Here is a 255,559-nt window from a genome sequence, read left to right on the forward strand (position 1 = left end):
GGAGGATGCCCCACACCTGCAGCAGATCAGCGTCACAGCGGAGGGAGCTACTTAATGGTGTGGTGAAGCCTCCACCGGCGCGGGGTCATTGCGTGAGACTCCACGTTAGTCTTCCAGTTTAGGTTTAGTCTTTGAGTGCATGCCTGCAACAGTTGAGTGTCCTGACTGCTGCTTCTATTGTTTCCTGCAGGAAGAGCGTGGAAAGCCAGAGAGCAGCGAGCACAGGGAGTGCAGACACACGGGAGCAGAGAGCACAAGACACGGACTTATTGGGAAGGAAGACACGACACGGGAGTCAGGGGAGAGCACGGGGATTTATTGTTGTTTTTTCCATTCACAGTAAATAAACGCACTGCTGATATTCTGAGCTCCGCGCCTGGGTCCTCCTCCCTCACTTCCCTCACGGTTGGCCATCGTCAACTGTGACACTCTCGCCCTCAGCTGTGCCCGACCGTCCCTGCAGCAGCTGATCTGAAGTCAAATAATCAGAATAATTGAAGGAAATGTTTCCACTGAAGTTCTCCTGGTAGGATGAAAACACTAAGACGTGCTCCGTTAAACCTCATCAGCTGCTTCTATTTATATTTCAGTGATTTTAGTAAGAGTGGCACGGAGGTGCAGTGGGTGGCTCTGTTGCCTCACAGCAGCACGGTTCCGGGTTTGAATCTGGAGTTCTCTCTGAGTGCTCCAGCCTCCTCCCTCAGTCCAAACATGTGCCCGGGGTGAGGCTAACTGGTTGTACGCTGGCTATAAGTATGGGTGTGGATGGCTGCATCAGCGCTGTGAGGACCTGTCCAGGTGTACCCCGCCTCACAGGTGGGATAGGCTCCAGCCCTCCTGTGAGGAAAACAGACTTAAGTGTGGTCTCTCAAAGGATCTATCCATAAACCTGAGCAGCTGTGATCAGCCTGCTGTGGACGCCAGCTGGAACTACACTGAATGAAAAAAATAAACGTATATAAAGATTTGATCTGTTCTGTTTAGAGTGACTTTTACTGAACAAACAAAATGTTTGTGTGCTCTAAAATCAGAATCGTTTAAAAGTATTCAGAGTTAAGCTTTGTTAGGTACGCCTGTGACTCTCAGACCTACTTTAATTCTTCAAGGCTCAGATTCAACACGATGCTGGAATCAGAGATTTTGGTCCACACTGACATGACATCATCATGACATCATCACTACCAGACTGAGAGCTGTGAGGCTGCCTGATTGCAGTGAACTCATCGTCCTGAGCTTAGGTGTCCTGCTGAGTTCACTGAGGTCATAAAGGATGGGCGTGGTCAGCAGGAGCACACTCTGAATATCTCCCTGCACCATCACAGCAGCAGCCTGCGCTCCGACACAGGCAGGATGGATCCACGCTTTAAACTCGTCAGACCAAACGTGTCTCCAGCTGCTGCTGTCCAGGTTTGAGAGTCTGTGTGATCCGTGGTCTCAGTTTCTTACTGACAGCAGTGACACTGGTGTGGTCTCTCTGTGTGCTTCAAGGTTCACAGAAGCTCTTCTGCGTTGGTCTCCTTCCTATCAGCTTAGAGCACTCTGTCTATTCTCCTCTGACCTCTGACCTCAACAAGGTATTTTCTCTGTTTCAGAGCTTCTCTGCTAACTCAGAGACCAGCGTGAAAGCTCAGGTCAGCAGTTTCTGAGCCTCTCAGTCCAGCCTTTCTCCCCCTCGCTCGGTTTGATGTTCACCAGGTCATTTTCATCGTGTTTACACACCTGAATGTACAAATCACTCCTGACTGGCACACAGGTGAGACAGATTCACAGCAGCAGGCTGTTGGGTTTATATTACAGACACGTGATCACCTGCAGACTGAGTCACAGCACAGATCCAGGCACAGGTAACTCTTTTTTTCTTTTAACCCTTTGCAAACTGCACCTGGCCTGTCCACAGGGGGGCGGAGTTTACCAGCTGCTGTCCTGCTCTTCTTTCCACGTCCCACCGTAGTCAGTAACGATGTGCTTTTTCCTCTTTGTGAGTAAATACAGTAAACCCTGACAGTCAGAATCAGCTTCACTGGTCAAGTATGTGAACACATACAACAGACACAACAACACGTACAGCATATTTACTAGTGCACAGTGAGAAGATGGGACACATAAAGGATGAATAAGCATTATTATGTACAGTAGATGAGAATAAGCAGCTGGCTTTGGCTCAGCAGCAGGCCGTGCTGGATGTTTAGATCCTACACAAACACCCTGAACAGCACTAACAACAAACCTCAGCAGCTTTCGTCTTTCGAAATCACAGCGGTTTAAATGTAAAACTCGGTTCCTTTGGATATGTGATGAAGGTGGAGTGTTGTTTTTCCTCTTGTTACTGTGGAAATTCACCTACCTCGGTAGCGTGATTTCCCATGACGGCGATGCGGAGGTGGATGTTAAATGCCACATTGGAAAGGCGCCTGCAGTATTTCGGAGGATGAACAAGATCTGGTCCTCCCCGACCATCTCCCTCAAGATCAAACTCCGCTTGCTTAATTCAATCGTGATCCCAACCGCCATCTATGCCAGCGAGACTTGAAAGGTGTCGGCCTGCATCAACACCAAGCTCGACGTCTTTCAGCAGCGATGTCTTTGCCGGATTCTGAGGATCCGCTACACCTACCACATCACCAACAAGGAGGTCCTGCGAAGGAGTGGCACAGTCAAACTTCACAACATCGTTGCACGCAAAAGACTCCGACTGGCCGGCCATATCCTCCGCATGGATGACACACAGTTTCCAAAAACAGCGATGCGCTGGCAACCCCTGGGCGTTAAAAGACCACGAGGACGTCCCCGCAACACCTGGCGAAGATCATTCAATCAAGACCTAAAGACATCAAATATATCGTCGGAAGAAGCTGAAGCCCAGGCACAAGTTCGAGCCTGGTGGCGTTCGTTTGCCGCCCGATATGCCACATAAGGCATGGGAGGATCTAAGTCTAAGTAAGTACTGTGGAAAGCATACGTGACTCCAGCACAGAGAAAAAGTCTTTCCAAACATTCAAAGTCTGTGCATAGATTTTACATGAAGAGCTTTCGTTAAACGTACGGAGCATGAACAGGAAACAATCTTTTATCAGTGAGCAGGTGTGTTTGTACAGCTCTCTGCATTCAATCATTAGTTATCATTCATCTCAGGCTCCTCCCCTCACAACAACTGATCGCGGTAGTTGGGGAGCGCCTGGCTCTGCTGGAGGTCCTGTTAAACAGGAGTTTTCCTTCCCACTGTCGCCCACAGGGGGCCATGTGATTGTTTGGTTTTCTCTGTGTTATTGCAGGGTGGGTCCTTATGCTACAATATAAAACAGCTCGAGGGGAGTTGTTGTGATTTGTATAAATAAAAATACATTGAAAAGGTTTGCTTGGAAGAGTTCACAGTTTGATCACAAACAGTCCCCACATGTTATTCTGTCTCATCGAGGTTTCGCTTCATCTGTAAAAATCTGATTTTCTCCGGCGTGTGTTTTTGTGTTAACACAGTTTTGGTACCTTCCTGTCCCGGCAGCCGTCTCGTACCAACACGACAGCACGGAGCACGAGGACTTTTCAGACCAGATGAGCTCCAGGCTGGAGGAGCAGGAACCAGAACCAGCGACAGAGGAGGAACTTGTCATGGTCCTGGTGAGAGGCTGTGTTTCTCCACCGTGCCTCAGACTCCACCTCATCATCATATGTAGCAGGACCACACAACATCCCGGGATGGGCTCTTAAAGCATGTGCCAATGAGCTGGCGGAGGTTCTTACCTCCATCTTCAACCTCTCCCTCAGCCAGATCACTGTCCCCACATGCTTCAAGACCACAACCATCATCCCTCTCCCCAAGAAAAGCCCAGCGACCTGCCTGAACAACTATAGACCAGTTGCACTCACTCCAATCATTGCGAAGTGCTTTGAGAGAGTGGTGCTGGCCTACATCCAGAGCAACATGTGGGCAACATGTGGGATGTGTGGGACTAATAAAGGTTATCTTATCTTATCTTATCTTACATCACAGACACTCTGGACCCCCTGCAGTAATCCTACTGGTCCAATAGGTCCACGTCAGACACCATCACTGCTGCCCTTCACTATTCCCTCTCCCACCTGGAAAACAAAGACTCATACATCAGGGTACTTTTTGTCGATTACAGCTCTGCTTTCAATACTGTCATCCCCACAAACTCACTCACAAGCTGGCAACACTCGGCCTGCAGCCCACCCTCTGTGACCGGCTACAGGACTTTTTGACTGGCAGGCCCCAGTCCATCAGGATCGGCAACAAAGTTGTGTCCTCAGCCACATCCTCTACACCCTGTACACCCACGACTGTGTCGCCTCCAACAAAGATAACATCATTTTACAGTTCGCTGACGACACTGCAGTGATCGGTCGCATCACTGGAGGAGACGAGGCGGCTTACAGGAGAGAGGAGGCCGGTCTGGTGTCATGGTGTGAGGACAACAGCCTCACCCTCAACACTGACAAGACAAAGGAGATGATAGTGGACACGAGGAAGAAGAGGAGGCCTCACCGACCGCTGTTTATCCGGGGCCTTGAAGTGGAGAGGGTGAGCAGCTTTAGGTACCTGGGCGTCTACATCTCTGAGGACCTCACCTGGACACTGAACACCACATGGCTGGTCAAGAAGGCTCAGCAGCGGCTGTATTTCCTGAGGAGGCTGAGGAAATTTGGTATGTCAGCCAAGATCCTCAGCAGCTTCTACAGCTGCACTGTGGAGAGCACCCTGACCAGCTGCATCACTGCATGGTACGGCAGCACTACTGCGATGGACCGCAAACGCCTGCAGAGAGTGATAACAACTGCAGAGAAGATCATCAGGACTCCGCTGCCCTCTCTGCAGAGCATCTACAGAGTCCAGAGGAGAGCTGCCTCCATCCTCGAAGACCCCACACACCCCCAACACGGACTGTTGACACTTCTGCCCTTGAGACAAAGTTTCAGAACATCTAGACTCAACAACTTCTATGCTTTGTGACTCGTGTTCCTGTTAATACTTACCTTGTGTTTCCTTGTCCTCTAGTTGTTCCTCGGATTCCTCATTCTCCATCCTGGCAGTCTCACCTACTTGGACACTGATCTACTCTGGAAACCCCGAGCTGCTGGTTCACGCCCTTAATCCAGCCCTCTTCATGCAACCATCCTGCATCACTGGATCACTCAGGTTGAACTACCTGTTCATGCTCACCTCATCAGAACCCTCACCTGGATGGCTCTGCCTCCCACCTGTGTATAAGTAACATGTTGACTCACATAAGTGGAGACCTGAACATCCACACTGTGAAAAAACGATTTTGGTGGTGGTAAATATGACCCATACAAACTGTTTAAAATATCCTCGTGGTAGCTGGGCCTCTGCTCGTGGTCTGGTTATCGGGTGTGCTGTGGATCTGTGGGGTTGAAGGTAAACTGAGATTCCTGTTCTATATTTTCCTGTTCAAATGTTAGTTTATTAAATGGTAAAATATTCCACACAAGTCAAATTTGATGTACTTTTGTATTGTAAATATCAACACTTCACCGAGTTCTTTTGATTCCTCAGAGGCATCCGATGGAAGACAAAACACTGCTCAGTAGACCATTTAACACTTTATTACTTCTAGAAAGGAGATGCGCCCTGCACAACACATTGTGCAATGTTAACTGTGTTGTGTCAGCCATGAGAAAAGAGATTAGAGTAGGTAATTAGGCACTTGTTTAAGGGATTTGAGTTCCCATTTTGGTCAGAAGGCTAGGCCTGGACATCAGTAAACTGGTGGTTAGAGTCCCCAGTGGTGTTTTTAAATTTATTTAAATTTATTTAGGACGGGGAGGGCGGTCGCTAGGTGTGCACACAAGTTCAGAGGTGAGAACCTCCTCCTTGCTACGGACGCGTGGCGAGACCCTGCGGCGTCAGGATTATCCCAATTGGTCACTGCCAAGACTTGGGACCTTGGTCAATGGCCAGTGGTCAGGGACCACTTTGGTGCACTGTTTGGTTGAAGAGGCTGGGCTTCGGGCGTGACCACCTCAACGTAGAGTGGCCGGTAAAGCTTTAGGCGAGAGACGCCAGTAAAGTAAAGCTTCCGGTCAAGCTGCGGGGAACGCTTTTAAATTAATATTAGTATGTGTATTTTGACTTTTGTTGCCATGATGCCAGGTCTCTCTTGAAAATGAGATTTTTTACCTGGATAAATAAAGGACTAATAATAATATAGGACTTAGAAATCTGGCCCCTGTCCGGGACAGAAACGGGTTAACTGATCAGCAAGGTGGGACCTGGGCTTATAGGCTTTTAAATTTGTCGAAATTGTGTAGGGACGACTGGTACCAGTGAATGATGATGTAACAGAGTGTAATGGCATGTGAGGATTTTTGAGATAACCGAGAAATGGTTGAATAATGTGTCTTGGCATTTGGTGTCTTTTGTTATACGTATAAATGTGTGAATATATAGTTAAGTGTAAATTTGTCCTTTGGATGCATGGTCAGAAGTGCATATTGTTTTGAAAGTGTGACAGAGAATGGTGTGTGTGTGAGAAGATCTGCTAAAGGAGCTGAGTGAAGTGTGACGTGTGCTGAAAAACTGTTAATTGTGCTGATGATTTGTGCCAAAGGAATTCTGCTAATCACGCTGAGGACTTTGATGTGAAGGATTTCGTTTGGTTAATGCTTGCAAATGTGTCACGGCTGGGGCAGCAGTCGTGTTGTGGATGAATGAGGACCCAAAATGCAGACAGCCGACTGATGATATGAGTGAGCGTTTATTTACAGAGGGCAGTGGCAGAACAGGCAGTGAGGAATGACAAATGACTAAAGAAACCTAAACTGGGGAAACTAAAGAGCGAACCTGAAGTCATATGAAACGGAGAATGCAGAGAGACGCAGACAAATGCAGACTACACAGAAGAACGCAGACGAGCCGACGACAGGCACAGACTGACAACCACTATATATACACACACAAACAAGGAGACCAGGTAATGACATACAGGTGGGAGTACAGCTGATTCTAATACACAAGACGACCTGAGGATACAAGTTGAACACGAACCGGGCACAAGGGGAGGATACAGAATACCAAAACTAGAACAGGAAAATAATCATACAACACAAAACGCTGGGTCAACGACCCAGGATCACGACAGCACCCCCCCTCCAAGGGCTGGCTCCAGACAGCCCAAAACAAAAACAGACGACCAACCCAGGGCGGGCGGCGGGGGGTCCAGGACGGAGGGACCAACACCAAACAAAAGAAGCCCCAGCGAGTTACAGGAACTGTCCAAAATACAAACACACATGCTGGAGTCCTCGAACAGGGTCCCAAAACACAGTTCAGGAGGCCGGCCCGGAGGCTGACAACTCAGGAGTCTGAAACAGTTCACCTCCGGAGGCCGGCCACGTTGGCGACACGAATCCAAAAGCCGACCGCGCGGAAGGCAGCGGTGGCGAAGTGGAACAGTTCAGGGGGCCATCCGTGCACACGGCAACGGGCAAACAGTTCAGGGGGCCGACCGTGCACACGGCAACGGCGGCGACGGGCAAACAGTTCAGGTGGCCGACCGTGCACACGGCAACGGCGGTGGCAGAGCAGGTCCGGAGGTTGGCCGCGAAGCCAGCGGTGGCGGCGAGTTCTTTCAGGAGGCCGCCCTCGACGGCCATGATGCCAGCTTAGAGGCCTGGAAAGCGGCCAACAAGGATGAGGTGGCACAGGGCGAGCTGGCTCTGACGGCAGTGTTGACAAGGCTGAGGCTGACTCGGAGGCTGCAGCCGGAGCTGGACCAGGCGAGGCAGGAACAGATGCTGAAGCCGGACCAGGCGGCGAGGCAGGAACAGATGCTGAGGCCGGACCAGGCGGCGAGGCAGGAACAGATGCTGAGGCCGGACCAGGCGGCGAGGCAGGAACAGATGCTGAGGCCGGACCAGGCGGCGAGGCAGGAATAGATGCTGAGGCCGGACCAGGCGGCGAGGCAGGAACAGATGCTGAGGCCGGACCAGGCGGCGAGGCAGGAACAGATGCTGAGGCCGGACCAGGCGGCGAGGCTGGAACAGATGCTGAGGCCGGACCAGGCGGCGAGGCTGGAACAGATGCTGAGGCCGGACCAGGCGGCGAGGCTGAAGGCGCGGAGGCTGCAGCTGGCGAGGCTGAAGGCGCGGAGGCTGCAGCTGGCGAGGATGAAGGCTCGGAGGCTGCAGCTGGCGAGGATGAAGGCTCGGAGGCTGCAGCTGGCGAGGATGAAGCCGGAGCTGGACCAGGCGACGGCGTGGGAGAAGCCGCTGCTGCAGGCGGCGTGGGAGCCGAAGACGGAGGCGCTGCAGGCGGCGGCATGGTGGATGAAGCTGCTGCTGGAACAGCTGGCGGCTGGACGGGCTCCTCGGGCCCCCCAGCAGACGACGAAGGAGGCTGGAGCGGTCCCTCGGACCCTCCAGCTGACGAGGCAGGTTGCTGGACGGGCTCCTCGGGCCCTCCAGCGGAGACAGGAGGCCGGAGCGGTCCCTCGGACCCCCCAGCTGACGAGGCAGGTTGCTGGACGGGCTCCTCGGGCCCTCCAGCGGAGACAGGAGGCCGGAGCGGCTCCTCGGGCCCTCCCGCTGACGAAACAGGAGGTCGGAGCGGTCCCTCGGACCCTCCAGCGGAGACAGGAGGCCGGAGCGGTCCCTCGGACCCTCCAGCTGACGAAACAGGAGGCCGGAGCGGTCCCTCGGACCCTCCAGCTGACGAAACAGGAGGCCGGAGCGGTCCCTCGGACCCTCCAGCTGACGAAACAGGAGGCCGGAGCGGTCCCTCGGACCCTCCAGCGGAGACAGGAGGCCGGAGCGGTCCCTCGGGCCCTCCAGCGGAAATAGTCACTGAACCAGCGGGCACAGAGGCCCCTGGCACACACATGGCTGACTGTAGCTGCGCGGAGCACTGGCCCTGCTCAGGCAGCGACAGCTGGGTGCAGTCCTCAGCTGGGTTCTTAGCCTTCAGGGGTCCAGAGTGGGCTGAGGGCTGAAACTCAGCCTCTGGGGAGGCCCTGGAGTGCGTCACAGTCTCTGAAATGGCCAGCTTATGAGGACTGATTACGATATTTATAGGTTTGTCTCTCTGCTTAGAATTAGAGGAACAGTTCTTTATGGGTGGGATAGACTTAGCTACTTGTACAGGAGGAGTAGGTGAAGAGGATGACTGAATAGGTGGCGAAGTTGGAGGCTGAGCTGATGATAGGGCTGATGATTCTTTTACCAACTGAGCTATTGACTGGGCTATGGATTCTAACATCGTTTGCAGTAAGTCTGGCTGTGGTAGTGACAGAGCTATGGGTTGTGAGGCAGAATGTGATGGAGGTGACGACTGAGCGGCCAGCTGAGCTAGTGGCTGCTGTGCGGCTAGCTGAGCTCCTGGAGGCTGCTGTGCGGCTAAGTGAGCTCCTGGAGGCTGCTGTGCGGCTAAGTGAGCTCCTGGAGGCTGCTGTGCGGCTAAGTGAGCTCCTGGAGGCTGCTGTGCGGCTAAGTGAGCTCCTAGAGGCTGCTGTGCGGCTAAGTGAGCTCCTAGAGGCTGGGCAGCTAAGTGAGCTCCTGGAAACACATTCTTATAATCGACAGTAGCAGGTGAGCCAGGGAAAACACCATAGTCCTTACTGGCGGCACAGGAAACGGCCCCAGAATAAACAGTCCTTAAATTGGAAGGTTCGTGGTTATTGTCTCTGTTACTCACCACAGCCGGCAATTCGGAAGTCTCGGGGTCCGGCTGTGGCGATGGGCGTCGGTGGCGTGAACGTCGCTTCCTTCTTGGGGATAGCACCGACCGGCCGGGTAATTCCACATCCGGCGGGCCGGGCCGCAGATTCCCCGGCGGGCAGAGCAAAACATTCGCCGGGCTGGGTTGGGAAGCGGTAGCGGTTGAAGGGTGAAGGTGAAGCTCGTTCAGAATGAAGTCCTGTGCGAGCGGATGAAGAGAGTCCAGTAGCCAGGGGTGAGCAAAGATTAACTGCTGTAGCCTGGCTTCTACAGCGCGGTGTAATTCGTCTCCCTCACGTTCGAGCCACAGATTGACTAATCGTGAGACAGAGTCGATTACTTCCTCCCGAAACTCCTGGGAGGGCGCGGATGCTGCTGGGTCCATGTTTGGTCGGCTCGTACTGTCACGGCTGGGGCAGCAGTCGTGTTGTGGATGAATGAGGACCCAAAATGCAGACAGCCGACTGATGATATGAGTGAGCGTTTATTTACAGAGGGCAGTGGCAGAACAGGCAGTGAGGAATGACAAATGACTAAAGAAACCTAAACTGGGGAAACTAAAGAGCGAACCTGAAGTCATATGAAACGGAGAATGCAGAGAGACGCAGACAAATGCAGACTACACAGAAGAACGCAGACGAGCCGACGACAGGCACAGACTGACAACCACTATATATACACACACAAACAAGGAGACCAGGTAATGACATACAGGTGGGAGTACAGCTGATTCTAATACACAAGACGACCTGAGGATACAAGTTGAACACGAACCGGGCACAAGGGGAGGATACAGAATACCAAAACTAGAACAGGAAAATAATCATACAACACAAAACGCTGGGTCAACGACCCAGGATCACGACAAAATGCAAAGAGCTTAGTATATATTTGTGTGGAGCTGTTCAGTTTGTGTGCGCGCTGAGGGTGCATTCTTTTTATATAAAAATGAGTAGAGTTACAGAGGGTACAGTATATGTGAACATAAAAAAAGAGTTCGATCAGGTTGTAGAAATTGATGAAATGGAGTGAAGTGAGGACTGTGTGTGAAAACCGCTGTCTGTGTGTGCAACGTGAGAGAGAGAAAGACGTCTTAAAATCTGGATAGAAGAATTAGAGAAATGAAAGCAAATGATATTAAATAAATGTCTTAGTGTGTTAATACAGGCGCCCATGGACTTGGCTCAACCTCCAACATGAATACAGCGGCCAGAACAAAATCATAGTTTAACATAATTGGAACGACAAACAGGCCAGGCTTTGGCTGAAATTTCACAGCTTCACCTCTCATCCTGTCCTTATCCTGAGAAGAAGCTGTGAGGACGGTCAGTCTCTTCCTGAAGACAGACACTTGAAGAATTAACAGCAGGCAACAGACAGCAGGACTGACCTAAAACTCTGAAGGGTCCAGCAGCATGTACGAATACCATCGTTGATGGAAACGTGCTCATAATCACAAGCTGGGAAGTGTACCAGTGACGTCATTGTGTGAAAGCGTTCGATGGGACTGTCTGAGGTTCATATTTGCCATGCTGGGAGTTAAGCGGCAAAAAGAGACTGAAAAGAGGAAGAGAGAATGAACAGAGAAGAAACAGTTGATGTGGGCCTGTGTTTGCTGGAGATTCGGGAGCGCACACAGGCAACTGTGAGAAGAGGAGAGAGGAGGGGTGAGAGATGAAAGCTGATGTCCAGAGCATCACAACAGAAAGGTAAATAAGTGGAGAGGGTGAGCAGCTTCAGGTATGTGACGTGTGTTGAAAAACTGTTATTTTATTTTTATTTACTTATTAATAAGTAAATAAAATAAATGAAGAAATAAATAAACTAATAATTATATAAATGAGTAGAAAACATACGTACACAAGTAGAAATGTGAAATTGCTTTTGGAGAGAATCAGGAGTGAGACAGTTTGAATCCACAGCTCAGCGCAAAGATGCATGCATTAATCTGAATACAAACCCAAACATGCAATGAAGACCAGCTTACACTCATGAATGTTGATATATCACATAAATGTTAAATAGTGTAGATTTAACAGACTTAAATGCTGAAGGTTATCCATTGCAGAGGAATAACTCAGGAAGTTTCAGGGCAACAGGGTGACTTTTGTGAAAAGGAAAAGAGACTGGGCTGACCAACCAGTGATCAAACGCTCAAAGTAGTTTTAAAATAGTAAATTGGAAGAGGTCTTTTGCTGATTGAGCAACACAAGTGATTACTGTGTGAAGGAAATACTTTTTTGTGGTAATATGTTAAATATGTATTTCTTTTGTCCTGTCAACTTATTGAATTATTAACTGAGATGCAAATTAGTTGAGTGTTGTTAGATTAGGAACAGATGAGTTGATCTCTCAAGTGAACCGGATGTAGCAGAGTCGGTTAGAGTGGAGACATAAAAAACCCCTCGAGTTTCCTGTTTGAGTGTATGAGTGAAGTTTGCACTGAGAGAAACATATCTGTGACTGTGTGAGAAGAACTGCTTGGTAAAATATACGATAGCAGCCACAGGATAATTAAAGTCTGTGACTAAGTGCAGTAGTGCTGACTTGGAGAAGAAATGTATAATTTAGTGATGATGTATTGTCATAAAGTGTTTAGGAAGTGCTTAATGGAGAATATTAGTCTTGTGTGAACTGTGCGGCTGCTAACAAAACTTTCTGTGTATTTAGCAGGTGGAACTATGTCAGTGGGCCCCAGGCTCTCCAGGACGCTGGAGCACCTGAGGGCAACCACTGAAATATGATGTGGGGAAAATGAACAGAGGGAGTGATTTTAAGTCTGATTTCAGACCATGTAAGTATCAGTTAAGCCAAGAGTAGGGCAAAACTTTTATGGCCCCGAAGTTCTAATTCCCACAACATATTGTTAGATTAGTAAACAAAACTTTCTGTGATTAATCTGGCAAATTTGGGGTTTTTTTGTTTTAGTGAGAGGTTAATTCTGCCACTTAGGTTTGGATTGTTTTCTGTTTTCAATAGAGGGAGTTTTTTTTATACATGGACATGTCCAGGACTGGGGCCATTATTTTGGTAACAGTGCAATTAGAGAAAACCTGTCAGGTGTCACCATTATGGTGATGATGTTTTGTGCTTGTCAAGGTTCAATGTTGAGAGAGGAATCCTGTTAAGGGAAAATCTCCCAAATAGAAAGCTGCCAAAGTAAAACAGAGACACAGTGAGACAATATAAAAAATACCTATGTACATGGGTGAACTCTCGGGAGAGTCACACAGTACTCTTCTTTATTGCAGGTTATATAGGCACGTAGGTTACACAGCAGACGGAGGCAGTCTCCGCCTGTTCTCAGAATATATTGCTTAACTGACAAATGCATATCTTACTAAACATTCTGTCTGTACTATACTAAACGTCTGCTTAAGTGGCATTTTCCGTTGCTTTTTGCACAGGAACTTGTCTTCACAGGCATTTGATAAGCATAGGCAAGGTTTCATGTTTTATCAGGGTGAATCATCATTGTAACAGTTTACACAGTTACAAGCAAAGCATATTTGAATAATAAACAAAATCTTTTTACATTTCCCTCCTGTTGTTTAACTTTCACACTAGTTAAAACACCATTGGTTTATTATCTGTGCATGATTTCTTGCAGCGCATTTTTAATCAGCACGTCATACATTGGTGTATCACAGCATTTCAGTGTCAGGTGGATTATCATCATCTTCGTCCATGGGCAGTGTCAGGTATGCCTGCACATGAACTGCAACAACTTTATTAATCATTGATTGTGCACATGGCAAAATACAAGAAGTAAAACAACAGAGTAGGAGTAGAAGAACTCCTACAAAAACCAGTCCTTTTATTAAAAGAGATTTCCAGGAACCACTCAACAGCCAGGTAAGCCAATCTTCAGTGTTCGTGACATAGTCCTGTTGCTGAGCGTCCCTGAGTTGTTTCAGCGTGCGTAAGGCGTCGGTCATGTTGGAAGAGTGAACATTATCTGGAATGTATGTACAGCATGTGTTGTTAAAGAGTATACAGAGTCCTCCTTTTTCGGCCAGAATCATGTCCAGTGCGACTCGGTGTTGCATCACAGTTATGCGCAGGGCATCAATCTCTTCATTTTGTTGATTGTTGATTTTGCACGAGGCATTCAGGAACAGTCCAAAGCGGTAATCCAAAGTTTCAATCCTTAAAATGTTCTTTCCGGTGCCCACCCATGGAAACAGTGAGTGGAGGACCTTTTGTCCGGTGGTCCAAAGCTTAAATCCCTCTGGCACATCACTGCCATAGATGGGGTCATGTGGTTGTAGTGTGGAGACGTCTCGTCGTCGTCTTGTAGTCTGAGAGATATTTACAGCTGACATCCTGAAGGTGTGGTCTGAAATGAAGATTGGGGCACAGGTGCCCGTCCATCTGGGTGGCAGTATGAAGTAGGCACGTTGTCCACACAGCCAGTACTCACTGTAGGGTGTCCAGTCGTTGCCAGTATAGGTGAAGACTGTGTCCCAGCCTTGGTCCCAGTCCGTGCTTGACAGGTACCAGTCATATTTGTTCCACTTGTCACCTTGATAGCCTCCAATGTGGAATGAGTTTAGTGGGATGGCTATTGTCAGGAACACTGAGAACACAAACATGAAGCACAGGGTTGTGACTGTTGTCAGCTGGCATCCTGTTGTCCAATATTGACGCTCGTCTATGTCCATCTCTCCTTTCTCCCTCAGTGGAATCTTGGGTTCTTTGTCTAGCATCTCCATTCCTGTGAGTGTTCTCTCTTCTCGACCACCAGACACACCCGTAGCCTCTAATGAGTAGACCTCAGCCAGAGGAGTGGGATCACGAGTGTTGCCACTGATCACCCTACCCCCCACCGAGCGAACACTAGAGGTTGGGGAGGACCAGAGTCTAAACTTATCACTCACTTTAAGGAGATGTTGGTGGGTCTTGGATTGGTTCAACCTTCTTTGTGTGGCTTTGATGAATCCACGAGGGTCGTTCAGCAATCCTGCATGCTGTGGGTGTTGTGAGCAGGACCTGGAAGAGACTGGGAGAGAATCACGTGGCAGTTGGTTGCTCAAAACTATTTCTTTGTTTTCCAGTAGTTTCGTCATCCACTCTGCTTTTGTTGGGGGCAGGGTGCTTTGGTTTAGCTGACCACACTTTTCAACAGTGATGTGTGACTGTGAGAGCAGGATGCCTACGTAGGAGAGCTGTCTTGCATGTGTTAGATAAGAAAGATTAGCCTGTAGTAGTATTGGAGTTACTGCGTGTGGGACCTTGATAATCAGCTTGTGTCCCAAAACAATGTCGGCAGATTTTTTAACAGCCTCTGCTGCTGCTGCACAGGCTTGCACACATGTAGGTAGGCCTGAGGCTACTGAATCTAGTTCACATGAGGATACGGCTAACGGTCGTTGTTTGTCATCAAAAGCTTGGGTCAATACTGCTTTCATATAGCCTGAGCTGCCATCCACATGCAAATGAAATGGTTTCTCATAGTCTGGCAGTGCTGTTTTGTTTTTCTGTACCTTTACTGCATGCTCTGCATGCTGTAAAGCATCAGCTAGACTTCCGGTATTTTGAGTGACCCAATGTTTATCTACGTGGGCGCGGACTTTTGGAGGAGGCCTTTAGAAACGCGTTTTTTAGTTGTTGTTCAAAAGGGGTGTTCACGCCCTCATCATATTCTAGACCTGAGTTTTGTCTAAAGACTGGTCGTAGTCTGTCTAGGAAGTCAGAGGCAGACTCGTTTTCTTTTTGCTTTGTTTCTCCTATTTTTCCGTAATCTGGGTTTGGTGCCTGAATTAACGGAAATTGCCCTAACGGGCCTGGAGGCCATGGCGGTGGGTCTTCGCGGGTCATTAGGTCCAGTTGTTGTCTCGCTGAGACATAAGGGTCTTGTGGTTTCACAAAGGGATTTTTTGAAACAGGGGGATAAGGATTTGGGGGGTATGGTTGCTCAGTATCAGGGGGACTTGGGGCTGAGGGAGGTGGTTGACAAGGAGGAGGATTGGTGGTTTCGGTAGGTGGCTTTTCGCTTTGTTTATTTTGCTTTTTGTTTCTTTTCTCTTCACGCTTTTTACTTTCCTCCTGCCATGGTACAAAGAAACTTACGTATTCGAACATGCGCAGGACTTTCTTTTTACCACTAGTCTTTTCTATCTCTGCGTGTAGGCATTTACTTAATTGCTGTATTTGGCCAGGGCTACAGTTCCCCTCCCAGGCGGTGCAGTTTGTTTTTTTGGGATTTCTCCACCTATTTGCGCTTATCTGTCCTGCACCGGGGCATTTTTTCTCTAACCATTGTTCATCTGCAGTCAATTCGGGTTTTGTAGATTTATTTCCCATATTTAATTTTGATTTATTAGTACTACCAACACATAAACTTCACACGCGGTACTTATAATCCTTTTTTAGTTGACACGCTCCTTATTTACCATTCACTCTTAGAGTGAGATCCCTGACTCCCAAGGTGAAATGAAACCACTAGCTCCAACCTCTTCTTTGCTGCGGAATGGGCCCACACAGGACAAATGATTCCGTCTTACACAGGCGAGCGTTTACGTGCGGGTCCACACAGGACGTTTTTTATTCAGACCTTTTAAAATTGCGGAATGAGCCCACACAGGACTGCCAATTCCGTCTTACAGGCGAGTCTCATGAAACGAGCCCACACAGGACTTTCAGTTTCGTTTATCTGAATTTCAGCCCACACAGGACTTTCAGTTTTGTTTATCCGACTTTTTTGGCCCACACAGGACTAGTCTACTGAGAGTCGTGTCAAACTAGAATCGATTTTTAGACGCAATGTGTTTTTGAGTGCTTAGTAATACACACATACCTGCGGCGCTTTCGCTGGCACGAGAACAGAGAGAGGTGGCTGACACGCCCTTCTACTTTTGAGCTATTCTCAAAAGCGGTGTCAACTTTATGTGATAAAACACGACCTTCCTCTCGATTCACCAGTACTTCAGCAACCGACAGTAAACAAATCAGTGGAATAGTTCAGCCTCCTTATTGTGCTGTAGAAATCAACTTATTCCACCAAAAAAACAATAAAAGACAGACAGTTTTAACGCGCGTTCACGCTACCAGCTTCCTTGAAGCGAGCGTAGTGCTTCCAGCCTTTCTTAGGCGAGCTCAATATTTATTTTACTGCTTCCAACCCTCTGCGGGCGAGCTGACTACCAGTCCTCAGGACGAGCTTAATGCTTCCAGTCTGTCTTGGACGAGTCTTAAGTTTCGTTTTCGTTTTTGCGCAAACCTTTATTATCTCAAAGTGGTCTGTCCTACCTTGGCGCTGGTTTCTTCAGATGCACCTGATCAGCCCCCGACGGTGCGGACCGCTTGTAAAACGTTGCAACGTGGGCTTCTCGTACCGACGGGACCTGGTGAGGTGCTTTCTGTGAGAGCTGCTTTAAATAGGCTGTCTCATCCGGCTCGAAGGACCAAGAAATGTTAAGGGAAAATCTCCCAAATAGAAAGCTGCCAAAGTAAAACAGAGACACAGTGAGACAATATAAAAAATACCTATGTACATGGGTGAACTCTCGGGAGAGTCACACAGTACTCTTCTTTATTGCAGGTTATATAGGCACGTAGGTTACACAGCAGACGGAGGCAGTCTCCGCCTGTTCTCAGAATATATTGCTTAACTGACAAATGCATATCTTACTAAACATTCTGTCTGTACTATACTAAACGTCTGCTTAAGTGGCATTTTCCGTTGCTTTTTGCACAGGAACTTGTCTTCACAGGCATTTGATAAGCATAGGCAAGGTTTCATGTTTTATCAGGGTGAATCATCATTCAGAGTTTACACAGTTACAAGCAAAGCATATTTGAATAATAAACAAAATCTTTTTACAAATCCATAAATAACCACAGATCCGGTCCAGTGTGCAATTAGACGACATTTTAATGAACACATGTGTGAGTCCAACAACCCAATCAGTATTGAACTGCTTTACCATATTCAGACAACGGTTTTATAGGGTTAAGATAGTACAGCCCCTTTTCCGTTGCTAGGCAGATTTAATACAGCATACGTCAGCTCAAAACCACAAATGTTCTGTCAACAACCTTTAACATAGTTTTAAAGAACATTGTCTTCGGTCGGTGCTTCCCTCAGCTCGTCTTCGCTGTCGCTTCCCTGTGGGAGATCTGGTGCACTTCCTCTAAGTACTTGGCACAATTCTGCATTTGCAGCAAAATACATCTTCACTTCTGCCCTACCAAAATAGATCTATTATGGTGTGCATGTGTGTGTGTCTGCAGTGTATGCTATGTATGTGTCATGACCTCTCCTGCACTCCGCTCACCTCACACCCCTCGTCCTAGCCAGACATAAGGCCTGTGCTCGTGCACAGCTGAACTATGTGTGACTTCTAAATGTCACACTCAAATGATGATACTCAAACCATGAAGGAAACTTACTCAAACTGAACATAAATGAAACTTAAGACTTACTCAAAAGGATATAAGTGATAAATGATACAAACTTAACTCTTAGCTCTAAAGAATATAAGGATATAAGGATATAACTCCAGGCATATGTCATGTAAGCAGGTGTGTTGCAATTCCTTTCAGAGCTCCTGTCCTCCTCACCGTGTATTGGCAGATCATAACGCCCGCCAAGAGTTTCTGACCTTCACTTGACCAGGAGCCACAGCTCTTTAATAAGCTCAAATGCAATCATGTATAAAAGATTAAAATCATTTTCATAACACAGGTTTTCCTTCTCAGATCTGCCAATATGTTTGCTCCTCCTAATATAGTCTAACAGCAACCCCAAGCAAAACAATTTGAACTTTCCCTATCAGTGATCCCTCTAACTAAGTGTGTATGTCTCGTCTGTCTGTGGGTGCACAGAGTGTGCATCTGCTCTCTGAACAGTTTCACTTCTGCAAAAGCATGGCTTGCAGACGCATTTCCTGTCAGCCTGCAGTCAGCTTCTCACCCACTGAAGACTTCAGTATAAGAATACAAAACATTCAAAAACCTTTAAATTATAGATTCAACTCAACAATTTAAAGTGGTTCTTACTGGACCTATAATAAAGACTTATATAATACCAATATATTTGAACATCTGAATGCATCTGAATGCAACATCACTCTCAATCATGAAATATTAATGATGATTATACTAATAGCAGCAAATAATAGCAGGAAAATATTCCTACTCCTCTCAATCCCCTCTCTCGACCTCTGGCCCACCAGAGGTCGCCATACATTATGTTGGGTCACTCCTTGGCCCATTCAGCTGCTCCCCTGTCCACCCCTGGCGTCATGGACATTAGGATCACTTTTCCCACTCTGACCCTCTCTCGGCATTCTGTGATTTAGCGAACCAGACAACCCCATGTCATCTAGGTGGTCTTAATAATAAAAGGCCCGCTCCCACTTGAGAACAGTCATGCTTGAGGTTAATCACATCAAAGTATCAGCGAGCCTAAAGTTGATCGGGGGCAGGAGAGAATAAGAGTGCGAGCAGAGCTCAATCAGCACTCCTCCCTCACCCCAGAACCCACTCATACCCGGTGAAAGACCCCTTACACTTGTGAATCTCCAGTGGTCTGTCCCTGTTCTGGGTCCCTCTCTTGTTCTCTCTATTCGAACCTGATTCAACCTAATATTACTCAAAACATGAACCTAATTTCGTATTTGGTTTTTGACTTTTATTCCTATATAATCTTAAACATCACTCATCTCAATCTACAGCTTTTAACAGTCTTACTGCACTGCTGTCATATGTTTCCTATTGTTCCTTATCGGATCACCCACATCCTGTACACAAAACTGTCACTGCTGCAAGGGCCTACCTCTCATCTAAAGTCACCTATCACAAGAAAATATATCAAGAAAATCATTATATCAGCTTATTCTACTAAAGCATCAAAGAAAAAACAACCACTTTACTCACTAAGTGTAAGCACATAGTTAATTGCTCCTAGATAAATTTCATCATAGCTAAAAGCTCCCTAAGAACAACTTCTGTGTGTTGACACTAACTTCATTTTAAAACTCACATTTCCTGTGTTATAACCTGTTTTGGTATACCATTTTATTTCATTTTTGCTGCTCTTAATGTAATGATACATTCTAATTTATACTTTATCAGACTTAACCAAAATATATAAGCTTTCTCCTTTTGCTTCTGTTTTAAACAAAAACTTGGTCACTTCAACAAGCATTTGTTATTCTGTAACTGCATTTTATATAAGAGGACTAATTTAGAGCTGCATGTGTTATCTCAATATTTTACATGCCACCCCATTTAGTCACCACCAAACTCCTATTCAGTTCCTCTTGTCTGTCACTTGTTACAGGGCCAGCTCAAATTCAGTTAAAAGCTAAAGGAATTTCAGGCCCTAGGCCTCAAATCCATACTGTCCTGTGTGTTGATGAACTCTATATGTCTGTAAGCGTGTGCAATCCTTCAATAACTCAGGTCATTCTCACAGTAGATTGGCTAATCATAACGTTAACCAAAAGTTTGTGACCCTCAAGAGACGAATTGAGCCACAACTCTTTCAAAGGCACAAAATGCAATGTGTATGAAATCATCCTCATAAAAAGCTCTCCTCTACCCTAGAAATAAATCTGTTTAATATCTGTTTCTAAAGCCTATAGTATAACAACTTATTCTAAAAGTCAAAAAGAAACCAAACATTTTCTACTCATCAAATCTTCACTATTTTTCCCCAAAGCATATCCTTTATTCCCACAGTTTTCCTCTAAGTTTCATATACCACTTCTTATTAACACCAGCAATTTATCTTCTAAACCGAATTCAGTTCATTTTACGCCTCTCTTTAAAGAATTTTCCCATCTCTAAATTATCAAACAAAACCCCAATCGTCATAAAATCATACTAAAACCCATTTTAAATTAAATCTTAAACCCCTCTCTTTTTTGACACATCTCATGTGGCAAAAAACTCAAAATGCTTCACCCAAGCTTAACAAATTAACAAGGGAAAAAAGGTTAGTCATATCATATCATTTCTCAGAACAGCTCAGCAATTCTCCTCTCCGGTGTTTTGCTCCAGCCCTGAAAACCTGTGTTTAAGGAACAAAATCAATTTAATTATTATGTCAAATCTTCTCCAAATCGTTGCTCCATGCAAAGTCTGGATCCTTGGAACTTCCTGGAAACAAAACCTGTACTTAACTCTCCCCCTTTATGATCCAGTCTGTGTCATGACAAAAATAAACTTAAACAAAACAGTTATTAATCATGAGTTACCTCGGTTAATGGTAACTTGAATCTCATCAAACAATGTTTCCCTTTTAGCATTTTGCATTCTCCCAACAATATAATGTAATCCCATAATCTAACCCCAGTAAAAAGAAATTTTCTCCAAGCATACATCAGCAACCCAAAATCAGCATCCCCAGATTTAAGTCTCCCACTTGTCCTGCTTATGGCAAAAGCAAAACAAAGCATCCCCTTTCTTTTCCTCACATGATAAATCTGTCCACATTTATTCATTCCCACCTTAGTCCAGTCACTCACATTCACTCATGCATTCACACATGATATTTTTGCTGATACTGCAGCCTTCTGCACAAATAATGAAATGCTCCACATCAGCAAAATGAGCTCAATCACTTGTTTTATTTCGTTTTCCTTTTTAGGAAAATAGTTCTCTATACTTTTGACTGGATTGACTCGATACAATCCGTTTTTAGACAGAGACTCGCCGCCAATCAGGTCTCCCCCTCAGCCAATTTATAATTCTGTAAAGCCCACCTGATTTTCGTACTTGGTAATTTTGTCAGCGCCGTCAGTTCACTCTCTTCCAGGCCTGCTTAAAACAAAAATGAAAAAAGAGAGCTGATTATTAGCTCATCAAAGTACAAAACAAAATCACCTGACAGGTTTTTCCTAAGTGCACTGTTACAAAAACTATGGGCCCTTTTAGACATGTCCATGTTTATCAAAACTCCCTCTCTTGAAATAGAAACAACAGCCTCAAAAAATCTTAAACCATCTTAAATTTCACCCATTCAACGCACTGAAAACCTCGTCAAAAGATCAAAGACCGTTTGCACAATGTCACCCTTCCTCACTTTACCATGTGTTCATTCAGCATATGATATAAACCGATTTTGACAACGTACCATCACTAAATTATAAATTTCCTGTCCAAATCTGCACCTCTGAACAGACCTGACCACCGTAATCAAATATCCTGATACTTTACCATTATATATTTCGCCAAATAATCTTCAACAGCCACCGCTCTCTCTTGAACTGAAAGCCTCCGAGACACAGACACAGGAAGTGTCTTTTGTCACTCACTCACTCCAGCTAATTTGCATAAACCCACAGCTCAACAGCCAACTTAACAAGAGGAATACATGTTTAAACCTTATCACATTATTGAATTATTTTCATTTTCTTTCTATACTAATCACTTACTTTGATAAATCAGTGCAAGAGCACTCCTAAGTAATTACTCCTCTTTTGTTTTTTGTTTTTTCCCTTACCTCCCTCCCTTGTCATACAGCTTCGTTTGAGTTATTCCACAACAACTCTATTTTATCCAAGTGTGTTTTAAGTGTATTTTCTTCAACATTCACACCATTTTAACCCTCATGAAATTAGCAGGCTGATTTAATTACATATGTTTGTGTTCTTAGCCAAGTTTTAATCACTATCTATGCATTACTCTTCATGAGCTTATCTCTGTAAGGTTAGTGCATTTTCTGTTTGTATGTGTGGTTTTTATAAATGTTTCTTTGTGATCTTTGTGATCTTGTAAATGTTTCTTTTGCAGTGTTCCAAACTCCTTTTGACAGGGTGTGTTTTCTCTCTCTGGTTCATCACTGGTCATTGTTAATGACATTTCCCCTCGCCTGTGCCCAGTGGCCTTACCCGTTAAATCCCGTCTCCTCCAGTGACTCCAAGGTCACTCCGGGACTTAGGTTCAAGCAATCGTGACTGCGCCTTGCCTTAGGTTGTCCCAGGGTTTCGAGGTGGGATCTTACCCGTCATGGGCTGTCCAGCCTTCCATGCCCACCTACTACAGGGGCCAACTGGGCAAGAGTGTTATCAGATCTAGGGGACACACTGGTTCTGGAAATTAAAGGAGTGTAAACTGCTTTCTTTATTAAACTTTCCAACAATAATTTCACATGTAACAGTTTGTGTAATGCGTTTTCAATTCATTAATGTAATTGTTAGTTCATGTATTTATTTCTCTCGGTCTGTCTCTTTTCTAAAACCTGTAATTAATATAATTTTATTACTTTATTACTTTTTCTTAAAACATGCATCCGCTTCATCTTCTTAGAATTTAACTCTGTCTATTTCTCTGGGTGCTCCCCTGACATCATCAGTCACACACACACACCTTCCTCTCACTCACACAGCAGCACAGTATTTCCTATTTCTCTTTCCTGTTTCTACAGATTAATCAAACACTTGTTTTTTCATATTTACAGTCTACAAACCCTCTTTAGTTTTACTAAGTCTTGGTCTAAAAACAATACACCTTCCTTTCACACACACTTTTAAAGGTTCTAACCTCTTTCAGACGCCATGAGTCGTCTCACACACACTGCCTTTTCTCTCAAACTTCTCCCTTTTTCACTCACTCAGACAAATCATGCAGAGACATTCAAATCAAATACTGACAGCATTCACACGGTTAAAATCACTCAAAATACGCTTTCATACGAGTATTTTGGACATGCCTTCCATGATCAGAAAGAGCAAGTCAAAAAGAAAAAAGAAAAAAGGAAAACTGAAACCTCTCATCGTCCTCACAGCTTCTCCCCACACACACATAACTGAAAAAATAAAACACCCCAGCATTTATGGCTCAAGATATATACATCTATCAAAATTCAGTCAATTACTATACATCCACACTAATATATTCAAACTGTATTTATACTCTCGTGATAAGCAAAACCAGCCTCTTATATACAGGCATTTAGCAAAATTGGCAAACAATAATCATAAAGCTCAATACTCTCGAAACTGAAACCACCCTCTCTGCGCATCACCGCTGCTCATTTGCATTTACACACACCATCAGTGCACATCCGGCTGTGCATTGCTGACACAGAGACTGATCTTACTCATAGATCTCATATTTTATATTACAGACGTCTTTAATTACAACTGCACAGATTTAGGCCTCTTAAACCTATATAATTTCGACAAATTTAATAATAACGGTCCAACCGATCAAGTCCCTGACTTTTTTGCGACCAATTTTAGCCAGTATTCCGTCCCTGACGGTGGCCCGATTGCTAATGCCCTAACCAAATTTATCGTAGCCAAAAAAGCGCAGATACCGTTCCAAACGGTAAAGTGGTCCAACCACTGGCTTATCTCAGGATGCCCTGTACCCCACGGTCAAGCCAAACCGAGCTAACCCTATTCGGTGATAGGTCAACAATGCGTGTCCACATCGAGGAGGGATCGCAATGTCCGGGCTATGCGCTTCTTAAGGGTCCCAGACTCCTCGTCCTAAAGTAATTTAGAATAATTTGAAACAACAATCTACACCCAAAACAGGATTAAGATTAAGGACAACCCTCAACAGTTTTGGAGATTCCCAAGTCCTCCTCGAATGTTGCCCGAAACTATCCCTAGTCACAGCTAGGTGAAGGATAGATTACTCTATCCAGCAGGGAGCGTCACCTCCGAGAAGCTTCTTAAGGGTTGCATAACCAATTGGGCTCCAACCCACAAAATGACCAAATTCCCTACCACACTAAATTAGCAGCTCCAACTGCTTTAATTCTCTTTTCATTCCTTTATTCTCATTACTCAGTACTGTCACTTATACTTCATTATCATTACTTCAACCGGTAAACCTCATAAAAACTTCACCAAAATCAAAACAGACCTTCACCAGTAGTTTCAGTGAGTAGACTTTAATTTGACATGCCCAATGTGACACCTTTTGGAAATATATTTCAACAGGCAGTGTCTTACCTTTAAATGCCCCGGGGAATGCCTGCTCACTTTCACCACTGATTACCGTCTGCCCGTCCAATTACCACGGACCCCGGATCTCTCCATCTACCCCAACACTCCCTCTCTCTCACCGGAACGAGCCCCCAAATGTCAAGGTTCAATGTTGAGAGAGGAATCCATAAATAACCACAGATCCGGTCCAGTGTGCAATTAGACGACATTTTAATGAACACATGTGTGAGTCCAACAACCCAATCAGTATTGAACTGCTTTACCATATTCAGACAACAGTTTTATAGGGTTAAGATAGTACAGCCCCTTTTCCGTTGCTAGGCAGATTTAATACAGCATACGTCAGCTCAAAACCACAAATGTTCTGTCAACAACCTTTAACATAGTTTTAAAGAACATTGTCTTCGGGTCGGTGCTTCCCCTCAGCTCGTCTTCGCTGTCGCTTCCCTGTGGGAGATCTGGTGCACTTCCTCTAAGTACTTCGGCACAATTCTGCATTTGCAGCAAAAATACATCTTCACTTCTGCCCTACCAAAATAGATCTATTATGGTGTGCATGTGTGTGTGTGTCTGCAGTGTATGCTATGTATGTGTCATGACCTCTCCTGCACTCCGGCTCACCTCACACCCCTCGTCCTAGCCAGACATAAGGCCTGTGCTCGTGCACAGCTGAACTATGTGTGACTTCTAAATGTCACACTCAAATGATGATACTCAAACCATGAAGGAAACTTACTCAAACTGAACATAAATGAAACTTAAGACTTACTCAAAAGGATATAAGTGATAAATGATACAAACTTAACTCTTAGCTCTAAAGAATATAAGGATATAAGGATATAACTCCAGGCATATGTCATGTAAGCAGGTGTGTTGCAATTCCTTTCAGAGCTCCTGTCCTCCTCACCGTGTATTGGCAGATCATAACGCCCGCCAAGAGTTTCTGACCTTCACTTGACCAGGAGCCACAGCTCTTTAATAAGCTCCAATGCAATCATGTATAAAAGATTAAAATCATTTTCATAACACAGGTTTTCCTTCTCAGATCTGCCAATATGTTTGCTCCTCCTAATATAGTCTAACAGCAACCCCAAGCAAAACAATTTGAACTTTCCCCTATCAGTGATCCCTCTAACTAAGTGTGTATGTCTCGTCTGTCTGTGGGTGCACAGAGTGTGCATCTGCTCTCTGAACAGTTTCACTTCTGCAAAAGCATGGCTTGCAGACGCATTTCCTGTCAGCCTGCAGTCAGCTTCTCACCCACTGAAGACTTCAGTATAAGAATACAAAACATTCAAAAACCTTTAAATTATAGATTCAACTCAACAATTTAAAGTGGTTCTTACTGGACCTATAATAAAGACTTATATAATACCAATATATTTGAACATCTGAATGCATCTGAATGCAACATCACTCTCAATCATGAAATATTAATGATGATTATACTAATAGCAGCAAATAATAGCAGGAAAATATTCCTACTCCTCTCATGCTCTGATGATTTAATAATCAGTTCTCTTTTTCTCATTTTTGTTCTAAGCAGCCCTGAAAGATTGAATTAACAGCGCTGTAAAACACTTTGGTGAGAGCAAATATAAGGTGAGCTTTTCCAGATTACAACGGGCTGAGGAGAAGGCTGCCTGTGGGGACCGATCAGAGTGTGAGTCCCTGTCTAAAAGGATTGCAGCGAGTCAATCCAGTCCAAAATGATAAACAATTGTTTTTTCTTTTAAAAATGATGACATGATCTTGCTGGTGATGGAGACTGGAATAGGTTGCGCGCAGGACTCTATTATCAGCAATATCTCATGTGAATGCAGGTGAATGAATGTGTGACTGGACTGACGATGGACTGACGATGGGGACTAAAGTGCTGACTGACTTGACACTGAGACAAAGACTGGACCAAGGTTAGGATGAGTAAATGTTGACAAACAATTCACCACGCCAGCAAGAGAAGGGTGGATGCTTTGCTTTGCCTTGTTTTGCTTTTGGCAGGAGCAGGAGGAGAAGAGAGAACGGAGGGGGAGACTGTAGGTTCACATGAGAGTGTGGAGCTGCAGACTGAACCCTTTGGCTGCTAATTTTGGGTTGCTGATGTTTGTTTTAAGAAAATGTTTGATATTACTCATGTTACCATTAACCATAGCAGGCCACTGTAGAAGTCAATTAAATTTTATAGAGGAAAATAGTCAGAACCAAAACAATATTTATGAATTACATAGGGGATTGGTAGACTTGTCACATTCAAAATACAGTTATGGAATAACAAACACTGGTCCGAGTGACTGAGGTTTTCTCCCTCTAAAATAGTAAATTATTAAAAGAGAGCACATTGCACGCAGTACCCACCTGGACCTTTGTCTCCTGCCTTCCCCCTCCAAGCAACCTCCACCTGCAAGCACGTAAGGCAGCTCAGTGTAATTACTCTCAGATTAACTCGCAGCTCTCTGTTGGATTCCCCTGACTGGTCTCTCCTCTGTTTCAGTGCCCTGGCCAGCCACAGTTTCCCCTGCCCAGTCCCTGCACCCAGTCGTCACTGCAATCTAGTCATAGTTTTGTTATGGTCATAGTTTCTCTGGCCTCAGACGTCTAGTTTACATTCCTTAATAATAGTCTCAGTTTTCTGTTAGCTTCCAAGCGTTGTGAATAAAGACTCTTTTGTTACACCGCACCTCAAGCCTCTGGTTTTGAAACTGCACTTGAGTCCATCCCATTTCCACGGGCCACTGTACCATGACACTTCGCCACTCCCACGCCGCTGTCTGTCTCCGCTGGCAGTTCAGGAGAACTGTTTCAGCCGTCCGCCTCTGCTGGAGGGTCCGAGGGGCCTGTCTTCTGTTTCTGCTGGGGGTTCAGGAGGACCCAGCCAGCACATCCTCATTGTGTCAGCTCACAGCTCTGGTGAGTCCGTTCAGCCACCACCTGCAACATCCACACCGTCGCCTGCAGCGTCTGGGAGAGTGAGAGCAGGAGCAAAACTCAAAACAAAACACATGTAGCCGCACTGAGCCAGCCGGGTAGACACAGAGTTTTCTGTGTCATGGTAGCTGTTTATCAAGTATTTAATGTTTAACAACCTGATCATAAATGAAAGCAGCAGAAACAAAGTAAAAGCAAAACAGAGTAAAAATGATATTGCAAACTCGATGGATAACAATGAAAACTTGCAGTGTCGGCTGCAACAAGCTGCAGCAGCTATGAAAACAAACACAGCCACCATCATGTCTATGAAGACAAACTCTTTTTCACACCACTGTAGATTTGGACTTCTCTGTATTTTGTTATTCTATTCTTACGACTCAAAGCCAGGCTCCATAGCATCACGTTTTCATATAATGTCAGTACAAGCTATGCATGTTATGCACTACACGTCATTGTCTATAAATAACTCTATGCTTGTCTTTGTTCTTTGTCAAAGACCAGAGACTCCTGCTAACAACAGTTGTTTGCAAACAACAAATGAAACCTTATGAAGACACTTTATTCATCAACCAGCAGGTTTCTTGAAGCATTCTTAGTCCGTGTTTAGTGTGTTCAAGACTTCAACTACAGTGTTAGTGACTTTTCCTGCGTTATCCGGTCAAATTTTATAACGTCATCATGTCCCTGCATACAGCGTTCCATCAGTGCACCCTCATACAACCAGGCTGCTTTTCACTTTAAAAAGGTGAAGAAGTCTGCACTAGGAGTGTGGAGGGGTGATGTTGCAGTAGGTCACTCCAGTTCAAGTCATACACATCACAGATTTTCACACATCATTTGCATGATGTTCAGTTCAATTCACTTTTATTTCTACAGCACCAAATCACAACAACAGTCGCCGCTCCGCTTTATTTTTAAGGTAGACCTTACAATAATACATTAGGGTTGTGATTTTTTTAATAGAAATATGAAACTCGCTGAGGTTCAGGCGCTAACATGACTTGGTTCAGGTGAGCAGTTAAGTATGCTCGGTCAAGTTTACAAAAACACGTTGATTGGATAAATATACAATGATCGCCATAATGACAACTTAGACTTTGTCTACACAAAATGCATTTTCCTGATATGACATACTCTACTCAAGCATTTTTATGGATATGGTAATAATAAAGTGCTAGAAAAATGACATGAAAAAAGTACATTAAAGTCCTCCACGCATAGCTGTGGGTCTGGCTACCAAATGTGAATGTAATGTTACTGCGCAACTATCAGTTCTTTACATCTCCAGTGTCACGCACACCGTCCATCATCTGTCACCCATGAATCATCATCAACACTCTGAGCTGTGCACACAGCCAAAATCAAGATCAGCAAGTCTGACTGTTCTCAGACTGAAAGAACAGAAACAAACTCAGTCTCAAAAAGGGGAAGGAGTCACACTAGCTGTGGGGTCTGAAGTCAGCTGATGGCATGATGATGCTTACAGATGAAGGTCATCGGAGGGGTTCTTACTTTAGAGATGGACTGACGCATGGAATCATAGATTCACTTTCAGTCATGTACAACCCCTTGCGAGTTTGCAACACCTGATGCTGAAGCAGTCAGTAGGAAAACAGGGAGCGTGTTATTTCCTCCTCCTCCTCCTCATCCACCTGAATATAAACCTGTGACCTGCTGAACAGCAAGTCCCAGATGATCCTTTTCTTCACACAACACAGCCTCAGGTGACTCTTCAAAGTGAGTAAGACAATATAATTTAATTTCATAATTTTTGCTGTAAAATATTCTCATCATTGTTAATCTATGAAATAGAGCCTGCACATGAATACTGGCTGAATGTTCTATTCAAGCAGGTTTTACATCAGTTTAATATCAGAATCAGAATGAATTAGAGCAGAGCAATGATTTTAACATCCATGTAGATGCTAAAAATGACAGCCTCAACATGGCATTTAATCTGTTATTAGACTCAATTGGCTTCTGTCAAAATGTAAAAGAACCCACCCACCACTTTAATCACACTCTAGATCTTGTTTTAACATATGGCATAGAAACTGAACATTTAACAGTGTTTCCTGAAAACCCTCTGCTGTCTGATCATTTCCTGATAACATTTACATTTACAATAATTGATTACACAGCAGTGGAGAGTAGACTTTATCACAGTAGATGTCTTTCTGAAAGTGCTGTAACTAAGTTTAAGAATATAATCCACCCACTGTTATCATCTTCAATGCCCTGTACCAACATAGAGCAGAGCAGCTATCTGAACGCTACTCCAACAGAGGTCGATTATCTTGTTAATAATTTTACCTTCTCACTACGTACGACTCTGGATACTGTAGCTCCTGTGAAAACTAAGGCCTCAAATCCAAAGTCCCTGACTCCGTGGTATAATTCTCAAACACGTAGCCTAAAGCAGATAACTCGTAAGCTGGAGAGGAAATGGCGTGTCACAAATTTAGAGGATCATCATTTAGCCTGGAGAAATAGTTTGCTGCTTTATAAGAAAGCCCTCCGCAAAGCCAGAACATCTTACTATTCATCACTGATTGAAGAAAATAAGAACAACCCCAGGTTTCTCTTCAGCACTGTAGCCAGGCTGACAAACAGTCAGAGCTCTACTGAGCCAACAATCCCTTTAACGTTAACTAGTAATGACTTCATGAACTTCTTCACAAATAAAATTTTTATCATTAGAGAAAAAATTACCAATAATCATCCCACAGATGTAACATTATCTACAGCTACTCTTAGTACCATCGATGTTAAGTTAGACTCTTTTTCTCCAATTGATCTTTCTGAGTTAACTTCAATAATTAATTCCTCCAAACCATCAACGTGTCTTTTAGACCCCATTCCTACAAAACTGCTCAAAGAAGTCCTGCCATTAATTAATGCTTCAATCTTAAATATCTGCCACAACAACTGGCCGTGGCAGATGGCCCCGCCCCTCCCTGAGCCTGGTTCTGTTGGAGGTTTCTTCCGGTTAAAATTTAGTTTTTCCTTCCCACTGTCGCCAAAGTGCTTAAAATAAATAATAAAATAATAAATAAAAATCCAAACCAACTTCCTTCCAAGCCAAAGAGTAGAAAATATGGTGAAGCATATCTTCCCTTTGGCTTCACCTGCACAAGTGCCAAGGTAGGTCTCCCCTGCAAAATTAGTTTCCCTGCGTCGGGAGCAGCGCTGGGCTCTCCAAATCACGGACAAACAGGATCCCACAGCTGTTTATGTTTTTAAACGCATTTTGCACAGAGAGGCATTTTTTGAAAAATGTATTGATAACAATGTTGAATATTATTACACAGGAAAAAAAAAAACAACTACACGTAAAATAATGACACCGTGACGCCTCTGCCTTTCTAAATGGAGGGACAGTAACTGCGTGTGTATGTAAGCGTGTAAAACCTGCAGATAGTCAGATTAACAGTAACAGTATTTTGTCTCTATCTGCCATTCTGCAATTCATCTCATGTAAACAATAACGTGGCGCACAGCGTGACGTGAAAAAAGGCACATACCTTTGACGTTACGTGAAGAACTCTGTATTCCTCGTCCACACGTAAACGTAAAAACTGAGTTTTAAGAAATCTCCGTTGTTTACGTGTTGACGAAACAGCTGCGCTTTTAAAAATACCCGTGTAGGTGTGGACGTAGCGTAAAAGAGTTAGTAGTTTATTTTATTACTACCTGTAATTTATTGCAGATTACTTTTATTTGCTTAATTGTTTACTAAATGTTTGAGGTGTGAAATAAACCGCAATGGAGCAAAATATGGGTGTGTGGTTGGAGGATGTGTTTGTGCGCGTGCGTGCGTGGGCGTGGGGGCGAACATTTTTCTTGTAAAACAAAGGGGGGCCCAGCGAAAAAGTTTGGGAACCACTGAACTAAGCACCAAACACTTACAGGACAAACAAGATGAAAACTGCATGTGTCTTTGTTGCTCTAAAATGTGTCAGAGAGAGCTATCAGACAGTGCCAAAATCATTTCCGTAGACTTTTATGATCTTAATAAGTTTCTTTAAATGACTTCAAACTTTCAAAGTAAGGCTCTCTGAGACTGTTTGAAGCAGCAGACTCACACTGAGAGAATCGATTTAACACTTCAACACTTTTTTACAAACCACACTAGTTGAATCATCAGACTCACTCACTTGCAGCTTCGTTAATTAAATATATACAAACAACGTAACCCAAAACAAAAAGTGAAAGACACGGTCAGCTAATCACTGAATACCCAAAGAATAAATCTGTCCCAGTCCTGTGTCAGTGACCCAGTGTTTAGATTTTGTATTATTAACCATGACAAAATCAAGCAAGGTTGCTTATTTCCTCATGTTTCTGATACTGTATACACCCGGTTCTATGTACACACTATAGAAACAAAACCCTGTGAGTAACAAAGTCTGCAAAGAAAATGCAGCAGCATGACCGTCATCATCAACTCGGCTTAGGCACTGTCACTTAATCATCCATAAGAACCCAAAAGTGTCATGTGTGCTCCTTTCAGGTTTTGCTGATCTCTCCCTGTGGGACTTCTGCTCTCTGACTGAGCGCAGAGACTTCCATCATGTCTACAAACACCGTTTACAGGGCCAGACGCCCCTCCACCATATATGCAAGTACTTCAACGGTGTGCAGAACACCCTCCGCTGTGTGCGCAACGAGCTCCAGTATATATGCAAAGAAATGCACTGTGGGTAGAAGTACTGCCGTGGTATTCGCAAAGACCTCCATCATATATGCAGAGACTTCCACCTACATCATGTGCGCAGAAACCTCCACTCTGGGCGCAGTAATAATAAAATGATATCAGTACGAAGAAGATCAATAATTACTGCTGTGATTGTATTTTATGATAATTTTTCATCAAAACTGATTCTCTAATGACTGTAACACTAAAATTATGTCCCAAAAGGTTGATTCTGCTCATCTGGACGTAGCGTTTTCAGTGGGAGAAACGTTTCATCACTCATCCAAGTGACTTCTTCAGTCTCAGCTGACTGCGGGTTTGGGAAACCTGCAGAATTAACTTTTTGGGATTTCCTTAATTTGAAGACTGATTGATGGAATACCTTAATCATGTAACACTTTAATGATGTAACACTTGAAATAAGGCAGAGTGATGGCAGTCTTTGTCTTTGTCTCCATAACCTGAATGTTGGTCAGCTTGGCTGAAACCAGAACAGACCTGAGCCTGCTCTCGCCCTCCGTGGCTCCTCTGGTCCAGCTGGAGACCACCAACAAAAGTTGTCACACTCTTAGCTGCTCCACCTTTAGTCTTTTGGTCTTTTTCTGCTCTGCTGATGAAACTTTTAAATAAAGTTGTGTCTCACATTGATTGAATAAATAATTCATTTTGGATGAAATATTGAATGACGGTTCAATCTTAAGTACCATTAGGATGTGATAAGATCATGGCTGGTAAATCGTCCAAGGGAAGACTGCGCTTCTAACTACAAGGCCTGCAACACCAAATCTGACCCTGAGCTCAAGTGATAAGGCCTTCTGGGGAGATGGAGGTTTGGTGGAGAAAGCAGTAGGAACGGACATCGAGTCCTTCAAACGAGAGATCCTGTCTTGCCTATGCAGACCTTGCAGATACTCTTAAAGTGGAGGTTCATGCTGTGCTGGAAAGTGAAAAGACAGGCATCAGATCCAACATTAATGCAGCTCACTCAGGAAGAAATCACTGGATGCTGAAGAAATGGTAAACGAGACTGTTCTAATGTAGTTAAATACAGTATACAGAGCAAAGGGAGAAAGTAAGTGAAGGTGTTTTTTGGGGGGGAAGCTGAGGACTGTACACATGGTTCCTGTTATACTTCAGGGGAGGGTGACGGGTATTCTCTACTTGTTTCTGTTATTTTTTGTTTTGTTTTACTCTTTCTCCTCCCCGTCTCGCCTCTCAGGACCATTCAGATCGTGCTTTTCTTACTGATATAAGTTTCTACATAATGTTACTGGGGTGCTCAGCAGTTAGTTTGTTATAGCTGACCCAGTGCACCTTGGTGTTGTTTTGTACTGTTTTACTTAGAGTGGTGCAACTTCTTGATGATCAGATGTTCTGCTGGAGAGGTCAGCATGGTATTTGTTTTTTTGTTTTGTTTTAATTTCTGCATTCTTCACTTCAACATCTTAATGCAGGCTCAATCGCCCAGGTAAGTAATTCCCAAAAGGTTGGTTCTGTTCATCTGGATGTAGCGTTTTAATAATAATAATATATTTTATTTATAAAGCGCCTTTCAAGACACCCAAGGACACTTTGCAATAGGATAAAACACATAATAGAACAAACACAAAATGAAAAACAATAAAACAAAAGCACAGTGGGAGAAACATCTTGTCATCATCAAGTGGAGCCTCAAGGCGCTTTATATTGTACAGTAGATCGCACAATAATAAATACAGAGAAAAACCCAACAATCATATGACCCCCTATGAGCAAGCACTTTGGCGACAGTGGGAAGGAAAAACTCCCTTTTAACAGGAAGAAACCTCCAGCAGAACCAGGCTCAGGGAGGGGCGGGGCCATCTGCTGTGATTGGTTGGGATGAGAGAAGGAAAACAGGATAAAGACATGCTGTGGAAGAGAGACAGAGATTAATAACAGATATGATTCAATGCAGAGAGGTCTATTAACACATAGTGAGTGAAGAAGAAACACTCAATGCATCATGGGAATCCCCGGCAGCCTACGTCTATTGCAGCATAACTAAGGGAGGATTCAGGGTCACCTGGTCCAGCCCTAACTATATGCTTTAGCAAAAAGGAAAGTTTGAAGCCTAATCTTAAAAGTAGAGATAGTGTCAGATTAAACTCATTTCTTCAGAGGACACAGAAACATCAGAGTTTGACTCATACAGGTCTTTAATGTTCTGAAGAAAAAGAAACTCCTGATGGACTTTTAGGTTCCAGCTGTTTACACACTGACTGCTGTGAAATGTGTACAGTGTTCAGACTTTTAAAGAAATAAATGGCTTCACCGAGAATTAACTTGACACCTGCTGAGAAACTGTAACAGTTGGATGCTGTGAGGAAAGCTACTGAGCATGTGTGAGAGTGTCATGTTTAAAGGCCTTTCAGAGAGTCACTGCCTTCACTTACAGTTTCTTCATGTTCTGCTTCATCAGCGCTTCTTCACAGCTTCCGACTTCAAAATTTGGGGTCATGAACAAGTGTTGAAATGATTCTTACTAATGAAAGATATCTTTAATAGCAGCAGCTCTTTCACTTCCTTTTACTTCTCTTTTGAGAAACTGCCTCATGAAATCCAGACTGTGTTGTAATTCATCGTTTTGAAAAACAGGATTCTGATGTTACCCTGGGAGGTTTTTTTCAGGCTCATCTGACCTGGAGCATTCGCCACAGCGATGGCTGGAGTGATTGGCTTTTGTTTTGTCTGGGATCACACGCTTCACCCTTAGCAGCAGGTCTTCAGTGCCATCTGTTGGTGAAAGTTCTACATTTCAAAGATTATAATGAGAAACATTTTCAAAAAAGAAAGTATTAGTTTCTCCACAGGATGTAAACATGATGAGGAAAATGAATTCTTTTCTTCTAATGAATACAATGAAAAAAACAACACCAACAGGCGGACATTCAGCAACGACCTAATCAGGGTTTGCAGCAGTTCTGGAAGTGTGTCTGCATGAGGACTGAGTGTTTTCCAGAGATTCCAGGAATCTGACTGGTTTGATGGATGCTACTGAGAACCAAGATCTCATCCATATTGTGTTCAATAAATACAGTCTGAGTACTCACAGCTTGCCCATTTTCAATCATGTCAGCCAGCCTTGTGGGGTTGCACCAAAGGCTCTAACTGCTTTCTTTGTTCTTGGATAAGCCAGCTCCGATCAGCCAGAACTCTGTGATCATGCTTCTGAATGGGTAGATGTCGTTCAATGTCCTCCATCAAGAGTTGCCAGGCACGCGACGCAACCGACCATCAAGTATCCGGCAGCAATAATACGACGCTTTGCGAACAGAAAATCAAAAAAGGAGCCACTAAGACAAGCTAAGAAGCTGAGAGGAACCAATGTCTACATAAACTGATAAAGAAAAATGAAGACATAGCACGACAAGCACGAATACTAAGAAGACAAAACAAGATTCAGTCAACATGGACTGCAACCTGCAAGGTCTACATCAAACTCAAAGGAACACCAGAAGAACAAAAAGTTAAAGAACTTTCAGAACTAGATAAATATCAGGAATATTAAAAACTATAACACTAACTACATAAATAAATCATATAACATGAAAAATTTATGATAATAATCACTTTTCTTATTAAGGTGAAAATGAAATTTACCCATATACGAACATTTAAGTATACCGATCACAGACCATGGGACTTGGACAATGATATAGACCCTAAAAATAATTTCTATACCCTTAAGCATGATCAAAAATGAGAGTATTATACAAATGAGCAGTTTAATCGAAATATAATAATGGATAATGTAATATCAATCATATATGTTAATAGTAGAAGCCTCAATTCAAATCATTTAAAACTCCTGGACTGTTTAGTTTTTCTTAGAAATTCACTGTCATTGCAGTTTCAGTTTCAGATTAGATTGGGATAAAAAAAAAAACTTAGTAAAGATTGATGGCTATGACATGTATGAAAATAAATGATGAAAATAAAATTAATATGAAAAACATGTGCACAGTACTATCTAACATTGTAAATAAAGGAACTAAAGGATTTGAATATCCAAATAACTTTCAAATACAAAATATTATAACTAGTGACATAAAACAAATGGCTATAACTAAAACTATTAATGTAGCAAACTCAATGTTAATGGATGTAGTTACATCCTTTGACTCTAAGAAATAAGTGACTGTGATGGCATTGATATGCACTTAATTAAAGATATTATTGGATGTATTGTGAAACCATTTACCTACATTTGTAATCTGTCATTACAAAGTGGTTTATTTCCTGATAAGATGAAAATTGCAGAGGTAGATCCAATATATAAAGATGGAGATAAACATCTTCTCACAAACTATCGGCCCATCTCTACGATACTGGAAAAAATATTTTACAATAGATTGCTTTTTGTGATAAAGTCATCCAATGTACTAAATGAACAGCAGTATGGATTTAGACCCAAAAGAACCACAACGCATGTCTTAATCAACATAGTATAGTAGATATAGTAACTGCAATTGAAAACAAAGAATATGCTGTCAGAGTTTTTTTATATTTAAAAAAAAGCATGTGATACAGTTGATCACAACCTTTTACTTAACAAAGTATGTACATGTGGGGTCAGAGGGGTGGCATTATCATGGGTTAACAGTTACCTTAAAAAACATAAACAATTTATCCAAGTAAATGCCATAAAATCAAAATTGAAACCTGTTGTGTGTGGGGTTCCCCAAGGATCAGTTTTGGGGCCGCTGCTTTTTATATCGTACATTAATGAGATATGTGCAATTTCAAAGTCTTTTAAAATAATATTATTTGCAGACGATACAAACTTACTGTGCTGTGGATGTAACTTGGAACAACTTCTGAATGAGCTAGAAAATGAACTAAATAATCTGAAGACCTGGTTTGACCATAATAAATTAACATTGAACCTGAGTAAAACAAAATTCATAATATTTGGGAATCACACATATTCTACTAATAGCAAACTGACAATAAATAACATAGAATTACACAGAGTGTCTGAAATCAAATTTCTTGGTGTGATAATACATCACAAACTATCCTGCATTCCCCACATCACTTATATTAAAGGCAAAATATTGAAGTCTCTGGAAATTCTCTACACGGTCAAGGATCTCATAAATCAAACGTCACTATATACTCTGTTTTGTTCTATCATGCTGCCGTACATGACATACTGTGTGGAGGTGTGGGGAAACACGTATAAGACACCCATCCAATATACATTCTGCAAAAAAGAGCAATAAGGATAATAAATAAAGCTACTTCAAGAGAACCATCAAATCCACTTTTATCAAATTAAATATTCTCAAATGTAAAGATTTAGTTGACCTGAGAACTGAACAAACAATGTAAAAAGCAGCAAATAAATCTTTGTTCAACAACATTCAGAACTTGTTCCAAATAAGACCAAATACTCCTGACCTGAGAGGAATCCTTATGTTCAGCAAGCCAGTAGGAAGGACAAAAGTGTGTATGTTTATGTGCTGTATATGAGTTTGTATATAGTTAAACATGTATGGATCATATAACTTTGAATTCTGTATATGGATTTGTAAGTAATGAAATTTGAAATAAGGAGGTAGGAACAGGAGACGTGTAAACTTCATCCTGCTCCTTTTCGAGCACACATTGTGTAGACATAGAGATATACATAGAAACCTGATTTTAAGGTTTTTGTTTTAGTTTTTTTTCTTTTCTCTTGTTACTTCAGTTATATTTGTATGTTCAAAATAAAATTCTCTCTCTCTCTATCTAAACATCTCTGCAGGACAATTGGGCTCTCCCTAGCCCAGGCTTCTCATCGAGAATAGAGATTTGACCAGGTGATCAAATCCATAGTTATTTAGGTTTTAGAGAACAAGACTAAGAGGCTCTCTGAGGGTTAGAGTTAGACGAGACTAGTCAAGGACAATGAAGCCAAGCAGCAAAGATAAGCAAGGAGAGCGTGAAAGATGCGTCTGCTGAGAGCCCAGAGCAGCGTGGAACAGCTTTCCTCAGTCAATCAGGTCGGCTGACTCTGTTATTTGTTTTAAACAACTGCTGGAAACTTATTTTTGTAGGTTAGGATTTCCTTAATTTTTTGCTTCACACTTTGCAGCCAATCACGCATGTACGTGTGTCTGTTGGAATGAATGTCTGTCGGGCTGATTATGTATCTGTGCGATGGACGGTTATCTTCTGTGTGGCTTTTATTTGAACTGTGAAGCACTTTGTAGCTCGGTGTTTTTAGTACTCTGTAAATACAGCTATGGTTGTTATTTTTATTATCATTATTATTGCAATTTAATATGAAGCTATGCTTTTCTTTTTTACCATGTTTAGTTTGGGAACTCTGAACTTCTGAAGTGTGGTCTTCATTTAAAATAAGAGTGCAAACAGCCTGATCCAGTTATTGCAGAGGCCGACTGCTGCAGTAAGGACTCAGCAGGTCTGTTATAAAAGCAGGAGCCTGCAGAGCTTTGTGTGCAGTGATAAGGTGTGAAGGAGTATTCCTGCCAGGAGTGTGGGAAAAAGACACATGTGAGGACTCACACAGGCGAAAACGTTCAAAAGTTACAATTTTTAAATTTAAAGAACCAGATTGACTCAGTGCGCAAAGTAGGGTTAGGCTTAGTGGGAGGTTGTCAGCATTCCCCTTCATACTAATTTACAAATTGAGAAATAAAAAAGCAGTCAATCAATTTCAGTAAACACCAACACAATCCAGATGATCAGCAGACATTAACAGACGATAAATCTGTCACCATAGATGGAATTCTTCAGAGGAGTGCTGCCTTTTTATAACTAAACTTTATCTAGCACTGAGGTGGAGAACTCCAGGCTCAAGGGTCGATGTCCTACAGCAGCACAGATGATTTAAATAGCTAAACTAACTCCTCAACGTTTTCATTTTATTTCCTTATTTCAGACATGGGTCAACAGTATTTCATTTCGTACACACAAACCCTCATTCCCATTAATATAGCACTGCACCCACGAGTGAAAAGGAAGAAGAATACATTCTTTTTAGCACCTGCCCCCTATCTGAATTCCAAATAATCTTACAAGTGGGAACCTACAACCCAAAAAGCACTCTAACATTTATCTACACTTAACAACGCAAACCAAAACAACTAAACAGTAAATTCAACAGGATACAATATCACTAATGGCAAAGAACAATTGTTCCTTCCACAATTAACCCAAATTACTTTCGTATTCTTCATACTGATTTATCATTTTAAGCATGTAACACATTTTAAAACGGTGTATATTTGTACAACTCTTAAGATTATCATGAAGACAGTTCCATATTTTCATGGCATGTCTTGAAATGAACTAATCTGATCTACTAATCAATTTATTCAGGTCTGCTAACCCAGGGTGATATCTAAAACCTGCAGGACACTGGCCCTTGATGCCTGATATCACTTCACATGGTCAAACATTGATAAGGTTTAAAGCCACAGTATAAAAGATTCAAGATTCAAGATCCTTATTTGTCACATATGTAGTTATAGGAGCACAACACGCAGTGAAATGTGTCCAAAAGGTTCGGACAGTTTCTGTTCCTGCAATATTGTTCTCAATGAGGTTACCGGAAATGACGTACTCAACTTACTAACAGTCCATCACCTTAACCTCTCGGCCACCTCATCTACTGGATGCCTCACTTTGCCAGTAGCATTGGGAATGTACGAGGGATAACGTGTGAGCTGATCGCTGGTGTATGGACGCAGGGAGATTGACTCCAGATTCCCGACGAGGGGCTGCGTTACACTTTGGTAGAAGCCTGGAGTGATGCTGGCTTCTTCCATGAGCCTGTTCTTCTTGGGGGCTGCCAGAGTGGATCGTCTGGCTCCATCTCACCCTGCCCTTAGCATTCTCCTCTGTCACACCAACCCTCTGCATGTCCTACTTGGCTACGTCTTAAATACGGAGCTGCTGGGCAGGAGAATAAGAGAAAGACCAAAGACAACGTTCATAGATGTAGCCAAGTTAAAAGGGAGTTTTTCCTTCCCACTGTCACCAAAGTGCTTGCTCATAGGGGGTCATATGATTGTTGGATTTTTCTCTGTATGTATTATTGTGCGATCTATTGTACAATATAAAGCGCCTTGAGGTGAATGCTGTTGTGATTTGGCGCTGTATAAATAAAATTGAATTGAATTGAAAGGCACTGGGTGAATATATCTTTTTTTTTTTTATAATTTCACATTTCTGTCAGTGTTGCTTTTTCACCCTGTGAGCCACAACATGTTTTACCTTCAGCTTCCTGCCTTTATAAAGCAGAATTATCTGTCAGTGTTTTACTTTTGTTACGGCATACTTACATTCCCCTTCGTCTGAACCCTCCTTCACTACATTTTCACTGTCAGATTAAAAAGTTCACATGCTGACATGATGACCTCACACAGATATTTCCTGATCAGTGTTCAGTAGCATCCAGTCAAAATCCTCAAATTTGACTCAGTAAAGCTGTCGCCTTGTTGGACGGTATGTTAGTACAGCAACCTCACAGCAGACGTGTTACTAGTAACAGCACAAACACGGTCCAGTTCAGGTGAAGCTGAGCAGAGAGCTACCACCTGTCAGTCAAAGAGGCCACGCCCCCAATGATGCAAACTTTAAGCCTTAATACAGTTTAACCAGTTTATCTACAGACCAAAGAGTTTGTTCATTTCTGCTGCCTCTGCTGGACGTTAGAGGAACTGCAGGTTTTCTGCTTATAATGAACATAAACATAAATACTCATGTATAAGTGTCATGTGACACAGCAGGAGTCATATCTCAGCTGGTAAAAATAGCTTGTTGAGTCACACACACGATCAGATCACAGCTCTGTGTGTGTGTGTGTGTGTGTGTGTGTGTGTGTGTGTGTGTGTGTGTGTGTGTGTGTGTGTCAGTAAACAAGCTGGTCACCGAGCGGACGGCCGGTCTGGAGCAGGACTGTCAGGTAAGAGCACGTTAGTTTCTCAGCCTCGGCTGCTCTGCGTTTACAGACGGTACGATCCACACAGGAACAGGAAGTGTCTTCACTCAGACCAGCAGCTCTGAGGTGGTGAACATGTGGAGGAGAGCCCTTTGTCTCCCAGACTGAACCATTCCTGTCTGACTTTGTTTAAAGGTTTCAGGTGGTTCAGTCCAAACTGAACGTTTAAACTTAAAAAAGGTAAATTCCCTCAAAAACGGTTCAGTTTGATGTCTTTCTAGAATTTTTCCTCCTGTGTCGTCGGGATGGCGTCGTTTCATAAACATCAGCAGTTTTATATTTAAAGATCAGACTGGTTTACAACTTTATCGCAGCTTTCATGGTTGAATGACAGCTGATCATTTTTAACAAAGAAGAAACAGACGTGACCCTTGAGCTCCAGACAAAGAGCTCAGTGTGGATGTACTCGGGGTAGTTTTACTTCAGAGTCTATATTGAAACTGCCGGGTCCTGTTTGAGAGTTTCTGTAAATGCTCTAGACTTCACTTTCCCGCGATGTTCAGCTTCCTTTTTCAGAGATGCTCTTTAAACTTTCAGATGTTGATATCAGCGTAGAGATGAGCTGAAGGAAGAGGCAAAGAAGAAAACGTGGCTCATTAGTCAGGTTTAGGTTTTTACAGAAACTTTTTCTGGGTAAATCTTTTAAACTTGAAGCCGGATATGTTCAGATAATGACCCTGGTCTCTTCCTCCTCCTCAGCAGCAGAGATGGGCCCGGAGAGGAAGCTGGACGTCCCGGTCTACGATCTCTCTCTGATCAGAGGGATGTGGGAGGTCCGAGTGAAGAAGCACAGAGAGAGGCAGACGAAGGAGAAGGAGAGGATCGAGCAGAGCGCCCTCGCCAGGTAAGACGCAGAAAGTCACAGAGCTGACGAAGAACATTTGGCCCACATTTGTAGTTTTAAGTCTGCCTGCCCATCTTAAACCAGCCAGGTGTCAGGCGTGCTGTTTGTTCTGGGCCACGACCGGCTCACAAACAGCTGCAATAAACGAGCCAGAACTCTCCGATCAGGTCAAAACACAACTGTCATTCATTAATGTTCATGACGGGCTCTTTACTGAGAGTCTGTGTCAGGACCCAGTCTGCAGGTTTGTGAAGTACAGTTTGGTTTTTCACCATCTCCAGAGCTCTGCCAGCACAGTTAGACTTCCTCAGACTTTAATCTTCCAAAGCTACGGTAACATATCGAGCAGCAAGCAAGGTCCCGCCTTTGTTCAAGCTGACATCAGCACCTTTGAGTCCCATAAGAGTGTTTTTATCCAAATATTCCAGGATTTCCAGGTGATGATGTGATGGTAGCGTTGGATTTTGTAGCCTGTTGTGAATCAAACTCTGCTCAACCAAACCACAGCACAGATGCCACACAGTACCACTGCAGCTTCATAGATCGTCAGGTTTAGAGAAGCTCAGTCCGAGTTCAAATTCCAGGTCTCTGTGTCGTGTGTGACAGCTCATGTACATGAACAAACAGGCGGCGGTGTCGTAGCAGAACCTTGCAAAGTTCTGACTTTAGTGAAAGGAGCTGCAGTCAGCGGCTCAGGTGAAGCTGTCCAGATCAGAGGAACGAGCTCAGAGTCCTCGGGCTCGTCGACATGGCAACACGTACCAGCAAGGTTTAGCTGCAGGCACGTTTCCTTCAGTAGATCTGTAAGAGTCTAACATGTTTAATCTTAATTGTTTAACTAGGCCTGATGATGTGTTAAGTCCTATTTCTGCATCACTGCTCTGTGTTGAACAGCTTGTCTCTGAATGTGTGAGCAGACCGGAAATTAAACCAAAACTCGGAGCTAAAAGAGGCTAAAAAGCTCCACAGAGTTGCTTCATACACTGTGTTTTTTTGTTAATACATTTCATGAATATTTACCTCGTTAAATCTGAGAAATCCGATCTGTGGTCTGTGTTGAAGTAAATAAAGCTTTTGAACTTGACTGAGTCAGACCCAGCTGACTGTTGTTGCTCATGAAGTGCAAGAGTCATGGCCGATTTTAGCCGCGTGAACACCCAGCGCTCTATTTATAACGCAGCGTGGTGAAGTCTGGCCTGCAGACGGCAGAAAGGTCACAAGTTTGGAGGATAAACGGGAACATCCACGCAGCTGAAATCTGATCTGACATCAGCGCGGCGCTGCTCACACCTGGTTAACATTTCTGTGTGCGCAGGATCGACCAGGAGTGGCAGTATCGCATCTACTGCAAGACCCTGAAGACCTCCGAGCTCAACCTGCTGCATCATTACCTGGAGAGGTCGACGCTGACAGACATTCAGCCGTGCACGGGTAAACACCGCGGACAGGCATGCACGAGTCGTCCAGCGTCCCGGCAGGCGTACAGCACCAAAACAGACATAAAAGCATCAGATACAGTCACCAGATGGAAAACTGTATGCAACTAGCTAAAATTAGCAAAACTAGTAATTAGTTTTGCTAATTTTAGTCATCTTAGGAAGAGTTTAAGGGATGAAGGTTGGGCTGCATCGTATTTGAGGGGACCTTTTAAAATGTCATTATGTAGAAAGTTGTTTGAGCTTCTTTCAAATGTTTTCGGGTGCATGTTACACTGACTCAATGCGCCATCTGGTGGTACAAAATTGGTACTACACAAAACTATAGCCCGACCTTATTTTAATGCCAGCTAATGTGTCCTATCAGATGTTTCTTCACATTCAGTTTATTTAAATACATGAATTTACAGTAAGCTCTGCTGTAGTTGCTGCTGACGTTGTTGTATACCTGTTAGAGTCAGACCAGCAGCAGTGTCAGGACGTCCAGCAGGATCCCGATGAGGTCAAACTGAGCTTCCAGCTGGAGGGCGAACGCTGGATGGTAAGTTGGTTAAAAGTTTGTGGTTTAAACGTGTCATAGTTTGCTTTCTCTCAGGAAACCAGAGTGAATAAGAAAAATCATTGGCAGGATTTTCCCCGCGAGCTGCAGTGGATGACCTACCTGAAGGAATGGCACGTGAGGAGAACGAGGATCTGCCGACTCCCTGACTACCTGGCTCTGTTTACCCAGCTCACCATTCTGGACATCCCCAAAAACGCCATCACTGAGCTGCCGCCCGAGATTGGTGAGTCATACACAAACCGAGTCTGAACGACCTGAGAGGATGGGAAACGATACCGAAATAATTCCTCCATCTGTTTCCTAAGGTAAACTGACGGTGCTGAGGGAGCTGTACGTCAGCTACAACCGACTGTCCCGAGTTCCTCCGGAGCTCGGGAACTGTGAGAAACTGGAGAGACTCGAGCTCGCAGGAAACCACAACCTGTCCGAGCTGCCGTTTGAGGTGAGAGGCAAGAGGGTCAAGCTGTACATCCATCATCAGCCCCTGACAGCAGCTCAGTGTCACAAAAACTTTAAGATGATGAACTATGCTGTTTGCTTGTTTAGGTGCTTTTAAGGCTCCTCCATTTGGTAGAAGTTAAACAGTTAGTAAGATTTTGTATGTCAAGAAAAGTTATTTTCTTTTTCAGTAGTTGAAACTAAAGGAAGAGATGAGCAGCGTCATGGCGTCTCTGCTGGTTTCCTTTGTCCAGATTGATCAAAGGATAGAAAGATGAATCGTCAGAGTTTGTAGGCGTTGGCCGGTGTGTGTTTCTGCAGCACCTGAGGGCCAAACTCACTGTTGGTTCCTCAGGTGGGAAATTAGGGGAACTGCAGGGTTGGTTATTGTTCCATTCTTGAGGCCCGGAGGTTGACACTCTGCAGAACTGATCGTGGGATTAAAGTGAACGCCTGAAGCGCCACCAGGGGTCAAATTTACTATTCCCCCCAAAAAATGTTGAACTGTCCTTCAGGATGGTGTTCAGAGGTCAAGTTCAGTTCAATTCAGCTTTATTTACACAGCGCCAAATGACAACAACAGTCGCCTCATGGTGCTTTATATTGTAAGGTAGACCTTAGGTCAGGTTAGCAGGAGGCTCATAGAACTACATCCAGAGTTCTTCTTAAACCAGAGACGTCCCCCCCTGCTGGACATTGTGCTGATGATGTCACTGTGTGTCGTCTCTCTGTAGCTGAGCAGCCTGAAGCAGCTGGTCCACCTGGACATCGCGGAGAACAGGTTTGTCTCGATCCCCATCTGCGCTTTGAGGATGACGAGCCTGCAGCTGCTGGACCTCAGCAACAACTGCATGACTGACCTGCCGCAGGACATGGACAGGTGACTGATGATGTCATCATGATTTCCAGGTGGATCACTAGGCAGATCACCTGGGCTTCAGCTGTGACAGCAGCTCTTCTTGAGTGTTTCGGGGGGTGGCGGTTGGACAGCGTCCTGAGGTCTGAATGCTCATGTTTGTCTCTGCAGGCTGGAGCAGCTCGTCACCCTGTTCATCCACAAGAACAACTTCACTTACCTCCCTCACTGTCTCGCCAACATCACCACGCTGGCAATGATCGTCGTCAGTGGCGACGAGCTCACCTGCATCCCAACTAAACTCTGCAACAACCCCGAAATCAAGTACACAGACCACACCTACACAGACTTCCACCCAGCACGCATCCGGGTGGCAAATGTCACACAGCAGCTTTAACCAGCTTATAGCTGCAGACCACTTTGCAACCCACCTCCACACCAGCTCCTCAGTTTCATGCTACGTCTGATTTGTGTTATTAAATGGTTTGTTTATAAAGCCAAGAAATCTTTTTTCCTGGTCAGAAAACAACCTGCGCAGTGATAAATAGGATAAAATTCTTGAAGGCTGCACAGATGTTCCCATTACATAAAGGTGGTAACCTTAATCCCTAATGATTACCAAACCATCTTGAACTTGTCCTGCTTAACAAAACTCTTGAGTGTAAATGGTGGATTAAAACTACATCTGGAGTCAGATAAGGTTACTATCAGAACAGCTGCTTCAGTAGACTACAGCATTCAGGTGGAAAAGCTGCGCTCAGAGAGAACCTCAGAAATGTTTCAGGGCTGCTTAAAGTCAGTGCAGGTGTTCCACAGGGATCCATTCTCAGACGTTTGTATTTACAGCAGTAAGTCTGCTGGAAGAGGTAAATTTGATTTCCACTGGCCTTCATCATCAATTTGGTGACTCATAAGACCCACGGTCAGCGGTGTTTCACGAAGAGGAGCAGCCTGAAGTGAGTCAGCTCAGAGGGGTCAGAACTTTTTTAATGTTTGTCTCTGCTCTTCTTCAGGTTCATTCGCCTCTACGACAACCCTGCGAGCAAAGAGAAGAAGAAGAAAAAGGAGGAGAAGAAGAAAGAGGGTGTGAGAAGGAGGTGGAGGGAGCAGAGGGAGGGAGAGGAGGTGAAGGATAGCAGAGAGAAAGAGTTCATTGAAGCGTACATCAGCTCACTGCAGGACAGAGGTGAGTTTCAGCGCCAGATTCTCACCTTTTTACTTTAAAATTACACAAAAGTCTAAAATATGAGAGCTTTGCTGAAGTAAAGTGTGAACTTAATGATGACGAGATCATCAGAAATGTTCTCATTTTAAACTGTGTGGAGACGTTTTTGAATTTTCAGTTTGGATTTAAAGTGTATAAAAAATAAAGTTAAATAAATGAATACATTAGAAAACTTTTGGGTTTACGGCCTCTGATTAGTGATCTCTTCTTTGAATCATCTTTATTATAATCACCTGTGTTATTAGTTCTTTTTCAGGTTTTTTCATTAATAACTTCTAACTTGTGCTTAATTGGGAGGAACATTCTTCACTGTAATATTTAATAAGTGTATGTTTTTCGTCCTGTCGGTAATCAGACTTCACACTCATAATAACCCGTCCTCATGTGTTTTGGGGGGCTTTTGTCCCACGCCAGACACCGTCCCCTACGCCACCACCAAAGTCTCCATTTCCTGCCTGCTTTGAGAAAGAGGAGGAGGAAGCCGATGAAGGTTGAGAGGATGATGACTGAAGGATGACAGCACTGAGGAATTTTAAAAGAGGATGCTAACAGAGGTTAACATGGGAGGTGACGTGAAAATGTGTTTTTAATCTTTCATACCATCTCAAAATTATAAGATAACATTAAAGTTTAGTCCTTTATTAATATTCTTTTTAAACTAATTGTTAAATCGTTGAATCTGGGAAAAATAAAATCAGGAGGTTCACGTAAACACTGAATGCATTAATCTCAGGTAATTATAATTTATTTCAAATTTAATTATTAAAATTAATAATTAAGTATTGCTTGTAGGACGTTATTCAGAGTATATTTATTGGGTATGATACAACAAACCAAATACATAAGAAGTCATGCTCACATAAAAGTTACAGGAAAAAAATAAAGTTTATCTTTAATAATTGAATCTCTTAGGAAGTTCAAGTGTTTGATATTAATTCATATTTCTGATGCTGGTTGCTTTTTTTTGTCAGACTTCAAACATTAAAACATGTAAAATGAAAAAAAAAAAATCATATCTAACAAAAATCGAGACGCTACAGTCGAAACGTGTTTTTGGACGCGAGTCAACTTTCATATATTTACATTAAATATTGATGAAGATAAAATCAATTCCAATCCCTGTTAATCGATCGCTGAACTGTTTTATTTATGAATCTTTTTTCTTTTAGTTTTGAATATGTCGATTGTCTAAATCTCTTCATTTCAAAATCAAATTCACATTTGAAATCAACAGAAACAGACAGAAGCTGATTTCTTTGTGATCCTGAGCAGATTTGACTTTTATTCACTTTTACATTTCTCACATTTATCAGCTGATTTTTCTTTTTTCTCTGTGTAAATGTAGTTTTTTGTTCAAAGTGTGAAAGTTGTGACCAAATAGATTTTCTGTTTATCAGGTTTGATTTCTATGATTTCTTGGATGGATTTAGTGTATTTTTCTGTGGTTGTCATAGTTACAAACTTAGAAGCTTTGATTTGTGCATTAAAATATAGAAAAGTTTTTGCTGTTCAAACAAAGTTTTTTTCTTTTTAAGTTTCTGTAAAATGGAGAAAAACGTATTTTAATATTTGTGATTTTTACTGAAGCAGCTTTGATTCAGACATTTGTGATTTTATTTTTATTTAATGTTTGTAAAAACACATTTTTCAATGATGGCCACATTTTTGACAAACTTTCTAATTTAAATAAACTGAAGTTTAATTTGGTCGATTCATGTTGTCTGTTGACCAAAGTAACGTACGAATGCTTCAGAGAGCTGAGCATGAACGAGCTGAAGCACTGATGATGTCACACAGAGCCATCGGTGCAGGTTACTGCTGCTGAGGGAGGACCGACAAACCGCTGGATCGTGAGGTGGACTTTTTTTATATTTATAAAGGAAATGTTCGGGTTTTTTATTCTCAAATTTAGAGTAAAAAAGAATAACAAGGAAATAAAATACAAAACAAATACTCACTTTTCTTAGTTTTAATCAATAAAAAATAAAATTAAATAGAAAAAAAAAGTCACAAATTGAACTGAAATAAAAAAAAAAACCACACATTTCAAATGTCACACATTTCTCTTTATTGTTATTAATATTCTCGTTATCATAGATATTATTCAAAATTATGTTCTTAGGATAAAAGAGCAAAAGCAAAATACACGACGTCTCTCGGTTTAAATATAAAAGTGATATGAACACGAGTGATTCAGGCACACGTTCAGAGAAATTGAAGTGCAGCAATCAGCAAAAGGTCTGCACAGAGGAGGAAGAGGAGGAACATCTGGGAATGTCTGTCAGTCGCTGCGGCGGCCATGTTGGCGCGTCAGCCTTCACGCCTCACCGTAAAAAAAGAAAAAAAAGCCTCTGAGGAGGATTTACAGCCTCCATCGTCTGTGTGACCAAACACAAGCCAACATTTAAAAACGTCACGTTTTACTTCATGAACGGTTTCAGAGACTCATCAACGGGGAAATTCATTAAAAAAAACTTAAAGCAGGAAACTTTATGACACGATGACGACGTGATGGAGCGACTCGGCTCTGACAGCAGAAACCGGGACTCGGCTCTTAACCTCATCATGGAGTCAACAATCAGCCGCCCTAATCTCCAGAATATTCATCTCATCGTCAGATTTAACCGAGGAAAGCAGGAAACTCGACCCAGGAAGAATGACTGAGTCACCCGCCCGGATCACTCAGTCTGAGGCCGGATTGCTAAATCTGCTCTGAATTTCAACATGAAGGACACGAATTTCTGAACTTAAGACAAAAAAAATTTCCAATGATCCAGTTTTAAATTGGACTGAGTCTAAAGATAATCCAGACAGAAAGGCATTCAGTACTCGGCCAAACTACTGTGGGATCCAAGACTCTCCATGAGGCATTTGAGGACACTCGGTGAGCATAGGAAAACGAACCATCTGACATCATCGGCAAGTGGGCGTTAAGGGTTAAAAGATTAAAGGTTATTAAGCCGAGAGCTTCTCTAACAGTCGATTGTGCTTCTGAGCTACATCATCATCGTCACAACAGGATGATCAGGCGTTCCTGTAGCCATGACAACGTTCATGCTGCATTCAGGGGAAAAAAAAAAAGAAGGAAGAACTACCACTCAAAGGTGACGTCATCTGTCAGAGAACCTTTGGTCACTTTAAACTGTCAAAAACTATCATCTCCCACACAGAAACAGAGCCTGAATGCAGCACGGGTTATATTCCACTTACAGTAGCCGGGCTGTGCAGGTAAACGCACCTGACCTGTGCTCTGGTTCACAAGATTCATTAATCTGTCTTTAAGCAACAGCTGGAGCCCCACATGTGCTCTGAAACTGGTTTCACTGGTTCAAACTGGACATGAAGAGACCTTCAGGAGCGCCGGAGCTCTGTGCACAAAAATCCAAGTCTGGATTTAGAGAGAAATTTATACATCACATGAACCAATCATGAAGGCTGAAGCTTTACGGGGCAAACGTGACAACCTGCACAGAGCGCACATGCGATGGTTTTTAACCTGAACTGGGAGAAAACTCGACTTAAATGACTGATCAGGTTTTTTAAACCGATCTATTGACCTTCTGAGAAATACAGCCTGTAACAAAAAGGCAAAATAAGCACAAAAGAGTAATAAAACACGGCACCGGTTGGTTTGTGAGCAGCCCGCCTCGGGACCGCCAAGGTTCAAACTGCATCAGTAACTTGGAGCGTTTGATTTGTCCGACCTGGAAGGGGCAGGCGGACGGGGAGAGCACTTTCAGGTCAAACAGAAACAAACTTCAAGTATTAAAACAGAAGAAGAAGACGAGGAGGAGGAGGAGGAGGAGGAGGAGGAGGTGGTGGTGGTGACCTGCAGAGGTTCAGATTGTGGGAGGAGCAATGGCGAAAACCAGGTGGTGCTCTCTGTCCTTAAAACTGTCACTGGTCACTGTGGCTCAGGGAAAACTCGGTTTTCAGTGAAATCTTTGATATTAACTTGATCCACGCTGTAAAAACTCCGACCCTGCAGACTTCGTCCAGCTTGAGGCTATAAAACAGAGCAGTACAGCGCCCTCTACAGGACGGGAGGAGGCAAAACATGAGACCGTCTGTAGGGCGGAGGTTTGAAATCAGGGCTGAGACGAAAAATGACAAAATAAATAAATACATAAAATGCATTTAAATGTTGATTTGAAGTCGGGTCAAACCGAGTCCAGTTTCCTGGATCAGTGCAGGAAAATCTACACTGAAACAAAACGACCACACCTGCAGCTCAAAACAAAAACGCCACATTAGTAAATTAAAAGCCTGATTGATTAAACTGGGAGACCAAATGATGAAATAATGAGGCGGAGCTAAATGACGCCTCCAGCTTCACGCCGTTTATTTACTCGGATTTCTCCCAAATATACAAACTCCTGATGGGAGAGGGCGATGACATCATAGCCAGTCAGTTTGCACATGCTCTGTGTGACAGGAAGTCTGAGCGCAAATAGATCCAGACAGAAAACAAACACCTGGATCTCATCATGATTTGGTATCGTATCCCACAATCCCGAACAGCTCCAACCTCCTCGTCCTCGCCACGATTCACCCTCTGGTCCAAACAACAACAACCCCCCCCCAAAAAAAACTGTCAGCTTGTCAGAGTGTCAGCTTTTACGGCCCGTACAGCGAGGAGCATTTGATGGCCTCAGCTCTGCGAACCTGACGTGTGGAGTCAGGTACAGACCTGACCGACAGGTATGGGAGGCTGCTGTCAGTTGCTTTGGCTTCTGTGGTTCCGTCCTCGCTGTGATTGGCTCGTAAAGTAAAACGATGCGATCCTGCACGACTACACGACCACTTTACTTCTGCTGATCTGTTTTAACGGTGAGATCTCGACTCTTACTGAGGCAAGACTTCAAAGCCCTTTGGTTCTACCTGCCCAAACACACCTGGGCAAAGAATGGGAGGTGTCACAGGTGAGTGATGTCAGTGAGATAAAAAGCAGTTTGCCGGGGAGGCCGCCGCCTAACGTTCCCCGACAGTCTGGATCACGGGAAGAGAGGGTTTGTTTTTTTTAACAGGGGGTGGGACTTGCAGACAGGACTCTGTTCTGTAATTGGCCAGACTGCCTACGAGTCACATGACACTGTCCTGCAGCAGCGGCTCGAGGTCCTCGGTGTCGCTGACGGGCAAGGAGAGAGGGCTGCCGTTCTGAGCGTGTGCGGCGGAGCTGCTGTCGGCCTTGTTGGCAGTGCAGGTCTTGACTTCGGCCAGCTGGTGGTGCTCAGGGATGAAGAAGGCGACAACTAAAGCAAATATGACGCTGCACGCGCCGAAGAGGAAGGGCGGGCCCGGGACGACCAGCTTCTACAGACGGAGAGAGAACAGACTCGTTACGGGAAACAGAACAGCGAGGAAAGAATCAGCAAGGCGCATTTCTACGCACCTGTGTGCTCGCTGTGGATCTTCCTGCCATCGTCTCCATTTCGTTCAGCTCCACGTTGAACAGGAAGAAGATGAAGCCGTAGAGAGCCGGCCCCAAACCATTGCACAGGCCTCTGATACCTGTGATCATCCCCTGAGCCACACCTGAACACACAGACGCCTCAGTCACATCTGCACCACCTTCATCCAGGTGACACAGTCAGATGTTGATACAAACCACGGCCACACAGACCCTGTTTAAGACACGCCCCTTCGGACGGTCAGGTGTGACTCACCTTGCTGGTCGGGTGAGGCGCTGTGCGACACCAGAGCAGAGATTGCTGGGAAGGTGATCGAAGACATGGCTGCTACAGTTCCTGCTGCCCACATCATCCTGTAAGGACGCGAGCAGATAAACGTTTAGGTCAGATCATTCACAGGAAACAGGAAACGACACGGACACAGGCGGGACGCTGGGACTCACCACGGCTCGGAGCCGAAGCCGTACCAGGCCAGCTGGAACAGCTGAAAGCCCAGGCCGAGAAGAACCGTGTTCTTCTTACCGATGGTCCTCATCAGAACCCCGAAGAAGACCGTCTGACAGACACGAGACGTACGGTGAAGAAATCAGGACGCAACACATTTACAGGGTTTGAAAAGACAAACTGTAGTCTGTGTGAGGGGTTAAAGCAGCTTTTCATATCAAACTAAAGGAACAAACCTGAAACAAACACTGTGACGTCAGCACGCATTTAGAGTAAAAAAAAAAAAAAAAAAAAGTTTACTGCGTTGTGTTGAGTTGCGCTCGGTGCCGACGTGGGACAGTTTTCCATTTTCACTGTACTTCTGTGCTTAATATGACGTTGCAATGACAGTAAGGAGTCATCTTATCTTAAAGACGCGCGTGCAGCCACAGCAGGTTAACAGTTTCAGGATCGTTTCTCTCCAACATCGTCGGGTCTTTGCTTACAAACTCTTTTGGCTGTCGGCTGAACATGTTCACATAAAGTTTGGACGCATTCAGCGACGTTAGCAGACGGTGCGACTGTGAGGACGAGCGTACCTGAGCGACTATAGAGAGGATTCCCACCATGGCGATGAAGCCGGTGATGGCTGCTGGAGAAAACTCGATCACCTGAAAGATGAAGATGAAAACCTTGTCAGTGTTTCCTCCTTCGGGTTTTCATTGATTCATATTCGTTTTCTAATAATCTGCGTATTGCAAAGAAAAAACACATCACTTTTATCTTTGTTTTATTCTTTGGGGGGTTATTTAAAATTAAAATACAGAATTAAAATAATGAAATCTAATGTCTGACCAGCCCTCCTGCAGTACCTTTAGGGCCCACCAGGGGGTGGCAAGCCACACTTTGGGACTCACTGAGCTGCACTGAATAAAGGTGGAGATGCTTCATCATTTAAATCCCATAAATCTGCTGATCCTGATGATTAAGGGAACAAATAAGTGTTCCTGAGCTTGAACGTGTAGGTTTGACCTCCTGAGTCTATCCAGCACATCCTGGTCACAGCTGTCTGTGTGTTACCTGTCGCAGGTAGAGGAAGAAGCTGGAGTACTGGCCGGCTTCAGGCAGGTAGGACAGGAACACGGTGACGCAGATCAGCAGCACCGTGGTGTCTTTCCCCACCCGACGCAGAGACTGAACACACCAAAAACACAAATATCGATCAATCGATCTATCAGTCAGCGTGGAGCACGTCAAAGCTGTAACAGCAATGAAAAGACTCACGGCGAAGGGGTCGGCCTGCTCCCAGGAGATGGGAAACCCCCAGGACGTCAGCCTCATCTTGTCTGGCAGCGACTCAGGGACGACGAAGAACACGAACGCAATATCTGCCACAGCAATCACCGTGGCAACAAGGACCACCAGGCTGTCTCCGTACTGCGCAGACAGGTAGGCCCCGATGGCCGGGCTCGTCACCAGGCTGGCCGCAAAGGTCGCCGAGACCTGGCGAGCGAGGGGAGGTAAAAGTCAGCACGTAACCCACCTTTGACCTTTAACCCCAGGCCTCAGGCACAGGGGTTCAAACTTGAAACGTCAGAATTTTAAAACAAAACTGAAAATGTTTCAGTTTATGAAAATAAAATTAGGAATTAAAAACTTGTTTTCAAATGTTTACTGAAGTTTGATTATTACATCTGTGACTCATCGTGACTTTTAACATTTAATAAAAATATTTCTACGATTCAACCGTCCTAAAATATTTGTAAGTGAAATGTATGAAATAGATATGTTTAGTGAGTGTGTGTGTGTGTGTGTGTGTGTGTGTGTGTGTGTGTGTGTGTGTGTGTGTGTGTACCAGTCCGTAGGCAGTGCTCCTCTCGTGTTCCTCTGTGATGTCGGCGACGTAGGCAAAGATCACCGAAAAGGTCACCGCGAAAATCCCGGAGACTGAGATGAGAGCGAAATACCACCTACACCACACACACACACACACACACACACGAAACAGGACATTCCTCCATTTTATTTCAAAATAAGAGACTTTAGCTGGCTCAGGTGGGGGAACAGCGTTCTGTGAGACTTATAGAGCGTCTCAGGAATTACATCAGATTCAAAATGATCAAATCATGCTTTTTAACTTAAGTTTAAAGGACTCTCTTACTGTTAAACACACACACAGAGGAAACCTCACTTCCTGTGATGTGAGGATTAAAGAGTTAACGTTTTCGCTCTGCTTTCAGGGAAGCGTCGTCGTCTTGTGACTCTGATGTTACGGTCGTTAAACCAAAAACGCTCTAATCTGGTCTTTTATTGGAGAGTCTGTGAAATGTATGAACCATGTGACTCTGTGACAGTCAGACATCAGCTGATCGCTGCTGCAGTCCAGCTCACAGCCTGAAAGTTCAGACAAAAATCCAACATAGGTGTGTTTTTTTACTTTGAAGTAACTGTAACTCCTGTGTTTGGGTGAAAAACAGGAAAAAGAGGAGGAGGAGGCCAGTGTGCCTTCAGCGTGTTTGCTGATCCCGGGCCGCTCACATGATCAACATGTGACAGCTCTGGCGATTAGAGTCCAGACTTTTCATGCACGGCTGAGCAGCAGCCTGTTACTGCTAGCTTAATGAAGCCGTCGTTCCTTCTCCTCAGCTAACACTGATTACTCAGCCTGTTTTCACGCCACTGTGATTTTTACAACATTATGTGGTCCAACACTCCTGTAAGCAGAGTCCAGTTTACTCTACGTGGGATTTTTATCATCAAGGCCATTAAAACGAGTCAAAACATAAGACGACATCTTCATTCTTGGAGCTCAGTCTGCAGCAGGACTGAAAGCAGCTGTTTTAGCTCCTCCTTCTTCATACAACTTTCTTCTGATTGGTTACTGCTGTAAGCCTGCTGAGGGGCATATCAGCGTATAAGGAGTCTGCGATTATATTTCTACTGTTTTCTACTCTCCACATGATGTTGGGAGGCAGGTGCAGCTACAGTCGGGTTAGCTGCTAGCAGGGGTCCAGTTTCAAGCTAACAATAAACAAAACAAACCACAGATGCTCTGATTTCAAACTGAGCTGAGCTCAGCGAGCTGTGAAACACGCCGTTTCTCAGCTGTAAACAGAACGATCAAGGCTCAAGCTCTCTGCTGACCGTTACGTTGACCGTTCCTCAGTCAGATTAATTCGCCTTTGAATATTTTTGTATCCTTCTCTTCTGATTAGTCGCGTTTCTTTCATGTTTTATGAAGAGTGTCGTATGTGCTATGTGCCATTTTCTGCGTTGTGCTCGTGTTTGAAGCTGTAACCAAAAATTTAAACGCTCGTAATTCTTTACTTCTTCACTCATGTTTTTATGTCCGAGAGGAAGATTACTGAGAAAGAGCGTTAGTCTCACCGGGGGCTGATCTTCATGAAGGGGATGGGGGCGCAGGTGAAGAACACTGTCATGAGGAGGAAGGACTTCCTGCCCCAGATGTCTGACAGAGCACCAATCAGAGGAGCCGACAGAAACGACAGGAAACCCTAAACGGACAGAGAAATACAAACTCAGAGACTCCATGATATCGTAATATTCAACAAGCGTTAAGTTGAGGAGAAGTGGCTGAAAGCAGCGCTGACAGTAAACAGCCGAGCGGTTTACCTTGACCCCCTGCACCAGGCCGTTCATCAGGAAGGTGTGCTGAGGAAACATCTCGTGCAGGACCTGAAACCACAAACACACTGCTTTCACTTCCTCAGCACGTAGACGCCATGATGTTCCGCCCTTTATTACATCAGCCTGCAGATCATTTTTGGTCATGTGATGCTTTCAGCGAGGACACATTCAAGGTTTTAATAATCCCACTTTGGGGTTTATTGTTGCAGGAAAAGGTTTAAAACTTCATGAAAACTTTAACATTTTATACAATTTTGCAAAAAAGTGTGTGTGCACTCACGGTCAGCATGGGCGTGGTGAGCAGGCCCCACGCAAAGAACTCCAAGAAGATCACCACCACGGCGTGAGTCACTCTGGCCCGGCTCCGGCCGTGCTGCAGCGAACAGAGAGGCAGACACATTAACTTCACTTCTTGTGATGCGTCCCGCTAACATGATGACATGTCGCTGCTTTCACTTTAAGACCCATTAGAGTTCAGAAAAGCGCTTTAAAAGCCAGTGGAAGCATCACCCACAGACACGTTTGTCCTCAAGCATTCAGCTGCATCACTTCTTCATTTTTGATAAACTCAACATCGTTATCGGCTAATAAGACTGTGCTGTGTTCAAGACACCAAGAACGTCTTAAAGAGGAGCAGAGGAAGGAGGAGGTACCTACTCCAGTGATTCCTCATCACCTGGAACATAATCTGTCCTCCAGCTGAAGCTCACAGCACAGTGCAGAGTAAGAAACGGCTGTTTTCACCGATCTGTTAAAACTTGTGAAAAAGAAACTGTTTGGAGGAGTGCGGCTGTAACTACCGGGGCTGAGACAGGGAAGGTGCTTTCAGGTAAGTTTGCCTGGTGTGGTTTTATAAATCTCTGTAACAATAAGCTGGATTTAAACATGTGTGTCTGTGGGACTGACGCACTGCTGGAGCCCCTGCTGGACATTGGAGGAACTGCAGTTTTCTGAGTTTGAGGCTCTGTGGGGGGTAAATGCCATGGGCTCAGCCTCCAGGTTCAGTCGACTGAAGAGCATCGCCTGCGTTTATGGAAACTTTCATGTGGTAAAATCTGCAGAGCTGCTGGCATCGTGCAAACGGCAGTAACCACAACTGCAAAGAAAATCTGCAAAAAGGCTTCCCACCACACTGTTTGATGTAGCTTCACGTCACTTTGGGTGTCTTCAAACAGTCTGAACCCCAAAGACAAGTGGAAACTGTAAATGTGGAGACAGCACAGTCGGCTCAGCAGAGATGCTCTCCTGGATGCCAATTTATCCATTTGCGTACGACGGGATTTTCCACCTACGCAAACATTCTCCTGCACTGTCCTCCAAACACCCAGCAGCTCAGCTGTGCGTAGGTCGAATGCTGATTGGTTTATAACCTGACCGTTACAGAGAAGAGTGACAGCAGAGGTCACAGGGAACAGAAGACGCACGAAAGAAACACAGTATGAAGTGTACAGACAGCGGCTGCAGCGGACACTTTGTCTTTAACACCATTTCACTTCAGCTGTTCGTTTGTTAGAACTTTATTGTTCTGCACAGCTGGCTGACGAGTGGCCCACAGACCAGTCGCACCACATAGTTTGGACACTGCCTCCATCGAGCACAGACGCTCGCTGCAGGCTGACGGGACGTCAGTAGCTCTCTAAATGAATCTGACATTTCAACAGTGTGAATACCTCATGCATGCAACCACAACAAACCAAACCCTGGGAGTAGGCAGGAGGGTCGGAGTTTTACAATCAGTGCGTCCCCGTCACATCCATCCAACTATCATTTGCGTTTACAGCCTTTTAAAAAACAACAATGGATGAAATGCAGTGATAATGATGGACAATGATAACCACACCCCAGCTTTGTTTCTCTCCTTATAAACACATTTGTTTTAAAAATAAAGACAGCTACATGATCTTAACTGCTTTGACATCTGATTTTAATATTTCATTTTTTAAACCTACACTTTAATCCCACTTTGTAACCAGAGCCAGAAAATTCAAACTACCTCTGAATACAGTTTAGAAGCAGCTTAGTGTGTGCACTCAAACATCGTGTATGGCAGTTTACATACAGTCTACTCCATTACCATTCAAATACAGGAATACATTTAAAACAAGAAAAGAAAAATAAATAATCAAAAACAAATTAACTACTCGAAAATGATTCAATAGATAACATAAATTTAAAAGAAATTGAAACAATGACATCTATCCTAGGATCATTCAAATAACAAACTTAAAACTTAATTCAAAAAATATTAAAAATAGTAAAGAAACGAACGTAACACCCATAGTGACTTTTTCATGTACTTTGTATTAATGCCGGAGTAATACTACTGTAATAGTGTTATAATGTAATTTGAGTGCAGTACTTCGGTTTAGTTCCGGACTTTCACTGCAGCAGTACTCTGTTTCCAGGACTTTTACTTGTTACCGAGGCTCTTTACGGTGTTTCTCCTGAAGTAAAGCCTCTGAACATTCACACCGGCGACAGTTTAATGTTTGGATGCTTTAGGCTTTAATTATCGCCTGAAGTTTGCTAACAGCTAATTAGCTTCCTGTTTTACCGCTCCCTGTCAGGCTAACTGAATTAGCTTCTGTCGGTGAGTCAAACATGGCTGTCAGCGGGACATCAAAGCCGTTTAATCCGCTTATTTAAGGAGTCGTTAGCCTCTTTTATCGTCCGCTCACACCGACGTTGGCCGGCGACGCCAACCCACAGCACTCACCGAGCTTCGGACCAACACCATGTCGCTGGCCTCCGTCGCAATTTTCTCCCGCATCATCTCACATCTTGCTGAGAAGATTTTCACTCCCGGTTCGCCCTGTGGGACATCCTCCCGAGGTGTCTCCGTCTCTTCCAGAATGCCCCGCCACGTGAGATGAAGATGTGTCCCTGCTGAGCTATCATGGACCCGGCCCCGGAGCTCTTCGTGGTAGCGGTAACTGTGAGCAGGAGACTCGGCTTTCGTTTTCACCGAATTCCTCCGCTCTGACCTGCTCGCTGGCTGCTTGTGGCTCTATTTTATCACCGGAATACACCGCTTGTGCACCGCCGAATTCTCTATTAACAAGTGGGACAAGCACCGCCCCGCGGCGGTGTAGGTTATTCAAAACAAAACGCACATCCATCTGCCAAAAGAATCTGTTTCCAGATCAGATTTCCTCCTGCTCCGTTCGTCTGTTACATATGCAAAAACTGAAACATCGGACTCTGGATCAGTTAGACTTACGCTTAAAAAGCGCGCCCCCTGCCTTACCCGATATTACCGCATAGAGCAGTTTTGTTAATACTTATTAACAGTGATGGCGTCGTTTTTTTCGACAAGAATTCTCATGTATAAAACATGGCAGACTAAAAAGTTCTTAATTAAGCGCTTTTGTTGTCTGTGAGGAAACTGGTCAGCACAGAGGCTCAGTATTTGGCAGGAAGCGAACGGGGATGCGAACAGTCCAATGGATCACTTTTTAGCAAGCGGGGACTCAGCTGTGGAAGATTTTTTTTTTTTTTGGCGTCAGCGCGAACCCGCACGGGCACACGCGTCAAGGCAGCCCGCGTGACCAACTGCACTTCTGGTGAGGGTTTTTCAAAATAAAAGCTTGACTGGCTGTGACTAAATTTATGGTACACAGTTATTCAAAATTTTAAAACAAAACTGTTAGTTAAAATAACAGCGCTATCTATGTTTTCTTTTTGTCAGTGTTTTTGTTTTTTTAATCACAGCTTCTTCAACATAAAAATAAGACTTGTTGTGCTGTTTCAAATCTTTAAAGTCTACAATAACAATATCAGCCAATTCAACCAATACATAGGCAGATAGAGAGGAGTATGAACCTCTTTCATCATGTGAGTCTGTGATTCTCATTAGTTACATGGAAAATCTTTACGGGTTGAAAGTCGCCACTCTTTGTGTGTGTGTTTCCTTTGCTTGTTTTAATTGTTTCATTAACCTATAAAAACACAGAAGTATCCTGTAATCACAGTCAGGTCATTATGAATTATAAGTAACTTGCTGGCAATCCTTCTACTGAGAATTTACTGTAATTTATCAGTGCAAAGCAACCTGTAGAGACAGGAGGAGCAGCAGTCTTTCACTGGACTGACAGTAACATCTGTGAAAAGCACCGCTGTTCCGTAGAGACTTTTAAAGATAACCTTCTCATTTCCTTCAAAAATCTACAAATCAAAAACCATTAAATCATTCATTAAATAATTTTAATCATTCCTTGTCTAACAGAAATATGATCTATAATTATTTTTGCTCTGTGCTAAATATTCAAAACTGTGAAAACATATTCTCTTTTACCTTGATGAGCTGCAGCGAGGTCTGTAGGAAACTGAATGCTTAAAGCCAAAAGAGGACAGTTTAGACTGGGTCCTTCTTTGACTGGGCACTGATAAACCTATAAATGACATTCTGAATTTATCAGGCTTCAGGCAAAATTTCAAACAGAATGCACAGGTGTTTCATAAAGGTGCTGACCCTGAACACTTTAAAATGGTGGTCTTGCCTGAAAACAGTCTTAAGTCTTGAATGAATGTTAAATTGAAGGTGTATCTGAAATCAAATAACACTTCTTGGTCAGGGTTCAGGATGTTATCACAGCACATCAGCTACTGTTTGTGTACTCAGCTCTGAGAAGCATCAGTAATGTGCCGCACTTTTCATATACCCATAAAAATCATTTGATTCAGTAGATCACAGAATTTTATTAAAACACACGTCTCCGTAGCCCTGGATGAACACTCCCTCTGACGGTTTATCATTACCTTTCTGATAGACACCTCCTTTTAGGCCGAGTCCTCCTCACTGTTTGTTCAGGTGTTTCACAGGGATCCATTCATGGACCTCTTTTATTCACTGTGTACATAAACAGTATTCTCTCTGCCATTCACAACTCCAATCTAAATTTGGATACATTAAAATTATTATATTTTTTATTACATTTAAAGACAATACTTAAAAACAGGTCACACTTTAACATCAGCTGTACTGTGATTCACACTGAACTTGGAAAAACTGGATTTACTTTGCTGCCTAAAACTGGAAAAAGCTCCAAAAAGTGATCGTGTGTCGTTTTATTGTGCGGCTGTCTCTGCGTACTCTCCTGACAAAGAGACCTTAATATCAATGAGATTGCCTGTTTACATAAAGGATTTTATTTCATAAGAATAATAATAGAAAAGATAAGAGTTATTAAACCCAGTCTGTCAATTAGTGATACACACTTTCAATGTGCAATTTCAATAAGCCTATAGGTCAGGGTTTTCCACTTTCTGCTTTCCGCTGATGATCTTGTACTGTGTCATTATTTGTCATATTAAAATGTTGATCGTCCAGAATTTTAACATGTCATATTCTGGCCTGTGTGTTTATTATAATATCTTTGAGTTTGGCGTTTCTGTTGCTACACGAGCCTTAAAGTTTTATGTGGACTTTTTTATCTCCCAGTCACCACTGAAGTTAAAAAGTGTTTCAGATTAAAAGCAGGAGACCTGATTGGCTGTTTTCAGTGCTGAAGAGCTTACTCTCCCACAGGCTTCTGTAGAATCACTTGCCACGGGTCGCCCCCTTGTGGACGTTTTAAAGTTCAATTCAATTTTATTTGTATAGCGCCAAATCACAACAACAGTCGCCTTGAGGGGGCGATCTGTGGCAAGTGATTCTACAGAAGCCTGTGGGAGAGTAAGCTGTTCAGCACTGAAAACAGCTGATCAGGTCTCCTGCTTTTAATCTGAAACACTTTTTAACTTCAGTGGTGACTGGGAGATAAAAAAAAGTCCACATAAAACTTGAAGGAAAGCATTTCCTTCATTTCATCTTTTATGTACAGTCTGTGCTCCTCCCACTTTTACTTTGGCGGTAATACGTAAGTCGGCGCTCTTATTTTGAAGGGGCGCGCCGCCTCTTTCCCGCCCTCCCTCCATCTTGGCGCAGCTAGCTTGACGCAGCGGAGCGCCAAAGAGAGGCTGAGCGGATCAATTTGGAGCCTCGGCGGCTGATCGGGATTATGCGGCGCTTCTGATCTCTGTGTCGGTAAGAACGTGCGACCCTCACGCGCCGCCGGTGACCGAGCCGTGCGTGCGCCGCTGTTTGTGTGCAGAGCCGCGCGCTCAGCGGCCGTTTTCTCCGCAGCAGACCTCCCCTCTCCTTTGTTCGCCTGCGCCTGCTCTCGCACCGCTGCGGGTTTTCTCGGTACTGGCGCAACATGGCCGCCGCGCGTGCGGGGGAACGAGCCAATTAGCTGCGCGCATATTTTGATATTTAGCGTGAGGATGCAGCTCGATGAGGAGGAGGAGGGGGGCGGGGGGGTAAAGTGTGACCTCTGCGTGGTCATCTTCATCATCATCATCACCACCACCATCACCATCAGCAGCAGGACGAGCTCCTCCAGCCTTCAGGTGCGGAGGGAGCAGCTCTAAGAACCGCTGTGTGCGGGTTTGAAGCCACAACAGTGAGTGTGTGCGGTGTCAGCAGGCCGTCCTCACCTGCCACACAGTCCGGAGGCAAACACCTGAGGTCCCCGCCCCCCCCGTGGAGTAAAGGTGTAATCATAATAACTAAAGTATTTTTTATGGCAGAGCTAAAAAAAAAAAAAAAAAGTCAGCAAACTAAAGTTTTAGGTGTTTCCAAGTGGCCGTTAAACGCTTCCCACTGGGTGGGTGGAGGTTATCACTGTGGAGAGGATACTCGAGGATACTACTCGCGAGCTTAATGACACTTCACACGTAGGTGTTTTGCTGTTATCTACTTTATTTTCTTTCATCTGCACACCTTCTGTTTGCTTGGTTTTTTAAAACAATCAAATTCATTTTTCATAATTTTGTGCTCCACGACTTTGGGAGATGTCGGACCTCTCGCGCTAAATTTAAGTCCAATTGTCTCTTTTTAGTTTCTAGTGTCCCCGAACTTCTGTAGTTGTCAGATCTGTTGTTGTTTCTCTGTGACATCTCTGAACCACGATTAGAAAACCTTCCAATAATCGTTTCAAACTGGGGCTACGTCCACACGTATCCGGGTATTTTGAAAACGCAGATTTTTCTATGCGTTTGCACCTTTCGTCCACACGTAAACGGCGTTTTCGGTCACTGAAAACGGAGATTTCTAAAAACGCCTGCCAGCGTGGAGATTTTCGAAAACTCCGTTTTTGCATTTAGGTGTGGACGAGGAAAACGGAGAAAACACAGCGTCAAAGGTGTGCGCCTTTTTTGACGTCACACTGTGCGCCAGGTTATTGTTTCGGTGAAATGAATTTCTACAATACTGTTAATTTTACTCTCTGCAGTGTTTAAATGCTTACATACACACACAGTTACTGTCCCTCCACACATACCACTCGGTTCTGCTTCTATGCCCCATCTTTGTTTACTATTTCCTACCGAGGCTTCTAGACTTCTGATTGGCCAACATTTCTACACGGTTAGGAATATATCGCCACCTGTTGCTTTGGCGTGTTCCTAGCAGCGTTTTCCTTCATGTCTGCGTTTACGTGTGGACGGGATTATTTTTTTAAACGAAAACGGAAAATCTCCGTTTTCAAAAATACCCGTGTACGTGTGGACGTAGCCTGAGTTTACTGATGCTATTCGTCTTACAGGCATCTACGTGTAGAGCAGGAATTCCCTCAGATATGGACTTCTGTTTCTCAGGTTAAATCCAGACAAGTTCCCCACACTTACTGTCACAATAGGAGCAGAGCCAAAGTGCGTTACATCCCATGATGTTTCATTCTGGACTGAAATGTGAGCGTGCTGGCAGTGGAGATGGAAAAATGTATAAAAGTTAGATAAAAGTCAAGAAGGAAGCACATTTAATGAAAGTAGGAGTAGGGATGGGTATTGATAAGATTTTCACGATTCCGATTCCATTTTCGATTCTGTTTAACGATTCGATTCTTTATCGATTCTCTTATCGATTCTTGTTTTTAAAAAGGAGAACACTAACGTCGATTAGCTTAGAACTGTTTTATATCTTCTCTTTGAACAAGATAGAAATTTAGGAGTAACATGGCCTTACAAACCCAACAGTGAGATCTTAAGAGATCCACAGCCTACGGCTCTTCAGTGGGGTGTCACAGGGTCCCCAGGGAAAATTGTAAACGTAAAATAATAAAATAAATATTCTTCTGTAGCAATAACAAAGTATAACATAAATTATTCTGTAGCAATTACACAAGAATATCCAGTAATGTCCCTGCCTACAATTAAACACATTCACTTACCATCTGCTGTGGCAAATGGCTGCAAGGTTTTGACCACAAACTAGTCACTGCTCGGTGACATTCGGGCCTGAAAAGAGACGCTACCGGTGGACTGCAGCGACAACTGCCAGCAAGCGCCAGCCAGACTCTGTCTGTCTGTCTCATCATGGTCACCTAAATGCACAGTAATGGCAGGTTTTGTAATAAAGCAGATCGCGCTAACATAATATGCACTGTTAGTTGATTATTTACCTGCCGCATTAACGGGAGAGGACGTGCAAACGTTACCGCTGCTGCTGGGTTGAGATTCACGAGTCCGGAGCGGAATTAAAAACACGACATTCATTTAAGGTCATCGCGTGTTTTGTGAGCAAATGCTTTTGCATATTCGTAGTGTTTCCTCCTTTAAATGAAATATCTACTTTGCAAGTATTGCAAGTTGCCCTGTTGTCATCCGTTCTCGTAAAGTATAAACAAACTTTTAAGCGTTTGAGCCGCTTAGGCGCCGTGTTTCCTGCCAGGTACGCTCCGACGCTCCGCAACGTGGTGACGTCATTCGGGCGACTGGAATCGATAAGGAATCGTTTGCAAAAATGGCAAACGATTCCAAGGAATTGAAACAGTGGGAACCGGTTCTCAACAAGAACCGGTTTTCGATACCCATCCCTAAGTAGGAGTGGTTCCAGCATGGAGCCTCGGGGGAGGCCACATTCCACGAGGTGGACAAAACTGAGAAATTTCCTGCTTTGAAGGGGCAAGCGAGCAGCGATCAACCATCAGGGAACAAAAGCCATGACTTAAACGACATGAGTTGGAAACACTTGTAACAACATAACGCAGCGCTGTGAAAAACTCTTAGATTTACAAACAAAGTCAGTATTTTAAAGCAAAACCTCTTTTTTTGCTTTTAATCTGCAGATCGTTCCACATGCACCGAGGACACGGGGTCAGACTTCATGACCTTTGAAGGGGTCGCCACGGTTCTCCATGTATGTTGCTCACCATTCCAGTAAATCTGAATGAAGCACTTTGGTCTTAATGATTTCTGTAAAAGTAACTCAATGGTTAAATTGTAGAGAAAAGTTTTAGCCGTTATATTTTCATACAAAACTCAAACCGGATTCAAGCTAAGTTTAAACGGGTCACTGGTGGATTTTAACAGGTCGCTGAAAATAGAAGCCTTAGGAGGAAAGGCTGCAGTGTGAGGAAACAAAGGCTTATTTTGAACTGCAAATCACACAGAGCTACTGTGAGAGAGCAGAATAAGTCACCTTTACTAACGAACTCTTAATGTTACCAGATCTATTTAGAATATTGTCTGGAAATCAGATTTAATAAATAAGTGTCTTATTTCTTCCTGACGTGCGCTTGTCTGTGAGCGGGGTGTGCCATTAAAGGATGTAGGTGAGCAGCTTTGGTGTCATTTTAGATGATTACAAAGCAGATATTTGGGTTTGAAGCGGACACACATGGATTCAGTTCAAGATGGTAGAAATATTGCATTAACCATATCATATACAGTCCAGAGTTTGTTGATCAGATGATGATATTCTTAAATAAAGTGTCAGGTTTAGTCAGTGTGGCGCTTACAGACGGGTTTGTTTGGGTCCCTGTTTGGATTCAGTGTGAGAAGGTTTCCCTGCAGATGCTCATTCACCTGTCCGGAGTTTAAAGGATGCTTCTCAGAGTGACCCTCTATCCTCCTCTTCTGCTGCGAGTCTGTCGTTACGCGGTGATGTCACTGTGACCCGGCGGTTGGTGTCGCAGCAGCAGCAGGTCTGTGGTTTCTGCTGCAGGTGCGGTGACAGCTGCAAACATCAGGAGCAGCTCGGTGCGAATCCTCCCGCCGCCGTTTGTGACCTGGTTAAAGCGTGGAGGGGATTTTCAGGCTCGGTCCTGTTTTCTGTTTGGTTACCAGAGGATGGCGTCATCGTTCACACTGACTGTTCTACCTGCTGCAGTTCTGTTTTTACGTAGATCTGATCTTTCTAGAGAGGAAGTGACGAGGGTAACTGACTTCTCGTGGTCCTTGAGCTGATTTATCAGATGGTAGGAGGGCTGGTTTCGCTTCGCTTTCTTATTTGGCAGGAACTATATTATTAAATATGATAATATATATTAAAAGACTATGTGGATATGCGTCTGCTTGGATTTGTTTTTCATGCACAGGTGTTATGTTTTTAATTTTTTAATGTGAATAATATCTACCATCTCACTGCATCGATGCCCAACATGAGACAAAGAAGGATTATTTTGAACTTTGGATCATGCAAAACTGCTGTAGTAGAGTCCAAGAGCAAAAACGTGGAGCTTTCATTAAAAACTACAAGATAACGATCAAACATCTATTAAATTAATAATCTGTGTGTCATTAAAAGATGGTGAGGACCGTATACTTACAATGGCGCTGTCTTTGTTGTTTCAGCTGTTAACCACAACCTGAATTTCCTCAATTCCTGCAGATTTGCAGGAGTCGAATAAACATGTGTTAGCTTCAGTTCAGTGCTGTATTTCAGGCCTAAAGCTGACAGATACAGCTGTGATCCAGAATTATAGAACCATCCTGGTCCCGTACAGCTCGAGGAGGAAATGATCCATCTACAGCTCTGCTGTCACTTCCAACATAAACGAAGACAGAAAACTAAACAGCAGTGACGTTTGTAGGGTTACTGAAGTTGGGCTAGCTGCTATATAATGATGTGCTACGTGACCGCTAGCGACACAGCTATGTTAGCATAGCATAAACACAGTGAAGCTGGAGGATGAACGCTAACTTTTTTCCACTCGATAAAAGTTAACGTGAGGGTTCCCGATGGTTAGGGACAAATGCAGTCGCATGGCAGGATGCTGTAAACGGACCAAACTTCAGTCAGGAGAACAACTGAGATAATCCATCCACAATACCAGGTTAGTCATTCATATACTGCTGCATGGGCTGGGCTGTACCTACATCGTAAGGGCTTAAAAATTGCGTTTTAAAATGAATAGCAATAATAATTAAAACCAAGAGAGGCCGACAGTGATCACTGACTGTTTTTAGGGGCCTGTTGACATCAAATAGAACAAGATACAAAACATTTAAACATGTTAAAAACACAACAGCCTTAATAAACACAGAGCAGTTTGGGCCCTGAAGCAGAATTCATACATCATCACTTAAAGAGCGGATCAGGCTGTAAACATGTTTGTTTCTTTTGTTTTAACATGTGAGTCTATGGGACTGACTCACTGCTCACTGACTAACAAACAGCGGGTTGCAGCATTCCTGACCTTTGACCTCTGACCTTTAGAGCCTTTGACTGCCAACCAGTAATCAGATTAGTCACAAACTCTGCTTTAAATTTATCCAACGCTGGACGTTTTACCTTCAGCAGAGATTTAAAAGGAGACGCCTTCGGCTGCTGTGATTGGTCAGGATCCATAAAACCTTAACGTCGCTGCATTCAGTCCGACCTGTGAGACTCATCAGGCTAATCAGTCCTTGCTGTTCACCACGAGTCACTCTGCTGACCTTTTGACCTCCAGTCCAGCAGCTGCTCTCATCCAATCAAATGTTGTTAAACTCGTTACTGATAAACTGAGTTTCCTGTTGGAGTTTTTGTTGTTTAACTGTCAGGATGCGTCGTTCAGACTTCCTGTTTCAGCCTCGTGTGCCTTGTTTGTTTGTTTGTTTGTTTGTTTGTTTGTTTGTTTGTTTTCTTTTATACATTTTTCTTTGGCTTTTCTTTAACAAGCGTTTTAAACTTTACGTAGTGGTTGTATTAAAACATCTTCTGGACAGATTAAATTCATCACTCTGATGTAAAAAGTTGGCGTTTACGTGTCCGTGTCTCCGTTTTTTCCTCCTCAGATTGAACGCATCGTTCCCTTATAGGTTCTGGCAGCTGTGACGTCACTTCCAGGCGTTAGTCTGTACCCGGCCTGAATGCAGCCTCTCCAGGGTCCAGCCTAATTCCTGGTGCTCCTTCACTCCCGCCTCCTCCCTCCTCTCCCCACCCTTTCCCCCTTCCTGCCCCACCCCTCCTTTCCTCCATCCTCATCCTCCACCCGCTACGTCAGCCTCATCTTAACACAAACTCCCAGCATTTAGCCCGGACCGCTGGTGTGGTTGGTTGCTCCTCTACAGGTGGATGAATGAAGACCCCCTTCAAGAGCCCAGCGGCGCCGCGGCCCCGAGCGGACGGAGGTGAGTTACATGAGTGAGGCGCTACACCCATGTCCGTGACACGCCGCCGGCTTGTCATCAGACTGATGTGTTTGTGTGTTTCAGGACATTCGGGCATCTCTGCAAACATGATGAAGAAAAAGAATCCGCACAAGTAAGTAAAACAGTTTTGTTTTTTTTTCCATTTGTACAATAAAGTTTTTAATTAAAAAACACAACAAATAAATGAAAAGTCACCAGCTCGCACCGGTGTCACACCATCTTCTCCTCCTCGCCTTCATCGTGTCTGAACCTCCTCCCTGCAGGAAGCAGAGGACCAGCGTGGGTCCCAGTAAGACCCTGACTCAGCCCAGAAGGAACATCGTGGGCTGCAGGATCCAGCACATCTGGAAGGAGGGCAGTAAGTCGGCTCCATGTGATTCTCCTCTGATGTCTCATTTTCCTTTTGATGCTTCATATTTGATTAGTTTGGCGAGTTAAACATTAACATGTCCGTCAGTGGATCAAATGATGGTTTATAGAAATGCAGGAAGTTAAACATCGTGTGACAAAGAGTCACCTGTGCTGGTGTTTACGTGTCTGCTTCCTCTCAGGTAAGTCGTCGCAGTGGAAGGGGACGGTCCTGGACCAGGTGCCTGTTAACCCCTCCCTCTACCTGATCAAATACGACGGCTTCGACTGCATCTACGGCCTGGAGCTGTACACCGATGAGCGGGTGGTGGGGCTGGAGGTTCTGCCAGACAGAGTGGGTGAGGAGCCGCCCGTCATGGCCGCCGCGTTTGGCTCGTGGCTCGTGGCAGAAATAAGCTGTCAGCCGCAGCGACACACGGCCAGACGAGTTTTAATGTGTGACTGTCACAAACTTTATTGACATCGAGGTCCGCAGCAGCGGCTGCTGATTGGCTCATTGTGTCAGACATTTTCTGTTGTATTGCTGCAGATAAAGCCAAATACTCGAGTAAATGCACTTAGTTACTGCTGTTACTTTATTTAAAATCCTGCCCGGCGTCCCGATGATGTAACCGCACCTCTCCGTGTGTCTCTCTGTCCCGCGATTGGTCCAGCTCCGGCCCGTGTGACCGACTCGCTGCTGGCAGACACGATGATCGGTAAAGCGGTGGAGCACATGTTCGAGACGGAGGACGGGCCGAAGGAGGAGTGGAGGGGGATGGTGCTGGCCCGCGCTCCCATCATGACCTCCTGGTTCTACATCACCTACGAGAAGGACCCGGTGCTCTACATGTACCAGCTGCTGGACGACTACAAGGAGGGCGACCTGCGCATCATGCCCGACTCCAGTGAGTGTGAGCGCGCTGGGCGGCGTCACAGCTCGCCCCGTTTTTCTCTGTTTCAGTAAAAAGCGAAGCAGGAAACTGAGCGCTGAAGCATCAAAGAACCAACGTGTTCATGAGTGGGAACGCTGCCAGTGCTCGCAGGCTCAGCTTCCTTCCTGTGTGTGAGAGTAATCCACATGTGGGCCTTTATCGGCTTCTTTGCCATCCAGACGCTTTCTGCTTCCACGCTGGCTGATGTGGGTTCCTTTCAAGGTTTCACTCAAACAAGCTCAGCGCTGCTTTGGTTTTCTGTTTCATGAGGCAGAATACTCGAGTAAATGTTACTGCTGGTACTTCATTTAAAACCCTGCCCGACGTCCTGATTATCAAACACCTGCTGCTTTGGTGTGTTTAACACTCCATCAATCGCCCCGTGATCAAATTCTGCAAAGACGATAAATAAAGTTGACCTTTTCTCTGTGTTTGTGTCTGCAGACGACAGTGTGACAGCGGAGCGAGAGCCCGGCGAGGTGGTCGACAGTCTGGTGGGCAAACAGGTCGAGTATGCCAAAGAGGACGGCGGGAAGAGGTCGGGAATGGTGATCCACCAGGTGGAGGCCAAACCCTCCGTCTACTTCATCAAATTCGACGACGACTTCCACATCTATGTCTACGACCTGGTCAAGACCTCCTAAGACCAGAAACCCTGTTTAAAAAAGACTTACTGAGAACCGCCAACCCCCCCAGAAACCCTCTGCCCAGTGGAGACCAGTCAGCTCTGTACTCTCTTTGGTGAAATGCCTTAAAACAGGACAAAAATCCAGACAGCGCCATTCAGACCAGCTCCAGTCGTCCATCGCTCATCGTTCCACTTTCACAACATCGGTTTTTGAATAAATAAAATCTGCTTCACCCAGAGGTGTAAAGAAGACTCGATCCTGAGACCCCCACAGAGAACACAAGGTTTTCTGAATAAGTACTCCCTTCCCTGAACCCCGTCGGACCCACTGAGACCTCCGTTATCTGACAAAGAGGGGGGCGAGCAGCTCTGCGGGGGTTGATGAAGGGCCGGGACTTGAGGAGCCGCATTCTCGACGACGTCTATCTGCAAACAGACACTTTTTCATCACTTGTCTCTTTCTTGTTGCTGTTTGTGTCCCACAATCATTTGTTTCACATCAAACATCTTCAGTGTTTGTTTTCCCAAATTCAGCATCCAGGAAACAGCAAAGTGTGAATGAAGACACCAGACTGCCGTTTTCTGAGCATGTTTTCCATCATTGCAGCTGCGATTCGTGTTCGCTTTGGGTTCACATCTGTCGTCTCCATCGTAAAAACAGCTGTCCTGGTTGGCTCCGAAGCTGACGTCGGATCTTAAACACAAAATCATTTTTTTATAAAGATGTGCTCCCCTTCCTCCTGCTGCTGCTGTAGAGTTTACATGGTTTGTGTCATACCTTTTCTCTGTATTGACACCTTTATGTTTTTATCTGTTTACTTTTTATTACCCACTTAGCTGTAGGACGCTTGCGGCTGTTGCAGGTGTGTACAATAATGTTTCTATCACTGACGGATCTCACTTTGCTCACTGACTCTGGATTTGGGCGCTCGTCCCCGGGTTCACGGCTCGCTGTAAAACAGCATAAACTCTTAGCTGATGTAGCTCCGCCCATCACAGTAGATGGTTCTTTTTTATTTTTTTTTTCTTGCACCAAACAACTGACGCATAAACAGCCATGTTGCCTGAACCACATCTCGTGTGCCTGATTAAAAAATCTCAAACTATATGTTTAAAAATCCAACATAATTTCCTTTGTAGTTTCCAAACAGCTCATTCTGATTCTGGATCCAAACGGACTTCAGTCCAGAACGTTCCTGTTAGACGACACGTTCCAGGTGAAATATGTTTTGGTTTACAGCAGAGTCTCATCAGCGTGTCTTCCCCCCTTTTTCCACCGCGAGGAAACGGTTTAAAGTTCTCATCATGGACTCTGCATTTCCAAGCTCTAGAACAAATCTTCGTCCTCTAGAACTAAAATACCCGAGTTTAACACTCACCGCGTTCGTTTGCCGTTTAGGTTTAAGATTTTCTATTAGATTTCCCACAAGTTCTACAACACTGAGGCAAACATTGTAGACAATCTTGAGAGCCCCAGATTCTCTGATTCTGGGCCAAATCTGAATTAGAAATCTTAACATCCTCTCAGATTTGGACCTTAACCTGCTCTTCTGGACCCTGTTTCTCCGTTTCCGTCAACGTATACAACAGACATTTTATTGTCTTCATTATTTTATTATTTTGGGGGGTTTTAATCATTCAGGAGTCTGTTTGATGTTGTCCCGACGTCTGTCCTAAACTGCCCAGCTATACATCCTAGAACATGAAGGTCGAAATATTCTAGAAAATCAAACATGTTCAGCTTCTATGAGGTTTTTGTGGGATAATTGTTTTTTTTATTCTAGACTTTTGTTTTGTTCTAGAGTCTGTTTTTCAGTATTGTTTCCCATGAAAATCTCCGATTCAAGAATGGATCTGGTTTGGAAAGATGATTATGACTTCCAGAGTTGACAACATATCTTTCAACAGTTCAGCTAATGTTCTGGGCTCGGAGGTTTTACATCAAACTATGTGCTGCTTAGTAAACACTGACTCTGGTTCTGGAGGATATTTGATTGATTGAACAAAAACGTTTTTTCAAGTGTTGGAAAAAGTCTTGTTTTTTGTCCTAGACATTATGTAATGGAACATTTATTTGTTTTTTCAGTATTTTGTTTGTTCCTCTGTTTTTTCCCCGCTCTTCATCCTGTCTGTGTTGGTTCTGGACGGTCAGATTCTAGAATCATTTAACTGGAACATTTTCAGGTTTGATCTCAAACAGCGCTGGAATATTTTACGGCGTCTAGAACAAATCTTAAATCCTGTAACACTTTTTTCTAGAATCTGTTTCCAGAATTGCAGTAAAATAGATTTTATATTCCAGGCTGCTGTAGAATCAATGGACACCACATGGAGACGTGTCGACAGTTTCCTTCTAGAGCGTACGTGCAGAAAATGGAGCCTTCACATTTGAAGCTGTTTGAGAGCTGCGGTTTGATTCGGTGCGATGTGAGGAAAACATTGCAGCTGTTTTTGGTCTGTTTGTTTTCAGATTCTAGAAAACATTTGTCTCTGTTCTGGTTTACGTGTGAGTTCTAATTGAAGCTTGTTGTGGTTGAGGTTCTGTTTTCAGAGTTGTTTTTCTAAACGCTGAAAGCAAAGGAATCTGATCCCACACAGATCCAAACGGACATTCCCAGATTCTAGAATCTGTACTTTAATATCCCGTCAGAGTGCACATGATGAAAATGCCGTTGAAGGATTCCCACCTTATGTTGTTTTTCTTTAGGCTCTAGAAGCCGTGTCCTCGTCCTGTCACGTGCGTCGGAGTCTAGAGCTCTTTGTCGGTTTGTCTCAGATTGAAATCATCTGTTGTTTTTCTAAACTCTTCCGATTTGATTTGATTGTTTTGTATTTTTATTTTATCGGCTGGAGGACGCAGGAACCTGAACACGTTCTGGATGGTGGATTCATACACGTGCACGAATGTCTGCTCACTGTGGCGTGAGCTCCGGCACATTTCACACAGGCTTAAGTCAAGAATCTGTTCATCCCATCCACGGCGGCTCTAGAGTCACGTTGTTAGGTGTGTTACCCATAATGCACTTGGCTTCACTACAGTTACGACAGGATGTGCTGAGAGACTCCGGGGTGGGGGTCGGGCTTGGGGGGTGATGTGGATGCCGAGCCTCCCTGATGTGGAGTGGTGCGTTCAGGAGCCGTTTGTACTTTCCAGGAAACCTTTGGTGTGTAGCGTGTGTGTGCGTGTGTGTGTTCAGAGCAGTGTTGTTTTTGCATGCATATATTAGCTCTGTGTAAATCGATGTGAGTTGCATGTCCGTGTAGTTTTCAGTTGTCCGGCTGTCTGTTGTGGCTTTCGGTGCCTTTTTGTTTCTTCTTCTTTTATTTCCCCCCCCGTGTCCCTGATGACATTTGTTGTCGGGTTAATGGTCCAAAAAAGAAAGGAAAACACATTAAACGGGATCCCGGACCAGCAGGGCACGCAGCCGTTACGAGTCCAGCAGCGGAGCTTGTACAGACGTCGCAGCGGCGATGATGTGTGTGAACTCTGTTTTGATTTTGTTCAGTTTTTGGGTGGATCGTCCCTTTAAAGTGTGCCAACCTACAGATGCCAGTGTTGTACAGCAGTGAAAAGCTCACTATTTACTAAAATAAACTGTTTCTCTGTTTTTGCACTCGGACTCGCTCGTTCTTTCTGCCTCCGACACTTCGTTCTGTTCAAACTCTGACACGCTGATCCTCAGAGAGAGCAGAAACCAGATTTAGGCTTTAGACTGGGACTGGGTGTAAAATGGATTTGGGTTCACTTTTTAACACAGACGATGGATCTTTGCTGAACTTGTGTAGTTACCAAAGTAGAAGTGGATCATTATCTTAAAGAGATAATGTTCCAAAATACAGCAAGTCCACCTGTGATTGGCTCAAAAAACACAATAAAGTTTTTGTAGTCGGAGTCTGTTTATGAGGTTTATTAAGTATTAAATATTTAGAGTGGTTTGAACGTTGCTCTCACTTTAATTCTAACAAAGTGTTTTGAGAGGATAGTCATGTCCCATATCAAGGAATCCATCCCGGACACATTCGACCCTCTGCAGGTTTGCATATCGGAAGAATCGTTCTACCGAGGACGCCGTTAATGCAGCCATCCACACAGCCCTCTCACACCTCGAATATAAAGACACTTATGTTTGAATGCTGTTTATAGACTACAGCTCAGCATTCAACACCGTCATCCCAAACAGACTGGTGGAAAAGCACCTCACAGGCAGGCTTCAGGCAGTCAGAGTTGGTACCAGGACATCACGTACAAAGATGGTGAGCTCAGGGACCCCCCAAGGCTGTGTGCTCAGTCCACCCCGTTCACCCTCCACCTATGACTGCATCCCCTCCCAGAGCAACACCTCCATCATTAAGTTTTCTGACAACATAGTCATTGTTGGGCTGATTACTGTTGGAGAGGAGACGGCCTGCAGGGAAGAGGTGGCTCAGCTGGTGCCTGGAAAATAATCTGTCCTTAAATGTTGAGAAGACTAAGGAGGTGGATGAGGAGAGACCAGCACGCCCCACTATGTATAAATGGGACTCAGGTGGAGAGGGTGAAGACCTTCAAATTCCTCTGCACCCACATCAGTGAGGATCTCACCTGGACCCATAACACATGGCGCATCATCAAGACGGCTCAACAAAGACTCTTCTTCCTGAGGAAGCTGTGGAAATTAGGATTAACCTCCAAACTTCTCAGCAATTTTTACAGATGCACAGAGAGTATCCTGACAAACTCCATCAGTGTGGTACGAGAACAGCACCACTCAGGATAGGGATGCACCCACCCACAGCGGCAGGAGTGTGAATATCTTAACACTGTGTTGCATAACTACTTGCACTTTCAAATTTTAACTACACCCCACCAGTGTGTATATAAACACATAAGTACTACATTTATTCTTTATATTAGTTAGTTGTTTATTTAGTTGTTTGAAGGGAACTCGCAATGTAACAATTTCATTGCTCAGTGTAACCATTTGTGTTTTGCTGTGTATATTCAATTCAATTCAATTCAATTTTATTTATATAACGCCAAATCACAACAACAGTCGCCTCAAGGCGCTTTATATTGTACAGTAGATACAGAGAAAAACCCAACAATCATATGACCCCCTATGAGCAAGCACTTTGGCGACAGTGGGAAGGAAAAACTCCCTTTTAACAGGAAGAAACCTCCAGCAGAACCAGGCTCAGGGAGGGGCGGGGCCATCTGCTGTGATTGGTTGGGGTGAGAGAAGGAAGACAGGATAAAGACATGCTGTGGAAGAGAGACAGAGATTAATAACAGATATGATTCGATGCAGAGAGGTCTGTTAACACATAGTGAGTGAGAAAGGTGACTGGAAAGGAAAAACTCAATGCATCATGGGAATCCCCGGCAGCCTATGTTTATTGCAGCATAACTAAGGGAGGATTCAGGGTCACCTGGTCCAGCCCTAACTATATGCTTTAGCAAAAAGGAAAGTTTGAAGCCTAATCTTGAAAGTAGAGATAGTGTCTGTCTCCTGAATCCAAACTGGAAGCTGGTTCCACAGAAGAGGGGCCTGAAAACTGAAGGCTCTGCCTCCCATTCTACTTTTAAATACATAGATAGAGCTGCGTGTCATCTGCATAGCAGTGAAAATTTATGCTATGTCTTCTAATGATGCTGCCTAAGGTAAATGTAAATGTAAACAGAATTGGTCCTAGCACTGAACCCTGTGGAACACCATAATTGACCTCAGTGTGTGAAGAGGACTCTCCATTTACATGTACAAATTGGAGTCTATTAGATAGATATGATACAAACCACTGCAGTGCAGTACCTGTAATACCTACAGCATGTTCTAATCGCTCTAATAGGATATTATGGTCGACAGTATCGAACGCAGCACTGAGGTCTAGCAGGACAAGCACAGAGATGAGTCCACTGTCAGAGGCCATAAGAAGATCATTTGTAACCTTCACTAAAGCTGTTTCTGTGCTGTGATGAGCTCTGAAACCTGACTGAAACGCTTCAAATAAGCCATTCCTCTGCAGATGATCTGTTAGCTGTTTGACAACTACTCTTTCAAGGATGTTTGATATGAAAGGAAGGTTGGAGATTGGCCTATAATTAGCTAAGACAGCTGGGTCTAGAGATGCTTTTTAAGTAAAGGTTTAACTACAGCCACCTTGAAGGCCTGTGGTACATAGCCGATTATTAGAGATAGGTTGATCATATTTAAGATTGAAGCATTAATTAATGGCAGGACTTCTTTGAGCAGTTTTGTAGGAATGGGGTCTAAAAGACACGTTGATGGTTTGGAGGAATTAATTATTGAAGTTAACTCAGAAAGATCAATTGGAGAAAAAGAGTTTAACTTAACATCGATGGTACTAAAAGTAGCTGTAGATAATATTACATCTGTGGGATGATTATTGGTAATTTTTTCTCTAATGATTAAAATTTTATTTGTGAAGAAGTTCATGAAGTCATTACTAGTTAACGGTAGTAAGTTTGACATTTAACTTCTTCAGTCTTGCATTTTTATGTTGCAGCTCCCCTCCACAGCGCTGGGATCGCTGCAGAGCTGATTTTAACAGCGGTCTTTCCCAGAATGCATCGCTCCCGTCAGACCAGAAACCCGTGCTGCTCTCACGTTTCCCCGCTCAGAAACATTAAAATCTTATGCGTGCCGCGCTGTCGGAGTTTGACCAGTGAGCTGATGAAGTCAAGAGAAACACTCACGTGAAGAAGAGCACCATCAGTCAGAGCGCTGGAGCCGCTCCATAAAGTCTCAGAGCGCGTGCGCTGTGATATGATCCTTCTTGTTCAAGAAGTATGATGATTGGTGCGTTCACGGACCATCCGTGAAAGGCGCAGCCTTCTTGTTACGCATGCGCCTCAGCCCGTCTGACCTTGACAAGAATCATCTGAGAGATAGTCGCTTTCAGCAAGATGGTCAGGATGTCCCTACAGTTCTGTTGAAGGCCGCGAAGTACAACCTTACGTTCTGTTCTTGTACGCGTTTGTGGTTATATTGTACCATTTCAGTTGTGAGACTTTCTTTAGTTGTAAACATACTTTCTACTGTCGGTGCTGTCGTTTAGTTTTGTCTCAGTTATTTAATTATAAATACACATAAACAGAATTCCAGTCAATTTTTTGAATGACAGCTATTTAACTAGCAGCTCAGCCACAGACTCAGAGTGGGTGGTGGGTTAGGTGTCACGTCCCAGTCTGGTGGTCTTTATTTACAAACACCTTTACAGGCTACACAACAACTCTTTAAACCACAGTCATGAACCTGAATGCACCACAGAACAAAAGGTTTAGGTTTCACAGAGAAACAGGAGCGGGTCAGTGAACTCAGCACAGCAGGCCAGCTGTCTCCCCAGAGTCTGACTGCACTGACCCATCAACCCAGCGACCTCCACCTAAATGATGAAGTCAAGCTGAGCTCCACCAGTAACGTCTCGGTGATGTGTTTAAGTGTTTCCTGTCATGAGTGGAATTTGTAGTTGTGGTTGTACGGGAGATGGGAGGTGTAGATGTTCTCCACCTGGCCGCGTGCATGCTGATGGAGGCTTCTCTGTTTCCAGTGATTTCCGCTTTTAATCTCTATTCAATCATCTTTATTCAGCAGCAGCCCAGTCACGCCGTTTTACACGAATGCATAACATCTACAACACACGTTACATCTCGACGTCTCGCGATGTTTCTTCCGGGTGACGTCACTCCGGATGAGATTTCTGTCCAAACACAGATGGTGTCGCCCTGATCGTCCATGTGGCTCCAGGTCTGCTGAAAAAGCCTCACACCGTGATCGGAACTTATTTAATTTTATTATATCTGACGAGCCGACCCGCTCTGAGAGGACCCGGAAATGCAGCACGACGACGTAAGTGTCACAAGCTCTTTTAAACCCGCCGAGAAGCGCTGTTAGCTCTGCGTGCTAACGCTAGCTGACCGGTGAGAGCTCCGGAGTTTAAAGGATCCATGAGCTGAACAGTACTCATTTATCCGGAGATAAAATACGCGTTTAAACACATCACCAGGCTAAATGCTAGCCGGCTCCTCTGGTCGCGCCAAATTCCATTAAATAAAATCAGTTTTAGAGTTTTTTAGTTTTCCAGCAAACACTCCGATCTCTACATCATGAAGCTAGGCGGAGTCAGTCACAGGCCTGCGTGGACCTCACTTGGGCCACAGTTACCCATCATTCTTTTTCTCCGTGTGTCATAAAGATCATCAGGCTCCACATGAAGGAAAAAGACGAACTGTAGTCAGATTTAACAAAAGCTCCGCACGCAACACATCCTTAAATTGATTCACGTAAGCAGAAAAGGGCTAAAATAAGTTATTCACACGATAAAATGGAGTAAATAGTAAGTCTAATGGTGAAGTCTCTCAAAGTTCAGTGACGAATAATTAAATAAAATCATAAAAAGAAACTGAGGCAGCAGTAATGTGCGTCAGTGTAAGGATGACTGGATGTGTGTGATCCGCCCCCTGCAGGTGATCTGGGACATCATTGGAAACACGCAGTTCTGCTCCTTCAAAGTGAAGTAAGTCACGCTCGGCTTGGATTTATCGACTCGTGTTATTGACGAGCTCTGAGCCGTGTCATGTCGTTGTTTCTCTGTCCAGGACCAAGAGTCAGAACTTCTGCCGGAATGAGTACAACATCACGGGTCTGTGTAACCGCTCGTCCTGCCCGCTCGCCAACAGCCAGTACGCCACCATCAGGGAGGAGAAAGGTGAGTCCTCGCTCGCTCTCATCAGCTTTACCGGCAGATCTCAGGTCAGCAGGTCACAGGAGTAACGTGAGGAACGTTTGTGTTTCAGGTCAGTGCTTCCTCTACATGAAGGTCATCGAGAGGGCGGCTTTTCCTGCCAGGATGTGGGAGAAGGTGAGCGGCTAAAGTGGGATTATGTCACTCGTCATGGTGCATCACCAGACACGGAGACGTCACGTCTCCTGACGATGGCCCAACGTTCTCGACACGGTTTAAAGGATCTTATCTAAAAAAAAAAAGTTAACTTCAGTTTGCAAGATTTTAACTCACGAGTGAAACTCTGTGTGTGTGTGTGTGTGTGTGTGTGTGCGTGTGCGTGTGTGCGCGCGCGCGCAGGTGAAGCTCAGTAAGAACTACGAGAAGGCTCTGGAACAGATCGATGAGAACTTGATCTACTGGCCTCGGTTCATCCGACACAAGTGCAAACAGAGGTTCACCAAAATCACCCAGTACCTGATCCGCATGCGCAAACTGGTCCTCAAGAGGCAGTGAGTACTCAGACCGTACTGCAATATATAACAGCGAGTACTGCGAGCACTGCGAGCAGGAAGCTGGTATGTGGTCCCGCCGCGTTCATCCTGCTTGTCTGTGTGTTTCAGGAGGAAGCTGGTTCCTCTCAGCAGGAAGGTGGAGACCAGAGAGAGGAGGAAAGAGGTGAGACTTTTAACCACACCCAAAGGTGGTGCTTGACCACCTCACAGAGCTGCAGTCAGACTACGAGAGGTCGTAGGTCACATTTTCCTGACAAATCAGGTTTCGGTTTTCCACAGAGTGGGAACGTTCACGTTTAATAAAGTCCGGCTGGAATTCTTTCCTCGCTCTGAAGAGGAACAGCCGTCAAACTGATATTTAAGGCGGGATGACTGATTCGCAGCGTCAGAACGGCCCACCTTAAAAGCTGCTGGCAGCTCCTGTTTAGAGGATTCACGATTTTTTCCTTTTGTCTGGACTTTATAAAATAAAACGATGCAAACATTTGCTAAAAGTTACTAAAAGCAGAAGCACTGCTCATTCCTCTGTAGATCATCTCATCGTGACCTTTGACCTACCGACGATATCCCAGCGGTCCTCGTTCCTTCTGTTTGAGCACAACACAGAAAATAACCAAAAGTGAGAAAATGTTCCATCTGAAGAAAAACAGGAGCTCTGACGGCCGTCTCTTCTTTGTTGGTGTTTTGTAGGAGAAGGCTCTGATTGCTGCTCAGCTGGATAACGCCATCGAGAAGGAGCTGCTGGAGCGACTTAAACAGGGAACGGTACGACGCCCACGTGACCGCTGCTCGCACACCGAGGACGATCGTGCAGTTTAACTCACGGTCTATGTTTGTGTTTCAGTACGGAGACATCTACAACTTCCCCGTGCACGCCTTCGACCGAGCGCTGGAGCAGCAGGACCAGGAGAGCGAGTCAGAGGAGGAAGAAGAGGAGGAGGACGACGACGAGGTGATTGAGGCGGCTGTTACTACACCAGCTGCTGAACATGTTTATAAAACTTTATTCTGAAAGGATGTCCCGTGTGTGTGTGTGTGTGTGTGTGCAGGACGTCGGGCAGAGAGAGTTCGTAGCAGAAGAAGAAGTGGAGGAGAGCGACCTGAGCGACTTCGAGGTAACTCTTCTCTCTAATGACCAGCAGGGGGCGACTGAAGTCTGATGAGCTGCTTTCAGGTCGGACTGAATAAAACAGAAAGTTGAGTCGGAGAGGAGCAGGAAGTCAGAATCCAGAGACGTGTTAACGCAGTTTGTCCTTTTCAGACGTTGGTCGCCGCTCTGCTGGCGTGATCTTTAAATTGTTTGACTGTTGCACTAACTGGACTTCCTCCTCGCAGGACATGAACAAGCTGAGGACGAGCAGCGATGAGGAGGAGCAGGACGAGTCCAGCGAGGAGGAGGATGAAGAGGAGATGGAGGTGCAGACGAAGGCTTCGCGGTCTAAAGGCAAATCTCCGGCGAACGGCTCGGCGGCGAGGAAGAAGCGAGCGTACGTGGAGATCGAGTACGAGCAGGAGACAGAGCCCGCCTCCAAGAGCAGAGCCACGTAGTGATGCTGTGCCCTCGAAGCAAACTCGGACTGCTGAGGACACGCCCCCTCACCCTGTGTTACCACGGCAACATGCAGCAGCTGAGGGGATTGTCCGATCAGCTGTTCTGTTCATGTTCAAAGTCTTGCTCGGCTGGAAGTCATGTGACCAGCACAGAAAGACACTGATAGGCCCGCAGCTGATCACAATATTAACTGGCCTTTGATAATCAAACAGCCTTTAAAAGAATGTTGATCAGAATGAATTTTCCCGTTTCACACTTTAAAGACGAATCCACAACTCGCTGCATGTGTGATCACATGACTGCTGCTTTCACTTTAAACATGAGCAGGAAGTGGAGCCGTGAGGAAGCACCCACAGTGACGCGAACGACGACGGAGAGAAGACGGACGTGAATGTTTTTCTAAACGCTGTAAACATTTTTGTTTGAAATAAAAATAAACTTCCTGCTTTGAAGCTTTTGTTTCTGTAAATATGGAAAAAATGTGACCTTTGAATGCAGTGAATTTTAGTTGTAAGTGAATTTAATGTTAACTGAGATAAAGAAAAGTCCAAAGCACCGCCCTCTGCAGGCAGACAGAAGAATTACAGTTGAACACAAGAGCAGGGAGTCATCGGCGTATATACAGCATATATATAGTTTATTTACAAAGAACTGAGTCTCCACAGTTGGACAATGACAGCTTCAGCTGAAGAGAATCATTGCAAACAATCAAAAAAATCAGAATAAGCTTTTTTAATTTTAGCAGATTTCTGAAAAATGAACAGACAGAAAAACTGCGACTCCATCACCTGATCTCCACCTCACTGTTAAAGTTGCACATGCTTCAGCCAAACAGCAGCGCCTCCCTCAGGCTCAGACGATTTTGCTACGAGCACACGGAAAAATAAAAAGGACGTCAGCTGTAGTTTAACCTGATTTCGCTGCATCGTCTTCTCATTAATAAATAGAGATTAAGACTGAACAGCGTAATGACTGAATTTTTCCCATTTTGCATAAGAAGTCTTGTGTAATATTTTTGGACCCTGAGCGCTTTGGCGAGGGAAGCTGAAAGCGCCAATCCTGGTGACGCCTCGCAGACTTTTTGGTCGCTGCAGAGTAAAAACAAACTTCAGGGTTTTTTTATTGTGGCGACTTTGGGTCGATCAGAAAAAAACAAACACAGGACGCCTGAAACGCTTCATGTTTGTTTACACCCCATAAAGGTTTTATTGTTAAATCACTCATCATAGTTAGAGCACGCTGCTGTCCACCAATCAGACGACAGCAGAGGGTAAAGTCACATGATCGTGCCCCGTTCAGACAGATGTGGACACGTCACACCCAGATGCTGAGGTGACATTTTTACTTCATACAGAGTGACCTCGGCGCATCAGTGACATGATGACAAAATTCACCGATTAAGAGATCTGCTGAGTGACGCCGTGTTAAATCTACATAAACTAGATAATCTATCATTTCTTTTGTTTTCCTGGCTTTAACCAGTCGACTTTTTCTGGGTCATCATTCACTTTAATACTAAAAAAAAAAAAAAAAAATTCTCAGAATGTTTTAAAGTTTACGTCATATTTTCCAATTTCCCCCCAAAAATAAAGTGCAACAAAACTGTAGGAATGTAGAAATACACAACAGGTGATTTACATGCATTAAAGGTAATTAAAAACATTAGTGTAATTATTTCAGTAACGATCAAAGATCCTTTTTGTTAATTTATGTCAAAAAAATGTTCCAAAATTCTTAATTTTAATAAAATGTGCAATAACCTTCATGTTGAAGAGACTCCAGCTCAGCCAGCAGTACTGTGTAATACCACTTTTTACCACAGGATGGAGCCGTCGTCCACGCTGGGTTTAAGGTTAAACGGCAGCACACCTGCTGGTGAAACACTCCCCCCTGGTGGTGAAAGTTTTAATGGCTTATGGACCTTCAACTCCATCTCTCCGGCTTTTGTCACTTCTGGGACTCAAAGGAAAGATTTCTTGGGTATTTTGTTAATTTTAGTGTAAATAAGCAGAAATACAGGTAGACTAATTTCAGGTTAACTGATCCATTTTAAAATTCTAAATGAAAAAGCTGCTCCCTCCCATTAGTGCTCACAGACTTTGGTGGTTTAAAAGTGTGAAATGAAATCTGGCAGAGCATCACTCGGAGCTTTGGGAAGCCTTTAGTGCAGGAATGATTTTTCAAAGAGGAAAACGGTAGATCCAGAAACCATGAAGGCATTGTTTTTTCCACAAAGCATATTCTCCCTCAGATAAGCTCGCTGGTGTCTATGTGACGTCTGAAGCAGTGACGTCTCCAGAGCAGCGCGGCGGAAACCACAGAAAGCACAGGGATAAAGTGCAATGCTGGCCCAACAATGCAAACACAATGGCCACAAGGGGGAGCTGTGGGAACATCCTGTATTTATTTGGTTAAAACCAACAACAGAAACAAGAAAATAATAAAGGCATTTAATAAAAATCCATCCTGAACTGATCCAGCGAGGGGCCGGAGAGACGTTCAGGTTCATCCCTCACAGAGCCACCGAGCCTCGCATCAGTTCACAGACTTCATGAAGGGAAAGGGTGGCTGTGTGGGTGGAGCTGCAGGCGGAGACTGTCTCATCCGATGGTTTCTAACCGACCTTCAGCCACCTCTTTCCTGTCACTATTTTCCGAGCCTCCCTTGGAGCTGGGAGAAGGGAACTTGCAGTAATTTTCATGCATTCAGACGATGCATTAAAATGACTTTCATACACAGCAATGGTGAAAAACAAAACGACCTGGCAGCCGTACTGGCTTCGTGCAGACAGAAAGAGCCAATAAAAGCTAAAACGCCGTCACGACTCGATGGTTCAGGTGCTCCTTTCTCTTTGCTCTCTCAGCTTCTGGTTCCTAAAACAACAGAGGTGGATTTCTGCAGGAGCTTAGAGGCTCCTTCAGTCAGTTTCCAGCTTCACAGCGCTGAGGTGCCCTCTTTGGTTCTGAAGGTGACAAACGTCCGCTGGCCCGCGCTCCGGTTCTGTCTACAAGCTCACAACATTTCACTGCAGAGAGCTGAACATCCCAGGTGAGCCGAGATATCCACGCAGAGCGAATCGAGGGATGGAGTTTGAACGTAAATCAGAACTGGGAACCTGGACTTGGACTGAGAGCAGCCGAGTCTGCTTATTTTGAATTTCATTTTGTCCCAATTTGGTTTTGGTTTGCCTGAATTTAAACATTTTACTTATGGGAGAAAAAAACGAAAGATGCTAAATCTGTAAAACCTTCACTTTATTCCGGAATCAGTCGACCCTACTCTGGACTCTGCACAGTCCAGGCCGCACGCCGGCCCGCCGTAGCTGACTGACAGGAGTCCTCCGTGATCGCCGGCGTTCACCGTCATGTCCTGTTGCGGCGGTTTGTCTGGGTCGGTTGGTTTGTTGATAAGGAAGCCCGAATTTTATGGAAAACCAAATGTGGCGTACTCACGATGATCCCGATCGAGTCTGCAGGAGGTTTTTAATGCATGTGAGCTGAAGCATCCTCGATGGAGACGAGGTGGGGAGAGCGGCCCAGTCTGGGGGAGTTCTCTGGTTTTGAGATTAAAGCGTTGTGGTTTACAAAGGTCAGATTGACACAGGTCTGTGCTGAGACTGGTTTTGGATGAGGTCGCCGCCTCGGGTGGTCCTGATCTGGGAGCCTTTCTGAGCCAGTTCACACTGCAGAGATATGCTTCTAGATTTGGTTTTCAGGATCGGGTCAGAGTTGGTAAAGTCTCGAATGGATGGAGGATTGCTGAATCTTGCTTTGGATTAGAAAACGGCGGGTGGACAGCGCCGATGATGAGTGTAGGCCGGTTCTGGGTGTGAGTGTTAGTGCCCGGCGGAGTCTGTGTGTCGGTCTGTTCGATGCGTTTGTACTTTCTGTCCAAGGTTAACAGCTGCAGCCTTCCTTCGCCGGCTGGTTGTCGGCGTTGGGGCGTCCCCCCTGCAGCGTCGAAGGTTTGTGCTGGACTCCCGACTCGGCGGCGTTCAGGTCCAGGCTGCCATCTTGAATGTTCTGGTAGATCCTCTTCGCTGCCTCCAGGAAGGCCTCCTCCACGTTCTCGCCTCTGCAGAAGAAGCAGAGGCCAAACTCGTCAGGACTTATTAAAACATCATGACTCAGTCGTCACAAGGACCCAAAAACACGTGTTCATGCACTTCACCGTTCTGTGGTGTGAACGGGTTTCTGAATGAATCATAACCATCGAGCCACTACGAGCTCCCACTCTAACACGCTGTACTTACGTCTTGGCGCTGGCCTCCAGAAACAGCAAACCTGAGAAACAGGAAGCAGAAATCAGAGAAATCAGCGAGTCTCCGTCTGCTGCTGAGCGTTTATCTGATCGTGCGAGCGTCTCACCGTTCTCCTCGGCAAACTGTTTGGCCTCCTCGTACGTCACGTCTCTCTGAGCCTCCAGGTCGGCCTTGTTGCCGATCAGAATAATCACCTACGACACGGAGACACGCAGTCTGAGCAGCGACTCTTCACCGGGTCATGGAGCGGCTAACAGAGCAGCTTCAGTGCTTCACAGGTTAAAGGATGCTTTGTGCACATCACAGCAGCTTAACAGGTGTTTGTTACCTGCACAGGGTTACTGCCATAAAGGTGAGCAGGGATGTAATAACTGTTTACTTGTAGCTGCGGTCCAGCCAAGTCTGTACGACTGTGCCGGGCCTCAGTTTATGCACCGCAGCTCTGGGTCACTTTAACCTTCAGACTCCATTTTTAAATCATTCTCTCTCTCCTGCCTGAAAATAAGATTTAAAAGAGTCGCCACAGAAGTCTGCGTGGGCGCACTCACCGTGTTTGGGTTGGTCAGGTTCCTGGCGTCCGTCAGCCAGCTGCTCAGGTGATTGTAGGTACTTCTCCTGAACACACAAAAATTACAAAGTCAGTACACTCTCTGAACGTTTGTCTGACATTTAGTCCACAGCAGCGTCAACTGTCAGGGCGCCATCAGAGTCACAGCCTGGCAAATATTTAGTTTGGACGAGAATCCTACAAAGGAACTGGTTCTTGGTCGGTCTGCTGCTTTCAAGTCACTCTCTAAGATTGAAACATTACCGCCCACCATCAGCCAGAGCAGGTGGAGGCCTCCATCAACAACCTCATCACATGAAACATAACACTACTCTGAGTGCTTTTAAAGGGACAGTCTACACCCTGCATCACACACATGAGTATGATCCACAGAAAACACAACAAAAGTGGCTTCAGGGCGATTAATGTTTTAAGGTAGACCCTACAATAACACATACAGAGAAAAACCCAACAATCATATGACCCCCTATGAGCAAGCACTTTGGCGACAGTGGGAAGGAAAAACTCCTTTTTAACAGGAAGAAACCTCCGGCAGAACCAGGCTCAGGGAGGGGCGGGGCCATCTGCTGTGATTGGTTGGGGTGAGAGAAGGAAAACAGGATAAAGACATGCTGTGGAAGAGAGACAGAGATTAATAACAAGTATGATTCAATGCAGAGAGGTCTGTTAACACATAGTGAGTGAAGAAAAAACACCCAATGCATCATGGGAATCCCCGGCAGCCTACAGCTATTGCAGCATAACTAAGGGAGGATTCAGGGTCACCTGGTCCAGCCCTAACTATATGCTTTAGCAAAAAGGAAAGTTTGAAGCCTAATCTTGAAAGTAGAGATAGTGTCTGTCTCCTGAATCCAAACTGGAAGCTGGTTCCACAGAAGAGGGGCCTGAAAACTGAAGGCTCTGCCTCCCATTCTACTTTTAAATACACAGATAGAGCTGCGTGTCATCTGCATAGCAGTGAAAATGTATGCTATGTCTTCTAATGATGCTGCCTAAGGGAAGCATGTATAATGTAAACAGAATTGGTCCTAGCACCGAACCCTGTGGAACTCCACAATTAACCTTAGTGTGTGAAGAGGACTCTCCATTTACATGCACAAACTGGAGTCTATTAGATAGATATGATACAAACCACTGCAGTGCAGTACCTGTAATACCTACAGCATGTTCTAATCGCTCTAATACAGGGGTGGGCAACTCCAGGCCCCGAGGGCCGGCGTCCTGCAGGTTTTAGATCTCACCTTGGGTCAACACACCTGAATCACATGATTGGTTCATTACCAGGCCTCTGGAGAACATCAGGACATGTTGGCCGTTTATCAATGCCAAATGCGTGATGCGTGCTCGCGTTCTCGGTGAGTATGTATCGCCGAGAACGCGAGCACGGACTCGCGATATGTACAATTGGAACACCTGCGTGCACGTGATGATGTCACAGGTCCGGAGTTTTACTGCCGGCCCCTCCTAATTTAACTGTGAGTAACATGTTATGAAGCTTAACTGTAATCACAGCCAAACCGGTTTACTCAGGAACAAATAACACACTGAAATAAACCAAACATTAACATTTAGAAGTGATCTACGTGACTTATATATCATTTTTAACCTCAGTAGTGAAACCTCTATTAATAAAAATAGTGTACATGTACATACGTGTACATACCTTAATAAAAACAAGCAGGTGAGATGTTAGAACGCTTTTATTTCTATTCTAGTGGACACTCAATACTATAGACAGCTGCTGGAGTTTCTTTAACCTGAGTAGTGAGAAGACCGCGAGCGGGGGGGTGAAAACGATGTGCCGGGAGTCCGCTGTTGAGTGTTTTGGACGAAATGCATTCTGGGATATTTCGCTGTACCAAGTCCACACCGATGCATGCTCGATAAAACGGGCGGAGCGAGAACACATCCGGGACTTTTTCGCGTTCTCGGCTTGATGCGTACTTCGAATTGGAACAGTACTTGGTCTCCGACTGATGACGTATCACGAGTACACGAGAACGCAAGTACGCACAAGTACGCATATTGATAAACGCCCACAGAGGAGGTAATTTAGCCATTTAAATCAGCTGTGTTGGTTCAAGGACACATCTAAAACCTGCAGGGATACCGGCCCTTGGGGCCTGGAATTGCCCACCCCTGCTCTAATAGGATATTATGGTCGACAGTATCGAACGCTGCACTGAGGTCTAGCAGGACAAGCACACAGATGAGTCCACTGTCAGAGGCCATAAGAAGATCATTTGTTAATCATTTGTCAATTATTGATTCTTTCTCTGCAATTTCTGGCTACACCATAAATTGGTCTAAGTCCGAAGCTATGCCCATTTCTAAACTGTGTCCTCCAGCCATTAGGAGCTCATGGCAGTTCAAGTGGATGCCCAAGGATTTGACCTTAAATTGACTAAATCGATTAAATTGACCCCTGGTTTAGTTAACATAATGCAAGTAAATATTTCCCCAGTGATTCAAAACATTCACCCGCTTTTGCAGAATTGGGTCAAAATGAATCTGTCCCTTTTGGGCAGAATTAACCTGGTGAAGATGATTATTGCTCCTAAATTCCAGTACTTTCTCCATATGTTACCGATAGCAGTCCCGCATAACCTACTAAAGCTTTATAATACATGTGTGGAGCGTTTTGTGTGGGCAGGCAAAAAGCCATCCTTTAATCAGTCCAAACTATATGTTGCTAAAGATAATGGCGGGTTGGCATTGTCCAAGATGGTCTGGTATCATTATGCTTTCTCCCTCTCTCAGTTAGTTAAGATAAATAACTCCCCTGCGGAGAAGCCATCATGAGGAAAGTCTTGAGGCTCCCTCATCTTTAGAGGCCTTCCTCACTCAGAGGGGAAGACCAGTTTAAAGATCCAGTGTTGGCTTTTATACAAGAGACCTGGTTTAGAGCTCACCAATGTACCAACATTAGCCCTTATCTTACCTCTAGAGCCTCTATCTGGTATAATAAGAAAATATTCATTGGTAAGAAACCGGTCAGGTGGGAGGCTTGGGCTAGGACAGGTATCAATCAGGTGGGGGATTTATTTGGGCAGACTGGCATGAAATCATTTGCGGAAATCAGACAAGAATTTAATCTGGATCCAAGGGAAATTTGGAGGTTTTTTCAAATTAGACACTGTATTAAAGCCATTTTGAATAATAACCCAGACCCTCCATCTAGTATTCAGGAGATGTTTGCAGCTCCTGTTATCAATAGAATCAGAGCATCCAAATTCTATGGGATCTTCAAAGAGGCGCATTCTCCCAATTTGGAGGGGCTGAGGCAGTGTTGGGAGAAGGATCTGGGTATCCAGATTTCAGAGGATAGTTGGAAGAAGCTGGTTTCATCATGGTATGTTTGCTCACATGAAGAACAATCTCAGCTTATCCAGTACAAGTTGCTTCACAGAAATTACTGGACTCCCAGTAAGCAAGTCAGGTTGAAGCTTGCTGACAATGACACCTGCTGGAAATGTCAGGAGGAAGCCGGGACCCTAGTTCATATGTTGTATGCATGCCGGAAAAATGATTATTTGTGGGACGGATCATTAACTTGGTGAATGATATTTTTAATCTTAACCTTTGTAAGTCTCCAGCTTTGTGTGTCCTGGGTCTGTTACCTGACAGCAGTATTCTCACTAGAAGACAGAGACTGTGGATGCGTTTGGCTTTCATAACAGGCTGCAGGATAATACTGAGGCGCTGGAAGTCATCCAGCCCCTGTTGTTTCAGGGAATGGTCTGAACAAATGTCCAAGATGGCATTATATGACCAGGTTACGTACAGAGTTAAGGGGAGAGAAGATATTTTTGATCAGGTCTGGGGTCCCTTTTTGTTGTACATCGACAATGTCTCTTAGATATTGTGATAAGTTGATTTTTTCTTATTTTGTTTTTCTTATGTCCTTGTCATTGTTGTTGTTCTTTTTCTTTGACAGTCAGTAGAGGAAAGAAATTGTTTAATACAACCAGTGGTCAAGGTCGAGTTTAGTTTCTAGGCACCTGGGTGTTCTGCCCCTTTTGTTTTTGCTGGTGTTTCCCAGCAGGCGGTTTCTTATTTTGTTTCTCCTGGGCTTTTTTCCTTTTGCATTTCTTTAGCTATCATTAGCTCTTATTTGTTTGTTGCTGTTAAGAAACGGACAGAGAGCTGACAATATTATTACTCCTGTCGTATATGTTTCTGTCCATCCAAAACATGAATTAAAAAAAAGAAGAAGAAGATCATTTGTAACCTTCACTAAAGCTGTTTCTGTGCTGTGATGAGCTCTGAAACCTGACTGAAACTCTGCAAATAAGCCATTCCTCTGCAGATGATCTGTGAGCTGTTTGACAACTACTCTTTCAAGGGTGTTTCAGATCCACCAAAACAAAAAAAGCTGAGCACAGAGATAATGCTCATTTCCTCATACCTCAGTGCACACTTCCTCCTGCACAGTGATATAGCTGGCGGATGTAGACGGTAGAAAGAAAATAGTTCCAACGTGAAGCCGCTCACAGGAGCGTCTGTGGATCACTTCCATTTTTTTCAGCTTACTTTGTTTTAACTGATGTATTTAATCTAACATGACTTTATATACACATTTATCATTTATTATTCATCTAATGGTTCAACTTTTTCTACTTGGACAGAAACTTACATTCATTTCATGTATGTTTTGTTTTGTATGAAATGATCTTCACTGCTTATCTGATTTGTTTTGTTGGTTTTTGTCTTTTTATCAGTTTGTGATCACAAACAACAAAGTGCTGAATTAGCAGCTCGACAGGACGGAGCAACCAGAGTTTTACATTTATGGTGAACTGTCCCTTTAAGTAAACAGGACACAGATTTCTCCTCCTTCATCCACCCTCGCCTGCCTAGGTACCTGGTGATGTCGTAGACCATGAGGGCCCCGGCGGCCCCCCTGTAGTAGGACCTGGTGACGGCCCTGAACCGCTCCTGACCCGCCGTGTCCCAGATCTGCAGCTTCACCTTCTGCCCGTGGACCTCCATGATCCTCGTCCCAAACTCCACCCCGATGGTGTGAGGACAGTCTGCCATGACTGCAGCACACACACACGCATGCACACGCACACACACACACAGGAATTGGACGGGCAGTGGTCACCAACAGGTAAGTAAAGGTAAAAATGTTTGTGTTTGTCGCTGTCTCAGGGAAAAACACACGAAATCTGTTATCAGAATGAATTTCATGAAACCATCCAGATAAAATCAAACACACGAGTCGCTTTTTGTTTTTTTCCTACCATAACAAACTGAATGCTAAAAGCTAATCTATTTACATTGTTCATCAATTCAAAGAAATCCTGTTAAATGTTTCCACTGTTCGAGGTTTACGGTTACATCAAAATGAAGAAAAAAATAAATCGATATTTATGAAGCCTGAACTTGACACTTGATCATTATTAAGATATTTATATGATAAACTAGAGCCGTGCTGTTAAACAGCTAAGACGGACTCCTAATCAACAAACTTGACATTATTATAAAAAAAGACTCTAAAAGTCAGCCTGAACTGATTTTCCACTGCTTGCCTTTCAAAATAAAAGACCTAGAAACACAGGCTGTACCACTTTGCCCCCTCATACACAAACAGTGGTGGTAAATTTTAAATATCCATAATTCACAACTTCATCATACATTTATAATAACAACAAAAGTCTATTCTATTCTTAAACTTCAGTAAACAAGAAGAAGAAAAGCAGCACTCACACTTCTTCTCTGTGAACTGATGCAGCAGACACGACTTCCCGACTCCCATATCACCTGCAGACAGACAAACACAGGTGAGGTCGGCCAGCAAGGCGTGACAGCGATCAGGAAACACCCGGATGAAGCGTTTTTACTCCCCGTGATTAAAGTATTTCTGCTCATTCACCGTCCACAGTTTCACTCCTGGACTTTACCAGAGCAGCGCTTAATTGAAGGAGGGAGTTCACTGATGTGAGGGGCAGCGGTCACGGATACAGAGCGGTTATTATAAACGGACTCATGCAAAGCTGCTCTGGCAGAGCTCCGGGAGTAAACACAGGAGGTGGAGCTCGGGTCACTCACCGATGATGATGTATTTGAAGATGTAAGAGTAGTTGTAAGGCGCGGCTGTCATCGTGATCCTGCGGAGAGAAAACAAAGAAATGTGTTTGGTTTAAACCGAGAACCTGAGCTCAAACACGGGGCTCCACCCTCGGTCTGAGCACGGTCACAGTGATGCTCTGAGCTCGGTTTGAGCCTCCAAACACACCGAGTGAGACACAAACAGCTCAGAGAAGGAAGCAGCCGGCTGAGCTAGCAGCAGCTAACGCCGAGCCCAGCGTTAGCTTTAAACACCGTGACAGCCCTGCGGAGAGGAAGCTTTCAGCTTCATCACACGTATGAAACGCCATCAGCTGACGGCTCAACCCCAGGAACCCCCCGAGGAGTCCCCCGAGCCCTCCTGGAGCTCCACTCCTGGAGCTAAGCGGCTAACAGCTGCATTGCTGTCTACGCCTTGCTAACAGCTAAACGCTAACGGCAGGAGGCCACTTTCTGAAGCTTTTACAGTAAAAACAACCGAATAATAAACCAATCAGACAGGAGGCGTTACACATCGCTGTGTTTTACCTTCAGTCCGGGTGTCTATCCGACCTGTAAAGCTGCTTAAAACGCTGGTTAGCCGGGTAGTTTTATCTGACTTGATGGGTCGCTTGCTGAGCCGTCAGGAAAATCTTCTACCGCTTCCGCGACTCTTCCTCATCAAGGAGAAAAGAGGTAGTATCGCGAGACTTACAGCTTCCTACTGCCGCCCAGCGGACGAGAAGGGGATTTAGACACACACAACCGTCCCGTTTGTAACTTTATTTATTTACATTTTTCTTTCTTTCTTTCTTTCTTTCTTTCTTTCTTTCTTTCTTTCTTTCTTTCTTTCTTTCTTTCTTTCTTTCTTTCTTTCTTTCTTTCTTTCTTTTTTTAAAATAAGTGACCCAAATTAGTTAATAGAAGCTCTTGTTTCTATAGATATATGTTACCAAATTACTGCGACAATGAAAAACACTGAAAAATGTGACTATTGTCTGCAGGTTTGCAGTCAGAAACAGAAGGGTTCCTTTACCCTTTAACTCCTAATGGGGTTCACAGAGGTCATATGTAGTTATTTTGAAAATGTTTGACTGAAATAAATGAGCTTCTAATGTTGCAAGAAGGTCCTGAGTTAGGTTCCACCATCAGGCTGGGGTCTTTCTGTGTGGAGTTTGCATGTTCTCAGTTAGTGGGGTTAGGTGGAAACACTAAATTGCCCATAGGTGTGAATGGTTGTCTTTCTCTTTGTGTTAGCCCCGTGACAGACTGGTGTCCACTCCAGTTTGTGTCCTGCCTCTCGCCCTAAAACAGCTGGGATAGGCTCTACCCCCACCCCCCGCCCCCCCGCGACCCTGACAAACAGAAGCAGCAGAGGATGGATTGTGTCGATACAGTAGGACAAATGAAAACATACATTATATTTATTTAAAACATAAACTTGGTTTAATATAAGTAAATTACAGGATATTCTCAAGTAGAAGAATAACTTATATTTCTAAATAAAAAGAGGCCTGAGTAATTTTGTAATCCAGCTGCTCTCCCTCGATTTTCTGATAGCTGTGGAATTATTATTATTATTATTATTATTATTATTATTATTATTATTATTATTATTATTATTATTATTATTTTAGTTTGTGGAGCATCACTGAAGAAACCCTTAAAGCCAGAATATTAGCAGATATTTTTCTTCTTGTGTATTTTCTAAATGTGTTTGTGTACTGAATGATAACACTGGGCACATTGTTAAAGTGACTTTGTATTTAAGGTTTTTGTGCATGCCCGTGCATAATGAGAGCGCTGGCCCGTCCTCTCTCTCCTCCCTCCTGTGCTGAGGTCACAGACGCGCTCAAATAGACTCGCCTGGCAGAACTCAAACTGCTTCTCACAGAGCAGATAGAGGGAGTTCAGGGAGGAGGAAAGAGGAGGAAATCTGTTTGCCGTTTGATGTTGGATTCTTTAGCAGAGATATGAGCCTGAGGATCAGCAGACACTGAGACGACCGACATGGACAAACAGAAAGGTACCGTGACCCACAACAAGTCCTAAGATGTTTCAGGAATAACGACAGAGGCATAAAACTCAGCCACACATGAAACCTGACATTACCTGATATTTGTTTTATATATTTAAAAATGTTTCACATGAATGAAATCATACACAGCTCGCATGTTTCAGATGTAATCTGATTACAAATGGAGATTTACTTTGAAACTTTCCTTTAATGTGTTTAACATCCACGTATTCTTTTGTCTTGGAAAAAAATGTTAAAACTAATTGTAATAAAGTTCTAACAAAGCACTCAGCAATTACCAGGGCCAAAATTTGCAGTTCCTCCAGTTTCCACCGAGGGCAGCAGTGAGTCGGTCCCCATAGACTCCCATGTTAAAACTTTACAGCAGTAATAAACACTTTTACAGCCCAATATAAACTGTTCGGTCTCTGTAGGTATATTTGTGGTGGATTGTATAGGTCACCTATAAAAGGTTAAAGGTTTGCATTATTCGGGGCGTGGCCTCTTTGACTGACAGGTGGAGCTTTTATGTTTATTTCCATGTTTGTCTATCATATTAATATATACGCTGATGTTTTGGCTGCTGACTCATGTGACCAGTAGAGGTCAGCTGTGAGTTGTTATGAGTTGTACTATATTTATTATTTTGGGATGTTTTAGTTTGTAGTTATGAAAAAATCAAACTAACCTCAGGCTTGTGTTGTATTGTGTATAAAATATTTAGATGGTGGTAATAAACTTGATTTCAAATGACTGGTTGATTAGATAGTTTAAATTCATTCATTAAAATCAGTGTAAATAAACAGCAAAAAGCCATGCTGTTCTCTAACGGTTTAATTTATCTTCTGTATCATGTGAGAAACACTTTGTATATGAGCATGTATGTATTTGTGGCCAGAGCAGCTTTAACTCAAAGGAAGTGTTGACAGAAGGAAAAGGGCCATGATGCTGCTATAACTGGCTCCAGTTGAAAAGTTTAGAAAAAGCTGAAAGTGATTTAAGTTACTTTACCATGAAAACCAAACCCTAAAATTATCTGAAAGACACGAGTTCTCCTCACCGCCTGTGTGTGTGTGTGTGTACTTACACAGCTATCTTTGTGGGGACCTATCTATTTATTGACTTTTTAAGGACCCTTCTGTGTTGTGAGGACGGACTCTTAAAGGCCCGGTTGTGGGTTTGGATTTAGTTTGAGGGTTCAGGTTAAAAAGAGGTTTAGGTTAGGGGCCCGTGAAAGGCCTCAGAAGGTCCTCACAAACACAGAAGTACAAACATGTGTGCAGCAGCGTGTGGAGCAGCTTTCTTTAATCTGGCTGGTAAGAGAGCAGAAACATTTACATTACTGCGCTGCTGTTTCCTCAAACTGACCACCTCACCACTAACCTGCTGCTAACCGGGACCTGTACCCACTTTGCATTTTTATTGTTGTTTGTAACAACAAGTAACTCTGATTAGAGCAAACCAAAGTGATTTGAGAGATCAGTGTATCTAGATAACTCCCTGAAGTAACAGTACCACATGTAACGAGGTAAAAATACTCAGCAACGTGTCCAACGTGTAAATGAGAAACTAAAGTAAGTTCAGCTTTGTGTAACTGAAGCACAGGTTTTGCAGTACAATGCATCAGCAGTACGTCCCCGTTGGGGCTGTTTTATCTACGTTATATATAGTAGATGATGGTTTTTAAAATAGGGTCAGCCCCCCCAAGAGGTCACCAATAAATCAAAGAAGGTCATGGGATGATTAATGGGAAATCCATTTCCTGTTTTCAGAGCTTATTTAAAGTTCTTTCTATAAATTTTGAGTAGCTCTTGTACCTCAGACTGAGCGCTACCAGGAGGAGCTGGGAAACATCAGAACACTCCTTTTAGCCAGCGATTAGCACATGAGGTCAGGAAACAATCTGACTTAATGGCAGAAAAATGTTAAAATTGTTGGTGTGGATACTTTAAAGACACAAACACACAGAAAATCTAAACAGTCTATTAGCTCAGTCTCCAGAGAGCAGCAGCGGGAGGAGGAGGAGGAAGTGATGATGATGAAGTGGAGGAAGGAGGATGGACGAGGACAGATGGGTATTTCTGATTGTTGCGTTGCTAACATACCATCGGTGTGATAAAGACTCCACAGCAGCAGGAGGATGGATTGTGACACGTTCTCCCTTACAGAATAAAAATGATGTTTTCTACAGAAAAAACACGGACGTAACCATGTGACTTCACCCATGGGTTTCTGGGATTTTCATAGCATTTTGTTTGCTTCCATGTTGTGAAACGATTAGCGGTAGTGAAGCCTCACAGACAGCGATCAGCTCAGCGACACAGGGTCAAACAGTTTGTGTATCAGGCTGTAAACATGTTTATTTCTGCTGTCAGATTACAATGTGGACGTCTGTGGGACTGACTCACTGCTGGTGCCCCTGCTGGACGTTAGAGGAACCGCACGTTCAGCCTCTGTGGGAGCTTCTTTCACAGTTTTTAAATGATGAATTAAGTTATTAGGAAAACTACCTCAACTATGTTAAAACATACCACATATGTATTATTGTAGGGTCTACCCTACACTATAGAGGTGACTGCTGTTGTGATTCGGAGCCGTATAAACAAAACTGAATTGAATTAATTGTGACAAAGTGATTCAGGTTATCGTCGTCTAACATTACATTTTATTTGATGATCTGAGAAACATAAATGTGACAAATAGCAAAAAAAGAAACAGTAAAAATGTTTTTCGCAGCGCTGTAAACAGGTTTATGTAAGTGTAGATGATCTAATGCCCAACGACAGTCAATTATCGGGTATCAGAACCTGAACGAGCTCTGTGGTTCCAACGACTGCCCCCTGATTGGACAACGCTGGACAAACTGCTTCGTGGTTGGATGTAATTGCTGCATAATGTTATTAGGATATCATTGTTATGATGGACACCACTGGTACTGTAGTGTGACCGGTTTCAGCTGGAAACGTGACTTTTAGTTTAAACTGCTGAAGCAGAATATTTTTAAGATGGATGCGTCGCTGTGGTCAGTCGAGTGATTTGTTTTTGACGGATTCGTTTAGGTTATGGTTTAAGGATAAGTGTCCAGGAAATGAATGGAAGTTAATGTACTAATGATGTAAACAGGCCTGAATGTGTGCACTGCAACATCAAAGCCCGAGACAGGAAGTGATGCAGATGGTCAGATAAGCAGCGTTCAGCAACACAAACTCTTGATTCTGCGTCCGTCCAGCAGCCGTCCGTCTCCTTTCTGCTGTTGTTGTTCGTCTTCTGGGTTTGTGGGTGTTTGAGGAATTTGCAGCTCGCTGCTTAAACAGCAGTTTGATTAAAATCAGCATCAGAGGAGATAATCAGGAACATTTAACCCTCGTCTCCCACTCGGCTCACAGCGTGAATGGACTCGGCCTCTCTGTATGAATGAGCCGCCGGACAATCAGCTGCTGTTTCCTCTGCATATTTTTACATGTTCTGCTCTGTGTTGTACCGATGACTCAGTACAGTTTACGTCCAAACAACAACAGAAACACATTAAAGACTGAAAACGTTTACTTAGTTATACCTACTCTGTGTCGCCCATATCCTTATATAAATACTGCATCCACACACACAGATGCTAATTAGTGTTCAGAGCTTCACTTCCTGGATGGTCTGAAGCCACAGTTATTGTCAGGTAATAGCTTTAGGAAACTCTGGTCATTACTGAGGAGGTCCTCCATGTCCTTAATATGAGTCTAGTCATGACTAAAGGTTGTAAAGGTTTATTAGGAGGTTCTATTTATCTGTGAAGTGGGCTTTTGTGGTACTAAGGGAAGTTTTGTCGCCATTGAAGAGGTTCTAGTCATCCTTTAGGAGGTCATGCTGGTCTCTGAAATCCTGGAGGTGGTTGTGAGGTGATGTTCTACAGGTCTATGAGGTATTTTTCTGTGATGGGACTCTTACATACTCTTTAGGAGTTTGAAGAGATTCTAGTTTTTCTTGAGAAGGTTGCGCTGGCCACTGAGGATGTTTCAGACGTGCTAATGTTGGTTCTAGTAATGATTTGTGTAGTTTTGGATGGGGTTCGAGACATCTAAGTGGTTATCTGTGAAGAGGGAACTTTAAGAGGTTGTGGTTGTCACTGAAGAGGTGCTATTCATCCTCTGTAAAGTTAAACTGGTGAGCGAGGGTGTTCCAGAAATCTTCATGGTGGTTGTGTGACTGGAGATCGCAGAGAGGTTCTAGAGGTCTTTTGAATGGCCGTCTGTGAAGGTGCACTTGAATAACTTTTGGGTCTCCTGTAGGAGATTGCAGAGGTTCCTGTTTTCATTTAGAAGTTCTACTGGCCATGTTCTAGATGTCCTTATGATGATTAGAGTCATGATTTATGTAGTTTATATGGATATCGGGCAGGTTCTAGGTGTGGTCCTTTAGGAGGTCATACTGGGGTCCTGGGAGTGCTTAAGGTGGTGCGAGGTTAAAAAAAAAAAAAAAAAAAAAAAAACAGTTTTCAGAGCTTTTTGTACATTTTTGTTTTTTTAAACTAATATAACTGTGGAATGTTGGACATCCTTGATGATTCATGTTAAACTAACGAAGGCCCTGACAGGCTGCTCTTACCTTCACTAAATGTTTTTCTTCTGTAATAAGTAAAGCTGACGGGGGACGGTCAGTTTGCTACGAGCAGGTCGATTAAACATGGAAACTGTGATGAAGTCCGTCTGTGTTCATGTTATGAATGAAGCTGTTGTTGTGTGTGAATGAATACTCACTCTGTTTCACTTCAGAAGATAAGAGCTGAAATCATTCAAAGGCAGAAAAACAAGATGCTGATTCTTCACTCTCAGACACAAACACACATCAGCTCCTCATCTGCATCCTCAGATCATCGTAATAAAATGTGATTCACGTGTAAAAGTCAGTTTCATACAGAACAACAGTCTGACCGCACCTGTTCAGGTAAACGCTCCCTGCACAAATATGCAGATGTTCTGGCCTTCACGTGTTAATTGATGACAGGATGCAAACTGATAAGCTCCTGGCTCCTGCCAATATTTAACTCAGAGTAAACACAGTTACATCACCTGAATCCCTGCTGTGCACAGGAAAAGCTCGTTGTTTCTTTTTTCTTATCACATGAGAGAAAACTCATTATTGAAACTTAAAATGAAACTAAAACAAAAATGGATCTTATCTCTCTCGGCCAGCTTACACTCAGCACACGCGTGTGTTCAGACTGTGGGAGCAAATCCACCCGCCACAGTAACAACCTGCACAAACAGACTCCTCATAGTCAATCCCAAAATCTCAAAGAAATGATGCAAATATGCAGTTTTTAACATCCAGGAAACCGTATACACCTCTTCAGTCCTCAGATATTTTTCCATTTCAGAATCATGGATCACATCTGGATTCATGTAAATTGCAGCTGTGGGTCAGACGCTCACTTTGCTGTTTCCACTTATTTTTATTAAAACTAAAGTAAGAGTTAATTTATCCCAAACATGACAAAGAAAAGAGAAGAACCTCGTTTTTCCTGGGCTGGTTCAGCCGCCGTATCAGCTCCAACCAAGCAGCCGATGGTGTTGGTTGAACCTGCACCGTCCATATTCAGTCTCTTTCTGAGAGACATAAATGAGTGTTGGGGTCGATTTGAAGGAGAAGACGGCCAAAATCAATCACTCCACTCGGAGATGAAGAAAGAACATTCTTATTATTATTCATCTCCCCCCATCCCAGCATCCTCCACTGTCACACCAACCCTGTGGATGTCCTCCATCACTACATCTGTGATCCTCCTCTTTTCCTCCGGCCCCAGCGTCACCTCCACACTCCTGTCTTTCCTTCTCTCTCATTTCCTCCTAACATGCCTTCCCCCCACCCTCCTCCTCACCTTTAATAAACAGCAGCATCATTTCCACCGACACCCTGTTGGGCATGAGCACAGGAGGCAGCCCTCCCATCCACCCCAGTACCCCCCGACCCCCCGACCCCCCATGGCTGGACCAAAATGAAGAAAGAAAATGCAAGACTGAGATATCAGTGTCCATATTTTGGATGAAAGGGTGGAGTGGTAAGCTGGAGTCCAGGGGTCCAGTTCAGGTGAAGCTGCCTGTGTCACCATCCACCTGTCAGTCAAAGAGACCACGCCCCCTAATAATGCAAACTATGACCACCCCGTCTGTCCCATAGCTGTTAGGAAGGAGGAAAATGATCCACAGAGACCAAACAGTTTGTGTGTCAGGCTGTAAACACGTTTGTTTCTGCTGCAAAGTTTAAACCGAGTCTGTAGACAGACAGACAGACAGACAGACAGACAGACAGACAGACAGACAGACAGACAGACAGACAGACAGACAGACAGACAGACAGAGTGTCTGTTGGCGTGTAAACAGCGACATCAGATACTGAGAGTGTGAGAACAAACATGACTCATGGCTCAGCAGTCAGTTAAACTGTGACTCGCTGTGAGGTCGAGATAAAGTCTGTAAACTCATTTTCCTCCTGGTTAATGAGCTCAAACAGACGTCCATCCCTCTGTCCGTCTGTCCGTCTGACTGTCTGTCTGTATCCAGTGCTGGCCAAGCTGATCTGGGATCTGCAGTCCTTCCTGTCTGTTCTGGACTCAGAGACCCTGAGTTACATCGCTCAGGCTCAGAAGAAATCCATCTCAGAGCTGCTGTCCACGCTGCAGAATCAGGACGCTCCAGGTAAAAACACTGCAGTACTCACATTACTGCTGGTACTCAGAGTACTACCAAACCCACAGACACCCGAATAAAAGTGTTTCCTGCTGTGTTTTCAGTGGAAGATGCCGAGTACATGATCATGAGCTGTCCATCATCGTCTCCTAGCAACGAGCTGACAGACACACCAGCGACAGGTACACCTTAATGCTGCCTTCAAGACACATCGGAATAATCCGAAATACGATTTTCACTCATAAACCGAGTTCACGTAAACCTGCGAAGACTTCATGAAAGCTCTGTGTTGTTGTTGTTGTTGTTGTTGTTGTATCCACAGCTGTCCGGGCCTCTGAGCTGGTCTCAAATCAGGACCTGTCTGCGTGGCTGAGGAACGGGGTGAGCATCAGCCTTACTGGTCATACTGGTTTCCACCACTGAGCTAACTGAAGCGACACATAAAAACAAACAAACAAACAAACAAACAATACAGCAACAATGAAATGTGAATGAAAACCATTAATAAAAACAACATAAAAAATTATTAGTTAAGACTGAATGTGAATCAAAATAACAACAAAATGTAAGTAAAAAAAGTAAAATATTAAAATAAAATATAAACACAAACAGTAAACAGAAATAATAGAAAAATGATGACTAAACTCTACAAACACAGTGTGAGGCTGCAGCTCTTTAATCAGATGATTTTTAATTATCTCTCATTATTTACATGAAGTGGCTGACTGCTGTGCTTGATTAATAAAAATAAGTCCAGCGTGGCGGCTCAAGGTTGGGTCTAAAAATGTGAATGTAGTTTATTATCTGCCTGATAAATAACAAGAAGTCTTAGTTTATGTATCAAAAAGCTCTGAAAACAGAGATAAAACTCGCAAAAGAGCTTTTATTCTGTTCAGGAGATGGTGGTTAAATCAAACGCACCAGAGTGAGAAACAGCTGCTGATCACACTCCTCGTGATGAAGAGCAGGAGCGACAGGTGGAGGAAAAGTTTCACGTGACAAACACGATGATGTGAACACAAATTTCTTTACTAGGAAGGGACAAAAATCTGTTTCTGAACAGCTTCAGGATTTTTCTTCTGAGGTCAAAGAGAAGTGGAGCAGAAAGAGAGGAGGAGGAGGAGGAGGAGGAGGAGGAGGCGGCTCTGTGATGTGGGCCAGTAATGACAGACCGAGTCCTCCTGAGGTTTGGGAGGAGACAGCAGCACAACTCTGTGTGTGTGTGTCTGTGTGTGTGTCTGTGTGTGTGTTTTCCATCCATCCATCACGTAGCCCAGATGCTAATCAGCCGCCATCGGTGACCACTTCCTCCCTCTGCACAGGTCTGAGCCAATAGGAAGACCGATAGCAAAGAGATCATATGTAAACACTGAACTTCCTGTCACTCCCGCTCTCTGTCTCTCTCTCTCTCTCTCACACACACACACACACACACACACACACACACACACACACACACACACACACAGGTCTCTTAAAGATTAAATTCTCAGTAAATTTATAAGAAATCACCATTAACTGTGTGAGATCAGACAAATTCATCTTGACAGAAAAATGTAGAAAATCTGAATAAATGAGAGGAAACCAAACTGATCCAAATGAATCTGCTCAGGTCTCATGTCTTAAGTTACAACCTGTGAAAAGTTACTGAACATTGATTTACCAAAGGTCAGAGTGCAACTTCATCCTGAGCAGGTTACAAAATCAGGATTTAAAAACAAACAAACCAACTTTCTAACACTACAAACTTCATCAGGTGATTCAGCCAAGCTCAGACTCACTCCATGGTACCAACCAACCAACAGTAACAACACAAACTAGTCCTAAACACACATTTAGCTCTTCATGAAGAAGAGGAGACGCTGGGACTGATGAGCCTCGTCTCGGCTCGGCTGATTGTTCACATGACTTCATCAAAGTTTCACCACAAATCAAAAAATTCCAACGATCAGAGAAACTGAGTTCAGACTTCCTGACCTGATGTTCATGTTTTAGCTGCAGGGCCCCAAGGTGCCGCCCCACCCCCCAGGAGGTCTAGGAGGTGACGATGATGACGAAGATACGTACGAGGAGGCAGAACCTTACGTACCTGCCGACGCCACCGTGTCCAACACTGGTACCTGCAAACACACACGATGACAAAGCAGGAACACGACGTAGAAACACAAACAAACGTGATCCTCTTCCTTTCTCCAGAGAAGGCGGAGTCAGACAGCAGCCACTACGAGTCCTACGATGAGGAAGACGATAACGATGGGGGGGAGGAGCTTGTGAAGGACAGAGCTCACTACATCCAGTGGAGCGCCTCACAGCCCTGCCTAAAGCCCACGCCAGAGTCCCGCCTCTGCGGGTACCTGTGGAGGAGGAAGTGGCTCGGACAGTGGAGCAAAGAGCTGTTCATCATCAGGAACGACGTGCTGCTGGTGAGGAAGGAAACAAACGCCCACACGGCTGCAGTCCCTCTGATGGCCACTATGTGTCGCTCTATCCACACCGACTGCACAGAGTCTTTGAAGCACCTCAGCTCTTTGTGAGGTCAGGTGTGCTTGACCTGTTTGTACCTGTGTGTCTTCTTTGTGTGTGTCAGTGTTATAAGTGCGCCCGGGACCTGCTGCCTCAGCTGGAGTTGAACCTGCGCGGCTGTCAGCTCGTCTACAAGTCAAAGAGCAGCAGGAAGATCCAACACCAGCTCAAACTGCTGCTGCTGGGCTCGGAGACGCTGGTGCTGGGCTACAGCACCTTCCAGCAGGCCGACGAGTGGAAGAAGGTCAGCAGCAGTCGACACACGAACTGTGAACTAGCTCACATTCAGCATGAGGTCCTTACACACACTCAGGCTTCAGGTTTCTACATCAGACATGGAAACATACATGAACTCTCAGTCACCTCTGAGCTAAAGAGTTCGTGCACTTTTGCTCCTGAATCAGAGATTTCCTGTAGAGTAGACGCACTGATTAGTGCAGGCAGTGAACTGCTTCTCCTTCCCGCTGCCCTGCAGCTTTCCCATCCCCACTGACTGCCTTGCTCAGAATTCCTCCCACATCCAAGTTTTTGTTTCAACGGCTGTTAAAGCTGGACTCTGCTGGCCTGCTTGTACCTGCCAGCAGGTCTGAAGGAGATCTTCCACTCCGGTGTTTGGAAGCTCAAACAGGTGTTCTTCATCTGCCCGACTGTGAACTCTGCATCTCAGTCTGACAGCGAGATTCCTGAAGCAGTTTGTAGCTGAACTGTTCCCGGTGGCACATTTCTCTGTTTTCTGTCACCTTTTTCAAATTATTTATGCACAAATATTTTTCTGTTCTGTGTGAAGGTGATCGAGGAGGTGAGCATCGCAGGAGAAACGGAGATGCACAGCTACTCGTCTCTGAATAAGTCAGACCAGCTGCTGTCCTGCAGGGTGAGACACTCAGATACACCATCACCACAGACCGACCGACAGACATTTCTGTTACCCATAATGCCTCCTGGCATGAATAATCTCCAACCTGCTCTGTGTCGTGGTCGTCGTGGTCATACCTGCACTCCTGTTAATGCCGTGTCTCTTCCTTCAGTCCAGTATAGTCCAGTCTGACTCTGACGAGGAGAAACCTTCAGCTCGCTGCAGCCTCAGCAAGAACAAAGGTACCGACAGAGCAGCACAGTAAACCGCACGATTCGATCATTGAAGAGAGTTTTTGTGTCTTTTACAGTTTCTGTTCATGTTTTTTATATACAAATTAAAAATGTGCATGGAAACTAACTGTACATCAAAGATGGCTGTAGCCTCTGTGACATCACCCGTCTGTTAGCGAGGTCACATGACGTGAGGTCTGAGCTGTGGCGTTTGCCTGCGGCAGGTTTCCTGAACGTGCTGATGAACTGCCAGTGGCAGAGTTTACTGTGTCGGGTGGAGGCCGGGGTCCTCAACATGTTTGGAGAGGAGGAGGAGGAGGCGGTGCAGGGGGAGCGCTCGCCTCAGTACACCGTCCAGCTCAGCGGCTGTGAGGTCAAACCCGACACCAAGCACTGCTACAGGATCACACTGAGCATGCTCGATGACCAGGTGGCGGTGCTGGAGGTGAGCTGGTGGAACAGGAAGTTTGAATTCATCCACTTCAACTTGTTACTCAATAACGTGTCCTCCTTCCTTCCTTCCTTCCTTCCTTCCTTCCTTCCTTCCTTCCTTCCTTCCTTCAGGTGAGCAGCTCAGAGGAGAAGCGGCGGTGGTTGAAGCTGCTGCAGGACGGTGCTGCATATTACTGTCACCATGACAACAAAACACAGGAGCACTCAGGTGTAACTCTCAGGTACGAGGTGCATCATCTCAGGCTGAAACACCAGCTCATCCTAGTGGTCACATGTGGTACTGCAACCCCAACCCCACGTTTATGGATCAATCATCCATCCATCCATCCATCCATCTTCATCCGCTTTATCCGAGGCCGGGTCGCGGGGGCAGCAGCCTAAGCAGAGAAGCCCAGACCTCCCTCTCCCCAGCCACCTCCTCCAGCTTATCCGGGGGAACACCAAGGCGTTCCCAGGCCAGCCGAGAGATATAATCTCTCCATCGTGTCCTGGGTCTGCCCCGGGGCCTCCTCCCGGTGGGACATGTCCGGAACACCTCACCCAGGAGGCGCCCAGGAGGCATCCTTGTCAGATGCCCGAACCACCTCAACTGGCTCCTTTCGATGTGGAGGAGCAGCGGCTCTACTCTGAGCCCCTCCCGGATGGCCGAACTTCTCACCCTATCTCTAAGGAAGAGGCCAGCCACCCTTCGGAGGAAGCTCATTTCTGCCGCTTGTATCCGCGATCTCGTTCTTTCGGTCACTACCCACAGCTCGTGGCCATAGGTGAGGGTAGGGACGTAGATCGACTCGGTAAATTGAGACTTCGCTTTTACACTCAGCTCCCTCTTCACCACGACGGACCGGTGCAGCGTCCGCATCACTGCAGCTGCAGCACCAATCCGTCTGTCGATCTCCGGCTCCCTTCTCCCATCACTCGCGAACAAGACCCCGAGATACTTGAACTCCTCCACTTGGGGCAGGAACTCATCCCCGACCCGGAGTGGGCACTCCACCCTTTTCCGGCTGAGAACCATGGCCTCAGATTTGGAGCTGATCCTCATTCCCGCTGCTTCACACTCGGCTGCGAACCGCTCCAGTGCGAGCTGGAGGCCTTCACCTGATGAAGCCAACAGAACCACATCATCCATAAAAAGCAGAGATGAGATTCTGAGGCCACCAAGTGAAAGCCCTCCGCCACTTGGCTGCGCCTAGAAATCCTGTCCATAAAATTATGAACAGAACCGGTGACAAAGGGCAGCCCTGGCGGAGCCCATCACCCACCGGGAACGAGTCCGACTTATTGTCGGCAATGCGAACCAAACTCTTGCAACGGTTGTATAGGGATCGAATGGCCAGACACCCCATACTCCCGCAACACCTCCCACAGGACACCCCGAGGGACACGGTCGAATGCCTTCTCCAAGTCCACAAAACACATGTAGACTGGTTGGGCAAACTCCCATGCACCCTCAAGTATCCTTGAGAGGATAAAGAGCTGGTCCAGTGTTCCGCGACCAGGACGAAAACCGCATTGTTCCTCCTGTATCCGAGGTTCGACTAGCGGACGAACTCTCCTTTCCAGCACCCTGGCATAGACTTTCCCAGGGAGGCTGAGGAGTGTGATCCCCCTGTAGTTGGAACACACCCTCCGGTCTCCCTTCTTAAAGATGGGGACCACCACCCCGGTCTGCCAGTCCAGGGGTACTGCCCCTGATCTCCACGCAACATTGTAGAGGTGTGTCAACCAGGACAGCCCTACAACATCCAGAGCCTTCAGGAACTCGGGCGGACCTCATCAACACCAGGGCTCTGCCACCAAGGAGTTGTTTAACTGCCTCAGTGACCTCGCCCGGAAATTGGCGGGTCATTCCCTCATCCCCAGACTCTGCTTCCTCCTCGGAAGGCGTGTCAGTGGGATTAAGGAGGTCCTCAGTATTCCTTCCATCGCCTGACAATTTTCTCAGTCGGCGTCAGCAGCGCTCCGCCAGCACTATACACAATGCAGGTAGAGCACCGCTTTCCCCTCCTGAGACGCCTGACGGTTTGCCAGAATCTCTTCGAGGCAGTCCGAAAGTCTTTTTCCATGGCCTCTCCGAACTCCTCCCACACCCGAGTTTTTGCTTCAGCCACTGCACGAGCCGCATTCCGCTTGGCCTGTCGATACCTGTCGGCTGCCTCCGGAGTCCCACAGGCTAACCAAGCCCGATGGGACTCCTTCTTCAGCTTGGTGGCTCCCTTCACCTCTGGTGTCCACCATTTGGTTGGGGATTACCACCACGGCAGGCACCAACCACCTTGCGGCCGCAGCTCAATGCAGCAGCGGCGATGGAGACGCTGAACATGGTCCATTCGGACTCAATGTCCCCAGTCTCCCTCGGAATGCTGTTGAAGCTCTGCCGGAGGTGTGCACTGAAGATCTTGCGGACTGGGGCCTCTGCTAGACGTTCCCAGCACACCCTCACTCACAGCGTTTAGGTGGACCGGGTCTGTCCAGCGTCCTCCCCGCCACCTGATCCAACTCACCACCAGGTGGTGATCAGTTGACAGCTCAGCCCCTCTCTTTACCCGAGTGTCCAGAACATATGGTCGCAGGTCTGGTGATACGATTACAAAATCGATCATCGACCTGCGGCCTAGAGCGCCCTGGTGCCCGTGCACTTATGGACACTCTTATGTTCGAACAAGGTGTTCGTTATGGCCAAACTGTAATTTGCACAGAAGTCCAATAACAAAACACCGCTCGGATTCAGATCAGGGAGGCCGTTCCTCCCAATCACGCCCCTCCAGGTCTCGCTGTCGTTACCCACGTGAGCACTGAAGTCTCCCAGCAGGACAACAGAGTCTCCCGGTGGGGCACCTTCCAGCACCCCCCCCCCAAGGACTCTAAGAAGGCTGGGTACTCTGAACTGCCACTCGGCGCATAAGCGCAGATGACAGTCAGGACCCTTTCCCCGACCCTAAGGCGCAGGGAACAAACCCTCTCATCCACCGGGAAAAACCCCAACGTACCGGCAGCAAGCCGAGGGGATATTAGAATACCCACCCCAGCCCCTCTCTAGGAGACTGGTTCCAGAGCCCAAGCCATGCGTAGAGGTGAGCCTGACTATATCTAGCCGGTACCTCTCAACCTCACGCACTAACTCAGGCTCCTTCCTCACCAGAGAGGTGACATTCCATGTCCCTATTGCCAGTCTTGGCAGCCGGGGATCAGTCCGCCAGGGCCTCCGCTCCTGGCCGCCGCCCAGCACACAATGCACCCGACCCCTATGGCGCCTCCTGCGGGTGGTGGGCCTGCGGGAGGATGGGCCCATGTCTCCTCTTCGGGCTGTGCCCGGCCGGGCCCCATGGACTAAGGCCCGGCCACCAGACGCTCGCTCTCAGGCACCCTCCCCGGGCCTGGCTCCAGGGCGGGGCCCCGGTAACCCTATCCCGGGCAGGGTAAACTGTTCCCTCGATGTTCTCTTCATAAGGGTCTTCTGAATCGCTCTTTGTCTGGTCCCTCACCCAGGACCAATTTGCCATGGGAGACCCTACCAGGGGGCAAAAGCCCCCAGACAACATAGCCCCTGGGATCCCTGGGACACACAAACCCCTCCACCACGATAAGGTAGCGATTCACGGAGAGGTATCAATCATAATAACATTTATTATAATAAAAACACTGAATGTCACATTCGGCTAAATCAGGGCTGTCAAATACACAATTGCGACAATCATTTTATCCATTTGAAGAGTTTTTGAATACAAGTGCTCATTCGTATCTCTGAGCCGTCAGCACCTGTCAGGCCCTTTGAATCGTCTCTTATTTTTACACGCAGTCCTGATTCTGTGAGCGTGGCGTTCATATTTCACCAGCGCGGCGTCGCTAACTCCGATAAAGCTTTATCTCGGCTCTGAGCTGAGGGCTGATTTTGCTTCCTCTCGTCCTCAGTGGGCTGCAGACTCGCAGGTTTCCCTCCTCCAACACCTACATGGACGACCCCTTCCACCTGAGCGAGCCGGGCCGAGACCAGCCCATCTACTCCAACACCTCCGTCCTGGAGCACATGGTACGGGCTGCACCGAAGGACATTTGGATTTAAGATAAGATCAGATGATCCTTTCATACACATGTGGAAATTTTTGGTCACAGCAGAAAGTAGAACAGCAGTAAAAAATTAAGAGAAGAAAGAGAAAAACAACAGAATAGAATAAGATAAACAATCTTATTTGGAGTAACTCGTAACGTCGCCTGTATGTCGTCTTTCAGCTCCACGGCTCTCAGGGTTCGATTCGCTGCAGCTCGGTGTCGTCCAAAGGCTCAGTGACCTACAGCAACACCGTCCTCAGCGGCCACAGTGAGTCCTTATGATAATCGACTTCAAAATAAAAGACTTTCCCTATTCTAGGTTTGCTGGACTTTTATTATGAAAATTGAAAGTTTCTTAAAAACCTGGCGATGCTGATTCAGAAATGGTCAACATGAAGCACAATAACAGCCGTGTGCATGCACCAGTGTCTGAAAACTGAGACGCCTTAAACCTGCACGCTTTCTAGTGTCCAGCAGGGGGCGACTGCTCTACTTTGAAAACCAGATCTGATCATATCTAAAGTGTAAAGTTTGGGTTTAATGTGAACATAAGACCATAAGAGGTAAACGTTATGGACCAACAGCTGGCCAAAATCACTGATAAGCTCCTATCATCAGCTGTTAGTGAGCAGTCCTGGATAAACAGTGTAACATGTAGATGGAGTACTGGGTGGAGCTGATGGAGGAACAGTTGGATGCTCTGCGTTTCAGACAGGAAGTCGGCCGAAGTGCAGCGAAGCATTCAGAAGCTCGAGCTGACCGACAGGAAGGCGGTGCCGCTGAGGGCGGGGTCAGAGATCAACCTGGCGTCCAGCGCAAAGCAAAACAAGCGCACCTCCTTCAGACAGTCCCTGGCCATCTACAGTGAGCGTGCTCAGGTAGGAAAACTGAACCTGGACAGGTGTGGATGTGGGAGGGTGCATGAACTACCTGTGAGAGGCCCAAACAAGAGCTTTGAGCGTAGATTTACTCTGAACCTGGTCTAACTGGTCTCTGCTGGTCCAGGCTGGCATCCTGAACCCTCTGCTGCGACGGACGGCTTCAGCTAAAAACTCCCTGAGACGGGCTCCTTCAGCGCTGTTCATCGAACACGGAAAAGTTTTCCAGAGGAGGAAGGTGAGAGTCGCACAAACACAGATGGTCCCGGCACAAAATGCTGCTGAAGTTTCATATTCAAAGATTTCAAAGTTATTCACACTGATCAGGTTACAGTGACACTTTATTGTATGAGCTGACATCAGCCTCATTTCTCTTTATGCTCATGTATCCAGCCATCAAATGTATAACTTATTTTACAATTCAGGCTTATTCACTTAGCACCAATTCACAACATTCACCTCAAGGTGCAAAGTACAACTCTACAATATTAGAGAGAAAACCCCAACAATCACACAGTCATCAAGTGAGCAGCACGATGACTGTATGAAGGAAAACCTCCCTTTTAACAGGAGGATTCAGGGTCACCTGGTCCAGCCCTAACTATATGCTTTAGCAAAAAGGAAAGTTTGAAGCCTAATCTTGAAAGTAGAGATAGTGTCTGTCTCCTGAATCCAAACTGGAAGCTGGTTCCACAGAAGAGGGGCCTGAAAACTGAAGGCTCTGCCTCCCATTCTACTTTTAAATACTCTAGGAACAACAAGTAGGCCTGCAGTGTGAGAGCGAAGTGCTCTAATAGGGTGATATGGTACTACAAGGTGTAGAATGTGTCACTGATAACATTTTTAGCTAATCAATTATTAAATACTAACAGCTAAATAATAATAGTGTGTTGAGTGTTAATGTTAGCATTTTAGCTAACATGTTAAACAGAGATTGAATTACTGAGCTGTGAAATTTTTAATAAACAGCAGAAAACAGCAATTCAGAGGAACCTTTGTCACTAATTTCACTATTTCTCATTATTCTTTTAGGAATGGGAAACTAAAGCAGCTGCTTGACACCGGCTGTGTGGCTAATATCACATCCCATCAACTACTGTGGACTGTTTTTTTTTTTTCTTTTTTTCTAGCTATCATATATTATTCAGAGATGGTGCAGGGAGAGTGTGCCAAAGGATTTTAACACGTCTAACATAAAAAACCCCCCCAAAAACCTTATTGCCCGACATGAAGCCGGTCACTGTGTTCGCTGCTGTCGATCTCTCAGCTGATCTGTTCTTCGTGCCCATTTTAAAAGTTTACATTTCCAACCAACAACAGGAAATAATCTTTTCAAATAACGCTGAAAAGCTAACAGCTAGATAATAATACTGTGTTCAGTGCTAATGTTGGTATTTTAGCTAGCTAACATGCTAAACAGAGACTTACTGAGCTGTGAAAGTTTTAGTAAACAGCAGCTGATGAACAGAATTCAGAGAAACCTCTGAGACTAATTTCACTGTTTCACGTCCATTTTAAAAGTTTACATTTAAAGCCCCAAAAGTTTGATTCTGTTCATCTGGACGTTTTCAGTGGGAGAAACGTTTCATCATCATCAGGTGACTCCTTCAGTCTCAGCTGACTGCAGGTTTCAACATTATAAACAGGACATTTGCATTATGACTGAAACCAGCACCACTGAATGAACGATGGGCTGGGAGGTTAGTTCCTGGATCATTAAACCAACCAAACCATTACATTTAAACCAACAACAGGAAGTGATATTTTTTTAGTAAAGCTAAAAAGCTACAAAAAACCTAACAGCTAGCTAATAATACTGTGTTCATGCTTATTTACTATTTTTTAGTAAATTTACAAACCCTCCTTATCACAAAAAGGGAAGACATGTAAGCTGCCCCTCCACAGGCTTCCAGAAACAGCTAATCAGATGAAAGTGGGCTTTTAGGGAGGGGGGCCTTAAAGAGACAGGCACCAAAACTCAGCTGTAGGTAGAATAAAAACCACAGTGATGAGCAGTGACCACTTGTGGCCAGAGGGGGCGCTAAAATCGTCGCTACAAAGAAATATTTTCACATGCAAATGTCTGAATTTACTTTTGTACTTTTATGGTTTCGCGTGGATCGTTTCCACTCAGTGTATGAATGTGTTTTATTATACAGCGATAGTTTTTAAGGTCACACTGATGTTTTAATTTTTTAATAGCACATTTATTTTATGGTTTAATTAAATAACAGTTTTCAGCATGTACTGAGCAGCACAGTGTAATAACTGCTTCCTGTTCCTAACCACAACACGTCTTTGCTGTTCTCAGGTGAACGTCCACACTGACCCGTAAAATCATTTGTTTGTACAAAAAGTCACAGGAACACTTTTGTGGCATATCAATAGAGTGTAATTATCTCTTCTTCTGATGGTAGAACAATATTTAAGTATTTTTTTATCTACATGTGATTTAGGAAATCCTTTCTATCTCGGAGCAACAGGAGCAAACTTGTTATTTCACTGAGTTACTGTAAGCTGATATTTCCTCCCACACACGACCTCTGCAGCAGCTGTGCTGCTCTCACTCTCATTTATATGATTAAACTCTTCGTACTTCTCTAATATTGTACTTTCATCTTCCTTTGTGAAGCGAGCCCCTCTCCCAGTGCTCGTTTATGATCCAGTTGTGCCAAACGTCTATTTAACTGGTGTCGCGTTCAAACGAGGCGCCTCCTCTGCATCTTTGGTGGGAGAGATGAGGACACAAGGAGAGGAGTCAAGTACACAAAAGGCACAACATGCATCTCATCCCATCTGTTTTCACACTCTACTGAACTCAACTGGACTGCCTACCAGTTAAATAGTGCTTACCTGGTACGCTAATCAAGCGCAGCTGATTCGCTGCTCGTTTAACGCACTCAGATGTTTTTGTCTTACAGAAACGTTTGCAGTGCAAAGACGACGTGAAGCAGAGTTTTTTTCTCCAAATAGAAATGCTCTTTATTGTAACTCCTGGTTAATCACTCACGTCACCATTCATCTGTTACAGCAGCTGCATCCACAGAAGAAAACAACAGCAACTAGCATGAAGTCATTCAGTGGTTCAGTATGTACAGCAGCAGGGCGGCTGCTCGTCAGCGAGTCTGACCTCTGACCTCTGGGCTCGTATTTCTCAAACTGCCGGAGGTACAATTCCCAACACGCGTCTGACTCTCATAATGAGTCCAAAGAAAAACAAGGATAAAAATACGTTAAATAGTTTTTTGGGTTATTTTAATTCTTCAGGTCGTTCTGCTCGCCGTGAGGTGAGAAACACGAGTCCAAAGAAGAGAAACTCAAACCCGTAACTGCCAGCGTGTTTCAAAGAAAGCTAGAATAACATATGACATCATCATCCTGACATCACGCACGCAGCAGGTGAACGATCAGAGACGCTGACGGGCGCTGAAGCCGCCCCGCGCGTCTAAAGAACTCAAGAAAAACAGAAAAAACACTTCAAATGTACAAAAAAAGAAAAACATGGAACAATCATGTGTCGTCACAGCAATCACTTCCTGTTTCTAACTACACAAACCAATCAGAGCGCGTCTGGGTGAACGGCGTCAAAATCATCCATACAAAAGAAAAGTTAAAGAAAAGAGGAAATCATAAAGTGACCGATGCTCGCTCTGACACGTCTCACTTCTCCATCTGTTTTATCCTCAGTCTTTTATTTTATTGATCCACAGATACAGGAAGCGGCGAGGCAGACGTGACAGCGGGTGATGCAGGAAGTGGCGGTGGTGATTTTTAAAAAAAGTGATGCAGTGAGAGTGATCTGAGCTTAAACCTCACGCAGGGCGGAGCTGCTGAACTCGGACTCGATGGAACAAACGAGCTGAGACGCGAACGCCTCGTTTTTACATGCTTATAATTATTATTATTATTGTTACTTTATTAAAGCAAAAAAGGCCTTAAAGTTTTAAGAATAAAAGACTGTTTTGCAAAAATGAGTCAGAAACCTCCCAGAGCCCAGCGAGCTCAGTTCAAACTATGTGAAACTGAAGATCAGTAAAAAGACTCTGATGGACGCTAACAGCAGACGAGCAGCAGCTTCATAAAGTCCTGATTTAATGACGAGCTCGTGTTGCTGATGTGAACGAGCTGCAATCACAAGTTTTCCAACAACAAAAATCAAACCCGTCCAAGTCTCAGGTGGCGGCTCTCAGCGGACACGGGTGGAGGGGACCTGCTGCACCTGTCGGCCGTGATGACAACACAGCTGAGCGTGACACTCCCGAGTTATCACTGGGTCTATGTTCCCACCCCCACCTGTGACCGCATCGAGGCGCTGTCTAACCACGCCCACCTCTGCTCCTTGGACGTCCTGCTCTGAAGTCTGACCCTTGGGCCTCTGGCGCTCTAAGCTGCGAAACAAACACAAATCAACTTTTCTTCAATGCAAAAACACGTGACAACAGGAATGATCCGACTTTACATTCCCCCCAAACTGCAGGAAGTTCAGGATCTGGTGTCTCTGAGACAGCTGAAGGTAAAGAGCTCTGCTCCTGCGCTCACCTTTACCTGACCAGGTGGGCCAAAGCACAGCAGCAGATTTATGAAGTGGATGTTTATAGCTCCACCAGATAACAGGCCACTGACCCTTTTCCATTTTTCACTCGTGTCTGTGACTCTGTTGCTCATACCGAGGCTGCAGCTAGCCCTGAGCTCGGGATAGCTTTTAGCTTTAGCCACTTTTCTTCTGTTAGCTTCCTGAAACGTTTCAGTCTCATTGGGTTTGTTGTTGGAACATTTTTGTGACTGACTTTGGTGAATTTTGCATCCTCACTCACTTCCATGCTAAAAACACAGCATGTGGTCCATGTTGGTGCGCGTCCATGTTTTTGTCTGTCCGGACGGTCAGCGATCCGGGCCGAGCACGCGGCCGCTCAGTCGGAGTCATTCTAATTCAAGATTTTGAGCCTGAAATTCATTTTGAGGGTAAAACAGAGAGAGTCAGATCTGGTGAGGACGATGGGCAGCGAGGCAGACGGGGACGCAGCACACGACGTTGCAGCTCCATGCTAACAGTGCGACTGCTGGCACACAGCGACGGGGATGCTGCGTTTGGTCTCTGAGTTGTGGTTTAAGACCGAGTCATCGCCTCCACATGAAAGTCAGGTTAGTTAGTGAAGGTTCAGCGAAGAACAGAGGACATGAGAGGTCAACCGTACGAATCCAGAAACATGTTTGATTTTTATTTGTTGCAGAACTTTGTGACTGCACCTCGTGGAGGGAGGAAATCACCTCTCTGGTTCTGACCTGCTGGCCTTGATTTACCAACACATTAAAAATGATTTGTATACCACCTTTAAATCCGGTCCTGAGTCCAGCCCGCGCAGGTTTAACCACCTACAGCTGTGAAACATGCTGATATTCGGTGCAGCTGGTGGATGTTTCATTACATCTATTTAACAAAGAGTGATGACGTCACACGTACGGAAGAGCTGAACTCGCCCGCCGTGTTCTCGTCAACATTCAGGATCTATTATTTCATTTTTAGTTAGACTCCATTAATAACAAACATGCCACTTTCTTTATGTAGGTTAAAAAATAGCTGCACATCATTTGGTCACTAAGCAACACTCGCAGACGCTGATTGGAGGAACCAGAGCTGTCAGAGCTCAGCCTGTGCTGCAAACATCTCTCAGAAGTGTGTGTGTGTGTGTGTGTGTGTGTGTGTACCTGTTTAGACATCTTTGTGAGGACAGAAAACCAGCATGTTACTATACTTGTGGAGACCAACAGCCTTTATGGGGACAAAGTGCCCGTCCCCGAGTTTAAAGGTGGTGTTAGTGTCAGGGTCACAGTTTAGGGTTAGGCATTCATTTCTGATGGTTAGAATTATGTCAATTAGATGTCCTCACTAAGATATGAAAACGTGTGTGTGTGTGTGTGTGTGTGGCAGTGGCTTCTGCTGAACTAGAAAGAAAAAAACTGGCAGGAGACGGTTTCATCGCAGCCAGCGGAGGCTGTGGATCAACGCATGATGAACGAGCTTCAAAGCAACCGGAGCCAACGAGAGGAGAAGAAGAAAGGGACCGCCCTTTGAGCTTAAAGGGGGCTCCTGATTGGATAGTCTGTCCTCAAACTCCGTCAGTAAGAGCTCCCCAGCTGTGAGGCGACTGTCAGCTGTACTGGGGGTCGGGTTGGGCGTGTCTATTACTTTAAGAAACTCATTAAAGTCTCAAAGTTTGTATTATTAGGGGCGTGGCCTCTTTGGTTGACAGAAAACTGCAGTTCCTGTAATCGTCACTTGAGGCAGAAATGATTTGTTCCTTTTAGTCAGCTTACCGTCTTTAATTAGCAGCTTTTTAGTACTTTTTAGCCTCTATGTTCTCATATGATGGGCAGAAAAATCAGTCACAATGTTTCTTTATGAACTCAGTTCAAGCTGAGCTTTTATATTATTATTTAATGTCTTCCACTTTTTGTTTTTTAAGGTCAAATAAAATGTCTAAAGACGGTTTTTATATTTTGTTGTGATTAAACGACATGCTGACATCATCAACTAAACCACGCTGGGTGAGTTTGTCCGCCGGCCGCAGGTTTAAGAGAGACGTTCAGTCTGTCGTGACTGAAGTCGAGCGACTGCGATCAAACCGTCTGCTTGTTTTTCTCTTTGATGCTGGAAAGAAGTGCTGTCACTATGACATCATAGCTGGCTAAGCCAATAGGATTAATTCTTCGTATAAAGATTGCAACAGGTTTTGTTTGTCAGTCCGGGAGCTGACTCGGAGTCAGCAGGAATGTTGGCCGGATGTCCGACTGTGGCTGGGATGCAGAGGTTCAGAGGTTCAGTGAGAGCGCCGACCCGTCACAAACCGCCACAGACCGCAGACTCGTCCTTGTTCTGTGATGTATTATTTGTGCTCGCTCCGTCCTTCATCGCTAACGTTCTGCAGATAAACGGTGACGTTAATGTGTGCAGCACTCGTGTTTCTCTGCAAACCTGAAGCCTCCTGAGGTGTCTACAAACTGAAGTGAGGGTGTCGGCTGATGATGACGATGATGAGTCCATTTGGTTCGATGTCCCGCCGGCTGGAAGCGAGGGACTGTGGGGCGAGCAGCTTCAGAAGAGACAGACCTTTTTTTTCAGGTCGTTCCTCTTCCAGAGGGAGAGGCGATCGAACTCCTCGACGGACATCCCGAAAACGCTGAAGAACTCCTCCTGAGAGAGGTGCCTCTGCAGGGCGAGAGACAGCCACAATCAGAGAGAGGGAGAGAGCGGGAACAAAGAAGCAGTGTTGCCAACTTAGTGACTTTGTCGCTATATTTAGCGAGTTTTCAGACCCCCTTAGCGACTTTTTTCCTAAAAAGCGACTAACGACAAATCTGGCGACTTTTTCTGGTGTTATTGGAGACTTATTTATGACGACTTTTTGACATGAAAGCGCGTATCGCTCTTACTCTCAACAAGCAGCGGTGCTGCCGTGGGCACCTCGCCTGTGCCAAAGCGCTCACAGGCGGAGGATAGTCCTCCCCCAGCTGCTATCAGGGCAGGAGATGTTCACACCTATGCCTCCAAACGGCAAATGAATCACGCATGAGCGAAGCTGCTGCTCCCACACTGACTGTAACGCAGTCAGTTCTTTTACTGTTATGTTGTTTTGTGGATCACAAGGTTTAAAACTACTTATAAACACACACACACACACACACACACACACACACACACACACACACACACAAAGTCACTCCACCAGAGTGCCAATTTCGGGTCACTTTTGCCGGTCCAAACCCGGATAAAGGAGCAGGGTTGGAATTGTGACATTAAAAAACAATAATTACTAAAAGAAATTTCATTTGTAGTTCTAAATAAATTCTAACTGCATTTAGGACGTTTTTTACTCACTTTGTCTCTTCCACGATGTTATTTCTCTCTCCAACAACGTAGGTTACAATTACATTAGCGTGACCAATTATGCAAATTAGGTGATGACGTCATTTAGCGACTTCTAGCGACTTTTAGGACAACCAATAGCGATTTTCCTTACTGAGGAGTTGGCAACACTGCAAAGAAGTCACTTGTCATTTTTCACCCTGCACCGACCCCACACTGCGTCTAAAACAACCCGACGCATTTTTCAAAGGTCGACGAGCATCAAAGAGTTTATTAACGAGGCTGCCAAATATTAAATATGATTCCAGCGTTGTGGTCCTAAACAGCCGGCGGACGATCATCTGAGAATATTTAAAGATAAGAGGAAGAAACATTCTCGCTCAGTCAATTTCAATAAATGTTTAATTCAATAAAACAGATTTTTCTGAGATGTGACGGCTCGCCCTGGACCCTGGATGACTCTGTCTGGTCTTTAAGTGATGACATATGAACCCTGCTTTGGTCCAAGCTACTCTGAGTTTATGAAGGCTGTTGTGTTTTTAACATGTTTTGTATCTTGTTCTATTTAATCTGAAACAGTCAGTGATTCTTCTCTCGGTTTTTATTACCGTTAATCATTTTAAAGCTCAGTTTTTAAACCCTCACGATGTAACTACAGCACAGCCCATGCAGCAGTATATTAATGACTAACCTCGTATTGTGGATGGATTATCTCAGTTGTTCTCCTGACTGAAGTTTGGTCCGTTTACAGCATCCTGCCATGCGACTGCATTTGTCCCTAACCATCGGGAACCCTCACGTTAACTTTTATCGAGTGGAAAAAAGTTAGCGTTCATCCTCCAGCTTCACTGTGCTAATGTTATGCTAACATAGCTGTGTAGCTAGCGATCACGTAGCACATCATTATATAGCAGCTAGCCCAACTTCAGTAACCCTACAAACGTCACAGCTGTTTAGTTTTCTGTCTTCATTTATGTTGGAAGTGATAGCAGAGCTGTACGTTTGAATGTTTCAGAAATCTCTCAGTCAGAACATGCTATATCATGTTTAGGTGGAAGCTAGCGAGCTAACTTCCTGCTAACTTCTAACTCTGTTAAATTTAATAAATCCTGTTTTCATGGATGCCTGGATCTTAAACTTAATTGTTACACCTGGTAAAGCAGCAATGCTGATCATTTTATTAAAGATGAATGAATTTAGACAGTTTTTAACTCCCAGTGATGCTGCAGTGTTCGTTTGACTTTGGGACCTGAAGCAGAGTTTGGACCTGGAAACAGCTGATGACATCAGACTAAAAGACCGGATATCGATAACGATGTGGTTTGATATCAGAACAGGTTCAGCAGCTCGAGTTGTACCGACAGAGACTTGGTCTGAGGAACACTTATTTGTTTGTCACTTTTTTACCTCCAGCCGTGTCCGATCCACACCAGGGGGCAGTTTGCTGCGTCCTCTGTGAGTCACCACCAGCACCACGTAGGGATAAACCTGCACGCAGACGCAGAGGAGACGTGACGTGAAAACCACATTGTCCTCGTGTCCCGCCGAATGGACAAAACAGCCTCACACATTTATCTACTCGCTGCGCCCGAGTTCAGACTCCGTGTGGAAACAGGACATGTTTAATACATCTGCCCTGCTCATTCCATATTCTTATTCTATAAGGGCAGCTTTGCACGAGTGACAGTTCATAATAATCCTTCTTTATCTCACACTGACCCTCAGAGATGCCCTCTATGACATCATAAAGATCCAAGAGTAGAAGAACTGGGCCAAACTGCGTGTTTACAGCAGCCTGAGCTTCGGCAGCTTTCTGTACCTTGTGCTCCAGCATGCTGGGGAGAGAGTTCCCTCTGTCCATCCTCGAGTCCCCGTTCTGACACAAAAACAAACACTATGATGAACACCGGCGCCAATTATTCATCAGGAGTTTCTGCAAACGAGGTTAAAATAATGGAAAGTGTACCTGAAGCCCTGCAGAGACACAAAGAGACACAAACAGTTTCATTATTTTCTGTTACGATGAAAAAAGTCGAGTCTGAGAGTGGACGTTTTGTGCTGATGTAAAGGTTAATTTTCAGCACAAAATGCTAAAATACTTCACAGGTGTAGTTTTACAGGTGTACAACTACACCTGTAAAATCCTGAACCTGAGCTTTCATGACGGACGTTTGTACCTGCAGCGGGTTTCTCCGAGGAGCTGAACTCGGCCGAGCGCAGCTGCAAACAAACACAAACAGGTTGGTGTCTTCACTCGACTTCGTTGTCAAACCTCAGAGCGAGCGCGCGGATACTCACCCTGGACAGGCCGCTCTTAGAGGACGCTGGGAAATACACGGACCTGGAGGCATTGGACCCTGCAGAGCAGAGGGGAGGGGCTGTGAGGGGGAAAGGAAACGCTACACATGTGCATCAGTCTGACCACCTGGAGATGTTTTGTTCTGAAAGGTTACGACAGTCACCTGTGACCAGGTGACATCACTTCCTGTTTCCACGATGCATCATGATGCCTTCACTGAAATCTGAACCCGAAACATTAAAACTGCAGTTTTTCAATTTGCACCAAAAGTTACATCAACTGATAAACTTTAAAAATGTTTTGCTGTTTAGAAAATTTACTTCTTGTTCACTTTACTTTCTTAAAAGTGACGCTCATAAAATAAGAATTTCAGGTTCAGACACTTTTACTAACAGCGCTTAGAAATCCTTCAACTTTGCAAATTTTCTTCGTATTAAATGATATTTTTGTGTTTTTGTGACGTCTTTGTCACCATGAGTGACTGTTGGTCTCCACAAAGTAGTGGTAGAATAGTTATGTTAAGCTATAAAGTTTATGTCTTGCATATTTTCCACAAACATTCCCATAATCACATACTGTGTATTATCTTACTTATTTTATATTTGTTTGTATTTTATTTGTATTTTTTGTATTTTCCTTCTGAAATCTGTACCTAATGCAAAAAATGTCAAGTGTGTGTGTGTGTGTGTGTGTGTGTGTGTGTGTGTGTGTACCGGCGTTGTGGCTGCGCTCCGGTAAAGAGCGTGTTTTCCTCCTCAGAGGCGCTGCAGACTTCTCCAGCTCCTCCTTCAGGATGATTTTGCCCAGATTGGACTCAATCTGACACGAGACAGAAACAGAAGACGACTTGTAAAAAGCATAATAATATATTCACTAAATGGCCTGTATTTGTATAGCGCTTTACTTAGTCCCTACGGACCCTAAAGCACTTTACACTACATTCAGTCATCCACCCATTCACACACTGGTGATGGCAGCTACGTTGTAGCCACAGCCACCCTGGGGCGCATTGACAGAGGCGAGGCTGCCGGACACTGGCGCCACCGGGCCCTCTGACCACCACCAGTAGGCAACGGGTGAAGTGTCTTGCCCAAGGACACAACGACCGAGACTGTCCAAGCCGGGGTTCAAACTGGCAACGTTCCGATTACAAGACGAACTGCCAACTCTTGAGCCACGATCGCCCCATAATCCAAAGTATTCAGAATACGTTACTGTCATTGCGTAACATAACAGAATATGTTACAGAATACATTTTGGGCCATGTAATCTGTAATCTGTAGATTTTAAAAGTCACCTTCCCAACATCTGCACGTTTGTAGAAAGACAATAATAATGAAAAATGCATCGAGCAGTTTCACGCAGGGATGGTTTTCCTCCCACCAAAGCAGACCCTTCAGCAGCGAGCTAACATGCAATAAGAGCCGAGGAGGACCAAACATCAACCTCCAGGTCTGAAGAATCACCCTGCAGCTCCTCTGGTGTCCAGCAGGGGCAGCAGTGAGTCGTCCCAGAGACTCCCATGTTACACAGACTGTTCTGTCTCTGTGGGGAATTTCCTCCTTTATAACAGCTGTTTATTACTCACCTGTTTAAATCCTATTAAGGCTTAAAGTGTGAGGGGCGTGGCCTGTTTGACTGACAGGTGAAAGGTGACACAGGTGACTGTAGCTGCTAGCTGTCTGCTAAGCTTCACCTGAACGGGGCCTCTGCGTTTTAAGGACATCATGTGACCAATAACATGGCTGCAGTGAGGTCACAGCAGACTGAGCTCAGCTGAACTGGGAGAAATTCGAGGATTTGACTGATTAGCAGGTCTCTGTGTTTGACTCCGCCCTCCAGCTTCTCGTGGTCACATCTCGTTTTTATGGTGAAAGAGGAGCCAACGTTAGACAGCAAAATGCAAAGTGCCCAGAATAATGGCTCGTGTTGTTGTTCAGAGTGGCACAGCTGGCTCCTACAGAGCTGACTGCAAACAGATGTTTCTGAGGGAGCTGAAGTGCTCTTCAGGAAAAACGTGGCTTTTATTTTGAAATGAGCCGTGCCTCTAAAGGATAAACACGACAGTGAAAGCACATTTAAAGCACTCTGACTGTTTAACCCGTGCACAGATTATCTCTGCACACATTCAGATCTCCATGATGAAGTCAGTGTTTTCAGTCTCCCACAAACCAAACAGCAGCAGTCCTCATGCTTTATTCATCGGACTGTGAGAGTTTTTAAAAGCAGCTTCTTGGACGTGAATATTTGCAGTTTCCTGCTTTTCTGACAGTGAAGGTGATTTTTGGTGATTCCTGACCAACATTCAAACTGCTGTAGCTCATCTGCACCTGCAGCTGGCTCCGGGTCTCCCACCTTGTTCAGCTCTTGCTTCTGAAGCTTTCTGAGTCCCCACAGCTCATCATCCAGCTCGCCATCCTCCTCCTCCTCCTCCTCGACTTTCTGCTCCTTCCTCTTCCATTCCTTTTCTGCTGAGAGGAGAGGAGTTATGGAAAGGAGAGCAGAAGAGAGGAGACAAGGGAACGGTGAGATGAATACGTGACAAGAAGCAGGAATAATCAGGATTTAAAGCCAAACGTGATTTTTAGATGAAAACCTGGAAAATCCCACTTTCCTAATGAACTGTAAATGTAGCACATTGATCAGAGTGTGTGTACATATGCACTTGTTTAAACATCATTGTGAGGACCAGAAGGACTAAATGCTGACGAGTCTGAAGCATGTTTGAGGCTCAAAGTGTGGTTTAGTGTCAGAGTTACAGTTGGGCCAGAGTGAGCAGCTAGCGTCGTGTCAGTTAGATGTCCTCAGTAAGATATGAAAACACGAGAGTGTGTGTGTGTGTTTGGGTCATACCAATCACGGCCAGCGAGGGGGGGCAGGGCCAGTAGTCGGTCTCGATCTTGGAGGGCTGGTTCGGGTCTGGAGGCTGAGCTGCAGGAAACTTTGAAGACTCGATGATCAAATCCTCGATGTGTTTCCCCTGAGGGACCGAAGAGGACGACACATCTGCACGCACACGCACACACACACACACAGACGCACACACACACACACACACACACACAGTGCATGTTAAAGCAGATTAAACACAGTGAAAGGAGGCGTGCTGTTTACGGGACAGCGGCTGACCCACATTCACTCGCTCTGTTTTCATTATGTTCAGCGATAAATTTATTGCAGCTTTTATTCTGAAATCGATTTGAACGTCAGTGACTCACCCTGTTTGTAGATGGGAGGCTTCTTGTAGATGTTGGTACCATTTTCTGAAAACAATAAAATCACATGTGTAACAGCTGTGCTCTTCTTTGCTTGCTAAACAATAATTACTGGTTTACAGGGTGAACATGAGCTCCAGAGGACGGCACATCTGGGACTTGTTGGGTCTGACTGAGTTTCAGGTGCAGATCTTTTCGTTGGTTAATGACGTGTGGTCCAAGTATCACAACACACCTGACTGGTGGTGCATGTACGGTGCAAACTGGACCCTGAGTCAGCACAGTGGGACATAGAAAACTCCAGATGTGGACCAAACGTCATCAGCATCTGGAAGCGGTCTATGTGCACAAACTGTAATTCAGTTTCACTGCTCACAAATCAACTAATAATCCCAAAAGTTGTCTTTTCTGGTCCTGACATTAGCGGCTAACACGTCTCAGACGTGGACGCTGTGCTGACGATACACTGAAGCTCATCTGGGAATCTCTGAATTTCTCGTTGTAGCCCCTCCCACAGGGGTGTCGACATTGTTTACACAGGTAAACACACGTGTTTGAAGAAATAAGTCACCTGATGGAGATGCTGTTGCTAACTGGGTGAAAACCTAGCTGATGGAGCTACATCTGCACCCTTCAGTACTGTTCTCCACAGTCAGTGTGGTGAGTCCGGCTTGTGGAAGCTTGTGTTTACCTGGCCTGTGGAAATGCTGCACGGTGCTCTTCACGGTACCAGACGAGTGCGTGTTGGGTGTGGTTGGTGTGTTTGGCGTTGATGGGGTGTGTGTGCTGTGGGTTCTGGTGCTCGGGATGGTGGAACCAGGCGAGGACCCTCCAGGTGATCGGCTCTCGAGCCACTCCCTTGTCTCCTTGGACAGATTCTGGAAACACAGAGGACGGTATTTTAAAAACGTGTCAGTGGGGAAATGTGAAGGCAGAGCCGATGATCCTCCTCAGAACCTTCTAATGAACATGCAGGGCGTCCCCATGAGGACTTTCTAAGACATGATGCCAACTGCCTCAACACGAACCGACCATCAAAGCAAGACCTCCTGCATTACTACCATCACTTAATGGTCCTCAATCAGAATTAGAGGCCTCTTGAACCTTTACAGAGTAAACCTTGGTCGTCCCTCATTAACCAAAGAACCTCCTTTAGTGTTAGTAGAAGAACCTAAGAGACCTTTAGGATCTCCTGATTGATAACTAGAGCCTCGTTTAAAGATAACTTATGAGAAACTGCTTCACATGACTTCAACCACCTTGAGGATTCCTTGAACTAACACTTTACAGCCTTAAAAGAAACGCAGTGACTCTTAGGACGGCCCTCATCAATGCTCTAAATGACCAACAGAGTCAGTGTGAAGAAGAGCTACCCAAGATATGACTATAAGTAATCTGAGTATGCCTGGAAGGATGCCGTCCGAACCCATTACTGCAGCCATGTAAGCCTCAAACAAAGAACTTCACACACATCATCCCTAAAATGTTTTAAAGGTTGTTTAGAAGCTGAAACCTGGAAAAGAAGCATCAAACCTTCTCAGTGACCACTGGGATGTTATGTACGACCTCCTCGCTGAGGTTCCACCATGTTCCTGACTAAAAACATGCCAACAGAACCACATTAATGTTGAGATGCTGCAGTGTGCTGCAGAAAACAGAGTCAGGATCACTTTCACAGAAGCTGGTCTGAGACAACAACAGGACGATGTGTCAGTGTGCTAATAACAACCCATCACACAGTCACACGCCCACAAAGCATCTGAGATCTGCTTCTGTCATAAGATCCTTAATATCTCACTTTCATTGTAGGGCTCTGATCTGACCTTTGACCTCATCACTAGTGCTTGTTTTATTGGTTTTTCTGCTGAGGTCTCTGCAGGGCTCTGAGTGTAAACAGGAAGAAACTAAGATAAACTATATGATGATATGTAAAGAAAGAATGGGGGGGCTTACCTCTGGGGAGGGAGGAGGAGAGATGGAGCGAGGAGACAAGGACCTCTGGGGAGAAAAGAGCAAAAATAGATGAAACGCTTGAAGCTAAAAATAGATTTAGAGAATGAAGACGAAGCTCCACAAATACACAAACTCTGCTTCTGACACCGACGTTGTTTCTTTTTTAAACGATTGCACCAAATGTAAATTCTAGAGGATTATGTTGCAATTTACACTTTGACCTGAAGGTGGCAGTGTTCTTTACACCCAGCGATTAAATCCAGACACAGAAATGCGTCTGTTTGCCTCGTTGTCATGGTAACGTGATGTGAAGCATCAGGATTAATCAGAGAAGCATTTAAAGGAAGAGTTGGATGATGAGCAGTGCAGACGAAGACCTGAAGCTCCGAAATCAGATTCCTTAAAAGCATTCTGTCTTTGCACTTAAACAGTGGCCACAAGGCTCCCAGCTGGGGGCGCGTTTAGGTAAATGTGCATTTATTTGCAGATGATCAACATTTAGCATCTAGCTCTTTGTTGAAGTCTCCTCCTTTGGCTCTGCTGTTAAAAACAAACGGGAGCTTTTTGAGGGGAGACTGACCTGTGCAGTCTGCATGTCCTCAGGTGCTGTGACGACAGCTCAGCAAAGCAAACGTGTGTCGTGACACAAAGTTTTGACTTTGTGCAGAATCAGCTTCAGCTGCGAGGCTCATCATTGCCCAGCAGAGCTTAAAAAGTGCTTTTTGTTTGTTTCAGTCATCAGTCTGCAGTAACCACAAGACTGTGACTGAAATCATTGGTTGCTGTGCTGGAAAGTCAAAAACACGAGTGAACAGACCTGAAAACAACCGAAAACCCACAAAACAGATGAAAGAAGGTGCAGCACACAAAACACAAAAAGCACTCTGACACACAATCTCTCTTTGTCTCCCTTTACTGCTGCTTACCCAACCCCTGACCCAATCTGCACCACAAAATACAATCACACACACACACACACACACACACTGGACTCAGCTGTTTTCATGAGCTGTCAGCTCTCTAAGCAGCAGATTGATGTCCGTGTTTGCAGCCAGACGCAGAGCTAACCAACCGACTGTCAAAGCAGCGACCTGCTGCCACGCCGTCTGGTTTCCACGACTCCGGCTCTGTGCTGAGCTACAAAGGTCCCGGAAGCACCGAGAAGAAACTATGGAACAACAGGACTTTACAAACTGCCCAAGCCTGTAGATGCTAAATGCTTCTGTACTTTCCTGTGAACAAATCTAATCTAATCATCTGATCACAGGCTGCATTATAAGGACAGTGAAACCAGCAGGATCTGCACTTTACTTTGTTTTTAGTAAATTTGCACCATTTAAATAACTCAAAGTTAAATAATAGCTTCTACATACACCTGCTCATTCAGAATTAAGACTTTTAATCTGTCTCAGTCGTCTCTGAGCTGCATGTCGGAGCCGTGCTGCTTGTGAAGTCAAACCAGCAACCAAAAGATGCACTAAGAGGACATCTGAGATTTAGTATCCGTAGCTGTGAAGAAGAAACAATCACGATGACAATGATACGACCACCGCCCGCTCCACAGTCTCCTCCTGTCAGTCCCACCGCCTGTTGTTCACCTAGGGGGCGCCCACGAGACGGTCCTCACTAAAAAGGAGTGAATGAAGCTCAACGGCTAAAATAATCATTAAGACAAAAAACAACAATAAATAATTTTGCCTTGTTTTGTTTTACACATCCAGCATCAGTGATGTGCTTCAGTTTTACAGGATGATATTAAGATCTGACTGTATTTAAACGCCTGCTTTGAAACAATAACTCCAGCACGCGTGCAGAAGACGCAGCTGACTGTGGCGGTTGGGAAATGGTTTGAGGTGCAGTGACGTTAGAACATGCTAATAATGACAAACTGCAGCTATCGGCTCCACCTCTTCAGCTGAAACAGGATAATATTAGAGAACATGTTTCCAGGCCAGAGCTCCACACGGTCCGCCTCATCTAAACAGCGCCCCCATCAGGCAGGATGTCCAGAGAGCACCAGTGTAACCACCAGCAGGAATCTCTAAACTACGAGCGGAGGGAGACGTCACCTCCAGAGGACTGTAGCTGTAGTGCGGCTGGTAGATCATCAGATCGGGTCTCTCGATGTCCAGGATGGCTTTGTCTCTCGGTAAGGCTGCCAAGTCCTTATAGCCGATAACCCCGTCCTCCACTCTGGCCTGGGGAGAGGGGGGGGGGGGGGATTACAGATTATTACCTCCAGATTAATCTGAAGGGTACGAGAGCGCGATCATGGTGTGTTTATCTCACCACGATGGCAGCAGCAGGGGATCCTGGGACGCTGGTGCCTCTGAGCGACAACACACTCCCCGGGGATGTCTGCGCCAGCTGCTGCTAACACACACACACACACACACACACGTTTGTACTTGTGTCTTTGTGAGGACTATTACTGCCTCTTACCCAGAGCCTAACTTGAACCTCTCCTTCCTAAAGGAGCAGGAGAAACGTCCTCACTGTTCTGCTTCTTCTGTCAGGTTTATTATTTCCAAGATGGAATTGAAAAGTTCTCTAACTTTATTTGTTAAATTAAAAAAAACCACCCCAGATGTAAATTTGGCCCATCTTCCCTTCAGCATCGCCTCCTCGTGCACCTCTGGACTTCAACACCAAAGATCGACTTATCTTTAAGCTGACACTCTTCTCATGTGGAGGAACATCGTTATTGAACCACCAGGAGGACGCTTGTTGGTTTTTATTGTTGAGCAGAAACATCGTCATGCTGCAGCATCTCAACAACACGGTCTGTTTGACCCCCCCCCCCTACCGACAACTATCAGCAAAAGAAACGTGTGGTTTACCTTGGGCATCATCCTGACTACTGACTGGTCAGTTCCTGAAGGAGACACACACAAAACATGATGTTAAATAAAGAATAACAACTCAGGCGTTTCAGTATGACAAAGCTGGAGAGGCGGAGAAGCCAGAAAGAGTGGGGCATCATGGGAAACTTTCCACCAACCTTTCTCACATCAGCACGTGTAACAGCTGCTCTGGTCCACACATGAAACATGAATCTGACAATAATCTCCTCTTTTGTTCTTTTACTGTGTGCTGCTGTGCATCAGTGTTTCTGTCTGTGATAGAAAGGCCGACACTGAGCAGAGGCTTGCGCTGATACGAACAGTAAATGACCCCCGGTGTGGGGAACGCCTCCACGTGTCAGGGCTGTGAGACGAATATAAAAACCATACGAGGGAATGAGATTCACACCTCTGAATATTTTTATCGTTTCTTATTTGTGACCCTGTGGATCGTGTCAAACGAATCCTTCTTTATCCTATCCTGGGCCTTGGTGCATCCCTCATCCTCCGGCTAAAACAAGACACCTCCCAATTTCCACAACTCTGTTGCTTGAGAAGCTCGCACACAAGAATTTCACTCGCATGTACTGTACCAGTGTACCTGCACATGTGACGTGACAATAAAAGTGATTTGATTTGATTTGATTTCCAGAAAGCCTGCAGAGGGGCTCATTTTCTAATGATTAAGCCTTATAAATCAGGGAAATGCAGAAAAAGACACTTTAAAGAAACAAACATGGCTCTGAAAGTCATTGAGAGTCGTTGCTCGCCAGCCGTTATCTGTTTAACAGCAGCCTTCACAGAGCATGTGCAGGAGACCGCTGTGCTACAGCTGCTAGGCGAGGCTGACCACGCCCAGGGCCTCTGCACTGACATCACGAATGAAATGAGCTGTAAATGACGGCGTGCTGTCAGATTACTGAGTGGACACTCAGCGCTCTGCAGCAGCTGCAGGGTTTCCAGGCCTGTATTGTCTGACGTGGCCGACGAACACAAAGGGATTATTCCAGAGTCCACAGCTTTGTCACACACAAACACATGAGCGAGGAAACCTGGGTAACAAGAGGTCAGCCAGCAGTGTGTGTGTGTGTGTGTGTGTGTGTGTGTGTGTGTGTGTGTGTGTGTGTGTGTGTGTGGTTACCTCAGGGAGATAAAGGGATCATGTCTGTTCGTCTTCGGGTCTCTTCAGCACCTGAAACACAAACAGAGGTGACGCTGGGACATCATGAACATAACATTAACGCTTCATCTCCAAACTCAAACTCTGGATATTTTATGACGACTTTATTTTTTACTGGTTCTCACCAATATAATCAGATGCAGCAGGAAACATAATGGTGTAAACTGTAAACAGTGAGACTTTTATCCGTTTATAAATCTGTAAATTAACACATGAAGTTCTCAGATTGAATAATAACAAAAAGTTTGTTTTAAATAAATATTCTTAATCTTTATCAACAGTTTCAAAACTGTAAAATTACATTTTTGTCAACATTTACTCAGTTTGTCACTAATTACATCAGACACGATTCAGACTTTCACATTTCTAAATCATTTCTGAAGAAGTTTCTGGAAGTTTTCACGCGTCCTCTACCCGGAGTGGAAAAACATGTACATCATCTTCATACATATAGATATATAGATATATATATATATATATATATATATATACACACACATATATATATATATATATATATATATATATACACATATATATATATATATATATATATATACACACATACATATATATATATATATATATACACACACATATATATATATATATATATATATATATATGTATGTGTATATATATATATATGTATATGTATATATACATTGGAATGTCATTCGGGCTGGAGAAGTGTAGTCGGATGGTAACAAAGAGAGGGAAGGTAGTCAGAACTGAGGGGATTGAACTACCAGAAGGCAACATTGCAGACATAGAGGACAGTTACAAGTACCTGGGGATCCCGCAGGCGAATGGGAACCATGAAGAGGCAGCTAGGAAAGCTGCAACCACCAAGTACCTGCAGAGGGTCAGGCAAGTCCTGAGAAGTCAGCTGAACGGTAAGAACAAGATCCGGGCCATCAACACCTACGCCCTGCCCGTGATCAGGTACCCTGCTGGGGTAATAGGCTGGCCAAAGGAGGAGATAGAAGCCACTGACATAAAGACAAGAAAGCTCCTTACCATGCATGGAGGGTTTCACCCCAAGTCCAGCACCCTGAGGTTGTACGCTAAGCGGAAGGAAGGGGGCCGGGGACTGGTGAGTGTCAGCACCACAGTCCAGGATGAGACAAGAAACATCCACGAATACATCATGAAGATGGCCCCAACTGACAGCGTGCTCAGTGAATACCTCAGGCAGCAGAAACCCAAGAAAGAGGAGGGAGACGAGGAACCATCATGGAAGGACAGGCCCCTGCACGGTATGTACCACCGGCAGATAGAGGAGGTGGCTGATATCCAGAAATCCTACCAGTGGCTGGACAAAGCTGGACTGAAAGACAGCACAGAGGCACTAATCATGGCAGCACAAGAACAAGCTCTGAGTACAAGATCCATAGAGGCTGGGGTCTATCACACCAGGCAAGACCCCAGGTGCAGGCTGTGTAAAGATGCCCCAGAGACAATCCAGCACATAACAGCAGGGTGCAAGATGCTAGTAGGCAGGGCATACATGGAACGCCATAACCAAGTGGCCGGCATAGTGTACAGGAACATCTGTGCCGAGTATAACCTGGAAGTTCTGAGGTCAAAATGGGAGATGCCCCCAAGGGTGATGGAGAATGACCGAGCTAAGATCCTGTGGGACTTCCAGATACAGACGGACAAAATGGTGGTGGCTAACCAACCGGACATAGTGGTGGTAGACAAACAGAAGAAGACGGTCGTAGTGATCGATGTAGCGGTTCAATGACAGCAACATCAGGAAGAAGGAACACGAGAAGCTGGAGAAATACCAAGGGCTCAGAGAAGAGCTCGAGAGGATGTGGAGGGTGAAGGTAACGGTGGTCCCCGTGGTAATCGGAGCACTAGGTGCGGTGACTCCCAAGCTAGGCGAGTGGCTCTAGCAGATCCCGGGAACAACATTGGAGATCTCCCAGGCCTCTGGTAGAGGACCCGAGCTTGAAGGATAAACCACCCGCAGGGGCGTGCTGGGTGTTGTTGTATATGTACACTTTTTTTTTTTTTTTTTTTTTTTAAATCTCCTTCAGAGTTGAATCCTCTGATGTTGTTCTGTCCCATTAAACTCAGCTTAAGTTTGGTTTAAAGCTCAATATTTTACAAAAGTTTGTCAGAACAGAATCAGGTAAAAAGAGCTTTTCCAGACGCCTCCCTGGTTCCTGGGATAATCCACAGCAGTGTTGACGATGGAGGATTTGAAGCTCGTTTTAAGCCCACGTCGCGGTCGGTGTGACCATCCAGATGTTGTGCTCTATATTTGTGTCTCCACGTTACAACATGTATAATATGTATAACTGTTAGAGTGCTGCTGCACTGTTGGCCGGGTCTCTGTTGAAAGCAGGTTTTTGATGTGAACGAGACTTTGAGCTGAATCAATAAAGACGTATCTATGATGTGATTCACAGATTCTGTTCAGACAGGGCGATCTCTGACCCATCCTCCCTCCCAGTATTGATCTCTGCTGGTGTCCAGTATCACTGATGATGATGAATAATTAATGTGTTAACAGGCGAATGACCAGCAGGAGACAGACAGACGGTCCGAGGGAGAGGAAACCTCCACCAGCTCGTTAGCAACTTTTTGTCTCCTAAAATGTCAGAAAATATTTTTAAAAAAATGGCGGTTATCATTTCCATCAGCACAGCGAAACATCTGGCTGACGTTTGTTTCAGCTGTTAAATATCAGATTTACTGACTGCACACTTTTGAGTTTTATAAATCTCAATATGAAGCAGAGTGAAACCAGGCAGGGACTTCTGGGCCTGAATGAAGCTAACGCTGGAGCATCAAATCCTGCAGTTCCTCCAGCATCCAGCAGGGGCAGCAGTGAGTCAGTCCCATAGACTCATGTTAGAACTTTACAGCAGAAACAAACATGTTTACAGCCGGATACACAAACAGTTTGTCTCTGTGGACAGTTTCCTCCTTCATGACACCTGTTTGACTCACCTGTTTAAATCGTACTGAGGCTTAAAGTTTGGGGCGTGGCCTCTTTGGCCGACAGGCGGCTGTAGCTGCTAGCTGTCTGCTAGCTTCACCTGAACTGGACCTCTGGACCGTGTTCGTGCTGTTGGAGCCTTTTGGAGCTTTTTAATGACATCATGTGACCAATAATATGGCTGCTAACAGAGCGTCCAGGAAGGCGGAGCTCCGGTTCCTTTGACATAAATTCTAGAATTTTCATTGGATGTTGCTGTTTAGAGGGTATCTGAGTCTGTGTGATGCTCCCATTCAAAGCTGGATGCAGTTTGATAACCAAGCTGTGGCCTGTTGTTCACTCTCTGACCTTCATTTATTGAAAAGCAAATTCAAGGCAAGAAAGAGATCAGTGTCTGTCTCTGGAGAGAGTTTAATTACAGTCGAGGGCTCCTGGTGATCAATACTGTGATCAATAAGGTGGAGGAGTCAGGTATCAGCTCAGTCAGTGTGTGCCGATCACTGTGATGGATCACCTCTGTAATAAACTGACAGACACATCAGACCAGCAACAATTTAAAGATCTTTATTGAAAAACATCAACTTACATGTTCGATTTCTGCCGATTTCCTTCTCAGGACCACGAATCCATCAGCTCAGCGTCTCCTGGAACAAAACCAAAGATGTGATTTCAGAAGAAGCAGCAGAAACAAGAGAGAACGAGACAAATGAGCCTGAAAGCTCCGAGGACGGAGAACGGACAGCCTCCTTCAGATTCACGTGTTTGCAGCAGACAGGTGAGCGCGGGCCTGACGGGCAGGTGAGGGGCGAAAAATAGAAATGCAGCCAGTTGATGTGTGACCCATCATCGGGGGAAAAGTCCTCCGAATATGTGAATGGACCTCTGAGCAGAGGCGGAGCTTCACGCTGAGGCTCTGCGTCTATTTTCAGACTCACGTTGTGTCGTTGCTAAGCGATGATGCGGGCAGGTGATGAACTTGGAAACGAAATCCTCGAAGACGGCCCGCTGTCCTACCGTGGGTGCAGACAGCGAACGCAGCCTCCTGCGGGCTGAGGGGGAGTTTGTTTTGCTCTGTAGGTCTGCCGGGACACACGGGAGATAACTCAGAGGAATGCTGGGAGATATCTAGGGGTTGCTAGGTTACCGCACATGGCCGTCCAATCGTCTGGCACAAATGTGGGAGAGAGAAACAAAGAGAGATGCTGCACCGACGCGGACCGCCCACCATCGGACCACTGTGACACAGCAGGGGTCACGGCCTCAGGTAAACCCCACCCGGCTGCTCTGCCTGAGAGCTTAAATCAAACTAAGTTCCTGTAGAGAGTCCAAGAAAACCGCCTCCTGCATCTGTTTGTCTTTACTTTCCTTCACGAGAGGAAGGGGAGCACACGCTCCACAGCTCAGCTCGCACCAACTCTGCTGCAGTGCCTGAGATTGGCACACCAGGATGTCACACTCGTTACTGACACCGAAACAATCGCATTAATCCACAGATACGAACGTTAGCTGTCCTCTCATCAACATCAGCGACCTGAGCGGGCCGCCGCAGGACTGTGAGCTGGTGCTAAATGTGTCGGAGCTGTGAGACGCCTCGCAGCAACGAGGCAACAGAAGAATTCAGACTGTGTAGGAAAACTTCTGTTTATCTTACTGAGGACTTTTAGGTGTCCAGCAGTCCATGAATGCAGCACAGAGCAGCAAACCGGCTCACATAAAAGATGCTGTCGACACAAATGGCAGGTTTAGATGTGCATCGGAGGACCGCTTGTTCTCCGGGGCCCAGTTTGTTTGTAATAAGCCGGTGACCGGCACTAACGACCCCCTCAGAGAAATTAGCCCAATAATTTACATCCAAACACAAAGAGTCAGAGAAGAAGAGACGACCTCTGAGGAGGTCAGCGAGCCGGTGACTTTGTTTCCAGACAAATCGCTCGTCCTTAAACGTCTGCAGAGTGCGAAGAAGAAGAAACCAGTGCACAGAAGCTCGTCTGTAATATTTAATGATTAAATCGTTTCTACAGCATCTCTTTATGTCACTGGAGCCATTTTTAAGCCGTCTCAGTGATGCTAATTATTAATGACCTCATGGTTGTTAATGACTGTTCATACAGCCAGGACCAGAAACATGTGGACACTGAAGGCTGCAGTTTGACATACGTGTGTTTAACATGAACACAGGTATGAATCCACCTTTCAGTGTGGACTCTGCGTTGGTTCTCCGGCTTCCTCCATCAGAATCCTGCATTTCTGTTGTTGGTGTAATAGAGAAACCATATTCTTATGAAGGCACGTGACGCCCTCACCTGCTGCTCAAACCTGTTTGAGAGTTGTGGCCAATCAGTAGAAATGTGGCTTAAAGGGGGAGGAGCTAAAACAGCTTGTTTCAGACAGAAGACCACTGGCAGGCTTATTTTGAGCTGTGCAGTCAGAAATAAACAACAAACACATCCACCAACTACAAACAACTCAAAGGAACTACTTCCTATCTGAACTTTTAAGGCAATGACACAAAAATTGTGTAAAAGAACCACATGAAGAGTCCCATGCATTTGGTGCACAAAACACTCCAATCAAAAGCTGCAGTTTCAGAGCCACACCGACGACCCTCCTCATGTCGAGTCGTGATGCAGGAAGTGGGTCAGACACTGAAAAGTGCCGAGTCACAGCTTCACGGTCCTCAAACATCCAATGAGCTCTCAGCGAAAGAAGTCGGACTCTAAACGTCAGCAGAATCACCAACTCATCTAACAGAGAAGAAAAGACGTGTTTAAAGAAGATTCAGAGACTGAGCAGCAACTTCAGGGCTAAAGAATGAAACCGACACTGAAGCACCAAAACCTGCAGTTTCTCTGACGTCCAGCAGGGGCAGCAGCGAGTCAGTCCCATAGACTCCCATGTTAAACAGCCTGATACACAGACTGGTCTCTGTGGGGAATTTCCTCCTTTATAGCAGCTGTTTTTATTACTCACATTACTTTTAATGACACTGCTCGACCAATAACACGGCTGCTGCGAGGTCACTGTCGTCTACTCCACAACGACCCATCCAGGAGCTCAGAGAGGAACCCAGAACTCTGAAGACCTGCAGGCCACGCTCGGCTCAGCTAAGGTCAGAGGTCGTGATTCAACAATAACAAAGAGACGGAGCAAAAACATAAAGGCTCACATCTGCTGAAGAAACATCTGGATGGGACAAAAACGAGCGCGGGTGTGGATAACAGCTCACTGTCACTACGCACTGAGGAGGCTGCTGATTGGCCGAGAAGCTGAAAGTAAAGTTTCACAAAATCACAAAACAGTGACAGCAGCTGTGTGTGTGTGTGTCTGTGTGTGTGTGTCTGTGTGTGTGTGTGTGTGTCTGTGTGTGTCTGTGTGTGTGTCTGTGTGTGTGTGTGTGTGTGTCTCTGTGTGTGTGTGTGTGCTGGCAGCGTCTTATCTCCGCTCACAGAGACGTGACCACACCCAGCCTGTCATCGTTTACGTAACGGCTGCTGTCATTGGCTGATGCGGATGACATCACTGTGTCTGTGGCGTGTTTGCTCTGACAGGAAGTTCATTTCCAGCAGAAGAAGAGATGAAATCAGCTGTTTTTGTTGCGTCTTCGCGTCAAAGTTTGGATTCGTTTTTCTGATAAACGAATAAAACCAAACAGGAAACGCTGGTTTTTACGGCGCCCCGCCAGCGTCCGTCTCGCCTCCGATCCTCGTGAGGTTTCTGAGGCAGAGATTTGACGCTCTGCCCCGAACAGACCCAGACTCATCCTTCCTTCTTCCCTTTCCTATTCCCTTCTTCATTTCATGGCTTCCTTTCCTTGCTTCCTTGTCTCCTATTTCCCTCTTGTCTCATCTTCTTCTTGTTTGTTGCCAAATCTCTACTATTCATGCTTCCTTTTTATTTCCTACATCCTTTCTCCCTTCTCCAACATTTTGTTTTTGTCCCTTTCCTTGCTTCATATCCTTTACTTATTCCCTACCTCCTCCTTTCATCCCTTCTTCTGTCAGATCTATTCGTGTGTCTTTATGCAGGCTCTGTCCTTCCTTCCTTAATTGCTTCCTTGTTGGTGTCCTTCTCTCACTACCTTCCTCCCTCCTTTCCTTTTAATCTCTTCCTTAAAGTTTTCTATTTCCTTTCCAAACTTCTGTTTCCTTCGTTATATCTCTCATTCTTTCCTTACCCCCTCTCCTTGTCACCTTCAATTTTCTTTTTTCCTACCCTGTTCCCTCTCTCCTTCTTTGATTCTTTAACTGTTTTCTTCCCTCTCTACACTCTTATTTCCTTTCTTGTCACCTTCATCCATTTCCTACCTCCTTCCTTTCTTTTCCTTTGCCCTGCTTATCTCCCTTCCTCTCTATGCTTCCTGTTTCCATCCCTCCTGTCCTAGTTTCCTTTCCTTTAACATTAACTCGTTCCTTCTGTCCTTCTCTCTCGCTGTTTTAAGGAAGCCGTATTTTATTTGATCATGTGACAGGTTTGATTTGTAGCTGTGTGGAATAAAAACAGGTCACTGTGAAGCGTCGGGGTCCGAGGGTCTGATAGAGGAGAACGTGTTGTTCTGAAGCTCGTCCGGCTGCAGGATATCAGCCGACACTTAAAATTCCTGCAGCCTAAAGGCCTGCAGCTCCGCCCCCTGCCTCATCCTCACAGCATCGACAGCCCCCCCTCGCCTCCTCGGCCCCCTGCTGCACTCGCAGATAAGAGCCGAGGCCTCCGTCGTGGTATTAAAGGACCAGGCTGCACTTTTACAACCCGAGGATTAAACTGGAGCCCAGAACACCACAACACGTCCCTGAAGTCACGTTAGGCGTCAGGAGCCCCGCCCCCTGACTCAGACCCTCAGAGGCTGACAGCTGGAAGCTGCTGCTTCACAGAGACACAGAGAGCTGCAGGATTCCCTACAGTAACACAATCAGACCATCAGACGAGCTCCTGGGAGCGAGCGCTCGGTGAGAGTAGGAACAAAAAACTCCCTCTAACAGGAAGAAACCTGGAGCAGAAGCACGCTCAGGGAGGGGCGGGGCCATCTGCTGTGACAGGTTCAGGGTCACGCTGCACACCTAACCTGCTCTGATCTGAGGTCAGAGGTCAGGTACAAAACCCGCTCCGACTGACCAATCAGATCTCTGGAAAATCGAAGGCTCCCTCAGACCTCAGCGCGCTGACAGTGACAGCTCTGCAGTGTTTGTCTACACTCAAGGCGACGGCCTCACACCGCGAAGCAACGAGAAGACAATGAATCAAACTCCTCACCATCACTGCACAGACCGGCGTCCAGCGTCTCCGCGGCAGACGCAGAGGAGGAGCTGAAGCTGCAACACAAACCTCACAGCTGCACCTCCAGCAGGTTCCTGTACGCGCTGCAGCACAGCCCCAAACTTTCTATTGTATAACATGAGTGAAGATGACTCATGTGTCCAGAAATAGAGAAGAGCGCCCACGCAGCACGGCGAGGCGTTCAGGGACTCTACGAGCATACGGGACGCCTCTGAGGACTCCACAGATGAGTGTGCACCTCTGGATATGCGAAAGATTTACAGACGCAGATGATTTTCCACCAAGAGCCCAAAAACCACGACAGCAGGAGAATGTGTTAACTGCACGAGACACACGAGCAGCCACGCTCAGCGCACACACGGCCGTGTATGACTGAAACACAGCCAGCTTCCACTGTGTGTGTTCAGGAGGGTCTGTAAGCATCAGATGATGTTCTCGATCTGATGTCACCTGATCAGAGCTGCTGCTGGTTACTGCAGCATCCTGTCCCTCTGTGGTCAGACTGACGTCTGCAGAATCAGGACAAAAACACCAAAACAACCTGAAGTTTGACACAAACTGAAGCTCTGAGATTTAAATCTGCTGAAGCTGCTCAGCAGCGTTCACAGCAACGTGTTTAAATAAAGTTAGAAATGTTGGAGCATCAGAGAAACTGTAACAACCAAACTGGCTGAAAAGCAGCATTCAGATGATTTTAATTGTGTTTAGATTCATATGCAAAAGGAAACATGTCAGCTGAAGAACGCTGGAAGCTTCTTCAGAGCAGCCTGACGCTCTGATGTCACATGACATCAGAGATACCAGGTGACATCAGGTTTGAACCCTGACAGAAACTCTGACATATGAATGACTTTCATTGACAGCAGCTAAAGAAACACTGATGGTGCCTGAACTCAAAATAAACAAAAGGTTATTCTTCATGTTTCACTTTTAAACCAATCAGAATCCAGCCTGCACATCACATGCAGTCATCACAGTCGGGCCATGTGCTGTTGTTTCTTTGGAGCTCTACAGAGACCACGTCATGTTATTGCTTACCCAGAATCCCAGTAGCGGTTTTAGATACGGGCGACACGGGCGGTTGCCCGGGGCGGCATCGTGGTGGGGGCGGCATCACGGGCATCGGCAAAAAAAAAAAAAAAAAAAAATGCTCGTATTCATGCTGCCCCAACGTCAGCCAGCGCATATTGGGAATGGCATGAGCTCCGATCGGTTTTCTATCGCCCATTTGCTGGGAGTAAGGGCGCCCTCCGTTTGCGAGGTGCGCCTGCTGCTTGCGGCACAGGGAGGAGAGGGCGGGGCGGCGGGGGATTCTCTGGCTGGCTGGAGCAGCATCTAATAATCAACCCGCAAAATAAAACAAAATAAAAACAGAACAACAAACACGAAAACACCAGACATTATAATACAGACTTATAATTTGCACCGATGTTTTTTCGAAATTCTATACACGAAAAGTGAGCGCGAGAGCCCTCGGTGCGCCTGCTCGCTGCTGAAGAAACTTTATTGTCATCTCCGCTACATACAGTCCAGTATAAAGAGAGACGAGACGACGAGGCTCCAGTTACAGCAGTGCAAGTAAACAAACAATAAATATAAGAAGAGTAAGAAAATAAATATACACTTTAGGACTCGGGGTAAAGGGATCAATAACAATTTAAAATTTATAATTTACAGTTTGATGATTTAAAGTCTCACACACAACCCGTCGAAAGGGGAGGGAGACCTGCTGCTTCCAAATAGAGCACATTTCCTTCATAATGTTGTAAATCCAAGCCCATTATGTATTCATAATTTGAATCCTGGGTTGTGTGAAATCCCAGAAATACACCCTAGACAAAGTTAATCTGTGAACTAAGGTGTAGGTCTGTTAGGTTATGTTGTGGTGATCCTTGGGTTGAGGGATGGGTGTTCATACTGGAGTGCAAAATTAAAACCAATGGAAGATGGACAAGAAAAGTTCAAAGCCATCAGGTGCTCAGTTTAGAAAAAAGAGAAAAGAAGAGGAAGAGAAACAAGCAAAAGATACAGGTAAGCAGATGTGTCACTGGATAATGGCAGGTCATCCTGAAACAATCAGAATCAGAATACTTTATTAATCCCTAAGGAAATAATGTGGGTTACAGTTGCCCCAAGAAGAAATGGTAAAAATAGCAACAGTAACAGACTAAACTCCAAACAATACATTATGTTACAGATTTTAATATTAATTAGTCATTGTCAGTTGTTGATTTGTCCTCATTGTATTAGGAATTATGATGGCTGTTTGGTAGCCGTTTGTATACTATGCATACTTTCTCTTCATATGTGTGTGTGTACAACAGTTTTATGTTAATGTACAATCCTTAATATGCTTTGTGTGTGTGTGTGTGTGTGTCTGTGTGTGTGTGTGTGTGTGTGGGGGGGGAGGGAGTGTTCGCCCAGGGCGCCAAACAGGCTAGGACCGCCACTGCAGAATCCTTCACTCCATGTAGCCAAAGACCGGCGTAAACAGACACACCGTGAATGAACCTTCCCCCACGCCCACTGACCCCGATGATCACGCTGAGACAGCAAACACGAGCGCTCAGATTTCAGGCGCGTGCAAAACACCTCAATCCCCAAACATCACTTTAACTCAGAGTTTCAAACATCAGGTTTGATGCTCCTCACGAAGCCCTCAGAGGTCTGCACACACACACATGCACAGACACACACACACACGCACACATACGCACACACATACGCACATACACACACGTACACATACGCACACACATACGCACATACACACACGTACACATACGCACACACACAAATGCACAGACACACACATACATGCACACACGCACGCACACACACACACACACACACAGTGTTTTCCAGCTCTCTCAGGACTGCAGGCTCATCATTCACAGCAGCACAGAGAGCTGATGCAGTTTACAGCACACACTCTGTTCAGCGAGGACCGGACACGTCAGAGCGCTGTGACCTCTGACCTTTAACCTCACCACTGCCAGATTCAGCATCACACACACAGTTAAAAAAAGCTCAGATTTTAAACAAGCCGCTTCAAATCCATCCATCTGTTTTCCTGTTGTTTCCATGACAACGCCTCTTTCCCACACCTCTGCTGAGGTCACGTGATCAAACAGTCATCCATCATCGTTCTGCACATGGACAGACAGAGGGACACTCCACCTCCACAATCAAACGCACCTCCTCAGGTCTGTCCTCTGTCTCACAGACTGTACATAAAAGATGGACATAGCTAAGGCGAGGTCACCGATTGGTTGCATGTTGAAGCCTTACTGTTAGCGTTTTGTAGTTGCCATGGTGATTTCTTAGCGACCAGGCTGTGTAAACACAGATGAATATGAATATGTACTCAGAGGCTGAAGGAGGCCGATCGCTGAGTTCTTACTGCAGAAACAGACACACGAGCCATCGAGTGTAAACACAGATTGAAACGTGGACAGAGAGACATGGAGGGAGGTAAAGGTACAGCCAGAAACAGAAAGACATGCAGAGACACAGAGATAAACTGAGATACTGTGTGGGGTGATCTCACTGACAGATTTATAAAGACCGAGACAGAATCTGGGTTTGACGATAAAGAAGAAGAGATATCACAAGAGACAAAAACTGAGATAAAGGAGCGACATAAACCGATCAGGATCAATCAAGAGAAACTGATAGAAGCTGAGATCCAGAGAGCAAACCACAGGAATGAGACCAGACATGCAGAGAAATCCAGCTGGACAAGAGGACAGGAAGGAACAGAAGAAATACAAGACGAGACAAACCGAGATCAGGAGACACGGAGACAGAACAACGATAAAGAGACGTGAATAAACCAAAACCAGTGGAAACAAACCAGCAGACGTGAGAAATCCCGGAGACATAAATCAGAGAAACGAATAGAAACACTTTTGAGAAGAAAGTTCCAGAAGCTCAGAGAGGAGGCTCGGTGAGGAGAAGACAGGGACGTGTGGAGGACTTCAGGGTGGAGGCCGGCCGGCGGAGTGATGCTGGATGAGGAGGAGTGTTACATAAACCCTCCTCCCTCCTCCCTCCTCCTCCTCCTCTCCTCCGCGTGCTCACTCTTCAGCAGCCTCTTACATAATTTCACACCGTCATCATCATCATCATCATCAGTATTCATCATCCTGACTTTAAAGATAACTGAACACCGGGAGGAGCTTGACTCTGTGTCCGGCGGAGGCGCACCGCAGCCCGGCGTGATCAGCGGCTGCTCCCCCGGACAAGGTCGACCTCAACCGGCGAGAGAGCTGGCCAACGTCCCGCTAAAAACTCCGCATTTTAACCCAACAGCATCCGCCTGAGCTCTGAGAGCGACTCGGACTCTCAGGATCAGCTTCATGCTGAGGCTGAAACAGCTGCTGCTCAGGAGGAAGCACTGAAACTCCCACGACCACAGTGTGTAACTCGTCACGGCAAGCACGAAGGTGAGTCTTACCTGCGAGCGTCAGCGCTGCTGCTCAGAAACATCCAGCAGCTCGTCACCACCTGCTCTGGGTGATAGCGGCACTGCGCCTCTCACTATCTCTGCCCACTACCCCTCTATGTCTCTCTACCACTCTCTCTCTCTGGACTGGTCCATTCACAGCAGCGGGGGGGTTAAACATGACGCTGCAACATGCCTGTGCAGGGGGTATCCAGCGTTTTTAAAGCGAGGTGGCACAAAGCAGAGCCAACCTGTGTGTGTGTGTGTGTACCAGTTTAGACATATTTGTGGGGACCACATAATGGAATGTTACTATACTTGTGTATAGTAACGTTACCCGTCCCCACGTGTTTGAAGGCATTTTTAAGACTCAGAATGTGGTTTAGTGTCAGGGTCACAGTTAGGTTATGGTTAGGCATTCATTTTGATGGTTAGGGAAAGCATAATTAGATGTTCTCACTAAGATATGAAAACGTGTGTGTGTGTGTGTGTGTGTGTGTGTGGCAGTGGCTTCTGCTGAACTAGAAAGAAAAAAAAAACTGGGAGGAGACGGTTTCATCGCAGCTGTGGATCAACGCATGATGAACGAGCTTCGAAGCAACCGGAGCCAACGAGAGGAGAAGAAGAAAGGGACCGCCCTTTGAGCTTAAAGGGGGCTCCTGATTGGATAGTCTGTCCCCAAACTCAGTCAGTAAGAGCTCCCCAGCTGTGAGGCGACTGTCAGCTGTACTGGGGGTCGGGTTGGGCGTGTCTGTTACTTTAAGAAACTCATTAAAATCTCAAAGTTTGTATTATTAGGGGCGTGGCCTCTTTGGTTGACAGAAAACTGCAGTTCCTGTAATCGCCACTTGAGGCAGAAATGATTTTTTCCTTCTAGTCAGCTTACGGTCTTTAATTAGCAGCTTTTTAGTACTTTTTAGCCTCATGTTCTCATATGATGGGCAGTAAAATCAGTCACTGTGTTTCTTTATGAACTCAGGTTCAGATGGTTAGGGTAAGCATGAAAGCATTATGTCAATTTGATGTCCCCACAAAGATATCAAAACAAAGACACAGAATTTTTTTCTTCTAGAGTAGGGTCCATGTGCTCGCATGCCCGTCTCCATTTGACCCGTCCCACGCCGTCTTTGGGGCACCGTTTGCTTTTCCCGTGTCTTCCTGAGGAGTCTTCTGTTGTGGGTTGATCGGCCTCAGCCACCGAATCTTCTCCGCTTCCAGTTACCAGTGTTGGGCAAGTTACTTTGAAAAAGTAATTAATTATAGTTTCTAGTTACTTCTTCAAAAAAGTAACTGAGTTAGTAACTGAGTTACAAGATACTAAAAGAAATTAATTACTTGAAAAGTAACTATTGCGTTACTTTTAAAAAAAAGTTTAACCCTCTGGGGTCCAGGGTAGAATTGGCCATGTTTTACTACTTTTGATGTTTCTTCTACATTTCACCTTTAAAACTATTTGCTTTGTCTTGTTTGGTATCATCCTTTTCAGCACAACCTCACGTGTCTGAATTTACAGTCATGTTTTCATTTTGACATACTGTACTAACACAATTGATCTAAAATCAGACAAAAAACATCAAATCTGAGTAGAATAAGTTATATTTTTTACTGTAACAACCACAAACATGTTTAATAAATCATATTTCATAACAAATATAAATTGTCAATTTTAAAATCAGACGCAAACAACAAAGTTATTTGCAGCCATTTACCTTTTTTTTAAACAATTTCTTCAAACTGTTTACAGAACAATCAGCTGTTCTTCAATAAGATTCCACACAAATTATTTGTGCCACTCCAAGAAAATAATTTCTGTCCACTATAAAGGAGAACATCACAGCCTGATACCTGCAGGTCTGACAGCAGCAGGCAGTGGCGGTCCTAGCCTGTTTGGCGCCCTAATTAAATGTATTGAATTTTAATGATCACCGGGTTTTCATTTGTTTGGTTGCTATGGTGATGTGTAACGGGAGTCACGTGGGTGCTAGCGGCGACATTAAGAGGGCGTTGTCAGTCTGTCATTCACTGGTTTGATTTTGACAGAGCAGGGCTGGGTAGCCGTAGTTTTTGTTGACCGCAGCACAACGAGTTTCCCCTTGTTGCATTAGAGCCTGTGATGTTTTAAGAGTTTGAATCGCGAGCCGATCACATTGCTCTGTAAACTTTTCAAGCACTTTAATAAACAAGGAAGCAATTCCCCCTCTCGCATTATTGCGTAAAGTTGACAGCGCGTCAGGCAAATAGGCAGGCTCAGTCCCCGGCCTCTAGCGACTGTGGAAGTCGCTACACTCCTCTTCTTTTCTCTTTTTTTAAACTTTAAAAACGGGTTGTGTGTGAGACTTTAAATCAACAAAATATAAAATATACATTTTAAATTGTTATTGGTCCCTTTACCCCAAGTCCTAAAGTGTATATTTATTTTTTTACTTTTAAATATTTATTGTTCGTTTATTTGCACTGCTGTAACTGGAGCCTCGTCGTCTCGTCTCTCTATATACTGGACTGTATGTAGAGGAGAAGACAATAAAGTTTACTTTGACTTCAGCAGCGCAGCGCAGGCGCTTTCGAGGGCTCTCGCTCACTTTTCGCGTATAGAATTTTGAAAAAACATCGGTGCAAATTATAAGTCTGTATTATAATGTCCGGTGTTTTCGTGTTTGTTGGTTTGTTTTTATTTTGTTTTATTTTGCGAGTTGGTAATTTTTGCTGCTCCAGCCAGCCAGAGAATCTCCCGCCGCCCCGCCCTCTCCTCCCTGTGCCGCAAGCAGCAGGCGCACCTCGCAAACGGAGGGCGCCCTTACTCCCAGCAAATGGGCGATAGAAAACCGAGCGGTGACTATGACATTCCCAATATGCGCTGGCTGATGTCGGGGCAGCATGAGTACGAGCAATTTTTTTTTTGCCGATGCCCGTGATGCCGCCCCCCACCACGATGCCGCCCCGGGCAATCGCCCGTGTCGCCCGTATCTAAAACCGCTACTGGCAGCAGGTGTATCACTGCTGTTTCTACCTGGAGACAGCAGTCGCCTCATTGTTCTGACACACAACACAAAACTATCCACAACACTACACACTAACTACACAAGACAACACATTAACTACACACTCCAAACACGCTAAACCTCACAAATCTCTCACATCTCAAAACTCGCTCTCTCTCTCTCTCTCGCCGTCACTCCTAAATCTTCCCCCTCTTCCTAAACAACCAAATGTCATGTTGCCATATCATTTTTTTGATTGGTCGACATGGTGCATTTTTCCGCCAAAACGAAAGGGCTGTTTTTGTGTTTTTGTTTTGTTTTGGTTTTTTTTTTACATTTTTTGCTCATAAGCAGAGAGGTCTCGCTGCGCTGTCCTTAGTAAACGTGACGAAACTATTGAGGAAAAAATGCCACGTACATATTGTTTATCATGCCTCTGGTTTTACGTGGCCTATCAACACAATTTATAAACTGGTATATGTCACCTTGTTGCTTCTTTAAGTGGTCATGTGATTGGCTTACCACGACTACTTTATTCTTCCTCAGTCAAACAGCAGCACTCATGCGATTGTTTTGCCCCCTGAGCTCCAGGTGTTGTGCTAGACAGTGATCGTGATTACCGTCCGCGGGAGCGCGCAGCTGCTTAAAGCTGTAGCGTCCAGATTACTTACAGCTACTTCCTGCAGCTGATATATGTCAGCTAATATATATACCTTTATATATTGTACATATATTTATTACTTTTTAGATTAGCCATTTTTATATTTTGCTTGTTTTACGTTATTGTATTTTTGCACAACTCTGTTGCTTGTGAAGCTCGCACACAAGAATTTCACTCGCATGTACTGTATCAGTGTACCTGCACATGTGACGTGACAATAAAAGTGATTTGATTTGATATAAGATGCGGTAAGCTGAACACAGCTTCAACCGTCTGTTTGTTGAAAAATAGTAACGGACCGCGTTTTCTTGTTAGTAACTGTAACGGCGTTGTAACGATAGGAATAGTAATTAGTTAGATTACTCGTTACTGAAAAAAGTAACGCCATTATTCCCATCACTGCCAGTTACATATCCATAATATCAACGTCCAGCTTCATGGCACTTGTCTGCTATTGGTGCAGAGTTCATCATGTGATCCATTCAGACTGAAGCTCCGTCATTCATTTTTGAGGCGTTCACAGCGTGTTTGCTGAGGATAGTACCGTCCGTGCAGCCACCAACCTCCACATGCTCCATCTTTGTGATATTAATGTGTTTTTTTTGACCACACTGCCACGTTCCAGTGTAATGCGTGTTTGTCCCTCTGTGTCGTCTTGCAGGTTTGCTTCTCTCCACCGCAGGGAAAAGGGTAATACCACCTGGGTCTGGGTGCAGTTTCCCCCTCCAGGGGCAAGGGTACCTAGACCCGGGGCTTAGAGTACGCTTGGGGAGTGTGATTGTGTGTACAGTGTCTCTTTATGTCTGTCTCCACATTGGGTGAGTGTAGAGTAACTGCATATGAGAGCATGAGGGTGGGAATGGATGTTTGTATCTGTGTGTGCCTGTATGTCTGTGTCTATACGTCAGGTTGGGTATCAGACGTCACCTCTCTGGGGACATCTCAGGCCCTCCAAGGATTGGAGGCCTATCTCCCCCCACCACTTCCCCTGCCGGTGGCGGACGCCCTCAGAAATCGGTGCGTTGGTGGTTCTTTGTGTCCGGGGATGGGCGTCCAGGTACACACCGGCTCACTCCTTGGTGGCTGCTTATCGGGGCCTGGAGCCTGGGGCTTGCTCGGGCCACTTCGGCGGTGGGGTGCTCTCGGCCTCTCGGCCTGAGGCTCGGTCACTCTGGCACAGCTGTGCCGGAGTGTAAGTGACGTGTAAGAGTCACTTACGCGTCACTGCAACCCCCCCTGGCTTCTGCTCCGCGGCTGCTGAGTGACCCCTCATCTGGGACTCTCCTCAGCTCTTTCTGGGATAGTGGCGCGGCTGCCCCTCTGTTGGTCTTCCTTGGTCTCTTGTGTTCTGAGGGCCTCTGGATGTCTGGAGTCTGGATCTCCTCCATACCTGCTTCATGCCCTGGAGGACGGGACTGTGCCCCCCCACCCCCACCCCCCCCACACCCTCTAGCAGATCATTACATGTAGGAACCTTTTAAAAACAAGCGCGTTCATGCTCACAGGTGTACACACGGGTGATCACACACACAAACTACACCCTTTTTGGCTCCTACCTCAAAGCACACTGTGCGCTGTCGATCTTACGTGCTGCACAATAATGTTTAATATTTAGTATTTACTGTTATATTCACATAGATCATCGCGATGATGTTGTTTATTATGTTGCTCTTTTTTTCTGGTTGTTTTCTCCTTTTTCTTTCTCAACAGGTGATCCAGGTGATATATATATGTATTTTTTGTTTGTTTGTTTTGTTGGTTTTTGGTTTTTGCTCTTTATCCCCGTCCCTCTTCCCCGCTGTTTTTCTTTCCCTCTTTCCTTCCCCCAGTCAAGTCTGTCCCGTATCTAGCAAATGAAAATAAAAGAAAATAAACAATAAAAGGTGAATCAGATGGACCATTACGGCAAGGCTGGGATGGTCCATTTGGTAAAGTAAATCCGTTGGGCATCTTTCTTCACCTTTAGACAATAATTCTGATGGCAAAAGAACCAAACGGGACAGGCGGGGGGGGGGGGAAGAAAAGAATAAAAACTGAATTAGTTTGATTTGTATCCGAAACACGGTGCACAGGTCAGGTCAGGTAAGATTATATATATATAAACTTTACATTTGGGACACTGGGGGACATACTTGCACCTAAACCTTTCAGGTAAAGTAGAAAGTGGGCGTATTTTGCTCATTTCACGTTCGCTGTTCTTCTAAATGTGTTCTGGAGACGACTAAAGTGGCTTTCCATGAATAACAGTTCAAAGTAATCCTTTATCTAATCCTGAGCTTTCATGGAGCTGTCTGAAATAAGCTGCTTTAGCTTCTGTCTCTTTAACACCTCACTCACAATTTAAGCCCACTGTCTTCTGATTGGATGACTTCAGGAAGCCTGCTGAGGGGCAGTACCCTGCGCTGATGAGCTGTACGGCCTACACCTGTGAGATGTGATGATGTGATTATTTTTTATGTGTCCATCAAAATTTCTGAGCATTATTTCAACGTTTCACCCACGTGTACTGATTCACGCCCATGTAGCCACGCCTCTTATAAAACAAAAGTTCAAATTTGGAGTTGGGAGGTGTTGGTGATGTCATCGCGTGTGTGAGAGACGTTTTTTATTTCTCGTTTTTCAAATGCATTTAAAACGGTGTCACTTGGTTAATGTTAGTAAGACTTTAGTTCGGGTTAAAAATCGACGCCTTTTGAAGCTTTGTTCCCATCTTAGTTGCCGTGGTAACGCCTCTCTATTGGACAGACAGTAAACATAGTTCCCACTAAAACACATCACTTACAAATCTGTAACATTCACGGACATTAACGATACACGATACATGTCAGACTTCTTTACTCAGCCGGAGGTGTCGCCCCCTGCTGGACATTAGAACAAATGCAGGTTTAAGCTCTTCATTCAGAAAACACACAGTGAACACATGCTGGCATTTATGAACAGAACACTTTAGAGTAAATGTCCTCAGCATTTAAAGTAAACAACCTACTCTTATAACACATTTATAGAAATATCCCATGATGCACCCAGATTTGATTGGACTGGTCATGTGATGTTTAACAATGACATCAGAAAATCTGTGATGAGTTTTGCTTTTTTATTTTCTTACTCCATGAGACCTCTGGAGGTCAGAGGTCATGGAGTCCAGGTGATGACCTGGATGGCGGTCTGAGTGGCCCGCCGGATGTCCTGGTCCTCCTCCGCAGCCTCAGCCTTCTTCTCCACCAGGGGGAGCTGCTCCAGGAGGAGGCGGCGGCCGTTAGGAGCCTCAGCCAATGAGGTGAGCGCACGAAGGACGTACATGATGAGGGCCTTCCTCCTCTTCTTCATCTCCTCCTTGTCATCGTCCCCGTGCTTCTCAGACAGCAGGCCGAGGAGGACGGGGAGGACGTCCAGGTCCAGGCACCGCTGCTTACCTGCAGTCACAGATACTTCTCTGTTTGAAACATGAAAACTAAACTGAAGCTGGTTCGGTACCTTTAGACTGATCGTGGATGAAAAAAACGATTTTACTTAAACTGATCATGATTCAAAGTTTGGAGTATCTGAGTTGAGGGTTGTGGAAGCCGGTGTGTGCGTTTGTACCGGTGGTGATGATGACGGTGTTCATGATGACTCCTGCAGCGTTGGCTTGAACCTCCACGTCTTTGTCCCGTAGCAGACCGATGAGGACAGGAAGGACCTCGGCATCCTCGCAGACCTGTCGCTTCCCGTCCATGGGAACGCTGTAACCAGCAGACAAACAGACTGTTAAACCAGCGCACGGCGAGGAAACAAAAGCACAGCCTGGATCAGAGCGAGCTGTTCTACCTGAGTGCCATCATTGCTGCGGCCGCCTCTCGGCGGATGTTCGAGGATCGGTGGGACAGTTTGCGTCCCAGCAGCGAGACGCCATCGGAGGCCAACCCCGGCAGGGCGTCCAGCCTGGAGCAGTGGGTGAGGGTGGAGAGGAGCAGCAACTGCACCTCCTCATCTTCCTCCTTTGTGATTTTCAGCATCAGTTTAGGCACCAGAGAGAGGAGAGCCTCTGCTCCTGCAGGGCGGCGTGGAAAACTCAAAATTAAGCCCTGAACTGTCCTCATGATCGCCCACAGACGTACGAGTGCTGCAGCGTGTGAGCTGCTGCCCTGAGGACACGCCCCCTGACCCCTCAAACATCATCTTAGTCCTCAATCATTAAAATCCGGGTTTGAGTTCAGCTGCTGATGCTGAGAATCCGAGCTTACCTGCAGGCAGCAGAGCGAGGTGGTTCAGCACTCGGTGGACGTTCCTCCTGCAGGAGAACGAGGAGTCGTCCAACAGCTGACAGAGAGGAGGGAGCAGGGAGGAGGCGAGGACGGCCTGCCTGCAGGAGGAGGCGACAGGACACACACATGAACCCTGAACAGCTTTAAAGCTCCTGAACTTTCAGAAAGATTCAAACAATGACACAAACGGATCCCAACAAACATCCTAAATTTATAAAAGAAACTCTGCTAGTTAAAGGTCCACAGGCAGATGCAGCTCTCATGATTTAGCTGTTATTTAATGCTTTATCTTAATAATTTAAAAAAGGTAAATTCTGTGTTTTTAATAGGTTATTAAATAAAATTGAAAAGTTATTTCACAGTGTTAATAAAAAAAAGTATTTTGTGGTTTATTTATTGTCATATAATTTAAAAACGTTTTTGTTCATTTGTGTTCGACATTTATTTCAATGTCATGTTTAAAAGCTCCATAACACAAATACTTGATACGGTGCCGTAATATCAGGTAAACACACGACATGCGTGTAGTTATGTTGTGTGTTCGAAACATTGGTAATGTTGTACTCTTTAAGTTCACCTGCAGCTGAAAACTAGCTTATCAATAATTCAAATACATTATGAAAGACCCCTGATAAGCCCCCCCTTCATCGTTCTTTTATTCTGCTCACACGTTTCATCCTTTTCTCCAGAACAGTCGTTTGTCAACTTTTCAGGCTCAACATTTTCTCTCCTGTCTGAAAAACTCCCAAAAACAAGATTCTGTTTGCTTCTTCGTGATGAACTCGAGTGTTTGAGCGGATCTTTGGTCTGTGATCGACTCCAAACACGTTTGTCTTAAAGACACGAAGCTTTGTGCCCTCAGCGATCATTTTAAATAAAACTGTTTAAACGGTTTCTCTGTAACTTTGTGTGTTTTACTTTCAGTTTGGTGACTTTGTTGTAGTTCTAATGTTGCTGTTTTGCATCACTCTGCTGTTATTATTTAATATCTGTTGTTTATTTCTCTTAAAGTTTTGCTAGTTTTTGGTTGTCATTTTTGTGTATCTGTTGTTTTGCATTATGTGGTTGTTTGATCTGTTTGCCTCTTTATTGCAGTTGTGAGTGTTTTGCTTTCCTGCTTTTCCATTTTAAACAGAATGACCTGATGACCCCGTTTTCCTCCCGGTGCTGTGCCTGTTTGTCTCGGTACACGTACCTGCCGATGCTGTGTGAGGTCAGCAGGTGAAGAAGCTCACAGGTTTTTGCTCTGACTGATGGATCTTCATCCCTGAACAAAACCTTCAGCTGCTTCAGAAAACCTGCAGAAGAAGAACCAGTTTGCACTTTTCCCAACTTTCCTCCATTTTAGTCACAGCAGACTTCAGAGTGGGCCGGTGCCACCCCAAGTCCCACCTCCAAACACGCCAATAATAGCTAGTGAAACACCTGAAGTGCTCAGGTTATGTTTTATAGTTTCCAAAAGCCTGGATGTCCAGCACAGTTTCTTTCACGGCTCCTCCCTTCTTTCCCTGATTCCCCCTGAACTGCACACCTGTCCTCCCTGTGCAGAGGGCGGACCTCACGGTGACCCTCTGAGCTCTTACCTCCGGTAACAGCCTGGTACAGTCGCTCCGGCTCGTGCACCAGGTCGCAGAGTGACGTCAGAGCCCGGAGCCTCGCCGCAGCCCCGGCCCGCTGCAGCTCCCCGAACAGCTGCGGCACGGCCCGCCGCCCGAAGGCCACCGGAGCCCGGGTCGGGTCGGTGAGCGCCCCGGCCATCCGGGACGATGCTCCGCGCAAAGGTGAGAGAGGGGGCAGGTTAATCGATCAGGAGCACACCGGGTCCGCTGGTCAGCCGATCAACGCTCACCTGTTGCCTAGTAACTGCATATAAACATCAGGCCACTGTGGTGATGCGTTTCAGGCCCGTAGGACTTATGGGAACCTCCTGACTGGTCCTGTTATTCCGTGATCATTTGTTTAAATCGAACAGAAACACAATCATCAAATCAAACAATCACATTAAATAAAGCGGAAGCAACAACCGAAGGAGCTGCTGCCATGGAAACCATCCAGTGAGGGTCCCGGTGCAGCTTCTGTGCTGTTTGGTCAAAGGAGCTTTCAAAGAAAAGCGTCTGGACTTCTTTAAGTTGCTTGAAGATGTTTCACCTCTCATCTGAGAAGCTTCTTCAGTTCTAGGGTCAAATGGTGGCGAGTCCCCCCAAAGAGGGACAAAGGACCCCCAGATGATCCTGCACCTAATCACATGAGCCAAGGTGTGAAAGCGGGTGTGGGACCTAATCAGCCAGGGTTTCGGGTGAGCTCATTGTGAAACCTGGCCCCACCCAATCATGTGAATTCCTGAGGTCAGATGGCCCAGGATGTGAGTGGGCGTTAAGGCGTCTGGGGAGGGAACTCAAAACTGGATTATAGATGGCAGACAGTTGGTGTCGTAAACCACCGCCTCTGTTCAAAGATGGTCGCTCACAGTGGACATAGATGGCCTCTTTCACTCCTCTTTCAAACCATCTGTCCTCTCTGTCCAAAATGGGAACATTGGCATCCTTGAAAGAGTGACCTTTGACCTTTAGATGCAGATGAACTGCTGAGTCTTGTCCTGTGGAGGTGGCTCTTCTATGTTGTGCCATGCGCTTGTGAAGTGGCTTTTTGGTCTCTCCAATGTAGAGGTCTGGGCATTCCTCGCTGCACTGTACAGCAAACACCACGTTGTTCAGTCTGTGTTTTGGAGTTTTGTCTTTCGGGTGAACCAGTTTCTGTCTGAGTGTGTTGCTGGGTCTGAAGTACACTGGGATGTCGTGCTTGGAGAAAACTCTCCTGAGTTTCTCTGATACACCGGCTACATAGGGGATGACAACGTTGTTGCGTCTGTCTTTCTTATCCTCCCTCGCTGGTGTCTGATCTTCTTTTCTGTGCCTCTTTGCTGACTTTATGAACGCCCAGTTAGGATAACCACATGTTTTGAGTGCTTCCTTTACGTGTGTGTGTTCCTTCTTTTTTCCCTTCAGGCTTAGAGGGAACAAGTTCTGCCCGGTGGTGTAGGGTCTTCAAGCAACCCAAAGAAGCCCAGACGCTTTTCGTTTCAAGCTCCTTAGACTATGATGACCTGGATGACTGAGAACCTTCACAGACATACGTCTGTGCTGATGTTAATGCTGGACGAGGTTTGGACTCTGGACCCTCATTCACACAAGTGCGCTCTTCGATGCTTTGAGTGGTTACCAGTTGACATCCACGTCACAGTGTGACACACCTCTGCATCGACCCTCCGCTGGGACTGAACCAGCTGATGTTAATCAAAGCGGCAGGATTGACGTCAGCTGCGGTCACGACCTCCGTCCTCCTCATGTGTTATTTCTCATTATTACACATAACCTCTCTCTGCTTTGGTTTCTTTGCAGGTGTCGACCGGATGAGTTGTTACAGAAAGAGAATTTCATTACAACACCACTTTTACAAACATATTTAGAAAACCGGTAACGTGTTCAAGACTTATTTTACCCGCCGTGAGCTGCAGAGACTGAGAAAGTGCTAAGACAGTCAAAACTAATCCACCCTGTGAGAAAAGAGCCCCACTGAACACAAATCAGCATGATGAGAACTACTGATGAGGAAAAAAAAGCATCTTTATCTGAGGACTTTATTTTAGTCTGAGCCCAGTCCCATCTGCTAACATGGAGGAGGCGGGTTTATGACCTATACTGCAGTCAGACACCAGGGGGCGATAGAGACGTCTGGGCTTCATTTTTTGGGAGCTATCAGGTCATCCATGTTTTCTACAGTCATTGGTCAAAACTGTGGGAAAAAAGAACTCAGTGTCTCTTAAACCTGAAATGAACTTTTTGAAATTACTGGAAAAACCTCAGAACGAGCTGATGCTGACGTCACTGTGGAGGTCGACGCACGAAGGCAACAAAAAAAAAAGGAGAGAAAATGAAACGTTTATTGTGTGAAGCTGTTGGATGAGGTGAACGGAGCCCTCAGTTCAAAGATAAATGAACACATGAGAACATGAAAAACATTCAGGTTTTCATTTTGGAGGCAGAATAAGAGAAAAACAAAAACCTGCCTCAGTCTGATTCTCATCCAATCAAATCAATAACCAACAAAAAAAACATCTAAAGGCAAACCAAAATCATTTTGTGTCTATTTCTTCTTCTTCTTGCTCTTCTTCCCTCCCTCTCCCTGCTGAGAGCTGGTGTCGCCTCCTCCGCTCTTCTGGGTGCGAGTCTTGAGTTTGGGGATCATCTCTGCGACGTAGATCATCACGTCTTTACCTGCGATCACCACAAACGGCACAGCTTTACCTCGGCTAATGTCGTCTACGTGCAGCGGTGTCCTTTCAAAATAAAAGCACTCACGTGAGCTGAACTTGTCCTGACACGGGCTGCCGTCCGCCTGCTTAATCTGAACTCTGACCCGACCTTTGAACTGGCCGTCCCTGTTCCACTCCCGGGGGTGGATTTTGTTCTGGAAGAGACACACGGAGTCCGACTCCACCACGCTGTGTTTTACAGAGAGAGTGTGTGTGTGTGTGTGGATTCTCAGGTGTTACCTCCATGTAGACGTTCATCCCTGCAGCCGCCAGCACGTCTCTGATCTCAGTGCAGGACGGATTCTCCACCGCCTGCAGACACAGCAGCACGTTCACACTCAGCACGCCACTTCCTGTTTATTTTACTTTAGTACATTTGAGCGAGCAGCAGATGTCCTGATGCCCGATCAGTCATCCAGGTAAAGAAATCCCAGAAGGTTGATTCTGTTCATCTGGATGTTTTCAGTGGGAGAAACGTTTCATGATGATTAACAGCTGCTGATCAAAGTCCATGATCTGTGATCAGTGGTTGTTGATCAATGGTCATGAGAATTTGCATATTATTGATCATAAACTGACCTCCAGCCCACTGTTCATGAACAGAATCAACCTTTTGTTTCAGGGTTTTTTCCTCCATCTGGTCATTTTTTTTTTTTTTTAAATCCAAGAGTTTTTTCACACTTTTATCTCGTGTTTCAGTCGACTGTAAAATCCTTTAAAAGATGATGAGTTAAGTTTAAAGATCAGAGCTCAGGTTTCAGAGGTAACATCTCATCAAACACACGAAGGTTAAACCGTCACCTTCTCCACGGAGATCCTTCGTCCTTCAGCCAGCGTCTTCTTACTGTTGATGTAGACGGGATAGAGGCAGACGAACCTGAAACAGACGATGCAGCGACTCAGTGACTGACGGCCGTCCTCATGCATGAAGCCGAGCGCGCTAAGTAAGAACTCCTTATCCAATAATCGCTCGGCTGGAATCACCAAAGACTCAAAGAGAACAAAATCTTTGTCTTTTTAAGAAACTTCTCTGGTTTCGCTGCTCAGATGTGAATATTTTGCATTTCTGAGTCACATTAAAACAAACACTGATGTCACTGAAACGCCTGCTGCACAAACGTCATTGTTTCTGCTCTGTGTGTGTGTGTGTGTGTGTGTGTACACATACAGAGCTGTGCAACAGTCTTCAGCCACTCCTCAGTTCTTTATATTTTGTAGGAAATTTTGAATAGAGTGTAAATATAAATGCAAATGCAGCAAACAGGGCAAAAACAAGCAGCCTGGAGGTGAATCTGTGGCGCGAGCAGCTTCATCCTTCAGCTCAGCGTGAGCTCTGAGCTGCTCTGCGTCTCTGTGAGGATCTTCAGTTCTTCGGGCTTCCTGAAGGACACTCATGTTTTGTTTTGTCCCACTCTGCTTCAGTCATGCTGATGTCCGGCTCTGATGGCGTTCTCCTGTGTGTTTCTATCCTGTGTGCTTCACTTTGAATCATCGTCGTGCTGAAACATGAAGCTGCTAAGATCAGATGTTCCTGCATGGAGGATCAGACTCCACCTGCAGCTGAAACCACGACAGAGTCTCCACCTGATGGCTGCAGCCTCTCAGTGTGAGACCTCCTCGTACACACGGACCATGATGTGGATCCATCTCTAAATCAGGCCTGTTTCTCTGGTCTTCAGGGCTCCGCCTTTCCTCCCGTATCCCTTCATTAAGAAGGTCTTCCTACAAGCTGAGACATTTCTGATGAAGCTTCAGTGAACATTAGACGATCAGCTGAAGATCCAGATCATCTCTCAGCTCCTGTGTCAGGTCTTTCAGATCCTGTTGATCCACTGTAGAGTTTTTTAGGCCTCACACTTCTTCTGTACAGTTTTTCTTTAGACTTCTAAATAAACGCTCCACACCACGCTGAGATATGCCACGTTATCAGCTCTTTGGGAATCAGCGTGTTGGATCAAAAATACTATTTTATGTCAAAATGTGATGTTTATGGCACAGATTCAACTGCTATGTGTCTGCATGACGCGGCTTCATGCCTTCAGTTGGGAGCTGTTTTTAATGTTTCAGTGATTCACAGGTCAGAGTTCAAAGGCTTCATCAAAACAAACTAACAAAGATAACAAACACACACTATAAAAACGGTCAGGAACAAGGATTGGGCTAAAAATGAGAGAAGACAATGGAGGCCTTCTAGAGAACTGTTGCTCAAGAGCACTTTAAAAATGACAAGAACGTCTGTCTGCTTGTAAGCAAAACATAAAGAAATGAGACCTTTGCCTTCCAGTTTGGTTTCTCCGCTCTTCACTCAGATCTCTGTGGTACCAGCTGCTCTGACTGAGGAGGGAAACATCCTGTAAGCTCCACAGATCAAACTCTCCGAACCGGAACGTTCAGCAAACTTTCTGCACATTAATGTGACTCCGATCACATTTTGTCCCTTTAGCTTTAAAAATAAGGCAGTCTGTAAACATCTAGCTTGAACTTCTTATCACACGTCATGCTTAAGGATGAGGACCACAGGCCAAACTTCATGTAGAAAATGCGCAGTTTGATTTTCCCTCTGTTCCCCGTGACTTTACACACAGCTCAGTACAAAATACGATTTAAATATCGGCATGAAAGGCATTTCACTAAAAGTCCTTTAAAAACTCAGTGTCAGTTTCTCCTAATGTCCTCGTTTCATCAGCGTTTCATCGTCGAGGTTCGGCTCTGAATTGAACATTTAAACCCTTAAAACAACCTTTTTCCGTGGAGCTTCAGTTAAAAGCTGCAGGACTGTATGCCGAACTGACGATCAGTCTCCCAGGATCCACATGTGTGCTTCAACATCTTAGAATAAGCACGTGTCATTTGTAGGTGCATTTGTTTACTTAAATGTTTAGAATTCTCTACAAGAGTCTGCACGAGAAACCGGCTAGCTCTGTTAGCTGTAGCTTAGCCAGGGTCCTGGACTTACCGCTCTTTATCCGCGGGGTTCTGGGTGAGATGAGCCATGACTGTCGCTGCTCGGGGACTAAACGCACCGTCTGACCCGAGCCTCTCAGTAATGGACACGAATATGTTTGTAGTATCACCTCACATACATACAGGCTACCGTAAGGATAACGCAGCCATATGGCCACACTGTTGACAACGGCCGCTTCTCTTCTTCGTCTTCTGTATTTAGGCAGAATACACATAACGCTGGGATGTTGCTGCCCTCTACTGTTTGTTTGCCAGTTCCCGTTTTGACAGGAATAAATGTTGTATAAACTTATGTCTGTGAAGGTTCTCAGTCATCCAGGTCATCGTAGTCAAAGGAGTTTGCAAAGAAAAGCGTCTGGACTTCTTTAAGTTGCTTGAAGACGTTTCACCTCTCATCCGAGAAGCTTCTTCAGTTCTAAGGTCAAATGGCCGAGAGTCCCAGATTTAAACTTCCTGTATAAACTTCAAAATCCAGATGAAACCTGTCAGTGAAGAAAGAAGCTTTAGTCTCTAAGGCTTAGAGTCACGTGTGAGCTGTAGCCTCAGTTTCTTGTTGTTAGCTGACCCGTGTAGCCCACAGTGTGGTCTTCTGCTGCTGTAGCCATTCTGCTTCATGGTCTGATGTGTTGTGCTTTCAGAGATGCGCATCTGCATAACTTGTTTATAACGAGCGGTTGTTTGAGTTACTGTTGCCTTCCTATCATCTGTCTCGAGTTCATTCTACGAGCCGGTTTCACCCAGAGAACTGCTCCTCACTGGATGTTTCCTGTCTCAGGCCGCTCTCTGTAAACCACAGGAGGGAAAAGTCCAGCAGTGTCTGAAATACTCGGCCCGTCTCGTATCAAGAGCCTCGTCCAGTCATCTTCCTGATGCTCAGTTTGACTCCAACAAGCTGTTCTGACCATGTCGACATGCTTTAACGTTGCTGATTCATTACAGGCTGATTAAATGATATTTGCATTAACGAGCAGTTGAACAGATGTACCTAATAAAGTGTCTGTTGAATCCATGTAACTGTTCAGCACTTTGTTTGAAAGTGCTTTATAAATAAAGTTATTAGTATTATTGTTGTTGTTGTTGTTAAAGCGATGCAGAAAAACTGTAACTGTGCATACAGCCTCCTGCAGCTGTCTGCACTCTGCCAGCCACTTCAGATGTTATCAGTCATTCACTTTTCTACACTCCTTTATGGCTGAAGAATTGTAAAAATTATCACATTTAAAGCTACACAAACATTTATTATTAGCCAGCCATTCCTTTAAGCAATAAAACACAATGAAAACACCTCAGTGCATGTAAAAGTGCTGCAAGTAAACATAATTACTCTGAGGAAAAATATTCCCCATCAGTATTATTGTTGTCTTTGTTTCAGGCTGGGGTTATTTAATTAATTTTCTTTTTATCTCATTCAAACTTTTTAACTTTAAATTCAGCAATTAATTCATTTCAGTGCATACATTCAGATTCAAGCATTCACACTGCAGTTTCTTCAGAAAATGCACTTTCTAGTTATGTTTTAAATACTTTACATGTCCAGGACCATATTTTATAAATCATGTTGCAGATGTTGTCCTGTGAGAACAGCTGCTGATGAACATCAGGGAACAGTTCCCCCTGCCTAGGATAGGTTTACTGGGGCAACGTGTGCTGGGCAGCGGCCAGGACTGCCTCAGTCTGGAGTTGCCCGTGTGAGAGGCAGCGTGCTGGGCTGAGTGTCCCCTCAGCTTGCTGCTCTGTACGAGAGAGTTTGTTCCCTGCGCCTTCTGGTTAGGGAACGGGTCCTGACTGTTGCCTGTGCTTCTGCACCGAGCAACAGTCAGAGTCTTGGAGTCCCTGGGTAGGATGGTTGAGGGCGCTCCACCCGGGGACTCTGTCATCTTGGATGTGCTTGCTCGTAGGACGTCATATGATTGTATTATTGTAGGGTCTACTTTACAGTATAAAGCCCCTTGAGGGGATGTTGTTGTGATTTGGTGGTGTATAAATAAAGCTGAATTGAATTAAATTACTATGTGATTTTCTACATTTCACAATGGACTAAGAAAAAAATCCCATTCACTTGACATTAATATTACAATAATACATAATACAACTGCGACCTGTCCAGGCTGTGCCCCGCCCCTCTCCCTATGACAGCTGGGATAGGCTCCAGTGACCCCCGTGACCCTGAAAAGGATAAGTGAAGTGAATAGATGGATGGATGGATAATACAAGTATGTGCAGTGTTGGGAAGGTTACTTTTAAAATGTATCCCACTACAGATTACTGAATACATGCCCCAAAATGTATTCTGTAACGTATTCCGTTACTTTACTCAATGAGAGTAACTATTCTGAATACTTTGGATTACTTAATATATTATCATGCTGTTTACAACTACATGAATGTGATTTATTACTATTACTGAAGGCCTGCGGCTCCGAACCGTAGTAAAGGGACCTCTGGCTAATACGCCGGGTTCATGTTGGGCTCGTAGCCAAAACCATGGCAACCGTAACGCTGCCGCCAGAACATAGCTGTCAAACAAAACTCAAACAGGCCTGACCCACGACTAGGGATGGGTATCGTTTAGGTTTTATCCGATACCAGTACCAAACCGGTACTTTTGAAACGGTGCCGGTGCTTAAACGGTGCTCAAACCGGTGATTAAAGAATGGAGAAGACAAAGTTTGTCCTAAAACCTCTCATGTTTAGCTGTTTTTTTGGAAAAAGATAACAATGTTAGCCTTTTCTGCAGCTATAGGGCATATATGTTCTCACTCTTGGCTGGAAGCAGTGCTTAAACAATGGAAAAAACACAAACTTTGTCCAAAAACCTCTCATGTTTAACTGTTTTCCACTTTTTCTTTGGTCATTTTAGCCTTTTTGGCCAGGGTGAAGGGAGTATCTGCCATCAAACAAGAAGACAGCCGCATGTAACTACGACGGTGTTTGCTAGTTCACCTTACATGCATTAATGTAATAATGTGGTTAGCCTACTCAACGTTAATTACACACGAACAACATGAAGCTACTCACGCAGAGGAGAACGGCTGCTGCTGACATCATCATCCTCATCATTTCTGCTACGCTGACAGGGCTGGGGGCCAGGACTCTACTCTTCGGGTTCTTGGGGGATGTTGCTAACTCCGGGTCCGATAACAGGCACCACACCCGCAGTAGATGTGCTCGGTGTGAGGTCTCGCAGCAAGCTATCAAACACGGTGCATTTCTCGGCTTTTAGAAAAACGCTATGTGTCGCCAGGTGTTTCATCAGATTCGAGGTGTTACCTCCTTTGCACAGCATCACAGTATCACCTTAAAGCACTTGTTGCAGGCTGCTGAGTTTGCATCTTTTGCTGTGAAGTACAGCCAGACTTTTGACCACTTTGCCTTGGGCGTTTTTAATCTGTAGCTCTGCTCTAAAAGAACGTACGTACCTGGCCCCGCCTACTATCCTCGGAAACGTAAAATGATTGGCTAGAATCTAAAGTGTATGATATCTCAGGAAAAAAAAGCACTGAAATGTGCGCTGCTTTTCGGTCTGGTTACTACCGTTTATGTCAGAACCGGTGCCATCATGGCACCTGACACCGGTACCCATCCCTACCCGCGACAATATGAAACAGGAAAGTCCCGCCGTGTAATCCATTTATTTCAACAAAGTAACTGTATTCTGAATACCACCTTTTTAAACGGTAACTGTAACGGAATACAGTTACTCATATTTTGTATTCTGAATACGTAACGGCGGTACATGTATTCCGTTACTCCCCAACACTGAGGATGTGTCAGAATAACATCAGAGTGGTGGTTACACTTAACATCACCATACAGTACAAATCAGTGAGAGTAAATGTTTATTGTTCAACTATTACAAAAATATACGTGTATATAGCATTAAAGATCAATTTTAATGTTGCCAGGGAGATGAGTCCACATTACAAAACAGCTCACTCTCCACCTCTGAATAAGCTCAGAAATTTGCAGCCGTTACAGTAAATAAAAGCAATAAAAGATGATCAGTGTTATGTCAGGTACATGTTTGGTAAGAACTCGACTTGCTTGTTCAAGCTGTGAAATTCACACAAACAGTGTCTAATTATCCACGGTGGTAAATCCCACCGACACCAAGTGCAGCTCTTTTCTTTGGTATTTGGCACATTTGTCCACAGTTTGTCGACTTTGTGTAATTTAAAGATGTCTGAAGCTGAACGACTCCTCGGTTACTCTGGGTAACTGAACAGGACAGATTCAGGATTTATGATTACAGGAACTTTCCTTTAGTTTTCAGTTGATTAATAAACGTGACAGATTTAGAGTTTAGAAAGCAAGAATACTCATGATTAGCTCAACATTTAGAGTAACTAGCAATGTGAGTATAATTATAAGTATAAAAAGAAATTATTTGTGAAATCACAGAATACTTGAAAGTGTCACCTGCAGCAGCAGCAGCAGCAGCAGCAGCAGCAGCAGCAGTCTACAGCACATTCATTGACTCTGCTTCAACATTAGTTTCATCTTGTTTTTGTCTTTTTTGCTTTTGTGCTTTTCTGATTAATTTTCGAGACCCTTGTAAAGCAAAAGCCAAGTGAAAGAGAAGAAGAGTGACGCAGATAACCCAGGTTATGATCAATGACCAAAGTGATTCCTTCTTTCTATACTGGCACTCTTGCAGCAGCATGTCCACCGACGCCTCCAGCTCCCTGAACACCAGCAGCAAATGGCCACATTCATCATCATCACTAATCCAGCCTCGCAGTGCAATTTTTATAGTTGATTGTTCGAATCCAAAGAAGGTCAACAGGACTCGGTCAGATAATAGTTGGCAATCAAACTCTGGACTTGAATTTGAGCTCAGGTACAAAACATCTGTGGCGTTGTCTGTCGCACAGTTGTCTATGGTGACTGAGCCGTTGCTGAAAGTGAACATGTAAATGTCATTTCCATCACCTCCAACCAGATAATCTCCACCGGTGGACACCAAGATGTCGTTACCATCTGAGCCTTTGAGAAGAGAACTTTCATAACCAGACACTAAGATGTCCGAATAGATGGTGCCGACCACAGTTTCCACATCATTCAACACGTCGCCCTCAGCGTCAGCGTAGTGGCCTTGGCCCGTCAGCAGGTTAACATAAACCCCTTCACCCTTCTTATGATCACCCCGATAGAGAACCGAGTCTCTGCCTGGACCTCCGTCCACCAGATCAGCTCCTGGTCCAGGAAGGAAGACGTCCCGGCCAGAGTTTCCCATCAGTGTGTCATTTCCATCTTCACCATAAAGAGTGTCGTCTCCTCTCCCACCAATCAGGATGTCAGCTCCATTTCCTCCTACCAGCGTGTCATCTCCATCACCTCCATCCAAGGCGTCGTCCTTCCACCCACCAATCAGAGCGTTGTCTCGGTTGTTGCCTATTATAACATTAGACTGGGAGGGGCAGCCTTGCACTGTGTGAACCTCTGACAGATTTCTCTGAGTGCTGAGGTCCAAACGACAGTCCACCTGAGACTGTCTGAGAGTCACTTTGAAAGCTTCTACCTGATAGAAAGAGTCACCTGCAGCTGAGTTTAGAGATTTGAGTTTGAAATGGACGCCATCAGAGCTCTGAAATTCTAGATGCTGATGTTTTTCACCATTAGCATAATTGCGGAGAATGAATTCTAATCTTTCCTCATTTTTCATGATTCTAACATGAATATCCTTTCTTTTTGAGTCCAGTATGACTCGACTTCCATCAAGGAAATCCATGTCTACCAGCACAGTGTCAGTTTTCTGATCTTCTGCAAAGTTATCAATGATTATGTGGTCTCCATATTTATGTTTGATTATGTAAGTGTCTTTGCCTTCCCCTCCTATCATCAGTGCCCCCCCGGTGTGTGGATCCAGTAAATTATCATTGCTGTTTCCAACCATGATGTCAAATCCTGAGGAGCCGTACATTTCTTTCAATGATTCAACGTCTTGTATTTTCATCATTTTCCCCTCGTGCATGCAGTTGCCTCTATCAAAATAAATCCTTGCATTTTGATGACAGTACATTTTCTCTTTAGCAAAATACAGGCATAGATTGTCATAGTTTAGTGGAAGACGTTCAGGACTCAGGTTTCTGTAGTCGATGGTTAAAGGCAGCATTAAATCCTGTCCACAGCTGCTGATGTTGGGCTTCAGTCCAGCTGTTATTCCATCACTGGTCTTGATCTGCAGGTGCTGATAATTCTTTGATTTAAACCAGTTCTGTAAAATAACAGTTCTTCTGCCCTCTACCTGAATGATGACGCTCTGACCTTCACATCTACATGTTATATGCTGATATTGTTCTTTAAGGAAGAGCAGGTCCAAGGTTAGATCTGGTGATAGATTGTTGATGGTTTTCACTCCTTGTCCTGCTGTGATAACGTACCAGTCCTCTCCTCCTCTCCCCTCAATGAAATCATCTCCTAATCCAGGGACGACAACGTTGTGTTCTTTGTTTCCTTTGATGACATCACTATAGTTTGACCCGCGGACCTCTGTCACGCTGTCCAAAGCCTCATCCTTCTCAAGGTCCACCTCCAGAGGAGACGGGGAGCTGCTGTAGTCAATGCTGAGGCTCTTTATACATGTGGTGAAGATGTTGCTCTGCAGGCAGTCAGTCTTGTTATCTGACACTGTGAAGGTGATCAGATCCTTTGTGATGAACAGTAAGTGTCTGTGTGCTGATGAGCTGAACCAGTTCACTACAGTAACATGAAACGCTGTGCTGTCATGTTGAGCCTCCAGATGAACATCATCACCTTCTACTCTGACTCCAAACGTATGAAGATTTGCTTCTACGATGGCCAGGTCAGTTTTCTCGTCTCTGGAGTAATTTTCAATGAACACAGAGGAACGTTTTCTGCCTTTCACCATGTAAATGTCTTCTCCTTCAGCACCAATCAGACGATCTCGCCCTCCTCCCCCATCTATCAGGTTTCTTTCTCCATTTCCAATGACTTCATCATCATACTGGGACCCAAAGATGTTTGTAACTGTGCGTAAAAGTAGCTGTGATGCATCAACAACTGCACCGTGTTTCTCAAACATCTTGTTAATTCCTCTGGCCACCAGCTGAACTGAAGAAACCACCGTGGAGGAAATCTCAAATAAGACTCCGTCTCCTGACATCATGTTCATGTGACGATAATCTTCTCCTAAAAACCAGTTTTGTATTCTTACAGTATGACTGCCCTCATACATCAGCACAGCATCATTTCCTGACTTAGACACAGAAATGTGGCTGTAGTCGACACTGAAAAGCAGAGTGTCTTGTGCTCTGGAGGGATCGTAGTTGTTAATGATCGTTTTCCCTCCATTCTCAGGAATGATGTAAGTGTCTTTTCCTCCTGAGCCTTCAACATAACTTCTCTGTGGACCGAGGAAGAATGTGTCATCCCCTGGTTCCCCATAAAGTTTGTAATAGTAGCTCAACATGACTCCAATCATATATTTGTCCTGTGATTTCTGAACTGCAAAAAATCGATTAGAGTCTCTGTTTCCCCTGTATGTCCCGTATCTTGAATTGGTAAGATTTTTATAACCCGAAACCACTGTCACATGTCCAGCTGGTATGAACACGGCTATTTTGTTTTCATATGTCGTGTGCTCTAATCCATGTGACTCTCCCAGACCAAGAATTATATCTTTGCTTCCATTTGTGTTAATGCTCCAGCATTGTCTTCTTGGACTCTCATCATGAGAAACAAAATAGTCCATGCAGAGCTCAGACTGACCCTCATCAGCGAGGCAGAAGTTAATGCCTCCTCCATTCCAGGAGGAGGCGCCAGCAGTAAAATCAATGGCAGTCGTTCCATCCTGTTGCTTTGTGATATTATAATATTGGTGATAATCTGAGATCTGTGCAACAAGTCTTCATCCCTCCTCAATTTCATCATAATGCCAGTCATAAAAAAAACTAGCCACATGTATAGCAAAGTGCATGATCCCTTTTCCAAAGCCAACAAAAACAGCAGCTATTTTGTCCAAAACTCCAGCGTCCGCTGGGAGGCTGTTCAGTTCATTCTGGATGCCCATATAAACATCATCAATGGCCATCCGCACTACTGATAGAGCCAGATTTATAGGTGCGATGAAAGGTGCCAGTTCAGGCTGAACAAGCTCAACAACATCTAACTCAACCATGATTATATCTAACGCAGCATCAATGTATCCCAGAGCATCTCCTCTTTTAAAATCTTCTATCACATTGTAGATCCCAAATCCAATTCCCACTATTGGTATAACTACCATAAAACGCTTCATTGCAGGACTCCTCATGATCGTTGTTGCAGCTTTTGCGATTCTTGACTCTGAGGTCAAAGCTTTGCTTGCAATAGCAGATGTTGTCATAGCCGTCACTCCATGAGCCGTCTGCAAAGAGCCCATCACACCATCTTCGATGTTTCCCTCTTCAAAGGCACGAGCAGCTCCTTTCAGTCCCAGCATGAGACCCAGAGCTCCAACAGGAGTTCCAGTCCTCTCTACATACTTGTTGACCTGATGGGAGGATGCTGAACTGTGCTCCTCCATCTCATGCACTGATGTCTCAATGTTCTTCCACATCTTTTCACTGTAATGTTGACTCTGTGGAGATAAATCAGCCCTGAACTCCACGGGCTCAGCACCAGCTCTCTCTGACACGAGCTTACATACAAACTGTCCGTTTTCTATTCGGGCCGTTCCCTCCTGAAGGTGCATTCCTGCCAGAGTTTCACCGTATCTGTCCTGTAGTGCAGCATGGACGTCTTCAGCCAACGATGCTGATGCTCTAGAGAAATAAGATTCATGTTTGAAGGTATTTTCTAATTCTGAGGCTGAATTCAGGTCTCGCATTGTGACGTAGCCATCATCGTATCCTCCCAGTGTTCCAGATGTGGAAGGTTTTCTGTGATCGTCAGGTTGTGTTATCTTGTTGGTGTCTGTTTTGAAATCATTGTATTTTTTTTGAAAGTCTGAATTATCCGTCACTGTTTTGTAGGTGTTTGAAAGTTCAGTTATGCGTTTCACCACATCACTTTCACCATTACCAACGGTTTCCTTCCATTCTGTAAAGAAGTTACCCTCTCGTTTTACAAGGTCAACAAGGCTACCCATTAGCTCCTCCTCAGTTTTACGGTGTTCTTCTTGATTTGTTAATTTGCTGGAATCTTCATGTGTTGCTGAGCCTGTGAATCCTCGTCTGCTCGGGTCAATCCAACTGCCTCCTCTTGTCATTGGATGATTGTCAAAGAAGAAATCCAGTCCTTTCTGTCGGATATTATTGTCCTTGCTTTGAACCAGATCCAGGGCCATAAGAGTCAGAGGGAACGTCCGGAAATTTCTTGCAGATTCAGATATAACTGTTGCAGTGAAATACGTGGTGAACCAGGCCTTCATGGAATGACTTCCTTTAAAAACACCTGGGTGCTCCCCACGAAAAGTATTTTCTACATATTCAGCATATCTTTGCTTTTGTTGTTTTTTTTCGTTATTATTCATTTTTTCATTCTTTACATTTTTAAAAATCTTGTCTCGCATGTCTGGGTATTTTTCGTTCCCCACCTGTTCATTAATACATTTCTTAATATCATCAATTACATTATTGTTGTTTTCTATTTCATTGTTGTCAAGCTTTTTTCCAACTGGATACACGTACAGACTCCGAGGGTCAACTTCATATATCCAGTCATTGATCTTCAGGTATGTAGTCTTTTTTTCTCCATTCTTTGCATAATGACGTATTATATTTTTTATATCTTCTCCTGATTTAATCTCATAACATTCATTAAGGAGTCGTCTTTTTTCACCTTCATCATCATCTATCCACCTAATAGTTGTTTTAGTTTCCTCTTTTATAATCTTTTTTTCTCTTTTCCCTATTAAATATCCTTTTATTTGTTTTGCATTGTTGACACTGATTTTCTTTGGTACTGGTTGATCTGAGTGAAAGATTCCCCAAGACAGAGCCTCGAGTTCATCAATGGCAGATTTCATCTCGTTAACTTCATTTTGGTCAATCTTGTTAAAAACCTCTGGGTCAACAAACCTCTTTGGTTCATCTGGCCAGCTGTCTTCTCTTATAAATTTTTTTAGTGTTTTTTTGTTTCCCCTGTTTTCTCCTCCACCCAGAAAGTTTCTTTCATTGGTAAAAACAGCCTCTCCTTTACTCCCAGGCTCGTTTCTCATTATTACATCTCCGTTGCTATCAAGTATTGCCACCACTTTCTTGCTGTTGTCTTTATGTCTCCATTGCAGCCCCTCTGGAGAGATTTCCTGAGTGATTTTCTTTCCTGTGTGTGTGACTTGGACGAGAGCGTCCCTCATATGAAGCTCTGTCTTGATGTCATTTTTATGGAGGTCCCTCAGCAGAGTTTCCATGAATCGTTGGTCTGATCCGACCTCACAGGCCACCACACTTGTTGTTTTGATTTTATCGCTGCCTCTGTTTGTCCTTTCGATGATTTTTGCCACCTCTCCTGAACTGTATCCTGACAGTCTCATTTCTCCTGCGTTGTCTCTTTCACCATGACCTACCAGCACCAGTCTGCTGTCCTCTGACAGAGACACTGGTTCACCGTGGATCAGTTTGGGTCTTTGGTTTTCATCAAGAACATAGACAGAACTGACTGCTGGATGTTTCTCATACAAATATTCAGCAGCTTTTATGACCACAGGGTCATTTTCCATCATTACGATCTGCTGGTGGTCATACTGTGTGCTGTGATCAGCTGGTCTTTGTGGGATTTTGTAGCTGGAAACTGAGTCAGGTCGATCCATCACCTGGTAAATCTGCTGATTGTTTTGGTTGGTTTCTAAGACTGTTTGGAGGCCGCGGAGCATAAAAACCCGAATGAAGTTCTGTTGGAACTGTGTGGTTGTGTTTCCATCGAGAGAGAAAACTGGAGCCGCTTCCAGAGATGGTTTCAACATCAGCTTTGCAAGTGAAGATCCATCAAGTCCAGACACAGTTTGTCCATCTTCTGAAACACTTCCAAATATTTTGACTACAGTGTAGCTGTCTGCTGCTGGTACACAGGAGTCGTTGAACAGGCAGTCCGTGGTGACTTTCACGGAGTAATGAGGATCCATGCTGTATTCCTGCTGGACTCTGTCACTGGTGGATTTCTCTGTGTCGGTCATGATCAGAAGTTTTTGGTTGTAGCTGTGTGAGATCTCTGAAGCACCCAGCAGCCAGTCTTGGACCTTCTGTTTCTCGATATGTGCCAAGAAGGCATTAAAGTCCTGAAAAATGAAGCAAAGAGTGGAATGAGAGAGAGCTCCAGGATAACTGTTTTGGTCTCAGTTAATTTCTATAAGGTGAGATTTCTGAGCATTTTTTTTGATCTATTCAATTCAATTCAATTCAATTTTATTTATATAGCGCCAAATCACAACAAAAGTCGCCTCAAGGCGCTTTATATTGTACAGTAGATAGCACAATAATAAATACAGAGAAAAACCCAACAATCATATGACCCCCTATGAGCAAGCACTTTGGCGACAGTGGGAAGGAAAAACTCCCTTTTAACAGGAAGAAACCTCCAGCAGAACCAGGCTCAGGGAGGGGCGGGGCCATCTGCTGCGACCGGTTGGGGTGAAAGAAGGAAAACAGGATGAAAGACATGCTGTGGAAGAGAGACAGAGATTAATAACAGATATGATTCGATGCAGAGAGGTCTATTAACACATAGTGAGTGAGAAAGGTGACTGGAAGGGAAAAACTCAATGCATCATGGGAATCCCGGCAGCCTCACGTCTATTGCAGCATAACTAAGGGAGGACTCAGGGTCACCTGGTCCAGCCCCTAACTATATGCTTTAGCAAAAGGAAAGTTTTAAGCCTAATCTTGAAAGTAGAGATAGTGTCTGTCTCCCGAATCCAAACTGGAAGTTGGTTCCACAGAAGAGGGGCCTGAAAACTGAAGGCTCTGCCTCCCATTCTACTTTTAAATACTCTAGGAACAACAAGTAAGCCTGCAGTGCAAGAGCGAAGTGCTCTAATAGGGTGATATGGTACTACAAGGTCATTAAGATAAGATGGGGCCTGATTATTTAAGACCTTGTATGTGAGGAGCAGGATTTTGAATTCAATTCTGGATTTAACAGGAAGCCAATGAAGGAAGCCAAAACAGGAGAAATCTGCTCTCTCTTTCTAGTCCCTGTCAGGACTCTTGCTGCAGCATTTTGGATTAGCTGAAGGCTTTTCAGCGAGAGTTTTAGGACATCCTGATAATAAAGAATTACAGTAGTCCAGCCTGGAAGTAATAAATGCATGAACTAGTTTTTCAGCATCACTCTGAGACAGGATATTTCTAACTTTAGAGATGTTGCGCAAATGGAAGAAAGCAGTCTTACATATTTGTTTAATATGTGCGTTGAAGGACATGTCCTGGTCAAAAATGACTCAAGGTTCCTCACAGCATTACTGGAGGCCAAGGTAATGCCATCCAGTGTAAGAATCTGCTTAGATACCATATTTCTAAGATTTTCAGGGCCGAGTACAATAACCTCAGTTTTATCTGAATTAAGAAGCAGAAAGTTAGCGGTCATCCAGGTCTTTATGTCTTTAAGACATTCCTGCAGTTTAACTAATTGGTGTGTGTTACCTGGCTTCATGGATAGATAGAGCTGCGTGTCATCTGCATAGCAGTGAAAATTTATGCTATGTCTTCTAATGATGCTGCCTAAGGGAAGCATGTATAATGTAAATAGAATTGGTCCTAGCACTGAACCCTGTGGAACACCATATTTAACCTTAGTGTGTGAAGAGGACTCTCCATTTACTTGAGCAAATTGGAGTCTATTAGATAGATATGATACAAACCACTGCAGTGCAGTACCTGTAATACCTACAGCATGTTCTAATCGCTCTAATAGGATATTATGGTCAACAGTATCGAACGCTGCACTGAGGTCTAGCAGGACAAGCACAGAGATGAGTCCACTGTCAGAGGCCATAAGAAGATCATTTGTAACCTTCACTAAAGCTGTTTCTGTGCTGTGCTGAGCTCTGAAACCTGACTGAAACTCTTCAAATAAGCCATTCCTCTGCAGATGATCTGTTAGCTGTTTGACAACTACTCTTTCAAGGATGTTTGATATGAAAGGAAGGTTGGAGATTGGCCTATAATTAGCTAAGACAGCTGGGTCTAGAGATGGCTTTTTAAGTAAAGGTTTAACTACAGCCACCTTGAAGGCCTGTGGTACATAGCCGATTATTAGAGATAGGTTGATCATATTTAAGATTGAAGCATTAATTAATGGCAGGACTTCTTTGAGCAGTTTTGTAGGAATGGGGTCTAAAAGACACGTTGATGGTTTGGAGGAAGTAATTATTGAAGTTAACTCAGAAAGATCAATTGGAGAAAAAGAGTCTAACTTAACATCAATGGTACTAAAAGTAGCTGTAGATAATATTACATCTGTGGGATGATTATTGGTAATTTTTTCTCTAATGATAAAAATTTTATTTGTGAAGAAGTTCATGAAGTCATTACTAGTTAACGTTAAAGGGATGGTTGGCTCAGTAGAGCTCTGACTTTTTGTCAGCCTGGCTACAGTGCTGAAGAGAAACCTGGGGTTGTTCTTATTTTCTTCAATCAGTGACGAATAGTAAGATGTTCTGGCTTTGCGGAGGGCTTTCTTATAAAGCAGCAAACTATTTCTCCAGGCTAAATGATGATCCTCTAAATTTGTGACACGCCATTTCCTCTCCAGCTTACGAGTTATCTGCTTTAGGCTACGTGTTTGAGAATTATACCACGGAGTCAGGGACTTTGGATTTGAGGCCTTAGTTTTCACAGGAGCTACAGTATCCAGAGTCGCACGTAGTGAGGAGGTAAAATTATTAACAAGATAATCGACCTCTGTTGGAGTAGCGTTCAGATAGCTGCTCTGCTCTATGTTGGTACAGGGCATTGAAGATGATAACAGTGGGTGGATTATATTCTTAAACTTAGTTACAGCACTTTCAGAAAGACATCTACTGTGATAAAGTCTACTCTCCACTGCTGTGTAATCAATTATTGTAAATGTAAATGTTATCAGGAAATGATCAGACAGCAGAGGGTTTTCAGGAAACACTGTTAAATGTTCAGTTTCTATGCCATACGTTAAAACAAGATCTAGAGTGTGATTAAAGTGGTGGGTGGGTTCTTTTACATTTTGAGAGAAGCCAATTGAGTCTAATAACAGATTAAATGCCATGTTGAGGCTGTCATTTTAGCATCTACATGGATGTTAAAATCACCCACAATAATTATTTTATCTGAGCTGAGCACTAAATCAGATAAAAGTCTGAGAAATCAGAGAGAAACTCTGTGTAAGGCCCAGGTGGACGATAGATGATAACAAGTAAGACTGGTTTCTGAGTTTTACAGCTGGGGTGGACGAGGCTAAGCATCAGGCTTTCAAATGAATTAAAAGTCTGTCTGGGTCTTTGGTTGATTAATAGGCTGGTGTGAAAAATTGCTGCCACACACGCCCCTCGGCCTGTGCTTGAGGTTTCTGGTAGTTAGAATGACTCGGGGTGTTGATTCATTTAAACTAACATACTCATCCTGCTGCAACCAGGTTTCTGTAAGGCAGAGTAAATCGATTTGTTGATCAATTATTAAGTCATGTACTAACAGAGACTTGGAGAGAGAGACCTAATATTTAATAATCCACATTTCACTGTTTTACTCTTTGGTTCAGATGTGGATACTGTATTGTTCTTTCTTTGTGATTTTTATGTTTAAGTTGTTTATTGCTGGTTTTAGTTTGTTTTTGTCTGTTTGGGAGCTGACACAGTCTCAATGGAGATGGGTTTTTGGGGGTAGCAGGAGGAGAGAAGCTGCAGAGAGGCGTGTAAGACTGCAACTCTGCTTCCTGGTCCCAACTCTGGATAGTCATATTTTGGGGGTTTTAATAAATTTGTCCATATTTCTAGAAATGAGAGCTGCTCCATCCAAAGTGGGATGGATGCCGTCTCTCCTAACAAGACCAGGTTTCCTCCAGAAGGTTTGCCAATTATCTATGAAGCCCACATAGATAATTGGCAGACCTTTACAAAACGTATGATGCCTTTTCTATGGCCTGCTTTAACAACGTGCTAACCTTATTAAAAACAATATTGTATGGATGTAATAATGATACTAAAGATACAGAGCGCTGTTAAAAAAATAAAAAGAAAGTTTACCCGGGACACCACTCAGACAGCCAGCAATTTAAGGAGAACATGCGGCTAAACATGTCACTCCTGGTCTGATTGGGGAGGTTATGTGGTTATAATGTTAAGAATCTGTTCTGCTGATGTAAACCTGCAGTTTGAGCCTGACGCTCAGTTGGCTCCGATCAGCTATATATGCATATATATACATATATACATACATATACATACACACACACACACACACACACACACACATATATATATGTGTGTGTGTGTGTGTGTGTGTATGTATATATGTGTGTGTATATATATATGTATGTATATATATATGTCAACAAGGTCGCGTCAGGTGTTGAGGAACCAGGACACCCTGACGACAAGTGGCTACTGGAACAAGAAGGCATCGGTGGGCAAGAGGCGAAAACAGGGCGTTGTTGGAATGCTACTACGCAAGTAACCCTGGCGGAAGGGGTTACATGAATAGGATGAGGGACCTATGGATTCTTCGATACCCAACATCCACAATGACGGCGAAACAACTAGTAGCTCAGTGTTCCAACATTCGAAAGAAGGGACTGCTCTCACAGCTAGAGATTGACGAGGTACAACATAAATGCTACGGCAAGGAGGAGTCAGGACGCCAGGTCAGGGGGAGATATCATCACCCCACCCGAGATTGGGTACACAGCCCCAAGTGCGATAGGAGAAGGATCGTTGAGTGCAAGAGGAACTGACCTGAAAGATAGGAACATGGCCAAGCTTGAAACCTGGATCCCCGTGGCGGTTACCAAGATTACGTGAAGTACCCTCAGAAGGTCTGCTAGATGACGTTAATGCAGCACTATGGATGATACCTACAACCACGATTACCGACACTAACAAGCTGATCTACACTACGGCAGCAGTGATCAGTGAGATGCTTGGCTACAAGTTGAACAGCCACAAGGGCAGTACCCTCCATGGAGAAGGAGGCTAGAGGGCAAGATCAAAGTAGCACGAAGGAGGTTAGCCAACTAACGGAGTTGCAGAAAGGTGCGACAAAGAAGGTGCATAAGAAATACAGCAAGCTGTCCGTACCTGAGGCCTTGGAAACTGCCAAGCAAAGACTCACAGCCTTGGCCAGCCGCTTGAGGAGGTACACCAGAGAGATAGAAGGCAGGAGAATAAACCAGCTGTTCTCCACAGAACCAGCAAAGGTGTACTCTCAGTGGCAAGGGAACAATAAGAGAACAGCACCACCAAGGCTGGAGACGGAGCAATACTGGAAGGGCATATGGGAGAAGGATGCAACCCATAACGGCAATGCTCAGTGGCTAGTGGATCTGAGGGCAGACCATAGCGACCTCCCTGAACAGGGTCCAGTAACCATCACAGTGGCAGATATCCAAGAAAGGGTCTCCAGTATGAAGAGTTGGACAGCACCAGGGCCCGACATGGTTCACGCCTACTGGCTGAAGAAGCTGACTGCACTCCACGGCGTCTGGCAGCACAAATGAACCAGCTGCTAGTTAACGAGAGACACCGGAATGGCTAACCGAAGGTCGGACGGTCCTGATCCCCAAGGACCCCAAGAATGGACCGGTCCCATCCAACTACCGACCAATAACCTGCCTCAGTACTACATGGAAGCTCCTGTCAGGCATCATAGTGGCTAAGATGAGCAGGCACATGGGTCAATACATGAGTGGGGCACAGAAAGGGATTGGCAAGAATACCAGAGGCGCAAAACACCAGCTACTGGTAGACAGAACAGTCAGCCGAGACTGCAAGACCAGGCTGACCAACCTGTGCACTGCCTGGATTGATTACAAGAAGGCCTATGACTCAATGCCCCACAGCTGGATACTGGAATGCCTAGAATTGTACAGGGGCGTGCTGGGTGTTTTATATATTTATATATCTATATCTATCTATCTATATATATATATATGTATATATATATATATATATAGCCACTGACATAAAGACAAGAAAGCTCCTCACCATGCATGGAGGGTTTCACCCCAAGTCCAGCACCCTGAGGCTGTACGCTAAGCGGAAGGAAGGGGGTCGGGGACTGGTGAGTGTCAGCACCACAGTCCAGGATGAGACAACGAACATCCAAGAATACATCAGTAAGATGGCCCCAACTGACCGAGTGCTCAGTGAATACCTCAGGCAGCAGAAACCCAAGAAAGAGGAGGGAGACGAGGAACCATCATGGAAGGACAGGCCCCTGCACGGTATGTACCACCGGCAGATAGAGGAGGTGGCTGATATCCAGAAATCCTACCAGTGGCTGGACAAAGCTGGACTGAAAGACAGCACAGAGGCACTAATCATGGCAGCACAAGAACAAGCTGTGAGTACAAGATCCATAGAGGCTGGGGTCTATCACACCAGGCAAGACCCCAGGTGCAGGCTGGGTAAAGATGCCCCAGAGACAATCCAGTGAGATACAGGATATTTCTAATTTTAGAGATGTTGCGCAAATGGAAGAAAGCAGTCTTACATATTTGTTTAATATGTGCATTGAAGGACATGTCCTGGTCAAAAATGACTCCAAGGTTCCTCACAGTGTTACTGGAGGCCAAGGTAATGCCATCCAGAGTAAGAGTCTGGTTAGACACCATATTTCTATGATTGAGCACAATAACCTCAGTTTTATTTTCTGAGGTTTGTGTTATTATAGTTTTGCAATTTCTAATTAATATTTCTTTATATTTCACTTTTCTTTTTACAATTTAATTTAGTTTCAGCCAGTTTGAAAATGTTTATTTTCAGTCTATGTAATTATCAGTATAATAATGTGATTGGAACCCTGACTGATGGACATCAGGTGACTCTAAGGCTACGTTCTGTTAAGGTTCAAAAGTTGGAGAAAAGGAGTACGGAGGGCTCACAAGCAAATAACAACTCTGGTCCGGAAGATGTGATCAAAGCAAAGATTTATTGATTACACGCGTGGAGTCCGAAGCTGGTGAGAGGTCTGGAAAATGCTTTTGCCATGATGTAATCTGTAATTTCCACAAAGCATGCTGATCAGTGTAATTTTCAATGATTGAACTGTAGTAGAGACGAGCAAACATATTGGTACATCTGAGAAGAGAGAACTTTTGTTATGAAAATGATTTTAATCTTTTACACATGATTGCATTTGAGCTTATTAAAGAGCTGTGGCTCCTGGTCAAGTGAAGGTCAGAAACTCTTGGCAGACGTTAAGGATCAGCCAATACACGGTGAGGAGGACAGGAGCTCTGAAAGGAATGGCAACACACCTGCTTACAGATGCCTGGAGTGATTTTTATCTTTTATTACTTATATTCTTTAAAGTTAAGATTTAAGTTTTTATCATTTATACCTTATATCTGTTGAGTAAGTTTTAAGTTTCAGTTCAGTTTGAGTAAGTTTCCTTCATGGTTCGAGTGTGACATTTACCTAGAGATCACACAGAGTTCAGCTGTGTAGGTGCACAGGCCCGATGTCTGGCTAAGACGAGCAGTGTGAGGTTAGCAAAGGTGCAGACGGGGTCATGACACATACATAGCCTACACAGCAGGCACCCACACATACACACACTCACATACACACACACACACCATAACAGATCTATTTTGGTAGGTAAGAAGTCAAGATGTGTTTTGCTGCAATTGCAAATTGTGCCGGCGGATTGTCAGAGGCTTACAGGAAGTATACCTGATCTACAGGAAGATAAGGAAGCGACGTGGGGCGACACGGGATGGAGATGAGGCGTGATGTTCTGTAAAACTATGTTAAAGTTAGCAGGAACATTTTGTGGTTTAAGTGATGTAAGCTGTACTTTGTCTATTTTTGCAAAAGAGGGGGCTTTGTTATTGTACCCATATAAAACCTTTGTTTAATCATCGTGAGTTCAGTTCGATTGCTGACTTTGCCCAGCTTCGGACTCCACGCGTGTAATCAATAAATCTTTGCTTTGACCACATCTTCCGGACCAGAGTTGTTATTTGCTTGTGAGCCCTCCGTACTCCTTTTCTCCAACTTTTGAACCTTAACATTTTGGGGCTCGTTCCGGTGGTTGGAGTGAGGACAAGACCAGGGAGGCGCTGGACAGGGTCCGAGGTGGTCAAGCGGACAGACGGAAATCAGTGGTGGAAGTGAGGGACATTCGCGGCGAATTAAAAAGGTAAGACACTACCTGTTGAAGTGAATTTCCAAAAGTGTCAGATTGAACACAACAAAATTAGAAAGTCTACTCACTGAAAGTTACTGATGAATGTCTGTTTTGATTTGATTCTGATTGTAATCTCATGAGCATATCGGTTGAAATAAGGATAATGAAGACTAATAAAGGACAGTACTGAGAGAATTTTAGTGTGGTAGGGAATTTGATTATGGTGGGGGTGAAGCCCGTTGGTCATTGATCTACGTGTGATGGTCAGTTCGTGGGTTCAAGTCCCTTATGTCCACAACGGAGATCTGCCTCAATCTTATCCGGCTCTGGATGTAGATTGTTGTTTTAAATCATTATAAATTTTTCTAGAACGACAGCGGCGTCTGTTAAGAAGCGCATTTTCTCCTTGGTAACGCTTGCACTAAGGCAGGGACGCTGACCTTAGGCCTACTAGGACAGTAGGGATAGTACCGTCGACAACGGGGAGAGGTTGGGAAACTCCGAAATTGCTAGGGGTTCAAGTCCCCTATTTTTGCGCTTATTTGGCTACCTGTAAATTAAGTTAGGACTAGATATTTGGACAGGCCAGTTCGAGTCTGGTCTGCTGGATTGGTCATAAAAACCTGAGGTTTACCCGTTCGAGTCGGTTATGGTAAATTTTCGAAATTGGTAGGAGCTAAGAGGCCTAAAAATCTGTGCAGTTGTAAAAATAAGGACGTCTCTGTAAGATAATAATATAATGGTAAGAAATCTTCGGCTGAAGGAGTCTCTGTATCAGCCTGCTGACTTCTATTTTTAGATGGTGTGTGTTTATGTAAATGAGGAGCAGTGACGCTCATACTGACTATCGCTTTCGGTTTCGAGTTGACTGAATGTGTAACTATTGTTTGAAAAATTTTGTTAAAATGTCTGTAACTGAGAGGTTGGTTTTGCATATTATGAGAAGATAAATAGAGTCGAATTAAATGTGGTGAATGGGTGATCAGTGACCGAGCTTAAGGGTCACCGTTTAAGTGTGTGAGTGCGTGATGAGTTTGACTGAGGGAGAGAATGCTGCAGCTCTGTGAGTTATTTTCACATAACCTGTGTCTATGTAAATGAAACGGCTGCTAACGTGAGTGCACGAAGGAGTTTGAACAGTTGTTTAATAAAGAACGTGGCTGCGAAATCCCTAGAGTTTTGGGAAGTTTATAGAAATTGTTATGCATTGCTGAATGCGTGTATTTAAAATGCTGGTTTTGTTTATTACCATTTTGTGAGTAAAGTCTTAATTTTTGACATGAGTGTATGACTGTTTTGCTGAGTTTTGAGATAGAATATATGAACTGTGATTTGATTTTTCTTAAGATAAAAAAGGATGTTTGTTTCTGGATCTTGTCAGATTGAATATTCACGCACGGGAGTGTTATTCATATGAGATGCATTTGTTGGGCTGAAGCGCCGCAGAACCATTATGGTTTTACCGTGTCCGCAGATATAACACGGTCAGAATTACAGTTATTTAACTTTCTGTTTCGTAGTTTCCTGATATTCCGGTGTTTGGAAAAATACATTGAGACACACGAAAGAGATCCAGGTGAAGCTGCCACTGCGTTTTTATCGTTCTGCCAACATGCCTTTAGTCCCTTTGACATAGAGTACCACTGGACCGGGTAACGGACGGTGAAAGTACGAACATATGCAAATGAGTTGGCCGCTGTGAAACGCACAAGGATCTCTGTTTTGGTTTAAAGTGTTTTTAGGTCATAAGCATGATTTATACATATGGTTAACTGACTGTAAATATTACGTTGCTTTGTTTGCATGGGGATATACATGGGGTTTTGTTTCATTGCTGCAATGATGTTATTGATGACCTGGGTTTTGAATGTTGTTGTGATGCAAAGCTGGATGATTTGAGGTTAAAGCTGTTTTTAATCTAGGCAATACATAACGGGTGATATTGACGTTTGAGTTTTCTTGTGTGTTTTACCTGAGGCTTAAATAAACAAATAAGTACCTTTGAGAAACCGGTCAAATTTTACTGTGCATAATAACACAGGGTGCATTTAAGTATAACTCACTGCGGCCTATGTTGTAGTGATAGGACTGATAAAAAAAAAAAAAAAAAAAAAATTTTTGATGACCTTTTGAGATTAAATTGTGAAGATAAGATAAAGTACACAAAGTTTAATAGGATGATTTGAGTTTGTTAAGCACCTGGCCATATAATAATGTTGGGCTGTAGCATGCTGACATATCACTAGAGAATTGTTAAAGACGAATGAGCTGTCTTGACCCAGAGAAAATGGAGTGGTCGTCCTGTTAGGATCGAATGATACTCCGGCTCGGTGGTCAAGTTCAGACATAAGCCTTAAGCAATCATGAGCCACTAATAAGCGTGACAGATTAATAGATATAAAAGTACAGGATTGAGTGTTAAAAAAAAAAAAAAAAAAAGAAAAATCACAGTGAAATGAGCACGCAATAAAGTGGACTTATTAGGAATAGAAGAGTTATACAATAGAGGGGAGTTGGTGTTAATTTACCAGTAAAAGCAAAAAACAAAAAATAACATAAAATAAAAACGGGTTGGTTGGTTGAAATAATAAGGTTTAAAAGTGAAGAGTGTTAATCTGGATTTGAGGGTTATATAGGGAACAATCAGCTGGAAAATAACCGAAATGCTGTTGGAGGCGTTCTGTAAAGTGGATATTTCACTCGTGGAAGGGGTGTTTGAAATTAACTGTGTTTGCCATGGAGAAACGGAGAATGCCCCGTATGAAGTGTCCATATCCGCAACAGTTGAGTTAGATGATTTGGATGAGTATGTAAATAAATGTTTGCTATTGTTTACGGGATTAATGGAGTTGGCGGACAATGAAAATAACCCGGGGTGGGTGCCATCTAACGCGGCGGAGTTTCTTGTCTCGCTGGTGGAAGCGGCAGAGATGGGTGCCGAGTTTGACATGCTTGGATGAGGGCGTGTAAAGGTGGAACCCGGGTCAGAACAGATGAAGTGTGTTGTGATGAACGGGTGGTCAAGTCACGGATGGCTTATGATAAGTTGGGTTAAACTCTGTGTGTCACCAAGCAGGAGAAGACGAGGAAGCGGCTGTCAGAGTGGTGAGACGGGTTGTGGAAACCGAAAGTGAAGTACAACCAGTGTTGGGGAGTAACGGAATACATGTACCGCCGTTACGTATTTAGAATACAAAATATGAGTAACTGTATTCCGTTACAGATACCGTTTAAAAAGGTGGTATTCAGAATACAGTTACTTTGGTGAAATAAATGGATTACACGGCGGTACTTTCCTGTTTCATATTTTCGCGGGTCAGGATTGTTTGGGTTTTGTTTGACAGCTGTTCTGTTGTTCCAGGCGGCAGCATTACGGTTGCCATGGTTACAGGGTGACGCTCTCTCTCTCTGCGTGTTTCCTGGGTGAGAGAGCGCCTTTTTGTTGTTGTTGTTGTGCTAAGCTAATAGACAGAATGCTACAGGCATAGCACTAAAGAATGTAGCCTGATGAGCAGTGTAGTCCGTGCTGCAGCGAGAATGGACTGCCATACACGTTATGTGTCTGTGAGCGAGGGAGGGAGAGAAAGGAAAAGTCCGAGCTGTCACGGAGCAAAAACGGGAGCTGGAAGCATGTAAATATAATAATAACCACTGCAGCCAAGAAGAGTGCCTGACGAGCCCATTTGTAAGTAAGCTATTAAGACTCGACTGTACACTGTGTTCGTGTTTTCCTCCGGAAAAAATAAGTTCCGTTGGAGAAGCCTTTCAACGCCTCTCTCTGTCTCTGGCAAGCAAAGTTGACCCAGACAACGTATTAGCCAGAGGTCCCTTTACTACGTTTCGGAGCCGCGGACCTTCAGTAACAGTAATAAATCACAGCAATAGTACATTCACGTAGTTGTAAACAGCATGATAATATATTAAGTAATCTAAAGTATTCAGAATACGTTACTCTCATTGAGTAACGTAACGGAATACGTTACTGAATACATTTTGGGGCATGTATTCAGTATTCTGTAGTGGAATACATTTTAAAAGTAACCTTCCCAACACTGAGTACAACAGAGTAACTGAGGAGGCGGAGCTAGAAAACGTCATAGGAGGAGGTGAGTGAGTGTGTGGCAGAATGGGTGACAGGGCGACCTCTGGTGAAATAAAAGGGTATAAGCCCTTGAAGGCTCAGCTTGAACAGCTGAAGAAAGCTGTTCGACTGGCTAATGCTGGAACATTAAAAGCGGCTGAAAAAGAATGTCAGGTTATGGAGCTTGAGGTAAGTAAGCTCATCACATCTCAACAAAAGAAATTGAGTGATGAAATAGCTCTGAGCTTGGTGTTTCAAGCTGAAGAAGGGAAAAGATGTGAAGAACAACTGAAGCAACTGGAAGAGGAGTCTGTGGGTCACTCAGTGAATAGAAAGACCAAGGCAGAAATGAAGGACCTCAGAGAAGTGCATGACAAGTGCTCTAAGTGGTTGTTTTGTGGAATGCCGCAAAATCTTGGATGAAGGAGGATGACACGGTCAGAGCAGGGGATATGGTGAGTATAATGGCTTCAGTAAAACAACTAAAGAGGAAAATAAGAAGTTGGAGGAGCAAATGAGGAACTTGACCGCAAAAACAGAGAAACTGCTAGACCCTCAACACCCAAAATATACCCATGGGCTAATTTAATGCCAAGTGCCCCACCCCACCCTATGCCATGCGGTGATGACTTTGGATGGAGGACAGGTGGAGGGCCTAAAGGACAAATAGGAACAGTCCTGGGAGGAGTGGTGAATGTTGAATACACTGGTGGACACATAAGGAGACAAGAGGAAGAAGTAAGAGTAGGGGGCGTCAGCCCTTTAGTGAAGGTGGGAGACTGGAGGCCTCAGCTGCAGATGAAGGCCCAACCTCGCCACCAAGGGGAATTAGAAGTGATATGCTGACGCCCGTCCGAGGAACACTTGTTGGATCAGCTAAGACAGGACAGACAGGAGGAGGGATACACACCCGAGAGGAGGGGCGGCCCACGATGGAGCTGGGAGCCGGCCCAAGCACAAGGGATCGCCAGGTCCGCAGAAGGAAGGACAGGCCCAGATGAGGAGATCGGGTGGAGCAGAAAAATGCCCGACCGGGAGCAGCTGGGAAGGAGAAGTGCATGGTCCTATGTATGAGGAGCCGGAGGCATTGGTGAAGGTGTTCAAAGCATTGGAACTGGCGAAGAGGAAAATGCTTAAGGACTGGTCAAAGGATAAAATAGAAGATGGGGTCTCCTGGAGTGATGAAGAGGAGGATGGCGATGAAGAAGCAGCTGAAGAGGGAGAAGTTGAGTCGGACCCAGGTCCAAGCATAAGGCTGAGAAACCGCGAAGTAAAAAAGGATGAAGGCGGAAAACAGAAGCAGGCCCCTCCAGGTCGGAGAAGATCAATGTTTGGGCCATCAAAGGAAAGACACAGGTGAAGAAAAATAGAAGAGTAATTTTTGATAGAGGAGTACAGGAGGGACAACTGAATATGCCTCTGATGTCTGGTTCATGTGGTGAACCAGTGTATAGAGCATATAAAATCAGAGACTTGGAAGCATTGGTTAAACAACTTCCGCCCATTACAGAAGGAGGGGCTAGTTGGCTGAGGAAACTGACCACACTGACCGAAGCAGAGGAGCTTGCTCTCGGTGATTTTCGCGGGGTCGCTGGGCGCTGCCTCCTGGGGGGAGGATTAGCTGATGTAGAGGGGCTAGCTCGCACCCTACGTATGCTAATGACCTCGCTCTTGCTGAGGTCCAAAGTGCCCTGTTTGATGCTGTTCGTGAAAAGTATCCAACACGCAACACCGCACGATTCCTAAGATAATTTGGGACCCTAAAGACACACCAGGGGAGTTCTTAGCTAAAGCTAAGGAGCAGTGGTTGATGGAGACAGGCATTCATCCAGGTAAGGAGGGCGAAAGTCGGGCGTGGTTCCGTTCCGCCGTTCTAGCAGGACTGCCAAAACAGGTCACAGCAGACTTAGAGAAGAATCCAGACTTTGCAGTGGCAGACTCTGTGCAGCAGGGAGAGGCATGTGGTGCATCGCCTCCAGCAGGAACAGGATTCGGTGAATAAACAAAAGAAAGAGCTCGAGGAAGCCCAGGCTCAACTTGTCAGGTTACAGTTGGGGGAAGCCCGCGACAAAATTGACAGTAAGAAAAAGGAAATGAAAGAACAAAGCAAAAAAATCATGGTGGCAAGGCCCGGGCTGATCCGGTGCCTGACTGGCGGATTTGGATCCGAATCTCTATCCTGATGACCGCTGGCCCGCCAATGCACCAGGGCAACGTAGACCCGCTGGGAATTGGGGACCGGTGGTTCGCAAAGGGGCGTGGTGGATCCGGCAGGGGCGGACTAAGAGCTCGGCCTCTGGGGTCTCCAGCTGACAATGATGGTTGAGTGGCTGTTTCTTCTGTGGAGCGGAGGGACACTGGGCTCGAGAATGCCCTGTGAGGCCCCGTAACTATCCACGGCGGGGCTATCAACCCCAGGCACGCGGAAACATCAGAGGAGGAGCTGCGTACAGGGGGGCGCACCAAGCTCCGAATCCCAGTGCAGCGCCTGTCGCCCAGTATCCAGTCGCTGACTGGGGCTGGGACGGGAGCAATACTGGCGCCGCCCGGAGGGACCGAACAGTGTGGGTGCGGCAGAACCCATGCTGTCGATGACCGTGGAAGGTACAGAACTACCCTTCCTGGTGGACACTGGAGCAACTTATTCCACATTGAGAGACACACCTGACTGTGCAACGCTTTCAAATAGCACAGTCAGTGTTGTGGGTTTCTCCGGGATTCCGATGACTCTGCCACTGACTGATCCAGCTTTGACGCAGCTGGGAAAACAGACTTTGAAACACCGATATGTGGTGTCACCACAGGTGCCTGTAAATCTCATGGGCAGGGATCTGCTTGTGAAACTGGGAGCAACTATTATGTGTTCGGCAGACGGCCTGACGGTCTCTCTGCCAGGAGGAAAAGAATTCCCGTGCCTGGGATCGCCTTCAAAGACTCAATATCTGGTCAGAGACCCTGAGCAGTCCACAGCAGAAATATACTGGGGACGACTGGTGGAGGAAGGCATTCTGAGAACATACCAGCAATGGAGACCCTGGATAATGAGCTTGGCCGTCTACTCTGAGCCTAGAGATCCTTACCACGTCACCCTTTTTATGATAAGGAAGAAGGCGACACCTATAGGGAACAATTTGAGAGTGATCTAGAGGAGAAACTTGGAATGTAAAAACACACAATATTTACATTGGACCAGAAGGTGTCGCCATGGCTGTCAAATTAACGGATGAACAATTGCCCTGGTACAATGTGGGAGAGGATTCAGCCCCTCACATTACTTTGGCGGTCCATGTTGGTCATGAGGCACGAGAACTAGGGCCAATGGTCAAGCGGGCGCTGGACAACTCTTGGTGGCAAGGTACGCAAATTCCAAATGTTTGGTATGCTCCTAAATGTAAAATTTATCGTATACTTTGTTGGTCTAACGATGCTGTGATTTTAGAACACAAAGAAATTTCCAGAACATGGCAGAGAGAAAACAGATCATCCAGACGCGGTGGCTGAACTCCCCAAACTGCCTGACACATTGTGGTCCAGAGGGCCAACTGATGTGGGTTTGGCTTCCTGTTCACCTGTTCTTTTCGAGCTGAAGTCGGATGCACCCATCAATAAACCACAGTACAGGCACAAACCAGAGGCTGACGCAGGTATTGCAGAAACCATTGAAGGGCTGTTGCAGGTAGGGGTGTTAGAACCATCACACTCATACTGGAACACGCCTATTTTACCAGTTGAAAAACAGGGCACGGGGAAATACAGAATGGCACATGATTTGAGAGCTATTAATGCCATACTACGCACTGAAACTGTTCCTGTGCCTAACCCATACACAGCTCTCACTGCAATTACATGGGACCAGAAATGGTTCACTTGTATTGATTTGGCTAATGCCTTCTTTGTCTTCCACTGCACGAGTCACTCAGAGACATTTTTTCATTTACATACAGAGGCAGACAGTTCAGATACACACGGTTGCCACAGGGCTTTGCACTGTCCCCAGGCATTTTCAATCAGGTGCTGAAAGAAGCCCTGTCACCATGTCAATTGCCTGAGGGCTGCACATTAATCCAGTATGTTGATGACCTCCTAATTGCAGCTCCTTCCGTGGCGGGCGTGTACGGCAGCCTCGCCGCAGTGTTGAATCGACTGGCAGAATGCGGCTTCAAGGTCAGTAAAGAAAAACTGCAGCTGGTCCGACCGGAGGTAACTTTTCTGGGCCGGGTGATTGCACACAAATCTGTGGGGTTAATGAGCACACACAGAGACCAAATTCTCACACATCCCAAACCACGAACGGTGAAAGAATTGCTTTCTTTTCTAGGTTTGACAGGTTACAGCAGACAGTTCATTCCAAACTACGCAGGTAAAACCGCCCCTTTAAGGGACCTGATTAAGAAAGTCGGCGCTCGAAACCTGAGGGCTGAGTTGTCTTGGACACCGGCCACAGAGTCCGCGTTCATTTCATTGAAGCAGGATTTGTCGAGGGCCACTGATTTGGCCACGCCAAATTACGATGAACCATTCTACCTGGATGTTTCTGAAACAAATGACATTGTAAATGGTGTATTGTTTCAGAAAAAAGGGGAGTAGAGATGTGCTCATGTATGTTAGCATAAAACTGGGCCCAATAGAAGCAAGACACCCAACATGCACCACGACACGCAGCAGGGGTCGCAAAAATCATCCAGAAAACAGCACACATAGTAAGGGAACACCCACTGAAAGTGCTCACCACACACAGTGTAGTGGCTTATGTGAACTCACAGGCGTTCACAATGACCCCACTGAAACAACAGAGGTTGAGCAAAGTTTTAGATGCACCTAACCTGACATTCACACATGAAGGCATTAATATGGCAGATTTAATGGGGTCAGGGGAACCACATGATTGCGTGAAGAAAGCCCAGGTTGAAGAGAAAGTGAGAAAGGATCTAAAAGCGGAACCTATAGCAGGAGCAGAGGAGTGGTTCACAGATGGATGCTGCCACAGAGATGAAGAAGGACTTAAAGCAGGGTATGCTGTAGTTCGCAGAGTAGGGCAGGAGTATCAGGTAATAGAGGCAGGAAGGATTGAGGGACAGCAGTCAGCCCAGAGAGCTGAAGTGATAGCCCTGATCCGAGCGCTGCTTGTTGGCCAAGAACCTGAAAGTGAACATTTACACTGACTCAGCATATGCGTTTGGGCCGCACAGGTGGAGCTGGCTCAGTGGAAGAGAGCTGGATACAGAACTGCAACCAACGCACCGATTTGCCACAAGAAGGAAATGGAGGAACTGGAGAAAGCCCTAGAAGATCCAGATGAGGTGAGTATTGTAAAATGCAAAGGACATTCACAGGGAGACAATCCGGTGGCAAGAGGAAACCGGACAGCGGATGAAGCTGCAAAAAAAGGCCGAGGCTACAAAGGACAGAGACAAATGGTGCAGGTAACGGCAGAAGAAGAGGGGAGCACCAACACCTTGGAGGAGGTCAGACAGGCTCAGAAGGAAGCATCCCAGAGGAAAGGGGTGTGGCAGGCTAGAGGAGCCTGGCAGGAGGAAGGCCTGTGGAGGAGCCGGACGGGCGTCCAGTTTTGACGACTAAAATGGCAAAGCAGAAGGTAAGTGAAGCTCATGGACTGGGCCACGTGGGTATAAAACAGATGGAGAAAAACTTGTGTCGATGGTGGCACCGGAATTAAGGAACATGGTACAGGAGAAGGCCAGAACATGTTTAATCTGTGGAGCACACAATCCCAAACCAGCAGTGAAACCAGAGCCGGGTAAGTTTTTGATCCCTGAGAGACCAGGAGAGGAGATTGTTATTGATTTCACTGACATGATTGAGACAGGTCCGGTGGTGTGAGGTATTTGTTGGTGTGTGTTGATGCCTTGACCGGCTGGCCCGAGGCTTGGCCAACCCGGAAGGAAGGCATAAAGAGTGTAATAAAGTGTTTGATTAACCATTACATTCGCGACACGGGTTTCCCGAAGGATTAGATCAGATAATGGCACACACTTTAAAAACCAGGATCTGCAAGAAGTAGAGAGAATGTTGGGAGTGCAGCATAAATTTGGGACAGTGTATCATCCCCAGTCTCAGGGAAAAGTAGAAAGAATGAATCTGAACTTAAAAATAAGATGGCTAAAATATGCGCACAAACAGGGTTAAGTTGGGTAGCTGCACTCCCCATTGCTTTGATGACCATACGATGTTCTGTGAATCAGTCAACAGGCTTTACCCGTTCGAGCTGCTGACCGGGAGACAGTTTCCAGCCCCTTGGACAGTGGTCTCGGTGAGCAGCCCCAGAAAAGGAACAGGTCTCATGCTGAATATTTTAACGAGTTGAAAGCCCTTGTGTCCAGTTTCACAAAACAGGTGACGTGTGAGAACCCCAGAGAGAAAGGAGAGGTCCCTGACGCCAAGGCGGTGTGGCTAAAGGTCATCAAACGCAAGTGGAAGGAACCCAGGTGGACAGGTCCATACGAGGTGACAGGGCGGACGGCTACAGCGGTCCAGCTGAAAGGGAAAGGCGACACCTGGTTCCATTGGACGCAGTGTGCGGCAGCAGGCGAGAGCCTAGTGGGACGAGGACCCGGCGCCACCGGACACGGGAGCAACAAATCTAAGAGGCAAAATAAATCCTCTCCCCGTGCAGCGGGCCAATCGGTAGTCTACCCGAAGGCCGAAGCAAGAAGAACCGCTGAGGAGGAGGTCGCGCGCCTACAGAAAGGAGCAACCACAAACTGAGTGGCTGGAGAAGGGTAGCTGAAAAGAGAAAAAGCAAGCAGCAAAGAGACTCAGAAAGATCACGCTTTGTATTCTTTTATTTTTAATCATTAAATACACGTTGAAAAATGCCACGCCGTGAATTAGACCCTCATGAGGAGAGGGCACAAATTAAAATATTACTTGTTATTGTGAGTTTGATGTCTGTGATGATATTAATTATGGCCGTATGTTTGCTCGTTTATACTTTGCAGAAAAACCCAAGCGAACTGTCCGGACCCGGAGGCCAGCCCACTCCAGCACCACAAGAGGGATCGTTCGCCGAAACGGGGCCAAGGGTGAGAACAAAGCGTGAAATCTCGGGTAGAAAGGATGGGTGTCTCAGCAGATATAAGGGGCTAGAGTTGGACTACGTTAAAGGGTCCACAAGTGCGTATACGTTTGACTTATGTGAAGTGATAGATTGCGAAGGGGTAAATAGCAGCTGGAGGGGATATGATGTGTGGATTTGTAGTCACCCTGCCATATGCACACGGGGAGGGAGCCCTCACTCCAGTCGGGGAAGTCACGCTGTCCTGGGGTCTTATACTGCAGGGCAGTGGTGTATTCCTGGTTGGGGGAATGTGGTAGGATGGACCGGAGTGGGGTGGCAGCCGCAAGTGCCTGAAGGGTTAAAAGGGATAGCAATACAGAGGATTTTCCACTTCTCAGAACCCCATTACTCTTTCCTGGGTCCTTGGAATGCTCTCCCTAGGTCAGAAAGTCCGGGAGGTGTGTTTTACCTGGTAATCGGGATAGATATGGTGGGAACAGACCCGACAGGGGTAATTAGGATAAATCTTGTCAACCCAAAACCCAAGCCAGTAGGAAACGTGTCGTCTACCGCAGCGCCAGAGGAACGGGAACCAAAAGCCAGGCGAGTCCTCACGGTAGATTATACGAGGTTAAAACCAAAGGATTTGATAGAACGCGCCACCGGGTTCAGTGACAGTAACCTGTGGCTGGACTGGATGGCATTAAATGCCGAGGAACAGCAGGTGTCAAATTGTGTGGCTTGTGCGTCGGCTAGACCACGTTTGTTCACAGAACCAGCACCACTACATCCAGAGGATAAGTGGGGCTATGACTGTATGCTGCAACTGACCAGAGGAGTGGTGAGCACTGGAAACTGCACGGTGTTGTCCAGTTTATTTCCCCCAACCGATAAATATACGAAGGCGGGACCATTTATGCCGAAAAAAGATAATTATACGTGTTTTAAGTTCTCCACAGATCACGTGAAATATGAGGTGGGAGAAATTGACCCAAGTTGGTGTTCGGTTACCAAAGCGGGAGAACCACAAACAATGTAAGTCATGCAAACACTTTGATTGGGACCTGGGCTAGAAGTGGGCTTTATTATTATTGCGGACATAAAACTCTTTTGGCTCGTGTTCCTCTGGGAAGCGTGGGGACGTGCGCAATGGTGAGGCTAGGTGCGCCACTTATGTTAATAGGAAACCGGGTGAAGGCATTCCCAAAGCAGCACACACACGCACACTGACAGCTAGGCGCAAGAGACACGTTCTGGGAAAAAGAGGGGCTGAGGGAACACATGCTTATGATCCTAGGATGGACTCGCCGACCTGGATAGACTCAATAGGAGTGCCCAGGGAGTTCCAAATGAGTATAAGCTTGCAGATCAAATAGCTGCCGGGTTTGAAAATATTCCAATAATCGCTGCTCTCTTTCCTGTGACCCCTAACAAGAATGTGGATAGGATTAATTATGTTCACTATAATCTGCTGAGACTCTCTAACCTTACTCGAGATGGGATGGAAGGGCTAGTGGAGCAAGTGGGTCCGACCTCGTTGATGGGGTGCAGAATAGAATGGCTTTAGACATGCTGTTAGCAGAACGAGGCGGTGTATGTGCGATGTTCGGTGATCAATGCTGTACTTTTATTCCTAATAACACGGCTCCAGACGGGTCAGTCACTCGAGCTTTAGAGGGGCTGAAAACGCTTTCTAAGACCATGCACGAACATTCGGGAATTGAGAATCCGCTGGAGGGCTGGATGACCTCGGTCTTCGGACAGTGGAAAGGGTTTGTACTTCCCATTATGCTTTCATTAGCTGTGTTGGTGGGTATTTTGGTGACCTGTGGCTGTTGTCTCATTCCTTGTGCCCGAGCTCTGTTAGAAAAGGTGATCACGAAGGCAGTGGATTCGGGAGCAGAAGCCCACATACCCATGATGCCTTTGAGGGACATGGGAGTCGCTGTGTGGGACGAGGGTGAGGCACCTGAAAGTATGGTGACCTCTGGTCAGTCAGAGGTCAACAGGGGAGTGAGAGGTCTGGAAAATGCTTTTGCCATGATGTAATCTGTAATTTCCACAAAGCATGCTGATCAGTGTAATTTTCAATGATTGAACTGTAGTAGAGACGAGCAAACATATTGGTACATCTGAGAAGAGAGAACTTTTGTTATGAAAATGATTTTAATCTTTTACACATGATTGCATTTGAGCTTATTAAAGAGCTGTGGCTCCTGGTCAAGTGAAGGTCAGAAACTCTTGGCAGGCGTTAAGGATCAGCCAATACACGGTGAGGAGGACAGGAGCTCTGAAAGGAATGGCAACACACCTGCTTACAGATGCCTGGAGTGATTTTTATCTTTTATTACTTATATTCTTTAAAGTTAAGATTTAAGTTTTATCATTTATACCTTATATCTGTTGAGTAAGTTTTAAGTTTCAGTTCAGTTTGAGTAAGTTTCCTTCATGGTTCGAGTGTGACATTTACCCTAGAGATCACACAGAGTTCAGCTGTGTAGGTGCACAGGCCCGATGTCTGGCTAAGACGAGCAGTGTGAGGTTAGCAAAGGTGCAGGCGGGGTCATGACACATACATAGCCTACACAGCAGGCACCACACACACACTCTCACACACACACACACACCATAACAGATCTATTTTGGTAGGTAAGAAGTCAAGATGTGTTTTTGCTGCAATTGCAAATTGTGCCGGCGGATTGTCAGAGGCTTACAGGAAGTATACCTGATCTACAGGAAGATAAGGAAGCGCGTGGGGCGACACCGGGATGGAGATGAGCGTGATGTTCTGTAAAACTATGTTAAAGTTAGCAGGAACATTTTGTGGTTTAAGTGATGTAAGCTGTACTTTGTCTATTTTTGCAAAGAGGGGCTTTGTTATTGTACCCATATAAAACCTTTGTTTAATCATCGTGAGTTCAGTTCGATTGCTGACTTTGCCCAGCTTCGGACTCCACGCGTGTAATCAATAAATCTTTGCTTTGACCACATCTTCCGGACCAGAGTTGTTATTTGCTTGTGAGCCCTCCGTACTCCTTTTCTCCAACTTTTGAACCTTAACACTGGGCAAAGTCAGCAATCGAACTGAACTCACGATGATTAAACAAAGGTTTTATATGGGTACAATAACAAAGCCCCCCTCTTTTGCAAAAATAGACAAAGTACAGCTTACATCACTTAAACCACAAAATGTTCCTGCTAACTTTAACATAGTTTACAGAACATCACGTCTCATCTCCATCCCGTGTGTCGCCAGCGTGACGCTTCCTTATCTTCCTGTAGATCAGGTCTACTTCCTGTAAGCATCTGACAATCTGCCGGCACAATTTGCAATTGCAGCAAAAACACATCTTGACTTCTTACCTACCAAAATAGATCTGTTATGGTGTGTGTGTGTGTATGTGAGAGTGTGTGTATGTGTGGGTGCCTGCCATGTAGACTATGTATGTGTCATGACCCCCGTCTGCACCTTTGCCTCACACTGCTCGTCTTAGCCAGACATCAGGCCTGTGCACCTACACAGCTGAACTCTGTGTAGTTTCTAGGGTAAATGTCACACTCGAACCATGAAGGAAACTTACTCAAACTGAACTGAAACTTAAAACTTACTCAACAGATATAAGGTATAAATGATAAAAACTTAAATCTTAACTTTAAAGAATATAAGTAATAAAAGATAAAAAATCACTCCAGGCATCTGTAAGCAGGTGTGTTGCCATTCCTTTCAGAGCTCCTGTCCTCCTCACCGTGTATTGGCTGATCCTTAACGCCTGCAAAGAGTTTCTGACCTTCACTTGACCAGGAGCCACAGCTCTTTAATAAGCTCAAATGCAATCATGTGTAAAAGATTAAAATCATTTTCATAACAAAAGTTCTCTCTTCTCAGATCTACCCATATGTTTGCTCGTCTCTACTACAGTTCAATCATTGAAAATCACACTGATCAGCATGCTTTGTGGAAATTACAGATTACATCATGGCAAAAGCATTTGTCAGACCCCTCAGTTCACACTGCAGGTCTTAATGCTCAATTCCGATTTTTTGATCAAATCTTATTTTTTTTCGTCTGCTTGTTCACACTACAAATAAAATGTGACAGCAAACGCGCTCTAGTGTGAACCCTCAAAGCGGCCCGCATGTGCAAAAGAAGACGTCACACACAACGCGCTCTGTTTAGACCCAAACCAAACAGTATTGTTTGACTGATGGCCCATAATATAAAGACTTGTTTCGGACTTTATGTTTCCCAATTTGGCGGCAAAAATATACAGCGAGGGTTGTTAGTGTTCCAGTGTGAGGGGAGGAAGCAAGATGCCTTCCCATGAGGCTGGGAATAGGAATGCAGAACACCATCGCCTCCATTTCCTCGCAAGCTTAGGCCTCTTTTTTCCAGACGCTCGTGTCATGTTCATTAACAACATCTCCTTTGAGAATATTCTTCAGGGGAAGCAGAGGGTGCTGCTAGGCCAAACCCCGAGGAAGGCTCTGGTGTTCATGCAAGTTTAGTTTTTCCCTTTTCAGTCTCATTTTTAGTGTGTGTTTTATTGCTGGGTGGAAGCTGATTGATTGATCTCTTCTTGGGACCATGGGCTGCCTAGTCCCCATTTTAAAATGTCTGCTGTGAAATAAAGTTTCTGATCTTACTGTCTGTGACAGTGTTCCCTGACATGTCACAACTTTGATTATTATACTAATAATTAAATAGACTAAAACTAAACATTTTCAAACTGCTTGAAACTAAATTAAATTGTATAAAGAAAAGTGAAATATAAAGAAACATTTATTAGAAATTACAAAACTATAATAACACAAACTCAAACATCCCCTCGTGTGTTTCTATTAGGAGAAGATATTGATTGAGCATTCCAGGGTGGATGTAAAAGGGAATGCTTTCCTGTCATCCGACTGGGATGATGACAAAATGTTTCTCCCACTGAAAACGTGACGTCCACATGAACAGAATCGGCTTTTTGGGGATTTCCTCACCTGGACGTTAAAGACATTTACTGTGATACATTTGCTCAGGTTAGGAGATAAACGTGCAGCAGCGACACGCACACTAACATCTGTGCTCTTTGTGTGTGAGGAGTGAGGTGGGACATTTTAATGCAAAACTATTCATTCTGTCTTATCCCAAATTCTCAGACAGCTGAAGGATGTGACTGAACATGAAGTGCAAACAGGAAGAAGTACAACACTCTGCTTCAATGAAGACCGGGTTAAAATCCTGGCCTGACTGAGCTGTGTGCGTGTTGTAATAACTAAGTTAATACTGCTGTGATATGTTGATCTGTGCCAAATGCAAACCCCACCAGGTATGAAGCACAAGTCCTCGAGCTGACCCAGCTACCACTATGAGCTGTTTTAATGCTGTTAGTAAGTCTTTTTCTTTGTTGTGTGATGTTCATGTTGAATTCACATTTTGTCCCATTTTAGAAGAAAAAAAAGATGCAGATACTCAGTGGAAGGAAATGCTGATCTTTATCAGCCTAGTTTAGATCAAATGGATTTCATCATTAGAAACAACCTCTGTGTTTTCAGCACTGTTTAATGTCTTAAATCTAAATGTGTGTTCACTTTCTGTCTCATGTTTACTGACCTTCTCCTTCGTAATGACATAAGCTGTGACGTTTTCACAGTCCTGAAATCCATCCAGCAAAGTTAGTGGGTTTTCTTCAGTGTCCAGCCTGATGGAAAATTAACATATTAGTATAACTGAAGTGATCTCATAACCCTGTGAAATAAAAGAAATGACAAAATATATTTAAAAACATGGTTCTTGGATCTTATACAAGAGTCAGTGTCAGTCCAACCCAGGACCCTGAGCAGTTATGAATTATCTTGTTATATGTATAGGTGATACTGTGCTGCTGTTCTGTGTCCACATTTCTATATAGGCAGATGGTGTGTGTGTATATGTGTTTGGCTGTAGGATGAATGTCAAGGACCTGCAGGCCTGATGGGTGTGGTCCTGCTGGAGGACTGGCCACACCCGAAGCTCCTGCCACACACCTGTTGCTGATCGGGGCTTGTCGGGGGAGCTATTTAGGAGAGTGCTGGAGCTCCCACCGACGTGGGATCATTGCATGAGACTCCACGTTAGTCTTCAGCTAGTGTGTTAGTTAGTGTGTGTTTGCCCGCAGTTGTAAAGTGTCCTGACGGCTGCTTCTGTTGTTTCCCCAGGAGAAGTGTGGAGCGCCAGACAGCAGCCAGCACGAGGAGTGCTGAGACACGAGAGCGGACAGCTCAAAGACACGGACTTTTCAGGGAAAGACACGACACGGGAGTCAGGGGAGAGCACGGGGATTTATTGTTGTTTGTTTCCATACACTGTAAATAAACGCACTGTTTACACACAGAGCTCCGCGCCTGGGTCCTCCTTCCCTACATCCCTGGCAAACCGTGACGGAATGATCCCGCCAGACATGGACCCAGCAGTCTCTGAGGAAAGGCTCAGGAGGGAGGTTATGGACAGGGTTTACAGACTTTGTGATTTATGGTGGGAAAAGCCCGGAGAAGGGTTGCGTCGCGCCGTGGAGAGGCGGCTGCAGGAAACGCTTTTTAAATTCCCCTGGCTGGTGGACTCCCTCAATTCAGTCGTCCTGGACTTCCTACTCTCAACTCTCCACCTCCACTCTCCTACTCAGGCTGCTCACCGGCCCGGACAGCTGGTGGATTCACAGCCTGACACGCCGGCCCCGACGTCTACACGGAAACGACGTTCACGCCGCCGGCGTTCCTCACCGCAGCCGAATTCCCGGACGTCTCAAGAGCCGGCTGTCGTGAATAATACGGACAATTTTTCATTTCCCTCACCATCTGTTTTTGTGTCTGCAGTGGATGATGACGCCGCTGACGCTGCTATAAGACAGCCGTCAGCGCAGGCAGCATCACCTCGGTCAGAGGTCTCCACACCACTCGCTGCTTCATCATCTCCAGCTGTAGCACTGTCGTCTCATCCGCCTGCAGCCACCATTCTGCCATCTTCTTCACCACCTGCTACGTCGCCACCCGGACCTGCTCAGCCCGAACCGGAGGAGCTCGCGCTGCCTGAGCAGGAGTTCGGCGAGCCGGAGCAGAGCCAGTGCTGCCGCCGGAGCCAGCGCTGGAGCTCAGCGAGCCAGAGCAGGAGCTCGGCGAGCGGGAGGAGCCCGCGCCGCCAGCTGGGGCGGAGGTCATCTCACATATCAAAGCAGTATATTAGTGAGTGTGTGAATGGGTGGATGACTGAGTGTGTAAAGCGCTTTGGGGTCCTTAGGGACTAGTAAAGCGCTATACAAATACAGACCATTTACCATATCAAACCAGCATATTAAGCTTACAGCTCTTTTGTACATAAATCTATTTAATACTTCAATTTTTTGTCTCCATTTATTTATTCATGCTATTTGTATTTTATCTATTTGTACATATTAACCAGCATCTGTCTGTGGACAGCAGAGAAAGAATTTCATTGAATAGAAAAATGCTTTTCTTTGTACACATGACAATAAACGCTTTGAACTTGAACATAAATCCAAATTCAAAATCAAAGCAATGATGAGTGACAAGATTCAAAATTCAGTCAGCACAAAACACCAGGTCATAGCCCAGAACAAAAACCTCAGCAGCAAAAAAAGAACCAGGATGTGACAGCGGCGATGTGTTGTTTATTCACTTCTTTAAAATACTCCAAAGTAACATAAACAAGCTCAGTGCTGTTTGTGTTCCCTATCTTTAAAATGAATAAATAAAACTAAATCCACATTGCACAGAGTTGATTGTACATCAGAGGGACAGCTGCTGCTGAGCAGTCTGGAGACAAAGTTAGAGACGTGCAGAGGAGGGAGGGTGGATATACTGGACTAAGGGTGTGAAGATGGAGCTGCCAGGCAGCAGGAAAACAGGAAATCCTCAGAGAAGATCCATGGATGTACGTGCAGAGGAGGCAGATGATCTGCTGTGATAAATCCTAACGGGCTTTTTGTCTCATTAATAACTGTCAGGAGGAGTAAGATATTTTTGCTGCTATTTTTATGATCATTATTACTATTCCATTAATTATTAATATTGATATTGCATTTAGATGTTTGAACATATTGGCACCCAATTAAGCTTTTATTACAGGTCCAGTAAGAACCACTTTAAACTGTTGAGTCGAATCTATAATTCCAAATGCTTTTCAATGCTCCTATAATCTTAAATGTTTCTGTGCAAAAGGAGACAGGAAACGGCATGCTTTGCAGAAGAGAAACCGAAAGCAGAGTCTGAGTGCAAGTATTTTGAGTAGGTTATGAATCTGTAGTATCTTTTATGTATCTATATCTTTGGATTAAGCTTTTAGTAGAGGTTAAAACATTTACTCAACATATTACATATATAGTTCCAGTTAGGTTATTACATCTAAGGATGAGCCTCTGTTCTGGTGAAAGGTCAGAAGTGCAACGGGTGAGATGAGAGAGCATTTAAGGACGAGACACACATACACACACATAGTTTCAGTTGTGTACGTGCTGGCCTTCTGTCTGGTGGAAAGGTTACAAGGTTTAGCTGATGAAGTGAAGGGTGAAATAAAGGACAGCAGAAGCTGACACATACATACACACACATCGTAGATAGACTCAGTGATATAGGTAACAGTTAATCATGTTTTGCTTGCAACTGCAAAATTGTGCCTGCATGAGTGACAGTTTGTGCAGAACGTGTGCCTGATGTTCCAGACAGATAAGCGAGCGTCCAGGGACAACAGGAAGACACCTGGCTTCGACGCGAAGACAATGTTCTTTTTAAACTATGTTAAAAGTTGTCAACAGAACATTTGTGGTTTTGGATTGACGTATGCTGTATTGTGTCTGCTTTGCAAAAGAGGGGGCTGTACTATCTTACCCCTATAAAACCTTTGTTCTGACTATTGTAAGACAGTTCAACACTGAATCTGCACAGTGTTGGACTCCACATGTGTATTCATTAAAATGTCGTCTAATTGCACCCGGCAGGATCAGTGGTCATTATTTTTGGTCTTCCTCCTCAATTTCTGAACTCTTAACATAACCAACTATTATTAAAAATTCCAGTGTATTGTGAAGCACTGTTAAGGGATTTCTTAGGATTTTAGGATTTTTATTATGTTATGCTTAAGAGTACATTTCATTATCTAAATGTGTTTGCTCTTTCAGTATTCAGCTTAAATGGGGAAGTTACACTCTGTGCAGACTCAACAGGAAGCCTGCAGCACAGTTCTATTTTATCTCTTCCTGTACGTCTCTGAGAATGCTATGAATAAAAGGCTGACAACTATTGCAGGGCGCGAGTCTCCCTGAGTCTCGACCGTGTACACGTAAACCTGTCTGAGCCTTTTTATTCCGACCTGGGTTGCAATACAGGAAAACTCCTGACATTTCTTGGTCCTTCGAGCCGGATGGGACACAGCACTTTTGTGTGACCCCACAGGAAAACCTCACCGAGTCCTGACGCCGTGAGAAGCCCGCGCTGAAGTCTGTCGACAGCTCCTCTCTAGGTAGAGGATATAAAGTCCAGAGACGTGACATTCGGGTTCTGGCCAGCGTTCTTATAAGTGGTCCACGGCGGTGGGGGTCGATGAGGTAGACCTGAGAGACCGGCAGCAACCAGGTGAATATTAACACTCAGACACCTCGCGTAAAACGTCTAGGCTCGCCCAGAGGGGTTGGTAGCATTCCTAAAAGTAAACGCTCGCCTGAAAAAGGGGCTGGAAGCTATTTTATATAAACCTCGTCCGTAAGACGTAGTACGCGTTGAAAAGGTATTGTTGTTGTTTTATTTTTGTTGGTGGAATAAGTTGATTTTACAGCACAATAAGGAGGCTGAACTATTCCACTATTTTGTTTGCTGTTGGCCACCCAAGTACTGGTGAAAAGAGAGAAACAGGTCGTGTTTCATCACGTAAAGGTGACACCGCTTTGAAGAATAGCTTGAAAGTAGAAGGCCGTGTCAACTACCTCCCTCTCTCGATTCTCGTGCCAGAGAAGGTGCCGCAGTTGTGTAGTTGTAAAGTATTAAAATTAAAAGGATTAAAATGGGTAATGAAGCTTCAAAACTCACTGCTGACGAGCAGTGGTTAGAAAAGAAATGTCCAGGAGCTGGACAAATTAGTGCATATAGATGGAGAAATCCAAAGAACACCTAAATGTCCCACGTGGGAGGGAAAATGCATTGACTAAACTATAAGAAACCCTCCAAGCAGAAATAAATACTGAAAAGGAAGCTAAAAAGAAAACAAAGAGTACACAAGAGTTGTATTTTAAAGCATAGAAAGTGGAATGAAGTGGAATAAACAAAAGGTTAAATTAAGGTTAACTTAAAGTAGAGCTTATCTGCGATAAGCATGATAATAGGAGATAATAGGAAGGTTAACAACCTGTAAACTGGTATTAACAATGAAACATAGTTGGCATGACGACCGTGCCTAGAATGAATAGAATGCATGAAACCAGATAATTCACACGAAAATATATCAAATAAAAAGAGAGATGCATAAGGTATATTAAGGCTGTGTCATTGTTCAGCCAAGGAAAATGTCTCCAGCTTGGGAAGGTGTGAAACTGCAGGTCACATCGGCCTTTGATGGATACATAATAAAATATAAACTAATATACTATTGTATATTAGTAGTGAAGTAGTGTATTGTAATATACTATTGCTGTTATAAAAAAGGAAAAACAATACAATGATAACATTAATAATGACATACTATTAATTAGAAGAGGCACCTCAGTCAGTTATGATGTGAGGTGGAAGATTGTTAAAAGTAGTCTGATTCAAGCTTAAGGTTTGCTCGAACTCAGTACAATGATATATGAGATGAAGAAAATAAGGAAATAACTACACTAATCAGGTGCATAGAGACACTTGACCTGCTTGTAAACCTGTCATCTTAGATGAGACTTCGTTAAGATGAAGAGCAAACCTATACTAACAACTAATGAGCCAAACCCTGTATACAACAGCTAAAGCTACAAGATTGAGAAGCTGAATTAAATGAATATGTGGACACTACCAAGCTAATGAGTGTGTGTGATGATACCTGATGTCTGAAAGGGCTCTATTCAGGAGTGTGAGCGTGACATAAAGGTGTTGGTTTTAGATCAAGATTTAGCAGAATTAAAGAGGGTTTATAGACTATGAATACAAAGAGAAACAAAAGAGTTCGATTAGTCTGCAGAAACAGGAAATATGTATATAAATATATATGTGTGCCTGTGGTGTGTCAAGACAGCTCACAGAGAGAAACAGAACTCTATGAATAGACTCTATGAATAGAATGAACAGACAACACATACTCAAATTGTTATATGTGAAATTATTTTTGGAAAGGGTCAGAAGAGATAATTTGAACTTAGAACTCAGTGATATGACGCATGAATTAAACCTTATGGCAATAAACACTTGCAATGAAGAAAGCAGCTTACACTCAATTAATATGAACGCAAAGCCTTAGGCCATAGGCAATTTGTTTTATTTTTGTTTGTTTGCTTAGTGAGTCTGGAAAACAAATTTGTGATCATATTTGTGGATCACAGTGACACATAATGATTTGGGCATATGATTTGCTGATGCCTAGTTTTAGAGCTGTGAGCTATGAACTGTAAGCAATGCAAGGGTTTTCCTACCTCAGCAGTTCGACACATGCCAGACAACTTTCCTATGTAGGCATTTTGCTCACACTGTCACACATCAGAATTGCTGTATGCTGTATCACGCGCTGACCTTCACAGCACCCCACAGGCTGGTGTCGTTGATATCTTTGTAGACGGTTCAGCGTCCGAGAATAGCCTAGGACGAAACTGTGTAGGTTATGCAGTAACCACAGCAGATAGAGTTGTAGAAGCGAAACCGTTGACATCCTCACACACGCAGGCCAAGATATAAATATATACACTGACAGACAGTATGTTTTTTCAACACTTTGAGATCTTCTAAAGACACTGTTGGAAGTGTTTATATTGCCAAAACAGTTCAGAGGTCACTGAAGGCAATAACTTGCAGATCAAAGCCAAACTATAGACACATTAATGTCTGACTCCTCAATGCAAATACCACTTGATGTGCTTATAAACGAACAGAAAGCTGCACCAACTACAGAACAAAGGAAATGGTTAAAAGGTGGAGCACAGCCAGAAAGTGGTTTGATGACTTGTAATAGCAAACCAATACTACCAAAGTCCCTACACGTATCAGCAGCATTATTGTCAACAGGAGGGGGGGGTAGGAGTGGTAGATAAAATTTCGGAAATTTGTCGGAACATGCATGATTTGCCAAAAACATAATGCACATAATGCGCATAATGCACACCACCTCATCCTTTTCATACAATCCACATGAGTTTTATTGAGCTAAATGAATGCCAAGGCTCAGAATACGCTCTAGTGATCATAGACGTGATCTCAAAATGGCCAGAAATCTATCCAGTAAAAAAGCAGACGCCATCTCAGTAGCAAAATGTTTGTGCAACCATTTTATTTCAGTATATGGCATCCCCACTCTGATAAGATCAGACAATGGGACACATATTGTTAATGAAGTAATCAGTAAGGTCTCTGAAGCACTAGGAAATAAAACAGAGACTGAGTAAATGCCTGGAAGAAACAGGGAGACCATGGCCTGAGTGTATAGGCCTGGTAAAAATGTGGATGAGACTGACACAAAGTTCTCAGAAACTCACACCTTTTGAAATCATTCACGGCAGACCATTTCCACTACCAATCACAAGTGAGCCTATAGATAAGTCAATAAGAAAAACTACACTAGCCGAATGGATGACTAAATTACTTGAAAATAAAGAGATTGTTCTAAACAACCAATTGCCAAGTGACATCTCTCCAGTGTCTTGCAGGTTGAAACCAGGTGATTGGATCCTGATCAAAGTACTCCAAAGGAAAAACTGGAGTTCACCAAGGTGGGAAGGTCCTTATCAAGGGGATACTCACCACACCTACTGCCTGCAAAATAGCAGAAAGACCGTCCTGGATTCATCAAAGCCACTGCAAAAAAGTGAGTGACAACATAGACTAAGAGACGCTGACGCCCCTGCCTGTAGGTGATCTAGGAAGGTGGAGAGAGGGCTGTTTGGGTAGAATCCCACCCTGTTCTTCTCGCCCCTAGTCTACTCACCTATAGGACTTGGTGCGTCTGGTCATCATGAAGACGCTCGTCCTCCTAGTGGCTAGTATTGCACTCCTGGTGAGTTTATTAACACTCACCCGAAGGAAAGAAGATGGAAACATGACAACTCACATCTTCGTGACATGACACATGACCACATTCACCCATGGATGAACAATGCATGGTATCGATATATACATGACAGCACACCCAGAAAAGACTGCTATATTTGCTCCTACATGCCCCCAACGACACGGTACGCCACCTTGTATGCGAAAGGAATGGACATAATTCAGGCAAAGTGTCCCGCAAGCTACGCCAGCCGTGGGCATCAATTCCATGAGGAACCTCTCCAGATAGGATGAAACGGCACATGTGACGAATGGTTCTGGGTTGACCTGAAAGTGAAGCACAGAAGTAAGGCTAAATCATTCCCAGTCTTTCTTGAAAACAATGGGAATTAGAGCCACAGCCTATGCTACCGCCAAGAGAACGGATCCACGCCAATGGGCAACACCACCACCAACTGCAAAGCAGTACAGACACATGCTCCTGGAGGGCCCGTGAGGAGCAGCAACATCTCAAATGGCACCTTCTGGGTGCAAGGGATGGCCTGGGATATCCTTCCTGGGAATTGGACAGGTCAGTGCGCTCCCGTTTTCATATCTGACCACACTTTCAAGATAACCATGGACGCCACGTCAACTTCAACATCAACAACAAGGAAAAGACGAAGCACCCCGAACCTCAGGCAGCATGATTCTGTGTGGGGTTCCGATGTCCCAGAGGAATTCAAACTATGGACTAACAGACAGAAAGTTACTCACGCACTCTTCCCATGGGTGGGGGTAGGAAAACACGCTTTAAGGATAGAGACTCTGAACTACCGCTTTGGCCTTTTCTGAATGCTTCATGTAAAATCGACGACGAACAGGATCAGGAAATTGACGCCCTGCGCATTGCAGTAATGCAACACAGGGTAGCATTGGACATGATTCTCGCCGAGAAAGGCGGACTATGTGTCCTTTTTAACAACACATGTTGCACATACATTCCAGATAATGTGCACTCACCGAACATGACTGATGCTCTGAAAACACTGAGACCACTTCGGGACACACAACAACGAGACTATGCCACAAACACAGAAGACTGGCTTACGTGGCTCTTGGGAGTCCCTGCTGATTAAAGGACATGTTTTGTTGGTGTTATAATACTGTTATTGTGTCTTTTCACTTCATGTGTCATACCTTGTTTGAAGAACATGGTATCAAGAATGGTAACTGCTTCAATTCATGCTTACATCACCCTATCACAGAATGATGAAGATGATAATGAGACAGACACTTGGATATAACATACTCACAGAACCCACTATTTTATGATGTCTTGGCTAAAGATGTCTACAAGTGGCCATAGACTGATGCACTGTTAGTGGTTGCTATGTACATATATAGAAGGAAAGATCAAACAACAGGAGGGAATGTTAAGGGATTTCTTAGGATTTTAGGATTTTTATTATGTTATGCTTAAGAGTACATTTCATTATCTAAATGTGTTTGCTCTTTCAGTATTCAGCTTAAATGGGGAAGTTACACTCTGTGCAGACTCAACAGGAAGCCTGCAGCACAGTTCTATTTTATCTCTTCCTGTACGTCTCTGAGAATGCTATGAATAAAAGGCTGACAACTATTGCACTGGGTGCGAGTCTCCCTGAGTCTCGACCGTGTACACGTAAACCTGTCTGAGCCTTTTTATTCCGACCTGGGTTGCAATACAGGAAAACTCCTGACAAGCACTGTCCAAATTATTTTACGAATACTTGCAAAGGACATGAAATATCCAGATGTTAAACCTGCTAAACACCATTTAAAAAAATATAAATGACTGAAAGCTTCTTTACCTTTTCACAGATCTTCCAAATCTTGATTGGTGGTAGTCGTTTCCCCTAAACGAAACACATTCTGCATTATTTGTTATAGTTACTTTTTATTTAATTTTATTTTGTACAAGTGGTAAAATCTCAAAGTGAAGTCTGAAATCTTTAGGTGCATTCTTCTCTCATGGTCACTGGGTCTGTATCTGGTTCTGCTTCCTCGTCTCATCTTCTGATTAGCTCCCACCTGTTTCCTCTGCCCTCCTTACCTGCTGTGTGTTTATTGTCTGAGTCTAACTCCTGTCCTTTGGCTTGTCCTCCCTCATTCTGTGGTTTCACTCGAGTTCTGCTTGTTATCATTTACTCCTGGGTCCACCTCTGTGTTTTTGAAAAGACTTTGGCATTAAAGCTGAAGTGCTGCCTGCGGCACGCTGGGTCAGTATCTGCCTGCTGCACAGGATTACATTACATCTGTCCCCTAAAAACATTTCCTCCGTTAGTTTCCTACTGAGTGAAGAGGCCTACATGAACACACTGGACTGTGGTTATTTTATATAACACATACCAGTCAGTGCATGCTGCTTTGTCTGTGTTGGAGCAGAAAAACATCTCCACTCAGAGACTGCCAACATAGCTCATGTCTTCAGTAACCTTTGACCCCTGATATTAAATAATGTTTTTTCCACATGTGAGAAGGTTTATTCAAATTCTTCTATGACAGTCACAGTGGAAGAATCCACAGTGCTTCTAATAACCAATGTCTATGATACCCACAGGAGCTGTAATGTAGTAATAGCTGTTCACAGTCATACCTGGTTGTTGAGGTGTTCATAAGCCTTTCATCAAACATGTGTTCAGACAGTCCTTGGAGTCGATGCAGTGCAGCGATGTCAGAGCCGAGCTCCTCCCACTCATCTTCTTTCACCTCTGAAAACATTGAAACACAGTTTAAATTAGTTAAGGGGAACTAAGTCCTGGTTCCAGTTGAGAACCACTCCTACACTGGATTTGTATGCCCCTAATCAACTATAACAGACATTTTGTAGGTGATTGTGGCGCGGGCGTGGTCGGTGGCGCGGCTGCAGCGAGGTGCACGCACCTGAGTGGCATCAATGATCACACTGCACCTGAATTAAAAGGGTGGACGACATCCTGTCTTCGTCGCTGTTGTTGGGGAAGTGTTCAGGTGTGTGCGTGTAAAGTGACGGCAACTGAGAGTAATAACAGAACGCTGAAAAGCCTACGAATGTGTTTGTCTCCACTTTGTGCCTTTAAAGTGATCCTTGCTCAATCATCCAGGTAACTCACTCTCCACAGTTTGATCCTGTTCATTTGGACGTTTTCAGTGGGAGAAACGTTTCATCATCATCATCAGGTGACTTCTTCAGTCTCAGCTGAAAACAGGTTTCAACCTTATAAACAGCACATTTGCATAATGACAGAAACAATGACTGTTGGGGAATGGCTGCAATCACAGCATTGTAAGATGGTGACAGATGTACCCTTAGGCCCCCTCCTCGATTCAGAGATGGGCTTTCCCTTTTCACGTAAATGGCCTCCTTGACTCCGCCCTCAAACCATCCTCCCTGTCCAGGATGTGTACATCCTCATCCTTGAAAGAGGGTCCACTGGCCTGTAGGTGTAAATAGACACCACTCACTTGATCGTTGTATGCGTCAGTGTACACCTGGCTCTAAAATACTCTACGTTCTTGTTTGTACCTTGCCTATGGGCTAACCTGTGACCTGTGACATCAGGTCAGGTGGGTGATAATATCAGTGAGATTGGGTACCAAGCTCCAAGTACAAAGAAAGGAGCGCAGAGTGCGACAGAAGCTGACCAGAGAGACAGGATGATGGCGAAGCTGGAAACCTGGAGCCTTCAGTTACCAAGACTACGTGAAGTATCCTCTGAAGGTCAACTAGAAGATGTGAAAGCAGCATTATTGGCAGTCCTCACTGCGACCATCACTGAAACCAACCAGGTGATCAACACTACAGCCGTGTGTATGCAAGCAGGCGGCTTGGTGCTATAGCTACAGGAGAGGCTGGATCATTGGATGGTTAGGGGTCAATCTATGATGAAGGTGGTGCAGGACAGTGGAGTTGTGGCCCCATAACACTGAAGTGGACAAGTTGGAGGGCATCTTGGTATCTTATTTTTATGTACTGCACATTTCCATTGTTCTATTACTACTCCTACTTTCTTTCCTACATAAAATATATTTTAACATTTTATATTTTGTAATCCAAATATAAAATACTCTGTGAAAGAGGGTCTTCTACACTCTCATGCAACTCTAATGCATTCATGTAGCATTCTTTTAAACTTAATTCTCAGCATTTTGCATTAGTGAGAAACACTGATGTTGTTTCAATCAGTTATAATTACCATTTTATTAAGGTTCAGGTTATTACACAGAAACGGCCATATGAATTTCCTTGTAGTCATCAATATTCTTTATTTACTATCTTTATTATTCTTTGCTTTAAAATGTTGTTACCATGGTTATCAATGTGTTATTAATTAGAAACAGGCAGTTTTGCATTTTGCAGCCTTGTTTCCTGCTTATTGAACAGAAACTACCACAGATATTCCCATTTAATAATCCAGAGCAATAAACATAATATTTACATTATTGATTTTAAGCAAAGCAGAATGTTGGAAACTTAAGGTAGGATTAATTCAAGCATTATAATATAGTAATACTATCAAAATAGGCTAAAACATCAGTCACTATTACCTTATTATTATTAGGTTATTCCAATTGAAACTGTATAAAAATGTGAAAATTCAAACTCACCTTTGTATTGTTACAAAGGTATTACACTATTATTACTGACGGCCACCATGCGTTTACTTGAATATTAACTGGTTATTATGTTATAATTGAGTGGTAATAACTTTGAAATGACAACAGCTGGATTTCCTGGAGGAACCCACCCGAGCGATTAATACAGTTTTATCCAATCTCTAATCATTATTACGGGATTGTTTCTGTCTTGTTATCCTACCTCTGACACTTTATTGCAGAATGTAAAACTCGAAGTCAGAACTTCATTGCGGATAACAAAGTGACCAAGAAACCCCAAAAGGCAAAATACACTATCTACGCCGGGCAAGAACAGAACAAGAGACAGAGACAAGAGGTGATGTTCATGGAGAGAGCAAAGAGAACATGACCGGAGAGATCGGAGGTAAATTAAAACAGGGACACTGAAGACAGAACATGGAGCAGAGACAGACTGTCAGGGTTCCTGGGTCGTTAACCCAGTGTTTTCAGTTTTGTCATTTTAGTTTATTTTGCCACATCAATGTTGTTCTCACTTCCTGTTTTTCCTGTCAGCTCGTCTCATGTGTCGTTAGCCAGGTTATGTTCAGCTGTGTACTCACCGGTCTCTCATTATCATCCTCATCAGTCTGTGTGTCTAAGTCTTCTGTTTCCACTCGTTCACCATCATGTCTTTGAATGTGTCTACGCCATACGTGTTTTCACTCCAGCCAGTTCAGTCATTTCAGTTCAGTCGGTCCTCCGTTTCATGTCCTGTTCATCCGCTCATCATAATAAACACTAGCCTTCAGCTATCTGTGAGTCCAGCGTTTGGGTCCTCCTTTCCTTGCATCCACACACAACACAAGCCCTGACACAGACTGGCCAAGAAGAACGAACATAACCAGAAACAACACAGAGCTCGTAAAGACTGCTCACATTATGTTTTTAATTTATGTTTAAAGTGAAGTTTAATTTTATATTTTTGCTTTTGGTGCCTAACTGCATAAAGCTTGTTAGATATTATAAAATTCAATTCAATTTTATTTATATAGCGCCAAATCACAACAACAGTCGCCTCAAGGCGCTTTATATTGTAAGGTAAAACAGATCAGATTGATTGATGGCTGTTAGAAGACGACTTATAAAGGCCACAAAAACTAAAGACCTGTTGGTATTCTTTAGATTTAAAATTAAGATTAATAGTCAGCACCTCTAAATTCATAATGTAATTTATAGAGCACATGTATGCAGGGACGATGAGCTCCTCAGTTGAGTCTTTAGTCTTGGTCCTTTTACAGCCAACTCTTTTGCAAACACTTTCATAAATAATAATAATCATTATTATTATTAGAAATCTTGTTTGGCAATTTCCATTGTAAATATTAATCTAGAGGCGACCGTGGCTCAGGGGAAGCGCATCTGTAACCGGAAGGTCGCCGGTTCGATCCCCGGGCTCTCTGTCCTGGTCGTTGTGTCCTTGGGCAAGACACTTTACCCTACCGCCTACTGGTGATGGCCAGAGGGGCCGATGGCGCGATATGGCAGCCTCGCTTCTGTCAGTCTGCCCCAGGACAGCTGTGGCTACAACTGTAGCTGCCTCCACCAGTGTGTGAATGTGAGAGTGAGTAAATAGTGGCATTGTAAAGTGCTTTGAGTGCCTTGAAAAGCGCTATATAAATCTAATCCATTATTATGAAATTAAGTAGTGGATGGCAGTAAAAACGCACTGGAACTGAGCCGTCTTCAAGTACGCTATCATTCCAGTCGTTGTCATGGTTACTGTCAGCAGACTCACTCATCCACAGTTCAGTGTGTTTATTTAAAGTGACGACTGTAACAGGACTCTGAGACAGCTGGACGTCATGAAGGTTTGACCAGCAGCAGCAACAAAAACTGTCCCCAAACTACTCACAGCCCAGAACAGTCCACTCTTACCAGAGTCCAGGATCAATCTGGTGTTGAATGACTGGTGTGATAATCAGCCCAGGTACAGACAAACAGAGGCTGGAGGAAGACACACCGCGACAAAGTGTGATTAAACAGACAGAGAGAGGAGAGAGTGTGCAAAAGTGAGAGCGAGCCATGAGACCAGAGGACCATGATGATGGTAGAGTGATGGTGTCCTCCTGTTCTTGGAAAGTCTGGACTGCTGTACAAATGTTTGAAATACAAACTAGCAAGAACACAAACACAGACCTGCTTATTTGGGTATTGAGAAACAACTTTGTCTGAGTCTCTTGTTGCTGCGTGCCTCGTGCTTCTTTGTAGTTCCTAGTGTGTAAGTTCCTGGTTCGTGCCTTGAATGAGTTTTTGTATGCTGTTCCTGTGGCTTCCATCAATAAAGTGTGATGCAAAATTTGTGTTTTATCTAACCTTTGTGTACTGCTGATATGTAATTGTAACTTTCTTGTACAAATAAAGAGTACAAAGATGGGAAACAACTGAGTGCAAGCTTTGCTCCGGGTCACGACACGCTTCATTATGAAGCTGAGGCCAACATGAGGGTGAGAACTTCACTCCGACCAGCTGAACAAAGACTGTATCCTCACGATGGACATGATTAACGTGCTTGGTTAACATGACTATCAGAAATGTCTTGTGGTCCAGTTACTGCAACAAACAATGAAATAAAACAGCAGCAACAAACAGAACACGATACAGTGATCCAGACTCTGAACTTTGTTTGATGTTAGTGAAGAAACTGTGAGCATCAGTGATTTTACTCTAAACGTCTTTTCTCAGAATCGATCCAGCTTCTCCATCAGACTAAAGACTCATATTTTTTTATGTTTGAGGTCAAATTGGCCTCAGGAATCAGTAGCTTCCAAAGATCACTGCCATAGAATTTTAATAAATTTGTAAAATTAAATTATATTTTTAACGTAGCAGTTACTTAATAATAATAATGCAAAACAGCTGATGAAAAATAATAAGTTGAACTGAAATGGAAGAAAATATTAGATGAAGTTATTTGAATTACTGGGGCTGTTTATAAAAATAATTAAGTTTAGATTATTTAATTTATTGAATTGCTTTGAGTGTTTGTCTTTGCAGTGCAGAGATGTGTGGTTTCCACAGGACAGAAAGCATACATGTGATTTTAAACATGACGCGTTACAGGAGAGCAGACAGGAAGTATTTAAAAGGAGCTCAGCCTTAAACATCTGCAGCAGGAAAACAGACCCATATAACAAAGTCAAAGTAAACTTTATTGTCATCTCCGCTATATACAGTACAGTATATAGAGAGACGCGGCTCCAGTTCCATTCAGTGTAAAAGAACAACAATAAGTAAGAGTAACCATAAGAATAAATATTCTGGGTACGGGAGAATAAAAGGATCAATAAGATTCTAAAATTTACATTTTGACTTTGAAGTGGTTTAGATGACCAACATAGCAGCTTTACAGTTTACAGTATGACTGACCTTTATATTAAAGTGACCTTGAGTGAAATAAAGTGACCAGCATGAGCACGATTCCTGAGTGTAGGATTGTCCATAGAGCAGCATCTATATTTACAAAGGTAATGGTATGTGTGTGTGTGTGTGTGTGTGTGTGTGTGTGTGTGTGTGTGTGTGTGTGTGTGTGTGTGTGTGGAGGGGGGGAGGGGGGAGCCGGTAGCGAGTTCAGGAGTCGCCAAAGTGCTTGTTCATAGGGGGTCATATGATTGTTGGGTTTTTCTCTGTATGTATTATTGTAGGGTCTACCTTACAGTATAAAGCGCCTTGAGGCGACTGTTGTTTTGATTTGGTGCTGTGTAAATAAAATTAAATTGAATTGTGTGTTTCCCTCCGTGCTCCTTATCGATTGAAAACTTATTTATTTAATCTTGCATTTTCGGTTAGTTAGTGATCTATCAGATGTACACTTTGTACTTTCATTGCATTTGTATGCAATTTTAACCTATTGTGTTACTGGGTTTTTCCAGTTGATATTTCTGTGTTGATCTTACCAAACTTTTCCACTAGGAGTGAAATATTTGTTTTAACATAGTACTCCCGGGTTAATTAGTGCTTTGTTTTGTCTGGAAATGTATTTGTACTCTACTATCGAACCCATATGTAATAATTTTATTTCATATTTTACTATTGAGAAGCACTTAGGTGTACCTCTGGTCTTTAAATGTGCTATATAAATGAAGTATATATTGATTGATCCTTAGTCTCTTGTCTCCAGGTTTCTCAGTGTTTAATATCAGTTTTTTGGGTTTGTTTATTGTTTATGGAGTTTTTTTTCTGCACTCCTCCATCTGACTGTCCTGCATCAGGGTCCTACATCCTGCCTACCACAGCCGTTTCATGACAAATAATTACTGTTAGTTTAAATCAGGGCTCTCAAACTTAAATGAGCTGTGGGCCGCTGCTGGCACTGTCATCTCATGTGAGGGCCACTTTAGTGTTCAAGTAGTACAAAACAAACAAACAAGAAAACACCCACAAATATTTCCTAAAATGTAGTTTTGCTTCTTTGTTGTTGTTGTTTTTTTAAATTTTACTTCAAACACTGTATAACAAAACAAAACTGCAAACGTGAATGCAAATGTTTTTCTTCTCAATTTTAACTAATTGAATCCTTTCATTGAACCACCAAATAAACACACTGGTCCTCTCTGTCTGACACGTGGCAGCACTTGTGCTCTCATTTAGTTCATATTTAACAAAATAAAAACGCAGACATGAGTGTACACTTTAGTTTGTTACTCTCTCACTGAGCTAACACAGCCGATCCCGCCACATGTTTGTGCTCTCTGCTCATGTTGCTTTCATATTAAATAATTTTTTGCTTTTTAAAGAACTTATTTTGACCTTTCACTCAATAACAAACAAATCCTCTCTAATAAAAAAAAGTATCAATGAGGGCCAAACTGCATTATATTTCTTCACATCAATATACGGGCCGCAAGTAGAGGTGATGTGGTCCGCAAGTGGCCCCCGGGCCGCAAGTTTAAGACCTCTGGTTTAATGCATTAAGCACAATTTTCCAACAATACAGTTTTATATGTAATGACGTGTTTTATTGCTACTTTCACTTAAAATTATAAAAAAGGTTAATCATTTGCAGCTAATAGTAAATATTTTGTAATATTTACTATTATACTATCACTATTACTATGATATTGTAAATATTAATTAATCTATAAAAAGTTTAATGTTTTACAGTTCTGATGCCAGGAAGGAGCACAGTAAGGTGAAGACGTCTGGGAGGTGTTACAACCTATAAATGTTCCAGCACATAACTTATGGTGAAATGAAAATTAACCTTAGGTTATGGGCTGTTTAATAAAATGCTCCCATAAAGAATTATGTTCTCAAGAGAGGCTGAATGTTAGTTGGAGTATTCAGGATTCTCATCCTTGTCAGCTGTCAGCTGAAAGATGTTATAATCAGTGTTGGGTAAGTTACTTTAAATTAGTAACTTAGTTACATTACTAGTTACTTCTATCAAAAGTAACTCAGTTACTTCAAGTTACTCGTTACTTTCAGAGTAACTAGTTACTCGGGAAAGTAACTTTGGTTTTACTCAGAATTCTCTTGTTAATGTGTTGCTTCTGTAACTGGATACCCAGCCACACTGCCAGTCTTCTAGCTTGCTTACTTGGCACAAGTGCACTGTGCCACCTACCAACAGAAAGGAAAAAATAATGTGCACATTTCCACGAGAGAAATCCCACGCCTGGACCGTTGTTGACCGCCGCCATGATTCTAGCCTGCTTTTTACATCCAACACAAAAACTGCAGTCGTGGTGCTTTCAATTGTACTCAGAACTCGGAAATTCTGCCTTCTGAATAGGAAGATGTAGGTAACACCAGACTGCAGATGAGCTGCATACAGAGCTGGACTGGGACAAAAAATCGTCCCGGGCATTTTGACTAGAGACCGGCCCGCCATTATAGGAAAAATCATAAAGCCTTTGAATGAAAACAAACACTGTTGTGACAGTGATGTACACTGTTCTGATGGTATATATGTATCAATCTATCAATCGTTTGTTGTAAGACTCAGATAAATATTTTTTAAAAGCGAGACATTTTAAATGAGAATAATAAAGAAAAGTATTTCCTTGTGCCCCCCTTTCCCTGTTAATGCCCTACCTGGCCCCCCTGGCAACACTTTGCTAGACCCGCCCCTGCACAGTTACCAGCTGTCAGCTACTTAGAAAAGGATCCTGGTGTTATTTGTCTCTCAGAAACAGTTCATAACTTCCCTTCAACTCATTCATGTCACCTAAAAGGTAAACCTGTTTCTCCATCACCTGTTCAGCTCTGATGATTCAGTAAGGACATCTCCTGGTTTCATCTTCATGTTTCCCTCTCACCAGATAACCAAACCGACATCATGACCAGCAGCTTTACAGCTGTGGCTCCAGCAAACATCAGCTGATACTAGAAATTAATATTAAATAAATTCTAACAACAGCTGATCAAGCTTAAACGTGCTGCTGTTGTTTAACGCGACATCCGCTGGTTTCCTCTTTCTGGCGCAAAGTGGGCGATAAATAAATTCAATTCAATTCAATTCAATTCAATTCAATTTTATTTATATAGCGCCAAATCACAACAAAAGTCGCTTCAAGGCGCTTTATATTGTACAGTAGATAGCACAATCATAAACAAGAGAGAAAAGCCGATCAGCTGATCACTGATCAGTTTTATGATTGAAGTAGAAACAGGAGAGGGAGGGGGGAGAATGAGAGAAGAGGCAGCTGCAGCGTAAAGACAGAATAAATGCAGCTTTGTGTCTTTTTCATTGTAGCTGAAGCTGTGTTCCTTTTCAGCTCAATACGAAACGCGCAATATTTTCTCTGAAAACGAGACGATTCTGTTTTTTACGGGACGGTTGGCAACTCTAATAATTAACCGTATGAACAAAATAAAGTTCAACATCAGTAACATAGCACCCACCCAGCTGTATAGAAACTCCGTCATGCTAGTCAAAGGAGTTTGCAAAGAAAAAAAAAAAAAAAAAAAAAAGCGTCTGGACTTCTTTAAGTTGCTTGAAGACATTTCACCTCTCATCCGAGAAGCTTCTTCAGTTCTGAGGTCAAATGGCCGAGAGTCCCAGATTTAAACCCAGTGGGAGTTTCCCCCCAAGGAGGGACAAAGGACCCCCTGGTGATCCTCTAATCACATGCGCCAAGTTGTGAAAGCGGGTGTGGGACCTAATCAGCCAGGGTTTCGGGTGAGCTCATTGTGAAACCTGGCCCCACCCAATCATGTGAATTCCTGAGGTCAGATGGCCCAGGATGTGAGTGGGCGTTAAGGCGTCTGGGGAGGGAACTCAAAACTGGATTATAGATGGCAGACAGTTGGTGTCGTAAACCACCGCCTCTGTTCAAAGATGGTCGCTCACAGTGGACATAGATGGCCTCTTTCACTCCTCTTTCAAACCATCTGTCCTCTCTGTCCAATATGTGAACATTGGCATCCTCGAAAGAGTGACCTTTATCCGATGACCTGGATGACTGAGAATCTTCACAGATATATTGTCCATCATGCTAGCTAGCACGCAGTACAAAAAAGTCAGCATAAGGAAAATAAACTCCACCTAAACTTGGTTTATATCTGACTCCGATAGACTGCAGGTCATAACTTCTTACCTGAAGTTCAGTTCACCTGATACTCGGACTGGCGACCGCCTCGGGTCTCTGCTCTTGCCTCCCTTTTCCTTCATCCACCTGCTGGCCTCCACCACTTGCTAATGTTACTGAATCTGTGGAAGCTCCGCGATATCCACCACACGAAGTAACGAATAACGAGCCTATCTAAATCCCAGTAACGAGTAACGCGTTCCTGGTTTTGGCATAATAACTAGTTACCGTGCTCGTTACCACAATAATAACGTAGTTACTGTAACGCGTTACTTAATAACGCGTTAGTCCCAACACTGGTTATAATACAGTGGCTTGCAAAAGTATTCGGCCCCCTTGAACTTTCCCACATTTTGTCACATTACAGCCACAAACATGAATCAATGTTATTGGAATTCCAGGTGAAAGACCAATACAAAGTGGTGTACACGTGAGAAGTGGAATGAAAATCATACATGATTCCAAACATTTTTTACAAATAAATAACTGCAAAGTGGGGTGTGCATAATTATTCAGCCCTCTGAGTCAATACTTTGTAGAACCACCTTTTGCTGCAGTTACAGCTGCCAGTCTTTTAGGGTATGTCTCTACCAGCTTTGCACATCTACAGACTGAAATCCTTGCCCATTCTTCTTTGCAAAACAGCTCCAGCTCAGTCAGATTAGATGGACAGCGTTTGTGAACAGCAGTTTTCAGATCTTGCCACAGATTCTGGATTGGATTTAGATCTGGACTTTGACTGGGCCATTCTAACACATGGATATGTTTTGTTTTAAACCATTCCATTGTTGCCCTGGCTTTATGTTTAGGGTCGTTGTCCTGCTGGAAGGTGAACCTCCGCCCCGGTCTCAAGTCTTTTGCAGACTCCAAGAGGTTTTCTTCCAAGATTGCCCTGTATTTGGCTCCATCCATCTTCCCATCAACTCTGACCAGCTTCCCTGTCCCTGCTGAAGAGAAGCACCCCCAGAGCATGATGCTGCCACCACCATATGTGACAGTGGGGATGGTGTGTTCAGAGTGATGTGCAGTGTTAGTTTTCCGCCACACATAGTGTTTTGCATTTTGGTTTCATCTGACCAGAGCACCTTCTTCCACATGTTTGCTGTGTCCCCCACATGGCTTGTGGCAAACTGCAAACGGGACTTCTTATGGTTTTCTGTTAACAATGGCTTTCTTCTTGCCACTCTTCCATAAAGGCCAACTTTGTGCAGTGCACGACTAATAGTTGTGCTTTTGTCTTTTTGTAGCCTAAGCCTGCTTTAAATTTCTCAATAACTTTATCCCTGACCTGTCTGGTGTGTTCTTTGGACTTCATGGTGTTGTTGCTCCCAATATTCTCTTAGACAACCTCTGAGGCCGTCACAGAGCAGCTGTATTTGTACTGACATTAGATTACACACAGGTGCACTCTATTTAGTCATTAGCACTCATCAGGCAATGTCTATGGGCAACACTCAGACCAAAGGGGCTGAATACTTTTGCAAGCCACTGTATACACGTCTATCCATCCATTCTGGTCTGTTTATCCTTATCAGGGTTGCTGGAGCCTATCCCCGCTGTCATAGGGCAGGGGACACCATGAACAGGTCACCAGTTTATATCAGGACTAACACCAGACTAAGGTGGAAGTCTCTTACCGAACTCTTCAATGAGGCCGAGGAGGCTGAAGATGATCATGAGCTTCAAACTCCAGCAGCCCTGCCTCTGTCCTGCCATGGCCCTGCAAAATATGATTAACATGACACTGTGACACAGTCCAGCTGGAAACATGTGAACATGGATCACCCCAAACATTTTCACAGCTTCTACACAGGTTCAGACGTTCTCCTGTCATGTTTTCATAGATTCCAGCTTCTGCAGGTGAAGTGGTCTTGTTTTGTGCAAACAGTCATGGTTCTGCATCTTTGACCTGGTTGTTTTGAGTTGTAATTTGACTTCATGATGTGATTTTGTTTGTTATAGATTTCTTAGTTCCCTTATGTGATCCCTGTCTGCTCTCCCAGTGTGTCCTCGTGTCTGTCTCTGCCCTGTCTCAGTAGGTAGTCATGTCTTCCCAGCACATGCGCAATTGTGCACTGCTGACACGCTCTCGGCACAAAAAAAATCTAACCTGAATTGAAATTAAAGTAAATATGTTAACAATTCTGTTTTGCAGTGTTAGTCAGTGACTGGCTGCTCCTGTATGGGATTAGAACGATGCCACCTTATCCTATAGTCCAGCCAATAATGAGATTCACATTCGTATACACGCAGCCAATCAACGTCGCTGACAGGCTATGACAGCGTCCTTATGTGCCGACACCGGTGTTTTAGCTAGCAAAGCGGCGTGGCTGATGTGCGGTGAAGCCACATTAATGACAACGTGTCCAACCATTGGAGATGTGAGCAGGACAGACGGAACAACTGACGGAAAAAGTGTGGACTTTATACCAGTTTTTAAATTGTGTTGATCGGCCACGTAAAACCAGAGTTATGATAAAAATATCTGCAATGTTTGGTTTTCTTCCTGAATACTGTCGTTGTTTATATTTACTGCGGGAAGAAACGGTAAAAATGCTCCAAAGCACTCTCCGCCTGTGAGCAAAGACAAAACCAAAAAACCCCCCCACCCTTTCCTATTCGTCCAAAAAAGTACGATGTCGACCAATCAAAAAATGATATGGCAACGTGGCATCTAGTTGTTAAGAAACGGGGGGAAGTTTTAGGAGTGACGGCGGTGTTCTGAGATGTGAGAGATTTGCGACGTTAAGCACAAATCTTGTGTAGTTAGTGTGTAGTTAGTGTGTAGTTAGTGTGTAGTTAGTGTGTAGTGTAGTCAATAGTTTTGTTGTGTGTGTCAGAACAATGAGGCGGCTGCTGAATGTTACAGGTGTTACAGCAGTGATACATCTCCTGTTGTCAGGCCTGCAGGTATCAGGCTGTTGTTCTCCTTTATCTCATAGTGGACAGAAATTATTTTTTGGAGTGGCACAAATAATTTGTGTGGCATCAGATTTGATGCAGAACAGCTGATTGTTCTGTAAATAGTTTGAAATGTTTATTTAAAAAAACGCCTTGGCTGCATTTTTAGGTAAACAGCTGCAAAAACTTTGTTGTTTGCAAAACTCAGTAACTTTTTTAAAGAAGTAACTATGTAATTAATTACCCAACATTGGTCATTATATACTGTATTTTACAGACAGAGTTACAGGACTCTCCCAGACCACAGACTCAGACGCTTTATAAAAAATAAATAAATAAATAAATAATAAAGTTGTGTTTTCAAAATTGGAGTTCAAGTTATTTTTACTTCCAATAGTGTTAACATCCTACACAGGTCATGAACAGGATTTTTTTTTAAATTTTCATTGTAAGTGGGCTAAAGCAGTTAATTAAAAGTAGTCTAACATAAATGTAAATGTTGCAATTTGATTATTTTAATAAAACATGTAACTTGGATGGATTAGATGCTGGCGTGACCACAGTGCACACGTCTGATGTCGCTCACAGTGGTCCAAGGGACGCTCAGGGAGTTTGTGTGTTCGCTCAGACATTAGAGGGAAGATTGGTTCCCAGTCAGTCATGTTTCGATGGTTGTTTCCTTTTTGTGTGTGTCAAGTTCAGTCTCAGTCTCTGTCTCACTGGTTATTATGTTTCCTGTCTTGTTTTTGCAGGTCTTCTTCTTGTGTTTGCTGTTTAGTTTTGTTTCCTTTGTCTGGTCTACCTTGATTGTTGTTCACTAGTTTTTTCATCTTTATGTGTATTTCTCGTCCTTGTAATGTAAACCACCTGCGACCGATTCTTCACCAGCTGCTGCCAATCATCCGCCATCTTAGGCAGGACTATTTAATGGTGTGGCTGAGCCCCAGACAGCACTCGAGTATTGCACTAAGCCTGGTAGTGTTACAAGCCATTCGTGTAGCTAAGTGTTGTCAGCTCTATTTGATTATTTACTGTTGTTGTTCTGTGTGCGACTGGGACGGAGGACTCACAAGCACAAGGAGACACTTGGAGGAGAAACAGGCACCCACTACCACGCACAGTCTGAGCACAGGAAGGAGGACGCACCAGCCACTATTACGCATTCAAACTGTTGTAAACCTTTCTTCCACTGTAAATAAACGCACTGCTTACATTCAGAGCTCCACGCCCGAGTTCACTCAATCCTTAACCATGACAGAATACTCCAGGCAGCCATAACACCAGCTACTGGTAGACAGAACAGTCAGCCGAGACTGCAAGACCAGACTGACCAACCTGTGCACAGCCTGGATTGATTACAAGAAGGCCTATGACTCAATGCCCCACAGCTGGATACTGGAATGCCTAGAATTGTACAAGATCAACAGGACCCTAAGAGCCTTCATCAGGAACTCAATGGGGATGTGGCGTACAACACTAGAGGCCAACTCCAAGCCCATAGCACAAGTCACCATCAAGTGCGGGATCTACCAAGGAGATGCTCTGTCCCCACTGCTGTTCTGCATAGGCCTGAACCCCCTCAGTGAGATCATTAACAAGACTGGCTACGGATACCGACTACGGAACGGAGCGGTTGTCAGCCACCTCCTGTACATGGATGACATCAAGCTGTATGCCAAGAGTGAACGAGACATCGATTCACTGATACACACTACCAGGCTATACAGCAATGACATTGGAATGTCATTCGGACTGGAGAAGTGTAGTCGGATGATAACAAAGAGAGGGAAGGTAGTCAGAACTGAGGGGATTGAACTACCAGAAGGCAACACTGCAGACATAGACGACAGCTACAAGTACCTGGGGATCCCGCAGGCGAATGGGAACCATGAAGAGGTCTCTAGGAAAAGCTGCACCAGTGGCTGGACAAAGCTGGACTGAAAGACAGCACAGAGGCACTAATCATGGCAGCATGTAATGGAGACCAGGGGTTTCATTACCTTGCTAGCATTGTTAGTGATTAATTGATGGATTGGGAATTTAAAATAGTATAATAAAGAAAAACACATTAGTTCTTATGAATTCTTTATTAGGTTTATTTGACATACAATTAAAGTGACAGCTTGTAAAGGTGAAGAGACAGGGGGACTGGCCATCCTTCCTGTGTCAGAGGATGTGAAATGTGTGAAATGAGAACTTATAAAGGTACTCATCTGTTCTGGTTGCTTCTTGCAGGATGTGGAGCAAAAGAGTGAAAGCGGCTCAATCACTTGCTTAAGAGCTCCTGGAGCAGACCAGTGTGCCGGGTTAGGGAGTATGGTTAAAGAGGGTTTTAATTTATATAGTAATGGGTAGGGATGGGTATCGTTTAGGTTTTATCTGATACCAGTACCATACCGGTACTTTTGAAACGGTGCCGGTGCTTAAAGAATGGAGAACACAACCTTGTCCAAAAACCTCTCATGTTCAGCTGTTTTTTTGTAAAAAGATAACAATGTTAGCCTTTTCTGCAGCTATAGGGCATATATCGTATCGTATATGTACATATATCATGTGCATGTATCGTACCCATCCCTAGTAATGGGTGAAGCTTATGTTATTGGTTTGGTTATAGTATGTGTTGGAAATATGTATATGTTTGTTATGTGCTTTAATGTTATTGTATGTTTGTTTGTGTGGAGGGTTATGTTTTCATTTTGATTGGTTAACCCCCATACTTGGGATATTCCTGATGCTCACCTGAAAAGGTAGAGTATAAAAGGAAGCCATTTTGTTTAGTTGGGGTTAGTGTTTTGTGCTGTCATCATCTTCCTTCTTTAATAAAGTGCCAATCCATGGATGTCTTTTACTTCAGTCTCGCGTCATATTATTGGACAGAACAGAACCTATGACCACTGGCCAAAACTGACACAGCACAAGAACAAGCTCTGAGTACAAGATCCATAGAGGCTGGGGTCTATCACACCAGGCAAGACCCCAGGTGCAGGCTGTGTAAAGATGCCCCAGAGACAATCCAGCACATAACAGCAGGGTGCAAGATGCTAGCAGGCAAGGCATACATGGAACGCCATAACCAAGTGGCCGGCATAGTGTACAGGAACATCTGTGCCGAGTATAACCTGGAAGTCCCGAGGTCAAAATGGGAGACGCCCCCAAGGGTGATGGAGAATGACCGAGCTAAGATCCTGTGGGACTGTGTGTGTGTGTGTCTGTGTATGTATAGACATATATATATTATTCCCCACTCAGGGAATAATATATATATGTCAATTATTGTATATATGTCACATCACACATTTATCTTATCTTTTACTACACAAATATGTATTATTACAGGAAAATGTGACATCCGTGTACTACAAAACATACCCCCCTCCCAGGAATGTGTGTGGGCGATGCTCTTCCAGCCAGTCAGGCAGGAGGACAGGAAATAAGTTGTGTGTGTAGAAAGAAGGGGCTGATTGTTTTTCTTCTCTTGCAGGAAAAGGTCGGAGGAAAGGACAAGGTCGGATAAAACTTTATATTAACATTAATTACAATGCATGTTCATAATAGGAGTTATACACTCCTCATTAGAAGGATATAAGCACTAACCCCACAGTGTGGAGGGTTAAAAATAAGAATAAGGCGAGTTTAGTGTTGAAGATAAAACTGCTACACCCTTACATAGGAAGAGGCCTTGGCCATGTGTGGGTGTGTAACATGATGTTCCTGCTGACAGAAAACTGACCAGAAATAGAAACTTTAAAGTGTTGGTTAAAGCTGACATCAGTGTGGAAACAAAAGCTGTGTAGTAGCTAGAGATGGCACGATACCACTTTTTTATGTCCGATACCGATATCATAAATTTGGATATCTGCCGATACCGATATGAATCCGATATAGTGTGTTTTTTAATCAATAAAACTGTTTTTTTAATATCTTGCTGCATTTTGTATAAGTTCATACTCAAGTTTAAATAAACAACAACACTAAAGCTATTCTGTTATACCTGTATGTAAAAAATACACTGCAGCCAAAATATTTCATAGTTCAGCAACACTGATCAATCTAATAAACTTAAACCTGCTCCATCCTCCCTATTCTGGTATTTTAAAGAGTACTTAGCAGAAATATTAAGCAACCTAACTAATAGGGTTCAAACTCCCAGCAAAAAAAAATAAGGAACCACCCCCACCCTCCACCTCATGATGCTTAATCGATGTAATCAACTTTAATTTGATGCAGGGTGAAAAAAAAATGCAGAAATAAATTATTTTTCAAGAATAATTAAATAGATTCAACATCTTTCTTCAACAGAATTGCAGACTGCACAGATGGTTCCTTCCCAAAGGAAAAAGTACTATAGCTTACTAGGGTATATTAGACTTAACAGTTACTATATACAGTAATGGACTTCTATACATTTTACATCAGATTAAAACTTTGGGTGTAAGATTCAGATAATTATTTATTAAAAGCTCGACATTTTAAATGAGAATAAGAAAGAAAAGTATGTCTTTGTGCCCCCTTTTCCCTGTTCATGCCCTATCGGCCCCCCTGGCTACACTTTGCTAGATCCGCCCCTGCACAGTTACCAGCCGTCAGCTACGTAGAAAAGGATCCTGGTGTAGAAAGTAATATTAAATACATTCTAACAACAGCTTATCAAGCTTAAACGTGCTGCTGTTGTTCAGCCGCTGGTTTCCTCTTTCTGGTGCAAAGTGGGCCAAAAACAAAGAAGAGAGACGGACTCGCGACAGAAAAGCCGATCAGCTGATCATTGATCAGTTTCATGATTGAAGTAGCAGCAGGAGAGGGAGGGGGAGAGGCAGTCGCTCCATATATCGGTTGTTAAGCTTAACATGGGAACGCTTTACAAACATTCAGAGATGAACTTAAACACTTGCTTTACTTCTCTCTGGGATAACTTCCTCGGAGATGAAATGCTGGTTTGGCAGCGAGGCTACAAATACACACAGCCGCTCTATCACGTGAGCACACTGCTCCGACGTGCTACGGTTATGAGCCGAGTTACGCCGTGTCGCAAGTTTTTTGAGGTGCTTTTTTGATATTTAATGGATCGGATTACATTTTTTATTTCCCTCCGATATCCGATCCAGTAATTTAGGTCAGTATCGGACCGATACCGATACGTAATATCGGATCGGTCCATCTCTAGTAGTAACAACTGCAGAGTAGGCATAAGTTTTCTCAACAGGACAAGATCTCTGATTGGAGGTCAAAGGTCGTTGGCATGAGGAAGAACCACAAGGAGAACAAATCAGGGAGGCTAAGTCTAAACCACAGCGTCTCCCCGTCGATGGCCAATCACAAATATCACCTGTTAATATTTACTGAGTTATGAACTGTGCTTCACTTCTCTGTGTATCCACTGACAAAAAATCTGGCACAGTTACAATTAAATGTTCTGGTGGGCTGCATCCTTTGTCAAGTTAACAAAAGTTTTGTTTCCTGCACATTTAAGCTGTGTAACAATGCATGTATCATATAAATGATAAAAACATTTATCACACAGCTGGAAATTCAAATTATAAAGTTACATGTTTTTTTCTTTAGCTTGACTCACCTGTAAAATGTAATCCTGGTCTTCGGATGATAAAGTTCAGCTGGAGTGTGAGTTCATGCGTGAGATGGTAGCGTCCTCCCACATCATCACAAGTTTCTGTGAGTTGTTTCCTCTCAGTTCTCTTTTTTATCATGCAGAGCAGACCTGCCCCTTTGGGCTGGGACTGTGAGAGACGCCAGAGATGAGTTTTGTAGGCAGACACACAAACTTCAATCTATACTGGAAAATAAACAAGAAAAACATAATAATAATAATAATTATAATGGATTGCATTTATATAGCGCTTTTCAAGGCACCCAAAGCGCTTTACAATTCCACTATTCATTCACACACTGGTGGAGGCAGCTACAGTTGTAGCCACAGCTGCCCTGGGGCAGACTGACAGAAGTGAGGCTGCCATATCGCACCATCGGCCCCTCTGGCCAACACCAGTAGGCAGTAGGTGAAGTGTCTTGCCCAAGGACACAACCACCAGGACAGAGAGCCCGGGGATCAAACCAGCGACCTTCCGGTTGCAGATGTGCTTCCCAACCCCCTGAACCACGGTCACTATATAAATATTTATATAGATAAGTATTTAACTCAAAGCATTTAAAATAATTTTAATACCAATGCAATGACAATGTTAAAGGTATTTCTGCTATAAAATATGTTCATCATCTGTCTCCTGTGATGTTTTATAATATTCACAAACACCTCAATTACATATGGATTACAATAACTTATAATGTTCTGTTCAATTCAATTCAATTTTATTTATACAGCACCAAATCACAACAGCAGTCGCCTCAAGGTGCTTTATATTGTAAGGTAGACCCTACATTAATACACACAGAGAAAAACCCAACAATCATATGACCCCCTATGAACAAGCACTTTGGCGACAGTGGGAAGGAAAAACTCCCTTTTAACAGGAAGAAACCTCCGGCAGAACCAGGCTCAGGGAGGGGCGGGGCCATCTGCTGTGATTGGTTGGGGTGAGAGAAGGAAGACAGGATAAAGACATGCTGTGGAAGAGAGACAGAGGCCGTTTATCAATGCCCAAGTACGCGAGTACGTACCCGCCGAGTACGTACGGGAGTATGTACCCGCCGAGAACGCGAGCACGGACTCGCGATTTGTACAATTGGAACACCTGCGTACGTGATGATGTCACAGGTCCGGAGTTTTTACTGCCGTCCCCTCCTAATTTAACTGTGAGTAACATGTTATGAAGCTTAACTTTAATCACAGCCAAACCGGTTTACTCAGGAACAAATAAAACACTGAAATAAACCAAACATTAACATTTAGAAGTGATCTAAGTAACTTATATATCAGTTTTAACCTCAGTAGTGAAACCTCTATTAATAAAAATAGTGTACATGTACATACGTGTACATACCTTAATAAAAACAAGCAGGTGAGATGTTAGAACGCTTTTATTTCTATTCTAGTGGACACTCAATACTATAGACAGCTGCTGGGGTTTCTTTAACCTCAGTAGTGAGAAGACCATGAGCGGGGGTTTGAAAACGATGTGCCGGGAGTCCGCTGTTGAGTTTCGGACGAAATGCATTCTGGGATATTTAGCTGTACCAAGTCCACACCGATGCATGCTCGATAAAGCGGGCGGAGCGAGAACACATCCGGGACTTTTTCGCGTTCTCGGCTTGATGCGCATTGCCAATTGGAACAGTACTTGGTCTCTGACTGATGACGTATCACGAGTACACGAGAACGCAAGTACGCACAAGTACGCATATTGATAAACGCCCAGAGATTAATAACAGATATGATTCAGTGCAGAGAGGTCTATTAACACATAGTGAGTGAAGAAGAAACACCCAGTGCATCATGGGAATCCCCGGCAGCCTACGTCTATTGCAGCATAACTAAGGGAGGATTCAGGGTCACCTGGTCCAGCCCTAACTATATGCTTTAGCAAAAAGGAAAGTTTGAAGCCTAATCTTGAAAGTAGAGATAGTGTCTGTCTCCGGAATCCAAACTGGAAGCTGGTTCCACAGAAGAGGGGCCTGTAGTGGTGCTTTGTGTCTGTGAAGGTTCTCAGTCACCCAGGTCATTGTAGTCTAACGAGCCTGGAAGAAAAAAAGTGTCTGGACTGGATGTTTCATGCAAGAAGTTTCTTCAGTTCTAAGAGCAACCTTTAGGCCCTATGAGAATGTCCCCAAGAGGGTCATGGACCCTCTGTTGTTCCTCTAATCACGTGCTTTCACATCAGACAGGAAGTGAAGTTTATATATAGTGCATGCAAACAGAAAGTGAAAGCTAGTGGATACCATGAGAAAGGAAGTGGGTTCCAGGAAAGCGGGGTCAGGACTTTCTGTTAAACTCTAAAAATGAAACTTAGTTGATTCTAGGAATGAAGTGAAAGCAGAACAGAGCTGAATAAACCCAGTGTTCAGGTGTTGTGCCAGAAAACCATTTCTGATGTTTGTGTTTTTGTCAAATATGTTTGCTTATATCAGTAAATACACTGTATTAAAAATCTAAAGAGGTAATACAGTCCAGGAATTAGTAGCTTTGCTCACTTCTAAAGAAGTGAACTGTCTCTCTGTCACGGCTGGGGCAGCAGCCGTGGGGTGGAATGAATGAGGACCCAAGATGCAGACGGCGGTGGAGATTTATTTACAGCGTTTAGATTATTGTAATTCCCTGTTTACCAGCTTGGATAAATCATCTCTTTCTCGCCTCCAAGCTATACAAAATGCAGCAGCCAGACTACTTTATTTTTTTATTTTATTTTATTTTATTTATTTAGGACAGTGCATGCTAATGAACATAAATGTAAAAACAAATTACATGAATGTAAACATGCCAGATTATAGCCAAAGGCTAATTTCCATCTGTTGTCCTTAAACATAAAAAAAAATAGACAATTCATAAAAATTCATCATTCATTCATAATAAAAACTTCATCACCAAACTTACACATACACATTCTGTTCCCAAATAAAACATTAAAACTATACAACTCATACATGATCACACACTTGATTTGTCCATAACCAGTTTTTAACCTTTGCCTTAAACAAATTGAAAGTCGAGCATTCTCTAATGGGTTGAGGAAGACTGTTCCACAGACGGCCGCCCTGGACAGAGAGGACGTTCTGCCCAAATGCTGTCCGTCTGTGGGGTATAAACAAGTCTCCTCGGGTTGTAGCTCAAGTGGTCCTGTCTGAGCTTTCTTTATGCCTAATGAACTGCTTTAGTGGTCGTGGAGCAAGGGAGTGTAAGACTTTATATATTAAACACACTCTTTTAAGTTTCATTAAGTTATTGAAGTTCAGTAATTTATGTTTTTTTAACACATGACAGTGGTGGTGGGAAGTCGGTTTTTGTCAAGTAGTTTTAAACTTCTTTTATAAATGTTTTCAATAGTTTTAAGTGTTGTTGGACAAGCAAGTGACCAGGACGTCAAACAATAGTCCATATGAGAGATGATCATTGAGTAAAAATAAGTTTTTGCAACATTCATATTTAAATTATATGATTAAAATTTCGATTATTAAATTTAAGTACCTGGGACACTTTATTTATGTGACTCTTGAAGGATAATGTTGGGTCTAGAATGACCGCAAGATATTTAAATTCTGGAGCTAATTCAACTAACTCGCTCTAGTAAGCGAGCTCACATCACTTATGTTCTTTACATTGGCTCCCAATAGATTTTAGAATTCGTTTTAAAATTATTGTTTTAACATACAGAGCACTTAATGGCCAAGCCCCAGATTATTTATCCAAGCTTCTCACAAAATACGCTTCTGCTCGCCGTCTCCGCTCTCAGACTCAGAGTTTGTTGGTTGCTCCCAGAACACGTCTGAAGACGAAAGGGGGCGGAGCCTTTCAGTCTGTGGCACCAAGGCTGTGGAACAGTCTACCTCTACAACTATGTTTGGTTGACTCTGTGGAATCCTTTAAAAAGCAGTTAAAAACTTTACTGTTTAAACAAGCTTTCTGCTGACCAACGCTTTTTACATTTTTAATTTACATTTAAACTCTATATTGTGCATTTTGCTATTTATCGTACTGTTTATTTTAATCTTTGTGTACAGCGCTTTGTGACTACCTGTCTATGAAAAGCGCTTAATAAATAAACTTTACTTACTTACAGTGAAAATAACAAAGGTGAGGGCAGAACTGAACATAAACCTAAACTGGGAAAAACAGACAAACCAAACCTGAACCATAACTCACGGAATAATATAAGGAGGTGACACCGGGGATGACGAGCGGAGAATGGAGAGCAGGAATAAAGGGCAGAGAGACACTGGGATTACCAAGAAACGCAGATTGACACGGAGTAACACAGACGACGCGACGAGGAGCACAGGCAGACACAGACTATAAATACACACAAGGTAATGAGGGAATGACACACAGGAGGGGAGCACAGCTGAACCTAATTCACAAGACCAGACACAGACTGTTAAGAGATTTCCCACTTCTATTCATATGTTATTGAAAGTTTATCTTTAATTTTAGTGTTAATAGTTGTTTACCCATTTATTCTTTCCATTTAATCGTATTTTATGGTTTTACTGTTTCGCTGAAGTGAAGCTTAAATGAAAGACAAAAGCATAGTGTTCTCAGATATGATTCACCCAGTACATCTCCTCTGTACCTGGCTCTCTACGAGCCGTTTCACTCCCAGGAAGGGGAGAGCAGGATGTTCTTATCTACACTCCCAAATACAAAGAGGGGCCCATTCTTCAGAATCACACAAACACACTCTGAGATCATAAACTTCACACACACATACTCTGAAACGCTATAAATAAAGAACTGCCGCATACGCTGGTTGTGAGCCTGAGACAGCAGCGCTCACCCAGCGTGCGCACGTTGTTACCATCTAAACTGTCTTGAGTGTCTTTATTTCGCCTGAAGAATGTCTTGTTTAAATATTTACTCCTTACATTTATTTGGTCCTTCGAGCCAACAGAGTGATCTCGTCGTTTCCTGGATTCGTGAACCCACGCTGCAAAGTCTGTTGCGACAGCCTGTTTCTAGTGAAACAGTAAAGACCAACTACGTGAATTCGCCGTTGGCCAGCGTTTTTAGCAAGAGGTCCACGATCCCAGGGAGCGAGGAGGATTCTCTCTGACCGGCATTTTCATTCGAACCAGGTGAATATAAACACTCAAGAACACATTGCGGCTACAATCGGTTTTTAGGTTGACACGGTTCTTAAAAGACTCGTCCTTTAAGGACTGGAAGTCGGGAAAAGACTCGTCCTTTAAGGACTGGAAGTCGGGTATTAAGACTCGCCTGTAAGACGGAACTGGCAGTCCCCTGGGAGACTCGTTCCGCAATTAAAAGGCTGGAAGTCAGGGATCTCACTCTAAGAGTGAATGGTAAATAAAGAACGTGTCAATTAAAATAGGATTATAGTACCGCGTGTGAAGTTTATGTGTTGTTGAAGAGTGAGTGACCTTTTGAATAGAAACAACAGGTTTCTGCACCACTCTTACTGTTTCCTGTGTTGACCGATGTACTGGTGAGAAGGGGTCAAAGGTTGCGCTTCAACGCATAAAATTAAGGCCGCCCTGGGTCTAGACCAGGGTAGAAGGCTGCCTTAATAACCTCCCCCGACTCTAATATCAGCGAAGGTCACACAGAGTATATGTTGGCAGTATTAATAAATAAAAGCAAAACAAGGTGTTTCCAAATACAATAAATCAAAATAAAATATAGGAAAAATAAAATTATAAGCAATTTACAATGAAATATTATTGATAACTCTAAGCCCAAAAAATAGGCAAATATTTTAACTAATGACGTGCATAGAGGCACTTGACCTGTTTGAAAACTGTTATCTTATTATGAGCCATTGTTGAGATATAGAGTACGCCTATGAAAACAACTATTATGCTGAACCCCGTGTGAAACAGCTGAAAACTACATGATGGAGAAGCTGAGTTGAATATGAAAGTGTAAGTCTTTGCCACTGTGGGCAAAGCACACAACCACTGTGTGAGGTTGTGTTGTGGTCTCTTCTGAGCTGATGAGCAAGCTACACATTATCAGATCAGGAGCTGCTGAGAACTCATCAAAGAAAGGGGAAGAGAACTATGATAACTCGAGTATGTAGCGTATCCGTGAGTTCAGCTTCTTTCAGATGTGCAGCAGTTTTCCTGCATCTTGACTCATGTGTGTAGAGTGTTCATAGCATCAACATCATGTTGTTGTTTATTTGTTTTGTTGGGTTGAAAAATAATTAAATAAAACTTGTGATCATACTTATGGATCACCATGGCACATATCATCAGCCATATGGTTTATTTATGCAGATGAAAAAAGTGAGTGTGAATGTGCCTGACGTCGCAGTGTGTGTGCGTTGTGTAAACGTAATTGTCTCCAATTGTGAGAGCGGTGATTCTGCAGGTCACCAGCTAGTGTAAAGGAAAAAAGAGTAAAAAAGAGACAGAATCTACATTGTAGATGAAAAATTATAGGAAAAAGGTTTTGTGTTTATTAGCCAAGAACAGCTACAATCTCATTTTCTGCTTTCAAGAAAGGAGAGCACAAAAAACAGAGAGAGAGTTCTGTGTGTCGGTTAAGTAATGAGAATAATAATGGAAATGTCCTAGTTTTGTCACTTTCAGATGAAACGCAGACCTGGATCAATTTCCCATATGCAGCAGTCGGAATAAAGTCATAGTTTAACACCATTGGAAATGTTCAGGCCAATTTCTGGCTGACTTATTTACAGCTCCATGTGTCCCTCATCCTCACAAGTGAGCTCTCACTCCTCCCTGAAGACAAGGAATGCAGTTCCAAAGAGTAATAACATGGCAGATAAAGAGACAGCAGCGAAGTCCTGAGCAAAGAGACCCAGCAAGCAGCAGCAGTGTGGACAAACAGCAGTGGAGAAGAAGAGCAAACCATCATCCTGACTGATTGGATGAATGACACTGTGTTTCCAACAAGCTGCAAATTCACTGTGCTTGTGAAAAGAACGTTTGAGGAGAACTGAGGAGACTGTTGGAGTTTGATATTTGCCACTTTCGGAGCAAGATGGCAAGAAGAGACAGTGGAACAGGACAAAGCTGAAGGAGAACTGCCGGCTGTTGGACTGTTGAAGTGGGAGAGGACAACAGAGTGAGAGCAGTAGGTGAGAACACAGAGGAATTGCTGTTGTTTAATGTGGGAAATCAAAATTTGGGTTAGCAAACCTGGGGAAAGGAAAACTGACTGCTTAAGTGGAAAATTGTGAAGGAATCTGAACCACTGCAAAAAGAAACATATACAAAATCACACACACAAGCAGAACATGCATTAACCCTACTAACACAAACACAAGAGAGCTCATGAAGATTAGACAGGATCTTAAGCATGTGAGTCTGTTTATCATCTTGTCCAAGTCACTTCGTGTGATGCAAAGATCAGTGGACTCATAGCACATTAGTTGAAAATGATGATCAAATAATAGCAGAGAAGTGTGTAGGAAAGGCAGCTTTAAGAACATGCCCTGCTGGAGATGCAGCTCCAGACACATTGATTAAACCTGCCTAATAACACAAACATACATGCAATGAAAATCAGCTTGTTATCTCTCATCAGTGCTAAAATAGTGTAAATTTAACAGACACTTGTTATCAAATGCTGAATTTATCCAATGCTGACAGTTAACTAACTATGTTGCAGGACAACAGTTTAACTTTTGTGAGAAAAAACAAAGATTCTGGTTTGACCAACCAGTGATCGGACAATAAATTTAGTTGTTAATATAGTAAATTGGGAGATGCTTTCTGCCTGACTGATGCAGCACAAGTAATTTACTGTATGAGGGAAAATTCTATTTTTGTGATAATATTTTGAACATGCATTTCTGTTGTCCTGTCAGCTTAGTGGGTTAATAGCTGATATGCAAATTGGTTGATGGTTCTTAGATTAATGAAAGGTGACTGAATTCTAGTACGAGTGAATGGGATGTGTTGGAGTTTGTTAGAGTGGAGACTCTAAAACACTGAGGTTCCTGTTGTGATGTGCGAGTGAATCCTGCACCCAGATACACAACTCTGAATACATAACAAACGTCTTTTGTGAAATGCATGACAACATGTCACATGTTTTATGATGACGGGGAAAAAGGAAAACTAAATAAAATCTGTGGCCTAAATGAGTAAAAAGTACAGTCCTGGGGATTAAAATTCATAGCTAATGAGACATGAGGCTTATGTTGTGTGTTGTGCGGCTGATGGTTGGTTTGGAGTTTATCTAGCTGATGATTTTTCTTTTGTTGTGAAGTCGAGCCTGCCAATTAGTATAGTGGCTAATGGTATGATTTACCCTCCTGAGATGAGGAGTGTGTGTCATGACTTAATGAGGCCTTTTTATTTTGATACTTTCACAGTGCACTGAAAGTTTTATTGATCATCTCTGTTTGAGCAGATCTGCACGATTAGAACGGAAGCGCTATACGACGCGTCGTCGAGAAAATTGTTGCAAGTGAGTTTCTCCAAAAGATTACAATGGGCTCTGGAGAAAGTCACTTATATGGGACAATTAGAAAATAGGTCCCTACCCAAAAAAGGATTAAGCGAGATAATCCCATATAAAGTTCTTCTTTTCTTTTTGAAATGACGTCATTTTGCTGAGAAGTGGAAATGAAAATGCGACAATAATTTCCACTGTCAGCAAAGAAAGAATGAATGAATGAATGAGTGAGAGAAAATAAAACTGACTGACTGGTAAAAGCGGACAGAAGCTGACAGACTGACTGACATCACTGTGTGAAGTTAACCCCCACCTGACAAAGGTGCAGATGAATCTATGTGTGTTTCTTTTATTGGAGCAGAAAGATGACAACAACATTCGAGGTTGCGTGACGATTTAACCTTTTAAATGCCACTCTCTGTGTCTGTGCATCTACCAGGGGTGTTATTCACTACCTTGTGTTGTTCACAGAGGTAACTGTGAGAAAGTGTGTATACACCTGCGCAGCACTAACATTTCTACAGCATTACAGTTCTTCATGTGATTTGATCATGTGATTTATACCAGGACAGCTGGTTGATGTTTTCTACTACAGGATTTCTGGGTTTACGTGTGAAGAAAACTGCGTTTACAGGTTATGAGTTGGTGATGCTGTTACACTGTGTTGTTGGAGAAATGTGAAGGTTACTTTGACGATGTGAATAACATGTAAAACATTCCCTGTGTTGAAACTAGTGCCACTCCTGTCCACAGCTATGGTCTTTATGGTCGTTTTATAGCACCTCTGGACCCTGTCAATTTGTGCCTGACCACCAGGATTGTCCATGTGTGTTGCTGATGTTTGTTTGTCTAAGAGTGCATGTAGAGGATTCAGCAGAGACGGACAAGTAACATGAGAAAGCAACTAAGAGATGCAGTGTTTGTGGAATAGTTTGATATGGGGCTCATTAGCTGGCCACTACTGAGCTCCTAGTGTTAAATACATGGAGTGACTTTGCTTGAGGGAAGTCACCGATTAGATTACTGTTAACTGAGTACATGGGATGATCCATGTTTGGGGCGAATTATGCCAATAATTGTAGTCTACTGATTTGAGAAAACCTGCACATGATACTTGTCCTGTTGATGCTTTATTACTCTAATGATACAATTGTTTATAAGTGTGAAGTTTGATTTTACTTCCAGATCTTGTTTTCCAGGCCATGATGGTGTGTATGATGGCTCCAGGCAGAGCCAGATGTTAAGCAAACTTAATATACAAGACACACTAACATCTTTTATTGTAGGGTTACAGAGCTACTCCAGAGGAGGTGAAGCCCTGAGGGTGCCTGGGACATGATCTAGCTAACCTTTTTCTTTCAGACAGGAATCTAGGTTGGATGAGTTGACTCATGGGAGTGTCCATGCGTCAAGGGCGAGGGGTCCAGAATTACATGAAACTATCTTTTCTATGTTTTCTAAACTATGTTTTTTATTTTTGCAGTGATTTGTGTGATTAACAGTTCATTTACGGGTATTAAACCTATGTAAGTGGTGCATCTGTGTTCAGATGAGGCTTTGATGGTCCATAAATGAAGCTCACTGAACTAAAGAATGTGGTTTGATGATGATTGACATGCTTTCCAAATAGAAGTTTTTCCTCCTAGCAAGGTAATACAGGTGCAGCAGTTAAAGTATTGCTGAAAGGAATCTCCTGAGAAATCTTCTGAGGCCCAGTGAGAAGCGAGAACCCATTCCAGGCAGAGCTGACAGCCCAGGCAGTGGTTGAGGTCAAAGGTCGAGCTGTTTGGGGCCCATCATGAGATCAGACTTTGGAGCCACAGCAAGGACCACGAAGCTGCATTGGAATGAGAGCTGTGCCAAGGGGGCTTTCCAGAGGCCAACAGAGGAGATTGTGGACGACAGACGGGCACCTGAAGGATGAGGGGAACATGCCAAGCTCCATCGACAGCGCAGGGGGAGTCCAAGGATGGCATCATGATTCTGTGAAAAGCACAGGAACCAGAAGCTATGGTGGTGATGACAGCAGTTTCCTATGAACATCACCTAATGCTGTGTCAATATACTGCACACGATGGCACACTGAAGACTGCTGGGATCATAACAGCAGCAAGATAACTGGATCCAGCACCCTTTCCACAGAGGGTTTTTCCTGCACAGGACAATGGAGGAGTCATATGTATCCCCCACAGGACAGAGGCCTGAAGTGAGGTGATGGGGGTTGGTAGAGGCCATAAAACTCGAGTGTTGATGAGGTCTGCAGCTTTCACAATAGCTGAGACCCATGTTGACAAACGGCAAACTCAACTGGTATGTTTGAATGTCTATTCTACATACATTTGGACTCTGGTTCTATGAACAGTGATGGAAACAACTGGAAGACACATTTATGACGCCCTGCAGAACTTAAACCACTCTGCAGAGAGACGTGTGACTTACATGTCTTGCAGAGGAGCACCACCAAGCTGGAGTGATCTTGAAAATGTTAATTTCTCTTATGACCATTAACAATTCATTTGTTTGCTTGTAGGATTCAGTTTACCATTGAATGAGATTAATGAGAACTTGGATAACTGCTAATACATTTGTCAAACTGTGTACGTTTACATATGCTGAGTATAAAAATGTTTGCATTAACACTGTCAGACATGAGGTATTCATAACTGGGTACTTTTCTAGCATAATTGCCAAAAGGGGGGAAATGTTAGATTTGTATTGTGATTGTCATTTATGCTTAGAAATGTTTACTCATATATGCTTAGAAGTATATAATCATTTGTAGATTGAAAGAATGTCTCATCCTAGGAGGTCTGTAACAACTCTGTGTAGCATGAAGAGGGGAGTGCGTTCACTCCTCTTCAGAGTGTTCTGGCATAGATCACACACCTCTTAGGAGAGGTCGTATCTTCTCTTGCTGATATATGGTATAACAAACACACGTATATCTGTTTGAGTCTAAGAGCCTTTTGTTCAGATGTACCGCTAGACTCCTGGCACCAGCTTTGGGGAGTCTTCCTGGGGTTACATCTTGACCCCATACACACATAGATACACACACTCAGGGTATTCTTTGTTCACATGCATACCTATATAAGATGTCATATGTTAATGAACCAATCCGAGAACCACAATCTCCCGAATAGAAAAGTGAGCAGTAAAGTCTAGACTGCAGACCGCTCTAACCTCTGGTGTTCACTCGGTGGGGAGAAGGGCTATCAGTGGCAACACTGAGACACTCGCTCCTCTTGCTGGGTGTCTACTCATTGGAGGCCAAGGGTGTGTCCACGGTCGAGAAGAGGAGAAACGCTCACAGAGGGAGACCGGATGGAGATGGAAATGTTAAATGAAAGACCACATAGACGACGTCGATACTGGACAAGAGGATGCCAGTTGACAGCAGTCATGACCCTGTGCTTCATGTTCATTTGGTCCGTGTTCCTGGCAATTACCCTTGTGATTATAAATAATATCTGCACAGGCAACCCCTGCGACCCGCACTGCCCCAGCATCTACCGACGACAACCAGATATAACATGCTCAGGACAAGCCACCCTAGTGCCAGAAGCAAGAGTGACAGAAATCACCAGAAGAAAGCGAAGCACTTTCTGTATAAGATGTACAGACTTAGCCGGGCGCCAGAAAATATGGAAAGTACCGCAGCCTAGTGTCATCAATCCTAGTGTCAATAGCTGTTTTGCAGCCATATTGACCCTATGTGGCTGTTGTTGTATTCCCTGCATAAGATCCATGATCAACAGACTGATAGCCACAGCTATTACACCGGACCCTGTCGGCCAAAAAGAAATTATGACACTGCTGGAGCACGCCGACACTGACTCAAACACCGACGACGAAGATGAAGAAACAACCTGTAACTAAAAGAAAAAAGACACTCCTGTTAATAATGAAGCAACAGTTAAAATGCACTGTCAAGAGACTGTATGCTGATAAAAGTTAAAATGTATAAAACAAATTAACAACAGGAGGGATATGTTAAGAGATTTCCCACTTCTATTCATATGTTATTGAAAGTTTATCTTTAATTTTAGTGTTAATAGTTGTTTACCCATTTATTCTTTCCATTTAATCGTATTTTATGGTTTTACTGTTTCGCTGAAGTGAAGCTTAAATGAAAGACAAAAGCATAGTGTTCTCAGATATGATTCACCCAGTACATCTCCTCTGTACCTGGCTCTCTACGAGCCGTTTCACTCCCAGGAAGGGGAGAGCAGGATGTTCTTATCTACACTCCCAAATACAAAGAGGGGCCCATTCTTCAGAATCACACAAACACACTCTGAGATCATAAACTTCACACACACATACTCTGAAACGCTATAAATAAAGAACTGCTGCATACGCTGGTTGTGAGCCTGAGACAGCAGCGCTCACCCAGCGTGCGCACGTTGTTACCATCTAAACTGTCTTGAGTGTCTTTATTTCGCCTGAAGAATGTGTTGTTTAAATATTTACTCCTCACACAGACGTACAAAGTAAAACAGGAAACTCACAGACTGTTTTACAACACAAAACTCGGGGACATGAACAGAGCACAGAGGACAGACACAGGTAGGAATAATAAAACACTAAACTCAAGAACCAAACCTAAGGACTAATACAAAATAAGAATTAACAGAAAACATAAGATGATACCAAATGAACACAAAACGCTGGGTCAACCACCCAGTATCATGACACTCTCGTTTTTATGGTGGTTTCTTTTAATTTTTGTTTTCATGTCATGTTTCATGTCCTCCCTTACGACCCAGCCACAGTTCTGGCTCCCACAGGCCGGCTGTCCCCATGTGGCTCACGTTTGATGGTTGATATTGTTTCTTCACCTGTTTAAGGCTGAACAGGTTTACTCAAGTGTTTCTGTGAGAGTTACACAACTTTTTATTACACAATTTTCACAAAGACAACTGAATGTGAGTGATGAAAGCTAAGATGTTTTCTATGACAAACACTTGGCGGTGAATGCTGGTCTTAAATGTCAGCAGCTCAATCGCCCGCAGGTGTGTGGAAATGCCAGTGCACGGTGACTCCGCCCAGGGGTGGCGACCGTGCTCCAGTGGAAAACCGCAGCACTCACCTGGACCATGACATGAAACAATAGTAGAATTACAAAGAAACAGATCAATGGACTGTTAATACATATCTAAAAAACATAATTGTGGTATTTTCACAAATGGCATATTTTATAGTCCTTCCATGTATGTTTAACAGCGTACACTATGTTACTCTGTTTGTGTCGGGGGACCCGATCCTTGGGGTGGACCAGTTTTTGGCTTGTTGTTATTATTTATTTTATTTTATTTTCAGCTGTTACAGGCCGGACAGACATGGCTGGGGGATAGGAAAGGGCGAAAGAAAGATGAAGGAAAAGAAAAACAGAGGGGAAGAGGGACAGTGAGAAGAGAAAAAAAGAGAAAAACCTAATGGATCACCTGTAGAGAGAAAAAAGAAAAAAGAGAAAACAAGCAAAAAAAAGAGACCAGCATAATCAGTGTTGGGTAAGTTACTTTAAAAAAGTAATTAATTACTAATTACTAATTACTTGGTCAATATTGTATTTAAAATACTTATCTAATTACTGTGTCTGAAAAGTAACTTAATTATTAAATAAGTACTTTAACTAAATACTTCTTAAAATCCCTATAAATCTTGAGTGGGCAAACAATAGAAATTAAACTCTATAACTAATAAATAATTTTTTTTAAAGATGGAGACTCTACAGTACGCAGCGGTAGCATCTCTTCCACAATGTAGCCTGCAATCATTTTTTAAGCTCGCCTTCAGACGCTTTCTGTGCTGCTGAAGTAAAATCACGTTTTGCTGCTTAGCAGGAGTTGCCGTGGTGTTATCCATGGATGATGAACAAGGATCACTCAGAAGTGTTCGTCTATGCTCTGTGTCAGGCGCGTCAGTACATTACTCGTGCTATTAACAGCAGCCGATAGTTTTTTCTCCCCAGCACATAGCTTACATATTACTGTAATGTTCTTGTCTGCTTGTTTCAGAAAAGTGAAGAGGCGGGAATATGTCCATGTCATGAAACAGCCACTCGCTTCAGCCGAGTCCGACATCTCCCGCTTTAGAATACGACTATGCAGCAAACTGGCGCGAAATGACGTGCAGCTGCACTACAGCGATGTTAAAGCGGCAGAGTTTATTTTTACCTTTAGAAGATAAATGATTGAAATTAAATAATATTCAGCGAGTTTAATTATTTTACAATGTAACGCAAGTACATTGTAAGTAACTGTAATTAAAATACCTAAAAATGAACAGTAATTAGTTACTCTACTTTTTCAGTGGAAAAGTAATTTAATTACAGTAATGCGTTACTTAGTAATGCGTTACACCCAACACTGAGCATAATAAACACAACACCATTGCAATAATCTAGCTAGGTGTAAACAGTAAATACTAAATATTGAATGTTGTTGTGCAGCACGCAGGACCGACAGCGCACAATGTGCTTTGAGGTAGCAGCCAAGAAAGGTGTAGTTTGTGTCTATGAACGGTAAACACCTGTGTGGATGAGCGCACTTGTATTAAAAAGGTTTTTCCATGTAACGATCCTCTAGAGGGTGTGGGGAGCCATAGCACCGTCCCCCAGGGCATGAAGCAGGCATGGAGGGGATCCAGGCCCCTGACACCCAGAGGCCACAGAGTGTGAGAGCCCAATGAGGTCGAAGGAGGAGGGGCATCCATGCCACCCTCCTGGGAAGAGCTGAGGAGGGCCCCAGACGAGGGCTCACTCAGCAGCCATGGAGCAGAAGCCAGAGGGGGCTGCAGTGGTGTGCCCGCAGGCTCTGCTGGCAGCCAGCTTTGCCAGAGTGAACTGAGCCCCAGGCCCAGAGGCCGGAGGCCTGAGGGCCCCCCACATCCCGGAAGGGACCCAACTGAGCCACAGGCGCCAGGCCCTGCCATGCAGCCACCGGGCAAGCCGGTACATACCTGAGCGCCCAGCCCCAGACACCAAGAACCACCAACGTCTGAGGGCATCAGCCACCAGCAGGAAGTATGGTGAGGGGAGATAGGCCTCCATATTTTGGAGGGCCTGAGGTGTTCCCAGAGAGGCGGAGTCTAAGACCCAACCTGACATATAGACACAGACGAACAGGCACACACAGACACAAACGTGCATTCCCACCCTCATGCACACATATACACAGTGTTGGGAAGGTTACTTTTAAAATGTATTCCACTACAGATTACAGATTACATGTCCCAAAATGCATTCTGTAACGTATTCCATTACGTTACAGAATGACAGTAACGTATTCTGAATACTTCGGATTACTTAATATATTATCATGATTTTTACACCTACATGAATGTCCTATTGCTGTGTGATTTATTACTGAAGGTTACTCTCCACACCAATACCAACTAGATTATTAAATCTTAATATAAATGAGTAACAGTAGGTGGACATTAGGTAAGGCTGCACTTTTTGCAGCGATCTCGTATAGAAAACTATTCCGCGCGTATATAAAACAGGTCCGAGCTCCGAACCGTAGTAAAGGGACCTCTGGCTAATACGGTGGGTTCCGTGTCGGGCTGGTAGCCGAAAACTAGCTTTACTTTGTTGTCTGGGTCAACTTTGCTTGCCAGAGACAGAGAGAGGCGTTGAAAGGCTGCTCCAACGGAACTTATTGTTTTGGAGGAAAACACGAACACAGTGTACAGTCGAGCCTTAATAGCTTACTTACAGCTGGGCTCGTCAGGCTCTCTTCTTGGCTGCAGTGATTATTATTATATTTACATGCTTCATACATGCTATGCCTGTAACACTCTGCCTATTGCCTTCATATTAAATAATTTTTCAAATAATACTTTTAAAAAATATTTCTTCACATCACTATGTAGAGGTGACATGGGCGCGAGATTTACACACAGACATTAGAGCCTCTTAATGCGTGTTTTGTTTGGGTTTCCACCGGCGTGGAATTACTAAAAATAGAGAGAGCATAGCCTAACATATGAAACAGGAAAGTACCACTGTGTAATCCATTTATTTCAACAAAGTAACTGTATTCTGAATACCACCTTTTTAAACGGTAACTGTAACAGAATACAGTTACTCATATTTTGTATTTTAAATAGGTAACGGCGGTACATCTATTCCGTTACTCCCCAACACTGCATATACAAATACTCAGCACTCACCCAACATAAACGACAGACACAAATGGACACTGTACAAAACAATCACACTCCCCAAACATACTCTATACCCCAGGTCCAGGTACCCTCGCTCCCAGAGAAGGAAACTGCACCTAGAACCAGGAAATGTTACCCCAGGGTGGAGACAAGCAAACCGCTCCCAGCTCCCAGACCCCAATCGGACGGCCAACACCTCCTCCCAGCCCCTCCGCCCGGTTGGCGAACAGAGAGCGGGGTGTGTGTGTGAACACCCCATACCTACCTCCTCCCGCTCATGTGTAGTGTTGCTGTGTGTTGTTCTAAAGTGTATTTAAAACACGGGAGGGCATGGTGCTGCTGCCAGAGAGCAGCAGGTGTTAGCACGGCTCCTCCCAAGAGCCCTCAATGTCTACATGCATTTAAAATTGAGAGGTGGGCACCGGCGCCAGAGGTGGGGTTGAATACACAGACGGTCCTCTGGACGCTGTGTAATGTGCCCACCCCCAAGTCCCTATATGTATGTGTTATGAGAGTGTGAGTAATGTGGATGTCTAAGTTGTGGAATAAAATTGAGACACAGGCGGCCAGAAGGGGACAGAGGGGGATGCCTCCCCTGCACCCTGGTGACACACCCGCACCCCAAGGCCCTGCATGTGTGGGTGGGTGTGGTGGAGCGGGAAGAGGGAGGCAGTCAGGGGTGGGGAGGGAAGGAAGGGAAGGGCAAGCAGCCCCTTCCTGGGGCCAGCTCCCCCACTGACCCCAGTAGGCACCTAGCTGGGATCGGCTGCAGGTGTGACGGTGAGCACAGGTGTGTGGGCCAGGGGCGGGAGCCCGTAATAAGCACCGCCCTGGCAGAGGAGAGAGAGAGCACAAAGGGAAAAAAAACAAAACATGTTGCCCAACAGAGTCAGCCGGCGAGGCACGGGGACCATGACAGTTTGAACAGTCATGTCGCATTAAATCAGTCTTTTACGTCACTGACACAAGACAGACGCCAATAATCAGCACCAGAGAAGACATCATGAACGCTTCCTGTCCATCCCGTGTGGATGTTAGTGAAACTGTTGGGAGGACAGCGTTGGAGAAACGTGAACATTTTATTTGTACTGTATAATCTGCAGATTCTGACAGAAATCTGCAGATTATCCTTTGAAGCACCGCTCCTCTAAAACAGCAATAAGGATCATTATTAGGCCATATGTAAATAACAAAATAGCTTTACAACTTAAAGCAAGATTGGGAAACGTAAAGTCTGAAACAGTCAAACAATACTGCTCTGGGTCTAAACAGAGCGCGTTGTGTGTGACGTCTTTGAGCGTTCACACTAGAGCGCGTTTGCTGTCACATTTTATTTGTAGTGTGAACAAGCAGACAAAAAAATTGGATTTGATTTGTGTGAACGTAACCAAAGAGTCTTCACTGGACAAATCTATCACATGACAGATCTACTTTTATTAATTGTCACGGCCCAGTAGATCGGCCTGAAGATGAACAGCTGTTTGTGGTTTTTGTGTCTCTCGTTCTCTCTATCGCCAGGACAGAACTCATTATGGGCTCCTGCCCTCGGCCCACACACCTGCAGGAGATTGAACACCTGAACCTCATCATCTCTGTGTTCCTGCCACTACATACACCATGGAAGTGATGCTACTCGTTGCTGGATTGTTGTATGACTTTGGTGTAGCCCGGCTCAAAGAATATTTAGCGTTTTTAGTGTGTTCCTTGCCTTCGTGCTAACTCGTGTTCTCTTGTAAATAGACGTCCTGGACTCGTCCCTGTCTCCCTGTGGAGTGATTCGTGAACGAGTGGAGTGAGGCTGGCAAAAACTTCAGTGTGTGACTGAAGAGGAGCAAGTGTGATTGATCCTGCTGTTTCAAAGCTGGGGCTCCTCCCTGCTCCACCAATAAAGCAATTTAAAATAGAGGTGATCCTTTACTAACCTCTGATCACTAAAGCAACATCAGAAAGGCAGACTCCCTTTCACCAGTGAGAGAGCGGAGGAGGCCGGCTTTAATGTGTGAAACAGCTGCTTCTCAGGGATCTGAGGCAGCTCTTTACAACATTGTAAAGATTCTTTGCATTTTTGATTCTCCTGGTTGTAAAAGCACCGTGACAGAAAATGAGAAGTGCACATTTGGGTAAATTGTGCTGTAACCACATATTGTGAAATAAAAAGATGAAGATAAAACTGAACTGAAACTTCTGCTGTACTGCTTACTAAGGGCAGTGTGCAGTCACATGAAATAATAACTTTCACCCAGAGCAGGGATGGGTATTGATAAGATTTTCACGATTCGATTCTTTATTGATTCTTATTTTTTTTTAAAAAAAGAGAACACTAAGGTCGATTAGCTTAGAACTTTGTTTTATATCTTCTCTTTGAACAAGATAGAAATTTAGGAGTAACATGGCCTTACAAACCCAACAGTGAGATCTTAAGAGATCCACAGCCTACGGCTCTTCAATGGGGTGTCACAGGGTCCCCAGGAAAAAACATGTAAATGTAAAATAATAAAATAAATATTCTTCTGTAGCAATAACAAAGTATAACATAAATTATTCTGTAGCAATTACACAAGAATATCCAGTAATGTCCCTGCTTACAATTAAACACATTCACTTACCGAAAATCGGGGGCATCTGCTGTGGCAAATGGGTGCAAGCCTTTGACCACAAACTTAGTCACTGCTCGGTGACATTCGTCTATCCTGGCCTGAAAGGAGACGCTAACGGTAGACTGCAGCGAGAACTGCCAGCCAGACTCTGTCTGTCTCATCATGGTCACCTAAATGCACAGTAATGGCAGGTTTTGTAATAAGGCAGATCGTGCTAACATAATATGCACTGTTAGCTGATTATTTACCTGCCGCATTAACGGGAGAGGACGTGCAAACGTTACTGCTGCTGGGTTGAGATTCACGAGTCCGGAGTGGAATTAAAAACACGACGTTCATTTAAGGTTATCGCGTGTTTTGTGAGCAAATGCTTTTGCATATTCGTAGTGTTTCCTCCTTTAAATGAAATATCTACTTTGCAAGTATTGCAAGTTGCCCTGTTGTCATCCGTTCTCGTAAAGTATGACCAAACTTTTGAGCGTTTGAGACGCTCAGGCGCCCTGCCAGGTAAATGACGCTCCGCAAAGTGGTGACGTCATTCAGGGCGACTGGAATCGATAAGGGAATCGTTTGCAAAAATGGCAAACGATTCCAAGGAATTGAAACAGTGGGAACCGGTTCTCAACAAGAACCGGTTTTCGATACCCATCCCTACCCATGACCCCGACTGGAGAAAAGGTAGTTTGTAAATTTAAGTTAAATTCCAATTGTTGCACATTACTCTAAAATCAGTGAGAGTGACTTTAAGATCACAGACTGATTTAAAACTGAATGTAACATCAACATTCTTGGCCCTGCAAATAGCTCTAAGATATTAACAGAATCTGAGATCACAGGATGGCCAAAAATCTTGTTTCATTGGAACAGGAAAGTACCATAACAAAGAGTAAGCACCTATGTAATCACTGCTGTGGAGTTTATGTTTTACAGACTCAGGGCTCCTAGTCTCTTCTTGGCATTTTCTTATTTAAACGTTGGAAGTTTAGCAGCACAACACATTTTTCCTTTTTCCATCAAACATTTCTTTCAGTCATCTGTGTTTATCAGTGAAATATGTGACTCGTTTTTATTTAATAATGGCAAAGTACACAAATACAAGATGAAATATTTTATTTATCAAAGAATACTTACACATTCATACAATGAATTTTCTATAAAATTTACACACGGTCTAAGAAAACATTATTTCATACAAATAAATGTTTTATAAAAATCATGTTCTTTGATAATCACATTACTTGTGTCACATATTAAAAGCATAATAAACTCAGAAAAGTGTTGACAAAACAGTTTAAGAGAACTTACACAGCTTTACTTTTTCCACCGTGCTGTATGCCTCTTCCAAAACTTTGTGCTTTTCACCATCAGACACAAAAACTCACGATTATCTAAGACCCGATATCAAATGTCGCTTTTTCACAATCATTTGTGTCCACATCTCCTCAGGTTTGCTGAATAAGACCCAAATTCTGTACTGGGGGGTAAAAACATGACCTACCAAGGGGATCACTGCTGGTACAAAGTGGTACCAGTCGGTAAAACAGTTGCAGAACAGCTCGTAAGGACTTGTGTATTTCTGGAGAGTCTGCAAAGCTGTCTTGGTTGATTTCAAAAACTCATTAGAAGGCTGTAACTTCGGCTCATTGGTCAGATCAAAACCGTTCCCCGGTCTCTCAGTGGCCTGCCTCTCTGATATTACTTTATTGATCAGAGGGTTTTCTCGTTGGTAAAGGGTGGGGTCCTCTCTATTTTAAATTGCTTTATTGGTGGAGCGGGGAGGAGCCCCAACTTCGAGGACTAAGGTCTTGTCATTTAGGACCCGAGTGGCTGCTGTGTGAAGATGCACCTGACTCTCTCTGGGGTCATCCATGATATTAATTTGACCTGCTGCTGGTTCATTCTATCATGTGATTTCCTGAGGTCAGATGTCCCAGGATGTGAGTGGGCGTTAAGGCGTCTGGGAAGGGATCTCGAAACTGGATTATCAATGGCAGACAGTTGGTGTCGTAAGCCCCGCCCTCTGTTCAAAGATGGTCGTTGACAGTGGACATAGATGCTTCTTTCTGTAATGCAAAGTTATTTAGGGGCTAGTTTTATTGCAATAGGTGAATTTAACTGACTGGCGCACAGAAGAAAAGTTCTTTATGGGGCCCAGATGATGTGCAGGATGAGTCCAGAAACAGAAAGTATGCTAAGCAAAAATATATTAAATAAATGGGGCAAAGGGGAAGTGGAAAAAAATAATAAATACACACACAACACAACATAAATAAATCCACCACAACTAATTAATTAATGCTTGGATTCTCTGTGCAAGAGTCTTTTGTCAAAAGTCCTTTTGGTCCTTTTTAAAGTTTCTTTTTTAAAGTTCAGTTTGTCAAGAATTCCTCCTTGAGGTCCAGTTTCATGAAGGGGAAGAAAAATTATGTCTGTAATCCACAGACGGCAAAAGGGGTGAAAAGAGGGAAAAAGAATGGTCCTACCAGCTCGCCACTTCAATATGAAGAAGATCAGTTTCAGTGTGACAAAAATCTGACCTGTAGGCCAGAGAAATGTCCGTTAATATTTCAATTCAGTTTACCAGTAAACAAATACATTATTCCACATGTCTATACAATAGTGTGAATCTCATCATCATCATTATCATATTTCACAACAGTATGATATCTAAATTATTAATCGTTTTGGCCACATAGCTTCATCCATACATTCAAGTAGTATTTGCTACAAACAAATACAGAAACGGCAATGAGAAGAACAGCTGTCTAACAGACAGCATGACCACATGACAATAATCAGTAAATTGCACTTTGTTTTAAAGAGAGCCCGTTTAAGTACTTAAATAAAGTACAAAAACAGCAGTTTTCGAACCGGAGTTCTGCTCGCGGTAGGAACGCCGCCAAAAAGCCATTTAAAAACAAATTTAAAGGCTTCCTGGTTGTTCAGCTGCTAGTCTGTTCTTTACATTGCTTCAATTTTCCTGCACCACTAAACTCAATACTAACTAGTGATGGGAAGTTCGGCTCTTTTCAGAGAACCGGCTCTTGTGGCTTCCAAATTGATCTTAATTTCTTATCACTTGTAGCCTCTTTTAGCTATACTTGGCAAATATGAATGCTTTGTGTGCTGATAAACCCTTCTGCATTTAGTGTTTTATGAGAAGCCCTATTATTGCCTAATTTTTCTGTATTTGTTCTGTTACATAAGCCGGCATTCTTACTTTTGTTTAATATTTGAATCAAACTTTTCATTTTAATTTAACAGAAAAACAAAACACTGCAAACAAATCCACAGAACAGAAACAGAACCAGACTCAGCAGCCTAACAGTCTGTCCTCAGGGCAGCTTGACATTCAGAAAAATCAAATGCCTCAATTTGGATGGGCTGATGAGGTTTCTCCTCTTACTGAGAATCTGCTTCTTCTTTAAACTGCAGCCACATGCTGCTTCATTTACAGGTGTCAGTCACATTTATGAGTTTTTGTGACACACTAGCACCCTCCTCCTCACTGCTGTCTACTGCCTCACTCACTGACTGAGGGGGAGTGCTGTGTGAAGCGATCCTGAAACATTGATACCTCCAATACCAGTGTTTCATGTAAATCAATGTAAATATCAATATCTAATAATAAATATCTTGATATCTTGATTAATCTTTTCTAATTTTGTACATTTTTATTGATAAATATGACATACAGACAAAAGCAAACTCTGCAATTAGCAGTAATACAGGGTTAATAGCAACTACAGTCGCCTTCCGCCTCTCATTCATGTGTGTGCTACAGCAAGAGTGTGAGCCAATGAGAAACCAGAGGCACAAAACATCAGACCACAAAACACGCAACCTTGACTTTGTTCACAGATCATAACTGCGTTTATGTTCAGCATAGAAATCGTGCTGTTTGCGATGTATGTGGGAAGACATTTAAATACTGTGGCAACACAACAAACATCGTTAAAATAAAAAAGTGGAGAGCTGGCTCTCACTCGATGGGAGTCGGCTCTTCTCATGACACGTCACTAATACTAACATCGTTTCTATGGTCCAGTCATTTTCTGGCTCGCTTTCTCCAAGCTAATCAGCCTTCACTGCATGCTTCACTTCTCATAGGTCTTTTGTCTTTCGGACACTCAGTCATGTAACCCATCTCCTCACCACCTCCTCACCATCTAAGATCCAGGCCTCCATCTTCATCTTCACTGGTTCCACAGAAGAGGGGCCTGAAAACTGAAGGCTTTTCCTCCCATTCTACTTTTAAATACTCTAGGAACAACAAGTAGGCCTGCAGTGAGAGAGCAAAGTGCTGGGATAACCACATTTATTAGGGGGTTTCTTGACATGATGTTCTTCTGCGTAGGTAGGGTGCAGGGACATCTGACAGGAAAGCAGAGAGAGAGAGGAAGACATGTCAAGGTCAAATTTATTTATATAGCACATTTCAGACAGCTGATGCTGCACCAAGTCCTTTAACAATATAAAAATGGCATTAAAAAGCAACAATGAAATACAGTAATAACAATATAAAACAATAATAGGACAATAAAAGAATTAAAACAATAACTAAAACTAATTCAAATAAGACCAGAATGCTTGGGTCACAGTGTGTTAAAAGCCAGGGCATAAAAATGTGTCTTTAGTAATGATTTAAATTACTCAAGTGTTTGTGCAGATCTAATATTTAGGGGGAGACTATTCCAAAGTCTGGGACCTGCCACAGAAAGAGAGCTCTATCACCATGAGATTTGAGACTAGTCCGTGGGATGGACAGCATTAATTTTGAGTTAGACCTCATGGTTTTTCCTGGAGCATAAACAGAGAGGAGCTCAGACAGGTAAGGAGGGGCTCGGGCGTTAAGTGACTTAAAAACAGAAAGCAAAAGTTTAAATTGGATCCTGTAGGAGACAGGAAGCCAGTGTAGAGAAGCTAAAACTGGGGTTATATGCTCTCTCCGTTTGGTAGCAGTTAGCAGGCGAGCAGCTGCGTTTTGGACCATCTGAAGACGATGGATGGAGGCCTGGTCTAGACCATAATACAATGAATTGCAGTAGTCTAATCTGCAAGTAAGGAAAAGGTCAATGAGACATTCGAAGACGTTAGCCAGGAGGTATGGCTTTACCTTGGCTAGCTGTCTTAACTGAAAGAAGCAGGACTGAACTACTGCACTCACCTGCTTATTCAATTTAAAAGAACCATCAATGTAGACACCGAGGTTTTTTACATGTGTTTTACAATAGGAGGAAAGGGGACCCAGAGAACTATCGATGTGATTAAAGTTGCCAAAAATGACAACCTCAGTTTTATCTTCAATTTAGCTTTAAAAAATTTAATGGCAACCACTGTTTGACATCGTCAAGGCAGCGTAATAAGAGCTGGGGATGGTCTGACCCTGCTTTTAAAGGTAGATAAATCTGCAAATCATCAGCAAAACACTGGAATGAAATGTTGTACCGCGAGAAGATGGAGCCCAATGGCAACAAATAGAGTGTGAACAGGGCAGGGCCCAAAATAGAGCCTTGAGGTACACCGTATTTAAGAGGGGCTATTTTGGAGTTATGGGGGCCATATTGACATAAAAAGACCTTTCTGACAAATAGGACCGAAACCACTGTAGGGCAGACCCTTTGAGGCCAGCATGAAATTCTAGCCATGATAACAGGATGTCGTGGTCGCCGCTGACAGGTCAGACAAAAGCTGCTGACAGGTCAGACAATAAAAGGGCAGCAGGGCTGCCAGAGTCCAGAGTTAAAAGAATATCGTTAAAAATCCTTAAAAGTGCCGTCTCAGTGCTATGTAGTGATTTAAAACCAGAAATTTTTCAGAGATCATATTAAAATCAAGGTGGGCCTGCAACTGTAGGTAGACCACTTTCTCCAAAACTTTAGACAGAAAAGGAAGCTTTGAGATTGGCCTGTAATTGGACAGAACAGTTGGGTCCAGGTTTTGTTTTTTAAGAAGAGGCTGATCTATAGCTTGTTAAAAGCATGATGGGACGCAGCCTGTAGCAAGGGACGTATTAATTAATCTCAGGATAAAAGGCCCAACAGTATTAAAAGTGCTTTTAAGGAAGCTTGGAGGGAGACAATCAGAGGGGCAGTGTGATGATCTTAGGTGACGAACTACCGCAGTCAAGTCATTAAGGGAGACAGGATCAAACTGCTCTAAGACAGCTGAGCACAAAGGAGAAAGACTCGGATCTGAGGCAGCAGACGACGAGACAAGAGCCCTAATGGATAGAAACTTGTCATTAAAAAACGCTTAAAAATCATCACAAATACTTGGTGAAGAAATAACTCCGGCGTTATCACGTGAACTAAGAAAGCGGTTCAGGACATTAAAAAGTACCTGAGGCCTGTGACTGTTTACTGACACTAAGTTTGAGACAAACTGTGTCTTTGCAGTTTTTGCAGCTTCTTGGTGAGTAGAAAGACGAGTCCTTCAAATCTGTAGGGAAACGTGCAATCTGTCCTTTTTCCATCTCCTTTCGGCGTGTCTGTAGTCACGTCTGAGGGAGCACGTATGTTCGTTCAACCATGGCTCTGATAAATGCTTAGCGCGCACTGAGCGAAGCAATAGAGTCCAAGATATCAGTGCAGGTAGAATGAAGAATGTCCGAAAGGTCCTCAACACTTTTACAGTTGGAGTTCATTATTCCAGAATCCATAAAGGCAGCAGAAAAGTGGGCGCTGTTAGAGCATTAAGCGCTCGCTTTTTGTGCGCTGGGGCGTACGGCTTATCTACCGAGCAGCGCAGCGTTAGAGTGAACAACACAAGAAGATGATCGGAGATGCACAACTCAGATATTTCCGTGATGCACACATCCAGCCCGTGGGAAAGCACCAAGTCCAGCGTGTGACCTTTTTCATGCATGGGACCGGTAACCCACTGGGTCAAGTTAAAAGAGTCAATAATATTTAAAAAGTCCTTGACCAAAAGTTTAGAGTCACAGCAGACATGGACGTTAAAATCACCAAGGATTGAAAAACTGTCAAAAATTAAGAACAATTCCAGCCATAAAACCTGAAAACTCTTTGATGAAATCCTTATTAAACTTGGGAGGACGGTATATGAGGGCACACAACAAAGGCGCAGCAGAGTTCAGGTGTAACTCAAACAGCTGGAGTTCAAAACTAGAAAATGAATCGTGCTGAAATGTTTGATGGCAATGAAATCGAGCGTTGAACACGGTGGCTAAGCCTCCCCCCCTACCAGAGGGCCGAGGGAGGCTGAAGAATGAGCAATTAGGAGGAACCAGTTCCGAAAAAGCTACAGACTCACCGGGTTGAAGCCATGTTTCTGTCAGGAACAGAAAGTCCAGCTGTCGTTGTCATATACTGGGTTGCCTGTGTTGAGGGGGTGGGCATTGCGGCTTTACGCCACCCTGACATGCTTTGCGGCAGGGCTGTCTATAGGCAGTTCTACTCCTAGCTGCCCACCCGTTGTTGTGCTGTAATAACCCATGCTGGCTATACGTTTAATAAAGCAGCATCATAAGAAAGCTACCGAGTGGTCATTCTACATGGTGTCAGAAGTGACCCGGACCATCGCTGGAATAGCGCCATAAGGGAGGAAACAACAGAATGGCCAAGTTTAATCCCCCGACAAACTTCCCCTTCGATAAGCCGACGGAATGGCCCGACTGGAAACAGCGTTTCGAGCGCTACAGGATCGCAACGAAACTCCACAAAGACGAAGGACAAGTACAGGTGAGCTGCCTAATCTACGCGATGGGCAATGAAGCAGAGAACATTTACAAGTCACTCACCTTCGCCGCAGATGAAAGTCGTGACGACTTCGCCGTTGTAATGAGGAAGTTCGACGAGTATTTTTTCCCACAGAGGAACATTATACACGAGAGAGCATGTTTTCACCAGCGTGTCCAGCGGCCAAGCGAAACAGCAGAGAGTTTTATCCGAGCCCTGTATGACCTCTCAGAGCACTGAGTTTGGTGCATGTAAAGAGGAAAATATCTGCGACCGTATTGTGGTCGTGATACGAGACAAGGACCTCTCCCGCAGGCTACAGCTGATGAAGGACCTCACGTTGGCGCAAACGACTCAGATCGTCAGACAGTCAGAGGAGGTCACAGCGCAGGTCAGCTTGCAGGGAGATGTGGGAGGCTCAATACAGGAGGTACCGGATAAACGGAAAAGCATGGGCTGGAAATCACAACAACAACACCGAGGCAGGCTACCCGTGGAAAAAAATGGGCGGGGCGTGACAAGAAATGCGGTAAATGTGGGAAGACACAGCATGCCAGGGACAAAAGGTGCCCGGCAGCAAAATCTGTTTGCCATGGCTGCCGAAAAATGGGACACTGGGCCAGGGTGTGTCGTAACACCAGATCAGTGAATGAGGTTACTGAGACAGAGAAAAGCGAGCAGGCCTCATAGTTAAGTGTGTAATGCAAAAGGAAATAGTGACGCATGGACTGTGCAGTTACTGCTAGACTCTGCCCCAGTAGAATTTAAGATTGACACAGGAGCAGATGTCACTATCATAAACGAAGACACGTTCCACACACTTGCTCATAAGAGAACACCGGAGCCTTCTAATCTCCCTCTAGATAGCCCTGGAGGAGAGCTGTTATGTCTCGGCTACTTCAAGGCCACAATAAGCTATAAAGGCAAAGACTACCTATCCAAGTAAGTAAGTAAGTAAGTAAGTAAGTAAGTACAATTTTATTTATATAGCACCTTTCAAGATAAAAATCACAAAGTGCTTTACAGAGGCAGAAAACAGACATTAAAATCCAAAACAAAACAAAATTAACCAAAAGTGAGTTTAAACGGATAGTCATGTCTTTTAAAAAGCAGTTAAAAACCTGAGTCCACAGATCTCAAACTCAAAGGGAGCGAGTTCCAGAGTCTGGGAGCCACTGATACAAACGCTCTGTCACCTTTTGTTTTTAACCTTGTATGCGGGACAACCAGCAACCCCTGGTCACAAGACCTCAGGGACCTGCTGGGGTGATAAGAAAGAAGAAGATGTATGTGGTTCATGGACGCAGAGTCAACAACCTTCTCAGCCGCTCCTTGTCAGTGCAGATGAACCTGGTGGGAAGAATTGATGAAACAACGCTCATTGCCACCAGGAACCAACCACTTTATGGTGAACACGGAACACTAAAAACTGAGCCAGTCAAAATTCAGTTAAGGGACGATGCTGTGCCATACGCGGTGCATACGGCACGCCGTGTGCCTTTCCCCATGCTGCAGAAAGTGAAGGAGGAACTACAAAGAATGGAGAACCATGGTGTCACTGAGAGGGTGACCCAGCCCACCAAATGGTGTGTCCCAATGGTGCCTGTCTTGATGAAGAACACAGCCAGAGCCAGGATCTGCGTCGATCTGACAAAACTGAATAAGTCTGTCAAAAGAGAGCGCTATATCTTGCCTACCCCTGAGGAAACAATGTCCAGGTTGAGTGGGTCTTCTCCTCGCTGGATGCAGCCAGTGGATTTTGGCAGATCCCGTTGCACCACGAGAGTTGCAAACTAATGACATTCATCACGCCATTTGGCAGGTATTGCTTTAAGAGGCTGCCCTTTAGGATAACAAGTGCACCCGAGATCTTTCAGCGAAAGATGTTGGAGACCTTAGAGGGGCTCGAGGGTGTGGAGGTCTTTATGGATGACATTCTGGTCTATGGGGCCACCATGGAACAACACGACACCCAACTTGAGAAGGTGCTGCAGCGCACTGAGTTAACCGGACTGAAACTCAACCGAGAGAAGTGCTCCTTCAGACAGAGCCAGCTTCGCTTCCCAGGGCACCTGATCAACTATTCTGGGGTCAGGCCAGACCCTGAGAAAGTGAACGCAGATACCTGGGCAGATATATTCCTGCTCTTGCCACAGTATGCCAGCCATTGTACGAGTTGCTTAAAAGCAAAAACAGTTGGACCTGGGGCCACCCACAGCAGGCAGCCTTCGAGAACATTAAGAGAGCGCTTACATCAGCACCTGTTCTTGCCTTCTATGACATCAACAGACTCACAGCCGTATCTGCCGACGCCAGTAGCTACGGGCATGGGGCTGTGCTGCTTCAGCTTCATGGCGCAGAGTGGAAACCTGTTGCCTACTGCTCTAGACGCCTCACGGAGGCTGAAACACACTACGCACAAATCGAAAAGGAGTATTTGGCGAGTGTGTGGGCCTGCGAGAAGTTTGTGTTACGAAATCAGTTTTTACCCCGGTTCTTTTATTCGTAGAGGGATCCAGAGATGGCACCGGAACTCAGTAGTTATTTTTACAAAATCTTTATTCATCTTCATTTAAGCATGTACTTCTAGAAGGGAAGACGAGGCCGGTGTCCCTCTGAAACAATCTTCACCCCTTTGTTAGTTCCAGGCAGCTTTATAGAGACGACCCCATCATAAATCCCCCATGGTGTGCTCCAAACTCTGTCTCTGTGTGTATGCACGAGCACATGAGTGCCTGTGTGTGCATACCTGGTATGTGCGTGCACGTGAGTGAGTGTGCATATAGGTGTGGGAGCATATTAGTTAAAACACTGTGGGTGGGTGTCTCTTCCTAGGGGCCATAAATACCATCTCCCCTCCAGACCACAGTTATCAAGTTACAAATCTACTTCTAAGTTCATGACACAATCAGGCCTTTGTTTATATCCAGGGCAGTGTCAGTGTCTCTACCATAATTCTAAATTCTATCTTAACACATTTCTAAACTCTAAAACAAACTAAACATTCCTACATGTCTAAACTCTAAAATAAGCTAAACATTTCTACAAATCCCCCTTTTTATCTGCCCTATGGCAGATAAAACTACACTAAATCTTTCACCATAATGTTTTCATACTGTGACTCCCCATTTCCCAAAAGTGGTCTCCTGGTGTTGGACTTTGTATCAGATTCTCCCACAGCACGATTGATGAGTCTTACGAACAAAACTCTGATACAAGGCACACAACAACACCCACACGTCGCTAATACTGCAGTAAAAACAGACAAAGAAACCATAATTGACATAAGGAAACCTTTCCATTGCCCAAAGACAGAGATCATCCACGCTTCCAGCAGGTTATCCACTCCTGAATGCTCATACATTGTGGTGGACAACGTCTTTATGCCTTCCAGAGTTCGAGTCACAGAGCTGCCTGGAGCTGTGTTATTTAAAATAAAAGTACAATACATATCCCCAAACATCGCGCAAACACCCCCTTTTTCTCCCAACAACATATCTAACGCCATCCGATTTTGTACTGTCATTAAAGATGTTGGACCCAACTGTTCAGCAGGCCCTTCAACTGCGTACATCATATCCCCGCCATGAACTGTTTAAACCTTTACATTTAATGACAGCACAAAGGTCGAATGTATACGAAGCTGTGGACCCTTTAACGTGGTCCAACTCTATACCGCCATAATAATCAAAACACTCATCTGATTTACCTGTTTCACTACGTTTGGTACGCTTCGCCGTGGCCTGTGATGGTGGAGTCGCCGGAGTGGATTCAGGTCTGTCTCTGGGCAATTCACTTAGAAGAAAAGTCACAGTTACAATAACAACAGTTATCACACCTAACACTACCGTTTCTCTCCAATTTCCCCTTAACCAGCCTAGAGAAGTTGACATGATATAAATGTAGATGAAAGGCTTGTCTGTTTACATCTCTCCCTCACAAAAGGCTTCTCTGCAGAGCATCAAATCTGCATGGCAAAGTGACACACTTTAGGTGATCTTCCTCCTTGGGAAAAGTGGTGTCAACTATTTCCCAGTCTCCTAGTATTTGTACTTCACACAGAATCACAAGTCCATCGCTGGACTTCCTCTGCGCTGTCACTTTTGGAGCTTGGCACGCTCTCTCCATCCCTCGATTCTCACGTTCCAACGCTGCTGAAGATTTTAAGGCAGAGCACGTCGTACACCTTAGTTGTCTTCCTCAATGTCAACGTCGACACTCTTTCATTCATTTAAAATTTTGCTGTGCAGAGTCTCCTCATGACGATCTCCTGCGCGATGTCTGCTGTGCTGAAGGTGATCTCTGATCCTCCTGAAAACTCTCTCCTGGCCTCAGCTCCCATCTTGTGGACGATCTCCTCAGTCACTCCTTCTCGTCATGGCACCTCACGACATCTACAGATTTAAAAATAACACTCTTCTCCCCACATGGCTTTCACCATGTGTCAACTCCCCAATGAGACATAGAATGTTGCACAGTCTCCCTAAAACAATCTCCAGGGTTTCCCACTTGGAGCAGCCATACTCCAACCTGTAACTCTGTGTAAAAACATCAGTCAGCAATTAAATGTTTAGCTTGTCTAACTCCCAGCTCCACCTGGAGCCTGTATCCTGGAAGACAACGTCTGTTAAATCAAACTTCACATTTTCAACCGACTATAGATCATAAGAATAATAAAGTATTCAGCATAAAAGACAAGTATCATGTGCAGCTTTTCTCAAATCATTAAATCACTATTATTGCCATAATTTGTCCCAAATCATGAATCATCCCAATTTAATCGGTGACTTCCCTTAAGCAATGTCACTCCACTCATTTTATCACTATGAGCTCAGTAGTGGCCAGCTAATGAGCCCCATATTCAACTATTCCATAAACACTGCATCTCTTATTTGTTTTCTCATGTCACTTGTCTGTTTTCTGCTGAATCCTCTACATGGACTCTTAGAAAAACAAACATTAACAACACAGACGGACAATCCTGGTGGTCAGACGCAGGTCGACAGGTTCCAGAGGTGCTGTAAAAAGGTCATAAAGTTAAGCCTGCTGTAAGAGGAGTGACACTGGTTTCAACACAGGATGTGTTTCACATTATTTTCACTTCTCCCCTGTAATAGTCAACATTTTCCCAAGAACACAGTGTAATAGCATAATCAACATATAGCCTGTAAACACAGTTCCCTTCACTCATAAATCCAGTAATCCTGTAGTAGAAAGAACATTAACCATTAGTGTGTCCTGCTGTAACTCACATAATCAAACACATGATTAACTCTCTGCTGTAGAAAAGAAATGTAAACGTTAACGCTGCGCACAAGCCCATGAATAACACACCCCTGATAGATTGACAAACACAAAAGTGGCATTTAAAAGGTTAAATCGTCACGCAACCTAGGATGCTGCTGTCATCTTCCTGCTCCTGTAAAAGACACACACATAAATTCATCCACCCTTTTGTCCTGTCTAGGTGGAGGTTAACCTTGAGTAGTGGTCAAGTCTTGTCAGCTTTTACCAGTCAGTCAGTTTTTTCTCTTTCAGTCAGTCATTCATTCATTCATTCTTTGCTGATAGTGGAAATTATCGTCGCATTTTCATTTCCACCCACAGCAAAATGACGTCATTTCAAAAAAAGAAAAGAAGAACTTTTAGATCAGATTATCTCGCTGAATCCTTTTTGGGCAGGGACTCTCATTTTCTAATTGTCCCAAATAAGCGGCTTTCTCCAGAGCCCATTGTAATTTTGGAGAAACTCACTTGCAACGGTTTTCTCGACATGCCGTATGACGCTTTTAATTCCCGTCGTGCAGATCTGCTTAAAGAAAAGAAATTCACAAACACAAGTCAGTGCACTGTTCAAAACAAAAATAAAATAAAAATAACAAACAAAACTATCAAACAAAACTCCCAGTGCACTGTCCAAAAAACAAAATAAAAATAAAAATAACAGATCAAAATGAAAAACAAAATTAAATAAAAATACAGAAGCCTGGTCTTAGGACTTGTCCCAGAATATTCTTTTTCTAATGGGTGAAAACACACCAAATCTAAAACTTGGTGCCATGGTACAACCTTCCCCATACATCAGAAACAAAAACAAAACAAAAAACAAAAAATCTGCTTGTTTTATTCATTTAAACTCTGGCTGCAGGATTCTGTTCACCCCTGTTATCATGTTCCCCAAAATAATACTAATTCAGTCGTCTATGTATCACTTCTCAACCCACTCAATAAACCAGACAGGATGATGGTAACAGGATTGCCTGCTTAAAATTGTGTTTGATCCTAATGAGCTTCATTAGGTGTGTGTGTTAGTCGGGTTAATACATTTTCTATTTCTGTGTGTTCTTTATGTACCTTCCCCCTTTTTTCTGAAACAAAACTCTGTTCACTCCAAATTTTGTTTCAGGAACATCTAAATGAAAATCTCTGTCATAGTCAGGCACAGCTAAACCCCAAATGCTTGCAGGTTGCCATCGGCAACCACGCTGTATGTTATTAACCCCTTCTACAAATACCCTCTTTGGATGTGTAACACTTTATGTATGATTTTGTATTCTCTGTAGTGCATATCACGTGCATGTGTGGTGTTGTCTTTCCATTTTCTCTAAGAGTACACTTGAATACCTCAGTGCTTGTCTTCCTCCCCCTTTTGTGGTGGTCTGGACACTTTGTCAATCCTCCACTTCAAGGCAGTCGTTTGTCTCCCCAGATTCCTTAACCCAATTTGATTCCCCACACTAAAACAGCATTCCTCTGTCCTCACCTGCTCCTCTCTCTCCTTTCTTCTCTCCCACTTTGCCGTCCAATCACAGTCAGTTCTCTTCAGCTTTGTCCCGTGTATGCTCCCACTGTCTCTTTCATTACTATCTTGCTCCAAACATGGCAAGTGTCAAACTCCAACAATCTTCTCAAAAGTCCTTCACACACAGTGAGGTTGCAGCTTGCTGGAAACGCATCTCCATTCATCCAATCAAGATGACGGATCTTCTCTTTCTGATGCCGTTTGCCCATAGTGCTGCTGGACCTCTCTGCTCAGGTCTCTGGTATTGTCTCTTGGACTGCTGTCCACTGTTGATGTTCATACTTGTGCTTCTGGCAGTGCACTCTGTGTCTTCAGGGAGAGATTAGCTTCCTTGGAGCTTGCTTTTTCAGGATGAGGACGGGAGGCTGCAAAACAATTCAGCCAAAAATTCTGGCTGGGTGTTTCTATTTTTTGTTTCTAATGATCTTAACCTACAATTTTCTTCCGACTGCTGCCCGTGGAGAATTGATCCAGGTCCGTTCCCCACCTGTAATCGACAGACTGAGACACTTTCATTATTCACTGTGACTGCATATGTTTTCATCACTCCTAAAGCAACACATCTCCGCTTATGTTGTTTTGAACTCTGACTTTAAACCCCGAAAATAAAAATTTTTATTTGTTCTTAACCGCAAACACAAAAAACTTCTTGATGTTGTTGTTAATTATTTTCACCCACAATACTCCAAATTATGTTTTCTTTTGTGTCCAGCAGGGGAAGAAGGTGACCTGTAGTGTCACTGCTTCCCCCAGTTGGAGACAATTTCCCATTCA

At 44.2% G+C, this 255,559-nt stretch overlaps 11 protein-coding genes and 1 non-coding gene across 23 annotated transcripts; 6 read left to right on the forward strand and 6 right to left on the reverse strand.

Moving 5' to 3' along the window:
• The first annotated feature begins 38,159 nt into the window (after positions 1-38,159).
• lrrc2 (leucine rich repeat containing 2) lies at positions 38,160-49,035 on the forward strand. The gene is made up of 10 exons (XM_039620979.1): positions 38,160-38,234; positions 41,900-42,044; positions 43,360-43,475; positions 43,936-44,021; positions 44,109-44,265; positions 44,348-44,484; positions 45,215-45,360; positions 45,508-45,660; positions 46,350-46,522; positions 46,976-49,035. Exons 2-10 carry the CDS (start codon positions 41,908-41,910, stop codon positions 47,023-47,025), a joined length of 1,155 nt encoding a protein of 384 aa, XP_039476913.1. The 5' UTR covers positions 38,160-38,234; positions 41,900-41,907; the 3' UTR covers positions 47,026-49,035.
• Positions 48,613-59,087, reverse strand: mfsd14bb (major facilitator superfamily domain containing 14Bb). The gene is made up of 12 exons (XM_031733623.2): positions 58,760-59,087; positions 56,324-56,416; positions 56,029-56,091; positions 55,783-55,910; positions 54,251-54,365; positions 53,680-53,898; positions 53,476-53,589; positions 52,995-53,066; positions 52,416-52,528; positions 52,228-52,325; positions 51,954-52,096; positions 48,613-51,874 (listed from the first exon to the last, which is right to left on the reverse strand). Exons 1-12 carry the CDS (start codon positions 58,814-58,816, stop codon positions 51,644-51,646), a joined length of 1,446 nt encoding a protein of 481 aa, XP_031589483.1. The 5' UTR covers positions 58,817-59,087; the 3' UTR covers positions 48,613-51,643.
• A 2,845-nt stretch (positions 59,088-61,932) lies between these two features.
• Positions 61,933-73,964, forward strand: spinb (spindlin b). 4 transcript variants are annotated; one of them, XM_031733622.2, is made up of 8 exons: positions 61,958-62,068; positions 65,151-65,221; positions 68,083-68,418; positions 68,503-68,551; positions 68,703-68,797; positions 68,991-69,146; positions 69,462-69,695; positions 70,167-73,964. In XM_031733622.2, exons 3-8 carry the CDS (start codon positions 68,367-68,369, stop codon positions 70,364-70,366), a joined length of 786 nt encoding a protein of 261 aa, XP_031589482.1. In that variant the 5' UTR covers positions 61,958-62,068; positions 65,151-65,221; positions 68,083-68,366; the 3' UTR covers positions 70,367-73,964. The 4 variants fall into 4 exon arrangements, with proteins under 4 accessions (XP_031589481.1, XP_031589482.1, XP_039476914.1 ...); XM_039620980.1 differs by lacking the exon at positions 61,958-62,068 and adding an exon at positions 62,116-62,760; XM_031733621.2 differs by lacking the exon at positions 65,151-65,221 and having other exon boundaries at positions 61,933-62,068.
• A 3,153-nt stretch (positions 73,965-77,117) lies between these two features.
• Positions 77,118-77,215, forward strand: LOC116315350. The gene has a single exon (XR_004199095.1). It is a non-coding gene; the product is annotated as a small nucleolar RNA U13 (small nucleolar RNA).
• A 643-nt stretch (positions 77,216-77,858) lies between these two features.
• Positions 77,859-82,291, forward strand: mak16 (MAK16 homolog (S. cerevisiae)). Its single transcript, XM_031733620.2, has 10 exons — positions 77,859-78,197; positions 78,815-78,864; positions 78,947-79,056; positions 79,145-79,209; positions 79,432-79,583; positions 79,695-79,749; positions 80,277-80,351; positions 80,431-80,538; positions 80,636-80,701; positions 80,922-82,291. Exons 1-10 carry the CDS (start codon positions 78,183-78,185, stop codon positions 81,132-81,134), a joined length of 909 nt encoding a protein of 302 aa, XP_031589480.1. The 5' UTR covers positions 77,859-78,182; the 3' UTR covers positions 81,135-82,291.
• Positions 82,292-84,882: 2,591 nt separating this feature from the next.
• On the reverse strand, positions 84,883-93,273 carry LOC116315343 (ras-related protein Rab-14-like). Its single transcript, XM_031733619.2, has 8 exons — positions 92,568-93,273; positions 92,022-92,080; positions 91,680-91,733; positions 90,832-91,009; positions 85,948-86,014; positions 85,506-85,593; positions 85,391-85,421; positions 84,883-85,212 (listed from the first exon to the last, which is right to left on the reverse strand). Exons 2-8 carry the CDS (start codon positions 92,071-92,073, stop codon positions 85,035-85,037), a joined length of 648 nt encoding a protein of 215 aa, XP_031589479.1. The 5' UTR covers positions 92,074-92,080; positions 92,568-93,273; the 3' UTR covers positions 84,883-85,034.
• Positions 93,274-93,419: 146 nt separating this feature from the next.
• si:dkey-220o5.5 (actin filament-associated protein 1-like 2) lies at positions 93,420-112,306 on the forward strand. Of its 2 annotated transcripts, XM_031733618.2 has the most exons (16): positions 93,420-94,044; positions 100,584-100,718; positions 100,814-100,891; positions 101,032-101,090; positions 102,705-102,825; positions 102,906-103,132; positions 103,297-103,476; positions 104,020-104,106; positions 104,261-104,330; positions 104,546-104,766; positions 104,886-104,995; positions 108,687-108,804; positions 109,005-109,092; positions 109,536-109,702; positions 109,830-109,940; positions 110,735-112,306. In XM_031733618.2, exons 1-16 carry the CDS (start codon positions 94,029-94,031, stop codon positions 110,759-110,761), a joined length of 1,815 nt encoding a protein of 604 aa, XP_031589478.1. In that variant the 5' UTR covers positions 93,420-94,028; the 3' UTR covers positions 110,762-112,306. The 2 variants fall into 2 exon arrangements, 1 of the variants encoding a protein (XP_031589478.1); XR_005615192.1 differs by lacking the exon at positions 110,735-112,306 and having other exon boundaries at positions 109,516-109,702.
• Positions 112,307-114,894: 2,588 nt separating this feature from the next.
• On the reverse strand, positions 114,895-142,239 carry LOC116315339 (dematin). 6 transcript variants are annotated; one of them, XM_039621173.1, is made up of 18 exons: positions 141,743-142,239; positions 132,599-132,656; positions 129,018-129,068; positions 127,874-127,908; positions 127,323-127,403; positions 127,103-127,231; positions 125,034-125,078; positions 123,772-123,958; positions 123,084-123,128; positions 122,719-122,871; positions 122,221-122,336; positions 120,579-120,684; positions 119,865-119,944; positions 119,744-119,786; positions 119,533-119,540; positions 119,386-119,442; positions 118,974-119,054; positions 114,895-116,909 (listed from the first exon to the last, which is right to left on the reverse strand). In XM_039621173.1, exons 4-18 carry the CDS (start codon positions 127,883-127,885, stop codon positions 116,796-116,798), a joined length of 1,257 nt encoding a protein of 418 aa, XP_039477107.1. In that variant the 5' UTR covers positions 127,886-127,908; positions 129,018-129,068; positions 132,599-132,656; positions 141,743-142,239; the 3' UTR covers positions 114,895-116,795. The 6 variants fall into 6 exon arrangements, with proteins under 6 accessions (XP_039477107.1, XP_039477108.1, XP_039477109.1 ...); XM_039621174.1 differs by having other exon boundaries at positions 122,221-122,333; positions 127,323-127,406; XM_039621175.1 differs by having other exon boundaries at positions 119,865-119,923; positions 127,323-127,406.
• A 5,948-nt stretch (positions 142,240-148,187) lies between these two features.
• On the reverse strand, positions 148,188-151,816 carry rsph14 (radial spoke head 14 homolog). Its single transcript, XM_031733616.2, has 6 exons — positions 151,197-151,816; positions 150,809-150,911; positions 149,593-149,711; positions 149,177-149,399; positions 148,952-149,091; positions 148,188-148,782 (listed from the first exon to the last, which is right to left on the reverse strand). The coding sequence occupies exons 1-6, from the start codon at positions 151,369-151,371 to the stop codon at positions 148,502-148,504; spliced, it is 1,041 nt and encodes a 346-aa protein (XP_031589476.1). The 5' UTR covers positions 151,372-151,816; the 3' UTR covers positions 148,188-148,501.
• Positions 151,817-153,532: 1,716 nt separating this feature from the next.
• On the reverse strand, positions 153,533-157,083 carry srp19 (signal recognition particle 19). Its single transcript, XM_031733605.2, has 5 exons — positions 156,882-157,083; positions 154,727-154,802; positions 154,166-154,237; positions 153,972-154,080; positions 153,533-153,887 (listed from the first exon to the last, which is right to left on the reverse strand). Exons 1-5 carry the CDS (start codon positions 156,917-156,919, stop codon positions 153,757-153,759), a joined length of 426 nt encoding a protein of 141 aa, XP_031589465.1. The 5' UTR covers positions 156,920-157,083; the 3' UTR covers positions 153,533-153,756.
• A 7,660-nt stretch (positions 157,084-164,743) lies between these two features.
• Positions 164,744-221,161, reverse strand: LOC120443091. Of its 3 annotated transcripts, XM_039620890.1 has the most exons (6): positions 221,076-221,161; positions 214,243-214,325; positions 203,056-203,170; positions 202,271-202,315; positions 192,847-192,934; positions 164,744-168,107 (listed from the first exon to the last, which is right to left on the reverse strand). In XM_039620890.1, exons 2-6 carry the CDS (start codon positions 214,319-214,321, stop codon positions 164,760-164,762), a joined length of 3,675 nt encoding a protein of 1,224 aa, XP_039476824.1. In that variant the 5' UTR covers positions 214,322-214,325; positions 221,076-221,161; the 3' UTR covers positions 164,744-164,759. The 3 variants fall into 3 exon arrangements, with proteins under 3 accessions (XP_039476824.1, XP_039476826.1, XP_039476825.1); XM_039620892.1 differs by lacking the exons at positions 214,243-214,325; positions 221,076-221,161 and adding an exon at positions 198,972-199,037 and having other exon boundaries at positions 203,056-203,129; XM_039620891.1 differs by lacking the exons at positions 214,243-214,325; positions 221,076-221,161 and adding an exon at positions 198,875-199,037 and having other exon boundaries at positions 203,056-203,129.
• Positions 192,916-195,579, forward strand: LOC120443092 (translation initiation factor IF-2-like). Its single transcript, XM_039620893.1, has 2 exons — positions 192,916-193,345; positions 193,431-195,579. Exon 2 carries the CDS (start codon positions 193,658-193,660, stop codon positions 194,510-194,512), a length of 855 nt encoding a protein of 284 aa, XP_039476827.1. The 5' UTR covers positions 192,916-193,345; positions 193,431-193,657; the 3' UTR covers positions 194,513-195,579.
• Positions 221,162-255,559: the final 34,398 nt, after the last annotated feature.

Source organism: Oreochromis aureus, linkage group 12, assembly GCF_013358895.1.
Source record: "Oreochromis aureus strain Israel breed Guangdong linkage group 12, ZZ_aureus, whole genome shotgun sequence".
NCBI lineage: Eukaryota > Metazoa > Chordata > Actinopteri > Cichliformes > Cichlidae > Oreochromis > Oreochromis aureus.

Excerpts from the sequence above, each read along its gene's own strand:
- lrrc2 (XM_039620979.1), top strand. The coding sequence starts at position 41,908 with ATGGGCCCGGAGAGGAAGCTGGACGTCCCGGTCTACGATCTCTCTCTG. Across the intron at positions 43,476-43,935 it reads AGACATTCAGCCGTGCACGG|AGTCAGACCAGCAGCAGTGT; the intron begins GTAAACACCGCG and ends TATACCTGTTAG. Across the intron at positions 45,661-46,349 it reads TGCAACAACCCCGAAATCAA|GTTCATTCGCCTCTACGACA; the intron begins GTACACAGACCA and ends GCTCTTCTTCAG.
- mfsd14bb (XM_031733623.2), bottom strand. The coding sequence starts at position 58,816 with ATGATGCGGGAGAAAATTGCGACGGAGGCCAGCGACATGGTGTTGGTC. Across the intron at positions 56,092-56,323 it reads TCACCACGCCCATGCTGACC|GTCCTGCACGAGATGTTTCC; the intron begins GTGAGTGCACAC and ends TTGTGGTTTCAG. Across the intron at positions 52,326-52,415 it reads GGCTTCGGCTCCGAGCCGTG|GATGATGTGGGCAGCAGGAA; the intron begins GTGAGTCCCAGC and ends GCGTCCTTACAG.
- spinb (XM_031733621.2), top strand. The coding sequence starts at position 68,367 with ATGAAGACCCCCTTCAAGAGCCCAGCGGCGCCGCGGCCCCGAGCGGAC. Across the intron at positions 68,798-68,990 it reads GCACATCTGGAAGGAGGGCA|GTAAGTCGTCGCAGTGGAAG; the intron begins GTAAGTCGGCTC and ends GCTTCCTCTCAG. Across the intron at positions 69,147-69,461 it reads GGTTCTGCCAGACAGAGTGG|CTCCGGCCCGTGTGACCGAC; the intron begins GTGAGGAGCCGC and ends CGATTGGTCCAG.
- mak16 (XM_031733620.2), top strand. Across the intron at positions 78,865-78,946 it reads TTCTGCTCCTTCAAAGTGAA|GACCAAGAGTCAGAACTTCT; the intron begins GTAAGTCACGCT and ends TTCTCTGTCCAG. Across the intron at positions 80,539-80,635 it reads AGGAGGAGGACGACGACGAG|GACGTCGGGCAGAGAGAGTT; the intron begins GTGATTGAGGCG and ends GTGTGTGTGCAG.
- LOC116315343 (XM_031733619.2), bottom strand. The coding sequence starts at position 92,073 with ATGACAGCCGCGCCTTACAACTACTCTTACATCTTCAAATACATCATC. Across the intron at positions 91,734-92,021 it reads CTTCAAATACATCATCATCG|GTGATATGGGAGTCGGGAAG; the intron begins GTGAGTGACCCG and ends GTCTGTCTGCAG. Across the intron at positions 86,015-90,831 it reads ATGGTCTACGACATCACCAG|GAGAAGTACCTACAATCACC; the intron begins GTACCTAGGCAG and ends TTGTGTGTTCAG.
- si:dkey-220o5.5 (XM_031733618.2), top strand. Across the intron at positions 104,331-104,545 it reads CAGCCTCAGCAAGAACAAAG|GTTTCCTGAACGTGCTGATG; the intron begins GTACCGACAGAG and ends TGCCTGCGGCAG. Across the intron at positions 104,996-108,686 it reads CACTCAGGTGTAACTCTCAG|TGGGCTGCAGACTCGCAGGT; the intron begins GTACGAGGTGCA and ends TCTCGTCCTCAG.
- LOC116315339 (XM_039621171.1), bottom strand. Across the intron at positions 127,232-127,322 it reads CCCCTGCTGCTGCCATCGTG|GCCAGAGTGGAGGACGGGGT; the intron begins GTGAGATAAACA and ends CCCTCTCCCCAG. Across the intron at positions 122,337-122,718 it reads CCCCTCGCTGGCCGTGATTG|CAGAAAAGGAATGGAAGAGG; the intron begins GTATGACCCAAA and ends CTCTCCTCTCAG.
- rsph14 (XM_031733616.2), bottom strand. The coding sequence starts at position 151,371 with ATGGCCGGGGCGCTCACCGACCCGACCCGGGCTCCGGTGGCCTTCGGG. Across the intron at positions 150,912-151,196 it reads GTACCAGGCTGTTACCGGAG|GTTTTCTGAAGCAGCTGAAG; the intron begins GTAAGAGCTCAG and ends CTTCTTCTGCAG. Across the intron at positions 149,092-149,176 it reads GCAGCAATGATGGCACTCAG|CGTTCCCATGGACGGGAAGC; the intron begins GTAGAACAGCTC and ends TGCTGGTTACAG.
- srp19 (XM_031733605.2), bottom strand. The coding sequence starts at position 156,919 with ATGGCTCATCTCACCCAGAACCCCGCGGATAAAGAGCG. Across the intron at positions 154,803-156,881 it reads AACCCCGCGGATAAAGAGCG|GTTCGTCTGCCTCTATCCCG; the intron begins GTAAGTCCAGGA and ends CGTCTGTTTCAG. Across the intron at positions 153,888-153,971 it reads TCAGGACAAGTTCAGCTCAC|GTAAAGACGTGATGATCTAC; the intron begins GTGAGTGCTTTT and ends TGGTGATCGCAG.
- LOC120443092 (XM_039620893.1), top strand. The coding sequence starts at position 193,658 with ATGATCCCGCCAGACATGGACCCAGCAGTCTCTGAGGAAAGGCTCAGG.
- LOC120443091 (XM_039620890.1), bottom strand. The coding sequence starts at position 214,321 with ATGGCAGGACAGAGGCAGGGCTGCTGGAGTTTGAAGCTCATGATCATC. Across the intron at positions 202,316-203,055 it reads ATGAACACCTCAACAACCAG|GGGAAACGACTACCACCAAT; the intron begins GTATGACTGTGA and ends TGTTTCGTTTAG. Across the intron at positions 192,935-202,270 it reads TTTGGAAGATCTGTGAAAAG|GCTGGACACTGAAGAAAACC; the intron begins GTAAAGAAGCTT and ends ATTTTCCATCAG.